Source organism: Hippopotamus amphibius, chromosome 4 (genome assembly GCF_030028045.1).
Source record: "Hippopotamus amphibius kiboko isolate mHipAmp2 chromosome 4, mHipAmp2.hap2, whole genome shotgun sequence".
In the NCBI taxonomy this organism is placed as follows: domain Eukaryota; kingdom Metazoa; phylum Chordata; class Mammalia; order Artiodactyla; family Hippopotamidae; genus Hippopotamus; species Hippopotamus amphibius.
Genome location: NC_080189.1, coordinates 185,149,290 through 185,431,592, shown reverse-complemented (window position 1 = coordinate 185,431,592; position 282,303 = coordinate 185,149,290). Strand labels below are relative to the sequence as shown.

Genomic DNA, 282,303 nt, shown 5'->3' with positions numbered 1-282,303 from the left:
TGACCCTAGTGGACACGTTCTACTTTGGAAAAAACAGAACTATTGAGATTTGCAAACCGAAGGCAGAACCGTGGTCTTGGGCTGAGAAGGAGACTGGGTGACAGACACCCACCCCCCCTACATCGTGTCACAGATGCAGAGGAGCTCCCGGAACTCCCCCCAGCTCTCCTCGGCGGCCTGATCAGTGAAGATCTGGACTAGACGTTAAAAAACAGCATTTCAGAGCTCTGCCCGAGCCCTTTCCAGCACGGATAATTACCGCAAGCAGAGGGACACGTTTTGGAGGGCGGACATGTGGGCAGGAGCCCCAGGAAGAATCTCATCTCCTGCCCAAGCCTGCGAAGCCAGGCAGAGATCCTGGGGCCGGAAAGGTCTGTGTCCAGCACAGGGTGACGGTCACTCCTCCGTGTGCAGGTGGGAAGGAGGAGTGGGCCTTGGCGGCTGGAGGTGGTGTGGCCCCCAGGGTGCACGCGGGGTCTGGCCTCTCTCCCCACCCCCTTGGGGCCCTGCTGTGTTTAAGGGTTCGTCCAGCCGCCCTTTCCTTCCCCCGAGGTTGCCCACGGACTGCAGGATGCCAGGCCCACCACAGGTAACCACCCCCACGACACTGAGAGTGCTGGGGGGGGCGGGGGTCGACAGGCGGCTGGGGACCCTGCAGGAGAAGAGCTGTCTGGGGAGGGGCTGCCCCGTCCTGGCCGGTGTCTGAGGGGCCTGGTGGAGCCGGCCACCAGCACGCGGGAGGTGACAGGAGCGGGAGGAGGGGCTCGGCTGGCAGCTGGGCTCCGGGACCGGGCCGGGGTGGGGCGGACGGCGGCCTTCTGGTCCACCTGCACAGTGACCGCGCCTGACGCGCTCTCGGGGGCTGGTGCCACCCTCTCGTGGGACAGGTCTTTCCACAGTTTACACGCATCCCTACTCCTCTCCTCTGAGTCAGTGACAAACCTGGGAAACTGAAAACCCCAACCTGTAGAAAAGGCCCAGGTGAGCCGCCCGGGCCGGTCCAGCCGCAGAGCCAGAGCCTGGCGCTCGCTGAGCCCGAACCGCGGGCCAGGCCCCGACCCGGCCACCGGCCACTGACCACCCCGCCCCGACCAGAGAGCCGCAGGCAGGCGGACGAGCCAGCCTTCACGTCCACGACAGGCGCCCCGGAAGCAGGCGGGCTACCCTGCGCGGGGCTGGGCGTGGGCTCCTCTAAAGCACTGGGACGGTTGTGTTCTGTGGGGAATTTGTCACTTTGAGTAAACGGAAAAGTGCACACGACACCCGTCACTTGTGCTGGGGCCCTGGCAGCGGGAGGGCGGGCTGGCCGGTGGCGGGAGCACCAAACGTGAGGATGGAGCCACGCGAGGGCCGCTCCCCTGCACGGCCCGCGGGCACCAGGGAGGTGTGTGCTGACGGAAGCTCCTGCCACCTCGCAGCCTCCTCCTGGGGGACAATGAAGCCGGGTCCGCGGGCTCCTGGGCGGCGGCCACGGGGAGGAGCTACTGGGGAAGTCCCCCCACCAAGGGACGGATGTTTCCGGGGTGCTGCCAGGTGGCCCACCCCCAAAAGGAGTCCAACCCAGGGGAGAGAACGCTGGTTTTTTCCCACCAGACCAGGGTGTTGCTTACCCTCAATTCGTGAGTATTGTCTGTACTCTTCGCGAAGGGGGAGGAGGTTGCGGGGCGGTCCCTGTTGGTAAGCCCTGGCCACGGAAAGCCATCTGAGGCCAGGAGGGGACTGCGGGCCGCCTCCCACCCCCGGGGTCTCCAGGGCAGAACCGGGTCCAGGCCTGGGGAGGTCTGGGCACCTTCGAGGGGACAGCGGTCCCGCAGCAGGCCCTCCTCTGTGTGCGGGGACACGCGACTCCTTACTGGGCAGAACCGATGACACGGATTCGCCCTCAAAGCGATTCCTGGGTGGGGGGATGGGAAAGGAAAGGAGATGAGGACAAGCATTCTAACTGCCGGCGGCGGCGGGGGGGGGGGGCGGGCGGCAGCTGCTCGGAACCCATGAGGTCACTTATGGAAGCGCGGGGACGGCGGTGGCGAGGAGGTGCTTCCAGCAGGCACTGGGGCGAAGGCACACCCAGGGCGGAGGGCAGCACCAGAGACACGGGGCCACCGGGCACCGCCCCGCCGTCCCCGCGCGGCCACGGGGAGCCCCGAGGCAGGCAGTCTGAGGCGCGCGGCCCAGCTGGCCAGCCGTGGGCGCGTCCTGGATGAGTGGCACAGATGCGGCGGTTCAGGTTCTCACACACTGGTTTGCCTAAGAAGCACCCATCACGTGTAGCACCCGTCAGTGGTAAGAGCACCCATGGAGCGTGGTGCACAGCGGGGCCGGCAGCAGGGCCCCGCCTGTCACAGTTGGACCATTGAGAGAAGGTAAACGGGGTGAGAGACGCCGCCCGGGCAGGCGCAGGCTGGGACCGCACGCCCCAAGACCACCCTTCCCGAGAGAGGGGCGGCCCCGGGACGCCCGTGGCTCAGCCTGGAGGCCCCCAGGGCGGCGGCCTCTGGAATGCTCAGCGGGCCCCGCGGCAGGCGGGCAGCGTGGGCGCCCCCAGCTTCCGCCCGCCCCTGCCTGCGCTCGGACCTGGCGGCTCGCTTTTGGGGCCTAGAGATTTGGAACCTGGGATGATGAAGCAGTGGAGGCTCCAGAAGCCGACGACGGGGCCCGGCTGCCTCAGCAGGTACAGGGCTGTCTGAGGGCCCTCGAAGAGGCAAAGGTCTAGTGGTCAAGAGAAAAGTCTGGCCGAACCCTCACCTTCTGGAGTTACAGTGAACACAAAGCTGGGGTCGAGAAGCAGCGTGTCCCATCTAAGGCACATGTACAGTATGCCACCACCTCTACACAAAGGCTGTTAACAGATGCAGCAACATGACAGGATGAAGAAACACACCTGCTGTGGCCTCCTTCAGCACAGGTCACCTGCCCACCCCCGGACACCGGACGCGGAAGGTCGGCGCTGTCAGCAGTAGAGAGCTTGTCTGAACACAGGGGGCAGAACTTTAAAAGCCTACAGGATCTTGTCCGGAACTCCAGAGTTCAGCGAGTGCCCTAGTTTAGGGTGAGAACGATTATACACGTGAGCGTGATGCACAGCATCCACGAGCGAGTCTCCTCTCGTGACCACGCGAAGCGGCGCCCACTCGCCACGGCGCACCGTGACGGCCGCACTTCGCACGAGAAATGACCACGGCTTGGATATTCTCTTTCCTGTCACAAGTGATAACCAGTGTTTAGTAGTTTACATTTTCTTCCAAGAAGTATCAGTCTGTCAACGTTTTAAAATAAAATGTTTGCAGTTAACAATTATCTTAGAACTTTAAATTAAAAAATGATTCTGAATTTAGAGACTTTCAAAAAAAGACCTAGGTGTACTTCAGGGTCTTCTGACAAATTATTAAAAGAGACCAGATGAGGCCTTAAAAATAGACAATATACTATATTTGAAACAAGATTGCACTCTTGAATTTTAGAATGAATATATCAGAATTGTATTATTATTTCATAAATTCTTCTTTTACTTAACATGCTGACATGTCCAGCTATCCCCAGGTGTGTGTGTGTGTGTGTGTGTGCGCGCGCACGCGCGTGTGTTTTCCTTTTTTTGGTGTTCAAGTTTAAGGAAGAGAAATCATGGTTCTTTTCTTTAGCATATATGTTTCCACCTCAATTAACTAGATCTTTAAAAATGAAAACGAAAACCTTGTCTGACAGCAGTGTTTATCTCGCGGAGGCTAAACCACCTCCAGAGTGAAGTGTTGCTAGTCTGTTAGGAAACGGGTTGAGTGTGCCCTCACGCGTGGCCCCTCCCGCCAGCCCGAGGCCGCCTTCTGCTGCTTCCTCCGTTCCACAAGGTCCTTTTCTGAGCGCGAGGACCTCGGTGGAGACGGCCGGTTCAAACCCCCCAGAGGAGTTGCCTTCTGCTCACTCCGCCTCCCCAGAGACGTGTCAGGGGTCTGGCAGGTCCGAAGTATCCACTATGACTTTGATAAAGATGGTGTCGTCTTTAATGTACGTCCCGTTTTCCAGCACAGTTTGGGCCACAAAGACTGGGCAGCCGGAGGCAATATTCATCTCCCCGGTGGGCTTCTTGAAGCTGCTGCTGTTGGGGTCCGGCTTGAACGCGTCTCCCAGATGCCGCCGGGAGGACCCCTGATCCATCAGCATGAGCGTCACTTTCTGCTTGAAGGGCCAGGGAAGCAGGGCGTCGTACTCTCCGCGCATGATGACAAAGAACAGCGACAGGTGCGTGCCCTTGCCCATCCCGTCCCCGTTCAGGTAGACCCTGGCGCACATCTTGTAGCCGAAATAGCCGGTGTAGAAAGGCTGGCTGTAGAGGGACAGGGTCTTCCCCATGACGGCCTCCTGCTTCCGCCGCTTGTAATCCCGGATCTTCCAGATGAGCACGCCGTTGTAGCTGGCGGTCTCCAGGACCTGGAACCGCAGGTCCATGTCGGCCAGGCGGATGTCGTGGACGCTCAGCATCTGGTCGTGCCGGCTCAGCTGGGACTCCAGCAGGCCTGCGGCAGGCGGGAGAGACGGGCCGGATACAGGTCACTATCACAGGGGCTGGAGGGCCGACCCCCACTGGCATCGGAGCTGAGCGGCCTGAACTCGCTGTGGCTGCCGGGGAGGGGCACGTGCCCCGCCAAAGACCTGAAGCGCAGGCCTCGGGGTCCCCAGGACCCACGGCCACCGCCCGCCGAGAGGCGGCACCTGGGCTGCCCGCCCCCTGGCTCACGTGCCCTGCCCTCCAGCCCCCGTGCTCAGGGTCACCTGCGCCCTGTCAGAGCTTAAGCTGCTCCTCCCTCCACTCCGGGTCCTTGGCCGGCTTAACCCGGCCCCACGTGCATCCCGATAAACCTGGATCTCCCCCGTTCATCCTTCTCATGCAGAGATCCAGAACACTCGCTCGGCCGGAAGCAGCGGCCCGGGGGCTTCTAGGTATCAGACGTGCTGCTGGGCTGGCCAGGCCCCCTGCTGCCTGCTGGTCACCTGCTGTCCCCCAGGCCCTCGCGAGCAGGGCTGCAGCACCCTGGCCAGCAGGCCTGCCCCACTGGGCGGCCGCCCCTCGCTCACGCTGCACGCTGGCCTCCGTGCACGGAGGGGAGGGCGTCTGTCCCTGCTGCAGGCATCTCAGCAGGAAGCTGGCCGCCCTCAGCAGGCACGCCGTCTGTGACCAGACAGCACGGTCCTGAGGCAGCACCGCCTTGCTTACCTCGGAGCCGCCACACCGCGGACCTGGGGCCCTGGGCCGAGGCGCGTCACCCGTCCCGGGCCCTCCCAGACACACGCGGCTCCGCGCACCAGCCCTCACCTGTGTTCCGGGCCACCTGCCCCGCGCTTTTGTCCACACTCTCCAGCTCGGTCACGCGGTTCTGAAGGGACTCCACACTGCTCTTCATGCTGTCTGCTTCCTCCCAGTTCTGCCGGAAGGGACGGATCTCTTTGTCCAGCTCTTTCAGCTTCTCTGCTTGGCTGTCTATTACTCGCTTCCAAATCAAGGGTGTCAGAAAGGCAGAACACAGTTAGAACTCACTGCGGGCACTGTGTCACGACCATCACACCCCCGCTGGTCAGGAACAGGGCAGCCCGTGCCAGCTCTCACGGGGCATCTTCTCTTAGGCCCACAGGCGTCTCAGGGGACACAGGGACCGAGGCCCCTACTTCCAGGAGGGAAGCAAGGCACAGAGAGGCCTCACCCGCCAACTGCAGGGCACACAGCCCCCACGTCCCTCTGTCCTAGCATCTCAGCTCGGGAGGCTGGAGTCACACCCATCGGTCCTGTCTGAAGGCCTCCATCCCTGAAAGGGCTGAGCCACCAGCAGGGCCAAACCATGCTGGCGTCAAAGGCCAGAGGGGCCGCCCTGTCTCTGTGGCTGCAAAGAGCACCCAGAACCCCGCCTGGGTCCCAGGAGAGCGCTGCCACCACACTGCCACCTGCTCCAGAGACCGGGCCATGCGCACAGGGCTGGCAGCAGGACAGGGCCCTGCAGGCGGGCCCTCAGGCCCTGGGTGAAGCCAAGGGGCCGTTGCCTATGGTGGGGTGGGGCCGGGGGGGGGGGTCCTGTTCCCTCAATGCGCCCCATGTCCACTGGGGCAGAGAAACCCTGCTGACAAACACGTGGCCGTCAACAGCAAGGCTGGATTTCAATGCTTCAGAAATCCCCTTTCCAGAAACATGTGGCTAGCACATCTGTGACAGGGACTGGAGGTGTGGGCCTGGTGCTCCAGCAGTGGTGGCCCTGGACTGGCCTGCCCTCTCGCTCCAAGCAGCCAGGGACCTAAAGGGTTTTCGCTTCTGAAAAGAATTTGCATTTTTTGAAACAAAGCTCCTGAAGGCTGGGTGGTTTAGCCCCTGAAGCTGTGGACGGCTGGGCCGCCCCTGAGGCTGCAGGCCACGCAGGGGAGAGCCCCAGGGGCCTGCCAAGTTCACTTCTCCTTTTGGGAGCCTATTTTTAAACACCGAGGTTTCAGCACCTTTGCTGGCTCTTAATAACCGTGAAGGAACAAACACGTAGGCTTGGGTAACTTTTTCGGGGTAAAAGTACAGTGTTAATCTTCCTTTTCTTTCCAAGAAACCCTGATATTAGCTAGCATTTAAAAAGTAAAGATGATTTCCCTAAGGAACACTTCTTTCTCCACCGATACCACTTTATTTATACACGTCTCTGGCAAGAGGCACGGGTAGTGAGCTCACAGGGTCTGCTTTCTGGGGAGCACACACACCCACAATGAGCATCTGCGACTGTGCTCTCGTCTTCCACGTCCTCAAACGACAAAACGACACGCTAGGCTGATATGAGTACTAGTGCCAGTAAGAGGGGAGGTGACGAAACCCTGAACAATCGGGGCAGTTCCTCGGAGGACCTCGGAGTGAGCGGCAAGGACAAGCCGCTCATCACTTCCAAGACGCCCCCGCCCCCGGGACAGGGGCACAGAGGCACGAGACGCTCTCAGGAGCAGAACCGCAGAGTCTGAAATGACAGCAAAGCCCCCAACGACAAGCCAGGAGCACGGAGGCGGCAGGCGGGCGGCGGGCAGGAGGGAACGTGGGCGCACACGTGCACAGACACGCACACACAGGCACGAGGCCCAACCACTCTCTGAGAGGCGCTCCTCAGACAGCAGGGAAACGCTACTGCCATCTGTCATGAGGGGACGGGGTCAAAGCAGGACGCTGACCTACGTCAAGCCCCCTCTGCCAGGTGCAGCAAGCACGATCCCACTGTTGAAGAGAGACCGACACTCAGCCACTGTAGCGTTTCTATAAAAACGAAGCCTAAACGCAGGTGGGGATTCTACGAGAAAAAAGGACTCAGGAGGTGAGGTAAACGGCAGAGACGAGCACTGAGTGGATAAACCTCAACCAGGGGACCTGCTCACAGAGCACCCGTTCACTGGCCTCCTGCGTGTGCACTTCAGGGCTTAAGTCACCGTCTGTCACTTCGCACCGTCCGGTCTCCCAGGCCAGCAAGGGGCCTGGGGACAGGGTGCTCTCGCTTGGCCCTGCAGACTCACTGACTGCGGGAAGGGCTGGGTCATGCGCTCCTACCAACAACGGGACACCGGAATTAAGCTGACATCTAGGATGTCTTTTTAAATTAAGAACAGAGGGACTTCCTTGGCAGTCCAGTGGTTAGGACTTCATGTTTCCACTGCAGGGGGCCCAGGTTCAATCTCTGGTCAGGGAACTGAGATCCCACATACTGCACGGCACAGCCAAAATAAAGAAAAAAGAAAAAGAAAAAAAAAGCATTCTTCACAAAGTAAAATATTAAGAGAACACCCTTTCACGGCCGGCAAAAGCTAACACACGCTTAAGTGCCACTTCCTTTAGGCAACTCTGACTGCACCCCGACCCCCTTTCCAGGCCGTCAGGAACGCTACACTCCACACGGACGCCTGCACAAGCCTGTCCTCGGGATTCAGGGTCGACTGGAACCTCAGACAAGGGAGGAGACGACACAGCGACAGGTCTGTCGCCACGAGGTGGTCCAGGCACAGGGTGGGGAAGGCTTCCTGGAGGAGGCGGCGTTTACACTGCCATCTGAGGTGTCTGAGGAGCAGCCAGGGTCAGGAGAGGAAGGCAGAGAGAGAAGGTCTATTCCACCGAGGAGAGTGTGGCAGAGGCGGCCACGCGGAACACTGGCTGGTCCCGGCGGTGCCCTGAGCCGCGGGACAGTGTTTGGGGAAAGTCTCCTCTGGCGGCTGGAAGGCTCCAGGTGAGGCCTGAGGGGCAGGTCTGAGGCAGGCTCTGCAGAAGCCACGGGGCTGGTCGGGAGGGGCTGGAGGGAGCCTCACCCAGGGCCGCCACCTCCAGCCCAGCCCGAGGGCCGCAGTCAGCGTTCACTCAGAGGCAGACGGTCCAGGCCACCCCTCAGCACCAGCGAGCACACTGACCATGTCACCCATCCTGACGTTAGCCAGCTGCCCGCGGGTCTCTGCAGACCACCAGGGAAAGGTCGGCCGTCCTGAGGGGTTTCCCGCCCCTCAGCCCCGTTCCTAATCTCTATCCCTCTATTGAAATACAGCTGACTTCCCCTGTTCCTCCTCCCTTCCTTCCTTCCTCCCTCCCTTCCATCCGTCCATCCTCCGTCCATCCCCCCCTCCCTCCCTCCATTCCTCCCTCGCTTAGGAGGCGGAGGGGGAGGGGGAGGAGGGGGAGGGCAGCTGCAGGGGTCACCACTGACCACTGACCACGGCACTGCTCAGCCTTGGCCTCCCAGGCTCTGCAGCTTGGATCTGGATCTCTCTCTTAGATCTCAGGGGTTTCTTCAACCACGGAGGTTTTAAAACACGCATCACACACAGTGGAATGATTAACTCTAAAGTAAATTCAAACTTTTCATGCTGGAAGCGGGGCATGGACGTGAGGAATGCACATAAAATCTCCTAGGTGCTGGGCGAGTGCATCTATGACCTCGGCGTGGACACTCATTTTTTTTTGGTTATAAATGAATCCACTACTACATATATACAATGGAATACTACTCAGCCATAAAAAAGAACGAAATAACGCCATCTGCAGCAACATGGATGCAACTAGAGATTATCGTGCTAAGTGGAGTCAGAAAGACAAACAGCATATAATATCGCTTACATGTGGAATCTAAAATATGACACACATGAACATACCTATGAACAGAAACAGACTCACAGACATAGAGAACAGATTGGTGGTTGCCAAGGGGGAGGGGGTTGGGGGAGGGATGGAGCGGGAGGTTGGGGTGAGCAGATGTAAGCTTTTTATACACGTAGAATGGATAAACAAGGTCCTATGGTACAGCACAGAGAACTCTCTTCAATATCCTATGATAAATCACAGTGGAAAAGAATATTTAAAAAAGAATGTGTGTATGTATATATATGACTGAATCACCTTGCTGTACAGCAGTAGTTCATACAACATTGTATCAATAAATCAACTATACTTCAATAAAAAACTCTGCAAACCACTACATTAAAATAACTAAATAAAAAAAAATGAACCCACTACTTATTCTTCCTTCTGCTGTTGATATGCTTAACGAGTGGTTTTCTAGCATAACAGAATTTCCTCGGCCTCTCCACGCACCCCTCTGAGCCCCAGGCTGTGCACGGCAGCCACGCCGCGCACAGCTGGGCCTGCTCACCAGACAGCAGCGCGGGCCCGTCTGGACACACTGACCAGCCTCTCCGAGGCCTCAGCAAAACACCATGGACTTCCCGCAGGCGCTATGGTGGTGTTTTATGGGACACTGAACTTTTTTTGGCTGTTTGCAATACTTATGACGTTTATCTTTTCTACTACAATCCAACGTTTCATTGTGTTTTCCTTGTCTCTGGACAACCACAAAGTTTAACACCAATGAAGTTCATCTAATAAGTCCCTATGCAATTCAAGGCATACACCTAATCTCAGCAGTAAAATGGGAGGAAAGACAATCTCAAAGATGCCGTGACTCTGTGCTATCAGAACTATTTTCTCTTCCAGATAATTTAGGGAAACGCTGTAAGTACAAGCACTGAGAGACCATTTCGGCTGCTTGTCCCACTGTGGTTACTGTCACAAAGGTACGTTCTGAGTAAGCGGACATGAAGGCCGCGTCCAGGAGAATCACACACAAGCGCCTGATGGAAGCCTGTGGTGGTAACGGGAACGAGGAGGCACGCTGCCGTCAGGCCTGTTCACACGTCACCCTTTTTATGTGTTTGTTTTGGAGGTACCTGTCGATCGTTGTGGTGAAATAAAGTGACACTGTGTACGTGCATCGCTAGAAGATTCAGAACAAAATAGTTTGGCTTCAGTTCACTTTAGGAAGTGAAACTTTACACATAACTACTCATGAACAATATGAAATCTTAAATAATAATAATAAAAACAGCCAATTTAAAAAAAAAAAGGCTTTGAGTCTCATTTCACCAACAATGAATCAAAGGCACAGAGGAGAGGTGATGGGCTGGCCCTCCAGGAAGAGGCAGGGAGGAGAGGCGCCTGCAGCCTCCCAGGCCGCCCCCCGCGAACCCAGGCCACCTTCGGCGAGTCTCACTTAAGCAAGAGAAACAAGCTGCCTCATTTGAGAAAGATTAGGACTTTTGCTCAAATGTCTCCCTGAGAAAGTCCTGGAGGAGAACACAGATGTGTCCCCTTTTATCCAGCCATAATCTTAAACTCCTTACCTGTAAATGAAGTATTTTGGATTCATTATTTCGAAGCATTTCCTTTTGTCTCTCAATTTCAATTTCAAAGCTACATATCTGGTTGTGCAAACTCTGTATGCTCTTGTTTTTTTCGACACTTTCATTCTGTAGCAAGGAAACCTGAAAAACAAAGTCCTCAATTAAGCAAACAAAAAGTGGTTCTAATATTAATTAATAACAATTATAATAATGGTAATTAAATGTTTACAACATAGGCTTTCTATGAGCTCACTGAAAGGAGTTCGGGGAAAAAAAATATCCCTTCCTACAGGAAATCAGAGCCCTGGTAGTTTAACAGGGATCCTACAGCTGCATTTCTCAGACTCTCTCCCCGGAATCAAAGATGAGGCAAAGGGCAGCAATGACTGAACTTCAGAATGAATGGGATGCTTTTGAAAGGTTTTGCTGAAAACAAACTAATCTTTTACCAGAGTGGTGTTCAAACTCTGACCAGGAAACCTAGTAGGAAATACATCCTTGCATCCCACCTCATCTGTACACACACTTGTGTACATGTGCATATTCCTAAAAATAGGGTTCACAAAACCAAACTTGCCCTAATCACTTGCCATGCACCCTGGTATTTTCTACTTTATTCTATTTTACTTTTAAAAAAGCTAGTTGCAACCCACAAGATTATTTCACGCCCACCAGTGGGCCAAACACCGCCCTTTGAAAAGCTCTCTCAACAGAATGAGGAAGCAGGATGGGAAAAAACAGGCTCACATGTGCTGCGGGGGACCCTGGAGCCAGCCCGCCCCGCCCCCACCCCACGGGAGGAGCTGTGGCTGCGTGTGCCCGGAGGCCACGCAGCCCAGGGAGGGCCTGCTGGGGGGTGGCTCCAAGCCCACCTCTGACTTTTTCAAAGTCCCTCTCTGAAAAATAACCAGCTCCCAGGAACCAACTTACACTAGTCTTAAAGGCCCCCTGGGTAAGGAGTTCAAGGGCAATCCTACAAGGCCTCTTCCTCACAGTGTTCCGCAAGGGGCACTTTGGTCCTTGGAAAGGCTCCCTTGCCAACAGCTGTCTGCATCCACGTGGGTGCGGCCGCCACCCCCGAGGACGGCGCGCTCCACGACGGGTCGGAATATCGCAGCTCCACTCAGAGGTGCCTCTCTAACATCTGCAGCACCTGAGGACGGCCTGGCCACGGTGACGGCCACGGCATCTCAGGACACAGCTGGGTTCCTGACCTTGCCCCTCTGGAGAACAACCGGCCTACAGCCAGGCATCCTTACAATCCTCACTCTGCTTGGCGGACAGCACCTTTGGGTGCTGTCTCAGTCTATTTTATTTATAACAAACGTATTTATGAAGGCATACAAAACTTGCAATGTAGACTTCACTCTCCCAGGATCTCACCCAGCACAAACAGACCTTCCTTCCTAACATATGTCTCATAGGTCCACGACTTCCTACAGGTGACCAGCCTGCAGCCTCCAGACTGGGCCACAGGTAGCAGGCAGTGGTGTTTTTGCTTTTTGTAAAGTTACAGTTCACTCATTCCCATCTGTCAAAGATGGACACCATTCCCAGGCTCCTTATTCTCACACCCCGAGGAAAGATACCATGCACATATGCCAACCTTTCTGATAAAAATCTCAGTAGTATCTCCAAAACCAACAGCACTTCTTTCTGCAGCAAGTCAAGCTACCTGCAGATGACAGAAGTGTCTCTCACTGATCACACATCAAGCCACATCAGTCTCTTAATTTCGGGACTGCCCTTAAACTCCTTATTTATTTACCTATTTTAATCAACGAGCCCAGCCCCTGGGTGCCTGCAGACCCCTGCCTTCATCGTCTGCAGGCAGTCACAGGCGCAGGAAAGTCTACTTGGCAGGTGTGCTTCCAAGAAGCACAGTGTGACAGCCACACAGGAGACGAAAACGGGGGCCCCTTGTCCTTCCCAAGACCCTCCTCACCGAGAACATCCCCTACCCCAGCCTGTTTTAGTGGGCACTCCGCACTTCCCTTTGATTTAAGCTTTCCTAAAATATAAAATGGGTGTTTTTAAGTCCCGATTTTACAAAACAGTTTTTCTTTAGTTTGACTGTGAATGTAATAACCAGTCTTTCCTAACCAACTCAAACATTCTATTTTCTATTGTAGATGAACAAAATAACTCAGGAGGTTGTAACTGAATAATTCTATGATGAGAAACAAATTCCCTTTTTAAGAAAATACAAATATCTCCATTCGTTGTCTAGGTTTTGCTCTTGGGCCCCGTGAAGAGAAGCCAGCTTCTCATGAACACAAGGAAGGATGCACAGTGTGGAGGCCCGGCTGACCTGAGCAGGGGGATGGAGTCAGGGAGGCTCACCTTGAACAAAACCAAGAGAACAGATGTTTCAAGTGTGCCAGCAGCAACGTGGCCCCCCCATCAGCCGTGTGTGTTGTTCGCAGAGGGAGAGCAGCTGGGGAGGGGGCGTGGGCTGCGCGGCTGTGTCCCGAGGTAAAGCGGGCGCTCTCAGGGGACACGTGCCAAGGTGGCAGGGCAGGAGGACGTAAGTCACGGGAAGACCCTCAGACACCCCGCGGGTCCAGGGAGCTCCCCTGGCGACGGCCCTGCCCACAGCTGTTGGGGGGAAAGTGCACCCCAGCCCCGCTCAGCGGTTACGTAACCAGCACAGCTGGAACAAAACCAATTCACTTTTCGTGAAAGGAACAACCTTTTAGATAAATGAGAAGCCGTATCTGTGAGAGATCAAAAGCCCTGAGATCTATGCCTATAATTTTAGAAGGCAAAACAACGCATTCTTCAAAAGGAGGGGAAAAGAAAGATTCACAGGTAAACCGTCACTGAACTCAGAGCAAATATGTGCTCACGGGAAAGTCATAAATGATTCAGGTGACACAGATTTTATTTCACCGTCACACAGGAGGCTGCTCCTGTCCCACGCGTGTGCACACAACACGCAAGCCCTTCCACTGCTTCTCACTGCCAGCTGAGGCGTTTATATTAAAAAAACTATTTTATGTCAGACTTCATAAACATCTTTTGATTTAAAACTTTGGACTCTTTCAAGTACATTTACATTTTAAATTGCTTGGATTTAATACTCAACATAAGATATTCAATCTTTACAAACCTTTGGAAGGCGAACAACAACTCCCCCGGCTGCTGTAAACCCTCCTAGTGCCTTCCCACCACCAGCTCTCAGCACATGCTTGTTGAATATCAAATTAAGTTCTTATTTTTGTATATTAGCCACAAGCCGCAATGGAAGATCCTAGAACCTTCTTCTCTATCAAATCTTGGAGGTTTTCATCTTTCCCTCAGAGAAGAAGGCCCGCCAAGCTAAGCACCACAGAACAAATTCCCCCAGGAAGGAGTGTTACTTGAGTGGGTGCCTGCTAAGGAGTCCAGACCCCACAGCTGGGGCCCCTCGAGGAGAAACCTAGGAGAGCAGGTATGTCTGGGAAGGGGCCGTGTGGTCCCCCAACCTTCACAGTCAACAGTAACACGAGTGATGTGGAAATATCCTTTCCTCCTAGTCTCTTAGAAAAACAGAGAATGGCAGAGCATGTAACACTAGTAACCAGCCTTCCACATCGGCGACTGGTAGACTTTTTCTGTAAAAAGCCGGAGAGTGGTACTGGGGGCACTGTGCGGCCCACACAATTTCTGTCTCTGCTCCTCAATGCTGCCATCGTGGTGCAAAAGCAGCCGTGGACCACACGGAAATGAGTGTGCGTGGCCTCGTTCTAATAAAGCTTTATTTACAAAAAAGAAACGGCTGGGGGTGGGGGGTGGTTGGAGGTGAGAATCCCTGTTCTAGATCAATGCTAAGAGAACCACAATGTGGCTTTTTTAAAATGCACCTCATACCTGCTTGGCAATTAAAAAACAAAGAGCAACACACACCTTCATTTATAAACTCAAGATCACCTGAAGAGAATTTACTTTTTTGACACTCTCTTGATGCTGTTTCTTTTACCCAAGTCCATTCCTAACTATAAACAAGGTTTTCTTCCTCAAATAATTTGAAGAATTACTAAAAACCAACAAAAGCAGGAGACGGTGGGGTGTACCTTTTTCTCTAGAGAGTTGCTCCACTCTTTGAGTAAGTTGACGTGCTGCACCGCGGAGCTGGCCTCGTGGGCCTTAATCTGCTGGTTTGTCCCCTGCGAGAACAAAGGGGTGATACGTTAAGCCAACCTCACTCCAAGAGCATCAGAGACTCACAGATGAGCTCACGCCGGCACTACACACGAGGGGGAGACTGGCTCATGGAAGGGTCACAGGGAGTCTCCAGCTCAGAAGGGCCCTGCTCAGTGGCCCCTGCTCTACTGCATGCCAGTGAGGAGGCTGTTTTGAGAAGAACAGAGCAGCTCAAGGACGAGACACTGCGATGCTAAAACTATCTTGCGACCATGAGCTTCACTCCTCAAGCTTCTCACCAAGGGCCTTCTTACCTAGGTTTCATACTGGTAACATCCAGACATTAAATTTTAGATATATCATTTCTGTTCCCTAATAAATTTTTTTGCATTAAAATATAAATGGAAAACTTTTAGACACCTGAAGTCATAGCTAGACGCCGCTATAATAATCTAGTGAATATGTAATCAAAGTAGGATTCTAGATTTATTACAGTATTAACTTACTAGGTGAAATACACTGTATCAGAAAATGTACTGTTCCTAACTATTCTAAGTATACTTAGAAAGTTACATACAGAACATAAACAATCTACAGAGTACATAAGATGTAGACCATCTCAGAGTCAGTAGTAAGCACGTGAAACAGTACTTCATATATTTAAGGAAATACTTGGTATAAGAATATAATTTGTTTTGATACTGGAAAATTTAAAAGCCACAAAAAGCATTTTAATGATCTCCAAAACATATACTCTGTACATAGAATATTCATATATATATGTTGATATAAGTACTGCTATATATAAACATATATATATACATACACAGAATGAATGATATATATGTACATACGACATAACAGTGGTGAGCGCTCAGTCTCCTTAGAGACTGAAGCAAAGGGAAAGCTACAGTCATTCTTACTCTCAGGTTTTTTAGTTTCTAAGAAAATACTGAGATGCCAATATCTCTGTACTGATTTCGTAATAATGTATTGATAACATAAAATCAAATGTAAAATACTTTAATTATATTATATACTGCCCTTTGATAGTTTTAAGATTAAGATATGCATTTAAATACAAACTAGCTCAAATTCACTTGCAATCTCAGACGTGTTAAAAAAAAAAAAAAAAAAAAAAAACCCAGGAACAGGTTTCTCCCGACCCAGGCGCAGGCCTGGCGGAGGCCTCCTCTGCACACAGCCCTCCAGGCATGTATGTGTGGCATGTGCCTGGGACGCACTATGGACACATGCGTGCGGTGCTCACAACTGTGCACTGACGCACACACCGCTGAAACCGTGTCCGGTTTGCAGTGACTTATATTCAAGGAACAGCTCCAATTCCATAACAGTCTACGCAGAGACCCCACCAAATGTAGGTCCTATTGGTCCCATTCACTAGTTGGTTTTGAATGGAATCGTTCTCCTAAGGCATTAACCCCCCCGTCAGCACAGGTGTCTACCAGAAGTCTCATGACACCCGCGGCCTGGAAGGCGGGCCCCCACGTCTGCTGCACAAGGCTTTCGTGACCCATGCAGCAGGCGACTTGGTTCCACGACAAAACTGAAAGCCCAGAGCTTGCATGTTAAATGTTAATAGAGTAACTTTCTCTCATGGTGGAATGTCAGCGACTGGGAAGGACAAATGTCGGATACTGACCTGAAAAACGCAGCCATAGCGCTTAAAACTACAGGTGCTGGGGGCATTGACACACTCTGACAAGTGTGCACTCAACTGCAACGGGAAAGAGACGTGAGTTGTGGCACAAACGTTTGCATGAAAATGTTCAAACATATCAAGGGCACAGATAGCATCCAGGTTGTAACACTATTACAAATGGTGTTTATCAGCTACAGGTGTGTGTATAGCACCTGCTTCCTAGACTTAAATGCAATAAATATACAGTATCATCACGTGTATACACATATATACACCAATATACAGAAATACATTCACTATAACATTTCTTAAACTTGTGGTTTCTTTAGAACAAGTTGTTTTGTGACATGCTGTCTGCAGTGCCAGAATTTTAAAAAGGAAAAAAAAAAAAACATAAACTGAAATGCACATTTAAAGACTATAAACAAAAATTGCATGAAACACAAAAAATAGAAAGCATTCAGGATGCAACTGGGTCACACACCTAATATGCAATACACGAAAGTAAGTATCTCTCCAAAGCAAGCTTACACAATATACCATTGCTCTCAGTACTCCTGAAAAGACTTTTTTCCCTCTGTACGGCCAGAAGTTCATGTAGCTTTTCAAAGACCTCTAAGGTCACTCTAACAATACAAATCTTAATATGGTCACATCCAATTCACGGAGGACAATTAGGAGTGACTAGGAGAGGGTAAGTCTTTTTGCGAGGAAGAACCTGTGTTCAGCTTCAAAGCTGGCAAATCATCAAATAAAAACTATTTACGGTGCCCCCTCAAGATAAAAGGGAACTGAAATGTCTACATTTTAAAGACATAGTGTTTTACATTAGGCTAATACAATTTAAGGATAATTTCTTTCTTTATGGAAGAAATTCTCATCAGGAAACTCTAGGGATAGATCTTTATAGAAAGCAATCAGACCCTGAATTAGGAGAGCGGTCTGTGCACAGCAGCCCCGGGAATGTGTTTTCCCACGAGCCAGCACACATACACTCCCAGAGGCTCACAGGCTGTGTCACTCTGGCAGCTGCTGGTGGCTTCTACACTTTCTCCTCTGTCCTCCAGGACAAAGACAGTCCTCTCCCTTCAGGTCAGTATCAGGACGAGAGGAGGTGGCTCACAGGACGGTTCTCTCACCTGCTGTGACAGTTAAAGAGGACGGCCCGAGAGACCCACCTGACCACGGTCAAGGCCAACCCTGCGGAAGGTCTGAGCCGGGGCAGGGGCGTGGTGGTCGCAGAGGCCCTGGCCTGCACCTGGAGGAAAGCGCCCAAAAGGCATATTGCAGGTGACAGGCACAGAAACCCAACAGGAGGCCGTGTGTATAGTAATGTCAGTTTGAAAATTTTAATACGTATTCTTTCACTGCCATTAACACAATCGTGAATCTGACCAGCTAACACTCCTGCTGTTAAAATGTTAAACTCGGGGCCATATAGAGTTTGTCATTATTTTCAGCGCACTAACAATAAAGTCAGGGTTGTATGTTTTCCTAAACTGGCTTCACATCATCTCTCTCAGAGGCCTACAGGACTCACAGGAGCTTGGGGACAGAAGCAAGAATCATTTGTAAAGCAACAGCCTCTTTCACCAGAAACCCAAGAGAAATGCAGGTGTAAAGATTTTTAAAAATAAAAATGACTCAGAGGCAAAATGGAGGCAGCTTTTGTCCCTAATACAGACAGCCCCGAGTGAGGAAACACTTAGGAAGGTGTATGGAATCCTGGAGGCTACTTCAACAGTACAGACTCTTCACACATTCCCTTTAACAGAGGGACCTTGTAGCTGTGGAAAGGACCTGCATGCTCCCCTGCTGCTCCCAGAGGCATGTTCAGGGGCCCAGAGGCCACTGTCGCCGGGCAAGGCCCTGCCCCTGCCCCCCTGCCCCGCAGAGTCAGTGTCCTTGGGAGGGCGCAGCTCAGTGGGCAGCTCCGGGGGCCTCCCTGCACCCGCGTCCCTGGCCTCAGGCCCACACAGCTCCTCTCGCTCAGTCATGGACATGAGAGACTGATCCCCCCCACCCCTGACACCCAGGCTGTCAAAAAAGGCTGAGGTGAGCAGGCTCCTCAGATCAGAGCACCCAGGACCAAGGGGACCGGACATGGGGACTGGGGTGCATGCACCCCCAGAGCCCACAGGAGCCCCAGATGGCTCCCAGAACAGCAGCCAAAGGGGACAGAGGCCAGCATCAGACTCAAAAATCATCAAGAATCCTTGGAATTGTTCCATCTGGATATACCCTGATCAAGTGAGGTTACTGCAAAATCTACCTGCCTTAAAGAAAGCGTGCCCGAGGGCAGCGTGACACGCACAGCCTCGGGGGGAGGTTGTCCACGTGCAGCCCCCCCCCCCCCCCACGCCCTGCAGTGTGGGCACCAGCCCTGCACCCACGTGCCCCCGGCGTAGACCCTGCACAGCACGTGCAGCCAAAATGGCTCAGGAGCATCTCTAATCTTCTAACTTGATCTTCTTGAGATAATCTTACAGTAATTCCTAGTTTACAAATTTAAACCTAAAAAGTGTCACCTTTGCTTGCATTGTAAATATTTCCATTTTCTTAATTCTCAACGATATTTTGCTCTGAATTTATCACTTCGCAGCTTTTGTTTCTGAAATATCTGACTTCCAAAAACAGCATGAGATTTTTCTACCATGAGTACCACTCTCACAACCGGTGAAAACCTCTGGCCTCAGCTTTAAGGGAAGAGAGGAGGATCCCCAGCTCCTGCAGGGCCCAGCCACACCCCTTACCTCGCTCCTCAGAAGGGTCTGGACACTGCACTTATGAGGGCAGGACACCACCACGCAGGGACACTCGGTGTCTTCGTGTTTCTGAAGGAGAAAGAGAAAGTGTTGCCAACGCTGAAAGACACAACCCACCTTCCTTCAGATCCCACCAGCGCCCCCACGAGGAACCGAGGGAAGCCCTCCGCTCACGGTCAAGTCCTTGTGTCACAAGACTCACATCACACTTGGATGGGTCACGACGTTACAAAAGCTTGAGTGCTGAACAGAAGGCATCTCACAAGAGCTACTCAGATCTGACGGCCAGGGCCACTCGTGGGAGCATAGCCCACCGGCGGGTGCGTCCTAACGACAGCTTCCCTCTAGCTATGTCCCCTCTGCCCAGGCTGCCCTGACACCTGTGCCCGCTAGGCTAGGCCTTGGCCTCGTTCACAAGGTGGGTGGACGGCGGGGCCCAGCCTCTGCGGGTTGGAGGGGACAGTTCTCTGGCTTCTCAATTTGGGGTCTAGAAATGATGCTTCTCAAGAACCTGAAAACAGCATGACCTACTCGGTATTTAAATGACTCTCCTGAGATCTTATCTAGATTTCCTTCAGTGCGTGGTAAATGTGGATAAATTCTGTGGCAGCCCTTCTCTGGATGGCACAGATTTCAACACAGAGCCTGCATGACGGTGACTGTTCAATGCCACGGGCACCTGCTGGGCACCTGTCCAGTACACCTGTCCACAAGCGAAGAGCAGGCAAGAACTCCCACAAGGACAGCAAAACCAAAGGCCTGGAGAGCACGCGACAAAGGACTGCTGGAGGGAGATGCACGCAGGCAGAGCCGGACCTGCCACATAACACAACCGTGGGAGGCCAGGCTCCCAGAGGTGGCATCACTCAGCAAGAAGAGGACGTGGTGGGTTTTCCTCTGAGGCCCTCGGACATTTCCGGTTCTCCTGGCTGGGGCTCCAGTTAGGCCGTTGTTGAGCTGTATCTGGGGCAGCGCTGGCTGCGAGGCTGTCTGATCTACAGGTGTGTGGGTCGAGGACACAGTGCCTGCGAGGAGGCCCCATTCCCCTGGGGAGGACTGGAGCCAGGCGTCACACCGTCTGGAATCCCTTGTCCGGACCAGTGCCCCTGTGGGTGTGCTGCGCAGAGGGGACACCTTCAGGGTGCAGCTGCTCTGCTCCCAGGTGTGGTCCCCAGAGGCCTGCAGGGCCCACAGTGGGCGAGCCCACGGCTGTTCCGAGCTCATGGGAAGGCACCTGCCGGACGGAGCCTGACCAGCGCCTCGTGGGAGGGGACACCCCACGGGGGCCTGGCTGTGCTCAGAGTCCCTAAGAGTTCCCAGGTGCCGCCACGTCTTTCGGGGGAAACCTCGGCCAAACAGCTTCGCTCTGCTTCACCTGTAAGCAGCGGGGTAAGCAACCCTCCCTCGGAGGGCAGCCGTGAGGACGGAATCCGTCACAGGCCTGGAGAACTAACGCGGCCAATGCTCCACGGACGCCACGCCTCCCTCCCGAACATGCCCTTGACCCCACCCCCATTCACCAGGCCAGGCCTGCACCGGGTGTTGGGGTCAGCCCAACCAGGACAGCTAGGAATGCGGATGGACAGATAATCACCACTGCAGCAGGGGTGCTGGGAGCAAGCAGCGGGGCTGGGGGCTCGGGGAGGGAGCTCTGAGGAAGGGTCGGGCGGGGGCAGGGTACTGGGGAGGGCAGGGTAGGGGGTACCGGGAGGTGAGGCTTGGGGCCAGCAGGCAAGACCAGTCAGTAGCTTCCTGTATTCCTGCAGATCTGTGCAAGGATGTCCAAATGATGAATTGCTAGAAATAGGCTTTTCTGGGTATCAAAAGGTAGAGCATTTTAACTGGGATTTGGAGGGGGTACTGCCAGGTTGCCCTCCAATCAGCCTACACAGGCTCACCCCCACTGCAGTGAGAATGCACGGCCCACCCTCTTGCCAGTTCTATCAAGCTTTCAAATCTCTGACAGCGATAGGTGAAAAAGGCAATGAGAGTGCCTTGCAATTCTTTAATAATGTGTAGATATGAGCATGTTTTTTATGTTAACCATTTATATTTCCTGTGAATTGCCTCTGATAGCTTTGCCCACTGGAGTGGTTTGAACAGTGACCCCCGACGTTCATGTCCCCCTGGAACCTCAGAATCTGACCCTGCAGATGTAACACGTTAAGAGGCCACAATGGATTAGGCTGGGCCCTGAGTCTAGTGACGATGTTCTTGCAGGAGAGGACGCACAGCAGGAAGACTGCATGGGGACGGCAGGCAGAGGTGGGCCCAGTGCAGCTGCGAGTCAGGGAGCCCAAGGGCTGCAACCACCAGGGGCCAGGAAGGGCGAGGGGGGGTCTTCTCTGGGGCCCCCAGAGGGGGCATGGCCCTGAGGACACCTTGGATCCACACTTCTGCCTCCAGGACTGTGAGAGAACACATTTCTGTTGTTTTAAGCCACCAACCTTGTGGTACTTTGTTATGACAGCCAGAAGAAGATAACACATCTATTAAAAAAGACCTGCTCATGTGTTGATATGTAAGAACTCTCTGCATATTAATGAGGTCACTCCTGCCTATACAATTAAACGTGACTTTGACACACGCACAGAATAGATGTAACGCAAGTGTAAGCTGTAAAGCACAACTGCATAGTGAACACCCACCAGGGAGAAGGATGTAACCAACTCCCATCCACCTGCATACGCCCTTCTCCTGCCTCACCCCCTCTTTCCCCCACTAAAACCACAAGGCTGAATCTTATGTCTCTACTTCCTTTCATTACACACACATGTGTAACAGATAAAATACTATTTTGTCTTGACTGCTTTTAAATTTTATGCGCACGGAATTCCGCCCTGTGACTCTCCTATGACCTGGTCCAACACCAGGCTCCTCGGGTGAATCCACATGTTGCACGAATGCAGGTCCCCGACTGTCACTGCTGTCATACAACCTCCCCTGCTGTGCACACGGCCCACGGGGGTCGCTACAGACGACGTGTCTGTTCTCCAGCGGATGGACGCTTGGGTCGTGCCCAGATCTGCTGCCCTGGTTATGCCGCACGCGCTCTCTGCCATGCACGTGCAGCTTCTCTTAAAGAGCTAGGAGAGGAACTGCTAGTTGAGGACGCGCGTTTTCCACCTAATGAAATGTTGCCAAATGTCTTCCGAGTGGCTGTACCTATACACGCTCCCATTACAATATACAGTTGACCTCTGAACGTGGGTTTGAACTGCATGAGTCCACTTACACGAGGATTTTTTCACCGAATGTGCACTGCAGCAGTACCCCTCCCGCGGCTGGTTGCGTCTGTGGGTGCAGGACCCTGGCTAGGAGGGCCGACTGCAAAGTTACACTCATGCTCAAGACCGCGCAGACTGCTGGCGCCCCAACCCCTCATCGTCCAAGGGCCAACTGTATACACGTTCCGGTGAGACAAGGTCTTTACAACTCTTGACTTTTCACAAATCAACAGAACTGTTTAAACAGACGGACATTCAATAATTTCTGGGCTAAATGGAAAAGAAGAGATTTTTTTTCTGACACTTTACGCTAATAGATTAAAAAAACAAACTTGAAAATAGCTGATATGCCAATACTGTGGTTTAAAAATAGAAAAGAAACGCTTATATGAACTGCAACAGTTCAGAATCTCAGTGCTTTATCAATCTATAATTTATCAACACTTGAAATATCTGTCACACCACAAAACACAGGACACGGAGGAAAGTCGCGATGACCTGGGCTTCAGGCCTGAGTTAAACAACTGCTCTTTTTAAAAATAAACTTAAGGCCTGAGAGGATGAGACTGTTCGAGTTGAAAGAACAGGCCTTGGGAGCCAAATCCCAGCACTGCTGACAGGATGGGGACCTGGAGTGAGTCGCGGCCCCTTCCCTGTGTGTGAGCAAGTGTGGGTGTTAGGGGCTGCCTGCTCCTGCTGAGGGTCCGGGAGCCGGAAGGCGGTGCACCAGCAGTGACCTCAAGCAGGCGTGTCTCTCACAATTATCACAGGCAGACAGAAAGTACCATCTGCCCCAAGACACACTCTAGTGTCAGCACTGGGAAAACAGTTTAAAAAGTTTTCATCACAAAAGTGTGGTAAGATTTATAAGGAATATTTATTTGCACAACTCAGGTCCCAAACTTATAATTATCACTTTGTGCCTCTGTACCTGCTGTGTCTCTCTCTCCTGTTTGCAGTCAACAAATTTAAGGTCCAGGTCAGATCAAATGCCACCTCTTCTCCAAAGCCCTCCTAGACCCTATCAGACCATGTTAACTGGCTCTTCCCACACTACCATGTACATACTTGTATATCTGCCCGTCTCCCCCACCAGAAAGTGAAGTCAAGGGGAGAGACCGCAACGTATTCCCTGTGTGTCTTGAGCAACTAGCTCGGGGTCTGGTGACCAACAGCACTCAACAAACATTTCACGCGTCCATGTGTGATGCTGTTATTCCAAAACCAGCCTCTTTAAGCCTTGGCTGGAGCTCAGGGTCGGTTACTTATACGCTGATTAATTGACATGCTCTGCAATTTTTCCTCATATGAAAATGAATTCCTGGATTCTATTCTGGAAATAAAGGTAATTGAGTTTTTGCAAGAAGCAAAGTGTAACTTTGATAGCAACACAGTAACATGTGTAAGGTCGGGAGTACTGCTCACTGGGTACATGTCTCATTCATCTGAATTTAATTACTGAAGAAAGTATTCAATTATGAGAAATACTACTGCTATTTTCCAAAGGGGAGGGCACAGTTCTTAAAGGTTATTAATAACTGGAAAGGACAAGAGAATCACACGAGAAACAGATTCCACGATGGAAGAAAGTCACAGGCATAAGAAAGTTATACAAAGTAAGGTAAAATGGAGATTATAGAATAAGTCTCATTTCATACAGAAAAACAAAGAAAACTGTTCCTAAATTTTGGTCAGTAAGTACTCCCGAACATCCACCAGGAATTCGACTGGCTCTCATGCCTGGCTGCTCTTCCACGGTCCCCTCCCGTCTGGTGATCCACCAGTCATCGTCCTGCCACGTCCAGCAGCCAATTCCTAGCCCCTCCAAGCTCAGCCTCTCACCAGCACCTGCCCCACCTGCCTCACCATGCCCTGCGCTCCGCCTCCCTCTGGGCCGTCACTCTCCTGACCCTTCCACGCTGGGCACCCCTCTGCTGGACGACCTCCCCTTCTCAGCCAGCTGTAAGCATCATGTGCCCTGGGCCTCTGTCCTCTGACTCTGGTCCTTCTTTCTACTCGATCCAGTCCCAAGGCTGTAAGGACCACCTGTTATCACATACCTGCAAGCCCAGACCACTCCCTAGTCCCCCAAAGCCTGGTCTCTTTCCCTGAGCCCCACCTCGGTAGGACACTCCGGTCTGTCCGGCTGCTCTAGTTACAAACGTTGGGCGTCCTCCAAGCTCATACTCCATACTCCAGCCACTGGCTAATCCCACTGGCTCTGTGCAACTCTGACTACATCTGCCCCTCGCTCAAGGCTGCCCAGTGCCCCCACCTCTAGTCTGCCCCCCGTGCACTCTGCACCTCGCTTTTGTGCGAGGGAGCCCCTGAAATCTACCTGCTGAGTTCGTGCTATCTTGGCGCCTGAGCCCCGCTTGCTGCTCCCTCTTCCTGCTTCGTCCCGCCCGCCTCAGAGGGGCCACCCTGACCTCCCCTCCTCCCGCTGCCAGCGCACTTGTCTTCAGAGCACTTACGATCCCTTCCCACTGGAAGGCGAGGTCACCAGTCAATGCACAGCTCCTATGTACTCAGCAGACAAATATTTGAGGGTGTCCACACCACTGACTCTTTTTAAAGTTGGTCCTCCATCCCAACATCTGTTTCTCTTTAATTTACATACAAGTGATCTGATTCTAACACATGCACGATATAAATCCGTGCCAGAATAACGGAGGCGTTAAAAAATTTTGCATTCTCACTCTTTCCAAGAGAGACAGCTGCACTTCAATACTGCAGGATAAATTACCCTGTTGAAGTACTGGTTATGTCACGGAGCTGTAAAATGATTGAGCAACCCAGCAAGATTTTGAGGCTATTCCCTGGGACAAGTGAAAAATTCTACCTTTTTTGGATAATCAGTCTTCATTTCTTTGGCACCCCAAATGGCAGTCAATCAAGGCAATGGAAAATGTTAATTGCATAAATCAAAATGGGCAAAACAAATAAAGCTTAACTCTGAAATAAAGTCAGATGAAAATTGCTATTTACTCCTATCTTTTCTCTTTATTTCTGTTAGAATAGTCACTTAACAAGCTATTCTGTAGACAAACGACATCTGGATGGAGCAGAAGGTGGGTGAGACAAGAAAACGCCGCACCTGCAACGTGATCATCGGGACCTGGCTTTTGCAGTGGCTGCAGGTGGCCTCGCGGTATTTACAGGCCTTCTCCACGTGGTCACGCAGGTCTTTCCTCAGTACTTTCTCCTTACAGTCAGCACGGACACACGAAAGTTCCTCAAACTGGCAATCATTCTTCAAATGCACCTGTAAGACAGGCAATTCAAAGTTCTTAATCGGCGAAACTCCAACATGAAATACCAAATTCCAGCCTCTATGCAATTAAATCCTATAAAAATGTTTCTATCTGCTGCTAGACCAGTTTTTCACAGAGAAGAATGACAAGTGCAGAGACATTGAATTTCATATTCCATTTAGTGATTACTCAAACTATATTGCTTTTGAAGAATTAAGTCAACTCTTCTTCCTGGATAAATAAATGGTTATCTGCTAAGGACTCTGTTTTATTCCAATTCTAATAACTTTCCAGGATAAAATATGATACTAATCAAAAAAGCATAAGAAGTTACATGGAATTTCATGGTTATGAAAAGGAGAAGGTTTCAATGGGCCTTCTATAGTTAAAATTGAATTCAGATTTCCTTCTACTCTAAATAGGGTAGGATGTTCAAAAACCAATGGACAGTTCTGCCTATGATGTTATAAAAATAGTATTTCATACCCAAGTGGCTCTGACTGTTTTCATATTTGATTGTGTCTGAAAGATGAATGCAAACATGGTCTTAAGGGGCCACACTATACTGATCAGGGACTTGACTTTCTGGATGTGAAGCCGACACACATCACGTCCCCACTTACCAGCAGATGCCCCAGTGCTAACTGCTCTGCACAGCCTCTGCCTTCGTTCCTACAGTATATCTGAAGGGCCAGAATCTCTCTCTTGCAGCAATTATCCTTAAACACCTGAAATTGAAAGATAGCTATTTTAGAGAATTAATATTTCTTAATCTCCACATGCTGTTACTTTAGACCAGGCAAAACCACTCTAAAAAAAACATGAGAGCATCCCTTAAGTGGGCCTCAGAAAGCATTAAGGACTTTTTAATGTCTGTAAGTAGAATGAAGGAGCCGCCCCCACTAGGAGACGCAATTTAAATAATATAACCTTAACTACCACCTTATATTAGATAAACCAAAAGTACGCAAGTTATACTGAACAACCGAAGACCACTCTGGAGCATCCAAACATTTCGGATTAACTCTGACACACTCGAGACGAGGACACACCAGGACCAACTTCACATCTGGATCCTGGAGATTTCCAGGCGCTAGCACTGCCCCGGGTGGACAAGGGCAGAGTCCGCTACAACTCGGTGCCCTTCTAGATCCTTACCAGAGAAACAGAGAAACTACTGTAAAAGATAATACTGTGCAGATGGTCTGTAAAACATTTATTTTGGTTCTTGCTCCTAAGGTTATGCCACTTACCACTCATTTTTCACCAAGAAGAAGGCATTAGCCTGCTATTTAAGAAATTTTTTAAAACACATGTTGCAAAGGCTGGGGTTAATCCAATAATGAAAATGCTTCCCTTTGAAAATGAAAACCTTCCTTTAATTTTATTTTTCCCCTAGAAAACCAACATTCTCACTCCTTCTAACAACACGAGCTACACCATCCTAGTCCTCAGGCTTTTCTAAGAACCCCCCACACGCTAACACTCTGTAACAGTGGGAAAACAGGGAGCTCAATATGCCTTTCTTGACTCCACAAGCAAAGAAGCAGAATCAACAGCTGTTAAGAGTTAAAAATAAACTAATGTGGAGTCGAATCTAATCCTCTGCAAACATGACTTTTTTTAAAAGGTCATAATTTAAGATATTAAAGTCAACAGAACAGGTATTTTTAACCAGTAAGAAATAAGCTTCCTTTCTGTGTCATTAGATTTCTTTTCTTTTCTTCTTCTTTTTGGCCATGCTTCATGGCTTGTGGGATCTTACTTCCCTGACCAGGGATCAAACCCGGGGCCACAGCAATAAAAGCACCAAGTCTTAACTAATGGACCTCTAGGGAATTCCCTAAGTTTCTTTTTTTTTTTTTCCTAAGTTTCTTAAGTCATTTGAGTTTCACTTTAGGGAGGAAAAACACAGATTGAAAATATCATAATAATAAAAGAACAGAATTTTAGAGCTGTCCCATTTTACAGATGGAGAAGCAGAGGCCCTGGGACAGTCACCATCCTCAGGGACCTGCCGAGGGGCTGATCCCGGTCTCCCGGGGCCCAGCCAGCCCCACATTTTCCCACAAGGATCCATGGCTTTAGCCAGTCTCACTCATGATTCTTCAACAAATCTAGTAATTCTTCTTCAGCTATCAATGCCACTGAAAAACAGGGATAATAATTCTGAATAATGAAATAAGAACATTCTCTCTCAGGCACATTGCTTAGATGCATGTTAACAAATTAAGAGGGCGCCATGAAGACAAGGGGTAGAACTGAGTGATTTGTTTTTCTTAAAAACAACCCCCTCCCTACTACTAAGTGAAGTCTCTAGTGGCAGGTAAATGCTAAGGAAGAAAAGGCACCGGCCTTACGGACAATTCCATCTCTGGACCGCCCAGAGCAGGTGACGTGGGACGGCCCTGTCCCGGCCGCCCACAGGCTCCCATCACCAGCACCCCTCACATCACCGCACTCTTCCTGTGCTGCTTAACAGCGAAGGCATGGGAAAACCCCAGAGGGAGAACTATATTGTACAATTTCATGACCTACACTTAAAAAACTGTTAGGTTCATTAATCAAAATATCAGAACCACATATTTTTATTGATATTTTAAGTACTTCAAAAATGACTTGTTTCAAACGAGCAGTGTGCCTGGCAGGGCTCAGCAACGCGTGGAGGACCACAGGGATGGGTGAGAAGGGCCCCGGGCCCAGGAGGGAGGCTAGTGGGTGCCCGGGCACTCACGGGCTTTTGCGGACATCCACGACCTTGTGGGCAAGGGAAGGGCTGAAATCCCACACGTGTCTAATGACCTCAAGATGCTGCATGGGGGCAGGGACAGCGCACATCCAATGGAACCCCTCAGACAAGCACTGCTTGAAGGTGGCATGCAGGCACCTGGGATAAAGACCTGAGACCACAGTGCACATCTCCGCACTCTACCTACTCCTCATCCACCTGGGGGTCTTGGGAGGTGAAACCATTCCTGACAAAGGTGAGGACTCAGGCTCGGGGGCTGAAGCACCTTGCTGAGGTCACGCGGCTGGGCACCTGCCCAGCAGACCTGCCCTGTCTGTCCGGGTGCTTACAGGACACACTCCCCTGCCCTGACCCTGCTCCATCAGCTGCCAACTCAGAGAAACTTGGAGCCAGGGCAGTGGATGCAAACGACGTGGAAGGCACCATCCAGCTCAAAACAGTGACAGAATAATTCATTAAAAAACCAAGAATACCTTATCTTTGATGATGCTTTCTTGACACGCAGTACATTTTGGGCTGGAGGAGCTGAGGGAAAACACAGAAAACGTATTAGAGTGAAAGCTCCCTTCTCATCTGAACCCACTTGATATGGTGAACCATTTACTTTAGGGTTGTGTCTGCTGTGTGAAGCTCAGAGCAACCACCAGAGTTTTAGGATGCCACAGTGAATTTGGTTTAAATACAGCTTAAATAGGAGAAAAGGGCTAAAATTCTTTTTTTAAAGGGCTTTTATTGAGATATAATTGACATGCAATAAACTGGATATACTTACAAGTTGATATTTTTTTCTTATTAGTAATGTTTATATGGCAATCCCAATCTCCCAATTCATCCCACCCACCCCACTCCCATTTTCCCCCAGAAAAGAGCTTGAATTCTTTTTTAATAAGGAATTTTTCATAAGGAAGTTTTTAAGCAGAACAGCTTAGATCATTCCCTCTTGGAAAGTCCCTTTCAATTAAAAGTGAAATTTTATTTTGGAAACCAAAAGCAGCTCTATGTGGAGGGGCTCTTCAGTGTGAGCGTCCACAGCTATCAGGAGAGCCTCAAACGGCCCTGTTTGGTAAGCAGAGCCAGTGCTTTTACCCACAGGCCATTTCCTTCACAGTGTCCAGAGAGGCTGACACAGTTACGTGGACTGTAACAGTGTGGGAATGTAGACCCTGTCTAAAGAAACCACGAGTCTCCTACATTATTCTTGTCCCCAAACACAGGACATGAGCCAGTGCTCCCAAGCTGTCCTTTTTTGGACTTGAACTCACCCCCATCCTGTGCCTGGAAACCACCTCCTAGAGATTAAAAATAAAAACTAATTTTGAGCACTCCCTACTTCAGGGCCCCTGCCCTAGACAGCCTAAGGGCACCAGGAGTCCAGGCCAGGGGGCGGCAGCAGAGGCTTCAGGAGCAGGAGGCAGGTGGGAGAGGAAATTAACACAGTTTAAAATAAAAGCCCACCCATTTAGACTACACTAATATGGAGCTTGTGCTAAACTGTTTGAATCACAGGATTCTTTTCACATCCTTAGACCCAGGGGCTGAGAAGCATCTGGGTGGGACCCCCTGACACCTGCAGAACACAGAGGAGGAAGAGCTCCAGGAGCAAAGAAGGATGCAAACCAGAAGAGAAACAGCCCCCTGGCCCCGCCCCAGGCCCACAGGTGCAGTGCAGGGAAATCAGGTGCCAACACTAAGCTCCATTTGAGAGTTATTTCACCCACAAATGGGCAAAGGTGAATTCACAGTTTGGGATGAGTGGATAAGAGCACAGCTGTAAGCACCCAGAGGAGGGTGCCGGGGAGGGAGGTTGCGCTCAGCGGTGCGTCTGGAGGAGCAGTGGGGCAGCCTTCCCGGCCCCGGCCGCCCGGTGGGGACCCAGGCTGAGCACAGTGCCCAGCGCTGCACCCAGGAGATACCTGCAGGATGAATGAAGATGCTCTCTCAGCCAACATTAGCTCTGCTGTGAAACTCCAGCCTCCTTCATGCCCCATGATCTAAACAGCATCAACTCCCAGCTGACAGGCCCGCAAGGGCTGCCACGGGCTCCTTGACATTCGCTGGATTCCACTCCGCTTTGGCCGGGCCCATCCTTCCTACGGCCCTGTCCCCCCATCCCAGCCTCGGGGGCGCTTGCCCCAGCTGCCGTCGTCATTTGCTGAGGATGTCCCCTTCCCCGACTGTGAGCGCCTCCAGCAAAACTAGGCCAGGCGGATGGGGACAGGCACCGGGGTCGAGACCCCACGGGAGAAGCTGGGGTGGGGACCCACCTGAGCAGGGCGCCCATGCAGGTCTCGCAGAAGCGGTGTCCGCACTCGGTCTGCTTGGGGTTGCAGAGCACCAGGCGGCACTTCTCGCACTTGTACTTGTCCTCCACGGCCTTCACGAAGCGCTCCTTGTAGCCCCCCTGCTCGGGGACGAGCACGGCCGGTCCGGCGCCGCGGTCGGGGTGCAGCTTCAGCGGGGGGTTGGCGGGCAGGGTGCCGGCCGCGTCCAGCTTTTTACTCGGCTCCATCCTGGGGGCGGGGCGGGGCGGGGGGGGGGGGGGTCCGTCAGAGACACGCGCGGGAAGCGCGGCGCCGACGGCCGGCCCGGGGCCGGGGCGCGCCCCTCCCGCCCTCCCGCGCCCGCACCTGGCGGCCCGCTCCCGGCGCGGGGCCTGCGCCAAGGTGCGAGCTGGACTGCTACGGCTCTTTAATTCGAAATGCAGATGCTACTCCGCCGTTACTTCAGATTCTACGCATCACTCTGGCGGACAACTTCACGTCCTCGCGAGCCTCGCTGCACGCGACACAGCCCCGCGGCACCGCCGCGCAGCGCGAGGCCCGCCCGCCCCTCTCCCCGGCGCCCCGCAGCCTCGGGAGGCGCGTCCTGCGTCTGCGGGGACCCCGCGCCGGGGCTCCTCGCCCGCCCCCGGGCCCGCCCGCTGAGGCGCCGAGCGCACAGGCGGCCGGTCCCCACCTGCAAGTCCCCGGCGGCAGGTCTAGCAGGGGGCGCCTGGGGGCGAGCCGCGGGGACCCCAGGCCGAGCAGCTCCGCGGGCTGCGGGGCGGCGCATCTGGAGAACCTGCGGAGGAGGTTCTCTCACGACTCACCAGGTCACCAGCCTCTCAAGGCTACGTTGTGCCCCTGCTCAATCCATCTATTTCTGCTACTGGCAAAAATATAGTAAGGGCCAATTTCTTTCTCCTCAAGAGGCCGTGGGCATCCGCCCGCATCCCCACCCCGCCTTCCTCAGCCTGAGGCTCCTCACGAGCCGGGCTGGACCTGGGTGGGGTCTCGGGTTCTGCGGAAACCCGGGCGCACCCCACCCCAGATCCCAGGGTGCTGGGGCCGGCTGGGGGCAGAGCCCGGCTCTCCCAGCCTCACTGCTCATGCTGCCTCCTCCTGCCTCTCCGTGGGCTGAGGGAATGAACGTTTCGTGGCTGGGATGTGTAGGAACCACGCCGGCAGTAGTGCACGTGGCAGGTAAGTGACCTGGTGTTCCAGCCACACTTGGGTTACTTCTAACAAAACAGCACATTACTGTGCAAAGCATGGGAGCCTCCCATGAAATCTATTTGTGAAACCAAAACAAAAAAGACTTCAAAATGACCCTAAAAGACCAGCAGCCCACTGATTACAATCAGGTTCATCAAGATGTAAGCAGGAACGTGCCTGTCAGGGAGCAGGGTCACCGGTGACCTACTGCACCCCCTTCCCTAGATGCTGACCTAGCCCCAACGCTTCCGCTGTGAATGCCCCTCCCACCTTCTCAGGGAGGCCCATCCTGGCCAGCCCATCACCCCACCCCTTGGTCCCTTCTCCAACACTGCTCCATTATGGCTTATTCATTGCCTCTCTCCCTGTGGCAGGACACAAGCTCCCCAACAACATGGGTCTGGATCTGTTCTGGTGACTGACAAACCCCAGGCACCTAGAACACTAGTGGCTGATGCGGACGAGGTTCTCAACACACATTTGTTGAGTTAACAAGTAGAGGGAAAGGTGAGGTCTGAGCCAATCATACCAAGTGTGTTTCTGTGAAACCAGAAGAAAAGAAACAAAACAAAACCAACAGGAAAAGAAAACTCTTCAGTTTTCAGATCTGATCCTATAGCTTCATACCTTGAAAACCCTTGCTTAGATTATAAGCTACTTGCAACTTTGGTTTAGTATTTTATCCTATGATGTGTAAGGAAGCCGTGTGTGCCATAAACAGTTTTTAGTGAGAAGTGTTTGATTCTTTGGAGGTGAATTCCTATTTCAAATATGAGACAATTAACTCAGGATCAAGCTAACGACAAATAATAAGTGTGCATTCGCCTATAACATGTCACACTCTGTACAGACAAGTGAAGAATATAGCTTCAGATTCTTAGTTTTTATAGGCTGCTTAAAATAAGTGAACAGATGCAAAGTATCCCAAGCACATAAGGAGAACCTCACAGCAGCTTCTCCTAAAAGGCAGAGCACAGCCCGCGGCTGGCAGGTGTGTTAGGACTCACCTGTAATGTGGGGCGCTGACGTGGGCATCTCTGCAACGGGCCCCGGGGCTTCTCACAGCCCTACCCAGTGTCCTACACAGTGTCACAGCCCTACACAATGTCCCATGCATGGCCCATTCCTGAGCTAAGCTGCTGGCTGCAGAAGGAGCCTTCAGGGAAGGAGGGAAAAAGGCCCTATAGTGCTTAGACAGCACGAACAAGAAAAACACCAGACCTCCTTTACCTAATGTTTACAAGTGAGGAATGAGAAAACTATCTAAACATGAAATGTCTAGAATAGTCAAATCCACAGAGACAAGGCTGCCAAAGGGCTGGGGGGAGGGGAGTACATGCACATCTACTAACGGGAATGGGGCTTCTTGGGACTGGATAGTGGGGATGACTGCACATTCTGTGAACATACTAGAAACCACTGAACTGGATGCTTTTAAAGGGGTGAACTTTATGGTATGTGAATTATATTTCCATTTAAAATCTAACCAAGAATTTGGGTTTAGTTAATTCGTGACATTTATACATAGTGTCTTACACTTTAAAATGTAAGACTAAAACCACAAGTGGATATGCCTGATGCTGTGGACAGTGCCTGACACATAAGGGGTCAGTAAGACGTCTTTGTAACAACAGTACATGCTCACAGAGAAAACACCCAGACCAGACTGCCGGACTGCAGCCACCCAGAGGCAGACGCTCCCCCGGTGTCCGGTGCGACGGTGCAGGTGCAGACAGACGACCAGAAACTGCAAATGCAGACAGAGAGAACGTGTCTTCTCTTTCCCCCCCACACACTGTGTTGCACTGGCACGTGCAAACGAAACTACAGCTTTTCTTTCGTTACCAACAACGCATCCTGGGCACCTTTCTGTATCAGCAGGTAAAGATGCAGTTTATTACTGTGAAGGGCCGCACAGCACTCCACTGCATGGTTTACCACTTCTGCTCATGGAGAGCTAGGCTGGTTTTGGCTGATATTATAAACAATCTGCAGTGGACACTCCTGCATGCACCTCTGTATGCGCAGGCAAGCATACAGCAACACAACTGCTGGGTTAAAGATGATGTATATTTTAAAATATATAATCACTGCCGAACATCCTTCTAAAACAGTTCTCCACTATATGTGTCCTCCAGTGGTTAGTAAACTATTCAACAAATATGATTTTAGAGACAACAGCCTGCTTCATTCCAATGCTGATGCTCCCAACTTCATTTTGGCTGCAACCGTGTTTTCTGCAGAGCACACTGGCCATGTCGGTGAGCAAATCTCAGATTCTCCCGTGGGTGCCCATCTCCTGCGAGGCCGTCAGCAGGCACTGCCATGCAACGCTGGAGGGCACACCCACTGGCCTCCTACAGGGGTGGGAGAACCCTTCTTCAGGTGAGCAACTCTGCAGAGGCTTGCCAACCCAACCACGTTTTATTTCAATAGTTAACTGGGCACCTATGACGTACCCAGCTCTGTGCCTCGCATGTCAGGACACAGTGGGGAAGGAGACTGCCCCACCCTCAGGGGCCTCTGTGGGAGTTGTCAGGAGGGTGAGCACTCCAGGGTCAACAGGTGCAACCAGTGGTAGATGCGAGAAATGCCACCTGAGAGGTTACAAAGGGCTGCAGATCTTCAGAACAGGAGGCTAGCACCTCTGTTTGGGGGAAATGAGGGGTTTCCTGAGTGGGACTTGTGGCAAAATTCCAGTTCTAGCAGAGAAGGACAATAAGGAGGGCAGGCAGACACAACACCATTAGCTGTTTGTGGAGGGGAACCGGGTATCGCAGGCTCTGGGGGAGGAGCTGGACAGGCAGGGCATACGGCCCTGAGTGGTCTGGGTGGGAAGGACGGCCTGGTGCCCCTTCCCTGAGGCAGATCCTTGGGCACAGCTTTTATCCTCTGGCCTCACTTTTTCTGTTCTCGTGAAAAGCAGATACTACCCCTAATTCTCATGACATTATCAGGCATCACGGAGATATTATATGTAGGCTCCCTCTGCAAACTCTGCAGCACTATACACAGAAGGTACACTCTCCTCCAGCCAGGGTCAGGAAGTCTGACAGGGACTGGGCTGTTTCCTCATCCTAGACAGCTCAAAGCCTTTTTCAAAAAGCCCCTTCTCAGCAATTAGGCAAGAAAAAAAGAAAGAAATGGCATCCAGATTGGAAAGGAAGAAGTAAAACTATTTTTATTTTCAGATGACATAATCTTGTGTATAAAACATACTAAAGAATCAACTAAAAACAAGCTGAACTAATAAACTTGTTCAGCAAGGTTGCAGGATACAAGATCAATACATAAAAACCTGTTGTATTCCTATACACCAGCAGCAAACAATCCAAAAATAAAAGTAAGAAAACAATCCAGTTATAAGAGCATCAAAAAGAATAAAATATCTAGGAATAAATATAACCAAAGGAGGGCATGATATGTATTCCAAAAATTATAAAACATAGTTGAAGACATTAAAGATATAAATAAATGGAAAGCTATCCCATGTTTATAGATTGGAAGACTACTAAGATGGCAATACTACCCAAACTGATCTATGGATTCATCTCAACCCCTATCAGAATCCTAGCTGGTCTTTTTTTCTTGCAGAAATTAATAAGCTGAACCTAAAATTCACATGGCAATACAAGAGACCCAGAACAGACAAAACAATCTTGAAAAAGAAGAACAAAGCTGGAGGACTCCCACTTCCTTGTTTCAAAACTTACTACAAGTTAATCAGAATACTACAGTGCTGGCAGGAAGGACAGACATACGGTCAATGAAACAGAACTGAGAGTCCAGAGATAAACACTTACATTATGGTCAACAGATTCCTGACAAGGGTGCCAAGACCATGGATGGGGAAGGAACAGGACGCACTCAGGGTCAGCGATCTCACTCTTGCCACAGAACAAAGCAGGCTCCGCGTCTAGCCATTCTCTTTACAGCTCTTTCAGGCACCTCCCAATAGCTGCCAAGACACCTGCCTCCTCCTCCCAGGAGGTCAACTCAGCAGAACTCTGGGACAGAAAGTACTGCTTCACGGAGAACAAGTGGGTGGGTTCTAAGACCTCCCTGGCTGAGATCCTTCCCTGCCTTTCAAAAAATGTATTATGTGATATTTGGCACATAAAAAGATTATGTGAAATATACATGCAAGGTAAGAATACAACAACAACAAAACCCCAGAACCGGTCACCCACTTACCAGTCACCATCTACCTGTGTGCTCCTTCCTCAGCCATCCTCCTGCCTCTCTCCAAAAGTAAATGTCAGCCTGAACTTCGTATTTACAATTCTCTTACTATCATATATTTTTCTTCTTAAACAATATACTTTGGCCTGTTTTTAACCTCATAAAAATGATACACCATATGTAGTCCTCGGCCATCAGTATTACATCCACCCATGTTTGCTGCGTGCAGTAGACATACTTCATTCACTTCCACTGCAGTAAAATATTCCACGATGTACTTTATTTTCTTATCACACCACTTCCAGTTTTTGCTATTATGGACAGTCTGTGCTGACACTCTGGCACTCTAGATCAGGGGACTGGGCTTACGCAAACTACAGCCTATGGGTCAAATATAGTCAGTAGCCCATTTTTGTTAGGCCCTTGAGCTTAAAATGCTTTTTAGATTTTTAAAGAGTCGAGCAACAAATGAAACAAAGGCAACTGTGTGACAAGAGTATATGCTGCCCTCAGAGCCTAGAATATTGACCACCTTGCCCTTTACAGGAAGACTCTGCCAGTCCCTGCCCCGAACGCCACGTCTGGAGTGCAGAGGAATGGCTGGTTGGCAGGATGCAGGTGCTGCCAATTTACAAGCTTCCCTTAACCCACACCCTCACCGACACTGGGTATCAACAGACACGGATGACGGTCCCTTTTCTTCCCTACTCTGATAATTAAATCAGTTTAGCATCTTTTCATACACTCATGGGCCACTGTGCTTTTCCTTCTGTTGAAATGCCTGATTGTGTCTCCTTTGCATTTTTTATTCTTTTTTATTTTTTTAAAATTATTTATTTAGGCTGCTCTGGGTCTTAGTTGCGGCATGCAAACTCTTAGTTACAGCATGAGGGCTCTTAGTTGCGGCATGCGGGATCTAGTTCCCCAACCAGGAATCAAACCTGGGCCCCCTGCATTGGGAGCGTGGTGTCTTAGCCACTGGACCACCAGGGAAGTCCCTCCTTTGCATTTTTAAATTGGGTATTGGTCTTTTAAAATATTGATTTGTAGGCGTTAATCATCTATTCTGACTGCTAATCTTTTGTTAGTTAACCTTCCCCTTAGGTTGTTGTAGCTTGACTTTATTTATGTATTTTAATGAAGAGAAATTCTTAATTTTAATGTAGTCAAATGTATTCTTTTAAAGTATAAATCTTTATCTGTCTCTTGGCCTTTTAAAAATATTCAGATTAGCTTATGGGTGATGCTAATGAAAAAGGGACAACCTAGTATACAGGAAACCAAAATAGGAAGCAGCTCTAATTCTATCACAGAATCAGTTTCAAAAGAAGGATATTCTGCTCAAATAAAGCTAGCAAATGAGCCACTATGTCAAATAGACTCACATCGCTCCAGGAAAATATTCTTCCTAAAGAAAAGCTTATTCAAGACAGGAATTACACAGACCCCAAGCTGGGCCCAGTGGGCAGGCCCATGCCCTTCTGTATGAGTGAGACGGCTGACGTGGGCCATAACTGGCACAAGGAAGGCAGGAGCCTGACACCTCAGCAGGTGCCAGGACCGGTGGACAAAAGAACACTCTCAAGTGTACTACGATCCCAGACTCTGCCAGCGATCAAGGTCACTGCAAGAAGCCAGTTCTGATTTGAAGTGTAAGAATCACCTAATCACCTCCTAAAACAACTAGGATGATAGGAATGATGTCTTTAAGTCTTAAAATAAGGCACTCACTCACCTATTGTATCCTGAGGAAAAGGGAGTTTTGGATTTAGGAAAACCACCATTGGAGGCAAATTTTTCACAATTGGCTCAGAGGCAGACAATAGTGAGCACTGACTGCTACAGCTGGATGCTGATGGGGTGGGTCACCTTAAGACTACACGCAAAGTCATACAGAAGGAGAACCACAGAGGTGAATCTGCTTCAGGTGTCCTCCCATCTACGTAACAGGGAGTGTGAAAACCTCAAGATCACCACAGGAAACAAAATTTCTACCTGAAGGACCAAAGTTTTCAACAGCAACAAGGGAGGACACGATTTTTACTCGAATGCCCTCCAACCAACAGGCACATAAATACTAATAATAATTTCCTTTATCTTTTGTACTGTTTACCTTTGTAAGCTATCTTAACTCCTTTTTGAAACAGGTGGGGTGTGCATAAATTAGGCACACTCAAAATTGGTCACAATGTTAAGAACAGACTAGCGAGTAATGTTAGTGGAAATGGCTGAGTGAGGAACTCCAAAAGTCCATCCTTCAATAAAAGCATGAAAAAAGCCAGCAGAATCTGTCAGAAACAACTTTTATGGAACTTTAAAAACTAACCAAAAGCTTTCAACGATCAGAGGAACACCAGAGAAACCGGCTTAATCTTGGTAAGAACAATGAGTTCTGTGGCATTTTACCTTACCCTGGTCCCATCCCCCAAGAGGCAGTGGCCTGGAATATAAAAGTCTGAAATCCCAGTACAGGTTCTTGGTGGGGGGCTGGGGGTGGGTGGGTGGAGTAGAACAGACCTCATTTGCAAAGAATTTCAGTAGCAGGTAATGACATATCTGGTGGCTGCCTAGAAGACCAGCCTGAATGGCTTGCCTTTACCTCACCAAACTCAGGACTGTCCCAAGTGCTGAGGCAGCTACTGGTAGGGGCAGGGGTGTATACTGAAAATATCTACTGGCAAATGTATTAGTTGCTGCTGCCCGGGGCAATCAGTAATGGTTGAAGCAACCAACAGACAAACCAAAAGGCTGACAGGAAATGCTGGGAAATAAGGGCTTTGAAAAGCTCCAACATGTTCCTGGGATTCTAGAAGACCGTGCAAATGCTCAGGGCTGTGTGCACACTCAGGAAAGACTGGAAAAGACCCTGAGATCTCCCCCCGGCTGACCTTCAGGTTCTGCACAAGCAGGAAGTGAATGTTAAGGCAAAGTTGTCAACTGCCTGACTGAGTGTTGAAAACATATCCCAACACTCACACAGACCCTGTCTGAAGAGACTCAGGGATAATTTTGGTTCCAGGCACTTAAGGAAGTCTCTGTCTGATTATTAGCTACTACACTAATGAACAGAGACTTTAGGGACCACACATGATAAAGAATATTGGACTGCACAAAATTAGCTCAAAAAGCTTATTATGCAAACAATAACTATAACAAGCAGCAACAAATACTGGGGAGAATCTAATTTCCAGATTTGCCACATTATAATATTCAAAATGTCCATTTTCAACAAAAAAATTACAAGTCAGGCAAAAAAAAAAAGGAGATATGGTCCATACACATGAAAAAAGCAAGTAATAGAAACTATAAGTCTAATGTCTGGGTTTCCTCCTAGACAAAGACTTTGAATCATCCATTTTACCTGAGTTCAAAGAGATAAAGGAAACTAGGTTCAAAGAAGTAAAAGAAACCATAGAACAATGCCTCATGAAATAGGAAATATCAATACAGAGAAAATTTAAAAAGGAACCACCAAATGGAGATTCTGGAGTTGTAAAGCATAATAACGGAAATGAAAAATTCAATAAAGGGGCTCAATAGGAGAACCGAGCAGGCGGAAAAATGAATTAGAGAACTTGAAGAAAGGTCAATTGAGATGTGAAGATAAGGTAAGACAATTGAGTTGATCCAGTCTAAGTAACAGAAGGAAAAAAAAAAAAACTGAAAAGAGCTTTAAAGACCTGTGGGGCACCATCGATCATAACAGCATATATGTTATGGGAGTCCCAGAAAGGAGAGGCAGGAGAGAAAAATGTGAAAAGAATATTTTAAAAGATAATGGACAAAAATCTCCCATATTTGATTAAAAATATTAATCTGCACATCCAGGAAGCTCAACAAACTTCATGTACAATAAACTCAAAGAGATCTACACTAATACACATTATAGCTGAACTGCTAGAAGACAGAGAATTCTAAAAGCAGCAAGGGAAGTGACTCCTTACATAAAAGGATTTCCTCAATAAGATTAACAGTTGATATCTCATCAGAAACCATGGAGGACAGAAGACAATGGGATGACATATTTGAAGGGCTGAAAATAAAAAACATCAATTAAGAATTCTCTATTGTAATGGATGAATGAATAAGTTAAATATGACCATGGAATATTATTCAGCCTCAAAAAAAAAAAAAGGAAATCCTGCCCTTTTGCGACAACATCGATGAACCCAGAGGGCATTATGCTAAGCGATATTAGACAGAAAAATACATGTACTGCATGGTATCACTTACAATTGAAATCTTGGGGAAAAAAAGGAAAACTCATAGAAACTGAGTAGAATGGTAGTTGTCACGGGTATTCCTGCAGGGAAATTGGGTCAAGGTTGGCAAAAGAGTACAAACTTTTACTTATAAATGAATAAGGTCTGAAGAGCTAGTGTATACTATGGTGACTATGATTGATATTACTATATTGTATAGTTGAAATTTGCTAAGAGAATTGAGCCTGTGTTCTCAACCCTCAAAAAAATTGGTGAATATGTGAGGTGATGGTTGTCTTAATTAACTCAATTGTGGGACTCTTTTCACAATGTATAGATACATCATCATATTGTACACAAATATATTACAGTTTTATTTTACAATTATACCTCAAGAGAGCTCAAAAATATTTTTCTTATCTGAAGGTCATACAGATAGTCTCTTCTACATTGTCATCTAAATGTTTGTAAATATTGCTTACTATATTTTAGTTTTTAAGTATTCTGGAATTGATTTTGGTTAAAATATCAAGTTTCCATATTCAGTTTTCTTGTATTACTTATCTTCACTGTTACTGTATTGCATTGTCTTATGTACAATAGCTTTAAAATAAAACTTTTTACCTCATTAAAAAAAAAAAAGAATTCTCTATTGAAAAAAAAATGTTTCAAAAATGAAGGAGACTCTCAACAAAATACTAGAAAACTAAACCCAAAAGCATACTAAATGTATTACTCACCATGACCAAATGGGATTTGTACCAGGAAAGCAAGAGTGGTTCAATATAAGAAAATCAATGTAATACACCACAATGATAGAATAACGGGGAAAACCACATGATCATCTCAACTGGTGCAGAAAAAGCATCTGACAAAATCAAACACCCTTTCATTATGAAAACCCTTAGAAAACTAGGAATAAAAGGGAACTTCTTTGACACGATAAAGGATATCTATGAAAACCCCACATTTGATGGTGAAAGACTGAAGGCTTTCACACTAAGATCAGGAAGAAGGGAAGGATGCATGCTTTCACCACTGCTATTCAATGTTATACTGAAAGTTCTATCCAGAGCAATTGGGCAAGAAAAAGAAATAAAACACATCCAAATTAGAAAGAAAGAAATAAAACCATCTCTATATACAGATGACATGATCCTATATATAGAAAATCCCAAAGAATTCACAAGAAAAGCAACTAGAACTCATAAATGAATTAATCAAAGTTGTAGGATACAAAGACCAACAAAGAAACATCATCGTGTTTCTATACAACTGCAACAAACAATCTGAAAAGTAAAGTTAAAAATCAATTCCATTTACAATAGCATTTAAAAAAAAACTACCTAGGAATAAATTTAACCAGCAAGGTGAAAGATTTGTTCACAACTGTTGAACGAAATTAAGAAACACACCATTAATGGCAAGATATTTGTTTCTTCCAAAACAAATCTAAGTACATGGATTGGAAGACAATATTACTATAATGGCAACACTGCTTGTGATGGTTACTCTTATGTGTCAACTTGTCTGGGCCACAGGGTGCCTAGATATTTGTTCAAACATTATTCTAGGAGTTTCTGTGAGGGTGTTGGATGAGAGGAACACTTAAGCTGGTAGACTAAGTAAAGCAGATTGCCCTCCCTAATGTGGGTGAGCCTCATCCAATCAGCCAAAGGCCTGAATAGAACAAAGAGGCTGACTCTCCCCCAAGTAAGTAGGATTCTTTCTGCCTGTCTTCAGACTGAGACTGCCTTTTTTTCTGCCTTCAAACTCAAACTAAAATATCAACTCTTCCTGGATCTTGAGCCTGGCTTTTGAATAGGAACTACACCATTGGTTCTCTTGGTTTCAGGCCTTCAGACTCAGGCTGGAACTAAGCCACTGGCTTCCTGGTTGCCAACTTACTCTGCAGATCTTGGGACTTGCCTACCTCCATAATTGTGTGAGATCCAACTCCTCATAATAACTATCTCTTTGCACGTGTGCGTGCACACAAACACACACACACACACGTTATTGATTCTGTTTCTCTGGAGAACCCTAACTAATATACTACCCAAAGCAATCTACAGATTCAGTGCAATCCCTATCAAAATTCCAGTGGCCTTTTACTGAAATGAAGAATCCGATCCTAAAATTCACATGGAATTGCAAAATGGACCCCAAAGAGCCAAAATTGTATTGAAAAAGAAAAACAAAGTTGAAAGACTCACACTTCTCAAGCTTACTACTTCAAAAATTCCTACAAAACAACAGTAATCAAAACAGTGGTAAGATTCACATAAGCACAGATGTAGACCAATGAAATAGAACTGAGAGCCTGGAAATAAACCCACACATCTATGGTCAAATGACTTTTGACAAGGATGTCAAGACCATTTAGACAGAAAAAAAATGGTCTGTGAAACAACTGAGTAACTGGGCAGAAGAATGAACTTGGACCCCCACCTCACTCCATATATACAACTAACTCAAAATGGATAAGCAACTAAAATATAAGGACTAACACCATAAAACTATTAGAAGAAAACATAGGGGTAAATTTTCATGATGCTGAATTTGGCAGAAGATTCTTAGATATGACACCAAAAGCACAAGCAACAAAGAAAAATAAGATAAATTGGCCTCACCAAATTTGAAAATGTTTGTACATAAAAGGACACTATCAAGAATGTGAAAAGACAACAACGAAATGGGAGAAAATACCTGCAAATCACATATCTCATAAGGGTCTAGTATGCAGAATATACAAAAAAACACTTACAGCTCAACAAGAGAAAAACAAACTATCCAATTAAAAAATGGGTGAAGAATGTGAATACATATTTCTCTAAGGACAACACAGAAATAGCTGACAAGCACATGAAAAGATATTCAACATCATCAGTCACTAGGGAACTACAAGTCAAAACCATGAGTTACTACTTCAAACCCACCAGGATGGCTATAACTTAAAAAAAAAAACAAAACAGTAAAATAACAAGTATTGGTGAGGATGTGGAAAAACTGGAACCCTCATATATTGCTGGAGGAAACAAAATGGTTTTTGTGGAAAACATTTTCGCAGTTCCTCAAAAGGTTAAACACAGAATTACCATATAGCCCAGCAATTCCACTCTTAGGTATATACCCAAAAGAACTGAAAACAGGTACTCAAACCAACATACGTACAGACATGCTTACAGCAGCACCATTCACGATACTCAAAAGGTGGAAATAACCCAAATGTCTACCAACAGATGAACAGATAAACAAAATGTGGGATAAATATTACTCAGTCATAAAAAGAAATGAAGTGATGATACAGGTTATAACTATAACACGGGTGAACCTGGAAACCGTTATGCTGAGTTGAAGATGTCAGAAACAAAAGGTCACATACTGTATGATTCCATTTATATGAAACATATAGAATAGGTAAATCCATAGAGACAGAAAGTAGACTGATGGTTGCCCAGGGCATGAAGAGAAGGACAAGGATTACCTGCTTAATGGTACGGGGTTCCCTTTTGAGGGATGAGAACGTTTGGGAACATAGAGAGGTTGTGGTCACACAACGCTGTGAATGTACTATATGCCACTGAATTGTTCACTTTAAAATAGTTAATTTTATGTTCTGTCAATTTAAAAAATTACCATTAAAAAAACTGACCATTATGAGATACTATTTCACAGCTCTCAGGATGGCTATAATTTAAAAAAATGGAAAATGACAAGTGTTGGTGAGGATATGAAGAAACTGGAACCCTCATACATTGTTGAACATAAAAGCGTTCATCATTTGTAGAAAACAGTCTGGTAGTTCCTCAAAAAGTTAAACACAGAGTTACCATATGACCCAGCAATTCTACTCTGTGTATATACTCGAGAAACGTGAAAACAAACATTTACACAAAGACTTGTACGTGAATGTTCACAGTAGCAATATTCATAATAGACAAAAACATTAACAGTCCAAATGTCTCTCAAGAGATAACTGGAAAACAAAACTTATATATATATCTATACAATGTACTATTATTTAGCCATAAAAAAAAATAAAATACGGATATGTGCTACAACATGAATGAACCCTGAAAACGTTATGCTAAGTGACAGAAGTCAGAAACAAAAGGCCACATATCATATGATTCCATTTGTGTGAAATGTCCAGAACAAGCAAATCCACAGAGACAGAAAGTAAACTAGTGGTTGTCAGCGGCTGAGGCAAGGGGAGAATAACAGGGTGACTGTATGGAATTTCTTTTAGGGATGATGAAAATGTTCTAGAATTAGACAGTGGTGATGGTTGTATAACACTGTGAATATCCTAAATAAAAACCACTGAATTGTACATTTTAAATGGTTTAAATGATGAATTTATTCATGATAAAAAAATTGTAAAAATATTTTAACGAAAAATAAGCCTAAGGTGCTTAGATATTCTGATCTCTTTCTTTATCACAGAGCCTGATAACCATTTCTCACCAACCCCAGCAAGAAAACAATAACAGCAATAACAAAAGCACTAAAAAAATGGCTAGCACATTTAAATTTGATGTAATATAACTCTGTTCAGATTTAGATCCAAAGAATTTTATACCACTGCACAATTTTAATAGAAAAACTAAAAGTGGAGAGGAGTAAAACTATTAAAAGGCAATGAAAAACTAAAAAGTGGCCAAAGGAAAACTGTAAACACCAAACATGGACCTCACTGAGTGCCAGTGTAGACGGTAAACAAGTGTCCACTGGAGTTAGCACTGCCTGATCCTCGGCTAGAACAACACCACCTGCTGTAAGTGCAGTGACAAGGGCCAATACCATGTTCAAAGCCCCCAAAGTAAAAACCATTGTAAAAAAAAAAAAAGTTCCTTGGTTCTTACTATAATTCTCTAAAACAAACATATAAAATTAAAATGCTAATTTTTTCTAAAATATCTGATGGTAAATTCTATCTACAACTGTATCTGGTCATTCACACTGACCTGGAGGTGGGCCAGGAATCTCACGTGTGCCCCACGCAGAGGCACAGAAGGGGTGGTACATAAGCAAAGGCACATCTTTGGAAGCTTCCAAAACGGACAATTGTGGAAACCCGTGACTAGATTTCTCAATTTAAATATAGATACCTTTATTACATATATACCTTATATATATGTGGGTATAAAAATTGTTAAATTCTACCTTAATCCTAAAGTGTAGATGTGATCATTATAGGTTAATGAAATCCTATAATGTTTATAATAATTATTGTGTTGATGAAGAAAAATTATGCAAACTCAGTCAAATGCCTTAAAGAGATGGTGGAGGAGGCAACTTTTAGGGACCTACAGACCAGTGTTTAACAGCCTGATTTGGGGAAGCAGCTCAGAGGTTACAGCACCCACAGACTGGACACACGTGCCTCTGGTTAGCACTCTGGGCCACGCGAGTGATGGGAACCTCGGGCCACTGCCAATACTTCACCTTCCCATCCTCATTCTAGCATCAGGTTTGGAAAGAGGATGTCTGCTTCCACACACATAAAGAAGAATGTTCTGCTAAGTAGTAACAACAGATACACCAGGCAAAGAGAGTGCAAAGGAAGCTACAATGAAAGGAAAGTATGTGACCAAGAAATGGCCCCAGTCAGTACGTTCTGAGGAACGGAACAGGAGGCAAGACCAGAACCTCAGGAAGCAGTGGCCTCAAGAACTGGTGTCCTAGGCCTGCACTGTGGACCCGGGCCTGCCACAGAGTCTAGTGTTCTTAGTTCGAGAATTCTGATTCTGCGCCTTCCAGTAGAGCAGAATTATTACTTTATTATTACATTATTTACTGTTTGATACTTGTTTAGGTATGAGTTTATTGTATTATGAGGCCATATTTTTACCCTTTACAAATGGAAAAAGTTTCTTTTGAGAAATCTGTTTCATAAAATTCTAGTTTCTAGTTAGCTATTTAGGAAGCCCTTTTCTCACAGCTGAGGCATATCTGTACTCAGAAATACAGCAAAGAGTTGGACTGGATTCCTTTCTCTTTCCTCTGTGCCTCCATTACCCTAATGATTTATTTTATGTTCCTTACTTTTGTGATTTAAGTTGAGCTACATTTTACTTGGAGGTTAGAAACTGGAAACAAATGTACATCTGCTGACAAAAGGGTGTTCCAAGAACTGGAAAGCCCGGGGAAAACCAAAAAAGGGAAGCATCAGATAAACAAAGAAAATGGCTCCTGCCAGCAAGAAAGTACTAAAGACAACAGAGATGCAGAAAAACAAGCAAAACACCAAGCCCAGGAGGGGAATTAAAACATCATCCAAGCGATGCCAATAAAGGGAGAAGGGAGAAACAGACAGACAGCTGTGGCCTGCTGAGAAAAGCACTCTGGCAGTCTACACCTAAGCACACACCGCAGCACACTCACTCTTCCCCTGACACCGGATGCCAAACGCTCCGCCGAGGGGGCGGGCCTGTGGAGCTCACTGGGAAAGCAAAGACAAGGGGAGACTAGAGACTTATCCAAACAAACAGACAGCTCATGATCACAGATGAAAAGCCCCATGCAGGAGAGAGAGACAGGGAGAGAGACAGACGGACACAGGCGTGCAGCTGGAACGGAACCCGATTAAAACATAATATAAAACCTGGTCTTAAATCCTTTAGGAAAACAATAGCTATCTGAGGCCCAGCACAGCCATCATTGCCTGGTTCAATTGACTTAGGGTTTTTGAAAAAGCATTCATTCAGCTCTGACTCTGTGCAAATCGCTCTGCCTCTCCTGGCCCAGGGCCAGAGTCCTGCCACCCTGACAAGAGGGAGGGAGAGGTGGAGGCTCTGCCCACCTGACAAGCAACTAAGAGGGGGCAGCACCTTTCCAGGTGGGTGCTGCCCTGAGGCCATGCCTGGCCTGGAGGCGCCTGGCTGCAGGTTGTGTGATAAGGTTCCTTTTCCTGGAGCATTAACTTTACTTGGAAATGTGAGTGAGAAGCATAAAACATGGCCATATTTAGGAGTGGATTACAATATTTAAATCACTTTTAGAATGCAGCATGGGATTTCAGAAATCAGTGGCTCTTAGCTCTGTGCTCCTCCCCAATCTCTTTTGCAGACTTTCCCATTTCTACCTGTGGTTGAAAGGCAGGAGCTGTTCAGGTGCTGATCTAGATCCCCTTTCTGCTGCTGGACAATCAGGCCTGCACAGATGAGCCTTGGGCTCTAAGCCCCACCCTCACGGAGCCCCACACAGCCCCCCTCACTTTGCTGTGCTGCACAGGAGCCTCATGGTCAATGCAGCCCAGACGGAATTCGTCATCTCGGTGCTTCCCATTCCTGTCCGAAGCACCTCTACCTACTCGGAAACAACCTACTCCCATCCCAGGGAGTGACACCATCACCCAGCCAGCTGCCCAAGGCAGAATTGTCTCTGCCTCCCTGATTCTGACACCCAATCATTCATCAAGATTGCATCGCCCCCAACCTAACTCCCCATTGCCACTGTGGCCCTGGTTACAGGGTGCTCACTCCAGCGCTAGTGAGATGCTCTCAGGTTCCGTTTACTCATCCACAGTCTTTTCCAGCTAAAATAACCCATATTGAGCTTGTAGTCCAAGCCTCTCATTTTATACATAAGGAAAACCAGGCCAAGACAAGTGATGTACTTGCAAGGTCCCAAAATTACTGAGAAATCTGCAATTGGATAAATTGATGACATTTATATGCAGGAGAAACATATACTGATTAATGCCAACATATTTTTTAAAGTTAGTTTTTTTCTGTAGTACAGCCAACATGATGGAATACTATACAGCTGTAGAAAAGAACCAGGAGAATATATACTGCTATGGTGTGAGCTCATGATATGCTGTTAAATTAAAAAAAAAAAAAAAGCTTGTATTGTATACTACCGTTTTCTAAGAACAAGGGCTGTGGGTGTACACACACACACATACAGAGACACACACATACTTATGTTACACAAGTAGACAGATAAACCAAAAACTAACAAAAAGTTACTGTGGAGGAGGGAAGAAACAGGGTATAAAGATCAGGACTGAAACCTAGATTTCTGAAAATACTTTATTTTGTCTTGGAGCCATGAAAATATTCTTTATAAATGTCTAACACAAAATTTAAAAAGAAGCTATTCCTTAAACTAAAAATAAAATAAATGAATGTGTGGCATACTGAGGAACTGGTTCAAATGAGTTTGAAAATTAATAATTTGGCAGAACATTCCTAGGGATACACCCTAAGGACAAAACGAACTGCAAAAAATCTGAAACAGTTTTCAATAATCATATACTGGTTGGGAACTTCCCTGGTGGTCCAGTGGTTAAGAATCTGCCTTCCAAGGGCACACGGGTTCGATCCCTGGTGGGGGAACTAAGACCCCACATGCCACATGGCAAATAAGCCAGCATGCTCTAGAGCCCATGCACCACAACAAGAGAGCCCATGTGATGCATCTACTGTGCCCATGTGCCCTGGAGCCTGTGCACCACAACTAGAGAGAAGTCTGCATGCCACTTAAATAAAAGATCCCATGTGCTGCAACTAAGACCCAACAAGCCAAATAAATAAATAAATATTTAAAAAAATAATAACATTAAAGAAATCATACACTGGTTGGTGATATGTTAGTATTATTATTCTAAAACTACCACGTTTATTTTAAAGGTTAAAACAAGTAATGATGTGAATGTTGTTAGGAACCAAGACTTTTAGCACAAGAGAAAAGACACATCAATGTAAAATCAAAGAAGTAAAAACCATATAATCCTAAATTTGAAACAAAAGTATTAGTATGAACTCATGATTAAAAAGTATATTTCCTAAAAAATAAAAAATTTAAAAAAATAAATAAATAAATAAATAAAAAGTATATTTCCTGGCTGTCCACCAAAAAGGCCCAGGACAATAACCAGCCCTGCAGAAATGAGTATCCCTCGTTCCTGGACTGTGGTCTCAAGATACCATTTTCCACAAGAGGGACCCAGAGCTGCTTAGAGAAGTAACCAATTCCAGGTCTGGGGTGAAAAAGTACAAAACGAATCCGAAACATCTCACCATTTCAGAGAGCAAGGAAAGGAAGGCTACGAGTCATGCCAAAGGACAAGAAGGTAACTCAAAGAGGCTCCACTGGCAAAAGTGGCACAATTCTAGCATCTATGAGAATAATAATTGCAATGGATTAAAACACGTCACACGTTTAAATTCATGAGTTTATACTGACACTCAATCCCTGGTCACTTGTGGAGCGGCTATGAGATCATCTCATTATTTTGAGACCCGTAAAGAGGAAGAATCAGGCATTTGTCCTATTTTTCCTATTTGAACTGTCCCTTAGGGTAACTAAACAATTAGTATCTCAGGCGCTGAGCACCACTAGGACCACAGCAGTTGTGTGCCTCCTGGTGAGGGCACACACCACCACCTCTGAGCGCATGTGCTCAACAGCTGAGCCGGTGGAACCTCCACATCTACTTACCACCTCCTGGGACAGAAGAACACGTTCAATGTAAACAGCAAAAGTCAAAACAGGGACACCTCTGACTATAGAACAACCAGCCTGGATTTTCCAACAAAGAGAATGCAAGGAAGAAAAGGGATAGGGCGGAGCAACCAAGCGATTAACAGAGACTTAAGAGACAGATCAACGGAACGCAACTGTTTGGACTCTGCTTCAAACAAACTAAAAAAATTTGAGACTATTGGGGAAAACTGAATGGTACTGTGATTATAAATAAAATCTTAAATACCAGTTTTCTTGATACTTATGAATTTATCAAAAATAGCTATGTATTAAATCTCACTTTGGATGCAAACATTTCAAACCCATTTTATATTCATTTTAATGTTCTAACATACTAAAGAGGGCTTAATTTCAAGTATAAAATGCCACTCGATCACAAATTAGAGATTAAAACACAGGGTGTTTTGTTTCCTTTCAAACTCCTAGAGAAAGATGGTTAAGGAGCAAGCAGTTCTTGTATCAAAAGATGCAGTACTCAGCCGGGCAGGCCTCTGCCCTCAGCCACCAGCACCTTTACTGCAACGGCCTCCGCTGAGGGAGGGCTGGGCCTTGGGGCTTTCAGAGGGCTGGCAGAGATGCACGCTGCTACCCATGGTTTTCAAACTCACTAGTCATTACTGAGTCATCAAGTGTAATGTCTATTACTCGCAAAGTGTAACGCTGGTTTAAAAAAAAACTCAGACACCACCACATATGCAGAAGACACTCAAATACACCTGTTACAGAATGAAACTGCTAAAGCCAAAAATGAGTAAGTTCAGGATGGTTTTGAATTTAATTACTTCACTGTCACACAAAGCAAACAAGTAACAGCTGAAGAAGGAGAGCTACACAAATTAAAATTTTCTAGTGACATACCTGTGTGTCATATGCTGTAAGAAGATATATCTAAACTTGATCAGGCAGGAAGAGACTTCAATAAAGAAAAAAGCAAAGCAGTGTCAACCTTATTCTTCTTCAGATAATGTAGTGGAGTCCCTTACCTAGGAAGGAAAAATGATACGTGGTTAACTTATGTGTGGAAAACTTTAAAAGCTTTTAAAAATAGAATTTCAAAAATGGAAATTCCTAAAAAATGATAAAGTCAGAAGTTTAAGAGAAAACATTTTTAAGCATTCTACATAAACATGTGCTTTGGATTTTCTGCATTTTTTGAGTTGAACGTAAATTACAAAGTCTGGATAACTTCAGATTATTGTTATTTTAAAACCATTATTATCATGAAATATTATACACACAAAGAAAAGCACAGGAAACATGCAGGCATAGTTTCACAAGGTTATTACACAAACACTAGTCCAACTACCACCCAGACCAAGGAATGGGGCACTGCTGGAACCCAAAAAAGCTGGGTGCCCCTCTCTGATCCCAAACCCTTCCCTCCTCCTGTAACAACTACCCTAACTATACCTATAGCTTTCTCGCTTTTCTTTAGATTTAGCCCTAGGCACATCGCTCTGACAGTTTATTTCTGCCAGCTTCTGAATTTTATATAAACACGATCACACAATGTGTATTCTTTTGTCTTGTTTTGCTTTGCTTTGCTCCAGTGATGTTGCTGGCCCTGTGATTCATTTTCATTGCTGTACAATATTCTGGTGTGCAACATACCACACTTTACTTATCCTTTCCCTCTCCCCTGGGTAGTTTCTGCTTTGGAGCAGATATAAGTACTACTAAGATCTTTCTGGTACAACTATCTTAAGCATACAGGCATATATTCCTCTAATGTACATACCTACAAGTGTGACTGCTAGATTATTCGGTAAGTGTATATTCAACTTTTCTACATAAAGTCAGACTACCTCCCAAAGTCTTTGTAACAATGTACACTCCTACAAGAAGGTATGAGAGAGTTTCTGTTGCTCAAAACTTCAAAACTTGTCAGACTTTTTAATTCTTGCTAACTGAATGGCTATGCAGTGGTGTCCTAAGAATTCTTTAGTATGTAGAATTTTATAATTAATTTGAAGAAAAACTCATGAAATTTTGCATCTGACAATTGCCACGATGGAGATTCAATTTTGCAACCAAGCATTCGTTTACTTTTCCAGTGGCTACTGCGCTCCAATTTCTCACCAGTTGTAACCCCCCACTCTCAGTTCACCAGCTTCCAGAGACACTGGTTCCAACCCCCAGGCACAAGTGGATGGGGGTCGGGGGCAGGGTGGGGTGGGGGTGGGGCTGCCCAGGAGGAGCATCCTATTCCTGGGCCAGAGATGGTTCATCTCTGTGCGCACAAAACCCAAGTCAAAATGAGTGAAGTCTTTCCCTCCTCCTCTGGGACTTAAGAGATTCTCACTCTTTCCCAAAGAACCTGAACATGAGCACATGGGAGTGAACAGGCTCTCTGAGAATAGAACGAATGTGGAGGAAGATTCTGGGGAAGAAACTGACCCCACTGCAGCCAGCCCTGAGGCTTTTTAATTAGGTGATCAATAAATCCCCCTTTGCTCGCAACAGCTAAGGTCCAGTTACATCAGAAAGAGCCCTCACTGATATGATCACTCGTTATAAAACAAGGGTTTTAATCTACTCAGTAAGCCACATAGGTCAATGAAGGTAACACAAGACCCCCCCCCCCACACACACACAGCCTCAATATTATTTCAATCACATTTTGTAAATCAAAACAGTTTATCACCCAAACTTGGACTACAGTTCTTGCCAAGTGGCAAGTTAACTCTGAATGTCTCATGTCTCTTTGGCAAGAGAATGAAAAATCAATAGCTGTAATTTATTTGTCCTTGCCTGCTATAAACACTTCATTAATCATACTATCCCTACTGGATTTTAGTAACAAAGTTATGATAACCTCATAAAATAAATTAGGAAGTATTACCTGGTTTATTCTGAGGAAGTGTTTGGGATAAGACTGGAATTATTTCCTCCTTGAAAATCTGGTGGAATTTAACAATGAAGCCATCTGTGCCTAAAAAATTTTAATTACCGATTCTATTTTTTTAGTGGTTACAGGACTAATTAAGGTTTTCTATTTTTTCTGCAGCTACTTTTAGAAAGTTATATTTTTCAAGAAATTTGTTTATTGCATCTAAATTTTAAAATTTACTGACATCATGCTATTTCTAATAATGTTTTATGATTTTTTATAGTCTATTGAATCCAAAGTAGCTTCTTTTTCCTTTCTTTTCATTGATTGTGCCTCCTCTTTTTTCTCTTATTGGTCTCAAGAGAGGTTTGTCAATTTTTTTTTTTTATAAATTTACTTATTTATTTATTATTTTATTGTCTGTGTTGGGTCTTTTTTTGCTGTGTGTGGGCTTTCTTTTTAGTTGCGGTGAGTGGGGGCTACTCTTCGTTGCGGTGCGCGGGCTCCTCGTTGCCGTGGCGTCTCTTGTTGCGGAGCACGGGCTCTAGGCACGTGGGCTTCAGTAGTTGCAGCTCATGGGCTCAATAGTTGTGGCTCACGGGCTCTAAAGCACAGGCTCAATAGTTGTGGCGCATGGGCTTAGTTGCTCCGCGGCACGTGGGATCTTCCTGGAGCAGGGATCGAACCCGTGTCCCCTGCATTGGCAGGTGGATTCTCAACCACTGCGCCACCTAGGAAGCCCGAGAGGTTTGTCAATTTTACTAGACTGTTCAAAGAACCCATTTTGGGGCTTTGTTAATCTTTTCTACTGTAAAATTTCCATTTGCTTAATTCTGCTCTGATTTTCTTCCTTTGGGCTTTATTTCGGATATTCTTTTTCTAATTTTTAATTAGAATGATATTTAGCCTACTAATTTTCAGATTTTCTACCTTTCTAAAGCTATAAATCTCTCTCCATGTACAGCTTTGGCTACATTCTACAAGTTTTGATATATAGTATTTTCATTTTCAGCCAGTTAAAAACATGTTCTAACTTCTATTATGTCAACTTCTTAGAATATTTTAAAAATATTCCTTTATTTTAAAACTCTGAGGGATTTTATAATTATCTTTTCGTTAGTGATTTATAGCTCAGTTCCATTGAGGTCAGAGATTATAATCTGTATTATTACAATCTTTGAAATGTATTGCACTATGGTCTAGTATTGGTCAATTTTTTTAAATGTCCTATATGTGCATGAAAATAAAGCACATGTTGCAGGTTTTGCATGAATGTTATTTATATGTACATCAGACCAAGGATATTGATCTGATGTAAAACCTCTGTGCTTACAAGAAAAAAAATATTTTTTTTCTTGGCCTGCTTATTCTATCAGTTACTGGGACATGTTGAAATTTCCACTATAACTGTAAATTTGTCTATTTTTTCCTTGTACTTATGTCAATCTCTACTTTGGATATTCTGAAATCATATTATTAGGCTTATTCACATTCAAAATTATTATGATTTCCTTCCGAACTGAACCTTCTATCACTACAAACTGGGGCAGAGACTACATGTTGACCAAACGTATTTCTTCCACCTCCTGGGCACACAGCTAGGTTGTATTTCCCAGCCTCCCCTGCGGTTCAGCGTGGCTATGCGACCTGGGCTCCTCCGAATGGAATGTGATGGAATGCCTTGCCCGTGAACACCTGCGTGATCCCCCACACTCCCTCCTCCCCAAATGCAGAGGCTCCAGCAGAGGATTCCCAGTCCCAGGAGACGGCAGAGTCACAGGCAGAAGAAGCTGAATCCCCAGATGACCGTTCGGAAAGCAACCCGCCACCCAGAACTAACTACTGGACTTTGTGTAAGAAATGAATTTGCTTATAATAAACTACTGGATGTTTTGCTACAGGAACTAGTTACCCGCTTTGTTAAGGGAAACGATACTCATTATCTCTAGTACTGCTTTTTGCCCTAAATTGTATTTTGTTTGACACTATACAATCTTGCTTTTGGTTAGTGTTTGTATAGTTTATTTTTTTCACCAATTTTCTTTCAACATCTCTTAATCCTCATGTTTTAGGTGGGTCTCTTATAAACAGTATGCAGTTGGATTTTTAAAATATCTTCTTTGGTATCTTTCTCTTTTAACTGGAACATTTATTCTATATACGCTGGAAGCAATTGCTCACATTTAGATTTATTTCTATTATTTTCACCAGGGGCTTCCCACTTGCTTCTTTTGGATAACTTATCATTCTAGTCCCTGCTCCCCAGTAATCTGGAAATTACACAGTTTCTGTTCTTTCAGTAATTGCTTTAGAAATTATAATGTACAGGTCCTTATCAAAGTCCAATGTTAATCCATATATTTACCCTCCTCTTGGACAGCAAGGGCCTTAAAATGTTAACTCCCTTTTTCGTATTTCCAACTTACATTCTACTGCTGCTTGTGTATGCATGTGTGTATCTTTTTGTCATTATTAATGCTTTACATAATATTCATTCATTTTTTTAAAGATACAGAATTCTTTCTTCTAGTGTACTGAAGCTATCACTCCAAGTCTTTTTGGCTCTCGTTGGTCGTGTTGAGAAGTCTATTGCTATTCCTTTACAGGTAACCATGAGTGTCACCATGTGTTTGGGGGTGGATTTCTTTTTACTTATCCTGCCAGTCACTTGTTGAACATCTTGGATCTGTGGTCTGGCATCTTTCACAGTTTGTGGAAAATTTTCAGCCATTATCTCTTCCAGTATCTGCACCATCCCCCCCCCCCCCCCCCGCCCCCACCGCCGGCCTCAGAACCAATTATACACGTCAGAGCTTACTGTTCCCTGTCTCCCGCCTTCCCTTTGCGTTCTCCACTTTCCCGTCTCTGTGCTTCACTCTCGTTTTTCTTCTTCTGATCTATTACTGTGGTGGATTACACTGACTGATTTTCCAGCATTAAGCCAACCTTTCATCCCTGAGATAAACTTGATCATTATGTGATATTCTTTTTATATGCTGCCTAGTGGATTTTAAATGCTAAAATTTATGGAGGATGTTGTGTGTGTGACAAATACTTCTTGCTGGTTTTCCTTTACTATAATGTTTTTGTCTGGTTTTGCTTTCAGGATAGTGCTGGCCTTATAGAATGAGATAGGAAGCATGCCCACCTCTTCTATTTTCTGAAAAAGTTTTTGTCAGATTTAGTATTCTTTCTTCTTTAAGTGTTTAATACTTATCAGTGAAGCTATCTGGGCCTGGAGATTTCTTTGAAGTAAGGATTTTAGCTACAAATTCAACTTCTTTAATAAATATATCGTTATGCAGGTTATACATTTGTTCCTGAGTGAGCTTCAGTGATTTATGTTTTTCAAGGCATTTGTTCATTTTATTTAGGTTGTCAAATTTATGGGCATAGAGACTTCCTCGGTAGCGCAGTGGTTAAGAAACTACCTGCCAATGCAGGGGACACGGGTTTGACCCCTGCTTCAGGAAGATCCCACATGCCACGAAGCAACTAAGCCCATGCGCCACAACTACTGAGCCTGCGCTCTAGAGCCCATGAGCCACAACTACTGAAGCCCATACGCCTAGAGCCTGTGCTCCGCAACAACAGAAGCCACCACTTAGAGCCTGTGCTCCGCAACAACAGAAGCCACCACTTAGAGCCTGTGCTCTGCAACAAGAGAAGCCACCGCAATGTGAAGCCTGAGCACAACAGAGTAGCCCCCGCTCACTGCAACTGGAGAAAGCCACCACACAGCAACGAAGACCAAATGCAGCCAATAAATAAATCAATTAAAGAAAATTATTGGCATAAAATTATTCATGATATTCCTTATTACCATTTCAATGTCTGTATGATCTGTAATAATATTCTTTTATATCCCTGATATTGGCAATTAATGTTTCTTTTTTCCCCACTGATGAGAGATTTTTTCTAGATATAATTAATATACATCTTTAACTTACCACAATTTACCTTCAAGTAACATTATACCACTTGAGATACAGTACTATGCACTTCCATTTCTTTCCCCCCAACCTCTGTGCTATTGTTGTTGTTTATTTACCTCTACAAGTATTATAAGTCCCAAAATACATTGTTATTTTTGCTTTAAACAGTCAATTTAAAAAAAAGATTAAAAGTGTGAATATTTACCAATCTAGTGACCATTTATGGTTCTTTTCATTCCGTTCTGTAAAAACATCCATCTGGTATCATATTCCTTCTACTTCAACTTCCTTTAAAATTTCTTGTAGTGTAGTTCTGCTGGCAATAAATTCTGTCAGCATTTTTTGGCCTAGAAATTTTGATTTCACTTTCATTTTTGAAAGGTATTTTCACTGGGTACAGAATTCTAAACTACCAAGTTTCTTCCTTTCGGTACTTTAAAAACAGCACTGTTGTCTCCTGGCTGGCACAAGCTCTGACCACAAGTCTGCAGACGTTATTCTGCTCCTCTGCTACATGTCTCCTTTTCTTCTTGTTGCTTTTTAAGACTTTTTCTCCTCATCACTGGTTTCTCAGCAACTGGGCTGTGTGGCACCTTGGCATGATTTTCTGTTTGCTCTGTCTGGGATCTGTGAGCTTCATGGTTTGCAGTCTTTATCAAACTTGGCATTTTTCAACCACTATTTCTTCAAATACCACTTCCATTCTCTCCTCTTCTTCTAGAAGTCCAGTTACACGTATCTTAAAACAGTTGATTTTGTCTCACAGGTCCCTAATGCTCTGTTATTTTGTCCAGTCTTCTTTATTCTTTGTACAGTATTTTGGATAGTTACTACTGCTATGCCTTGAAGTTCATGGATCTTTTCTTCTGTAGTGCCAATTCACTGTTCCTCTCTCTCTTGCATTTTCATCTCTAGGAGCCCTAATTCAGTCTGTTTCATACCTTTCACTCAGCATGCTCGCTTTCCTCATGAACATGTACAGCTTATTTATAATACTTATTTTAATGTCCTTGTCTGCTAATTTCATCATGTCTGTTATTTCTGGGGTTTTATTCACTGATTTTCCTCCTGGTTAATATCATATTTTCATGCTTCTTTGCATGCCTGGTAATTTTTATTAGATGCTGGACACAAACTTTTTTACATTGTTGGGTGCTGGATTTTAACATAACCTTTTAAATATAGCTGGGGCTTTGTTCTGGGAATGCAATTAAGTTACCTGGAATCAGTTAGGGCAGGTCTGCAGCAGTCTTTTAGTCCAGGGCTAATTCAGCCCCATTACTAAGGTGATGCCTTTCTGAAGAATCTACCTGATGCCCTAAGTGAAAAAGCTCTTCTGAACCCACCCTCACAAAGATGAAAAAACAAGCCTTAAAAGGACCTAACTGATACCACCCTGGGTGATGGGAACACAAACTACCTCAGCTCTGTGTGATGTCCAGAACTTGCTGAGTCCCCTCTTTGTGGTGCTTCTTTTCCTGGCTTGGAGGTGTTTCCTCTGACGTATGTGCAGATCAGCACTCAGCCCAGATCCAAGGGCGGGCTGGGGGCAGTGGGGGGAGCCTTCTGCAGACCTCTGGAGTTCTCTGTGTAGCTCCCTCCTCTCCTACACGTTACTCCTCAACTTCCAGCTGCCTTGTCCACCCCAAACTCTGATCTCTGTTCTGTCACTTCAGTAAGCCTAGTGGGCTCTGTCTGGTTTCTCTCTCCCTGTCCTGTAATGCAGAAACTGTCTCTAGACCAGGACTGGCAAACTGTGGCCTGAGGACCAAATCCAACTTGCCACTGTTTTTACAAATAAAGTTTTACTGGAACACACCCATGGCCATTCATTTACATAGTTAGTATGTATGAAAGCAGCCACAGGCAACGGCAGAGTTGAACGGCTGTGACAGAGACCATATGGTCTGCAAAGCCTAGGATATTCACTGTCCGTCCCTTTATTTAAAAAGTTCGTTTACTCCTGCTCTAGAGAATAAGGTGGAATAATGACAGGGCTCATTCCCCTTGTCTCCCTTATTTCAGGGAACACAGTCCTAACCTTCCTGTTGATCGATGTCTGAAAACTCTTGTTTCATATGTTCTGTCTGGTTTTCAAGTGAAGATGGGAGGCAGGTTTGGGACTAGGGTGAGGTGAGTGAGGCACTCGCCTTAGGTACACATTTTCAGGGAGTACCAAAAAGCTCAGTAGTAGGGAGAAAATCAAAATTAATGCAAAAAACCCATCAGAAACAAAAGATTAAAATTTTTAAAAAGGATAGTATCAGCACCAGTGTTGAGCCAAAAAGCCATACTGGAGCTGAGGCAAAAGGAAAAGTCATAAATACTCACCCTGTTTTTATTTAAATTTTGATTTTTTTCATCATGGATTGTTTTTACATCAAACTTGATTTTTTCAAAGTACTGAATTAAAATGTTATTAAATCTCAATTACTGAGCTTTCTAGTGCACCCTAAAATTTTACAGCTGAGGCCAGTGCCTCACTCACCTCACTCTAGTCCTGGTGGAGAGTAAACCTAGTCCCTGTCATTCCATTGGCAGACAGAAGACTTCGGGAATAACTTTCTTACTAAGCAGAATCACACTAACATGTGGTAACTATAAGAGTTTAAATGTTTTCTTTCTCAGAGGTATCTTAAAAACAGAAAATGCTTCACTGTGAAACATTCTGCTCTAATTATTTCTATTTGCAACTACAGTCTTACATGTGCAGTTCCCATACATACCCATTTTTTTTAGACAGGAAAGCACTATAAGAATATAAACACTTTCTTATGATTACTAAATAAATATATGCACACAAAGGTATTGTGAGTATAAAACAATACTATAATTATACAGTATCTGGTCAATATATTTGCATTATGACACATAAAAACAACCATCTACAGCAAGTGCTCCCAAGTCACTTTATTGATTGGTGAAAGCAACAATCCAGTCTCTGAACACAGGAGTTCAATGAAACTCAAGTCAACCAACAACACTCCCTGCCTGATTGTGCAGGCTCACCGTCCTTCTGAGGTCAGCCAGCTCATTCCTAAGGATGCCCAACTCCTGCGCCTCTCGAATAAATGTAGGAGAAAAGCACTGGGCAAACAACAGACCATCTCATCTATGTGAGAATTAGAGAAGTTCTATGCAGGGGCCAGTGTCTACATATTATCTACTTCATTTTCTAAGGCACAGGTGCGAAAAATGTTTTCAAGTATGATATGACCAAAAAGAGCTTTTTTCTTAATTTAAGATGTTATGCCAGCAACATGGATGGACCTAGAGATGATCATACTAAGTGAAGTAAGTCAGACACAGAGAGACAAGTGTCATATGACATCACTCATATGTGGAATCTAATTTGAAAAAGAAAGATACAAACGAACTTACCCACAAAACAGAAACAGACCTATAGATATTAAAAACAAACTTCTGGTGACCAAAAGGGAGAGATGGTGGGGAGGGACAAATCAGGAGCCTAGGATGAACACACACACACTGCGACAGGTAAGACAGACCAGCACGGACGTGCTGTGCAGCACGGGGACCTTTATCCAATATCCTGTGATAACCTATAGGAGAAAAGAGTCTCAAAAAGAATAAATACATGCATATGTGTAACTGAAACACTGTGCTGTACACCTAAAACGAACACAACGGTACATCAACTATACTCCAATAAAATAAAAATATTTTTTAAGATGTTATGGTATTAAATTTGGTAAAGAAACAAAGACTATGAAATTAAAAGTTTTAATTTTTATGAAGAAATACTCTAGAACTCATGAAACTCAAATTCATTTAACAATCCAACAGCATTCAAATTCCCGAAGCACCCTCACACACTTCCGCCCCCTCTCCGTCCTCCTGGCCTGGCCTGGGGCGTGAGACTACCGCAGCCAGCTTGGGTCAGCAGGTCCTCATCTGCCAAGAGCCCACCGGCCGCATCACAAGGGCGGGCCTGCAAGCTGGCTGCACCCGAGCCCTGTGTCCCTCTGTGCCCCTTCTCTCCCACTCCCTCCACTGTGCTGTCGGACGCGTCGGACGTTCAGGTGTCCTGAAATCTACTACTTACGCTATCGACACTAACTCTCAGTTTTTCACTACTTTTAGGGACTACGATCCCTGTCGTCTCCCCAGTACCTAACGAGGTGCCGGGCACACACAGCAAGCACTTGCTTTCCGTGGAATTAATTAAAGGGGACTTAAACTCGCATCGTTCTGCGAACCTTCCCTCCCAGGGGACATGACCCTCCTCAAACCCTGGTCTGTCCTGTGTGACGAGGACGCCCATTACAGCGCGTGCGAGCCTGTGGCAGCCTTGCTTCCATCTCCGTCCCACCTGACTGCAAGCCTCCTGAAGACAGAAACCTGTCTCCTTCAGGTTTGTATCCTTGGCGCTTAGAAAGCGCCCACCACACAGGAAGCACTCAGTACATACTGGTCACAGTTTTTATTAGTTACTGTTAACTTGATCTTGTAGTTATTCATTTATTTCTCACAACTCTACAAATCCTTTCTCCTTTTTCTGATCCATCATAGAGATGAGGAAATTGAAACACAAAGATTCAGCAACTTCACAACATTACACATCAGCAAGTAGGGGAGCAGTCAGCCCGGCCCCTCGAACCCATGTTCTTAGCTGTGTCTGTTACCGGCGAGTGACTGCACCGACATAGGCATGCTCACTGACGCAAGGTGTCGTGGGAATCAATACAGATTTATGCTGCAAAATCGGATTTGCCATTTGCACACTCAAATTATCTTTAAAATGTTATCCAATAGCCCAAATTCTTCCTTGGTCTGTTGAGGAACTAATGACATTCAGCAACTTGTCCAAAGTCAGAGGCACCAGGACTGAAACCCGGGTCTCAAGGACCAGTGCTCCCTCCGTGGTAGCTTGTCACCATGGCGCTGACATCTGCAAGCTCACATCCTGGACAATGGCCTAATGCCCCAGCAAGAAGCAAAATACACACCTCAAAACTCCCAAGACGTCAGTAATGTCTGATGATGCACTAGTCCTTTTATAAAACCAAGCATCTTTTTTCCCTGTTTTGAATTTCAGCATTGACATCCCCAGGTTTATTTATACCCTTAGGACTGATACATGGCACTCACAACAAGAAGCACTGAAAAAAAGCACTTTTAGCTGAACCAAGTAAGGCTATATCTGACTGCGAGGAAGATACTGAGATCTTGGCTAGGCTAAAATGAATTTTCTCACATCATTTAAATAATCATTTGTAGTTTCTAGCTACTTTACTAAGAGAATTGACCAGAATCATTTTGCTTACTTTTGAAAAGCACTATCCAAATGGATTTGAACAAGAAGGAGGCAAGGAGCTAGTTAAGAGTAAAACGACTACCCCATGCTACTGGGTAATATAGTTAAAAGTACCCTTGGGTGAAACAAGCCATGGTTTGGAACTGTAAGGCAATGGTGAGTTTGGTTTTGGTATTGTGATAGGTTTCCCTGAAGTCTTACTCACCTGGAATCATGATCAAACATCCATTACCACCGCAAACTTACTTTAGTCTTAAAATACAAAATGTCAGAAATATTTTTGACAGTCATGTTGAAAATTTAAGATATCTAGTGATATCTTAAATATCTCTACAATCACTACAAATTTAATATTCATGCTACATAAACCCGCTAGAATAAATATTCTTCCTAATCAAACATGACCCCTGTTGCTAAGATTGCTAGACCCACCAGTACAAAGTTTCCTATTTGGCAGCTGACAGATTTTTTTTTTTCTTAAATAGTTGCTTTACAATGCTGTGCTAGCTTCTGCTGCACAGCAAAGTGAATCAGCCATATGTAGACACACATCCCCTTATTTTAACTTAGAGCTACACGAAAGTGCGAAACCTTTCCAGGTTACGCTGAAATTTCCATCTAATCGGTCTTTCAAATAAACCCTATTCTGCAATGTTAGCTTTTGCTTAATATAGTTATGATTCACTGCAGTTTATTCAGTGAATTTAAATAGCAGTTTGTTATACAACATCAAATCCCTCAGGTTTCCCCCGAAATTAATGAATATTTTGAACACAAAATATTCTACTGTCAACACCTTTTATATGAATTAAATGCCTACATTAATAAAATTTTCTACTGGAATAACATGGAAATAAGTTTTTATTTGTAGGTTAGAGCAGTGCTGCTAAGCGGCGCCAGGACAGAGCCAGCAAGCCAAGAGCACCGTGACGCAGGGCAGGGGCAGGCACCTCCTTTCGGGGCCGTGGCGCCTGGCACCACACCCTGCACACAGCACCTGGCTGAGTCCCGGCTGGTCCAGGGCAGCTGGGACAAAAGCCAGGCTTGTCTGATGCCAGGGCCCACCTGCCATTCTCACAAGTGTCTGATAAATATTTTTGAGATAGGTCCCTTCCCACAATCTGGCACCTGTCGAGGAAAATGAAAGAGAATTTCCTATAAAGTATCAAAAGCACTGGGGCAGGTTTTACTAGCTTCTCAAAACTACCTCATTCTCAAAAATCTCTGTCACTGAATTGGAAGGATCATTTAAATCTGCTATCCCTACAATACATTTGTCCACTTACATGAAGAAGAACTTGAGGGAAGAGCAAAAGAAGGACAGACCCACACAAGGTCATCTATTCTTAGTAGTTTCCAACTCCTTGGAGGAGGGAGAACACAGAAGTATTCAATAATTTGAAAAAATAGGAAGTTAGTAATGGAAAAAAGATTTCTTGGTTGAACCAGAAAACACTTGAAAACTTCCAAGACAGACCTACAAAGTGAAGGTCGATGCAGAGGAAAACCCTGGTAACCCAGTCTCGTGTGGAATTCAGCACACAGTCAAGTGCCAGGGTGCGTGCGGCAGGCACAGTTCAAGGAGCAAGGGACAAGGAGGACAGGGCCCTGCCTCCCAGAGCTGCCTGCCCGTGGGGGGCACACAAGCAACTGTGGGTGTGCACGCAGGTGACAGGAAAGCTACCGAAGGGAAGCACATGGTGAACGCGCCAGTGACACCCACATTTGTGGGTGCGGGGAAGGCCTCCCCGAGGAGAGGGTGTCTAAGCCATAAGCCGAAGGATCAGTAGAAATTAACTATTTCTGAAATTCTGAGACTAAAAAGTGGCTCATGTTGAACATCAACTCAGTACCTCAGTTTATAGGTTTTATAGGAAAAAATTCCCATTATAATTCTAGGGTATCAACCTTTTTGCTATACTTCCGCTTGATTTTAATGAGTATGTACACATGTATATATAATTAGTGTGTATAAATTTATATATATAGTGTATAACATATACATGAACACATACACTAACATATATTTAGCACAAAGACATAAGTACATACACAAATATAATATACTATATTGATAAATATTAGTCCTTGATAAATATTAATAAATATTAGTTGAATGACTGGGTTGCCAGCCAGAGCTTAGAAAATGTGCTTGTTAAAAAAGATACTTTTCGGACTTCCTAGGTGGCGCAGTGGTTTAGAATCCGCCTGCCAATGCAGGGGACACGGGTTCAAGCCCTGCTCCAGGAAGATCCTACATGCCGCGGAGCAACTAAGCCCGTGTGCCACAACTATTGAGCCTGAGCTTTAGAGCCCGTGAACTACAACTATTGAGCCCATGTGCCGCAACTACTGAAGCCCATGCACCTAGAGCCCGTGCTGCACAACGAGAGAAGCCACAGCAATGAGGAGCCCGCGCACCACAATGAAGAGTAGCCCCCACACACCGCAACTAAAAAGAAAGCCTGCACACAGCAAAAAAGACCCAACACAGCCAATAAAATAAAAAAAATTAAAAAATTAAAAGGTACTAAAAAAAAAAAAAAGATACTTTTCGGGAATTCCCTGGCAGTCCAGTGGTTAGTACTCAGAGCTTTCACTGCTGAGGGCCTGGGTTCAATCCCTGGTCAGGGAACTAAGATCCCACAAGCCGTGAAGTGAGGCCAAAAGAAAAATTAAATTAAATTAAAAAGATGCTTTTTGGTGGTCCAGTGGTAAAGAATCTGCCTTTCAATGCAGGGGACGCGGGTTCAATCCCTAGTTGGGGAGCTAAGATCCCACATACCATGGGGCAACTAAGCTCGTGCGCCACAACTGCTGAGCCCGTGTGCTCTCACCTACAGAAGAGAAAAAACCACACGTCACAACTAGAGAGAAAGCTGTGCACCGCAACGAAGGATCCCGCATGCCACAACAAAGACCTGACACAGCCAAAAAAAAAAAAAAAGGATGCTTTTCTTCTACACTTTTCTCCAAGCAACAAACTAAAACCTCCATAGTAATTCACTTCCATGCCTTAAATTACATTTCAAAAATATCTTTACTAAAGGTGATAAAGGAGCTGTTTTTCAACAACTCATAACAGAAGCCTTGTTATAAATTAATATTATAAACAGGATTTTTAGATGAGCAGATCTGAATGTAGAAAATGAATCTGCTCTCCAAGATCTGTAGTCGTAAGTTGTATTAAGCCACACCACTCAGGAGGATGAATGATAAAACTGTCCAGCATTATTAGACATTCTCAAAACCCCAGGCAGAACAAAAAGGGGAGCAATGTTCTTGTGGGATTGGACTTGAGGTTCCAAGCTAAGAAGGACTCCTGTACTCTGAGCAACAAGATCCATCCACAAAAAAAAAAAAAAAAGATCCATCCACAGCTGGGGTTGGAGGATGAAGGTCACCCCGGGAGGCTGGAGAGGAGCCCACAGGCCAGGGCTCGGACACTCCCCTCTGCACCCTGGGACGGGTTTCAGTGAAACAGGGGGCTGGCAGGGAGGGACTGAACAAAATAATTTCACAATTGATGTCCTCAGTCATCGAGAGTATTAAAGAGGCGTGTCTCCACGGTGAGGCAAACCCAAGCCCCATCCTAACCCTTTCTCTGTGAGCTGTGCGTTCAGGGACAATCGTGGGGTCACTCAGAAGACAGGAGTCACCTCCTTACACAGATGTCCTACGGGCGAGCACAAGCTGTGAGGGAAGCACGTGAAGGGGTGCGTACTCCAATCTGGGGGTCTGAAGACTGCAAAAATGACCCTAATGAATGAACTTGCCTGTGAAATGCCATGTTGTAACATATGCAGGGCTATGAAATTTTGTCCTTTTTACCTGAATATCATTTTTTGGCAAGTCAAGATACTTTCCTCCTTCAATTAAAGTAATTTTTATTCTTCTAAGGCAAAGGACAACTTCAATGAGATTATACTACGGAATTCACGGTTCGTTCACCCCAGGCACCTCACACCGGCGCCTGGCGCACGTACCATAAATGAGAGGGTGCTCCTTGTCTGGACGTGAACAGGGTCAGCAGCCTGAGCGTGGGCTGGCTTTTCCCTCTGGGGCTTCACCTCACCGGACCTACCTGGGGAACGGGACACTCTGCTGTGTGCTAAGGCACTCGCTTTAGAGACCTGATGATTAGACGCTTAGGTAAGGCATCTAGGTTACGATTCCTCATGTTAAAAACAAAACAAAACAAAAACAAGCGTTTCCTAAGATTTAAAAGCCGTAATGTTCTCTACCTGAAAAGGTACTTCTAAGGCTCCTGACGCAGTTCTCGAGAGGTAATTTAATCTCACTTAAGTGGAATGACACCTTGGTCCTGGGCGCTTCGGGCAGGGCTACCGGGAAACTTCTGAAGACCCCTTTCTCGACTCCCTTCTCACCGTTTCAAATCTCCCCACATTTTACCACATGTCTCTAAGCGATGGGTCCAGAAACTACTGGACCTACCCACTACCCTTATTTCTTCTGTCATCGTCACCCACCCACCACCCCCAGCCCCAAATTTGCGACAGCCCTCTTATCACTTTTCAGGGGCTCCAAAGTTACTCGGACATTGCTGAGTTCTGCTGTGTACTGAGCCAGGGATCCAACGCCGAGGGGTGCTGCGGGCTGCCCTGCGGAAGCTCTCCGTGCCGCGGCAGCAGCCAGAGGCTGAGAACCAGCTGCCCTAACGGCCTCACGGCCTGAGCAGGAGACGGGCGGCACCAGCTGTGCCTGAGTTAAGACTGAAGACCAAAGCAAATAACCCAATCCACAAATGGGCGGAAGACCTAAATAGACATTTCTCCAAAGAAGACATACAGATGGCCAACAAACACATGAAAAGATGCTCAACATCACTCATCATCAGAGAAATGCAAATCAAAGCCACAATGAGGTATCACCTCACACCGATCAGAATGGCCATCATCACAAAGTCTGGAAACAACAAATGTTGGAGAGGGTGTGGAGAAAAGGGAACTCTCCTGCACTGCTGGTGGGACTGTAAGTTGGTACAGCCACTATGGAAAACAATTTGGAGGTTCCTTAAAAAACTACAAATAGAACTACCATATGATCCAGTCATCCCACTCCTGGGCATATACCCAAAGAAAACCATAATCCCAAAAGAAACGTGTACCATCATGTTTATTGCAGCACTATTTACAATAGCCAGGACATGGAAGCAACCGAAATGCCCATCAACAAATGAATGGATACAGAAGATGTGGCATATATATACAATGGAATATTACTCAGCTATAAAAAGGGATGAGATGGAGCTCTATGTCATGAGGTGGATAGAACTACAATCTGTCATACATAGTGAAGTAAGTCAGAAAGAGAAGGACAAATATTGTATGCTAACTCACATATACGGAATCTAAAAATGGTACTGATGAACTCAGTGACAAGAATAAGGATGCAGATACAGAGAATGGACTGGAGAACTCGAGGTATGGGAGGGGGCGGGGGGTGAAGGGGAAGCTCAGACGAAGCGAGAGAGTAGCACAGACATATATATACTACCAACTGCAAAATAGTCAGTGGGAAGTTGTTGTATAACAAAGGGAGTCCAACTTGAGGATGGAAGATGCCTTAGAGGACTGGGGCAGGGAGGGTGGGGGGGACTGGAGGGTGGGGGGAGTCAAGGAAGGGAGGGAATACGGGGATACGTGTATAAAAACAGATGATTGAACCTGATGTACCCCCCCCCAAAAAAATAAAAATAAAAAATAAATAAATAAATAAATAAAAAAAAAAAAAAAAAAAAAAAAGACTGAAGACCAGGCAGGTGGCTCGGATGGATTCATGTAGGCAAGGGGCAGACACACTTCTGTCCACCGTCTTGCAATCAGTTTTGCTGGAACACAGCCACGCTCAGTGGTTCACGTATGGCCTACAACAGCAGAGGCACAGGACTGGCCCGCAAAACCTAAAACACTTACTCTCCAGCCCTTTACAGAAAAAGCGTGCTGACCCCTGGTCTAGGCTGTCAGCAGCCCTTTCCTCCTTGGGCCATGCCTTGGCTTTCACCCAGGAGGTCAGCTTTTGCGTGTGCACGCATGGAAGGGAACAGCATGCCCACGGGAGGGCAGGCAGGAGCAGAGCACGTGTGTGGTGCTCACGAGGGGGGGGGGGACCTGCCACCACCCAGGAAACTCCCTGTGTTCCATTCTCCTCTGACAGGGACCCGCCCAGAGATGTCCTTTCCATCTGTAGCACAGTCCCTGTGCCTCAGACACTTTCCTTACTTCCCCTCCGTGAAAAGGCTCACAGCCCAGTTTAAGACTCACCTCGTACCAAAGACCCAGGGTGAACTCCCGTGCACGTAACAGATGCTTCAAGTGCTGCAGCCAAACCCAATGCAACCTGTCAGGCTGTCATCCTCACTCTTCAGTTTGAATTCATGCACAAACAACTTGGCCTGAGTGCCTCCTAGGTCCTAGACACCCAGCACCACAGTTTAACATAATGGGCAGGAGTCCTAATCTCTCTTTTGTATCTGTCTGTTGAATAAATTAGATTAAGAGTCTGATTATCATTCTGCGGTGATAAAAAATTGTTCTGGATGAACAACTGGGAATATACTAAAAACTACTGAACTGTACACTATAACAGGGTAGAGTTTATGTTATGCAAATTATCTCCACGAAGCTGTTATTACAATTTTTTTCTAAGGTTAATTATTTAAAAAAAAAAAAACACACAGTAATTTCTTATGCTTTCTACATCTAGCATGTAAAAAAAATGCCGTATCTAATACTGCAGTAAGTAGGCTTTATAATAGATTACCCAATGGAGTGGCCTAGACCTCCACCTATCGCATCCACAGGCTCTGTGGGCGGGGGGTCTGGGCCGGGGGTCTGGACCGGGTACACTGCTGACCGCACATCTCAGCTGGAAGTGAGAGGCGTGGAACGCCACAGTCACCTGCCCAGCGGTTCACTCGCCTGCCCCGGGCGGCTGCTCGCTGGCGCCTCAGAGTGGCTCCTCGAAGGCCTTGCCACGTGCCCCTCCTGCACGGGCTAGCTGTCTTCACAGCATGGTGCTGCCTCTCCTCACAGCAAGTATCCCCCAAAGAGAAGCCAGGCAAAACCTGAACTGTTTTTTAAGACCTAGCTTGGAAGTCACACAGCATCACTTCTACCATACTACTGGGTGAGGCAGGTCACAGACCCGGCCCAGGTTCACAGAGAAGGAACAGAGACCCACCTCCTGGCCAAAGTCCCACAGTGAGACAGTCCACAGGATGGGAGGCGGCACTGAGGCCATTCAGGAAAATACAGTCTGTAATATAATCCCAATCTTCTTGAAGACTGGCCACTGAAAAAACTAGGTTAGGGGACTTCCCTGGTGGTTCTAGTGGTTAAGACTCTGTGCTTTCAATGCAGGAGGCATGGGTTCGATCCCTGGCCAATACGGCCAAAAAATAAAAAATTAAAAATCTGGGTTAACCAGCATCTGATGTGATATAATACAACTTAATCATATCAAGTTTTATTTCAAGCCTTGTAAGCTAAACCTCTTGTTATTTGTAATAAGTTGTAACTTGTAAGCTGCACCTAATATTGCTATGTTGTTTTGCCTTAGTAAATACAGTATTCTGACCTTGATTCAGTAAGTGATAATTCAGGTTCACCCCCGATGACCACTGGGCACTTAGCTTCTCTGGAAACTACTATAGGCAGGCGGAAGTGCAGCTATCAAGGCAGAATTCGTCTCGACAGGCACGCTCTGGCGCACAGGGCACTCATCTCTCAGCACAGCACGTGGCCTGGGGGGCAGAGAGTGTGCCCTCCTCCACTCCCACCCCTGAAGTCTCCAGCACACGGAGCAGAAGCTGCTCAGTAAATGATGGAAGAAAGAAGGAGGGGAAGGTGGGAATATTTAAAATTATAAATTAGAGAGTACTATTCCAGCTATTATGACAGGCTTCTTTCTGATAAAAGGAAAGCAAAAACCAATGAACTGAGAGCCAACCTCTGCTGTCAGGAAAGTGATCCCGAGGAGAACAGAGAGCCAGGTTTCTGATCCTAGATCTGGTTCTGACCTGCTTTGGGACCTTAACCAAGTGGCATAACTTCTCTGGGCCTCAGTTTCCTCACCTGTAAAATAAAGGGATTGAATTAGATGAAGATTCCTAACTGGGGCCTGTAGGTGAGTCACCAAGATACACCCACTGACGTGAGCCTGAAAGGTCAACTCTCCTTCAAGTTTAAAGTTCCAACTATACAATCTGCATGTCTGTTAACAACGAGAATGAATTCTCCTTGAGGGTGAAGTGATGTCCTGGAACCCGGTGGGGCCTCATTCCGGAGCTACTGCCTCAGCAGCCATCCGCATCCCCAGGGCCGCCTCAGTCCTCAGCTCCTCAGGCAGCAGGCTGCCTAGACGCCTTTTACAAAATATGAACAAACAGATATTTCAGCCCCATGCAGTCAAGGTATCAATATAGTTTAAATACACAGGGAAACTGGTTTTCAATCGAACTATGCTACACATATTTCTAACAACAGCAAACGATCCTTTGGTAACGAAGAGAATAGGCCTTTGTTTATTATTTTCACAAGTCTGGCATTTTGAATGTGGGTCTTTCTAACTTTGGGCCTCCCTCTCCAAAACCAACCATCCTGATATCCTGGAATCAGAAATAGGCAGGGCTGCCTCCCTGAAACTCAGGCTCTCCTGGAGCCCTGGGGTGTGTTGCTGGAAAGCAGCTCTTCGGATGGAGAGAGCTCTGCCGGAACCTCACCAGCACACAGGGCTGCGACCGTGCTTTGGGGATGTCGAGGACTGCCAGTCCCCGAGGTGTGGACATGCCAGCCCATTCTACGCTGCCCACAGGTGGAGGGCCGGGATACTGCACACACACAGGCTAGTCCCCAACCTCAAGCCGAAAACCATCTCTCAACCATCATCTGTTGCCAGGAACCAAGAGACCAAGGCAGATGTCACCAGAGAAAGAACTGAGCCGAAGGGACAACTCTGGTAAACGAAGAGAAAGGATGTGCTGCTTGAGGGAAGCTGAATTTATTTACACTAATCATGAATGCAGGCTCTCAGCTGCAACATCTCACTTAAAATGCCAGAAGGTTCAGAACCCATTCATAAGCTTTGCAGAATGCATGCAGTCACCATGGCAACCCTAACATTATATTTCTTGGCGTTGCACATATAAATTACCACCCATAATGCATTTAATACAGTTTGGGGCCACCAATTCACAGCAAGATAAATCTGAGTTCTGCCTCTCAGCCTGCCTCTTAGACAAACAAAGTGGAACAGCTGGAAGCAGCATCCAACTCACCCTGGGATAAGCACAGGGCCCCACACACGGAAAAGGTTCATCTGAAGGCAGATGAGAACCAAGGAAATCAGACTTCATCATCCACCACCACATGGCTGAGATGTTATAAAACAAAACGTTCCATGCCAGGTTCATGCAACTGTCATTGCTTAAGTTAGAGAAACAAACATACAACATCTACATCTACATCTCTGGAATTTGACCATGTTTATTCAGCAAGTCAAAGAAAAAGCAGACCTCTTTAAAGAACATCATCTATAATTTATTTAGAGGGCATTTGTCAACACAAATAAGGTAGTTGTTCAAATGTCCAAACTGTCCTTAATAAGAAATCAAAGTTTTATTTCTTAGGTTCAGAAGCGATCTACTCAAGTCATAATTCTTTACCTTCATCAGGGACATTGATAAACATTTAAAATACACATGATGCATGGTTTTTAAAGTCCCTTACCTTCTCATCATCCACCATGAACACAGAGAAGAAAACAGAATTACCGTGTACCACCTGCAAAGGCATCTTCGGCCTCACATCCCCAGGCAGCCCACTGCATCGGGAACTTAACCGAGCTGCTGCAGGACTTGCCTGTGCCGGCCAGGCGTCCACGAAATCGCCTCCGTCCTTATCACCACACGGCTAAGTCCAGGGGAGCATCCCCTTCATTATCTCCCCCTTCAGACTGCAGGCCACAGGCAGCGGCTGTGAAGGGGAGCAAAAGACCTCCCCGCTGGTTGTTGCCATATTAACAGGGACTTTGGTAACCGCTGCATTGCAGTCTTTCTGCAAGCTACCAACCTCAGAAGCAAGAGCGCTGGAGAGAGACTCCCCAGCACAGGAAGCTGCCTTTTGAATCACAAAGATTTTGTAAAGATCTTTTTAAAAAAAGGCTGCAAAAACCTGGTTGGGGGAGCATTTCTAGATTTCCAACCTGTTTCCTAAAGGCTGACTAGTTTGTGGTTTTCGTGGAGGATGGCTCTGACAATGCACTGCGCTGGGTGAAAAATGCGGAAATTAATGAAATGTGCATGATGACACACCATCTTCAACGCGCGCGCCCTCCCGGTGAGAGTCCTGCACATCTGCTGCTGCCACAGCTGCAAAGCCCTACAGGGGAGCTCCTGGGAACCAACCAGCACGTTCACTCCAGAAGATGCAAGCACAGCAAGCACTTCTAGTGCCTCTGTGGCAGCAATCACCTTGAACACTCAGCTACCTTCACAGACAGAGCACTTGAAATATTAAACCATTGACCATACAACCAAACTCAGAAAAAAAGATACTTAAAATAGTAGCGTGCTTACTAAGTGACCTTTCACTTTCGTTGCCTCATTCAGTCAGCTTAGTGAGCATCAACCACGTGCTGTCTGCGAAAGGACGTGAGTAAGGCCCAGCTCGCCGTCCTGGTGACACACGGAGGACAAGTCACTCCGGAGGCGAGGACTGCGACGCTGGGAGGGCGGTGCAGCGGGGGACGTGCAACTTGAGCCCATCTGGGGGTCCAGGGCAGGGTTCTACAAGGAATGACACCTAACAGGAGCTAAAGGACGTGCGCCCCGCTGGGAAACCAGGGAGATGAGGGGAGAGCGCATCCTCACAATGGTGCGGTGTTCCTCGGCACACGCAAGGGAGTCCCCGGCGAACAAGGGCTCTGTCCTGAAGCCCACTGGACCCCCACCGGACAGCTGCCCAGAACAGGCGCTGCCACCGTCACGCCTGCCAGACACCCGAGTATCTGGTCCCTGAAGCACACACTCACCCTGGGCACATGGCCACCAAGCGGAGATGGCAGATTCTGACCCGAGCAGGGCAGTCCCGCACCAGGCCCCTCAGCACACAACAGCTGTCTCCCCGCGGCTCTGGCCACCGCACCCCGGCGGGGTTACTGGGGCAGCGGCCGAGCAGACACTGAGCAGGTAACGGGTCAGGTGAAGGAACCGACAGACCAAGGACTCCACTGGCTGCGTCCTCATCCAGGGATGCGACGTGGCCCGCGGCTCCCCCGCAGACGTCCCACTCTTCTCCTGGGTGAGAGTCCTGCTCTGCCACCCCTCTGTCCACCTGGCTCCCCTCACATCTCAGCCTCCAGGATCTTCTCCAGGAAGTCCTTACCAGCTCCCTTCCCACCCCAGCAGCAAGGACCCTTCCTCTGGGCCCCCATCACCCCTAGCAGTGACCACACTGGAAGGAAGTGACACTGCCTACCTGCAGGGCCCAGCACATCACTGGTGTGGCCAACGGTTGCGAAGGGCCCCCAGAGGGCAGCCCTCTGCTCCACACTGTGAGGACCCCCCATGTTACCTCCACCTGAGGTGCAGAGAAACTCAGCTATAGTCCAGGTGGGGGGCCCAGGAGTCACCCCACCTGGCGCCGGGCTCTGCAGGCCACACCCTAACCACAGTCACCCAACCCAAATCCAGCAGCACCACCTGGAGAAGAGGGTGCTTTGTTGGGGCTTCACTCAGGGGAGCAGGAGGGAGCACATTTATGGAAATACTGCAGGCTTCCCACCCCGAGCCCTCCCCAAAAATGTGACTAAATGAGTATCTCAGACCAAACCAGACACACCCCACGTGTGAACTCCTGACTGGCTGGATAATCTCACAGCACGAGGTGGATGATCAGAAGGGAAGGCAGGAAGAGGCAGCGTGAAGACATTTCTCTTTGCCATCACCGTGCTTTATAGAGACTCACTAGAGGGGTTTAATGGACTCAGAGGAACTTCCATCAAACGCCTCCGGGCACATGTAGGCCCTGGCTGGGCACTGTTCCCCACAGGCGTTCCCCCTTTCAAATCGGGGATCAAGGTGGTTCTCTGCGGCTGCACTGCTGTCATGTGATTCCTCAGCTCCTTGGCTTGGAAACCTCACCAGACCCCTGTGCTCTGGCCCGAACGGGCTCTCCCAGGAGGGCCTGAAGAAGCTGGCAGGGGTCTTACCTCAAGACTCTGTGCCTCCTGGAACAAGCAGTGTCTCCAGATGGTGTGTGGGCGGGGGGGGGGGGGGAACAGCTGTCTGGGGCTGAGATCCGGCCCCCAGGCCCAGCACTGAAAGCTGCTTTGGTGAGGGGGGCGGGGTCTCCAGGGCCAGTGGGGGCAGGCTGGGGTGGGGGAGGGAGGGAGCACGCTGCAGGGCCACACAGGACCTGCATTCCAGGGCCACCATGTGAAAACCAAGGGTGGCAAGCCAGGACCAGTGCACCGAGCCAGGCCCCCGCCCGGCTGTGCAGCGGCTCCCATCCTCCCCACTGTATGCTGAGGAGGCGTCCACACTCAAGCACGAGAAAGAATCTTCAAGTGCACCAGGGGGTGCTCAGGGGTGCTGCCTGCTGTCAGCTCTGGACTGGCGGAACCCTCCTGGGGAGGGCGGCCCTCTCCGCACACCCTGCTCCTCCTGGCTCCGAACGGCTCCTGCAGAGCAAAAAGGACACTCTGTCTCCCTCTGACGCTGTCTCCCAACCGATCCCTCGCTCTTTCTGAAGCTGGAATTTCTTGTCTATAGGAAAAAAGTAAGACTGATCCTATAAACTTTACAGAGTTGATTTGATTAATGGCTATAATGCATGTGAAAAATTGCTGAAAGCATAAACTTCTCAAAAGGCACAACTGTTACAAAATAAAGCCAGTATCCATAAAGCACTCAATAATTTTTCCAAGCTTAACTCAGTTTAAATACATGATGAGAGACCTGAAGGGCTCTCCCCATTAATTGGAATGACCATGGCAGAACCTGCTCCTTTATTAAAGAGCAGTAATGAAATTCATAACCAACTCAGGCAATTAGCTAATATCATTAATGTACATTTACATGAATTTGACACAAATTATGGAAACATCCCTAGAGGTCCCATTTGGATATTTAACACAATGCTCAAGAGTATCACTACTATCTCAAGGTGTTTACTACTTCAAAAATAGACAACCCAGTTACCAGAATCACCATGAAAAAAGCCAAAGGAGCAAGTGTATACTGCCTGAAGGGAAAATACACAGACAGACAAATCAGTCACTCCCTGTGCTGCTGGGGCCAAAGAACAGAGAGTGTCCCCAAGAAGAAGCAGGGAGAAGAATACAAGAAAAATATAAAATACAGACAAGACTTAGTTGCCCTGGGGACTTCCCTGGTGGCGCAGTGCTTAAGAATCCGCCTGCCAATGCAGGGGACACAGGCTCCATCCCTGGTCCGGGAAGATCCCACATGCCGCAGAGCAACTAAGCCTGTGCGCCACAACTACTGAACCTGTGCTCTTGAGCCTGCGAGCCACAACTACTGAGCCTGCATGCTGCAACTACTGAAGCCTCCCCACCTAGAGACCACAACAAGAGAAGCCACCACACTGAGAAGCCTGCACACTGCAACCAAGAGTAGCACCTGCTCGCAGCAATTAGAGAAAGACCCCACACAGCAACGAACACCCAATGTGGCTAAATAAATAAATACATACTAAAAACAAACAGAAAAAAAAAAAAAAGAGTTGGCCTGGATGCAGACCAGACTTAATTAGCTACAAAAAGTCTAATGGGACACTTATTTGATAAAACCCTGTGCTGACTGTCAGATGTGATCTGATTTTAGGAAAGAAGGATATTGCAATTCTGGCTGCTTCTCCAGACAAAGGGGCCCAGGGGCCTCAAACATGAAACAGGAGCTAACAGGTCACCAGTAAAGGTCAAAGAGGCCCTAGTGATGAGAAGCAAAGCCTCTTTACAAATTTAAATGGGAACATGAACAGTAAGTCAAAGAAGCATCCAAACTTCTTTGGTCTACACTCAAACTCCTCTAGGTCTATACCCAAGAGAAATGAAAACATCTGTCCCACAAATGCCTGTACATGAATGTTCCAAGCCACACGATGCATAACAGCCAAAAACATAAATGTCTATCAAGGGACTTAATGAATACATAAAATGTGGTACATGCACACAAAGGAATACTGTCGAGCAACAAAAAGGAACAACCTGTGGACACATGCTACAACGCGGAGCAGCCCTGAAAACAGGGTGCTAAGTGAAGAAGCCAGACACAGAAGACTACATACTGTATGATCCAATTCATATGCAATGTCCAAAATAGGCAACAGTTGCACAACTCTGTGAATATACTAGCCATCACTGAACTGGATGCTTAGAATAGGTGAGCTGTATGGTATGTGACTACACAATCAGGCAAAAGGCCGAATATCTGATCGTTAACAACACAATGAGATGTAGCTCGCCATCTCAGTTAAAGAAATAAACAAAAAAGGGAAAATGTTATTACAGGAGCCTTCATTTGGCTCCCTCAAAATGCGTTATTTTGGGGGTGCCCCTTCCAAATAATTATAAACAAGCTTCTCACTGTTCAAAACAACTCATAACTGTTTTTGGTAACTCTTTCTCCCCCAAATCTCAGAGATCAACAATTCTGTAATAAAAAAAAGTGATTTGAGCTTTCATGTAAAATCTAAATTACACCTACATACAAATGTAGCACTTTTAAACATGAGGGAGGATGATCACTAGGGAAATTACCAACCCCACCACCATCACCAGAAAGTACTCACTAGTTTGTTTTTTTCATTACCTTTTTTTTTCTATTTTTTATTTTATTTTTTAAAGAACTTTTACTTAGATACAGTTAACATACAATAAACTGCATATATTTAGAGTGTACAATTTGATTTTTTTTTCTTATTAGTAATGTATATATGGCAACCCCAATCTCCCAATTCATTCCCCCCCAACCCTCCTCACTTTCCCCACTTGGTGTCCAAATGTTTGTTCTCTACATCTGTTTCTCTATTTCTGCCTTGCAATCTTTAGTTCTTTCCACCATGAAATAAATGTGAGCACTTGGGTTTTTAAGACCCAAAAATATTTACAAGACTTGAAGTCAATACAGTCAAAACATATGCACTAACTGAACATAAAACTCATATCAACAAAAACAAGCCTATATATAAAATAACAGATTTATAGAAATACTATACATCCTCTATATCCAGCAAAAGAGCCCCCAACTCACTCCCGCTGCTGTGTGTTCATCTCAAAATTTTCAGCAACCCAACCTACAGAAGGCAAGGTGGTCACCTAAGCACAGCTCTGTAATTGGCTAAAATCATCATTACGATACTGTGTTTCTATTTTCCGCAGGAAGAGAATCATGTCTACTCACAATTCACAATGAGTCAACCAGTGTGTAAAATATTTTACATAATGGGAAAATTTATTGTGACCCAAAAGTTCAGTGTGTTCTCATTAAGTTACCAGAAATTACAGATGTGAAGATACTTCTGTTAACTTAACCAAAATCAAGAAAAGAAACTACTTTAGATATGCACACATTTTCGGTTTGGTAGATCTAATTCTTTTTACGCTACTGTATTTCAAATTACTCAGACTGGTAAATTTGTAGTTTAAATACTGAATAAAGAAAATCTGCATGTTGACAACATAGGTAATTTTAAATTGGTTTTGACACTGCGTCACTTGCTACCTAAATAGCTAAGCAATGTCAAAACCCAGCAGAGGTAGCTTCAGTTTTTGTAAACACGCCTATGGTGAAACACTTTTTCCAGAATCATGACACCATCTAGTGTGTTAATTAATGGAGTCTTCCCATTGTGCCTCGCTGTGAATAAAAACTTCTGTGGAAAATCTCATACAGAGTGTTGCATCCATTTAACATTTTCTCACATGTTACATTCAGTGTTTTGTTTTGTTTTTTTTAACAATCCCAGGAGGAAAAAACACAAGCAATTAAAACATACAGCTTTTCTACTAAGACCTTTTAAAAAGCCCTCAGTCTTCGATGATATTCTAAAGGGTATACTGGGAAGCTGACATGTTTATACATGCAATACAGATGCAAACATTTTAAACTACATAATCTATCAATACACACACTCTAAGAAATCAAATATTTCCAATTCCATAAACATAATACACCTGTAGCAAAGATAATACCACTGGATATTTTTTATGCTATAGGTTGGTCCCCCCAAAGGGGTAATTATAAAACACGAGGAAGAGGGGACTTCCCTGGTGGTCAGGGGTTGGGAGTCCGCCTTCCAATGCAGGGGATGCAGGTTCCATCCCTGGCTGGGGAACTAGGATCCCACATGCCATATGGCAACTAAGCCAGCACACTGCAACTACTGAGCATGCGAGCCACAACTAGAGAGAAGCCCGCGCACCACAACAAAGAGCCTGCACACTGCAACAAAAGATTCTGCATGCAGCAACTAAGACCTGACACAGCCAAATAAATAAATATTAAAAACATATATATATATATATAAACACAAGGAGCAGTCTCTTTTAAGCCCTGTTAAATAAATTATTTGCAAACATTAACCACAAAACTGGGTGATGCCATCCTTAATCACTCATAAAACCCCAGAATGTGTCTTGAAGGAAGTCTTTACAATACAAACTCTATTCTTAACTATTAAAATACATCGTAAAAGACCATTCTCATGAGTCTTTCTGAAAACTATACTATCTCCTATAAAATCTGAAAGACTGAAAGTGTATTTCTGATTCAATGCCATGGGTCATTAAATCTTAAGTCCAGTATCTTTGACAAAAATAATTCCAAATCTTTTGAAAGACTAATCTTTAACATACATGTTCAGATGAGAGTTAATACAATCTACATCATTTATCAAAGACCAGAGAAAAACTTCAGAAATAATACAAAGTGACATCTGCTTCAGGAACAAACTATTTCACCCTATATCCTTTTCAAATGCCTGAAATATACATACTTAGACATAGTTCACTATTGGCTCTTCATTTTCTAATTTAAAAAGGCAAGCTTTCCTGCAGCCTGGCAATTAAACATTTTTTTCAAAATGCAAGCACCACCTCAGAAAGCAGGCAAAGTTTTTTAAATTAAAGATTTCTATTTACGTCAAAAATGCATCTTAGGACTCCCTAGGTGGCGCAGTGGTTGAGAATTCGCTTGCCAATGCAGGGGACACGGGTTCGATCCCTGCTCCAGGGAGATCCCACATGCTACAGAGCAACTAAGCCTGTGAGCCGCAACTACTGAGCCTGCACTTTAGAGCCTGTGAGCCACAACTATTGAGCCCATGTGCTGCAACAATTGAAGCCCACGTGCCTAGAGCCCATGCTCCGTAACAAGAGAAGCCACGGCAATGAGGAGCCCGTGCACCACAATGAAGAGTAGCCCCCAATCACCGCAGCTAAAAAAAAAAAGAAAGCCCACGCACAGCAAAAAAAAAAAAAAACCAGACCCAACACAGCCAATTAAATAAATAAATAAGTAAATTTTAAAAAATGCATCTTAAAAACATCAAAACAAAACTATACTCATATTTTAAAAGTCAGAAGACATGTATTTAATCCACCCAATGTTGACAATTCTTGGCTCAAAAGGGTGGAGTGTGAGATTGCAGGCAGGTCACCCCAGAGCTGAGGGCCTCAAAGCTCTCCTCCCAAGCCCCAGCCTGATTCGTGACCGTGGAAGGGACAGAGGTACAAACAGTTCAGAATGGAGAACCATGTGCCACGCAGCACCTCGCCCAAGCCTCCCTCCTCCCCCCTGAACCCCTGGCCAGGAGGCCAGGCTCAAGGGAAGAGACCCAAGGTGACGCAGGACAGCCGCTGCCTACATGCCCTGCACCGAGGCGCAGCACCCCACAGCCAGCGCCCTGGGGGGCGCACTTCTTGAAAGCAAGAGGGGGTGCCGACAGCTAACCCAGTGACCACCAGCCGTGCCCTCCCCGCGTGTCTCCTCACAGCAATCATGGGCGCACAGGCACCGTGTTTTCCTCCTTTCCAGCCCATGGCACAAACGCCTGAGAAACAGACATGCACCCAAGCAGGTTGACAGTCCCTTATGTGTGATTCTGAAATCCCCAAAGCTCTGAAAACGTGTTTATAACTCCTTGGAGGGCACGCCCTGATGTGGTGTGGGGCTCCCACGGCCTCTGTCCCACTCACTGTGAACGGTCACACACCTGCTGCAAAGATGTAAGTGTCTGATTACCTAGGACGTTCCACAATGTGTGCTCTATTCATTCATTCCATTCTAAAATCTCAAAAATTCCAAACTCCACAACACCCTGGCCCCCAAGAGTTGTAAAGGATTGTTAAATGACAACAGGACAAGCCCTCATGGAAACAATGACAAAGGAGCCCCCTTGCGTGGCCAGGTGACAACAGCAATCTGGATTAAAAGTCTAGATTTACATACACGTTTATTTGCTCTGCAAAACTCTCTGGGCACCAGAGTGCCAGATCCCTCAGCAGAGGCTGGATATACCAGGTTGAAAACAAGGCTGCAAATGCCGCTGCAGTCAGGAGATGAAGGCCAGGAGGGCGGAACCGCAGCGCTGTGGCCCAGCCCAGCCGAGCAGGCATGCCGCTGCTCTGGAACTCAAGTCAGAGCGAGGGAAGGAGCAGGCCAGGCCCCACACGATCGTCCAGGAGGTCATGGGAGAACTGGGAAGCAAGGGGCCTGTGACCCAGTCATGCAAATAAACCTCCAGCTACAAATCCAGCTCCCTCTAAGCCTCAGCCACCTCCTCTGTCAACCAGAAGAGGGACCAGAACTCCGCTGTTTCACAGGCTGGCACCCCATGAAGTGACTCTGACTGTTCACAGCACCTTCTACGAAGGAGGCAGAAGAACCTAACCGGGGGAAGGGGGACTTAATCACACTAAAACTGCACAGAGGAAAGAAAGCAGGCAACGCGATAACTAGGAAGGAAGATGAATAACCTCACCAGTGCTGATGAAGTCCCATAAAAGGCTGGCTAACAGCACCACGCTCCCCCAAACCACCCTGCCAGAATTAAAAGATGCGCAGTGTAGCTGTTAACCGTTTTGTGAAAACCGGAAAAAGGTTCACTAAAATGTCCTTGGAAGGTGTGGCACTTCGGGGCCCTGCCTTCCTCCACATCCTTACTGGGAAAGGGGTGGAGTCAGGGCCCCATTCTACCTACAGACACCCTGCAGCTTCCCCACGCAGAATGAAGTGCTTGCCAAGCAACTATTAAGATGTACAAACGGAGGGATATTTGGAGCAGCTGCAAAAGCTCTATTAAGGATAACAAAATGGGTAAGCAAATCTCAAACTCTTTAAGGTTAAATACTCACTTGGGTGAGATTTAACAACAGAACAATAGAATACAATAATGAAGTGGTTTCTCAAACTTTTCGACCAAAATACACCAAAGGCACAGGAGAGAGAACCCCAAGGGTAAGCATTCTGAAGCGACTCAACTTATGTGAAGTCTCACGTTTCATATTAAAAATTCATGCAAACTTTACATTTACCTCAACAACAAATCCTACAACACTCCTTCCCTCCTTGTCACTCTTAGCTTTTGGAAGCAGAGGCAATCTGAACTTTTCTCATCCTCCCACAGCCAAATGGAAGGCCTGCCAGTCTACTCTGCCTTCTCCCCTTATCCTGTGAGCAAGGCTCCCCCTCTACCCTGGCCCTGGACCCCAGCCCATGCCATCTCAGCCTCTCTCCAGGACCAGTCCCACCAGTGCATGAGGAAGAGGCAGTCTATCCCCAGCTCCCCATCCCCATCATTCTGTTCACCTAGAGCAAACTCTTTCAAGGAGTTGTACACACACATCCCACCCACACATCCCATTCTCCCTTGACTTGCACCTGCCACCCTACAGCAGCCCACAGCTCTTGCCAAAGTCCTCAAAGACCTCCACGTTTCCAAATCCAATGGTCAACTCTCACTCAACCTGCTTGATGTCCAAGGAGCTTTTTCTAACCCCAAATACGAACCTCCGGCCCCACCTCCCCCGTGATTTCCAGGCTGGTATATCTCATCACCAAAGCAACATGTCCACGTGAGCACCCAAAAGGCACTTCTGAGCTCTTGGTATCCCCTCCCCTCTGACCCACCTCCAGCGATCCCTGGCCACCATGCAACTGCTTAGGTCACAGAAACCTCCCCTTCCTCACATGCCCCACACCCAGTCCAGCAGCAAAGACTGTCAGCTCCACCAGAATATACCCCAAACCCAAACACACTTCTCACCAAGCTCCAGCCACACTGGCCTCCTTGCTGTTTCTAAAACACACATATTCCCACTTCAAGGTCTTTGAACTTCCTGAGCCCTCCACCTAAAAGCCACCTTCTCCCAGATCTTCACACGGCTCCCTTCCTTGCTTCTGTTTCAGTCCCTACGTAAACGCTACCTGCTCAGAAAGGCCTTCCCTGACGACACTACTGCACTCTAGCCCGTAAGCCTGCTTCTTTGTCCTCCTCACAGCCCTCTTCAGCATCCACTGACAGTTATCGGTTTGTTGAGTATCCCCCTCCCCATTAGAATATAAGCTTCGAGAAGGCTAGAACCTGGACTCATTCACCACTGTGTTCACAACTCTTGGAACAGAACCCGACTCAAAGCAGGGGGCTCAATCAGTGTTTGTTGAATCTGTTAATGTGAAACTTGAATTTGTTAATATGAAACATTCACTCACTTACTCAACCTATTATAACATAAGAGTCTGCATGCCCTTGACTTGCAAGTACGGCAAACACGTTTCCCAAGTCCTCCTTATGAACTCTGTCCTGGCAGCATCACAGGGGGCAGGGAGACCCAGCTACAAGGTTACCCATCACAACGCTGTAAAATGGAGAAAACTGGAAACAACCCAAGTGTCCAACAACAGAGAACAGAATCAAGAAACTGACACAATCACATAATCGTCACATAATCAATCAAATAGGACGCCATTCTATTAAAAAATACTTCTAACATAAATGAGAATCACACAAATAATTTTAAATTCACTAGCAGCCACATTAAAAAGGTAAAAAAGAAACAGGTAACCTTGTGTAATGTATATTATTTAATCCAATATAAAATTTCATTTCAATATGTAATCGATATAAAAATTACTGAGACATTTTGTGTTCTTTTTTCCACACTAACTCTGAAATCTGTTCTCAGTTTACACTTATAGCACATCTTAATCTGGACTGGCCACATTTCACATGCTCACTAGCCACACGTGGCTCAGGGCGTGTGTGTTAGCACAATTATAGACTAAGAAAAAGGAAAATGTTCATGATATAATAAGTGAAAGAGAGAAAGTTATATGTTGCAGAAATTGATCCTAAAATGCACAAAGGAATGCAAGGGACTCAGAACAGACAAAGCAATCTTGGAAAAGAACAAATTTGGAGGATTTATTACTCTCAATTTTAACACTATGAAGCTAAGTAATCAAGACAGTACTGGCATAAGGACAGACATACAGATCAACAGCATAGAATTTAGAGTCCAGAAATAAGCCCTTACATTGGTGGTCAATTAATCTGACAAAGGTACCAAGACCATTCGCTGGGGGAAATAACAGTCTTTTCAACTAATAGACAATTGGATATCCACATGCAAAAGAATAAAACTAGACCCCTACCTTACACCATACACAAAAATTAACTAAAAATGGATCACAGGCTAAAGGTAAGAGCCAAAACCATATAACTCTTAGAAGAAAACAGGAATAAATCTTCCTGATCTTGGATTAGGCAATGGTTTATTAGATATGACACCAAAAGCACAAGCAACCAAAGAAAAAACAGGTAAGCTGGATGTCATCAAAGTTAAAAACTTTAGTTCATGAAAGGACACCATCAAGAAAGTGAAAAGACACCTCACAGAATGGAGAAAATAGCTACAAATCACATATCTGATAAAGGAATTGTACTCAGAATATGTAAAGAACTCATACACAATAACAAAAAGACAATCCAACTTTAAAAATGGGCAAAGAATATGAACAGACACTTTTCCAAGGAAGATATGTAAATGGTCAATGAGCGCAAGAAAGGATACGTAACATCATTAGTCATGAGGGAGATGCAAAACCAAAACCACAATGAGGTACCACTGCCCGCCCACTAGGATGTCTAAAATAAAAAAGATGGACAATAGCAGGGTTTGGTGAAGATGTGGAGAAACTGCAACTTTCACACGTTGCTCATGGGAATGGAAAATGTCCCAGCTGCTTTGAAAAACAGTCTTGCAGTCTTTCAAGATGTTAAAACATAGAGTTACCACATGATCCAGGTTTGTTTACAACCGATACAAAAACTTAGGTTCTCACAAAAACTTTACAGGCTTGTTCATAGCAGCATTATTTACAACATTCGAAAAGGGAAACAAACCAACGTCCATCAGCTGAGGAGAGTGTAAGCTGACGCTGCCTCTCCACACAATGGGATATTATTTGCCTGTAAATAAGAATTACTGTTGTGCTACAACACAGATGAACCTTGAAAACATTACACTCCGTGAATGAAATCATGTGCAAAAGACCACATAATGTATGATCTCATTTGTGTGAAATTTCCAGAAATCGTAAATCAATAGAGGCAGAAAATAGATTAATGACTGCCTAGGGTTGGGGATGGGGAGAATGAGAAGTAACAGCAAATAGGTACAAGGTTCCTTTTGGGGATGATGAAAATGTTCTAAAATTAGAAAGTAATGATCATTGCAAATTCTGGAACATACTAAGAATGGCTGAATTGTACACTTTAAAACAGTGAATATTGAGATATATATTTAAAATAGCCTTATTTTATTTTATTTTATTTTTTTTTGGTGCACGGGCTTAGTTGCTCCGCGGCATGTGGGATCTTCCTGGAGCAGGGATTGAACTCATGTCCTCTACATTGGCAGGCGGATTCCCAACCACTGCGCCACCTAGGAAGCCCTTAAAATAGCCTTATTTTAAAAGGCAAGTTATAAAATGGTATTATATACAATAATTCTATCTTTATAAAAAGAAAATACGTGTATGCCCCAAAGATGGCTTAGAAGAGCATACACAGCAGTGATCTATGTGGGCAGAATTATATCTATATTTTTCATCTTTTGGTTTTAATAAACAATTTTTCAATAACTGAATGGGCATTCCTTTTTGAATAAAAAAGGTTTTTTTTTATTTTAAAAGGGTGTTTTTAAAAACTAAAAATTATTTAACTGTATTCCTATTTTTGTAAAAATGTGTAAGATTCCGCCCCCAAAGGGATGAATGATATATACCAAAATGCTAACAGTGGTGAGGCAATGGGAAATATCTGCTTTTTATTCTACTCTGACTACACTGTCTTTTTTCTTAATTGAAAGACAGACAGACACACACATACACACACCCCCCTCTTTCAGGACATCGAAGTTCTGGCATGGGAGCAGTGCGGCTCTCGGGAAGCTCAGCAGGAGGCAGCGAGTGTAAGCGAACGCTGGTCACGCGGATGAGCGCCTTCTGAAGTGACATCCACAGGGACCCGTGTATTTGTGGCTAACTCCAAGGGAGCCAATCTCCCAGACTAGGCGTCCTGGAGAAGGGCGGACTGAGTCACACAGCCCCACTAAGGGTGGTGGCTGCGTGCCAAGACCGTGGCAAACCTCAGGGGCACGGTGGGAAGGGAGGCTCCAGAGGCACAAGCCCAGCTGGGAGCGGGGCCTTGACCTCCCAGGACTGCTCAGGACTCCTCAGGGATGACCCTGGTGCAAACAAGACCCTTCTGAAGGTCTTGGTTTGGAAAAGCAACTGCGATTTGGCTGGAGCAGTATCTTCTTTGCAATGTTAGCCCATCTGAGCAACTTTGGATGAAGCCAAGGATCCAATCAAGAGGTTAGAAAGAAGGCCTTCATCAACCTCACACTCTGAGACCAGGGTTCTGATTTCTGCAAAAAACAGTCCACATGCCAACGGTTCCCTTTGGGGAGGGCTCCGACTCAGTCGAGATTCTGAGCTCCTTCGCTCAGAAGAGAACCAACAGGGAGCAAGCAGCAAGGAGGCTCCGCGGAGAACCACAGAAACACAGCAATTCAGCACCTCTCTCAACTATCAGGCTACACTACACCTAACCACAGCAACAAAGTGTATCCCGTAAAGGATGTGATTCTTGCAAAATGATCTAAGTGCATACATGCTGAAAAGAAACTCACAGACTGCACACCTGAATGTTAACAGTGGGGGGACAATGAGGAAATTTATTTTCTTTATTTTTACCTTCACGCATCCTCTCTGGGTACACATAAAATTAGGATACCTCTACCCAGCTTTCTCCTGGGAGACCCCCTTCTGGAAACAGATGACTATAAAAGCCCTGCCTTCAGAGACAGTCCATCTCCGGGAATCTACAACGTCCACCCTCATCAGGGCACCTTTTCTAATTTTCACCTCTCAGGGAATACAAGCACACCTGGGTAGACTATCGGAGTACACAAAATCGAAATTCTCCATGGAGAAGTTTAACAGTGGAAATACAGCTGAATTTTTCTACCTTTCTAGAGATTCTTTCAAGCTCCTCAATTTACGTGATCACTGAGACTTCACCAATGTCGGCTGCTGATCAGGAAATGTAAACAAGCGTGAAAAGCACATGAACCAATCTTCAGCCTTAAACCAGGGATTCTGGACCCAAATGTACATCAACTACCACAGAGTCAGGGGCCCATTAAGCAATACAATCACTTCTAAAGAACTATTTTACAGTTTAGGAGAGCATGACTCAGAAAAAAAAAAAAAAAAAAAAAAAGGACTATTATTTCAATTTCTCACAATTAACTCTAATTATGACACTGACATTGTCTTACTCAAAAGCTTCTGAGGGCTCACAACTCACTTCAGAATTGAGTTCAAACTTGCTGGTATTTCAGATAAGCCATGCCCTTTGCCACCCACTTCCCTGGGTCCCAGGACACACTTCGCCCACCCTACGCTCCAACCACAGCCCCAGCATGGTGTGTGATTTAAGTCCCCGTGCGCCCCACCCCGTCCTTCCTCTCACCTTTGGCCCCCCCCTGCAGCACCTGCACCCCTGCCGCCCTGAAAATCAAAATGTTATTTATCCTGCAAAATGCCTGCTCAAATTTTAGTCTTTGTAAAGCATCTCCTGACCCTTAAACCAAGAGTCAACAAACTCTTTTCTGTAAAGGGCCAGGTAATAAGTATTTGAGGCTTTGTGGGCCGCTCATGGTCTCTGTCACATATTCTTTTTTCTTATTTTTACGACCTTATAAAAACCTAAAAACCATTTCTAAACCTGTAGTTTTCCAACCATGGTTCTAAGTGCCATCACTCCCACGCTGTGCTCTGCTGTCCCATGCCGAGATGCCTCTGCCTTTGTCACTGCCGTGATTACTAATACTGTCCCTCTGTCACACCCTCTGCATTGCTGTGCCTCATCTAACAGTTCACACTGTCTGCGTGTCTGCCCCTCCGCAGACTACTTGTTCTTTGAAGGCAAGAAAACTCTATTTCTACCCCTCACAGCATCTACTATAAAATACTAATACATACAAAGTGCTTTGTCCATGAATCTTTTAAAATGATTGCTTTTGAACAGAGTATGCTGAATTTTAAATTGCTTATTTAAGCATTTTCCATCACAAGTAGCTAAAGAACTTGTTCTTGGTAAAGCAGATTTCTAATGAGCTTCTTGAACACACGAAGAGTGCCTGGAGTTAAACGTGGTGAACCTCCTTAGTTTAATTTTAACTAGATGAACTTCTAAGCCAAACTGGGGTTTACCTTCAAAGATCTGCTCCTGTCCACACAGATCTTTAAAATTCTGTGCTGTGAAAGATTTTATTATAAAACATAAAAATAATCCTCACATGGTATACATTCAGTTTCCAGGAGATATGTAATCCTCAATCTTATCAACAAGCTCAAAACAATGAAAATTGAGACCAGGACTCAAATTTTTCTAGAAACAACAAGTTGTTAGAGGATGTGTTTCTCCTTCATTGGGACCATGTACCTTCAGTATCCCCAGCTTATTACTTCTTGTAAAATAGCTCTATGTCTGGGATCCACCTGTTAGACAGATTCAGAAGTTTCTCTGTGACCAACAAATCATCTTACATAACTTCTCAGACATAACTTCCTTTTCTCAGAGGCCACCCAGGAATCCCGCTAACTCCTGACTAGTATGGGCCTTCATTCACACTCATTTTCCATTTGGAAACTTAAGAATTCTCCAGCAGCAGCCTGTGGCCAAGAAGAGACAAGGCCAACTGGCCCCCGTGTGCCTGCTTCCCACACCCTGCTCATCCAAAAGCCTGAGCAGCTTAAACACACGACTGCTCAGTCAGGAGCACCTGGAGGGTGCACTCTTTCATGTCTAACAAAACAAGACTTCACCTCCTCAGACACGTCTTAAGGACCAGTAGAGCATATACGTACACTACCCCAACTTCCTTCTAGCACCGATTTGCATGCTGGAGCAATTATGCCAAAACCGTGGCACGAGTTTTCCATGTCCTTTTTTTTTGTCATAGGAAAGGTCCACTAACTCACCATGCTTTACTGCAAAAGCTTACCAACAAAGTCAATGCATGGCTCTCTCTCGGTGCTGTGTGAAGACAGGGTGGACTACCAGCTGGCTTCAGGGATCGGAGAACCCCCAGGAGGAGCAGGCAATGCCACCCCCCCACCCCCCACTGCCTCGGCTCTTTTCGTACTCCGAAAGGTGAGGAAAAAATAACTGACAGAAAAATCCCCTATGCAAAAACCCCAACTCTGCAGGAAGGAGGGTGGGTCCCTGTGAATCATCCACTCCTCCTCCAAGTGAACGCCGCCAGGTGACCAACATCAAGGACACAGCCCTGCCAGCGGTACCTGCAGGAAACAAGGCAACAGGAATCAAGTGGCGGGGCAGGAAGATGGACGCGGAGGGATGAAGACACAGGCCAGGCAGACAGAGTCCAGAGGAGAATGGACACGGCTTCGGGCCAGGCAGGTTCTTTTGGGAAGAGGCCCATGCGAGGCCAGACTGTCCAGACTCGGTCAGGAAGGATGATACAGGGCCTGGTGAGGAGGACATTGAATTTCCGGAGAGCAGTGGGGGGGCTTTCAGTGAAGGGCAGGGGGCAACCTGTATTTCTAAACAACTTCTCTGGCCACTGCATGGAGGAGGGCCTGGAGTGACCCAGGGTGAAGCAGAACTAGTCAGGGGTCACCAGCATCAGCAAGAGGCCTGGACCAGGCTGGCGACGAGGGAGGTGGAAAAAAGCAGGATGTAGAACTGATCGCCATGGACCAAATGGAGGTAAAGACAGGGAGCAAGGAATGCTCCCCAGTCTCCAGGCTTGAGCAGCTGGAAGGAGGTAGGAAGGAATCCAGAGTCCTGCTGAGGACACGTTAAGTGACATCCAAGTAAAACACTAGGCAGCCTCAGGTGTATCTGGTCACTCCCTCTCAGGGCTCATGGACAACATGCCTCCTTCTCCTGCGGGTGCTGGTCATCCAGCTCCTCCCAGGCCAGCTCCCCACAGTGCCCTTGACCTACCCCCAGTCCCACCTTCCTGCTCTCCTCTGGAATCAGCACGTGGACTTCCTTCTCTGTCCTCCAGCCCTGCCTTACAGCACAGGCTTCACAACAACAGGCTGCCCGCGACACTCACACGGTGCCTGGTGCACCCCGAGGACTCAGTCAACAGCTGTTAAATAAATACCTGGGGCCAAATCTAAAGCTCGAAGAGAGCTAGGGGCTAAAAACACAAATTTGGGGAACGTGGGGACCACAGCTGGAAAATTGTTGTATTTTTCTAATGATGCCTACCAAAAAATTCCCATTCTGCTGACCAGTTTCAGTGTACATTGTGGTGTCTTAAAAAGGGTTTCCAAACTGACCTGATGCACATCTGGGCTTCTGTTCCCTCCCCTAATTACAATACACACTTCCAGGAGAACCTCACTGTATTAAACTCACAGGCAATACAGCCAATAGTTTACCATAACTATAAATGGAGTGCAACCTTTAAAAACTTTTTGAATCACTATGTTGTACACCTGAAACTTATCTATAATATTGTTCATCAACTATACCTCAAAGAAATAAACAGATTGTTTTAATCCTTAAGATCTCACTTAATGGCTAAAGACTGAATTTTTGTAGAAAACACCTCATCTTACAAAAATATTAAATCTTAACAGTCATACATCACTGGGAATCAAGAAAAGAGCATCTCTGAACAACTTCTACAGCAGGGTTTCTCAACCTTGGCACTACCAATATTTCAGGCCAGTTAATTCTTTGTTGCAGGAGACGTCCGGGGCACTTGTAGGATGTCCACAGTGTCTTGCCTTGTACTCACTAGATATCAGTAGCACTCCCCACCCACCAACCCACCCCCCAGCAAATTTCCAGACATTGCCAAATGTCCCCTGGGGGACAAAACTGCCGTCACCCTCCCCCAGTTGAGAACGATTGTCCTAGACCAAATAGTCTTTTCATACTATTGATATAACCAAGGTAACAGGAATAAAATTCTATTAAGTTTGGGGGCTTCCTAGGTGGCTCAGTGGTTAAGAATCCGCTTCCCAATGCAGGGGACACGGGTTCAAGCCCTGCTCCAGGAAGATCCCACATGCCGTGGAGCAACTAAGCCCATGCACCACAACTATTGAGCCTGCACTCTAGAGCCCGTGAGCCACAACTATTGAGCCCATGTGCTGCAAGTACTGAAGCCCACGCGCCTAGAGCCCGTGCTCCGCAACAAGAGAAGCCACTGCAATGAGGAGCCCCCACTCACCGCAACTAAAAAAAGCCCGCGCACAGCAAAAAAAGACCCAACACAGCCAATAAAATAAATAAATAAATAAATAAATAAATAAATAAATAAATAAATAAATAAATTTATTAAAAAAAAATTCTATTAAGTTTGAACCACTCACTTAAAAACTGATCCAAATCACATCCTCTAGAGAAACTGAAAGCAAAACAGATAGCTACACACACACACACACACACACACACACACACACACACACACACACACACACACACACACACACACACACCCCCCCATCCTGGTGAGGTTTTGAACCATGACATCAACAAATGCTGACACTGCCTCCGGTGAGAGTCTGAATCTAAATGTGAGAATCCTTGGAAAGGCTGCTCCCACTCCAGGTGAGGGCACTCATCTCCAAGCCTCTCCATTTCTACAGGATGAAGACTCCCCCTGCGTCAGCCAAGGCCCTTTGAGGCACACATGAGAACATGGGCTTGTGGAGCTGTTCTCACGTGTGTACAACCAGGTGGAAGCATGGAGGTGGCTGAACGCAGGCAGCTCCCTGGTACCTCGTGGGCCCTCCCTGCTCATCAGACAGGAAGAGGAGCCAACAGACCCGCAGTTGTGGCTCCAGGCCCCAAGGCATCCCCAGGAGGGCTGCCTGCAGCCCAGGGGTGAGTCCTTCCTCAAAGGGGGTTTCCAGCATCCCAGAATCCACGGACCAAGGGCAGTGACAGTCTCACACGGCGTTCTCTCTGTCGCTGCTTTTACAGTCATTGCTCTCTATAAAAAAGTCAGTCTTTATATACATTAATACGTATAAAACAGACGACTAATAAGAAAAATATCAAACTGTACACTTTAATATATGCAATTTATTGTATGTCAATTATATGTCAATAAAACTCTTTTTAAAAGAAAAAAAAGTTAGTCTTACACACTTTAAATCACTGGAGACATCCGTAGTATCAGATTCCCACATCAGTTCACCACAGAGTTTGAGGTTTTAACTTTTTCCTCCCATCTTAAAAGAGCATTCACACACAAAGCGAGCATCCAGCCAGTCTCTCAACATTCCAAATGCCCCCCTGATGTGACTGGTGATGGTGGTACCCTGATCAAAATTGTTAATAAGCTCAAAACTGGTTGCCAATTACCTAAATTATCAAAATTAAAAGGCACCAAATATACGTGGAGAACAAATACTCCCTTAAGATCCAAAAGGAAAGAAAACTGAAGACAAGTAATTAAGGGATTAAAGACGTGCAGATGTCAACACAGACTCAGATCTGCCCACCGAAGGCCAGAATCTCTCTGCGTACCTCTCAAAGTGCAGAGGAAGGTAAGGGGCCATGACACTGGCACATTTTCTTGTCCTGGAGGGTCAGTTTTGATATACAGAAAGATTTTTTAGAGGTCTGTACTATTAGAACACGTATCATATAGGAAAACACAAAATTCATATAAATTTCAGATAAAACAGACCACAAAAATCCCGTGTGGAGAACAGGCTTTTGAACACTGCACCTCTGCCCTCTGAAAGGTACAAGTCACAGGTCCACTCTTCTGCCACCAGGGGCCTCACGGTGGAACGTCTGGGACACGCTGACACTCAGCATCCACCACTGTGCACTGAAAATGGCCCCACGGTTTTCCTAGCCTGGCTCAGTCACAGATCAAAGGGATCCTGACGAAATAACACGCCAGAGAACCCAAGGTTCTAACTCTCCTGAGAGAAAAATCAGTAAAATGGGGAGGAGGAGCTGTTTATAAAGGCACATGAGTTAACATACTATTTCTCTGAATGTTTAGCCAACTTTTTTAGCCAATTTCATAGGGTCATCTCCTCCAAGTCAAGAATTTTATCTGTGCATGTTTTTGTGCTACTTGCAATGGTCACCAAACCCACCACAAATGACAGGACAGGCTGGGAGAGATGGAGGCCACCCAGAGCCACAGCACTGAGCCAGCCAGCTCCAGGGTCCACACCATCCCCTACCCACCACAGGGCACTGCCCTGCGGGCCTCCCTCTGGCATGCAACCCTGGGAGAAGACTTCATCATCTGAAGTGCACGAGTCTCTCGTGCCCAACAAGAATCCCCTCCTCTATAAAGGCTACCTTCTAACGCACCTTCTCCTCTTGGCTTGAAATGTCATTAAATAGGTGCTTAAAAAAGAACTTTTCATGTTTTCTATTTCCAGGACTAATTTCTAACCTCTCTGCCAGCAGGGACCATGTTACACACACATTTTTACTCTCCTGTGACATCCAGCCCAGATACATGCACAGAATAGATGACAGATACCCGGCTGCAGATTCAATTTACTTCTGATTTATAGACAGTATTGAATTATCTAAAGAATAAAGTCTGGCATACCAAATATAAAGGTGCTGGGAAAACAAAGAAACCAAACGGGGAAAAATATAAACCCATAAATGGAGGAATTACAAGAGCATTCAGAGCTGCATCCTGCTAACTGCCAGGAGTTCTATATACATACTCGCATATTAATATGACAGATACTGACTCGCTACAACCACCTATAAGCTGAGTCTCTAGAGCTCCACAATCCCTTACCCCAAACCAAAGCCAGATGTGTTTCAGAGCTCAGAACTGTTTGGATTTTAGAAAGGAAATATTGTACATATTATATATGACATAATACTCCCAGTGCAGTCTGGGACAGCAGCCATAAGAAACCACATTAACAGTCTGCAGTGAAATAGAGGAATATTCATACCAAGTGGAATAAAGATTATAAATAGCATCATAGCAGTCCAGGCCAGGTTTTGGCCCCAAACCTATGACAAAACCATTCTGTTTCCAGAGGCTCTGTGGCTTCAGAATTGTGGCTGAGGAACCTGGTGCCCACATCACCGTTCCCACTGCATGCACAGGGGCCCAAGGCCCAGGAAGGTGGTCAAGGGACTTGCTCAAGTTCACACAAGCTGAGAAGGAAGAGAGGCAGGGTGTGAAGCCCCTCTCTCTGCACCAAAACCTGTCTATCACCTGAACACCCTGCTGAGAAGCACCCTGGGACTCAGCAGGTGTGAGGGAGGGCCTGTGATCCTGCATTTCTAGGGACCAGGAACCATCCTTTGGGGAGAGAGACGTGTGCGCCTTCTGCTAACCCGTGGACTCTCAGCCCTGCTGGGGGCACATCAGCATCCCCTGTGGACCTCTTTAATGATATCCAGGAAATCAGATTTCTGGGGTCTTAACTGACTGAAACAGTCTGAAGTGGGGCCCCCAGCTTTCGTGGCTCTTTCTAATAATTCTAATGTACAGCCGGGATTCAGAGTCACTGACATGAAACCATTAAGAGAAAAGAAAGAAAGCACTAATAACGTAAGCCTCTGAGAAGGTAGCCTAAAGCTCGGTCAGGAGTTCCACTGCAGACTCCCCACAGTCCCTCAGAGGAGTCTGGGAGGCTTCCAGTAATGACCAGGAAATGTTATTAAATTCCTTGGGGATGGAATACCCCAACCACGCCAGGCTCTGTGGGTCACAAGCATTCTTCCCTCCCTCGAGCCAGTGAAATCCTAGACAGACCACACTAAAGGCCGAGTCCTACCGGGCAACCACATGTCAATTCAGAATCAAGAAGTACTGCTGCCCGCCAGCCAACAGGAGCAAACAGCCATCAGAAGAAGATGAGAAAGGAGTTCTAACACGGGGGCTGCTGCACTACACGTACGAATTCATGAACCGAGTGAAATCTGCACACACCAGTCAAACAGTGGATTTTAAATTACGTTCACGAACCCACAGATTGAAAGGGACATCAGTGGTGGTGCAGCCTGCTCCTCCCACCGACAGGTGTCTGCCAGCTTGTGCTGAACACATCCGTCACGAGGAGGACCCTGACAGCCTTCCACAACCCTAGGCTGCCCCCTAAAGCCTCCTCAAACCTAACACCACTTCCCAAATTCTGAGTTAGCCATCGTCTTTCACACCCAGTCTCGGGTCACTTCTGATACGACACATACATATTCCAGCCCGGTCACCGCCCTCATGTCAGTTCTCTGGAGAGGCTCATTTGGTAAAAGTCCTCATGGAAACTAAACAAGACTCCTATTCTGATCCAAGTATTAGCTTACTAACTTCCTGACTCATCCTGTGATTTGCCCCCTTTTATTTTTGTTCTCTGACTTTTCAGGCCATTACAGAGAATATCAGGGTGCCTCCTCAGTTTCAAAGAGGGGTGGCCATCACCTAGGCTTCAACAGGCCAGACGGCAGCTGCCCAGTGCCTTGGGGGCACAGCCCCCCTCCAGCAGAGGTGGGACCTCCACACTAGTGAGTCCAGAAGGCAGAGCATCAAACCAAAGAGGATTATTCTCAAGCCTTAAGATGGAACAGAATTTGCCTTGCTAAACGTGGACATGCTTGGGGCCTGTCACCACTTCCTTCACTCCTATTCCTCTCTTTTTGAAGCGGAATATCTATCCTACGCCTGTCCCAGCATTATATGTTGGAAGCACATAACCCACCTGGTTTCATAGGTTCACAGGTGGAGAGGAATTCTGCCTCAAGATGGATCTCACCTCCAGTCTAACTCACATGTTATTGAAATGATATCTAGATGAGACCTTGGACTTTAGACTTCAGAGGTGATACTGTAGTTAAGATTACTGTGGCTGTTGGGATGGAATGAATGTACTTTGCCAGTGAGAAGGACATGAATTTTGGGGTCCAGAGCAGAAGGCTATGACTGAACTGTGCCCCCTCAAAATTCATATGTTGCAATTCTAACTCCTAATGTGACAGTATTTGGAGATGGGCCTTTGGAAAATAATTAGGGGCCTAATAAGAGGAGAAACCAGAGCTTGCTTCCTCTCTCTCACCCCCTACCATGTAGGACACAGTGAGAAAGTGATCATCTACAATCCAGGAATTCACCTGGAAACTGAACTGGCTGGCACCTTAATCTTGGACTTTCAGCCTCCAGAACTGTGAGAAATAAGTTCCTACTGCTTAAGCCACACAATCTATGAGAGGTTGTTAGGACAGCCTGAGCTAGTACATGCCTCTTTCATAAAGCATAATGTCCCAAATTGAAATGAGCAGTCTGAGTTTCTTGAAAACACAGAGAGTGTCTCAGTATTTACACACACACACACCCCTAGCATGTAACCGCATGACTGGCATCCATAAGTGCTTTATCAAAGTTTTATGACTCCAGAAAGTGGGCAGAGAGGGAACATACCTCAACATAATAAAGGCCATGCATGACAAACCCACAGCTAATATTATACTCAACGATGAAAGGCTAAAAGCATTTCCTCTAAGATCAGGAACAAGACAAGGATGCCCACTCTTGCCACTTTTATTCAACATAGTTTTGGAAGTCCTAGCCATAGCAATCAGAGAAAAAAAGAAATAAAAGGAGTCCAAATTGAAAAAGAAGTAAAACTGTCTCTGTTTGCAGATGACATAGAAAATCCTAAAGACATCACCAAAAAAATACTAGGGTTCGTGAATGAATTCAGTTAAGTTGCAGGATACAAAATGAGTACACAGAAATCTGTTGCATTTCTATACAATAACAATGAAAGATCAGAAAAAGAAACTACAGAAACAATCCCATTTACCATCACATCAAAAAGAATAAAATACGTAGAAATGAACCTACCCAAGGAGGTAAAAGACCTGTACTCCAAAAACTATAAGACACTGATGAAAGAAACTAAAGACTACACAAACAAATGGAAAGATATATCATATTCTTAGATTCTTTGCATTGCAAGAATCAATACTGTTAAAATGCCTATACTACACAAGGCAATCTACAGATCCAATGCAATCCCTATCAAATTACCAATGGCATTTGTCACAGAACTAGAACAAAAAAAAATTTTTTTTAACTTGTATGGAAACACAAAAGACCCTGAAGAGAAACAGAGAAGACCCAAAGCAATCTTGAGAAAGAAAAATGGAGCTGGAGGAATCAGGCTCCCTAACTTCAGACTATACTACAAAGCTACAGTAATCAAAACAGTATGGTACTGGTACCAAAAGAAACATTTAGATTAATGGAATAGGATAGAAAGCCCAGAAATAAACCCATGCATCTATGGTCAATTAATCTACAACAAAGGAGGAAGAATATACAATGGAGAAAAGACAGTCTCTTCCATAAGTGATGCTGGGAAAACTGGACAGCTGCATGCAAAAAAAAGAAATTAGAACATTCTCTAACATCAAATACAAAAATAAACTCAAAATGGATTAAAGACATAAATGTAAGCCCAGATACTATAAGATTCCTACAGGAAAACATAGGGAGAACACTCTTTGACATAAATCGCAGCAGTGTCTTTTTAGATAAGTCTCCTAGAGTAACGGAAATAAAAACAAACCAAAAAATGGGACCTAGTTAAACTTAAAAGCTTTTGCACAGCAAAGGAAACTATGACACACAGATGGCCAACAGGCACATGAAAAATCGCTTAACATTGCTAATTATTAAATAAATGCAAATTAAAACTACAATGAGGTACCACCTCACACCCCACTCAGAAAGGCCATCATCAAAAAGTCTACAAATAAATGCTGGAGAGGGTGTGGAGAAAAGGGAACCCTCCTACATTGTTGGTGGGAATATAAATTGGTGCAGCCACTATGAAGAACAGTATGGAGGGTCCTTAAAAAACTAAAAATAGAGTTGCCATAGATCCTGCAATCCCACTCCTGGGCATATATCCAGAGATAACTGTAACTCGAAAAGATACATGCACCTCAATGTTCACAGCAGCACTATTTACAACAGCCAAGACATGGAAGCAACCTAAATGCCCATCGACAGATGAACAGATAAAGAAGATGTGCTGTATATACAGAAAATGGTACTCAGCCATAAAAAAGAATGAAATAATGCCATCTGCAGCAACGTGGATGGACCTAGAGATTATCATACTAAGTAAGCAAGACAAGAGAAAGACAAACATCATATAATATCACTTATCTGTGGAATCTAAAAAAAAAAAAAAAAAGATACAAATGAACTTACCTACAAAACAGAAATATACCCACAGACATAGAAAACAAACTTATGGTTATCAAAGGGGAAAGAGGGAGGGAGGGATAAATTAGGAGGCTGGGATTAATATATATACATATATCTATACAAAATAGATAACCAACAAGGACCTACTGTATAGCACAGGGAACTATATTCAATATTTTGTAATAGCCTATAAGGAAAAAAATATATATGTATACATAAACAAATGAATCACTGTGCTGTACACCTGAAACTAACGCAACACTGTAAATCAACTATACTTCAATAAATTATTTTTTTTAATTAATTAATTTATTTTATTGGCCGTGTTGGGGTTTTTTTTGCTGTGCGCGGGCTTTCTTTAGTTGCAGTGAGTGAGAGCTACTCTTCGTTGTGGTGCATGGGCTTCTCATTGCCGTGGCTTCTCTTGTTGTGGAGCATAGGCTCTAGGTGCGTGGGCTTCAGCAGTTGCAGCACATGGGCTCAATAGCTGTGGCTCACAGGCTCTAAAGCGCAGGCTCAACAGTTGTGGCGCACGGGCTTAGTTGCTCCGCAGCATGTGGGATCTTCCTGGAGCAGCGATCGAACCCCTGTCCCCTGCATTGGGAGGCGGATTCTTAACCACTGCGCCACCTAGGAAGCCTCAATAAATTATTTTTAAAGTTGGCGGAGCTAAAAAAAATTTGATCAGTGTTCATTTAATGTTGTTTTTCCTTATACAAGTCACACACACACACACACACACACACAAAACTGAGCACTAAACTCAGCCAGGCACCTAGTAGATAAATATGTGCTGAAATGGTGAATGTTTGCTGGACATATCCTCTATTTTTTCTTTCCTGGGCTGAAAAATGCATGTTCCTTTAGCCTTAAATACCATATTTCATTTTTCTGGTGAATTCATTTTTTAAGGCTTACTATTTTATTTTCACAACAACCATAACACTACTATTCCCGTCTACGATGAAAGGAGACAGAGGTTTCAAAGGTTAAATAAGTTGCCCAAAGCCACAAAGACTGGTGGGTCTAGCCTGCTGGTCCCTGAGGCCTACCTGAATCTTGTCTCTCCGCAGCAGGGCTTCTATCGCAGGGAGGCCACTATCCCCCACCCCTACCTCTCCAGCCCTGGCTCGTCAACAGGTGGTCTCCATGCTTTCCATCACTCCATGTACTTTAGAAACTTATAAACTGCAGTGTTATACTTAGAAGAACAGAACATCAAAGCTTTAGGAGCCCTTATCTCTCACTGTGAATGCCATTGCCCTCCTGACCCCCATCCTCCCTCCCTTGGTTACCAGCCTCCCCAGTCCTCAAGTCTCATTACCCTTCTTTAGCCCCTGTGCTGGTCACCCCTGGGCCTCAGTCACCACATTCTGGTAGAGAGAATTCTGAACGTAACAGTGAATGAAAGAGGTAAGTAGAATCAAAAGAAGCATCCCCTAAAGCTTGCAGAGAGCAATTACTTTCTCCTTGATGAAATGGGAAAGGCCAGCAAACTTCTGTAGTTCACAGAAAGAACAGAATAAGGAATGGGCACACCATACCAAAAATATATGTGTGTGTGTGTGTGTGTGTGTGTGTGTGTGTGTGTGTGTGTGTGTGTGTGTATTCACATAAAACTTTATAGTAAGAGAATTCAGACCATCTTGACCAGAGGGTCTTATGTCAGGCATGACTGGAGGGGGTTCAGGAGCTCCCAGGATGCCCTGAAATTCCACGCATTGGTCAGTCACCCCAGTGTATCTACCACGTAAAGTGGCTAACTCTCTTCATTCACACCTACTTTGGACAGGTTAGATGCCCTAGAGTGATGGGTATTTGGGAGCAAAGACAAACCACGCTAGGGAAACACAGAACTGGGGCAGCTCTTGCTGTGCCGCCTCTGGGCCCAGAAGCTACAAGGGCAGCCCTGTGTGAGGCAGGGGGGAGCACGTGGGACACAGCTCCGTCCCCTCCACCCATATTAACCCCAATACCTGGTGGCTCCACTAGAACCAAAGATGCAGATTCCTTGTTTCACTATTTAAATCCAATCCCTCTGTCCCCTCTGACCTCATCACATTTGCTCCTACTCAGTGTTGCAACAATCCACTGAGACAGGCTGAGCAGGCAGATTCACAGAAAATGAGATTTCCAGTTAGAACCAATGCATACACACCTCTGCACATGCTATCAAAGTATCCCACCCTTTTATACACAAACAGCTCTAACTTTATTCTAATAAATCCCTAGGGGATTTACTAGAATGATCTAGGGTGAAGAAAAGTAAATTTAGGACATATAAGCTTACTAATACATTCTCGATGAAACTTTGTAAACAGAGAGAATTATAACAGTCTTCAAAATGAAAGTGAAGTTTTAAAATAATTTTTAAAATGAAGGGAAAATTTGTGGACCCTAAGTTATACTTGAAAAACTCCTGACACACAGATGATCAAGGATGCCTAATTAAATAAATCACACATTTTATACAGGCAATTACCATTTTATGAATGGGTGTATTTCAAAAGTTTATTCGTGAATTCTTGGTTCAGAATACAGAACGCATTTCCTCACAGAAAATGAGAAACACACAACAGTTGGGCTTTCCATTTTAGCCCACAACAGCCTCTCTTAAAAAGTATATACAATATGAGTACTGCCAACCGCACTATGGAATCTAACCACCAAACATGTAGTGGATTAAAGATGATCAGATTCCTTGGCACTCCTCTCATCATGAGCTAGACTCTATGTGCCCTCTCCTTAATCTGGGAGTTCCGTGGGTTCTTTGATCAACAGAACACAGCAAGAGAAATGCTATACCGATTTGCCAGCCCCAGTTCCTCTCCTAGAGCAATCACTCTAGAAGTCTTCACCTGCCATGTAAGAAGTCCAAACACCCTAGCAGAGAGGCCATCTGATGAGGCCCTGACACTATGTGGAAAGTGAGGAACCACTAAGCCTGGGCTTCCAACCATCCAAACATGTGGGTATAGGCATTTGGGGCCCTCCAGACCAGATCAGAGGTCAGATGAATACCAGTGAATGGCTTCAGTTAATGCCCCATAGAGCAGAAGAATCACCCAGCTGAGCCTGGTCTGGCCAACCCACAGAACCATACTATCTAATAACAAATTACTGTTTTAGGTCACAGATGCTTAGGATGGTTTGCTACTCAGCAAGCATTATCTGAAACAATCTGTGGCTTTTTCAGGAAATGACACAAGCTCTGGCACTGGCATCAGGAATAGAGTCCCTTCCTCCATTCTCCACTGGTGGACACAGAGTTATGGTAGTAATGTCAGCCAGGATTTTCCTAGCTATTAACCACTGGGGTAGCCTCACGTTGGAAAACAAGGAGGTATGTGGTTTGATCATCATCAGAGAGTTGTCCTATCTGCTTCAAAACCCTCCTAGAATTTTCTATACACTACTGAGGACATGTTTCAAAATTCTGAAGAAACACAATGTACAATCAAAATGTAGTTGTCACCTTGATACCAAAGCCAGACAAAGATACAAGAAAAGAAAACTAAAGACCAATATCCCACGTGAACACAGAAGCAAAAATTCTCAACAAAATAACAGCAAACCAAATTCAACAACACACTGAAAGGATTATGCACCATGACAAAGTGAGATATATCCCAGGAAAGCAAGGAGGTTCAACATACAAAAATCAATTAATGAAACACATCAGGGACTTCCTTGGTGGCGCAGTGGTTAAGAACCCACCTGCCAATGCAGGGGACACAAGTTCGATCCCTGGACCAGCAAGACCCCACATGCCTTGGAGCAACTGAGCCCATGTGCCACAACTACTGAGCCTGTGCTCTAGAGTCTGCAAGCCATAACTATTGAGCCTGTATGCCACAACTACTGAAGCCCGCATGCCTAGAGCCCATGCTCCACAATAAGAGAAGCCACCACAATGAGAAGCCTGAGCACCACAACAAAGAGTGGCCTCCCCCCTTGCCACAACTAGAGAAAGCCCACGCACAGCAACAAAGACCCAACACAGCCAATAAATAAACAAACAAACAGCACATTAATAGAAGAAGGGGGGAAAAACACATGATTATATCAATAGACACACACAAAGCATTTGACAAAATTAAACAACCTTTCATCACAAAACAATCAGTAAACTAGGAATTTAAGGGAAATTCCTTAACATGACAAAGAGCATTTATTTTTTAAAGCTACACGTAACTTCATAATCACACTGAAAAGCTTGCCCCTAAGATCAGGAATTAGACAAGGATGTCTGCTTTCACCACTGCTATTCAATACTGCAGTAGAAGTCCTGGCCAGAGCAGTTAGGCAAGAAAAAGAAATAAAAGGCACCAACGCTGGAAAGAACGAAACTATCTATTTGCTGATGACATGATTCTATATATAGAAAATCCCATGGAATTTACCAAAAAACTAACAGAGGTAATAACTAAATTCAGCAAGGCTGCAGGGTATATGATCAACACACAAAAATCAGTTGTGTTTTTATACGCGAGCAATGAACAATTCAAAAAGAAAATTAAAGAAATAATTCCATTTACAATAGCATCCAAAAGAATAAAATACACAGGCATAAATTTAACCAAGGATGTGAAAAATTTATATACTGAAACTATAAAATCTTGCTGGAAGAAATTAAAGGTGTAAATAAATGGAAAGATATCCATGATCATGAACTGGAAGACTTACTACTACATGGCAATTCCCCAAAGCAGATTCAATGCACTCCCTGCCAAAATTCCAATGACCTTTTTGCAGAAAGAGAAAAACTGATCCTCAAATTAATATGGAGCTACAAAGGGTGCCAAGTAGCCAAAGCAATACTGAAAAAGAAAAATAAAGTTGGAAGACTCACACTTCTCAAACTTACTACTTCAAAACTTTCTACAAAGCTACAATAATCAAAACAGTGTAAAGGGCTGGAATAAGGAGGGTGGGGGGGGAGTCGTGGGAGGGAGGGCATATGGGAAAATATGTATAAATACAGCTGATTCACTCTGGTGTACAGAAACTACTGGCACAACAGTGTAAAGCAATTATATTCCAATAAAGAGCTTAAAAAAAAAAAAAAAAACAGTGTGCTACTGGCATGAGGACAGACATATAGACCAATGGAATAGAAATGAGAGTCCAGAAATAAATTCAAACATCTATGGCTAATTTATTTCCAAAAAAGGTGCCAAGACCATCCAATAGAGAAAGAATAGTCTCTTCAACAAATGGTGCTGGGACAACTGAATAACCAAATGCAAAAGAATGAAGTGCGACCCCTACTTCATTCCAAATATAAGAATTAACTCAAAATAGACCAAAGATCTAAATGTAAGAGCTGAAACTATAAAACATAGGGGTAAATCTTCATGACCTCAGATTTGGTAATGGATTCTCAAGTTTGATACCAAAAGCACAAGGAACAACAACAAAATAAAGTGGAATTTGTTAAAATTAAAAAATTTTGTGCATCAAAGGACACTATCAAGAATGTGAAAAAACCTACGGAATGGGAAAAAATATTTGTCAACCATATATCTATTAAGGGTTTAATACCCAAAATATATAAAGAACTCTTACAACTCAATAACAAAAAGACAACCCAATTAAAACATGGGCAAAGGACTTGAATGGACATTGTTCCAAAAAACATACACAATGAAAAGATGTTCAGTACCATTGGTTATTAAGGAAATACAGAACCACAATGAGATAACATTTTACATCCACTAAAATAGATTTAATCAAAACAAAACAAAACAAAATAAATGTTGGCAAAGATGTGCACAGGTTGGCAAAGACATTGCAGGTGGGAACAAGTTAGACACAGAAAGACCATACAACCCAGCAATTCCACTCCTAGGTATAATACCCAAGAGAAATGAGGACACCACATCCACATGGAAACTTGTACACATTATTCATAACAGCCAAAAGGTAAAAACAATCCAAACGTCCAACAGTGGATGACTAGATAAATCAATTGTGATATATACACACAATGAAATATTATTCAGCCACAAAAAGGAACAAACGACCTATACATGCTACAACTTGGATGTACCTGAAAAACATTAGGCTAGGATTTCCCTGGTGGTCCAGTGGTTAAAATTTCACGCTCCCAATGCAGGGAGCCCAGGTTCGATCCCTGGTCAGGCAACTAGATCCCGCATGCTGCAACGAAGAGCCCGCATGCCGCAACTAAAAGCCCACATGTCGCAATTAAAGACCTCACATGCCGCAACAAAGATTCCACATGCTGCAACTAAGACCCAGCACTGCCAAAATAAATAAATAAATATTTCAAAAAACAAATAAACCGAAAAACCAACACATTATGCTAAGTGAAGAGGCTAGACACAAAAGGTCACGGATTATATGATCCCTTTTACATGATATACTCAGAACAAGCAAATCTATAGCAACAGAATGCAAATAAGAGGTCATCAGAAGTTGGAAGAAAGAGGGGATGGGGAATGACTACTTAATAGGTACGGAGATTTTTACAGGATGATGAAAAAGTTTTGAAACTAGAGCGAGCTGGTAGTTGCACAAAATTGTGAATACACTACATACCACTGAAATGTACACTTTAAGACAATTAATTGAAAGTTATGTGAATTTTGCCTCAATAAAAAAAAAATCTGGTTGGATTATAGTTGATTGATTGATTGATTCATAGAAACACTTGAGTATCTAACATACTCCAGGCACTCTCCCAGTAAATGGGTTAACATAATCGACAAATATTTTCTGCTACAAATTAAAAAAGCAGGGTAAAAGACTAGAGAGTGAGAGCATGGGCTATTTTAACTAGGGTGTTCAGGGAAAACCTCCTAGAAGACGTGACATCTGAACAGAGATTAGAATGAATTTAAGAATATTATTCTGCTAAATAATGGAAGAAAATTATGTACTGAAATACAATTTTAATTTATCAAAAATAATCATACGTAAAAACTGCTTTTCTAAAAAAGTGAGGGTCTTTGTCTATTCACAGACATTCCTTTTTGTACAAATATACAGTGATTTTTGTTTCTAGATATTTTAATTCTTTGTTACAAATAATTTCTTTACAGTCCAACAATGTGCTGCTTCTACCCCCACCTGTCTTCCAGGGCCAGGCTGTACTCCCAAGAGAGTCTATCGTTCACCTTGCTAACAAGCATGTTGTCCCTTTAGAACATCGCTCAGGAGAGGAAAGAGAGAAAGGAATTACCACTCATGATATGCTAGGTTCTCACACTCACTCACATTCTCACTTTCAGTCCTCATAACTACCTTTTCATAGATGAGAGAACTGAGGTCCAGAAAGAATAAAGAACTTACTAGCACAGTTAGCTAAAGGAAGGACCAGAATTCATTCATACATTCCATATGTAAATTCGTCTAATCTAAGATGGCCTAAGCACATCTTAGGCCAGACTGTGAAAATACGATGAAGTGACCCTGTCCTTAAGAAGCCCATCATCTCAACACTACAGACCCACCCAAGGTGCACCAGAACACCCCTCAACCTGGAGAAGGCAGGGCAGGCTTCTCCAGAAACATGAAGTCCTTGCTCTCTCTCCCATGCCACTGCCTTGACGCCAAAAGGTCTAACCTGGTGTAAGAACAAAGAAAACCTACCCTCTATCACTCTAGGAACCTGATCTTGAGGCCTCAGTGTCCAGCGGTGTCCCTTTATGCACGGGTACAGATGGCTGTGAAACAAGTCCCCTCACCTCAGTCCAGCCATCACTGACCCTTCCTGGTTCCATGTTCAAAACCTTACAGTAGTTCTAACAGAAGAGCCACGTAAAATCTTCTCCAAAATAGCCAATGACATCATTTCCTTGCTAATTGTGGAGAAGGCTTCTTTGCCTTTAACTCATACTCCCACAAGCAATCCACAGTTATAATTAAATTCCAGATGAATGGGTGGAAATCTGCCTATGCTGGGCTGTAACCAGCTCTCTACAGAGTGACCAGGCCTCCGGGACTTGTTCACCACTAACGAGCTAATATTTGTAAAACCCTGTAAAGACATAATGCCTAAATACTACCATTATTACTAGACTACGGGTTTAAATGTAAATTAAGAGAGAAAAGGGGGAAAGAAAACACATTAGTAAATCAAGTTTGGAACTGTGCCTTGGTGAGGACCATAGGGTAAAGAATGCCTTAACTGAACTTATTAAAGGCTGTGGAATGCAATGTTGCTGCTCTAAGAAAATGACTCAAAACAGGGAGAAGGAACGGAGCACCAGTTGGAAAAGTAAGTCAATATAGGCAAAACAGATGTTGGAGGAGAGGAAAGGCTGCATGAAAAACATATGCTGGAAAAATACACAATGTCTTTTAAAAAGCATTACATAGCAGCAAAACTAAAACATCTAGAATCTGAAAGCAAAACTACAGAGTTCAGAATAAGAACAAAATCTAAAACCGGATTATATTGTAATTCAGCTTAAAATGACCACAGAGCACAGTGATGAAAACACAAACTCTGGAGTCCAACAGGCCTGATGCTCTTCCTTTTCCTCACCTGTAAAATGGGGATGGTTCTTCCCTCAAAGGTTAGGCTGGCACAAAGGCGGCACCCAAAAGCAGCCAGTTCCCTTCTCCTGAGCCCTGTCCCCTGAACTCTGCAGGCTCACAGGCCCTCTGACAGGCTCCCCCTCTGTTCGATCACTCGCTCATCCTCCCTGGAAAACACCTCTGAGCCCCGGCACCCCACACTCCCACAGCACCTCTGTGCTACCACCATGGCCCCCACCACGTTGTGCTGCAACCAAACGATCCTTCTGGCTTACTCATCTCACAGAAGCTCCTCGAGGATAGTGATCAAACAGTATCATACTTTACTTTTTAGCTCTGGCAACTAGCAAAGCTCCTGGGTAAGTTTTCAAAAGAATATGTTGATTAAATAATCTTCAATTATCCCAAGGTGGAATTAGAGGCCAAGCAGCTTCCCTAGGGCCAATCTTGGAAAAATGAAGACTGCAGGGGAAAAAAAAAACCAGAACAAACAAAAAAAACCCCTCTCTTCTGGGTGAATAGTGCCTGATAATGCTCTGACTTGGGAGAGTCCCTTACCCAAACACTCTGAGCCTCAGCTGCCTCCCATGTAAAATAAGGGAACTCAACTAGAAAATCTCTATGGTCCCCACCAACAAGGTCTGACATGTTAGGTTTACATTCTAAGATCTTAACACTCCTACTCTATTACATCTCAATCCTCCATTACTATGAAAATTAACATCAGTAGAAAGCTTTCTTGTCCATTTCATCATAAGAAGCAAGTCTGCGCATGGTGCCGTTCATCCCACTTTACAGATGGGGAAGCCAACTCAGAGAGGCCCAGCAGCCTGTCCAGGGTCGTTCTGCTGGTGTGCACAGAGGGCAGGACTGGGACTCAGGTCCTTAAAGCTGGTGCCTTCCCCATGCCCACACTTCCAAGCAAGGGGGTGGACAGCCCCAAGGATACATGGTGGGAATGCCAGGGCAGCCCTCACAGATCCCAGGGAAGCCAAGGACAACCACGATGCACCTCCTGGAGAATCAAAGGTACTCAAAAACTGAGGGGACAAAGTGCATTTACAGTGAAGGTAAAAAACACAGACATATTACTGAGCACAATGTAAAACTCCTATTAAATTTTAAGATAAAACTTAATGGGCTTGGACTCCTATCAAGGCTTTGAGACATAAGGTACTAAAACCACACCGTGCCCTTTCTCACACAGAAAAGGCTTCTGAGACCAGAACACTTAATTTACCCTATAATAACGTTTCAAACATCAGGCTATATTAATCGAAAAAAAGACAGAATTTAATTTCTAGAATAAAGTTGTGACTTCCGGGCATTACTAGGCAAGGAAGGACTCAAGAGAACTACTTTCCCTGTTCTTCCTTTTTAAGGCATTAAAAGCAGCCAGGAAAGTCAAAATGTAGCACGAAGCCTCCCATCTTACAAGCCCCCTAGCAACAAACCAGGGGGCTAATAAGCGCTATCCGAACAGGGGTGGGGGTGGGGGTGGGAGGCACAGTCAAAGGAGGTGGCCACAAGGCACGCCCACCTGCAGACACAAATGCCCAGCCCCACGCAACCACTGTGTGGGCATCTGTCACATCCCTCTTCTCTCCCAAACTTGCAGATTCTGAACACAAACACTGGTGGAGGATCAGTCTACCACGTGCCAGGCGCTGGGGAGAGGGGGGCACCTGACCAGGACCTCAGTACCTCAAGTATACGCAGGCCTCCTACTGGTCATTAACCTTCCAGGGTACAAAGTTAGTCCCTGAAAACCTTCACTACAATTATGACTCCTGGAAACTAATGTTTTAGTATTCTGATGCTACTGTTGGTCCTAAAGATTACATTATCCCAATCAGTTAATCAATTCAGCTTTTCTCTCACTTAAAGAAATGACATTTCCAATAAATACGCTTTTGGGTTTTGCTATAGAATCAGTGTTTTAATTGGAAAGGAAATCAGGATATCAGAACAGCAGGTGTGTTATCTTTCTTGGTAGAATGGCCTCATGAGAAGTTACCAAACAAATGTCATTAAAAAAAACACGGACTCAGGAATTCCCTGATGATCCAGTGGTTAGGACTCTACACTTTCACTGCCTAGGGCCTGAGTTCAATCCCTGGTCAGGGAAATAAGAACCCATAAGCTGTGGGTCACAGCCAAAAACAAAACAAAACAAAAAGACAAAAACAAAACAAAACAAAAACATGGAGTCAAAAATCAGCATGGAACAAACCCTAGGAGAAAGTAAACCATGAAATGAAATTACAAGGTGCTTTTTTATTTCTTGAGAATTAAAGAGACTTAGGTCACTTCAGCACGGATGACAGAGCAGTAGGTCTGGGGGGAAGGGACTTTCTAACATTTACACTCTCCCCTCACCACCACCTTTTGAGACTTTCTATCTACAAAGAGAAACAGCAGGGACAGCAAAGTGCTGCCGCCCAGGTAGGGGCCCACTGCTCTGTTCCCCACCGTCGATCAGGCTCATCACAGGGCAGACCTCTGACCTGCTTGAGCTCCTGGTCACAAAGGGCCTGGCAGGCGCCAGAGAACAGCACGGGAAACGTCACAACTGGAAACCCACCGACCAGCAGTATCGCCAGGATTGCACCTACTGGCAAGAAGCAACAGGACTGCAAACTGTCAGATGCCATCTTACCAAAACAAAGCCGGGAAGGCAGAAATCCTCGTACTGCCATTCTCAGGGCCCCGCACGAGGCCCTGGATGGGTCCGTGGCACCTGCCTTCCTGACACTGGGTCTCAACACCCACTTCCTGGAAGCCTTCCCTGACTACCCCCGCCAGCCAGGAGCTGTCTTTCCCTTTCTGAACTTCCACCATATTTCCAGTCCTCTGCACAATCCACTAATTCACTTTAGCCTACGTTGTATGATTTTTCTAGCTTCCTCCTAGTGGGTCTTCCCCCTCTAGCTGAGCGGCCAGCTCCCTGAGGGCAGGGTGGTAAAATCATTTTTCCTCACCCTTCCTGGCACAAGCTTCAGTCCTGGTGCTACCTCAGTCAAATACCCACTGGTTGCTGGCATCCTCCTTCACCATGCACAGGGGCCAAGATGCCCCAGACTTCTGCAGGCCACACCCTCAAAGGCAGGTGCAGCATCTCCCTCAACTTAGCACTGTAACCAGAACATTATGGGAACTCAAGGCACATTCACTGAACATCAAATTAAATGAGAAAAATACTCCCAAGTCCCAGTTAATGATCTACTTATCTCAAAGAATACAGAATTCAGCAAGAGATTCCAACGTGATTTCTGGAGTTGACAGAAACCAACAACAGTCGCCTGCATTTATGACATCTTACCACCTGCCACCTCACCCCAATGAGTTTGCAATGGGAGACAAGCAAGTCTGGCCCCACAAAGGTTTTGATGCTTAATGATAAAAACCTCACCTCTCCTTCCTAGACTGGCCAGCCCCCCACCCCTCACTATGTGTAGAAGAGTGTTGTACAGACCACAGTCAATAAAGGCCCTCTAAAATGAGAAAGCCATTTTGTATTTTTTAGTTAATTATGAAAAATAGGTATTACACAAGCACATATAATGTTTTCTTACATTTTTTTCCTTTTCTGTTTAAAATTGCATTATCTTCTATCTCCATGAGCTCCTTTGGACCCAAAGCCAGCTGCTTATGGCGCAAACCGCCCCGTCCCCATTCACCTCTCTCTACTGCCCCTCTGCCCACAGGCATCCGGCCCTCTCTCACACTGGCTTCGTTCCTTCTGCCCAGAACAAGCTTAAGCATCATCTCCACATTTAGGCCTCGGCTGCCTCTCTCTGGTCGCCTTCCAAATCCACTGGCCTCACCTCCTCCTTTCTCATTTTGTAGCTCTCTTCCCTGTTTCTCTCTGTATCTGCAGTCAATATTATGACTCTCCTCCCCCAGCAAATAATAATAATAATGATAATAATAATAATTTTTCTTCTTCTATGAACACTTGTACAGAAGCACGTAGGGGGTCCTGATTCCATGGAACCGATGCAGAGGCCTTGGCTGTAAGAGGTCTCCTCTGCTAAGTTAACAGTTCTTAAATTGACCATTACAAGGAAACAGCTATTGCATAATATTTGATAGATTAGATCACTTGCTGTTTGGAGAGTCTTGCTATACACAGATGAGAAAATAGACATGGGCAAATTTAACGCAATTTCCTTTGTTTGCTTGAGCTAGCCCAGACTTGCAACACCACAGTGACAGTTTTTCTTGAAGTACAGCTTTAACATCATAAAAAAGGACTTTAAGGGAGTGATAAATCATTCTCATCCTTCAGCTTATTAGCATATCTATCCTGATAATCCACCCCCCTCAAGGCCCTTCTCACTTTACATGGTGAAAAATTAAAGGGATTCTAGCAGGGGTGTTTACAGAATCATAATCTCAAACACAGGGGAAAACAGCAAAAAGCAGCTCAGATATTTCAGTTAAACGAAGGACTTTCTTCAAGGCATGAACAAGAGTAGGAATATTTTGATGGTATTAACAGAAACAATTGGCCACTGCTACTGCCTGTTTCCAGTGGGATGTCTTTACAACCCTTCTTATAATGAGTGAGGCCATCTTCTTAATTCCAAATTGAATGGATAGCATCCAAGGAAAATAATTGGTCTTCTTCCCCTTCACAGAAAAATCCACGTAAACGTCTTAAAAAAAAAAAATGCTGGAATTCTCCCTGCCAGCTCTCTGCTTTCCTGGCTTCTGCATTGTGACAGCTGGAACAGATGGCGCCTGGGTGAGACACCTTACATCTTAAACCTCATCCCTGATAAGGTCTGATTTTAACTAGTGATGCTGGAATCCCAGGTCTGTCAGGGTTTCTGTCCTGAGCACTTACTCACCAGATTTCCAATCTGATATATTTCACAGTTTCCACACTGATAAGGCTTATTTTTGTTTTGGCCAAAGAATCTTTCATCTTGGACTAATTCTCAGTATACATATTGTCACCACACGGTGAAAAGGCAAATATTTCCTTTCATCTGAAAAACCAACGTACACTATTTTGCCAGACATCCTACACATGATGCAGTCTTTTAAACAGGCCGTTTTCAAAGATGTGAAAGACGAGAAGATTTTAGCACCAACTGATGGTCCACCTGGTCATTTCTTTAGGTAAGGATTTTATAGACATACACGAGATAACAGAACACAACATTTCCAAAAGCTTCACCAGCAAACGCTGGGAAAAAAAAGAAAATTTATGGCTCCTCCTCAGTTGTATGCTGTGAATGTAAATTAAGAAGCGGCAACGACGCTACTCAATACAGCCTTTATGACTCCACAAAAATAAATGAATAAATAATACACACGCACGCGCGCGCGCGCACACACACACACCCCATCTCATTCTGAAAACTGATTCTGAGCTTAATGCGAAAAACGTGAAATAAAACTGCTTCCTTTAACGGACAATTACATGAAGGCTTCTTAAATTTCAAAGCACGTCCACAACAGTCCATCCATTTCCATTCTGTTGCTGTGTTTTCGAGTGAAAGGTAAAGAATTTTTTTCCACACGGAATTCTTTCTAAAGGCCTAAATATTCAATAGATGTCCCCAACGGGGTGACAGTGAAAACGTGGCAAAGTGTGCGTGAGCAATTAACCAAAGGCGGAATGTGTGCATTTCGCCCCAAACTGGATCCCAGTACCCGCCTGCCTCCGAGGCCACTGCAGCTCTCCGATTATGAATCAGTCAGAGGTTCATCTGCAGAGGAATGACTCAGTATAAACTTTTAAATAATGGCTTTAAAAAAAAAAAGAACCGAAGCCAGCCCAGAGTGAACACGTTCGGCTATGTAGTCACCCGAATCGGTCCGCTCCGCACCCCGCAAAACACACAGCCCCGCAGGAGATGCTGATTTCTCGCCACCCCGGGGGGGGGGGGTCACGCTTCCAAGAGGCCTCGGCGCCCCGTTTCCTGAAAAGCCGCGGGAGCCCCGGCCCGCGGGCCCCGGCCGGGCCGGGCCGGAGGACAAAGTTTCCCGAAGTTGAGGCGTCCGGGGGGCGGGCGGGCCCGGGCTGGGGCTGGGGCGAGGCGGCGCCGCACCGGGCACTCGCCGCCGGGCGCCGGGCCTGCGCCGCCCCGGCCCCGCGCCGACCGGCCCCGGGCCCGCCCGCCGCCGCCGCCGCCGCCGCCGCCGCCACCGAGGGCGCGGGATGGAGCCGCCGGGGATGGAGCCGCCCGCCGCCCGCCGGGCCCCTTACCCGCGTCCGCGCCGCTCGGCCGGCTCAGGGGCGCCGGGCGAGTCCTCCGCCGCGGTCCGCAGCGTCCTGCTCCCCGGGCAGCCCCATGTCGGGGGGCGGGGAAGGGCCGGCGGCCGCCGCCGCCGCCGCCGCAGCCGCCGCCGGCTGGAAAGTCCCTACTGGGCTGCAACCCGGCTCGCGCACGCGGCGGCCGCGCCGCGCCGCGCTCCCTCGCCCTCACGCACCCTCTCCCAGGCACTTCCTCTCGCGCGCTGGAAATCCCCGCCGGCCGCCGGAGCGCGCCGCGGCGCGCGCCCGCCCCGCCCCCGCCGCCAGCCCGCGCGCGCGCGCGCGGGGGAGCTGCGGGAGCCCGCAAGCGCGGCCGCCCCACGCGCCGCGGCCCCGCGCGCCCCCGCCTGGCCCGCGCGCGCGCGCGCGCGCCGCCCGTTGCTAAGGCCCGCCCCCTCCCCCGTCCCCTCCCCCCCCCGCCCCCAGGCGCCCGCCCGCCGGCCTTAGCAACGGCGCCGCTGCGCGGGCGGGAGCGGCCTCGGGCGCCCCCCGCGCCTCCCCGCCCCGCGTGCCCGCCCCGCGGCTCCGCGCGGCCCCCGCCCGGCCGTCCGCCCCTTTCCGGGTCTAAAAGCCACGCGAGCCTCGTGGGGGCCCGAAAGGTGCAGGTCCCCTCGCGGTCGCGAGCGATGGCGTCACCCGGTTCAGCAGGGCAGCCACCCCCGCTCTCACACACACACACACACTCCACACACAGTCTCACACGACTGCTCACACTCCCTCAGGCACGGGCCCAGACGCACGGCCAGCGTGCGTTCTCACCCGCTGCCCCTCACGGTCACACACACACACACTCACACACCAGGCAGACACACGCTCACAGACGCGCGTTCACACGCGCCCCCGAGACGCGCTCGGTGCCAGACATGAGCGCGTGCTCTCCCACGTGCACACGCATCCACACAGCCGCGCTCCGTCACACGCACGCGCGCGGCACACACTCACACAGACACGCTCGCTGCTTGAGGAGAGCCGGGCCATCGGCCGTTCCTCTTCACTGAGGGGGCTCGGTTGGCGTTTCCTTGCTCGCGGGGTCCTCGCACACCAGGAAGTTGTGTCTTGGTCAAGTGTGAAGGGTGCGGCCAGTGGGCCGTAAGCTCCCAGAGCTCCCGGCTGGCCTGGGGCCCCAGGACGGAGATTCTGCTGCCCTGTGCACCTCCTCCTCCTCCTCCTCCCTGGCCCCCAGACCTTCCGGGGCGCGTGCAGCCTCCAGGGCCAGGGCCTCCACTTTTCCAGGGGCCTCGGCCCTTCGCCTCCCCAGCCGCGAAGGATTCCCCAAAGTCCCCTAAGACTGCGTCCAGCCTGGCTGGGCCTGGCACGATGGGGGGGGGTCATGGAGGGCCTGTCTCTGCCAGGCTCCAGGCCAACGGAAGAGCAAGGCCACCACTGCACGAGTCTACACGGGAACACTGAGGAGACAGAATGAACTTTACTTTTTTCGCAAGAAGGCTCATAAAGATCCGTAGACCAGAGCTGAGACCAGTGTGACCAGCTTAAGCCAGCCTCCCTTCTTATGTGTCTCCAATGACTCGTTGAACAGAGGCAGGAAGTCCAGCATCTCCTCCGGAGGCTTCCTCTGTGGAACATTCCAGAACCCTCGAGAGTCTGCCCCGGCTGCTGGAGCCCCACAGGTGCTGGTTCTCCAGCCACAGAGGTGCGGCCTTGCAGCACCCCTGCCTGGGTCACTGAAAGGGCACAGCTCTCTGAGTTCAGGCCAGACAACCCGAGATGGTGGTTGTTCCTCCAGCACCCGTGTCAGGGTGACAGGCCAACCCCAGCTGGCCCTCGCTCACAGACCCCTGGGCCACCAGATGAGCTCCCCCTTCCCTCTCAGTGACTTCCACTCTGGAGCCTTGGCTGTCCTTTCCTGCTTGTCAGAAGTCGTAATGGCAACAGACCTCAAAGGGCAGGGTCCGCACTGTTTCCCGCGTCCCAGGCTGGGAGGCCTCGGTGTACCTGCCCATCTCCTCCCAGGTCCCCAGGTCTGCTCAGGCCACAGTCCTCGGACACTGTCAGCCAGGTCCCACACCCACCTCCTGCCTCACACTCTACGGCGGTCTTTTTAAGACTTTGCCAAAACCGGCCTTTGCTCAAAATTCTCTAGGATGGAGTATTCTTGGTTCCTTTAAATAAGCAACAAGGTTGAAGTTTCAAAGAGCCGTCAGAGGGGCTTTCTACAACTCGTTTTATTCTCTACCAAGGCCATATCAAGCAGCACTCAGAATGAGCAGACTCAGGTGCCAGCCGTGGTTGAGCCCTCTGCTGGGGAGCAAGGGCCTGCTCCTTCTCTTCTCCCCCTTCCTCCCCCTTCTTTCTCTTCTCCCACCGCCTGAGCAGCTCTGGATCCCCTGCTTTGGGGAATTGGAGGGGAAGCAGCACAAAGAAGTTTGCCCCAAACTGGGCAACCGCTTTGGGGGCAGGTGTTCTGTCCCCTGCAGTTAGGGCCGCTGGGCAGCGGTGGTGGGCAGCGAGGAGAGCCAATCAGAGCTCTCCTCGCTGCATTTCAAAGGCAGAGCTTTCTGTTCCCTATGGCAACGTGGAACAACAAGCTGACACCATTGCTGGACAAAGAAATTTCTCGCAGGAATTTGTGTAGCATTACATGTTCTGTTTGCTGCATTTCTGGGAGAAGTGCACACAGATATTAGAGTGACTCACTTAAGTACAGTGGTTCAGAAGTCATTCCTGTTTGTCTTCCAGAGAGAGGAGGAAAAAGTATTCACTGTTTAGTGTTAGGGGTCTTCAGGCCTATGAATGGGGTTTCATCAGACCTCTCCCCGAGTGTGACGATCAGACCCACAAGGGACACCTCCCCACTCAGAGACCATCACCCCCGTGGGTCTGCCTTGGGCTGAAAAGTGCTGGCAACTTCTCCCACTCAAACCTATTAAATATCACCTCAGGAGGGGCCTGGGCACCTGGCAAAATCAAAAACAGTTACACGAATTGTTCAGACATGTGACCTCCAAACTTTTTGAATACATATTACGTTACAAACCCCTTGTGTATAACACGTGCATTTATACACACATATATATAAGAATACTTAAACGTGATGTACTCTGATATTTTCTGTACCATTCTATTTATTTTTTAAATGTTGCTTGTGACTCTCTCAACTCACTGTTGGTTCATGACCTGATGTTTGAAAACAGTATCTTAGACTAAAAGAGCTGCTGAAGTTGGTGGAAGTGGCCCAGGGTTTGGGGGTGGTCGTCATGGGAAAGCATGCCCCTCCCTCCTGCTCTGTCATGAGTGTGCACTGCGGTGCTGGGCTGTCCAGTACCCCCCTCCCCCCACCCCTGCCCAGTACTGCTCTTCAGGTAGACCCTGGCTAAGGGCAGAGGTGCCCCTTCTCTCGACAGGGACGGCCAAAAACAAATGCAGAGGAAATGGGGCCTGGAGAGGCCCAGGAGGCCTACGGGTGGATATGCAAACACAGCCACAGGTTTCCTGCAAGTGATGAGAACAGGGAAGGCAAGGTGGGAGATCTGGGTAACTGGCCACAGAAAGTTGTAATTTTCTCTCATTTCTGTGGGCCTGTCAGGGAGATGAAGGTATCCTCATTTTAGGGAAACCTAAATTTTGGGATTTGTGTGCATGCCCACACACCACCACCACCACCATCTCTGGCACTTTCCCCCAGTCCTTCAGGAGTGCATGCGTCCCAGGTAAGGCCAGCCTCCCACAGGCAGCCTTGACTGGAACCCCACTCCCACACTTCACTTCTGAAGAATAGATTCAACTCCACCAAGAAAAGGGGACATTTTACTGCAGACCTCATGGGAGACAGGAAAGAGGGTTTGCATCAAGCACACACAGCAGACTAAGACAGGTGCCTGCCTAACAGTCCCCTCCAGGGGCCCCCCTGCCCCTGTCTTTGTGATGACTGTCCCTCTCCCCCAGCTGGGGGGCTCCTCATAGCCTCTTTGTCTCCCCCACACAACTCAGTGCCGGCCTCGGCTGGCAGACCCCGCTCAGCAAGCAAAAGCCAGTGGCTGGTGGCGCAGCCCCCTCAGACGACCCCCACAGCATCCAAAGTGAGATCTGCTCCTCCCCGCACATTAGAAATGAGGAGGGAGGAGGTTATTGGGTCTCAATCAAGCCTTGGATTCATGAGATAAACTGTTTGCAAAGTACAAGAAAAAACTGCAAGTAGTTGTGGGGCCCTTGCTCATCTCCCAAGGCTGGTGCTGGCAAGCCTGAAATGTCACATGATGGTGGATCCAAACAGCTTCTTCCACCTTCCCCTGGTTCCTCAGTTCATTTGGTCAAGGCCTGCCGCTGAGCTTGACCTCTGCCCAGCTCTCTTCTAGCATGAAACCAACTAAATGCTTGTCCTTTGGGAGTTTACCTTCTAGCAGGTGGAGACCAAGTAAACAAATCACAAGTGAATCTATAACAAGAGCCGTGGCCAAAGCTAGAACAGAGGAGACGAAGAGGGAGGCCTAGAGCGCGTGGTCAGGGGCTGGCGGATCAGGTGCCCTCTGCATGCAGGCCTGAAGGAGGAGAGGAGGGTGCCCTGCGAATACCTGTGGGAAAGGCATCCAGGCAGAGGGAAAGGCATGGGCAGATACCCTGAGGTCAGGGAGCACGGGGCAGCCCGTGTGGCTGCAGCTGGTGAGCAGGAGAGCGTCACAGAGGACGGAGGGGAGGTGCGGCTCTGGGGATGGGTGGAGATGCAGGGCCTTGTGGGCCATCAACAGGACTCTGAGCTTGCTCTGAGATGGAGGCCACTGTAAAGTTTAATTGACAGCTTGTGTTCTACTCAAACGAACCCTGAGTTTGATCATATTCAGCCAATAAACACGTGTGAGCACCAGGCACATCCGAACAGCGGGGCATGACCTTGCCATGTGATAAACGAGGTCACAGCCGAGGACACCCGGCTCTGGCAAATGGGCACACAGGTGTGAGCCAGCAGCCAGAAACACAAACCTCCTGGGCACCAGGGTGGGGGCAGCCCTCGGGCCCAGTGACCCACATCCGGGACTCTTCCAAAGAAATAAGACCAAACACCACCAGGCACCTCCCAACTTCAAAGCCAAAGCAAGCGAGTGGACGTCACCCTTTATCCAGCGGCCATCAGCATGGTGTTCTAAACGCAGCTGACGCTCAGCGTGCCAAATCTGCTGTCGGCTGGGGGCGAGAACCCACAGCACACAGCCTGCAGGCCAAGGCTCCGGCCACCGCACCGCTGTCCCCACAGAGCAGCCTTTGCGGAGCTGCTCTCAGCGGCCAAGTCCCTAGGAGGAAGCGAGGGGCCGTGGTTGTCACCTCAGGCCCTGTGGCTGCCCCTTGCTCACCTGTTCCACCCACACGGGCCTCCAGGGAGCCTCCGTGGACCCAGGCTGACTCACCCGCAGGGCCTTTGCCTACGCTGTGCCCCTGGCCCAGAATGCTCCTCGTCCCCCAGGTACCTACGTGCTCCACTCTCTCTTCCTTTGGGTCATAACCGGTTAGGGGGATTCCAGATCAAAGACGCGTTTCCAGGACTGACCGCAGTGCACCTGCAAATGGGCCCTTGGCCTGACACGATGCCAGGGACAAGCTCCACAAAATATCCTAGCGATGAGTTCCCTTGGAAAGGTGAACGGGAGGAATTCACTTAAGCAGGACAATTCTAGACCAGGAATCGAAAAAGCAGAACTCAACTCATGACTAACTGTATCATCTTAGGAAGGCACTTTACCTCCCTGGCCCTGGGTTTCCCCTTCTGTAGAGCGGAAATATGACTGCCTGCCCTACCCCACGGGGGCTTTGAGAAGGCGGCGATGCCAGTGGGGACCATGCAGCCAACGTGTCCCTGAGAGGTGTCGTGATACTCAGAAGGCAGGCACGGGGCTGTATTTCCGATGCTGTTGCTTTTATTACATATGAAGGATTCACCCAGCTTTCCAGGGAGAGAGGGATGGTTTTAATTTCAGGTGTCCACGATCAACTGCCACGAGTAAAAGTCACATCTGCCCACTATTTTGGGGGGATGTTACCTAATGCTTTCTCATCACACTGGCATGCCAGCCTTTTGTGGTATTAAAATGACAACAAACTTGTTTATCAATTCCCTGAAAAGTATTTTCTGAGGGATTGGTCCTCAGACCTACCCTGTGGGTACGACAAGCCCCTTCACCTGGGATGTGATGTTCTTCAAAGTGCAATTTGCAGTCTATTCATTGGTTGAAAATCAGTTGAGTGGATATGACCAGCATCTTTTTAAAAAATGAAGTGAAATAAAATAGGAAATAGCAAAACGCTTCGCACTTACTAGGTCAGTGTAGGTTTGTGAACCTTTGGTTTGAGTTCTGCACGGGTGTATATAATTAAGTTTGTCTGTCTTGAGGTAAAATGTGTTTCTTTTTGTGGGTTCTGGTGTAGACGTTTGAAAAGCCCCCGTGCTGACAGAGACGCGACTCAGGTGTGTGTAGTTTGAAAGTTATTTTCCTCATGTCTGTGGACATTTCTGTTTCATGTGCCCTGCTAATTGGAATTTCCACCCACTCTGGGGTGAAATACTCAAAAATTAGTAGAGTCTGGGTTAATGAAGTTTGTTATATTCAAAAAAATAAACGATGGTGCGGTTCAACTTGCGTGCGTCCTCCTGAAGCGTCCTGAGTGGAGGATGCTGGGCCCGCTTCTCTGTCCACTTCACGGCCAGAGGCTTTGGTCCACGTGGCCAGTTCCCTCACGCTCTCCTTGGTGGAAAGCCCTGGGCGGCCCCTAAAACACGTGGCTGAGCGAATCAAGGCACGAATGAGTGAATGAACAAATGGACAAGTGGACGACCTGCCCCAGGCCAGATCTCTCCTGTCCCCTCCATGTACCTCCGGTTTTGCGTCATCAGTAAGCGGCTCCCCACGTAGGACTCTGGCCTGCGGGCGGGTGCAGGGCTGGGGCCGACTCCTGAGTCTCCACGCAGGAGAGGTTCACGGCGTGGTCATCTCTGTGGAAGAGCATCCAAGGGACTTGCCTTGAGTGCTCACTGCCACAAGCACAATTCCTCTGTTCTCTGTGTGATAGATCTGGGGCTGTTGAAGACTGGAGGGCTTGGCCACCCCTCGGCCTCACCACTGAGTGTGGACTCAGAGGAAACCCGAGGCCCGGCATCTGCCCACCCCAGGCTGATCAGAAACCCACTCTAGAACCCTGTGCCCTTCACATTCTGGGGAGCTGCCACGATAAGCAGCTCTGCCTTTGCTCTTTCTTCCCAGGTTGTGTCTGGGGCAGCCCAGTTGTACTCGTGTCTTGTGATTCACTTGAAACATGTGATTAAAAAGCCAACTACAACTAGAATTCCCAACCAGGGGCATTTTAAGGCCTGGATCTGGTGTGAAGGAATACAGTCCAGCCCATCTCTCCATGGCTGGGATGTGGAGTTTCCAACCTGGAGGCCCAAAGGGATCTAATTAGCCCCGTGATGGCCACGTCTCCTCTGTCCTGGGCAGCAAGGATAAAAAAAATCAGCAGAGTCACAAATTCAGGTTCTCCTTACACCTCCAGCTAATCAGTCCTTCTAAGATGTTAATTGCCAGGAGTGATTTGCAATGTAGGTGATTCTTCGTAACTACCAAGTTTGAATTTCCCTCTACTGTTTTCAACATGGACCCAAGTAAGCTTATTTCACAAGGGGAATCTGACATTGCTATGTGCTGATACCTAAAATGACAGTCTTGGGGCTTCTTTAAGTAAATAATTTTTTTCTTTGTAATGAGCAGACTACCTAAATAACCCTGCTTTATCAGTCTAACAAGAGTTTGCTAAACACCAGCTGTATTGTGTTTCCTCAAGTGGGGGAGGCAGAGCCAGGCTCAGCAGCCTTGAGTACATGACTAAAGGGACAGGACTGGTGGGGGTATCCACCTGGGGTCTCTCCTGACCCTGTGGCCCAGGGCCCAGGTGTCTTGGGCCCATCCCTGCACCTCCTAGGTGGTGTTCTGGGGCATAAGCATAGGCACCAGGCAATTTAAGTCAGGCCAGGGCTCACGTGAGGGCACCCCATGAAGGTGCCCCGAGGCCTGAGCGGAGGTGAGGCCCGCGGGGGTAGGGGACACTCGGGCACTTGGGCACATGGCTCTGTGACAGGAAGCGGCCTTTCCTCCCTTGCTGTTTCTTTTTGAGTATGAGGCAAACTACAAAATTTCCCCACAGATGGTTAAGGAACCAAAATCGGACACTCTAACTTTGGTTTGGGGATTTCACTTTTCTAAGGCAGCACTTCATTCTGCAACTCCAAATGCAGAAACTGTGGGGCCAGGGCCCCGGAATATAAGGCTCTTCTGGGCAGCCGCTTCCAGGTCGCTCCCCGGAAAGGGCTCCATCAGCCCCTGGGCCTCCCTCTCACCCCGTCCTCTCTGGGGAAACAATTTGAATAGGCCTGGGTCTGTCTGAAGTTGCCGGGGTAATTAGGAAATGGGACTTGGGTAGATGTGACGCCACTTGATTCCCCAAAGGAAACAAGAGTTAGAAAAGGATTAAAGAAAAGTTCCCCAGTTTGTCCAGAGCCTTGATTCCGCTTTTTTCCCCACCATTTTTAAGGATAAATGAGATTGATTTTGCCCCAGGATCAGTAAAAAATAACATCCACCTGTGTATCTCTGAAACAGTCATCATTCATTCATTCCTACACTTACAATGTTCAGTGGACAATTGACGAATGGGATCTACCCCAAGCCTGTTCCACTTGTAAACCCCCCAAAGCTGCCCAAGCCTAGGGGGTAAGTGGGGATCGCAGCTGCCCTTCCTTGGAGCCCAGCCTGCGTTGCTGGTAACTGCCTTCGAAGGCATCTCCTGCTCGCCCTTTAACCTCACTCTGCCCGAGCTTCATGACTTCAAGTCCTGGGATGGACTTGGAAACAAGGAAGCCATGAACTTGCTGAATTTGTTTTCAGAATTGTGTGTTGTGAGGTGCCTGTGGACAAGGGTCCAGCTGTCACCACATTGTCAAAAGACCTGAAACCCTAATAATGCAACAGAATGTCTGACATTTCCCCAGAAAACAAGACATCCTAAACGTACAACTCCTAATACCTTTTGTAATTAGGCAAAATCCAGTAGCATCGTTCAGCTACATGCATAGACGTTAGGAGCCTTTCAAAAATGGTGGCATTTCACCCAAGCCATTCCCAGCACTCACAACCCCTCACCACACCTTCCTGTCATCCGCCCTCCCCTCACCATCCCCCACCACCCTTCCTTATTCCCCCTGCCACCCCCGCCCCCCCTCACCTGCCACTCACCACCCTCCCCCATCATTCCTCTGCCAGCCACTGCCCCCCTACCATTCCTCCACCGACCACTTCCGGCCTCCTGGGTGATGAAGGGTGTCGCTCTTCCCCCAGACCCAGCTGTTAAGCAAAGACTGACGAGCGGGGCTGGGAACCGATGCCACACCTGTGAATTGCACTGTAATCCCGAAAGCTCTGACCCTAGGAACCGCCTCTCTTGGCCCTTCCCCACTCTCCTAGTCCTTGAAAACTCTAGGTCCTCTTTCTTGCAGAATTGTGCTCCCAGGATTGCGGACCTGCTCCAACAGGCTGGAGGAGCACACAGCAGGTGGAGGACAAAGCCAGACAAATTTTAGTTCCTTTGGAAATGGGCGCAATTCTGGAGTTTCCAACAGAGGAGACCTTTAACCGACCCCACCACCGTCCCTTCCACTGGGTAACCACAGAGGCACCTACTGCTCTGGAAGTTTCCCTCCTGCATCTCTTAGTGGAAAGGAGGTTAGAGGGGCAGAATGGCTTGCCGGAGAACAAGGAAAATGTGTCCGGCTGAAGACACGAGGGCCCTGAGGTGTAGGAACGTTCGTGAATGTTCATGGACACTGCTGTGAGCCAGGCACTTTGAGAGGCTCTGGCGGCAGAAAGACATGAGACTAAAAGGCCACACGTGCACGCACACGCGTGCGCACACACACACGGTAACCTGTGTGTGCAGGAGTGAGAATGGAGGACCAGCAGTTTGGACCCAGTACCCCAAGTCCTGGGGAGGCCCCTCCTTATTTGTGTTCCTCGTGATAATAGGCAGATGGATGCAGTGTAAGAAGATGAGTGCACAAGAGATGAGACTGAAACTTAGGGGCTTAGGCAACAACAACCACTTTATTTCCGCGGGTCAGGGATTCAGGTACAGTTTAGCTGGGTAGGGTCTCTCGGGTGCAGTCAGACGACGGCAAACCTGGCCGGGCATCCCCCCAAGTGGGCGGGTTTGGGATTCCTGGCAATGTGGCAGCCTCAGGGCCGTCGGGCAGGCTGCGGGCTTCCAGAGCAGGCTTCCATCAGCAGCGGCATAACCTTCCACTGGAAGTCACCTCGTGTCACTTTCACCATCCCTCGTCGGTTACAAGCCAGTCACCAGCCCGCCCAGGTTCAAGGCGAGGGGACACAGACCTCACCTCTCAACAGGTAGGGTGTCCGGGGCACACTGTGGAGAAACATGTGGAGCAGGAAGTACCACGGGGCCGTCCTGGGAAAATGCCATCTCCAGAGTGGAGTTCCCTGGAAGCAGCGCCCGGGAGAGGGATCTAGGGGCATGTGGTCTGTTGAGGGCCTGCTTTGCAATAAAAACCGGTGAGGGAGGGAGGGAGGGAGGGGAGCGGGGCAGGGAAGGGGGAAGAGCCCAGCAAGGCTGTGGGTCAGGTGAAGTGTAGCCCCGGGCTGGTGGCCGGTGGGCCCGGGAGCACCACTCACACCCCAGTTGCCCCCGCCCTGAAGAGAGGGGCCAGCCTTTCGTACCCATGGGCGGCACGCCTCTCCCCCCAGGCAGAGAGGAAGAATAGGAAGTGGGGTGCGTGGCCCTCACGAGCTGAGGCCACCCTCTGGGGGAGAAGGCAGTTTTGTCCGTGGCCAGCGCACAGCAGCTGGTGAATGGATACACTGGCCCTGTAAAGGTGGTCTGGGGGGCTCTGCGGGAGATTGCAGAATGGCCACAAATCCCACCTTTCCCTGCACACATGCCCTTTTGCACTTGACTTTGTTACTCTTTCCATCAAGAGGAGTCTATCCCCCACTCCTTAAGTCTGGGCTTGGCCATGTGACTTGCTCTGGCCAATGCGACATTAGTAAACAGGACAGTCGTGGAGGCTTGAATAGTGCTTGGCGTATGCTGTCCTGTGGCACTTGGAACCCTGAGACTATGGGAACAAATGCAAGCTAACTCCCAAAGGGGCCACACAGAAGGGAACCGAGGCACTCCTGCCAACAGCTTTCCCCTGCCTTCACCGGCCAGATGTGTGTCAGGCCATCCTGAATCACCCCACCTCAGCTGAGCCACATGAGTGAGCCCAGGCAAGACCAGCAGAACTGCCCCGCTGAGCCCAGCCCAAACCGCCCACTCACAGAACCAAAGGCCAACAAGTGCTTGTTATTGTTATTTTAAGTCACTAAGTTTCTAGGTTGTTTGTTACACATCAAAACTAACTAATACAGGCACCACTAGTGTCTGCTACAAAAAAAAATTTAAAAATAAAAAGAAACATAAGGAAAAGGGAGTTCCCTGGTGGCCCAGTGGTTAAGACTCCACGCTTCCATGGCAGGGGGTGTGGGTTCAACCCCTGGTCAGGAAACTAAGATCTCTCACGGCATGCCAAAATATTTTAAAAATTAAAAAAAAAATAGTGTCCACTCCTGAAATCTATTTGCTCTAAAGGCCTGCTAACCTGCTAGAATTGCAGGGATGGAGAAAAAGAGGGACTTCCTCCTGGGTCTTGGACTTTGGCCCTCTGACCTTCTGACCCTCCGGCATGCTACTCACACTGACCTGCAGAGACATCAACCAAGACTGTCCCCTGAACAGCCAGAGCCCCCCACCCCACAAATGAGACCTGTGGCCAGTTAGAGGCTCTGGGCTCCTGCAGATCCTTGGAGGCAAAGAGGAACCAGCCCTCGAGGAATTCGCAGAGTAGCTGATGCTTTTGCCCTTAGGTCTCGGACCTCTGGGGCCCCAAACTTTGGATTTGAGTAAAAGTCAGGGTCACTGGGTCATCTTTCCAGTTGCCAAAGCTTCAAATTAGATCCAGGAAGCTATGTCAGCAGGTTTGGGAAATGCCAAGCTGCTCCTTGCAAAACATTTTTAGGGTTTCTCGGATAAAGATTTCAATATTAGACATTATGATTTTGCTGTGATTAAATTCTCACTGGGCATGAGGAAAGAGCTGTAACTACATTTCAATGTAGCATTTGAAGGGATTTAGTGATTTTCCATTAACTTTTTTTAAATGTCAAGGGTATATATCTTTCTTCGAGGACTCAGCCTATGGCAAATTTCAGATTTAAAAAGACCCAGCAATGGACTTATGAGACCAAGAAGGGGAGGCAAAAATCTACAATTCAAAAATTATGAAACTGCTAAGTTTTCAGTTAATTCAAAAATCATCTCAGTGGAAAATTTTGTAAGCTTTCCATGCATAATCAAGGAGATCTGGTTTGGAATTGCAACTGAATGAACCCTTGTAAGAGCTTGCTTTCTGAATAAGATGACCAACTCCAGATCAAAGGCTCTGGTGAGTGATCAGATCTCATTACAGAGAACCCAAACGAAGGACCAGGGTTACGCTATAACAAGGAGACAGGTTGAACCCCCTCCCTCCCCTTCCCAGCCTGTCTCCCTCTCTCCCCGCAGCCCTGCCTCGCAGCCAAGAAAGCAGGCAGAAGGTGCAGTCTTCAATTTTATGGAACAATGAGATTTGTAGTAAATATTTATTAGCTATTTAGTAAATACAATTAAAATTCTGGCAGAGCTTTGCACGGCTATTTTATTAGAATTAGCTAAGGCTTACTTGCAAGCCAAAGTGGGTACCACAGAGGAAAGCAGTGTAGACGTTAAAGTGCAAATGAAAAATTGGCGCTGATCACAGCAGGAGGGCAGTGTCTTCCCATCTCTGGGAGCAAAGGGCCGAGTCAGCCAAAACCAGGGCAGATGCCCACACCTGGTGCCTTCTATGCCCTCTGCAGGGGGGCACCATCATCTCTCCCCAGCACAGTGGCAGGGAGGAAGCGGGCCTGCAGATCCCCTCTCAGGGAAGGGCTGGGAGCACCTCCTCCAGGACCCTTGTCATTGAGATCTACCCAAGGTCCCGCAGCCTCCAGAGAGCACAGCCGGAGCCACAACCTCCTAACTCCCACTCCAGTGCTGGGAACACTCTGAGGCCCCGCCAACTCTTAAACACACATGTGCTTTCACCTCGCATAAAGGACTCTCACCCGGCGATGCCACTCCTGGGAATCTGTCCACGAGAAACCCGGACATGGCTGCTCCCTGCAGCATCAGTCACAGCTGCGGAAAGCTGGAAACAACCCAACGCCCATCCGCTGAGGGCTGGATAAACACCGCGTGGTGTGTCCACGCCACGGGGGATTGTTTGGCAGCAAAAGGAACAAAGTGCTGACACTTGCTACACATGGATGAACCTTGAAATCATGATGTTAAGTGGAAGATGCCCAGACATAAAGGTCTACATACCGTACCATTCCAGTATATAAAAAGTCCAGAATCGGCAAATCTACAGAGACAGAAAGTAAACCAGTGGTTGCCCGGGGCTGGAGGGAGGGAAATAGGGGGTGACCACTAAGGGGTGAGTGGTTTCTTTTGGGGGTAATGAGCTTGTTCTAAAATTGATTGTGGTGATGGTTGCACAACCTTGCGAATATACCAACAACCACTGAATCGCACACTTCAAAAGAGTGGATTGTATGGTATGCAAATTACATTCAATTTTTTAAAAAGGACTTTTGCTGGCCGGGTGTGGGTGACAGTGTGAGCTCTGGGTCCCGCCCCCGCTCCCCCACGTACCAGCTGTGGAGCTTTGGGTGACTTGCCTTGCCTCTGCCCTCCTGTCTCCCAGCTCCAGAGCGGCGTGAGGATTAAGTGAGCGACTCTGGGAGCTGCGCTTGGGATGAGCCCGGCTTTTAGGTGAGGCAGCCTCGGGCAACACTCAATGGATGTCCTTCCAATTTCTAGACAGTTCTAGAAAGAGCCTTCTCCTCCCACAGGGACCTCAGACTGACCCAGACAGTGGCAGACCACAGCGCCATCCGAAGGCTTCGCTGCAACAAGGTACAAGTGGCTTTTATGACAGCCTTTGGCAGAACAAGCACGGGGACCTGGGTGACGGATCCCGGGGGCTTGTCCGCACCAACAGAGCCCACCCGTGTTCTGGGGGCCAGGCCCTGCCGGTGTGCCTCAGAGCTAAACTCTGATTGGCTAAGCCAATGGTTCTCCTGGCTAATGACTGGCTTAACACAGGGCATGTGACCCAATCCTAGCCAATGAGACGTGGGGGGCTGGCTTCTGAGGGATGCTGGGAAAGGTTTCTTGGCTGATAAAAGACAGAGAGCAAAGATGACTTTTTTCCTTGTTTGTAGAGTCTGCAGGTGACATCCAGAGTCAGACACATGACAACCATTTGGGGACTCACCTGAGCATGGCAGGGCAAAAGGGTCAGAGGATGGCCCTTGAAAATGCTACTGAGGGGCGAACTGGTCAGCCCAGAGATGCCCTTCCTGGGGAAGGATACATGGCTTTCCTTGTCGTTTAATCCATTTGGATCTGTTACTTGTGGCTGAAAGTGTCCTAGATGACAGTGGGTGAGGTGCAGAAGACCCCAATCTGCAATAATATAGGGTGTTTGACGTCAGTAGAGGGATGAAAGGAAGGTTAGAAACCTTCTATATAGGTTTCTAACTAAGCCACTGGGTTGTTTTCTCCTGGAGACGCACACTTTTCTTTCCTGGGTGTGGCTGCAGAGAGTATATTTCTTCTCCTTCTGTGATTGATACCTATGCTGGGCTCTAGGACCAGTTGCTAAAAAAGAAAAAAATACCTTGGACTTCTCCAGCGGTCCAGTGGTTAAGATTCCCTGCTTCCACTGCGGGGGACGTGGGTTCAATCCCTGGTTGCGGAGCTAAGATCCCACGTGCTGCACAGCGCAGTGAGAAAAACAAAAAACAAAACAAAATAAAAGATGCCTTGCTTATGTGGAAACTTTGCCATTCACTTGAAGTTTTCTTTGTGCGCTTGGTCCTTGACACTGATCAAGAGAGGATGTCAAGCCACCAACACTGTGACCTCGGACTCTTCTCACAGGCGCCCCTAGAGGCTGGAGCTGGCATCACATTCTTCTCCTGGCCAGTCCCTCAGGCAGGAGCTGCTGGGAGAAGGCTCCAGTGAAGCCTTAGAGAGATGTTTGCTCTGGCCTGCAGCTTGGGGTCCCCTTAAGGAGACTGAGCTCTTGCAGACGCTGGCCTGTCCTGGGAGTCAGGAGGCTAGGGCCAGTTCCACTTCTGCCTCGGTTTCTCCTTGTTGATGAAGAGGCCCAGAGGATGTCCACCTCCCTTCTATTGCAGATGAGCTGTGATTGCGCCGTGACGGTGGCAAGTGACAGGAGGCACAAAGGGCCACTTCTCCTTCTTTTGAAGAAGAATCCACTCCTTCATTTCTTCATTTATTCTGTGACATCAGTTGGGATTCTTTGGCTCCACAAAGGCAGCAGCGGTTAAACTGCTTCTCAAGACCAGCTGGGGCCATCCAGATGGATGAGGAACGGAGGGGTCTTCAGGCAGTGAACCCGAGATGGGCTGGGGCAGAGAGACACCCGGGTATCGTGCACTCAGGACACAGAGGAGCGGCACACAGGGTGACCCCCTGGAGGGTCATCAGTATCTGTGGTGGGAAGGTTGAGAGCAGGTACGAACCCTATTTGTGGGCTCCAGGCAAAGGTCCCTGAGAGAGAAATGAGAGGACGCTCACAGCCCTCTTAGGAAGGGAGCTCCCGGCAGAGCGTGGACCCAGGGGGCCACGGGCAGAGTGGCCGGCTGCTGTGACCAAGCAGGCCTGGGGGCAGCAATGCTGAGGGTCTGCAGCCGGCAGGTGGGAGGCTGGCATTGCTCTGAGGTGGGCTAGGTTCTGTCATCCACAGGATACGGTGACCAGCTGGCCATCGGAGGGAGAGGTCGCAGTGGAAGCTGAGGCCCCGAGGGCTCTGGCCCAGGGGCCGGGGCGGAAGGTGCCGGGAGCGTGGGTCTGGGGAGGAAGGGCTGCCACGAGCTTGGATGTGTGCAGTTTGAGGCTCCTGTCCCGCATCCTGGGGAGACCTAGGGGAGCTGTGGGAATGTGGGGTGGGGGTGGAGTTCAGGGCCCAGAGACTGTGAGGGAGGACAGGGGGCCCAAAGAGAAGGAATCGCACACACAGGGTGCTGGCCGGGCATTGCTTCTCAGCAGGAAGCAGCGTTGTGGCCAGAGGCCTGCGGAGTCCATGAGGCCCTGAGCCGCCATCAGTTTCCATGAGCCTGAACAGCTCGCAGGAGGGAGGAGAGAATCAGGAGGCAGGAACAGGCCCCTGTGATGCACGCAGCCAGGAGACAAGCATCATTTAATTTGGGGTAGAAAAATAACTCCCAATCTCTCCCCTGAGGTGCTGCAACTCCGCAATTTCAGAGCGAGGGTAACTTCAGCAAGAGTGAGGCAAAGCCAACTCGCTGGGAGGGAGTCCAGGGCTCCTGGACTCCAGCAGCTGGTTCCGCCCCATCCTCAGTTTTCCCATTATCAATCGTCATTGCCAGAACTGTTCCCCCCGACAGTTTCACCCAGGGAGCAGCCCTCACCCTTGAACGTGAGGCCCCAGATGGGAAAATGAGCCCCGGCCACTTTCAAGCCCCTGCTTTCTGCTCACTCCTGCCTCCAAAACCCAGCCTCCTCTCCAAGTTTCTAGCAGAGATTTATAAAGATTTAATAGCTGAGGGCTGTAATGAGAGCTTAGATTATTAAGATCTCATTTCTCTTTGAAAATATCTCATGAAGTATTCTCTTAAATAATTAAAACTAAATTCCACCTATCAAAATAAATGAAAAGGCATGTTTGGCTCTGGGGCGTCCTCAAGTGACTTGTCGGGCCACCAGCTCTCTTCTGTGCGCTCTGTCCCCAGAGGAACTGGCTTAAAGTCCTGCGCTTTCTAAATCCATTTTCTGCTTCTCTCAGGCCAGTGTTGTTCACGACAGCACTGGCCAAGTTACTGACCTTCCCAATATACCACCGTCCTGTAGATACACAGACAGGCCCATAAAAATCATGCTGACATCAGATGTTGACACCAATTGGCCAAGCCTAAAATAAGGGTTTATATATATTCTGAGAATGCAATTTCATCTGTCCTTAGGAGGTGGAATTTAGCCTTGATGGGTGACGGTGAGCTCATTACCTCCAAAAGCCAGAGCTTGGGGAATCCAGACCCTAACGCCTGGGGCCAGCAATGCCCTCAGAGTCCTGCTCCGGTAAATCAGGGGCAGCCGCTCCTGCACACAGCCGGCCGCCCTGGGACGTCCCAGAACCCCCACAGCTGCACAACTCAGGCCTTCAGAAACCACACCGGTGTGTCACTCTGCTGCAGACCACAGAGAGCGGGGCCAAACGCTTGAGTGGATAATTAAAGAGTGCCGGGGGCTGTGTCTGCCAGCAGAGAAGGGACATGTGAGGGTGAAAAAGACACGGTCCCTACTCTTAAAGGGCTCTGCTTCAGTGGGGCAACAGCCAGTGTCCACACAGTGTGGTCGGTACAGGTGGGGGCCCAGTGCTTGGTGCCTGAGGTCATCGCAGGGGCTCCCCGATGGAGGCGATGTCTCAGCGGAGTCAGCCGGCCGAGGGGGTCCAGGCGGAGGGCACAGCCGGGGCAAAGGCTGGAGGGGGCGCTGGAGAATGACAGGGGGCAAAGGTGTGGGAGGCCCAGGGGAGCCACAGAAGGGGCGGGACCTGGTCAGATGCACATTGATGTGCATCCTGGAGAGAGTCCCTTGGAGGCCAGTATGGAGGATGGACTGGTGGGAAGGGAGCAGAGGGAGGGAGCAGGTTCCGGGGGGTGGGGTGGGGGGGCGGTGCGGACATCTGAGGACCTGCACCGAGGAGCAGCATGGGACAGCAAGCAGAAGACTCAGGTTTGGGGAGGTGATGGAGGCAGAGTAGACTGGATTGACAGGCTGGGGGCTGTGAGGGGGGCTGACGAGGGAGGCTGGAGTGCCAGCTGATGCTCAGGGTAGGGCCTGGGTGGCTGGGCAGATGGTGATGCCACCGCTGAGATGGGGGCCCAGGAGAAGTCAAGGACTGTGGGAGAAGGGCCAGGCGGGGGCAGGTGCTGGGAAAGAGCCAAGGAGCGCGTTTCCAGGAGAGCGTGGTTAGTCATTCCGACTCCCTCCCAGGGCCTCCAGGGGTCAGGCTCCACGCAGGTGGGCCCACACCGGCCGTCAGCACACGCGAGTCCCTGTAACACATACAGACAGGAGACCTTCACTGAACTCTCACACGCGTGAACCTGAAATCACAGATGGGACAGGGTAAGTGCCCTCCAGGGAAGTCCGAGGGCCTGGAAGCTTTTCTGAGGTGAGCTGTGGCTGAGCCTGGAGGAGGAGGAGTCCTGGAGGAGGAGGAATCCTGGAGAAGGAGACAGCGCCCGAAGGCTGCAGGGGGGAATCTGGAGGGTACCCGAGGGTGACGGGGAGCAGCGGAAGAAATCCCACCAGGGCACCTACGGGACCCAAACTGCGCAGTGAAAACCGCACCTGCATTACACGCTTCCGCGGAAGAGCAGGACGAGGACTGCAGAGTGCTTTGCACGGCAGCCCTGTGAGGTGTCACAGGCTGTGAACCACACGAGGGCAGACACCTTGGGCCTGGACACAGCGGCCGGACGCGCCCTAGCTCAGCCGTGTATCACGACCACTTTCCATTAGATGGAGCGAAGGGTCTTGAGGAAGGGGTGCCCCTTTCTAAATCGTGCCTAGGGGTCACAGGGGCCTCACAACCACAGCTGCACTTGCCAAATGGGAGGGTCCGGAAAACCTTGGACAAAACCAGTTCTCTGGAGTGCAGGAGCCAGAACCCGGAGGGCAGCGGCCAACTCCTGGGGAAGTGAGGAGGCGAGGCCGCGGTGGAGGACCCAGGACAGGCGGGGGCCTCGGTAGGATGGGGGTCTCTCTGGGGTGCAGAGGCAGAGAGGAGGCTGTGGCCTTGGCCCTGGTTGGGAGGGAGAGCAGGGAAGAGATGGCTCTGCTGAGAGTGAGGGGTCCAAGGCGGGAGAACGTCTGGGTGTGGGACTGGGTGTTGGAACCAGAGGGTCCCCAGGCGGCCTTGACCTCCAATCCCACACATGACCCGGGAAGCAGGCCACGTGGACGGCCCTCAGCCCCAGAGAACAGCTTAGGGCCCACCAAACTCTCAGTTATGAGAACATTCCAGTGATGAAGCAGGCAGGCCCATTTTTCTGGGAAATGATCTAGAGGTATTTACTGTGAGGGCACAGGCACACCTCGTTTTACTGCACTTTGCAGATACTGCTCGTTTTGTTTTGTTGTTTTTTTACAGATTGAAGGTGGCGACCCCATGTCGAGCAAGTCTCTTGGCACCATTTTGCCGACAGCATCTGCTCACTTCGTGTCTCTGTGTCACATTTTGCTAATTCTCACAATATTTCAAACTTTTTCATCATTATTTGTTAGGATGACCTGATATCAGGGATCTCTGATGTGACTACTACGACTCCTGAAGGCTCAGATGATGGGTAGCATTTTTTAGCGATAAAGTATTTTTTAATTAAGGTAGGTTCTTCTTTTAGACATAATGCTATTTTTTCCCATGGGCCATTGAATATTTTTATTTCTTGAATTAATAGACAATTTTTATAGGGCAGTTTTAGATTTATAGAAAATTTGTGTGGAAACTACGAAGAGTTCTATTACCCCTCCCTCCAGTTTCCTCTGTGCATCTTGTAATAGTGCGGTACGTTTGTTACAACTGGCGAGTCAGCGTTAGCACAGTATTTACCTTAGACTCTAGTTTACCTTAGGGTTCACTCTTCATGCCATACATTCCATGAGTCTTAACAAACGTACAACATCACGCATTTACCACTACGGTTTCACACAGAGCAGTTTCTAATAGACACGATGCTATTTCTTGCACTACGGTTTCACACAGAGCAGTTTCTAATAGACACGATGCTATTTCTTGCACAGTATTAAGAGGCTACAGTATAGTATAAACGTAACTTTTACATGCACTGGGGAACCAAGAAGTTCAGGTGACTCACTTTGCCATGGTATTCGCTCTATGGTGGTCGTCTGGAGCGGAATCCACAGTGTCTCTGAGGTCGGCCTGTATAATTTTCATCTATGGGTCTCAATAAAGTTATTTTCATTTTGAATTGGGAGAAAAACCATGAGCACTCATTTTTCCTAGGTTGTCTCTGGATTAAAAGAACACTCCCTGTGTCCTGGGTGTGCACTGGGTGCTCACTCCTGCCTCCACCCCACTGACCCTTTGGGGCACCCCGACTCCCCTCCCACTTCAGCCTGTACCCCACCCTCCAGGCCTGTCCCCAGCCTCTGGACAAGGAGGGCGTGGCCCTCGGTTGTGGCCTCAGCCTCGGCCCCTCTGGCCCTTCCCGATTCAGACCCTTGTGGGGATGGAGGGTGGGAGATGGTGAGGGTCCAGGAGGGGACACGGGAGCCCCTGAATGTGGCTCATAAGAGAAGCCGTAGAGTGCAGCTGGAAAGGAAGTGCATCTGTCCAATCAACACTGATGGTGATGATGATATAATAATAATAATAATAATAATAATAATAATAATAATAATAATAATAAAGGTGGTAGCCCTTCCCCTCGCTCGCTCTGCCCAGCTGAGCACCTCATAAGTGGTGCACCTCATAAGTGCACCTCATAACCATTTCACTCGATCCTCACTACTGCCCCGCGGGACAGTCCATCATCTCTGTTTTAGAGATGAGACCAGTGAGGCCAGAGAGGGGAAGTAACCCACCCAGGGTTACACAGCTCCTGAGTGGTGGAGCTCAGATCTGAGTGCAGCTGCGGGAGCCTAGGTCTCCCACCTCCCACATCACAAGTGACCCCACCAGTGAACCCAGTTCTGGGACAGGCTCACGACTTAGCAAGTACACACAGCATCAATGCAGACACTTCAGATGGGCTTGTCTGCGTTCTCAGCCGCTGACAACCCTGTGACAGCTCCTGGGGCCCCAGCAATTACACTTAAGAGCCCTGTCATGAGCCCCAATCCTCCAGGCCCCAGACTCCTCTCCCCCATCCGGGCCCTGATGGAGCAGCACTGGGATGTGTGTCCTCCTCCATGCAGGCCGCTCTGTGACCACTTCCTTGTTCCTGATCCCAGGAGACCTGGTCTCGGGGTCTCTGAGCCCTGGGCAGGTGGCTCCCTGCAGAGCCCGTTCTGCAGGGTCTGTATTGCTGTGACTGAAAAGCAGAGGGTTTTGTTGATCTTTAACGCTCCGGGCGTCTTGTGGGAGCAGACCTCCTTCTCAGCAACATCACCATCTCTTCCAGGCCACGTCATCTGACGCACGCACCTGCCCTCGGCTCCAAGGCCCAGATCTGATGTGCTCTCGGGGTGTCCCTGTCCTGAACCCCAATCTCTGCGCAGCTGTGGCGGACCGTGCTGGACAAGGCCAGGGCCCGTGTCAGGCCCACCCCAGCTGAGCGGTCTTTCTGGTCCCAGGGGTCATGGGTTTCCCTGAAGCCAGGAAGGCCACCCAGCCCCTCCCAGCAGAAAGTGACAGAGTGTCGTCACCCCCAGGGGCAGCCCCCACCCAACTGGATCAGGAGCCACTGGATAAATACCAGCCTCCCCTCCTCCTGATCGGCCATCCCAAGCTGTGTGAGACACAATATCTCAGGGTCCCCAGCTGGTCCACACACGGGAGACCAGCTCCATCACTCTGCCTGCGGCGGCTCTGTCCAGGCTCCTCCCTGCCTCCTGGGATCTGCTCAGATGAACTGCTTGCACCCTCTGTTTTCTGATTCACTCTGTTTGCCAGGCACTTGACAGGCCCTGGGATCTCTCTGAGCTGCAACTTCCTCACCCGCAAGGGGGCATAAGAGACCACATGGCCACCTCAGGAGTTTTGGGAACGGACCGCAGCGTGGCCTGGGCTGTCTTCCCTGGTGGTCCAGTAGTTAAGGATTCACCTTCCAATGCAGGGCGTGCGGGTTCGATCCCTGGTCAGGAAGCTAAGATCCCACGTGCCTCACAGCTGAAAAACCAAAACATAAAAACAAAAGCAATATTGTAACAAATTCAATAAAGATTTAAAAAATGGTCCATATCAAAAAAAAAAAAAAAATCTAAAAACTCCAGGGAGAGACATGAAAGCTGAGAAATGCCAAAATGCTGAATCTCTCTTATTACTTGCGGATTCCTGGTGTATTATTATTTGTTGATTGTTTGTTGATTTGCTGATTGTTGATTCTGGGCCTGCACAGCCACAAATATTCACATATCTCAAACCATGCTCCCTGCTGTTTCCTGGTTAATTCAAGCAAAACCCAGAATATTCTGTCTGTGCATTCAGCACCGGATAAGGGACCGGGAGAGGAGCCTGCCCCCACCTGCTCTGGGAAAACATGCAACAATTAGGCTGAAAGATGTCACCGGGCGGGTAAGCAGCCTCCAGAAAGATCAGCTCCAGCCAGCTCCAAGCATCCAGAAAGCCGAGAACAGCGACGGGTCCCTCTCCACCCAGGCGTTACAGAGGCTTTGGGGACAGGTGGGCACCAAGGGCGGCCACACACCTCGGTCCTCCCCTACCCCAGGGTCCAGCCCCTGGGATTGGCACCTGCACGTTATTGCCTGGGTTGTCCCAATAAATCGTGAGATGCCAGCACGCCAAGGAGCATGTGCACAGCGGGTGACATCCAGTGCTGACCCGACAAAGGCCCGTCGTGTCTGCTCACACCAGGCACGGCGTGGGGGGAAGGGGCAGGGGTGGCAACGGTGGCAGCTTGGGGACACAGGTGGCTGGCGCACAGGGCCCTGCATTTTTCCCAGAGGCTCCAGGTTAGGACCTGTGGCACTTGCAGCCCCAGGGTGCAGCCTGGTCCAGACGTTCGCCGAGCCCTGATGCGCAGCTCTGGGGAGGAGTCGCTGACCGGGGAGCTGGGGGACGCTTGGCCTGTCACAGGAGGAGGACGGTTCTGCGGGAAATTGCACAGGTCCTCCTCCAGGCCCTGCAGGGACCGTGACAGCCGCAGTCCTGGCCATGCTGCAGGAGGGGAGGTCTCAGGGGCCGAGAGAGGCTGGGACACAGTGTTTACAGCAGCCTTGGAGCCAAAGGTGCTGAAAATAGCTGGGGCCTTGCCCCTGAACCCACGCCACCTGGCTGCCCGGCAGGTGGCGGGCTGGGAACAGGCCCCCAACGGGGCGGCTGCGGGGAGCCTCCACCTCACGGGGGACCCGTCCTCCAGCTGCAGCATAGGATCAGCCCAGCAAGGGAGGGGGGATCCCGCCACCCTCAGGGACCCTTGTCGTGCAGGGCCTGGGAAGCAGGCCCCGTGTAACGGAGGGACAGACTATCCCAGCTTGAGGGCCAGCCACAGTCCCTGCAGCCCCAAAGCAATGCCTTGGACTTTGGAGCCAGAGCTGGGGGTCCTGGTCCCTGTGTGACTGGGGTGTCCCTTAACTCTTGGGGAGCATCTCCCCACCTGCACTTGGGGGCCATGAGTGCTCTCACAGGGGGGCGGTAATGGGGGGGCACAGGGAATGGGCAGCTCAGCCTGGCACCCGGCTTAGGGGGTCAACAGGGGACCCGGTCCCGGTGGGCGACGCGTCCAAGGCCAGAGCGGGGAAGGTGGGCGTGAGCTGGGCACGAGCATCTCAGTCCCCGGCACGTGTCCCTGCATGGCTGATAAGAATAAGCTGCCGCCAGGCGGGGTTTCCACCCAAAGCTTCTCAGAGGAGACGCGTTCTGCAGCCAAAAACGGTCTGGTCACCAAAATACAGCAGCCGGGGCGCCAGGCATCCGGGGGAGAGGCCAAGCCCACAGTCTTGGACGTCCAGCTCATGCTTTCAAAATATTGCACCTCGTGACTATTTCCGGCGTGGCCGGAGGGCACGGGCTGTGGGCCGCTTCCCTTCTGCTGTGAGTGTGAGCGGCGGGCTCCCAGCCCTGGGCTCGGGGCACCTGGGAGCCGGGTGCCGCCCCCGCGTGTCACAACAAGGGGCAGACTTGGGGGCAGGAGAATCCCACGTGCCCCCTCGAGACGCTAGTGGCTCCCAGGCTAATCTGGGGTTTGAGAGGGGGACCCCAGCCCAGCCCTGTCCCCGACAAGACGGCCGCTCTCCCTGCAGGGTGGAGAATCCACTGAGCGCCCACTAGGGGCGCCACACGCGTCAGGTCCCGGTGCAGGCGCTGCCGCACACAGCCTGTCACCCAGGAAGCTCCCTGCACGGGCAGGGCTGCCCACAGGTGGAAGCACAGTCTCCAGGCTGCAGCCAGCGGGGGTGGGCACCGCCCCCCCCGCACCAGACCCTGGCTGGGCACGGAGGGACGGACAGGCTGGAAGGGAGGGCAGAGGAGGGCGCGGGAGAGCCGGCATCCCCCTGCCCCCTCACTGATGGCATCCTGCCAGCCCGGCAGGACAGGTGATAGAGCTGGCGCCCCTTGGTCCTGGACAGACTGTCGCCCCCGCAGCCCCAAGCCGGCCAAGCAAACAGCCCTTCCCCACCTTCCCTGCCCTGACGAAGGCCTTCTGAGCAGACCGGGGCCAGCTCTGCCCTCCAGGCGCTGCGTGTGTGCTTGGTTGCTGTCATGAAGCATCTGTCGGAGGTAAAACGTCCGCAGGCACCCCTCCTCTCGGGGTACTTGGCTCGAGACTGCTGGCGCCGTTCACCTCCTCGCCTGGTGCACAGGACGCCCTAGCAGGCAGGCCCCCGCGGGCGGGAGCTGAGTGCACGTCCCTGCAATGGCTCAGCCAGCCTCCTGGCAGCCCTGCCTCCCTCCCTCCTGCCCGGCTTGGCTCCTGGCTACCCAGCTCCACAGCAGGCAGGCACGGCAGGGACAGGCCCTGGGCCAGCCTCAGGGCTTCCACCACCTCACACTCATCTGAAGAGCCTGCTCCCTCCTTGAGACATCCTCCCTTTGTGGGAAATGCAAACTGCCCTTGCTCCTGGGGCGGGTTTAATCCCCACCATCTCTCCCAGCGAGTCCGCTTCCCAGGAGAGGTCCAGGTGGAAGGAGGGCGTCTGGAGCAGCCCCCTGGGTGCTGTCCTCCCTCTTCCACTGAAGCCTCCTTTGCCCCGGGGACCCGGCCCCATTCATGAGTCACTGCCTGCAGGCCCAGGACCCAGGCTGCAAATGTCGATGGTCCAAGCAGGGCGGAGGGTCCTCGGGGTACCCAGGGCACAGTGGCCCGCTGGAGGGGGCCACAGGGCTGGAGGGGCCACTTGGGTTTCACCAGTGGCCCTTCTCCTTGGCATCCGGGGCTTCCACGGGCAGCTCATGTCCCTTGAGAGTGGACTGAGGGCCAGGACAGGGATTTGCCCCCTGACTTCTCCTGGAGTCCCTGTGCCTGCCCCCTGAGAGCCACCACAATGGCTTCTTGGGGACTTTGTGCCCCAAGCCTGCTACAGGGTCCTGGGGATGGCAATGGCCCCAAGGGCCCTGTGCCGTCTCCCACCCCCTCTACATACACACAGGCTCTGGATACCTCCAGGGTTGCTTCTAGAAGTTCCGGGGGCCCAGGGTCTCGATGGGTTGCCCGCCCCCACCACCGCCCCTCCACCGCCAGGCAGCTCCCTGGAGGCCTGTGTTCCCTGTGTGGGCCTCACCTCACCCTCCCAGGGAACAGGGTGGGCACGGGCATCCCTACTGAAACCATGCTCGGCAGAGGGGTCCCAAGCTGCCCCACTGCTGCCTGGGCCAACAGGGAGGGCCCTTCCAGGGCCGCCCCCGCAACCCGGACACAGGTGTGGAGGTGAAGCCCGATGGCCCCTCACTGGCAACTCCTTCCCCCAGACCCGGAGGTCCAGCTGGGCTCGAGGTGGCCCAGGCGGCCCTGGCCACGCGGACTGGACCTGAGTGCCGGGGCCACGCCTGCTGCTACTGTCCAAGCCCTCACCCAGGCCGTCGCGCCTCCGTCCCCCAGATGCCCTGCCCTCGACCCTGGCCCACCTTGGAGACCCGGCGGACTTCTGCCCCATCCAGGCTGCATCCACCTGGCCCCACAGCATTGACGGTTCCAGAGATGGGAGGGCTCAGAGGCCCGGAGAGGACCCCAGTCCTGACAGGTGATGGCCGGGAGGGAGGGAGGCCTGGCGGGAGAGCCCCCAGATCATAGGCCCTGGAGTGACCTGCGCCTGGGCTGAGTCCTGCCTGCCCGCTTCCTGCTAGGGATTCTCCAAACCCCCGTCTCATCAACACGGGGGAGAAATGACCACTGTTGGGAGGATGAAGCCACGTGAGATAACTTACCAGTCACTGCGCAGGCTCAGAGAACGAGCTCAGGAGATGGACCGGGAGCCAGTGGCGGGGAGCTGGTAGCGGGAAGCCCGTGGCTGTGCGGCCGGGCCGGGGAGGTGTCAGGGCCCAGGCGGCCGTGGCTCCAGCTCCGGTGTGCAGCCTCTGGAGTAGGTGCCGGGCTGGGTGCAGTGCCTGTGCCCAGGAGCCAAGGCAGAGGGGTCCTCGTGGAAGTGCTTCTGGGTTGCAATGTGGGGGCTGTTCCCAGCAGCGGGCCTCCTGGCCTGGTTCCCATCCCCTCTCAGAGTTTCTGTGGGCTTCGCAATCTTCTTTCTGGGGTCCTACATCATTTACTCATCTGACTGCTCTATCAATATTGGGGCGGTGCATTAAAATCCCCTCTCCTTCATCGAGCTGTCAGACTTTGCGTCCCACGTTTTGAAGCTGTTATCAGGTGCGGACCCACCTATAAGTTTGTCTTCCTGATGAACTGACCCTTTTATCATGATGAATTGTCCCTCTTTGCCTCTAATAATATGCTTTGCCTTAAAAGTCTGTTTTCTGCGATGTTAATATAATCTCTCTGGCTTTCCTAGGCTGTTTGCAAGGTACAGGCATACCCATGTTACTGTGCTTCGCAGATATTGGAATTTTTACAAATTGAAGGTTTGTGCCAACTCAGTGTTGTCAGATGATGGTTAACATCTTGGGGGCAATAAGACATTTAAAAAATTTTTTTTAAATTATTTTGTTTATTTACTTTTGGCTGTGTTGGGTCTTCGCTGCTGCGCATGGGCTTTCTCTAGTTGTGGTGAGCAGGGGCTACTCTTTGTTGTGGTGCGTGGGCTTCTCATTGCGGTGGCCTTTCTTGTTGCAGAGCACGGGCTCTAGGCGAGTGGGCTTCAGTAGTTGTGGCACATGGGCTCAGTAGTTGTGGCACATGGGCTCAGTAGTTGTGGCTCTCAGGCTCTAGAGCGCAGGCTCAGTAGTTGTGGCGCACGGGCTTAGTTGCTCCGGGGCATGTGGGATCTTCCTGGATCAGGGCTCGAACCCATGTCCCCTGCATTGGCAGGTGGATTCTTAACCACTGAGCCACCAGGCATTTTAAAATTAAGGTATGTACATTGTTTCTAGACAATGCTATTGCATACTTAATAGACTGTAGTAGAGTGTGAATATAACTTTTATATGCACTTTTATATGAAACCAAAAAACTCCTGTGACTTACTTTATCGTGATATTTGTTTTTTCTGCAGTTGGTCTGGAACTGAATCTGCAGTATCTCCAAGATCAGTCTCTATCTCCCTTTCCTCACTTTTGCTTACAGCCTATCTGTGCCTTTGTGTATAAAGTGTGTCTCTTGTAGATGGCCTAGACTTGGATCTTGTTTTTTTATTTAGTACAATAACATTTACCTTGTAATTGGAGTGTTTATCCCATCTACATAGAATTTCAGTTGCAATTAGGTTAGATTTAGAATTTTTGTTTGTTTGCTTTAAAATTTTTTTTTTTTTTTGATGTGGACCATTTTTTAAGTCTTTATTGAATTTGTTACAATATTGCTCCGGAGTCATGTGGGACCTTAGCTTCCCCAACCAGGGATCGAACCTGCACCCCCTGCATTGGAAGGTGAAGTCTTAACCACTGGACTGCCAGGGAAGTCTCAACAATTAGGTTAGATTTAGATCTGCCATTTTGCTATTTGTTTTGTCTTATCTCTTTTGGTTCCTCTTTTTCAGCCTTCTTTTGTGTTAATGCAATATTTCTTAGAATCCCATAATTTTCCCATTGGATTTCCAGCTATATGTCTTTGCTTATATTGTTTTTCAGTGGTTGCTCTAGAGATTAAAGTATGCATTTTAATATATCCCAGTCTTCATGGAATTAGTATTGGATTCCTTCAGGTAAAATACAGCCACATACATCTCCATTCACTCTGCCGTTTACATTACATCTGTGTTATGAACACAACGATGTAGTGTGTGCCTTTTAAAGGAATTAAGAAAAGTACAAGTAGAACCGCATGCCAGTTATCAGTTTATTGCCTCTCAGCTCCGCATCTACCCGCCTTTGCCCTGCTTTTTGCAACTGGAGCTGGACCACGGAAACATCTTTTGTCTGCTGGATGATACTAGGTTTTGTCAATAGAGGGCACTAGAGGGCCACTGCATGGTCATAGCCAAGCCCCTGCTTCTCTTCCTAGTTACCAGGTGCTTTTGTCCACCTGTGGCACAGCTGCCAGCAGCTGGCAGGAGGCCCACCAGTGCTCACTCTCCAGCGAGTCTCCTGGCTAACCAGTGGGTCATTTCCTACGAATCAGCTTCAGCCAGCACTGTTCTGTCCTGTTTCTTCACCACTGCCAGGCTGCATATTCTGTGGGGGTCTGAATTTCAGCCTTGTAGTGGGGAGATATTCTACCTTCTCAACTGATCCTCCTGAGCACGAGATGAAGAAGCTGCTTTCTGCATTTGGTATTCCTGTAATCCTTAAAGTTCTCTTTTACCCACTTCAGTAGTTAACTGTCTCTTACCAATTTATAATTCCTTGTTAACATTTCTCTGTTCAGATTATGAGTGGTTTCTATCTTCTGGCTGGACCTTGAGTAACACATCTGTTCTTTTGCCCACATGTTTACCACCTCCACTGCCATCCATTCCTACCCGTACATCGGAGGTGTCACCTGAGGCCATTTCCCTTTACCCTAAACAACTTGCTTTAGCATTTCTTACAGTGGAGATCTGCTTGCAACACATTTTTTCAATTTTTGCTTACAGAAAATGTCCTTATTTTGCCTTCAGTTTGAAGATTTTGCTGGATACAGAGTTCTTGTTTGATAGTTTTTAAATTTAGCACTTTGAATATGACATTCCAAAATTGTCCAGCTCCTATTGTTTCTGTTGAGAAGTCAGCTGTTAGTCATAGAATTGTTCCATATAACATGTTGTGTTTCTCTCTCCACTTTCAAGATTTTCTCCTTATCTTTGGCTTTCAGCAGTTGGACTATGATGTTACAGGGAGTGGTTTCCAGTGTTTTTATCCTGCTTTAGGTTCACCAAGACTCTTGGATCTTTAATGTTTTCCACAAAATTTGGGGTGGTTTTGCCTTTATTTCTTCAAAAATGTCACTTGTCCCTTTCTCCATTTCCTCTCCTTCTGAGACAATTCCATACAGTGTGTTGCCTTCTTCATACCGTCCCCCATATCTGAGGATTTGTTCATTTTTCTTCAATCTTTTATCTCTCCATATTTGGGGTTAATTCCTATTGATCTATCTTGAAGTTCACTAATTCTTCTGCCATTTCTAGTCTGCAGTTCAAACCATCTAAAAAACCCCACAACTTTCTCATTTCAGTTTTCATGTTGTTCAGCTCTAGAAATTCCATTTTTAACAGTTTTTAAAAACATTTACTTTTATTGGCTGCATTGGGTCATTGCTGCGCGCAGGCTTTCTCTAGTTGTGATGAGCAGGGGCTGCCCTTCATTGTGGTGTGCAGGCTTCTCATTACGGTGGCTTCTCTTGGTGCAAAGCACGAGCTCTAGGCCTGCAGGCTTCAGTAGTTGTGGCATGTGGGCTCAGTAGTTGTGGCACACAGACTTAATTGCTCTGTGGCATGTGGGATCCTCCAAGACCAGGGATCAAACCCATGTACCCTGCATTGGCAGGCAGATTCTTAACCACTGCGCCACCAGGGAAGTCCCATTTTTAACAGTTTTTAACTTTTGCATTTCCCTATCTATTCATTAATTTAAATAATTATACTTTAATTAATTATTGATACATATTTATAAGAAGTGTTTTGAAGTCTTTGCCAAATTCAATATCCAAATCCACTTGGGGTCAATTTCCAGTGACTGTTTTTTTTCTGGACTATGAATCATATCTTCCCAATTCTTTGCATGTCTCCTAACTTTTGGTTGAAAATCAGATATTTCAAACAACATATTGTAGTGTGTCTGGATTCTGTTGTGTTGTTATGATGATTGTTTTGTTCTTATTGTTTTAGAGGGAAGTTAACTTGCCTGTATTCAAGTCTGTCTCCCACAGCAGGGTGCAGCAGCTGGTATCTTTAGCTTGTCATTGCCATAGCTTTTGTTCCCCTGCCTCTGCTGGGGATACCCGCCTCCACCTGCATAGTGTGGCAGTCAGCCAAGATCTCTCAGTAAACTTTATATTCAGAAGCTCATCCTCACCATGGTTTCCTTGCTTCTGAGGATTCCCTCCTAAATTCACGGCTTCTCTGCCAGCATCAGGTTATATCCTCTGATACCTCAAGCCAGGAAGGCTATAACTTTCTACCACCTTTGCTATACACGGTTGGGGAATAAAAAGCAGTAAACTCAGATAAAAAGCAGTAAACTCACAAATCTCATCTAGCGTAGCTGTCTTTGAAGAGTAGATCCCTGTCTGTTTTTCACTGACTGTAGCACATGCATAGATCTGTGATCAGCCAGGGATTTGAGCAGGAGGTTAACTCAAATTTTGAGTGTCATCCCTTCTGTGGGTCTCTCACTTCCAGAGGTTTGCCTGGGGTTTCTTTCAGTTCTGAACTCTGTTCTCTGCTACCTCAGGACAATGTGGATGTGGTGCTCTGCTGCTGTTTTCCTCCACTATGGCAAAGGGCATCATCATTGGGGGGAAAAACACAAACTCTCAATTCTTATCCCTCTTAGTTGTAATTTTTCAGTAAGAATACTCCTCTAGTTTCTCTCTGCTTTGCGGTGCTTCCCAGTTCTTTCAAATAGTTGGGATGTATTTGTCTTAGTATTTTGCTCAAATGTTATCATTGTTATCTGCAGACGAGGTGGCCTGACCACTTCACTCCATCAGTACTGGGACGTCTTCAATACTTCCAGTGGTAAAATATGTATACCATAAAATTTACCATCTTAACCACTTTTAAGTGTACCATTCAGTGATATTAAATACATTCACACTAACCATCACCGTCATCCATCTCCAGAACTCTTTTCATCTTGCAAAACTGAAACATTGTGCCCATGAAACAATAACTACCCCCTCCGTCCAGCACCTGGCAACCAGCATTCCACCTGTGTCTGAATGTGCCTACTCTCGACACCTCATATAAGTGAAATCATGCAGTATTTGTCTCTATGTGCTTATTTCACTTAGCACAATGACCTTGCTATAGCCTGAATGTGTGTGTCCCCACAAAACTCATATTTTGAAACCTAACCCCCAGGGTGATGGTATTTGGAGGTGGGGCTTTTGGGAGTAATTAGGTCCTAAGGGTGGGCCCTCATGAATGAGATTCGTGCTCTTATAAAAGATATTTCAGAGAAGTCCCTTGCCCCTTTTGTGGGGACACAGCAAAGACAGCCATCGGGAAACCAGGAAGCAGGCCTTCATCAAACAGCAAATCTGTTGGTGCCTTATCTTGGACTTCCCAGCTTCCAGAGCTGTGAGAAATAAATACCTTTGTTTATAAGCTACCCAGTTTATGATATTTTGCTATAGCAAGCCAAGTGGACGAAGACAGTCCTCAAGGTACACCCATGTTGTAGGGTACGTCAGGTTCCCTTTCTTTTGAAACTGAATAATATTCATTGCACATATACACCACGTCTTCTTTATCCATTCATCTGTTGATGAGCATTTGGGTTGTTTCCACCTTTTGGCTATTATGAATAATGCTGTTATAAACATAGGTGTACAATTATTTCCTCAAGACCTTGCCTTCAATTATTTTGATATACACCCAGAAGTGGAATTACTGGGTCATATGATAATACTATTTTTAACTTTTTGAGGAGCCCAATGCCCTTCTAAAAAGTCCCCTCTTTTGCCTAAATTGGCCAGAGTTTTTTTCTGTCACTAGCACATGTGACTCCTCACCCAGCTCGTGGCATGCTCCCTGGAACGGCACGTCAGAGGACTATGGACTGCCAGCCTCCCTGGAAAACAGAGCCAGGGGTAAAAGCTCTTTATCAGGAAGTGCACTGCAAGGAAGAAGTGAGGAATAAAGGAAGCAGCAAGAGCAAATAAAAGAAGGTGCATTACTGAACCAGCCATAGCTTCAGGACAAACTGATTTGTTCAATCTCGTGATACATTTTCTGAGAGGTTGTATGAAGCTACTACATATCTGCAGAGCCCAAGGTGTAGGGAGAAGAATTAGTGGGCTGAATGCTATCTCCTATGGCTAGAGTCCGTGGAGGGCATCAACACCTGTTGCAGTGCCATGTGGCACATTTGTGGGCACACAGAAGATCCTGCTGTGCCTTGTACTTGAGCAGCAGCAGGGAAGTCCCAGCATTGGAGGCAAGGGGTACAGAGTCTGGGTGTGAGGTGAAGCACTGTTGGAGAGTGCCTTGAGCAGCAGCAGTCCAGGAGCAGCTGCTGCTGCAGCGCACCTGGATCCATGATGATGGTAACAAATAAGCCAATGCAAAGATGCAAGGACCAGAATGCAGGGCGTAGGCACAAGTCTAGTGTGATGTGTGAAGTGAATACAGTATGGGGGTGGAGAAAATGGGGAGATTTGGTCAAAGGGTACAAATACTCAGTTATAAGATTAATAAGTTCTGAGGATCTAATGTACAGCATGGTGACTATAATAATATTGTATTATATATTTGAAATTTGTTGAGAGTAGATCTTAAATGTTCTCACCACACATCTTAATATTAAGCCTTCCATTCCATGAACATGGGATGTCTTCCCACTTATTTGTCTTCTTTAATTTCTTGCAACAACATTCTGTATTTTCCGGTCTACAAACCTATTGATCAAATCAAGAAATTAATTGAGAACAGTCAACATTATACCATGCGGGAGACAGCCGACATACTCAAAATATCCAAATCAAGTGTTGAAAATCATTTGCACCTGCTTGGTTCTGTGATTGCACCTGCTTGGTTCTGTGAATCGCTTTGATGTTTGGGTTCCACAGAAGTTAAGTGAAAAAAAAAAAATTTTTTTTTGACCGTATTTCTGCATGTGATTCTCTACTGAACTGTAATGAAAATGTTCCACTTTTAAAATAAATTGTGACAGGCGATGAAAAGTGGATACTGTACAATAATGCAGAATGGAAGAGATCCTGGGGCAAGCGAAATGAACCACCACCAACCACACCAAAGGCCAGTATTCATCCAAAGTATACATCACCATGTAGTGTATATGGTGGGATTGGAAGGGAGTCCTCTACTATGAACTTATTCTGGAAAACCAAACGATTACTGCTCCAATAAGTACTGCTCCCAATTAGACCAACTGAAAGTGGCACTTGATGAAAAGCATCCAGAATTAGTCAACAGAAAACGCATAATCTTCCATCAGGATAACACAAGATTGCATGTTTCTTTGATGACCAGGCAGAAACTGTTACAGCTTGGCTGGGAAGTTCTGATTCATCTGCCGTGTTCACCAGACATTGCACCTTTGGATTTTCATTTATTTTGGTCTTTACAAAATTCTCTTAATGGGAAAAATTTCAATTTCCTGGAAGACTGTAAAAGGCACCTGGAATAGTTCTTTGCTCAAAAAGATAAAAAGTCTTGAGAAGATGGAATTATGAAGTTGCCCCAAAAATGGCACACAGTAGTGGAACAACATGGTGAATACAATGTTCAATAAAGTTCTTGGTGAAAATTAAAAAAAATGTCTTTTATTTTTACTTAAAAATTGAAGGCACTTTTTGGCCAACACAATATTTCTTTTTCTTGCTTCACTGCTCTGGCTAGGACATCCAGTACTGTACTGAATAGAAGTGGTGAAAGCAGATATTATTGCCTTCTTCCTGATCTCTAAGGAAAAGCTTTCACTCTTTCACCATTGAATATGATGGTCACTGTGCGTTTCTCATATCTGTCTTTTATTATGTTCATTTATATTTCTTCTATTCCTAGTTTGTTGAGTGCTTTTATCATGAAAGGGTGTTGAATTTTGTCCATTGCATTTTCTGCATCAGTGAAGATGATCATGTGTTTTTTTCCCTTCATTTTGTTAATGTAATCTATTATGTTGATTGATTTTTTTTTTGGGGGGGGGTACACCAGGTATGTTGATTGATTTTTATGTGTTGAACCATCTTTGCTTTTCAGGAATTAATTCCACTTGGTCATGTGTATAATCCTCTTAATATGCTGATGAATTGTTTGCTAATATTTTGTTGAGAATTTATTTAATATTTATTTATTTATTTATTTCATTGGCTGTGTTGGGTCTTTGTTGCTGTGCACGGGCTTTCTCTAGTCGTGGTGAGTGGGGGTAACTCTTCATTGCAGTGCGTGGGCTTCTTATTGGGGTGGCTTCTGTTGTTGTGGAACACAGCTTCTAGGCAAGAGGGCTTCAGTAGTTGCAGCATATGGGCACAGTAGTTGTGGCTTGTGGGCCCTAGAGCACAGGCTCAGTAGTTGTGGTGCATGCACTTAGTTGCTCAGCGGCATGTGGGATCTTCCCAGACCAGGGCTCAAACCCATGTCTCCTGCATTGGCAGGCAGATTCTTAACCACTGCACCACCAGGGAAGCCCCTGTTGAGAATTTTTGCATCAATGTTCATAAAAGATAAAGTCCATAGTTTTCTTTTCTCATAGTGTCTTTCTCTAGCTTTGGTATCAGAGTAACCCTGGTCTTATAGAGTGAGTCAGGAAGATTTCCCTCCTCAGTTTTTTGGAAAAGTTTCAGAAACACTGATGTTAATTCTTTAAATGTTTGATAGAATTTACTAGTGAAGCCATCATGTCCAGGATTTTTCTTTGTTGGAGGATTTTTTTATTATTATTACTGATTCAATCTTATTACTACTTACAATTCTATGTAGATTTTCTATTTCATCCTGGTTTAGTCTTGGTAGGTTTTGTGTGTATAGGAATTTGTCCATTTCATCCAAATTGTTGGTGTACAATTATTCATAGTACTCTCTCACAATGCTTTTTTATTTCTGTAGAATCCATAGTAATGCCCCTACTTTCATTTCTAATTTTAGCAGTTTGAGTCTTCTTTTCCTCTTAGTTCATCTAACTAAAGGCTTGTTGACTTTGTTGATCTTTCTGATGAACCAACTTTGAGGTCATTGATCTTTCTCTATTGATCTTCCATTCTCTATTTCATGTTCCTCTGCTCTCATCTTTATTATTTCCTTCCTTCCAAACCCTACTCTTGGGTTTGGTCTGTTCTTCTTCTAGTTCCTTAAGTTGTAAATTTCACTTTTTGATTTGAGATCTTTGTGGGGTTTTTTGTTTTTTTTGTTTTAATTTTATTTATTTATTATTTTTTTGGGGGGTACACCAAGTTCAATCATCTGTTTTTATACACATATCCCTGTATTCCCTCCCTCCCTCGACTCCCCCCCCACCCTCCCTCGAGTTCCCCCCACCCTCCCCGTCCCAGTCCTCTAAGGCATCTTCCATCCTCGAGTTGAACTCCCTTTGTTATACAACAACTTCCCACTGGCTATCTATTTTACAGTTGGTAGTATATATATGTCTGTGCTACTTTCTCGCTTCATCTCCGCTTCCCCTTCACCCCCCACCCCCTCCCAAACCTCGAGTTCTCCAGTCCATTCTCTGCATCTGCATCCTTGTTCTTGTCACTGAGTTCATCAGTACCATTTTTAGATTCCGTATATGTGGGTTAGCATACAATATTTGTCTTTCTCTTTCTGGCTTGCTTCACTCTCTATGACAGACTCTAGGTCTATCCACCTCACGACATATAGCTCCATCTCATCCCTTTTTATAGCTGAGTAATATTCCATTGTATATATATGCCACATCTTCTGTATCCATTCATTTGTTGATGGGCATTTCGGTTGCTTCCATGTCCTGGCTATTGTAAATAGTGCTGCAATAAACATGATGGTACAAGTTTCTTTTGGGATTATGGTTTTCTTCGGGTATATGCCCAGGAGTGGGATTACTGGATCATATGGTAGTTCTATTTTTTGTTTTTTAAGGAACATCCAAACTGTTTTCCATAGTGGCTGTACCAACTTACATTCCCACCAACAGTGCAGGAGAGTTCCCTTTTCTCCACACCCTCTCCAACATTTGTTGTTTCCAGATTTTGTGATGATGGCCATTCTGATTGGTGTGAGGTGATACCTCATTGTGGCTTTGACTTGCATTTCTCTGATGATTAGTGATGTTGAGCATCTTTTCATGTGTTTGTTGGCCATCTGTATGTCTTCTTTGGCAAAATGTCTATTTAGGTCTTCCGCCCATTTGTGGATTAGGTTATTTGCTTTTTTGGTATGAAGCTGCATGAGCTGCTTGTATATTTTGGAGGTTAATCCTTTGTCCGTTGTTTCATAGGCAACTATTTTTTCCCATTCTGAGGGTTGCCTTCTAGTCTTGTTTATGGTTTCTTTCGCTGTGCAAAAGCTTTTAAGTTTCATGAAGTCCCATTTGTTTATTCTTGATTTTATTTCCATAATTCTAGGAGGTGGGTCAAAAAGGATCTTGCTTTGATGTATGTCATAGTGTTCTGCCTATGTTTTCCTCTAGGATTTTTATAGTGTCTGGCCTTCCATGTAGGTCTTTAATCCATTTGGAGTTTATTTTTGTGTATGGTGTTAGGAAGTGTTCTAATTTCATTCTTTTACATGTTGCTGTCCAATTTTCCCAGCATCACTTATTGGAGAGGCTGTCTTTTTTCCATCGTATATTCATGCCTCCTTTGTCAAAGATAAGGTGCCCATATGTGTTTGGGCTTACCTCTGAGTACTCTATTCTATTCCATTGATCTTCCTTTCCATTTTTGTGCCAGTACCATACTGTCTTGATCACTGTGGCCTTGTAGCATAGTTTGAAGTCAGGAAGCCTGATTCCACCAACTCCATTTTTCCTTCTCAAGATTGCTTTGGCTATTCGGGGTCTTTTGCGTTTCCATACAAATCGTAAGATTTCTTGCTCTAGTTCTGTGAAAAATGCCATTGGTAATTTGATGGGGATTGCATTGAATCTGTAAATTGCTTTGGGTAGTACAGTCATTTTCACTATGTTGATTCTTCCAATCCAGGAACATGATATATCCCTCCATCTGTTTGTGTCGTCTTTGATTTCTTTCATCAATGTCTTGAAGTTTTCTGTATACAGATCTTTTGCCTCCTTAGGCAGGTTTATTCCTAGGTATTTTATTCTTTTTGTTGCAATGGTGAATGGGAGAGTTTCCTTAATTTCTCTTTGAGATCTTTGTTTTTTAAAGTAAGCATTTACTGCTATAAATTTTCCCTGTAGCATTGCTTTTGATGCAACCCCTAGTTTTGGTATGTTGTGTTTTTGTTTTCATTTACCTGTAAGTATTTTCTAACTTCCTTTGTGATTTCTTCTTTGCTCCGTTGGTTAAGAATGTGTTGTTTAATTTCCACAAATTTGTGAATTTTCCAGTTTTCCTTGTTATTGATTCTACCTTTACCCTGTTGTGGTTGGAGAAGATATTTTTAATGATATATATCTTCTTAAATCTACTAAGACTTAATTTGTGGCTTAACATACGCTCTATCCTGGAAAAAACTCCATGTGCACCTAAGAAGAATGTGTATGCTGTTACTGGGTAGAGTGTTCTGTGCATGTCTGTTAGACATAGTTTGCTTATTGTGTTGTTCAAGTCTTCTGTATCCTCACTTATTTTTTGCCTGGTTGATCTATCCATTAAGATTGGGGAATGAAGTCTCTAACTGTTATTGTAGAACTATCTATTTTTGCTTCATATAAATTAATGGTCTGTTACCAGGTGTGTAAATGCTTATAATTGTTTTTTCTTGCTGTATTTGAATGTTTTATTACTGTCTTTTTCTTTTTTTTTGTCTTCTGTAACCAGTTTTTAAGTTAAAGTCTATCTTATCTGATACCAGTATAGCCAGTCCTGCTCTCCTTTGGTTATTATTTGCATGAAATATGTTTCCATCCTTTCACTTTCAACCTATTTATGTCCTTGGATCTAAAGTGATTCTCTTATAAACAGCATATATTTGGACTTTTTTTTAAATCCATTGTCTTTTGATTGCAGAGTTTAATCCTTTTACACTTAAATACTGATAAGGAGGTGCTTGCTCCTGTTATCTTGCTATTTCTTTTCTATATTTTTTATAGGTATTTTCACCTCTCATTTCCTGCATTGCTGTCTTCTTTTGTGTTTAGTTGACTTTTCATAGTGAAATGCACTCCCGTCTTGTTTCCTTTAGTGTATATTCTACCACTATTTTTTTCACAGTTGCTGTGGGGATTACATTTAACATCCTAAAGCTATAACACTCTAATTTGAATTTATACCAGTTATAACTTCAATAACATACAAAAACTCTGCTCCTTTACAGCTCCATCTCCAACTCTTTTAGTTCTTGATGTCACAAATTTACATCTTTATATGTTCTGTGTCCAGAAGCTTAAACTAACAATGGTTTTCTTTGAATGCATTACTTTGAAATTATGTAGACAAAATGTGGACTTACAAATCAAGGCTACAATACTATTAACTTTTAGATCACAACTGACCCTTGAACAACACGGGGGCTGAGGCACTGATCCCTATGCAGTCAAAAATTTGTGTATAACTTTACAGTCAGCCCTCTGAATCCAAGGTTCCACATTTGTGGATTCAGCCAACTGCAGACCATATAGTACTGTAGTACATATTTATAGAACAAAATTTGCACATCGGTGGGCCTGCACGGTTCAAAACCAAGTCATTGGAGAGTCAACTGTAATTTGCTTTAAATATACTACTCTCAGAAACCAAAAAGTGGCGTTATAAACCATTATTACAATAATAGTAGCTTTTACCGTTGCCCCTCGTTTACCTTTACTGGGGTCTTTGTTTCTCCATATGACTCAAGTTACGGTCTAATGTCCTTTCATCTCACTCTGCAGGCTCTCTTGAGCATTTCTTGCAGAATAGGTCTGGAGGTAACAAACTCCCTCAGCTTTTGTTTATCTTCGCTTAATTTCTCCCTCACTTCTGAAGGGCAGTCTTGCCAGATGTGGGATTCTTGATTGTGGGTCCTTCTTTGAGCATATCAACCCACTGCCTTCTGGAAACCCAACGTTTCTGATGAGATGTCTGCCTATTATCTTAATGAGGATCCCTTATACGTGCTGAGATGCTTCCCTCTTGCTGATTTCCAGAATCTCTTTGGCTTTTAACAGTTTCATTACAATGTGTCTTTGTGTGGGTCTCTGAGTTCATCTTACCTGGAGTTCGTTGAGCTTCTTGGATGTTTCTGTCTTTCATAAAACGTCGGAAGTTTCTGGCCACTATTTATTTCTTCAGATGTGCTCTCTGTCCCCTTCTTTTTCTCCTGGGACTCTCACAATGTGTACATGCGTCTGCGTGATGATGTCCTACTGGTCCCTTAGGCTCTGTTCACTTTTCATCAGTCTTTTTTCTTTCTGTTCCTCAGACTCGATAATCTCAATTATTCCCTCTTCAAGATATGAACATTCTTCTGCCTACTCAAATCTGCTGTTGAATCTCTTTAGTGAATTATTCATTTCCGTTATTATCCTTTTCAGTTTTAGAATTTTTTTTGTTTTCTTTATTGCTGTTTCCATTTGATTTATATATTATTTTCTTGGCTTTTCTCTCATCCTCCTTTGGTTCTTTGAGTATCTTTATAACAGTTGTTTTAAACTCTTTGTCTGGTGGGTCTGCTATCTGGTCTTTCTCAGGGAAAGTTTCTGTTGTCTTCCCTTTGAACAGGTCATTTCTTTGTACACCTTCTGATTTTTTGTTGTTGTTGTTGTGGAAACCAACATTTTAATCTAATAATGTGGTAATTCTAGAAATCAGATTCTCCCCCTTCCCCGGGGTTCGCTGTTTGTTTTGATTGTTATAGGCTATCTCTGTGTGAAGGGTCAGTGTGAGGTAGAAACTTCAGGTTTTCTCAGACTTCTTCTGAGCCTGTGCCTTCCGCTGGCTAATTTTCTCTGTATGTGCAGTTCCTCTTTTTTTTTTTTTTTTTTTGGCCTTTCCACATGGCATGTGGGATCTTAATTCCCTGACCAGGGAATCAAACCTGCACCCCCTGCAGTGGAAGCTCAAAGTCCTAACCCCTGGACCTCCAGGGAAGCCCTGCAGTTGCTCTTGAATGCCCTAGTCATCAATGTCTGGTTCCCAACAGGAAAACGAGAGGGAGGGGCTTGCAACAGTGGTGTGTGTGTGTGTGTGTGTGTGTGTGTGTGTGTGTGTGTGTGTGGTCATGATTGTATGCCTCTGTCTGCGCCTCCATGATCAGACCCGAACATGGATCCCAGTATTCAGAGAACAGGGTCCTCGTCCCTACACGCTGTGTGCCAGCTGCTGCAGAAGCAGGCACCCGGCTGCCGCCATGGGACTGGGTAGCTGCTAACATGCTATCAGCCGAAATTGATGGAAAGTGCAGTTGACCCTTGAACAACATGGGTTTAAACTGCACTAGTCACTCATATCCAGACATTTTTCAATAAATATGTACAACAGCACGACACGAACTGCAGTTGATTGAATCCGCAGATGCAGACCTGTGGGTATGGAGGGTTGACTGTAAATTACATGAGGATTCCCCGACTCTCAGGAGGTCTGTGCATATAAGCCCCGTGTTGCTCAAGGGTCACCTGTAACTACAACTTATTGTCCAAGACTCGCCCTGGAAGTAGCAAGGCTTCAACAGACCCCTGAATGCGAGGGATGAAGAAGCTCGCCTAAGGTCAGTGACTCGGGGACGGAATCCAAGCCCCGATTCCTAGCTAGGCGTGATTTGGCTTCACAGTGCTGGGAAATGCTGCAGCCAAAGGCAGGCTGGCGCAGGAATGCGAGGAGAATGTGCGTTGAGGGAATAAGGAGAGGGAAAAGGAGGAAAAGCATTTCAATTTTGGATCTCCTTCATGAAACAGGCACAACAGGACCCAGGTCACCTAGCTCAGAAGCCTAAGAGCTGCAGCCAAGAAAGCCCGGCAGCGCCCACAGCCTCAGCAATGATGCGCCCAATCCGTTCTGTGCTGAAGTCCCGGGGCCTGTCTCGGGGACCCCAGGGGAACAGGCCCGAGGGCTGCAAGTGCTTCTCTGCAGTGAGAGTCCCAAGGGGACCACACACCGCCAGCCCCCGTGAGCCAGAGAAGGTGGCCGCCTGGGGCCTCGGAGGCAGGCAGGAGCTCAGCTCTTCCCTCCCGCAGCCCGCAGCTTCCTCCGACCAGGGACACGCAGCCTCGCCTCTGAGAGCTGTGGACGCAAGCAGACCCCAGGCACCAGAGCCCGCGTGCTGCAGCTGAGCCTTTCCACGAGTTCCCCTGGTCTCACTCCTCTCCAGGTGCCTGTTAGCGGCTCCTGCGTGGAAAATCACTCCAAACCTCGGCGCAGAAACACAGCCATCCTTTTCTTTGCTCACAAACCGTGGGTCAGCAATTTGGACTGCGTTCACCCGGGCAGTTCTGCTCTTCTCCAGGGGGCTCCAGCAGGGCTGTACGGCCTTGCTCGCAGGTCTGGTGGTCTGTGCTGGCTGTCACCTGGCCCACTTGTCTCCACAAAGTGGTCCCAAGCTTCTCCACAGGGTGGCAGAGTTCTCAGCAACGAGAGATGCTCGTGCCACGCTTGCTGAGGTTCCATGGGGCAAAGCAAGTCCATGAGCAAGCCCAGAGTCAGGGCGGGTGACCGCGTGTGGCAAGGACACTCAGAGGTGTCACTCACTGGGGCCACTCCTCTAACAGTCTTTCCTGCCAGAGGCATCAGAGAGAAGGGGTCATGAGGGCAACCTCTGAGGTCGGGGCCAGATGAGGGCAGAATTACCTCCTAGCCATGCTGTGAAGGCACAGAGGGCAGATGGAGGCTCTGGCCTCATGGTGCTGGTGGACAGGATTCACTGGGCACCGCTAGGTACTGGGCCTGAATCCCGGGGCTGCAGAGGGGTCAGAGATCACCCTCTGGGGAGGAATGGGGCTGTGGCACTGACCTAATGGCTAGGCCGTATTTCTACACTGGCTGGAAAAGGGACAAAGTGGGAAAATTCCAGAGTCCTCTCTGGACAGCTGCGCACTGCGGTGGAGAGGTGGAGGGAACGGGGGAGGAGTGACCAGGCCTTAGCTGATGAGGAGGGCTGATGCCAGGCTGAGCCAGCCCGAGGCGCCATCCAGGTTTGGGGGCAGGTGTTCTGCTACTAGCAGGGCAACTGAGCCCCACCTGTTGTGAGGCCTGCACGAGGGACTGAGCAAGCCCTGGAGAGGTGCGCTCCCTTGCAGGGAGAGGGCAGGCCCACGGCCAGCGCTCAGCGCAGGCTGGAGCCAGGGAACCACACCCCAGCAGTGGCCCTGGGGCCTGGATCCAAGACGGGGACCTGGGCCGTGCTCGGGATGCGCCCAGCCATGGGCTGTAGCCAAACTCAGGAGGCCCCCTTGTCCTCCCCACAGCCACTCGCCCATGCGGCAGTGGCCACGGCAGGAGGCCTAGCTCATCTCAAGGCCCACCCACCTCAAGGCCAGCTCACTGCGGGCTCCAGCCCAACTCCCTCGCCCCCGCCCCCCCTCCTCCCCCCAAGCTGGGTGACCTTAAGCAAGTCACCTCAGCGCTCCGGCCTCAGCTCCCTCAGACAGGTGGGGGCCCACCTACTTCACAGCGCAGTATTCCCAAGCCTCAGGGCAGCAATGGCACGGGCCCGGCGGTGTTAGTTAGTTGTCCAGGAGTGGGTACAGGAAGAAAACGGCTTCCTGGGTTTTTCTACTTTTGGACACACGAATTCCAGGTACTGCCTGCATGTACGTGAAAAATGAATACACGAATACCGAGGTGCCTGGTCAGGAAACTCCTTCCTAAGAGAGCGTGACACCAAACCCCTCCAGCACCACGGGTCTGGGGTAAAGGCTGCAGGGCAGGATTTCGGAAGAGAAGCGAGGGCTCTGCTTGAAGGCCCATGAGCTGTGAACAGCTTGGCTCTTCCCCTGCCCACAGGAGACGAGACCCAGTGACATGCACAATCCCGAGACGGGTCTCTGTCAAAGGAAAGGAGGAGTCACTGCCAAGGGTCTCTCCTCCGCAGGGCGGCTGGCCTGGACCGAGGCGTCTCCAGGCGCGACCTTGGTTAGGCTAAACGGCGGCCGTCCTTGCTCGAGAGACGAGGCGGCAGGCCGAGGGGGCTGAGGGAGCAACCAAGACCCTGACAGCTCCCATCACCGTGCCCCAGGCCTGAGTGCGGAGGCTGCGCAGCCCCGTGGAGCCTCTGACACGTCCAGCCCCGACGCGGGCACTTTCTATCGGCCAGCTCGGGCGAGACGCTCTTCTCTTAGTCTTGGTTTCCTCTTCCATGAAACCAGGAGGACAGTCCCTACTCGGAAGGCTGTATTACATCAAATAAGGCAACGTTTGGTCCTTAGAGGCTGAGGCAATCTTCAACAAATTAAGCAATTCATACCAAAACCCACAAATAATTTTCTATACATGATATCCAGAGTATAAGACTTAATTGTGGCTAAATTTACTTTTCAATCAATTAAATGCCATGAGCACCACACGCAAAATAACTTGGTTACACAGGTCTCTGCAGGGGGAGTGGGAGGCCCCCGCAGTGAAGCTTCCCCTTGGCCCAACGCTGGCCAGAGGGTCGGGGACGCCGGGGCCACCCTGAGCTGGGGGCATTCCTACCATAACCCCCCACCGCTGGGGAGTCACGTGGGAGTGTTCAGCCGCCTCCTGTCCTCAGGATCCCAGACAAACCCTCTGCCCTGATGGCCACCCGGGGTGGCCTAGAGCGGGTGGCCTTTGGAGCAGCCTGTCTGCAGTGCCTGCAGGGAACTCGGCTTCTCTAAGTCTCTGAGCAGCAAAGCACACTGCCTCGGCCTCGGCCACGGTGGGAAGCCAGGCTGGCGCACGGACTCCACAGAACCTCATGAAACTCCAACACCCTCCAGTGGCCAGTGAGGAAACTGAGCCCTGACTTGACGTACGGGGGCTGGCCTGTCCCACGTAAAACACAGGGTCTGCTGGGACACCTGGACTAGCTGTGGCTCCCTCCGCAACGGTCACCTCCTCCGGGACGCCTTCCCTCCCCACAGCCCACTTGGAGCTGTGGGTGTCTCCGCTGCAAGGGGTCTGCGCAGCGTCTCCAGGCCGGAAGCCTGAACGTGTGCGCGCACCTCCATCACCCAGCTCACGTTACGGGGGAGGGGCGGTGAGGAGCGGGTGGAAGTGGAGGACCGGAAAACCAGAATCCACAGAGCGCTCTTCGACCTCACTTCAAATGTACAAGCACCAGATCTTTGATTTGAATTCATTTCTCCTCCAGTACTTAGGCAATAAAAAATAGCAAATAGCTGCAGAAATAAGCCAAGAGCCCAGAAAACCCCAAACCTCAGCTCATCTGTCTCTAGACGCCCAGGAGCCGGCCGCTGAGAAACCCCCTTCTCCCCCGGGGGTCCATCATTAGCTACCACAGGGCCAGCAGACATTCGTGTCTCTTCTTCAATACACCCGACCTCCCCATTTGTTTATTCTCTGTGCCTGTGATCACCAGTCGTGGAACCAAGATGACTATGGCAGTCCTGATCTCATGAAAAGCTCATACAAAACCTCAGGTCCAAATGTTTAATTACCACAGTGTTGGGAAGGGCGCAGGGCACCAAGCTGCCTCACCCACGGCAGACGAAGGAGAAACTGGCACAACCCCTCCGAGGACGTGTCAGTGCAAAGTGAACAGATCTTTGGACCCAAATTCCAATCCTAGGTATTTACTCTACAGCTACACTTGCATGTAGGCAAAATGACACAGTCTGCTGATATTACAAATGATACTTCAGGAACTATCAGCTGAGGATGGTTTAAATAAGTTGTTACAGGGCTTCCTAGGTGGCGCAGTGGTTAAGAGTCCGCCTGCCAGTGCAGAGGTCGCGGGTTCGATCCCGGCTCCAGGAGGATCCCGCATGCCGCGGAGCAACTAAGCCGTGTGCCCAAAAAAAAAAAAAAGTTGTTACAGTCATAACTAGATACCATAACTCAGATACCATGAAACCAAAGCAAAGGAATGAAGCAACTTTGTATCTATGTGCTGACGTAGAAAGACTAAGATATTGGTGTGTCACATAAAAACAAGGGAGGTAAGACGGAACACATAGTACACTCTGCCCCCTTATGTGTAGACACAGAACCTGTGGACACGGAGGGCTGACTGTGCCATTTTATATAAATGACTTGAGCATCCTTGGATTCTGGTATCTGCAGGGCTCCTAGAACCACCCCCACGCCCCCCCCCCCCCCCCCCAAAGATCCCTAGGGATGAGAGATGACTATATTGTTTGCATGGACAAATGAGGATCTGCACATGCGCTAGTGAGCGTGCGTGCTCGTACACGTACTGACCCTCTCTCGAGGGATGTGTCAGAGCAGTGGCTGCCTGTGGAGGGAGCTGGACAGCTGGAGGACATGGACGGGGAACTCATGTCTCACTGTTTGCCTTTTACCCCAAGTACACTGGGTACCTATTCAAAAGAACAGAAAACTTGAATAATTTCTTCATAGTATAGTGTGAAGCGGTAAGTGCAGAGAGGGGTAAGTGGCAGAAGCCCTGAGAAGCGTCCCCTCTGCTGAAGGTAGAGGCGTGAGCTGCTGGTCAGGACTTCTGGGAAGCAGGTGTGGCTGAGCCTCAGTGGTGGTGGCAGGGGCAGAGGGACAGGGCCACGTGGAAAGGGGAAGGACAAAAAATGCACGGGAGAATGGCCCTGCAGAAGGCATGTCATATGGCTTAAGACTGAATGAAGGGTTGTATGTTTTCCTAGGAGGCAAATGCAGCGTTTTAAGCAGGAAAGAGTGCAGATTGCGGTTGGGAGATGATGACTGGGTGAGAGCAGGAAAGAGGAATGTCGGGGACACGATGAACCCAGAGCTAGAGCATCAGCTCAGGGGCCTGGGAAGGGCCTGTGCTGTCACTGGACATGGCAATGGAGGAAGAGGCTGGAGGGGAATCTCAGAGGTTGGCGACACGCATGTTTCTAGTTTGATGTGCTAAGATACAGCAGGGCCACACACCAAGGAAGAGAACTCAGGAACAGGAGCGGGGGAGGCAACCTAGTCTCGGACCCAGCATCTTGAGGTACTGACGCACACAGGTGTGGAGCTTGGCTGAGCTGCGAGGGGTGGTGGGGGCTCACAGGTGTGCAAGCTGTCAGGCCACAGGTGCAGCAGAGGCCCCAGTGCAGGGTGAGATGATCTGGGGAGGGAGAGCTGAAAGAGGGGGAAGGCCAGTGGTTGCTTCCAGGCCTGCAACTGAGAGGAAGGGGACGTGGCAGGCTGCGCAGGGAGACTGGCTCCACCCAGCCCGGGGCTGAAGAGGAAGTCAGGATCCCCCGTGAGCCTGTCTACACTCTAATGAGACCTAGACTCAGATAACAAAGAGGAACAAGCATGGTCTTCAGTCTGCCGAGAAGGAAAGGAATTCGACCACCTGGAATGTTTCCTGTGTCTCTTACTTTCAAGAGTCCCGGGAACACGGGAGCACAGAGAAGGAGTGCGGCACTTCCCGGACCTGTGGTGGCGTCAGATGGAGGCGCCAGGGAGAGCCAGGAGTTCCCGCCCGGGGCTGCTGCTCCCCTCCTGCAGTGCAGGCTGGGGCGTGCACGTGTGCTCAGGGCCAGGGTTATGCGAGATGTGGCACAGGAAGCGACCTGGATGCACCTGCACACGCGCGTCCTTTCCCTCCAGCTTGCCGGAGGGGGCCTGGACCCGCACTCCCCACGCAACCCTGGATTCGGGACCTGTGGCTCGTCCCTGCCTGGTCCTAATCTCCACTTACACGAGCAGGGCAGTCCACGCCGGTCTCAAGAAGCCTCCCCCCAACTCCTTCGTAACCCCCCATCTTACCCTGAACTCACTGTTCTAAGTCAAGGAAGGCCAAGCCCAGACAGCCCCCGCCAGGGCTCATCCCAGCGACGTCCAGTAGCAGACAGCGGCCACCTCCTAGCCCTGACCTTCTTCCTCTGTGCCCCGCCTGCACACCCTTTCAGCCTCCCTTCTTCCTCCATCTCCTGGAGCAAAGCCCAGGGCTCTGGCCTTAGCACGTGCTCCCTTTTGTCCTGTACCGGCAGTCACCTCCGTAAGGACATCCTGAGGTCTCTGAGCCTTTCACCTCCACCCTCAGGTCTCACCTTCCCTTCCCTTCCACGCAGACCCTCTGGCAGCACTGGACACACTCTCCTGTGACACTTAGCGCTGTGACCAAGTCTGCCAGGCGAAAGGCTCTGAGAAGCACCATGTAAACCCCTTCTACACTATGCAAAGTCTCAATGTCTGTCTGTCTGTCTGTCTGTCTCTCTCTCTCTCTCTCACACACACACACACACAGCAATCCTATCTGCATATTTTAAATGTTGTGTGAGGCAAGGCTGGATCTGGAAGTCGGGTTTTTATATAGCAGTTATCTAACCAAATGTTACACTCCAGCTCAAAAAGACCACAGGGATGGCCAACGGATGCTCAAGGTGTCCTTCACATTATTCAGAGAGGTGCTGAGATCTGGGCCGTGTCCGCGGACCAGAGGCAACAACGGCGGTGGCCTTGCCTCTTCTGTGCCACAGTCCTGAGGCTGAGCAGAGGCCGGCACCCACAGGTCAAAGCCCAGCTGGGCTGAAAAGAGAAAAAAATCACTAATGGGAAAAAAAAATTCCCCTCATCGAACCTATAAATATAAACCCTCAACTATTACAAACATTACAAACTCATGTACCTTGATTTGATCCCAACCATAAGATCATCATACGCTATAAAATAAAAACACAGTTCAGGCGGAGCTAAAGGCTGAAAACAAAAGCATCCTGGCTGTGTGCTCCCACAGGGCGCAGTTCTGGGGAATGTACATGTTCAGAAACCCCAAGGCCCAGTGCAAAAGGCAGGGGAAAAAACCCACTTTGTATCAGGGTGAGGTACCGCTCTAATGGAGAGTGGAGGGTCAGAAAATTCTTTTGTTTCATATTTTATTACATCAATGGCTTGAAAATTTTTATTTAACCTCAGCAAATATTGGAAATAGAAAAATGAATTCTGCAGAATTTTACAAATAAACTTTTCAATCTCTACTAACAAATGTTATCATTCGATGGCTAAGCAATTATAATGCTATGAACATTCACCACAATGAATGTGCTGAGATAGAAAACAGGCAAAAAGAGACATTAAAATATTACTTACAACAGCATTATTACAACATATTTTCTTTAAAATTCCAACATGGATTTTTATCACTTCAAAAGATATACAGCATTTCCATTATATTTGCAAACTTAACCTTATACATCTTTTAAAATCTTGAAAAAATTTTAAGCAGTCTAAAAAGCACTTAGCAAAGTTGATAAGTCTACGTAATGGAATACTATCCGCTCCAGTACAAACTTGAGTTTAGGAGAAGGGGCTGTAAACACTCGATATCATACAACATGCATAGGTATGCTGACCTTCCTTCTGCTGGGCTGTGATGTTACTGCAATTGTGCTTTACTCTAAGTAGGAGAAGCTGCAGAGATCTGGGGGGTGGCAGAGTGTTTGCTAGCATTGCACAAGGTTACTAGGTTCAAATCAGCTAACTACCGTGAGTCAACTTGAGGCAAAGTTTCACTAGAAGCTTGAATCCTGGGTCACGCGATCTCGATCAGGCCAGACAGGAGAAGCGAGGCTCTCGTGTGAGCTGGCTCCAGCCGTCCTTTGCTCACAGAAGCAGGGATCCAGTTAGTGTAATGCACTATTTGGCTTATTTTTGGTATGCAATTATACCAATAGTACATCTGATATTCAGAGAGACAAAAACAGGGCATGGTTGAAACATAAAGTGGCGAGGAGCGTGCTTAGAGCACTGCGTGATGCTTGAGAAACCTTTGTATGCACAGAAAACTGCTGCTAAGGTAGGCCACCACAGTAAGCTTTTAAAACTCAACTGTTTTTTCTTTTTCATTTTTTGATTAGAGGTCTATGACCATCAAAGGGTCTGATAGGTTAGAAACTACCAAAAGTCATCAATCTCGAGGAACTGGTGTCTGGCAGGCGCGCACGTGCCAAGACGACACAGGGCGGGGGAGGGGTGTACACTAACCTCGGGCTCCTGTTGACACCAGCACCAACCTGCACCCCTGCTCATCTCATCAGCACAACTGAGGCAGGGTGCTTCCTGGTTAAAAGAGCTATATTACAGAGTCCATCACTGTTTCAGACCAGTCAACACAATATTCAAGTAACAAGGTGTTTAAATGAATACATGAAAAAAAATTTTTACCTAACACTTTACACATCTACATAAAATTAAATAAAACAAACTTTTAATGCATATGCAAATAGAATTTATATCTTTTAGGACTTCTAAACTAAAAGTTAAACTATCATTTGCTTCAATGGTACTATACTTTGCACAATAACTTATACTTAGGAGAAATTTTCCACAAAAAAATATATATAATTATGACATTCACATTGATAATTTTTAACAAGACAAAGCTTAAGTGAACATTGCATCCGAAGCAGTTGTCACTGTGGACCCTTCGTCATCCAAACACAACCTGCTGATGCACCGAAGTCTCGATATGTTAACAAGGGTCTTCCCATAAGTAAGACCAAATCACTCGGCTTCTAAAGCTAAGTGATTTCTTGCATTTACAACATCATTGCAAAGACAGTGTAATGAAACAGTTTAAAACACGGTGCTATCTTATGCACGAAACTACAACGAAGGCAGTCAGGCAAAGACAACTACTTTTTTTTCCTTCTGGCAAATGAAAGCAACACGCCCCTTTCCCTTGGAGAGAAAGCTGAAATGCAGCTTCTGTGATGCAAGTACCCCAGCACCATGACTCTCAGGACTGGGGACCACTTGGTGTCGGCAACCAGGTCAGGGGATGTCTGAGCACAGAGGCCTGGCACTGCCGGTGTGTCTGCCGCACCACACAGGACCCAGCACCAAGCCTTCAGGCGCTGCCAAGCACTGCCTGCGGGTGAAGAGGGGGACAGCTCTACCGGCAGAGAAACCACCGCAGCAACCTGCCTCCTGCTTCCCTTAAGAGGAAGGAGGTCTCAAGAAGAAGCAAGGAGACGCGAATGCTTCTTTCAGGCCTAGTGTCCCCTTTAAGCGACGTGCAAAACTTGTGCCGCCTCTTGCCCGTGTGTTTCCTGCCATTTTCCAATTACGCAGCAGGCTCGTGATAAAGACAAAAGGACCCCTACATTGTGACTAGTGTTACTGTGCTGTCCTGTCCGGGCAGGAGCAGCGAGCTGTGATGCCCCCAGCTCCTCTGGCGCTCTTCTTCACCGGCTCTTACTTGACCAACAGATGCCTCGTGTAGGGACCAGCGATGAGAACCGGAAAAAACCCATCTCACTCCCCTTTCGAATGACCTTTCTCCAGGTTTCAAAAAAGAAGTACAATTTCAAAATATCTAGGCTCTTGCTGATCCTCTTCCTAAAGAGAAACCAGCTGACTTAAACAAAACAAAACAAAAACAGGCAAGGTGCTTGGGACAAAAAACACATCAAATTTTAATTGCATATTTCAAATTCTTAAGAATTCTGTTTATGCCTTAAAGCATTTGCAATTTTTTTTTCCTTTTTGGTATTGAAAGCATGAAAAATATGTAAATGATGCAAAAACCAACAACAAAAAAGCTCCTTCAACATATTAGTGCAGGCTGAGCCAGCCATGGACGGGGAACGGGCCACGTTAGCGCGCACCGCGCAGTCTACCCGCAACCCCTCTGCAGCCCACAGTCTGGCAAGAGAAGAAAAGTGATTCTGGAAGTTTTAGAAAATTTATTAAACGTTTGTACTTGTTCCCAGTCCAACCAAAAGGCATTACATACCACTTTGCAGCTTGTTTCTTTCCGTCTTGGTCTCACTAGAGCCAATAACTGATCACGTCTCTGTCCTGTACTACTGACACACTACTCACACTACTGAGAAAGAGGATGGTGCTCACGTGGTCACATCCGTACATGACGGACACAGAGGCTATGTGGAGCAACAGGTAAAAGGGCAGGCATACCAAGAGGATGGGAAACAAACAGCACGGAGCTTTTATAAAACCACCACCAGCTACTCTAATACCCTTTATTATTGCCCTAACCTGACATTTAAAATCTGCACTCTGTCAAGAACCTGCAGCAAGTTCTCCCCGGTCTCCTAATCTCAGTGATGTCATCTTTGGCAAGCAATAAACTTTAAAGAAGAAATAAGACACTGAAACAGAAAAAGCAATGAAAACATGGTTGCCAAAAAGGAGAAGGCACCAATTCCAAATATACAAGCACCAGGTACAGTGGTATGGACCAATTCTCTTGGAGCTGGGTGGTGGGAGGGGCGGGGGATCAGGAGCAGACAGGTTGGCGCCCATCCTGGGGTGACAGTGATGAAAGCTGAAGGCAGATAAGTGTTGAGGTCCATGTTCCCTGTAAGCTACAGTGTCCAAGGACAGCTGCTGTGAATGAGCTTTCTACCAGGCGGGGAGGGAGAAGGGAGAGACTGAAGCCAACAAATTTATAAACCATGATTATACCTGCGTTCAGGGACATGTGAGTTGTGTCAGGGTGTCTGGCACGATACAGGCTGTGATGCAGTCTGCCAATGTATTGTGATCTCCAAAGAAGCATGATATCACTTAGGTGGGTGCCTCAGAAAAGAACAAAGGAAACTTCCTAGAAGGCCAATGGGGTCACGGTTACGCTGAAAATTACATTATGCACAAAGTAGAGATTGCAGGCCATGCAGGAACAGAGTCGCACCTTCCGAGTCGACGACCGGTTCTGAAGCCGCTGACAGGGCAGAGCTGCCGTCGGTGGGCCAGGGCTCCGACTGAGGCGGCGGTCCCGAGTCGCGGGAGGCGTGCAGGCCACGGGATCCCCCCCGTACTCAGGCAGAGCGAGAGACGCAAAAAGCTCTCCGGGAAGTGGCGCCAACACAGAGGAACGAGCAGAGAATTAAGGCAGATGTAGCACGGGACTGGAAGTGTATGCCTTTTTTGGTAATAGCTGCTTGTCCACAGAGACGTGATGCAGATGGCCAGGTGATGTCTGTAATACCTGAATCCTGGATAGCACGGTCGTCCACACCAAGTGCTCAAAGCCACCAGGGTCTCTCATGAGGCAGACGCGTATCTGACATCCAGAACAGAAGCAGCCTGAGCAAGGGAGAAAACACGGAAGTAAAGGCACACAAACAGTACAGACTGAGGCTCTGCTCTGGTGTGGTCCACCCACCCTGTCCTGCACACACTGCTCCCAAGGGCAGCGCCCTGAGGCGGCGGCTGTCCGAGGCCAGGCAGGCAGGCGGGAAGGGTGAGAGTGTGGCCTCTGCAGCCACGTGTCTTGGGCTCAAACACTGGCCCTGCCCTTTCTAGCTGTGTGTCCTTGGATGAGTTATTCCTCTTTGAGCTTCCGTTTCCTCACCAGCAGACTACACACCATAATGATGTCTACTCCACAGGATTAAATAAGAATCCCTGCAAAGGGCATACCAGCCCAGAGCCTGGCAAACAGCAATGCTCAGGTGTCCTAGTATGGGCTGGAGGGGATGCCGTGGTACCTATCCCGTTCAGCAAACAGCCACCAGAACATGCTGCGGTACAGACGATACCGAAGATGGCAAGACCTTTATAAGCCTCAAGGCATTTCTTAACTCTCTACTCTAATTTTTAAGGCTGACTCCCAGGCCCAAGCCTAAAGGTCACAGAGCTCACTGCTACCCCCATGGTGTCTTATTTCTCTAAGGAAAGAGCTGAGCTAAGAGTCCAAAATCTGAAAACAGTTGTGCCTCAGGTGAAATCCCAATTTATGAGAACTGTTGTTGGTCAAGTCAGACTTCTCACTTGTAATACACTCGCTCGTTCTATAACTTTGAGTGAGGATGTTTATCTCCAATCCAGTCACCGTTAGCATCCCTCTGTGCCTTTCTGACACCTCCCCGCACTCCATCCTTGGCCATCCCAGAGAATTCTCAGTCTCCAAAGTTCAACCCTCTTGGGCTACTCTCCCTCCTTAGCTCTGAAGGGAAAAGCCCACAGCTGACAGACCACTATGTTACCAGAACTTCTCACATCGGATGGCCTCCACCCTGTGTGTGCTGCACAAATACATAAAACCCGAGGGCAGGCAGGACACCAGCAGACATCTTTCTTAGCTGCTGGACTCCACAGGATAAACAAGAATGGGAAATTACAAAGACACTAAGTTCTGGGCACTGATTAGACAGACAATTAACCAGTTCCCTTAGGCCCTTGGTGGACACAGAGAAACAGCTGGTCCTTACAGATTAATTTCCTTCTGCAAACTAACATATGGAGAACAGAAAGCCAGGGTGGTGAAGCGGGAGGGCTGGTGCCACATGAAGCATAAAAAGAAAGGGACTAAAGAAAAGGAAATACAGGCGCACGTGTGTGTGTGTCTCCGTGTGTGTGAGCACGCACGTGTGCGTGTGTGTGTGTGTGTGTGTGTGTGAGAGAAAGAGAGAGACAGAGAGTGAGTTTTAAATGACTAAAGAACTGAAAAGATCTTAAAGGAGCCATAAAGATTAGACATTCGAGCTGAGTCAGATCACCGCATTCCTGCTGAAGAGAAGGCTGGGAAACACACACAGAGACCATGGACCAGCAGAGAGAGACGACCTGCTGCTGGGTGGGGGGTCAGCTGCAACCGGCCAGGCACACAGGGTGGGTGGCTGCGATGTGCAATCAGCACGGTAAGTGGACCATGAAGGGTGGGCCTTCCGGACTAACGAGAAAGAAGGAAAAGTTAGCCAGTCAGTCAGTGAACCAGGCCCAAGAAAACGATGACTCGGGGTCCTAAATCCACTACCACATTTTTTTATGCCAACCCTGCTGAGGCCGGCTTTGATTAAATTTGATGGAGGAAGATATCTGAGTTTCCTGTTATTTCCACTTCCTGGGACTTAAATCGGAAAACATACTCGGAAGAAAGCTTTCAGCCTCGCAAGTTCTACCGTTCCTTCCCCAGCAATCCTCATCTTTTCAACGCTTCCTAAATTGAGTCCAGGACTTAAGGAAAGTTAATTTGCTGCTAAAGGGGCAACCAGCACTCAGACAAAAGTCACTGCCAGCAGATAAAAGCACCTTTGTTTTGCTCCCGTGCTATCCTGCTCCATGGGCAGGCCCTGCCTGGGTGTGACTCAAGGAACTGCTCACAGTGTCAATACAATAGATCCTGTACACTTACTACAAAGGTGTCCTGGTAGGAGGCTCTAAAGAGTCTAATTCTAATAAAATTAGTGTGTTTCAACCCTCTTCTGACAGACGCAGGTGCCTCGCAAAGCCACACTCTCAGCGCCCTCCTCACAAGGCTCTCCCATGTGAGCTCAGGAGGGCCTCCAGGCTGCTTCCATAGCCAGCTCTGGGGGCAAAGGAAGCCCCCGGGCAGTACAAAAGAGCTCATTTCAAATCACTCCTGCCTCCTTTGGGGAAGACTTTGATGAGAAAGTGACAAGTAAATTAATCCTTAAATTACAATGCCAGAGAACAAATGCAAATGCTGAAGCGAATGGCAATTAACTCTTACCTCCCCAGCCCTACCTCCCTGTCCGCAGGGTGGGATAAACATGCAGAGGGGCAGGAAGCAGGGAGGCAGCCTCCACAACCTTCCCCCTGCCCCCCCCCCCCAATCTCTGTTGCCTGGCTGATGACATCAGTGCCACCACCCAGGAGACGGCCAGGATGCCGGCCGCCACTCTGGAAATTCCAGCCAACCCAGGACCCAGAGCTATCCCCGTCAACACTTCAGCTGGTCAGCCCCGCACAGCAGCAAGGCAAGGGGACGTGGGACATGGGAGCAGCAGACCAGGGGCCTGCAGACTCCCTGGTTCGTTCATAAACCTCACCACAGAGATGACAACACAGTTTACACACTGAGCTTCTAACTCAACTGTTTTAGGGCAAAGCTGTTACTGTATTGAAGGAAATACTGGAAACGTGGAATATTTTGTGACTGGAGGAAACCAGGACAGAATTAAGAACCTGTCCAGGAATTAAAATGTGAATAACACACAGTGACCAAAAAATGACTGAAGCCGACACATGTATTGTGGCATTTACAGGTAAAAGTCAAGCTACTGACACAGCTGAAACCTAAAAGTATTTCTACAGCTGGAAAAGGTCATCAATGAAGAAAAGAACTTGGAGAACTAAGCATGAATCTGCCAGAGATCAACTGTTTCAGATTTACCTCATCTTCCTCTTCAGGCATCTTGATAGAATTATCTGGGGACTTTACAGGTTTCTGGTTACTGGGACCATTGGTTTCTTCTTTCCCATGTTCTGCCTCCCATTCTTGTAAAACTTCATCTATGTTGAAGCGGCGTCGATAATTTACAAAAAAGTTTTTCACTTGTACCACTGATTTGTTCCCAATCACATCTGAGATTGCCTGAAAATCTCGGCCATACTTCCTGATGGCTAAGGATGTAAGAAGGCATTTTTTTCAACACAAGAGAAAAATAATAAAATACAAACACACACAATTGAGACTTACCCCTTACCCAGATAAGGAAACATAAAGGCTTTTAACAGCAGGCACCATCTTATTGTATTATACTAATGGAAAAGAGCAGTATAGAGTCCAGTGTGGATGACTGGTTAGACACTCCGTGTGACCCTGTCACACAGGGTCTGTACCTCCCCATCATGTGTCACATGGTAACTGAAGTCACCCAGCAATCACCATATGCTGTGGACATCCTACAATGGCGTCTTCAGGGTCCCCAGGACTAGAACACCTCCAACCTTACAACCCCAACACTCAATCTGTACTTTCTTACTATTCAGAACCCAATGAGTAGCTGCTAAATGAAATACACCTTTAGACACTGAGGCTTCCAGATTACTTTTTACATCTTGTGAGATATGGGAAAGGAGAAAAGTAAAGCCCAAAGGGAATGCAGCAATTTGGCTAAAATGATGTCCACTAGAAGACGTAATCCTCCAAGCACCTGTTTCAACATAAACGATGTGCTGGGAGCAGGATGGGGCAGAATTTTTTCCTGAAAGCAACCGCCGTCCCCAAGCCCTTAATTTATAAGAAGAACTTGCTCCTACCTTGTACGGCGAGAAGCTGTTCTTCTGTGGTCCACCGTGCGTTACATTTCTGAATGACCTGGTATCCAAATGAGTCCCATTAGCATACTACATTTAGAGACGAATGTGTCCTTACGAGGATTAATGAATCTTATGTCAGAATTTTAATATCAACTAGGTTTATAAAATTACATCTATACTTTTCCTTCTAAGAGATATGTAGTGGAGACACAGAGAGTAAATTCGTAAACACGTAAACTTGGGTGTGACTTCAAAAATGCTATCAACATCATCCTACCTCTGGAAGTCGATACAGTTCTATTCCACCATCAAGTTTTTCTTTTAGAGCACTGTTCGTCTGTTTAATATTCTGAATCTAAGAGGAAGAAGATTTTCATCTTAAAAATGGAAGACTTTTATAAAGGTATGAAAAGAAAACAGGACTAAAAAAGCCAAAAGAAACAAAAAACCAAGAGGAAAGAAGTTCCTGACCTGTATGGTAGCCTAAATTTGAGGTCCCTATCGTCTCTTTTGAGAGCAGCTAACTAGATTCTTTAACTAACTTGCTTAGGGCAACAAACAAAGGACAATAAGAAGGAAGGGTTAGTGGTAAAAAGGTGCCTGCACACACGATCCCAGCCCACCAGCTTGTGACAGGTAACCACCTGCGCAACAGAACACACACCTGAAGTCTGACCCAAAAGACAGTGCCTGGGCTCCCACCACAGAGCTGAGCTGAAGGAACAGAGCAGGCAGAGTGCAGGCAGGAGAACCTCACAGCCCCAAGCACCACCTGGACTCTACACACAGCTGAAGCCCACCTTGCAGACTGACTTAATGGGCGGGGGAGAAGAAAGCAATATGTCAGTTTTCCACAAGCCAAATGTGAACAACCGTAACTTCATTTTCTCACCAATTATCTTTTCCACCTTCTTGCTTTGATTCAGTGGAGCTACTCTCTCACTGCCTTAGCCTAATCAAAAGAAAGACACACACAGTACACACCACTTAATCCACAGCTGCCCTTGAATTCTGCATGGACTCCTGAATGAGCTGGGTCACAGAAGTGGGCCCTGCTCTCCCAACTCTAAGCAGAGGGGCATTTTGGGGCCAAGCACTAGGGAACTCTGGCCCTAACACTTTTCACTCTTGAATAATCACTTGAGCAAATAAGAAAGCAAGCAGAGGAACAGGTCCATTTTCCCAAGTAAAACATCAAAAATATTCATGAGCAGAAGGTGCCCTCAAAAGCAGAAATCTTATTAAGGCAAAGGAAGAAAAGCAGAAATTTGAGAGACAGGGAAGCGTGGGAGATGAGTGGAAACAGCGGTGAAGGATATTGTCATATAGGCACTTTTTAATAAAACTCTTTAAAAAAATTTTTTATACTTTTATAATTAAAAAAAAAATCCCACTTTCAACTTACATTTCATACATTTCCAGCTGCATACATTCTTTCCTCCTATGTTTTACTTCTTCTAAAAGTTCTAAAGGAGGGGTGGGAGGTGGTGGTGCAGGAAAATTTTCCATGCTATGGGACCAGTTCTGCCATTAGTAAGGGCCTCAAAGTCTACCAGAAATACAGCCCACTCCAAATCTTTTGGTAATGATGCCACATCAGAACATAAAAACAACGGAAAAGAAAAGTATTGGAAACATGCACAAAATTTACTCTACAGTAAAACCATAAGCCAGGACCTTGCTTTACTGAAATTTGTTTCAGTTTACTTTGAAAAGGTACAAATCAGAAGAAAATACTTGAAACTTACTCACAGCAACGCCAAGCTCTCAGACCAGCATCGGCTAACAGAACGCTCTCCGACAATGAAAATATTCTATGCCTGTGCCGCCCACAGGGCAGCCACGTGCCACACGCTACTACCACGCACTTGAAATGTGGCTTATCCAGCTGAGCAGCCACATTTTTAACCCTCCCAATTTTAATTAATCCGAACGCACGTGGCGACCACACTGAACAGCACAATCTCAGGCTCCCCTCAGAGCTCCCAGTTACCAACGACCCACAGAATACTGCCAGCCACTCAGGTTATGTTCCCTAAATTCTGAAAACCAGGCCTAGAAACTTCTGACAGGGAATGAGCAAACTCTCAGAATCAGGGGTCTACACGTGCCCTAGAGCCCACGTGCCACAACTACTGAGTCCACATGCTGCAACTACTGAAGCCTGTGTGCCTAGAGCCCGTGCTCCGGAACAGGAGAAGCCACCACAATGAGAAGCCTGCCCGCTGTAACAAAGAGTAGCCTCAACTCACCACAACCACAGAACTCACGTGCAGCAATGAAGACCCAACACAGCCAAAGAGGAAAAAAAAAAAAAGTCAGGGGTCTGGAGTACTACATCCCCCCTCCCCCACTGGCATTCCAGTTACTCTGTTCATTCTAGCTGGTTGTTTATAATATACGGTACAAAGCTGGGGGCGGGTGTGTGAAAGATATATATATCACACTTTGAATAACATGCATTTTCCAAGGAGACCAACCTGTTTAACACACGCTTTTTCTCTCTAAAAATCACTGGATAAAGCAGCATAGAGATTAAATGAGCGGCTACAAGGTAAAACACCCACAAATCCTGAACTAAAAGCTCTACATTCTCCTCTACCCACATGTCTGCTCCTAATCACGTCCCAAACGAGCCCTGTCCAGTGTTTCCTACTCAGAATGAGAACAGGCCTCAGCCGCCAGCATCATGCCAGCCGGAAAGGAAGCCAGAGGGGCAACAAGCTGGATGAGAAACAGGAGACAAAAGGAACCAGCATGTAAAGAAAAGACGGAAAAGCAGCTGACTTGGTCTGGTGCCTTATCCAGAGCTCCTGGCTGAACACAACTTTCTTTTTTCCTTTGGTACTTTACTGGGTATTCAGTGATTCTTCTCTAATGTCAGACCATTTCATTCCCTCCAGCCAGAAAGACGTGATGCAACAGGCAGTGTTTGCTGGCTGACCAACCAGCTGTTCCCAGCCCCCTTCTCACTTGCATCTTTGACAGTGGCTGACAATTTGCTCAGAGTGAGGAGGAGCCGGGCGGCACAGCCGTGGCACACAGGACGTCTAGGAGGGTCTGGGGAGGCAAAAGCTTTTCCTGCTGAAAGGGACAGAAGGGTCAGCTCCACCTCCACCCCCTCTTCTTACTGCCCTGAACGCAGACACGAAGGTGACAAAATGGCTTCTGCAGCTTCAGCAACGAGCAAGACGAGAAGCCTAAAACCTAAGGATGGCGGAGCAGGAAACTCTGAAAGAATCTGCGTCCCCGAGAACATCCCTGAACGGAGGAACGCATGCCGGCAACCACTGATGCTGGAATTTCTTGCCATTGGATAAAAATAAATCCTTCACCATTCGAGCTGTTGTTAGTCAGCTTCTCTGTTATCATGGGGTGAATGTTCCCCTGGCATACGCCCAGACGCGGGGGCATGAAGAACAAAATGCCCACTGTGTGACTGACCGCCACGTGTACCTGGAAGTGCAGCTGGCAGAAGCCCTAAAGGCTGCAGGACGTAAACAACCGACCTCATCTCTTAGTAAGTCAGACTCTGAGCCTTCACTCTTCAACAATATCAGCTCTAAGCAGTTACCTTCAAATAAACACTTTACGCTCTTGACCCTGGCTCTGAAAACCAAAGACTCTTCATCTGTCTTACTGCAGAGTCAGTAACACCTGCGTGGAAGAAAGGGTCTCTTTCCTTCTTCGACATACTGACACCGAACAGCAAGAGTCACGAACTCACTCAGCAGAGGGGACCGGGCCCCTTGGAGAGGAAGATGAAACGCAGAGGAGCTCCCAGCCCCAGTCACAGAGCTCTCCCAGCTTATGACGCCGTCACACATCCTGCAAGATCAGGCAGGCAGGGATTAATCTCCTCATTTGAAAAGAGGCCCAGGAAGATTAAGTGGCTCTCCTAAGATTAGAATGCAGCTGTGGCAGCAGCAAGTCCGCGACTCCGTGGGGCACACTCAGTCCTGGTCTGTGCCGCCTCCTTCACCAGAAGACAGACGGGGCCACAGACCTACCCTTCTCCTCTCATCCCTTCGAAGGCAGCCATCAAGAGTCACAAAACACAGGCAGCAAAAACTAAAAGTGAACCAGCAGTCCATAATTCGCCTTGATTCGGGGTGGGGGAGGGGAGGTGACTAATGGAAGGACAGCACTGGGCCGCTCGGCTGACTTTTCAGTTTGACTTTTATGCAAAATCAGACAGAAAGAAAGGTATGAACCATTTCTCACACGAGGCACAAATAATCAGGAAAGGAGTCATTTTAAAAACAATATTCTTTACAAGAGCACCAAAAAAGTACCAAACATGTAGAAATAACTCTGGTAAAGGAAATACAGGACTTGTTTATAGAGAATTACAAATACTGGAAGAAATTAAAGATCTGTGGAAGTGCAGGGATGTATCATGTTCATGGATCAGAAGATGTTAATTCTCTATTTTGATCCATAGATTCAACACAATCTCAATCAAAATTCTAGCAGAATTTCTTTTCTGGAAATTGAGAAGGTGATTCTAAATTTTGTATGGAAATACAAGGGCCAGGAACAGCCATGACCATCTTAGAGAACTTCTCCTACCACACAGCTCCATTTATAATCTATGTATTATTAAGAGCATATAGTACCGGTGAAGAATGGACAAACAGAACTCCAAATCTGGCCCACACACATAATGGACACCGGATTTAAGACAAGGTCCACTGCATTGGAACAGGGAAAGGATAGTCTTTTTAATGAAGAGTATTTGGTAAACTAGATATCCATATGAAAAAAAACCTGACCCTACACATAACAACATACAAAGAAAAACATTGCCAAGGCAGACTGAAGATCAAAATGTCAAAGGCAAAAGAATGCTTTTAGGATAGTGTGTAAGAGTATCTTCATGACCTCAGGAAAGGTTCTTACCAGAACTCAAAGAGCACTAACCATAAAAGTTAAGAATGAGAAGCTGGACTACCTTGAAACGAAGAATTTCTGTTCATCAAAGGACACCAAGAGAGTGAGAAAGGAGGCCTCAGAATGGGAAACAGAAGACAATTCCCCTGCCGCCTTCATGACTCCACAATGTGGTCACAACAGGATGGCGGGGGGAGGGGGCTACTGGCATCCCGTGGGTAGAGGCTGGAGATGCGGCTACATACCTCACAAGGGACAGAACCACCCCCACAACAGGGAATTATCTAGCCCAAAATGCCAACAGTGCTACAATTAGGAAATCCTGACATGGTGCAACCGGAACTCACATAAGGTGACATGAACGCTCTGGCAAACTGTCTGGCATTGTTTTCTAATGATGGACATACGCACACTTGATAACCCGGCAACTGCACTCTTAGGTGTACCTCCAACAAAGATGCACATGCAACACAGGAAAGAGGCACATGAGAGAATGTTCCTGTCAGTATCATGTGTAAGAGTCAAAAATGGGAAACAACTCAAATGTCCACTCACAGCAAAATGGATCGTTTGTTGGGTATTTATTTGTAGAGAAAGAACAAGAACTATGGCTCAGTGTTACTTGGAGAGATCTCACGTGTTGAGTAAGAGTGACACACACATACAAACACACCCCCCCCACCTCATCATTCTGTTTATATAAAACCAAAGACAAAAATAACATATGGTTTTAAAAGTCAGAACAGTGGCTGCCCGCTGGGAGAAGGCAGGTAACGCAAAGGGGGCAGAGCGAGGCTTCTGCGGCAACAGTGCGTGTCTCAGGGGAGCGAGACTACAGGGGAGGAGAGCAGACTGCAGAGGCGAAGCTCCACGTCCGCATCCAGACAGAGGCTACTGGGTGTGCCCACGTGATGAAAAACCAGATACAGACCTGTATCTGTAGCGATACAGATATATAAAAGTTCAATTTCATGGTTAATTTAAGGGGAAAACATCGAAGGGCCTAAGATGTTCTGTCCAATTCCTTAGAAACAAAATGCCCTTTTGAGATTTGTAGAAAGAGAACGAGTAAGTGAGAAGTAAGAACACGTCTACAGTGCAGTTAACCCTTCACCCAGGACAGGGCTCAGGGGTACCTGTCGCTTGATAGACACGAGCTCCATGTCCAGCTGTCTCAGCACGGTAGTAGCAGCAGTGGCATTGGCAGAAACAGCCTCCACGTCTTCTTGAGAAAGAAACATTCCTTTCGGAGGTTTCCTTTTTGCTCTGTTTTTAGCTTGTGTACTATGTTTTTCTTTTTTGATCTGAGGAATTGTCTCAGTAGGGGGCACCTGCATGATACACATATTTGATAAATGAGAAACTAAAAAAATTAAAATGCCAAATGAACAGTAATAAGCATATTTTCTCGACATGGCTCCAAACAATCTAACACAAACACCATGCTATACCATAATCACCACCGGCAACTTCTAACACACGGTTAACACACAGAAACACGGGCTACTGGACTTCGGCTAAATAAATGCTTTAAAGCGGACTCCGTTCCCGTCCTGTATGGATACGTCCTTATTCCATACACCTCCGACAAGAAGCATTCCCAGCTTCCTGTAGGAATACAGGAAGAAAAAAAATAAGCCGTATTCCCTTCTGGTGAGCTCTGTGTGTATGAAGAAGGAATTCTTTTATCCAGTCCCTAGCGATTGCAGATGCACATATGGCCACAGAAATAAAAAAGAAAAAAAAATGATTCAGCACATGCATAAAAATAAAAACTTCAATACAGACGTGTTTATACACCTTTTTTATTGCATGACACAACGTTTAGGGCAACTGTGTAACTTGTTTCAAAAACTATATGCTGTCATTTAAAAATGCATGACCTGCTTTTTTTTTTTTTTAATAAACTTATTTATTTATTTATTGGCTGTGTTGGGTCTTCATTTCTGCACACGAGCTTTCTCTAGTTGCGATGAGTGGGGGCTCCTCATTGCCGTGGCTTCTCTTATTTCGAAGCACAGGCTCTAGGCGCGTGGGCTTCAGTAGTTGCGGCACATGGGCTGAATAGTTGTGGCTCATGGGCTCTAGAGCTCAGGCTCAATAGTTGTGGCGCACGGGCTTAGTTGCTCCACGGCATGTGGGATCTTCCTGGGGCAGGGATCGAACCCGTGTCCCCAGCATTGGCAGGCGGATTCTTAACCACTGCGCCAACTAGGAAGCCCCTGCTTATTTTTAAAATGCTTTCTCTAAAACCAAAACCTTTGGAAATGAAATGAACTAATATCTTGGCAAGGAAAGGATAACATCCTATTGGTAATGCATTTTAAGAACAAGAAGTTTTGGTTAATTGTTTATAGTTTCATCTTGTTAGTGTATTAACATTGGCTGGTAAAGCTGAAAATACATTCAGACTTTTTGCTTCATGTTTTAAAAGACTGAGATAAAAAGACCATGCAAACTATGATGGTAGCAATAAGCTCTTGAACAAATGGTAATAAACAACACATAAAAATATGAGTAGGCAATAAACTACGTTCTGCAATTGCACTATGCTATTCAGTGAAGATCACCTATTGACCACGTGTCTATTTTAATAACATTTTAGTACATAAGGAAACTAAGATTTAACCATATTTCTTTTTAAATTAGAAATTTCTGTAAATAAGAATTACAGAAATTAATGTAAAACCAAGCTTCTTCTCTTTCACTTAAAATGTTCTGTTAAAGAACCTAATAAATAACAAAGCATCAAAACAAAGCCTGGTCCTCACAAGGCCCCGTTCTAACCTGCAGAGTGAATGGCCCAGGAAAGAAGGCAGTGAGAACTGCTACCCTACACAAAACCTTTCCTTGTTAATGCTATTTTTTCCTTTAAGGCTTCCTTTCTCATATTTCTTTGCAAACAAAATTTTACATTCTATAAAGCAAAGTTAGTATTGTTTAAAAAGCTATACCATGATGCACTGTACACAGCATTTAATATATTAAGTAGAATAAAGAAAAAGGAATGTTTTACTTACGAAACTAGTAATGAAATTTATTTGCTTTAACAATACTAGGGAAAAAAATACCTCCTTTTTGCTTTCTTTGTTTTGATCAATCTCAACGTCAATGGGGTTATTTCCATTTGTTTCTTCCAGTTCATCCTCACTGGAAGACAAAAACACATTACTGAAAGATTATTTTGTACTAATTCTATTTAATACACAAATATAAGCAAAATTGATTTAGTGACAGATGTGATATAAAATTAGTATATCTTTTCAGAATGCTGAGATAAATACATTTTTACAATTCAAATAAAATACCAACTCCATAGTTCTTTTAGTTTAAATGATTAAAAAAGTCATTAAAATAGGTTTCTAACTCCCAAACCAGGCCTAGAACATTGTCACTTTATTTTTTAATTTTGAAAAGTTTATTTATTTGGTTGCGCCGGGTCTTAGTTGTAGCAGGCAGGCTCCTTAGTTGCAGCCCGCCGGCACCTTTCGTTGCAGCACATGTGCTCCTTAGTTGTGGCTGGAGGGCTCCTTAGTTGTGGCAATATGAACCCTAAGTTGTGGCATGCGGGATCTAGTTCCCTAACCAGGGATGGCAGCTAGGCCCCCTGCATTGGGAGCGCAGAATCTTAACCACTGCGTCACCAGGGAAGTCCCTGTCGCTTTATATTAGGAAAGTGTTTTCTTTCAACTTAAAATATCAAATTTAAGACATTTACTTTAATTCCCCATAATTATCTACTGGAGGACTAGGACATGATCATTAGATATGACTGAGAAATTATTCAAGAATAAAGGCTCATTGTATTGGGAATAAATTCACCAACAAGTAAAAATCCATTTTCAAGTCCCATCTGTCTACTCACAACTACACAAGTTTGAGAATGGGAGAGGATTTTTGGTGGCTTGAATAACTGGTATTTAAGTTAATTTTTAAAAGAACGCTCACATCGATATGGTGCTTCAAATGCTTTTGCTTATACCTTTCCATGTAGTATTTCTTACTTAAAAAAAAAAAATCTCTGTGGTAGGTAGGACCTTTACTTAAAAAAAAAAAAAAAAAAAAAAAAGAGAGAGAGAGAGAAAGCAAAGGGTCACAGAAGCCAGGCAGCCTGCCCCAGTCTGCCCACAGCTAAAGACAGCTGAGCAGTGGTCGCAGCAGAACACTCAGAGTTTCAAATGTCAACACCCCTTTGTTTCAGGAACTCATCTCAGGTGACACACCCACGGTACTCCCCTCTCCCCACCCACCCGCAAAGCCCACAGTGGTAAGAAGTTCTGGCCGAGGAAAGTGTGCCCGAGAGGAGAAAGAGCCGGGGGCGGGGGGAATGTTCCCAGGCCCTGCCGTTCCTTTCACAGGCAGGTCGCTCGCGTGCTTCTGCCGTGGCTGGGGTGACCCTCCTCTACCTGCACCCTGACGGTGGTGAAGGTGCACAGGGAGCTGGGAGCACCCTTGGGCGTATGCAAAGTGAGAACGGAGGCATATGTCAGCAACGCCCTTATTGCTTCATCCTCAAGGCTAACAAGTCCCAATCTTTTTTTTTAAATCTAATTCTGATCTCAGCTTAGTCAACTGCACCTGTGTGTGTACAGTTACAGACTTAGTTTATAAATAGTAAACTAGACCTACATATAACTGAAACAAAAAATTTTAATCAAAAGTTGCTGTAACACTAAAAACAAATCCAGCAGAGTTTGCTACTTTCTTTGGTTACAAAGAGTACTGACCCAAAAACAGACCCACTAGCTATGTGTGCTGCAGGCCAAAATCTGCGCAGCGGTGTCCAGGTCAACAGTCTTACAGACTCTCCCAGGTGGAGGGCGCTCCCAGGCGTTCTCAGCATTGCTCTCGCTACATGCTTGTGCCCAGACTTCTGAAGTCTCCAAAAGTGATACTCAGTTCTCAGTCTGTCCCCACATACTATTCTCTTTCATTTGAAATCATAAAATACTCTCCTGAGACAGGGCCATGAAGATAGTTTATCTTCCTCTGTTTTATTTTGTATCATTAATTCATAAAAATAATACATTATAGAAAACATAATTTTTAAAAGCGACCTATAGTCCCACTAACACAAAACCCATTAAGTTTGTGTCCTGCTTCTGGACTTGAGGCATCTTCATATCAGAGCTGAGGAGACAGAGGCCTGGGAAGGAGGTCACTGACCCACCCGCCTGTGAGTCCATCAGTTGAGACCAGAGCCCACTTCTGCAGGGGAGCACAGCCACTTCCACGACTCTGCTGTGTGTACGGATGGGGGTGTGATGGCAAAGGTGTGTCCTATGCACTAAGCTGTCTTTAAAACTACCCTCCTTATTAAGAAGTCATAAAATGTCCCCTCCATCTCACTCACACACACAAAACAGATGGTCAAGAATGGGAAGGAGGAAATCTGAACTGTAGATGTTAACACACCAAACATAAAAACATATCCACTGAATCCTGTAGAAGCACACCAAGTAAATTTCAACCTAACAAGTAAGAGATTCCTTTTTACTAAAAGAAGACACCCACCCTTAAGGGGCAGAAAGGAATGTGTTGGAAAATTCACTCATTCAAAACGAACTGTCCTGACTGCAGTGGTGAGAAAAGATAACTTCAGAATACAACACCCACGCGTTAGCACGGTTCACGAGCACTGAGCTGAAGAGTACCTGTGCACGTTTTGGTTCCACCAGGAAGGCACTGGGGAAACCTGGTCCCTCTGCCTGTACTGTGTGTGTCCACCAGCTCTCAGGAAAGCCGGTGCAGCTCCCCAAAGGGCTGAGGCACCGCCCGCAAGCACGCGCACTGACCTCTCCTCCCGCTCCCGCTTCTGTCTGCGAGCGTGGCGGTCCATCACGCTGGTCTTAGTCCTCGTCTTCTTCCAGGAGTAGTAAAACCTCACCAGACTCGCTATAGACTTGTCAGGGAGCTGGACACAAAACATGAGCTGGTTTAGATGAAAGCTAATCTTTAAAAATCAAATGTGCTTAGATATACTTCATAAGGATCACTCTCACACATTCAGAAATGTTGTTAAGTCACAGCCATTTTTCTCTGAATTCATAAAAGCACTCTCATCAATACATGTTCAAATTACAGAAGTTTGACCGTAAGTGAAATTTAGCCCATGAAAGACTGCAGTCAACTTAAGATGAATCAGAGTTTTCATACAACTAAAGCTTCTAACGTAACTTTTAGGTTATTTTTTTTAAAATTCATTTTAGCACTAATGTAACCGTCGGTAAGCTTTCATGGTAGGAGTCCACCAAATACCTTTCTAGACTGTGACAGACCAGCAAAGCTCCCCAGGGAGACAGGCCCCACGATGCTCTGCCTCATCATCACCATCAGAGGCCCTTTCTATCAGAACACTCTGGGCCATCCCGACCAGAGAGCTGGGGCTGGGGGCGCTGCGAGGAAATGTCTCACTCCTGTAATGTGAAGCCTCTCACCCACCCAGCAGCCCACCGTGAGCTGCTTTGTTAAAAACGGGAACATGTATGCTCCAGGAGGGCAGCCCTCCCCCTCAGGTACGCGCACACAATGAATGGTCTCACCTACTCACCATTTGTTGGATTCTATGAAAAGTTTTCCCGTGAAAACTAAAGGCTTGCTCAAACAAGACTTTATCTTCCACAGTCCACTCATCTGGGAAGGGGGTAAAGTTGGGCAAATCAGCCAATGATTTTTCAATATTATGCTTATGCCAAAAGAGCATCCCAAGAGCCTAGAAAAATAGTATCAGTGAAATTTTTAGACCAACAACGTGACTGAAACATTAAAGTGGAAATGAGGCTGGCAAAAGAAGCCACTTCTTCACACCCAGACGAATTAACAAATGGCGAACTCATATACTGCTAAGTGGCAGGCACTGATATGTGCCCTTTTGTACACTAAGGCATTTATCTCAAGCCCTGTGAGACAGGTTCCATTATTCTAACTTCTCAAGAATACAGAGGCCCTGAGAAATGCAGTGACTGCCAATGGTCAGAGCTGGGAAACAAGCAGCAGACGCAGTGGGTGGGGCTCTGGAATCTGTGCTCGTCCAGCACCACACGCTAATGCCACTGGATGTAAAGGAGAAGGTAACTCGAAAAACACGCAACTGTTTGTTATTCTTTTGCCAAAAAATTTCAAATATAAAGAGCTTTTTCCAGCTCAGAAAGGAGAAAAAATACAAATGGGTGAGGAACAAATTAGAAACAAGAATTCAGGAATACTTTCCTAAGAAAACTCCCTCTATTTCAATTTTGAAGTGGAAATGATCATACTTTTGAAGACCAAAATCCTTAAAAATTCATACAAGTGTATTTAGCAATTACCCAATAATATTAACACTTTCTAAATAGAATTAAAAAATTGATTATTTTCTGAGCAGCTTTGAGAAGTTCATGAGTAGGGTTTGGAGAAAGAGAAGCATACATGTCTTGCTTTGAAAGACTCTGGAGCTACTTTCTTGTCATTGGCTTTCCTAACAGTTCTACCAAGGTAGAGTAACTAAAAGTAACGTCAAGGCTGAAAGAAAGGGTCCAAGTCTATATAACCAAAATTAGTGGTATCCCCAGGCATCAGGGTAAATTAAAACTTTTGGTAATTTACAGGCTGAAAATCTAGGTCAATACAAAGGAAAGCACTAATCCAACTGAATGTGATTACCTAAAAAAAATCATAATTAGAAATAAGGCTGAAATAAGATATCATCACACTTTGGGAGAAAAATTAATCTTGTGGATTTCTCATTAACTGGCTCCAAACAATTTTTAAAAGAAAACCTTAGTCAAATTTTACAACCAGAAAGTGATGCAAAACAATATTATAACAGGTTTGAGTAGGTTTCAGTGTGACAACATGAGTCAGGAAAAAAACCATCACACAATCACAAGAATGACAAATCACACATTCAAATAAGAAAGCGTTACGCCCAAGTATCCTGCACCTGAGAGCCACTGCTGCACTAAACAGTGCAGACTGGCAGGAACACACAGATGCCTTTCTTATCAAAGGCTCACCTACTACTCGTCTCAAGCAGTAAAAAGGGGACCAGAGCCTTGTATAATACTGCTAGTAACCAGCAAAAAACGGCTAATGCGGAAACAATGTTACCCCAAAACACAGAACCAAAAACACTTCTCAGGTGAGCTAGAACCCCCCTCTTTAAGCACAAGAGGAAACCACGCCATTACCTGCTCCATGTTGTACCCGTGCTTCTCCTTGGCGATGGCAATGTACTCATCCACTGGAAAAAAAGACAAGAGGCCATAAGCAAACTGAGGGGCAGGGCACAGTCTAAGGGCACCAGAACTGACACAGAGGTGTATGTATTTCAGGCCGGCCATGCACAAGAATAAAAATAAAGACTAGACAGGAACAAAACGTGGCTGAATAATATGACCTCATTATGGATCTTACATATAGAAATCCCACAGAGAAATGGCTGAAAAAATACTCACAGTACTTATTTCTGAATGGTAAGATCACGATTCTGGTTGTTTCTTTTTTTAAAGACAGGGTTCTACTTAAATTTTCTATGATAAACAAATATTACTTTGGTACTTTGAAATATAATTATTTAGAAATAAAAAGAAATATTAAATGGGGGTTTGCTTTTAGTCTCAGCCAAGGCTGAAGAACAAGCAACCTGCTTTGCTCTCAGACTCCAATACAAGGTGGCAAGTGCCCGCTTTTAAGCACTAAGGAAACACCAAGGCAAACTCATGGACTCAAACTCCAGAAGCTGCCACCCACAATGACGAATCTACCTCCTCTCTACATTTTCTAGTTTTTCTTTCAGAAAAATAAGAGACTACTAATCAGCAGTACTTCCTTATACTGATGTATGACTTTTCTTTATAAGTTACAAAAAAAAAAGCTCAAAAAGGAAAAATCAAGTAGCACAGAATTGTATGAAACAAACACTAAATCCTACTAGCCCCTACTGCCCTTCCCTCAAATCTCACCCTCCAGGTGCAATGACCAAACAGAGTTGAGAAAATAGGCTGAGTTGTTACACAGAGAGTAAACAGAAGACATCTAATAAAAGTCAGAGCTTCTAAGTTTCAGAATGCTATGCAATTATATCACAACCATCATTCCTAATTGTGGTATAACTGACAATCAATTAGGAAAAAGAAATCAATTTTGAAAAAGAATTCAAACTCATTAGCATATATTCTAATACAAGAGGAAAATTTTTTCCACTGACAAGAGCCAATTTAATTCAAACAGTAACTACATATAGTGTATTTTGATATTAAGGCATTAATTTTCTATTTTCTTTTTTACATCTAAAATACCCATAGGGACTTCCCTGGTGGCACAGTGGTTAAGAATCTGCCTGTCAAAGCAGGGGACATAGGTTTCATCTCTGGTCCCGGAAGATCCCACACGCCATAGAGCAACTAAGTCCGTGAACCACAACTGCTGAGCCTGAGCTCTAGAGCCTGTGAGCAGCAACTACTGAGCCCGCATGCCACAAGTACTGAGCCCATGGGCCACAACTACTGAAGCCTGCGTGCCTACAGCCCATGCTCCTCAATAAGAGAAGCCACTGCACTGAGAAGGCCATGAACCGTAAAGAAGAGTAGCCCCTGCTCACCAGTTAGAGAAAGCCCACGCACAGCAACAAAGCCCCAGTGCAGCCAAAAAATAGTAAAATAAAATAAAATAAAATAAAAACTCACAAACTGACTGGTTACTCCACTCAGAATATCAGAATAGAGTAAAATTCCAATTCACCTGAGAGTCAGTGAATGATAAAGGCCCTTGTTTGTCCCCGAAGTTGAAATTGGTGATTTTTAAAATGGGGGCAGAAATATTCCAAAGTGTGTCCCTTGCTTGTTACTTCACAATAGGGTGGATTATTCCAACTAAGAAAAAAATGCTTGAAGCTTCTTTAAAAAAAAAAAAAAAAAAGGCCAACCAAAAGTAAGGCTGCAGAGCAGGTGGCTGTGCACAATTGGCTGGAGAGAACTCTTCAGAGAGGCACCTAGGAGAAGAATCAATTTGGCAGAGTAGGAGGACGTGCAATCACTGCCTCTTGCAAGAGTACTGGAATTACTAACTGCTGAACGACCATCGACAGAAAGACACTGGAACTCCCAAAAAAAACCCACCTCACATGCAGAGACAAAGGAGAAGCCGCAATGAGACGGTAGGAGGGGTGCAATTCCATTAAAATCAAATCCCATAAATGCTGGGTGGGTGACTCACAAGCTGGAGAACAGTTATACCACAGAAGTCCTGAGGGTTCTGAGTCCCACATCAGGCTTCCCAACCTGAGGTTCCAGCAATGGGAGGAGGAATCCCCAGAGAATCAGACTTTGAAAGCCAGCGGGATTTGATTGCAGGACCTCTACAGGACTGGGGGAAACGGAGACTCCACTCTTGGAGGGCACACAAAAAAGTGTGCTCACCAGGACCCGGGGGAAGGAGCAGTGACCCCATAGGAGACTGAACCAGACCTACCTGCTGGTGTTGGAGGGTTGCCTGCAGAGGTGGGGGGGCAGCTGTGGCTCACCGAGGAGACAGGGGCACTGGCAGCAGGGGTTCTGATAAGTGCTCATAGGTGTGAGCCCTTCCAGAGTCCACCATTAGCTCCACCAAAGAGCCTGTAAGCTCCAGAGCTGGGTCACCTCAGGCCAAAGCACCAGCAGGGTGGGAACACAGCCCCACCCATAGGCAGACAAGCAGATTAAAGTGTCACTGATCTCCACCCACCAAATGGGATTAAAGTTTTACTGAGCTCCGCCCACCCAGCCCAACCCACCATCAGTCCCTCCCATCAGGAAGCACCCACGAGCCTCCTAGACAGCTTCCTCCACAAGAGGGCAGACAGCAGAATCAAGCAGTATCAGCAGTATTTCATCTTGTAGAACTGAAAATCACAGCCACAGAAAGACAGAGAAAATGAAAAGGCAAAAGGCTTTGTACCAGATGAAGGGACAAGATAAAACCCCAGAAAAACAACTAAATGAAGAGGAGATAGGCACTCTTCTGGAAAAAGAATTCAGAATAATGATGGTGAAGATGATCCAGGACTTTGAAAAAAGACTGGATGCAAAGATCGAAGAGTTGCAAGAAAAGTTTCCCAAAGACCTAGAAGAATTAAAGAGCAAACAAACAGAGATATGCAGCACAATAACTGAAATGAAAAATACACTAGAAGGAACCAATAGCAGATTAACTGAGGCAGAAGGATGAATAAGTGACCTGGAAGGCAGAATGGTGACAATCACTGATGTGGAAAAGAATAAAGAAAAAAGAATGAAAAGAATTGAAGACAGCCTAAGAGACCTCTGGGACAATGTTAAACGCACCAACATTCGCATTATAGGGGTCCCAGAAGGAGAAGAGAGAGAGAAAGGACCTGAGAAAATACTGGAAGAGATTATAGTTGAAAACTTCCCTAACATGGGAAAGGAAATAGCTACCCAAGTCCAGGAAGTGCAGAGTCCCAGGCAGGATAAACCCAAGGAGAAACACACCAAGACACAGAGTAGTCAAACTGACAAAAATTAAAGACAGAGAAAAGATTAAAAGCAACAAGGGAAAAACGACAAATCACATACAAGGGAACCCCCATCAGGTTAACAGCTGATTTCTCAGCAGAAACTCTACAAGCCAGAAGGGAGTGGCATGATATATTTCAAGTGATGAAAGGGAAGAACCTACAACCAAGAATATTCTGCCCAGCAAGGATCTCATTCAGATTCGAGGGAGAAATCAAAAGCTTTACAGACAAGCAACAGCTAAGAGAATTCAGCACCACCAAACCAGCCTTACAACAAATCCTAAAGGAACGTCTCTAAGCGGGAAACATAAGAGAAGAAAAGGACCTACAGCAACAAAAACAAAACAATTAAGAAAATGGTAATAGGAACATACATATCGATAACTACCTTGAATGTAAATGGACTAAATGCCCCAACCAAAAGACACAGACTGGCTGAATGGATACAAAAACAAGACCCATATACATGCTGTCTACCAGAGACCCACTTCAGACCCAGGGACACATACAGACTGAAAGTGAGGGGAAAAAGACATTCCATGCAAATGGAAATCAAAAGAGCTGGAGTAGCGATCCTCATATCAGATAAAACAGACTTTAAAATAAAAAAATCTTACAACAGACAAGAAAGGACACTACATAAAGATTGAGGGATCAATCCAAGAAGAAGAGATAACAATTATAAATATATATGCACCCAGTATAGGAGCACCTCAATACAGAGAGGCGCCTAGATGCGGCCAGCAGCACCTAGGCCCCGGGGGGCGGGGGGGCACTGCGGATCAGGGGATAAAAACCAGGTAATGAGATGTGCTCAAGCCAAGCATATGTGAGAGGAAGAGAGAAAAACAATGTATAGTGAGCTGAGGCTCAACCCTGGAGGCCTGCTTTAAAGGCTCCTTCTTTTCATAAATGTTTGGTGAACGAACAATAAACGAACCTCAAATTCTGCTATATAATCTCAGCTCTGTGAGCGTACAGGTTATTTACCTTAGCTGCGTGAGGGTGTGCGATGCGTGCCCACATGCAGCCATGGGATCCCAGTCAGTCATATGACCTTTAAGCAAATAAGGCACAGGCTGGCTGCAATGCAGGAGGCCCTCAGGAGCCTGTCCCGCCCACGGCTTCGCTCTCCAGGCAGAACCAGAATCTGCTACATCAGTAACAGGGTCCATTAAACCTGTCCCCACTGTCTCTGACCAGATTTACCTTAAAAAATTACAAGGGAAACAAAAGCATTCTTTAGATGCTTTTCCTATTTTCATCCGTTCTTTTAACATAAAAATTAGCTCTGGTGGGAGGACCAGTGAAACAGACTAACACAGTGATTCCAGCTGCTGCTGCTAAGTGTGGATGTAACATCTGCCATGTTGTAAACAGCAAGGTGCCCTTATACGGTGGTCACATATATTTTAGGTTTTCTTGGAGACCACCTTGTGGACTCAAATCGAAAGCAAAGGAAGAAAGCACTCTACCACAGCGACTTACGTGAAGTCGCCCCCGTATGTCTACCAGGTGCCCTAAAGATGCGATGAAGTATATATGGGGCACCTTGCAACTTGTAAAAGAATTACCATCTGATACCCATGAGCAAAAATACAATTTTTCATTCTTTTCATTGCCCTCAATGTCCAACAAAGGTTAGACAAACATTTGCTGAATGAATGCTGCTGGACCTGTGATATGTACAATGCCAACATTTTTGCTTCTTTTTCTAGCAAGTTGGAAGGCAGCACATATCAAAAAGGCTACAGATAACAAAGCTGGAGAGGGTCTGGAGAAAAGGAAACCCTCCTACACTGCTGGTGGGAATGTAAACTGATACAGCCACTGTGGAAAACAGTAGGGCGGTTCCTTAAAAAACTAAAAATTGAGCTACTATATGATCCAGCCATCCCACTCCTGGGCCTATATCTGGAAAAGATGCATGCATCCCCATGTTCACAGCAGCATTATTTACAACAGTCAAGGCATGGGAACAACCCAAGTGCCACCAACAGATGACTGGCTTAAGAAGATGTGCTGTATTTATACAATGGACTATTACTCAGCCATAAAAAAGAAAGAAATATTGCCACTTGCAGCAACAAGGATGGACCTAGAGATTATCACACTAAGTGAAGTAAATTGGACAGAGAAAGACCAATATATGATATCATGTATATGTGAAATCTAAAAAATAATACAAATCAACTTATGTACAAAACAGAAACTGACTCACACTTACGGTCACCAAAGGGGAAAGGGGGAGGGGTAGACATATTAGGGGTATGGGATTAACAGATACAAACTACTATACATAAAATAGACAAGCAACAAGGATTTACTGTATAGCACAGGGAACTAGTCAGTATCTTGTAAAAACCTATAATGGAAAATAACCTGAAAAAAAAAGTAAAAAATCACTTTCCTGTTTACCTGAAATTAACACAATACTGTAAATCAACTATACCTCAATTTATAAAAAAAGAGAGAGAGAAAGACAGGCAGCACAGGTGAGGTATGGGGTAAGAAGGACTCAGCTTACATATCAGCTCTGTCTCTTGATAAAATGAGTTCACTAGCGGTGCCTGACGCATAGTAAGCACCATATTTAAGGCTGGGCTACCCTCAGCAACTTCCCAGACCTCCGCAGGAAGCTGCTCCCACCAGTAAACGAGGCTACCCCCTCACAGCAGGGACGTCTCCTCTCCCCTCCTCCTCACAGAATGTTTTGGACTAGAGTTCATTCAGAACGCAGCCATCGGCCACAAACAGCACTGTGGACAGGCCTTGTCTCCTACGACTGCCTTCCCACTCTGTGTAGTCCCCAGCCCTCGTCCCTGTCATCATCAGAGGGACACGGCCACCTACCACAGCCCCTGGACTCCCGGTGGCCTCCCCACCACTCACCCAACTCCTTTACACAGCCCGCCAGGAGCTTCGGGCAGGTCATGCAGACAATGGGAAGTGTACATTTTCCAAAACCTCCTGTGTGGTTTCCTTAAGCAAAAATGAGCTTTCAACCTAAGAAAACAAAATTCACACCCAACTGCCCTTATAAAAGCACAGGCTGACCAGATGCTTGAGGTGGTGGACAAAGGATGAAACAGGAAGGGAAGCAAGAAAAGTACAAGCTGCCTGAGACAAAGAAAGCAGGGCTCCGTGGGGGCATTTCCAACGTTGCCTTTTACCTGGCAGCAATAATCTTGACTTTGCCTCTAGACGACTAAAGGTTAACCGGAGTCCATCCCACTCTGGGACGAGGAGCCACTGCGGGCAGAGTCAGTGAATGAGCTGCGACCAGGACATTCCATGGGCCCAGGCCCGGGCATCTGCACCCACCAGCCTTCTCCAAGGCACACAGCGCAGTACAGGGAGTCATCTGCGAGCTAGAAGCAGGCCTGTCTCCTGCAGCTTAGCTAACATTCTAGCCCGTCCTCAGAAGAAGAAGAATCAGACACAGGGTTAAGTGTACTCTGCTTTAAAAACAATTTACAAAGCAACAATGCAATGTTTTATAAAAACCTGAGGGCTTCCCTGGTGGCGCGCTGGTTAAGAATCCACCTGCCAGCGCAGGGGACACAGGTTTGATCCCTGGTCCGGGAAGATCCCACATGCCTTGGAGCAACTAAGCCCATGTGCCACAACTACTAAGCCTGAGCTCTAGAGCCCACGAGCCACAGCTACTGAGGTCACGTGCCACAACTACTAAAGCCCGTGCAACTAAAGCCTGTGCTCCGCAACAGTGAGAGGCCGCACACCACAATGAAGAGTAGCCCCCGCACAGCAGTGAAGACCCAACGCAGCCAATAAATAAATACATAAATACATAAATAAATTTACTTATTTAAAAAATTAAAAAAATAAAAACTTGAAAACTCCTATAGAAAGAACCAGGGACAAATGTCTAATCTTAAATTATGATGAATAAAGACACATGCATCACTCTGATCCTTTAAGAAGAACACAGAATATTCAAACCATGGCTTTTTTGACAAGAACTTACCAATATGGAAAGCACAGATGAATGAGTTATGTTTTGAGGGTAACATCACTTAAAGGTAGAATGTGTGTGAGATTCATCAAGAATATTTACAAAATTCATAAAGCTCAGTCAGGCATTTATTGAACCACCCTTACTATGTACTGAACACTGTATTAAATAACAGGTCAAAATACAAAAGAAAAATGATTTATTGCAGTAGCTTGAAACAACACACAGGTGACAGAAGAGAACATGAGTACAGAAAACAACAGTGTAGATGTGGGATCGTGTGAGAAGGCAAAATACTCAGTACACAATGGTGTGGTGATGATGAACCAGGAAACGCTTCCTAAAGACTCAACAGCTACACTAAGAACAGTCACCTGCCCTTGAGCATTCACTACCTGCGGGCCACTGTTCTAAGCTCTTCACCAGGATTAGCTTTTTAATACCCTCCGGTAATTTTATCATTGTGCCCATTCACAAACAAACAAACAGGCTCAGAGAGGTTAGATCATTTGGCCGGGGTCACACAGCTGGTGAGTAGCAGAGACAGGACTCATTTACACCCTGAGTGTCTGGACCCAGGACCCACGGCATTAAGCCTCTGTCCCCTATCCTATCTCCTGAGTGAGGGAGACAGAGGGAGAAGGGCACTTCAGTTAGGAGCAGTCTCCACAGTAGAGAGAACTGAGCAAGGCACATCCACATGGCCTATTCAGTTTGAATGGAGTTGGGAAAACAGAACTGTGGCTGATGAAGGAGGGATGGACACTCAGGATAACAGGCAAATGGCTGCCCTGGGCAAGGCTTCACCTGCTTCTGTACTCGTGTTTTAACCCAACAATCTAAATGCTCCCAGTTCCAGAAGTAAGAGTCTCAAATTCAACTGCAGAAAGGGAAGAATGCAGAGGAACACTGCCATAGTAACCTTAGCTCCCCCTCCCTCCCCCAGGTACTGCCGTGATTCGGAATACCCCGTGATCCTGCAGAGTCTACGCAGAGCAAGAGGCTGACGCCACAAGCTGTGCTGAGGACAAAGCTACAGCCTTAATACAGCTTTTTAAGATTTTTACCACCATAACATTTCCAGTAGCTTTCGGTGCTGCAAAGGAAATATGGTACTAATTTCTCTCTTGTAACTCAAAATGAGCATGCTAAGTTTTCTTCAAGAATATATGATAACAAATATTGTGGCACCTCCTTTTATTATTAAATAAGAAATGAGTTATCACCGTAACTCACTGAGAACCAAAATGAGCTTAAATTTAAATCATTTATGTAAAGCAATCATGCCACCTGGTGGGCACCGACACTACTACAGTCAACATTTCAACACTCCCTCTGAGTATCTTGAGGTGGGGGTTGAGGGCTTCCTGAAATAAGATACGCCAGAGACTCAGCCAGAGCATAATGTGATGAACCAGTGCTTCCTCGTCGGTAATAAAATATACTCTGTGATAATGCTATTTCTTAATGTAGTTTTGTTAAAATCCCATGTTATAGAAAAAGCTCCCCCCACCCTGCAGCACCCCAGAGTAAACACTACAAAATCCAGCCCAGTATCATAGACAGTCTGATCAAGTGGAACCAAGAACTATGAATACCTTACCAAGCCATACACATTGAAACTCAGCTTCTGACATCTATTCCTAACCCATCCAGAATCAATGTACTTGACTTTGGACAAGTCCTACTCCTGCCTCTATGCTGCAGTTCCCTCATCATATAAGAGGAGACTGACCGCTATGTCTTCCCAGGGCTAAATTTTATGAGTAATTTTTAAAACATGAAAATATTAAATTTAAACTTTTTGTATGTGCTGCATTAAACATATTTTCCAATAAAAAGACAAGCGCATTCCTTCCCCTCACTCTAGTATTCACACATCTGTTATTTATTCTCCAGAAAGGCATATGCAGAATCTCCCGCACTTTAAAAACTGATCAGCACTAGAATGAAAGACCTTTAGTTGTGACTAATCAAAACAATAACCACCTTTCTCCTTAAAAATGCCTGAAGTCTGCGGTAAAGAATAAGATCGACGCAGTGACACGCTACCCTCTTGCGTCTCTTTCACACCAAGGCAACTTACCTGACGACTGAGCCCCTCAGCAGGCAACTGCGCACTCAAAATAATCTTGTTTGCTCTCATGTGCACATGAGCTGAAGGAAGGAACCATGTCACAACAAGGTCTGCAACTCCCTCAATTAAGGCAACACTCCCTGACATTAAAAGAGGGGGGAAAAAGACGAACACCTGCTTCACCTATAACCTCACAGCAGACTACAGTGGGAAGAGCGCTGGACCGTGAGTCAAAGTCCTTAGTTTCCATCAGGAACTTGCGCGCTAAGCCCATTTCATCACTTGTAAATTAAGAAATATTCTATAAATACTTTGTACAAAAATACACATATAAATACATATATACATATATAAATGCTTTGTATACTTTGTATAAAAATACAAAATAGAAGTCGAAATATACAAATGAAAAGTATTATTAAAATTAATTCCTTCATAAACATTTGTGAGATTCACCTAGAAGGAAGGGATGCAGCAGTTTACAACCAAAGAATTAGTTTAGCAAGAGAAACCTGCCCAGTCCTTGAACTCCATCCATCAGAACTGTGTTCCAATTCAACAGTTCCCAATCCTGACTGATAACAATCATCTAATAAACATCTTTAAAATACTGACTCTTGGGCTCCACCCTGTTTGTAAATGTACGTGTACACACATGTACGTGTGCTCAGCTTTATGTATGTATATATGTGTGTGCATGGATGTATATGTATACTTTATGCATATATAGAGTTTTTAGTAAAGTATGATGTGCACAGAGAAAAGCACTTATGCAAGGGTACAGCTAGGCAAATTTTCAGAAAATAAATACACTTAGATCAAGGAAAGAATCTAATGCTCTCTTGATGTCTTCGGTTTGTTTTTACAACGCTCCCAGGTGAGTATGATGGGCCAGTTTTGAAAATCAATGAATTAGAGCATAATATTAATGTGTAAAGAGCATTCCCCACCTCAATGTGATAAAAACCGTCTCAAGGAGCACAAAATTTTAAGGTTTTGCTACTTAAAAGATTACGACAATATCAGAACCACAGAAACGAGAAGAAATGTTACTGCTATATAAAATGAGGTTTTTGAATTGGTGAGTTCTGAATTTCAATCATGCAAAAAAATATCCTCTCGGTGACTAAAGAGGTTCTTTTTTAAATTACCCATTTCAAGCCCACCTCTTATTGAGGGGCTTTGAGCAGGGAGGAAGGAGGTAATCAGAAGAAGGATTTAAAAGTCTGCAAAGCTTAGTGACTCCTTATAGCTTGTATACAAACCTCACTTCACAGGGACATTCGTCCTTTAACCCTGCCTCTTCCAACCTATATAAACTACGGTCCTTTCTTGGCACAATCCATTCGTATACAAGACACTGGAAAGAGGCTCCTAAAAAAGACTCAGGTGGCCAAGGGAAACACCGAGGTGACGCAAGGCTCTGCCCACCACAAGCTTTAGAGACATCCCTTCTCTGTGGGCCTGGTTCCTTCAGTTCTAACAATGAAAGCTGGACTGCACATGGGACAGTGAGGTCACGGGGGCATGTTTGTTGGGAGGCACAGCTTCTCCCGCTGTCAGTGCTTGAATCTTGTCGGGGGGGGGGAGTTGTTTCTTTATCCACTAAAGAAATCTGAGCTTTCAAAGCACGTTGCAAAGAAGAATGATATTTTATAATAAACTAATCTGCTTTACATTAAATTATTTTCCACTGATTCAATACATCTTTTAGGCCTACTGTGTGCCCAGTACTGCTTATATATCCATGATTAAAAAAGAGAGTCTCTGCCTTCACAGAACTCACAGTCTGGCCAGAGAGAGATAATTACACAAGTAATTAATTCTAATTGTCATAAGTGACAGAGAAAAAGAACTATGAACGCACTTAACTGGGAAACCTGATCTGCAGAATCCAGGATGCCTTTCTTTTCCGCTGGAAAATGACATTATAAATTCCTGCTTACTCATATGTTATTTATAGCAGTGAAAAAATTGAAAAAATATAAATGTCCAAGAATAAGAACATGATTAAGTAAATTAAGCTATTTGATGGGATATTATTCAGGACCAAACCTCAGTTTAACTTTTAATCATAGGAAAATTAAAATTGGAAAACTACTAGATACAATATGATCCATTTGTGCTTAAAATCAGAGCATACACAAGCTCATGGAAAAGACACGAAAACAAAATTTTAGTAGTGGTTATAGCCAACGTCACAAGATGAAGGAATTACAGGCTATTTTTAATAATAAAAACAAGCTTGTACATATAATTGTAATTACTTTTCTGAACCATTTGAGTGTCATACAATATATGCTCAGTATCACTCTTAAATACTCAGCATGTATTCTCTAACAGCAGTGCTCTTATGTGACAACAGAACAGTAAATTCAACCTTGAAACAATACTTTAATCTGTGCCGTATTCCAATCTGGCCAGCAGACCCCAAATGTGCTTTATAGTTGCTTGGAGAATTTTAAAGTAAATCCCAATTAGTTCAACCATATATATGTATCAGTATTCATCTTTTTAAAAAATGTGGACATATTTTGCAAAACCACAATGTCATCATCATACCTAACAAAAATAGCAAAATTCCCTGGTATGAGAAACAAAGCCATACTCATATTGAACAGTCTAAATGCAGAAGTCCAACAATAACAAACATGGGAGAGGACACTGAGCAAATAAACTGTGTGTTTCGTTGGCAGCAGTACAAACCAGTTTGACCACTCTGGAAAATAATTTGGCACTGATCTAAATATCTATAATCTGAATGGATGTCAGAAATACGTCTAAGAATGTTCCCAGCAGGAATAGTTGCAGTAGTAAAAAACTAAGAGGTTCACTGTGAACAGGAGAAATAAATTACAATAACTTAACAAAATGAAAAATTTTAAGTTTAAAAGGATGAAGATAAGACACACTGATAGGACTTAAGGGTAGAGGAGGACTAACGGAGGGCTTCCACTATCACTTGTAAATTCAGCTCGTTCTCTCTTCTAATAAGTTTTACACATTTTAGTTAACTCTAGAGCACTTAGAATAAACTGATTTTTAAAAAGTAGTTTTCACACCCTAAAAAACATCATTTTAACCACAAACTTCAAGCCCTTTGACAGCCATTTATATATAAATGTCTGAAAACCAAGGCCAGTATTAGCCCACCTGACCCCTCCCTGCCTCATTCCAGTTCCAGAACTAACAGGTAAGAATTCAAAGTACACTCTTCCCTCTGGTCAGTGCACTCACACCTCACCAGGGCAGCTTCCCATCAGACCGCAAGCTGCACGCGGACAGACCTGTCGGACCATCCCTTCTTGTATTCCTCCAGGGCCGGGCACACACACAGTCACTTGAGTATTGACTGAGCAAATAAATGGTCATCACATGTGAGTGGCAAAGAAGAAAACATCAGCGGGTTCCAAGTGACCCAAGTTATAGAACAAATAGCCAATAAGCCTATTTTTGCAAATCCCCATACAAAGGAGTGCCCACACCCCCATCATCTTCTCACTGGACAAGTATTTATCCACCATACGCCACAAGAGGATTGACAGAGGGCTGAACAGACATACCAAGTTCCTCTGCTTGTTCATTTTCACATACAGGGTGATACCACACCAGGTGACGACAACCAGGAAGAAGGAAATGAAGATAAGGCAGCAGTGGTCCTGTCTCAATCATGTGGTCAAGAAGGGCCCCTCTTCTAGTGACACGAGCCATGACCAGGAGAAACAGAGGGCGAGAGCACCATGTGGTCATCCGGGAGAAGAGTGATGCAGACAGACACAACGGGGAAGGCCGTGGGGAGGCCTCCGGATGTGCTCGGAGGGCAGAAGTGGGTCAGACTACAGAGCGCCTTGTGGCACCTGGCAGGTCTCTTGACTTCGATCTACAGTGAACTAGAAAGTTCTGAATAGAGACTCCTGATATTTACTATATATTTCTATGAAAGTTTAGACATTTACTACATACTCGTGAAACTTTCACTCACCATATAATCTTGAAAATGTGTACTGAAGTCAAACGACAACGCAGAAACAACTTTTGCAAATATTGCAGGTCTAAGGAGGGTTCTCATTCCAAGAAAGCTAAAACTTATTTTAAAATCTCTAATTTGACTTGCCTTTTGATACAATTTTAAGTTCTATATGCCTATCATGTTATATGTGCTCATTTTTTTCCTTTAAAGTTAACAGTTCAGCCAGCCTATATAAAAAAAAAAAAACAAGCCTCCAGCTTGGCTGTCTTTGGAATACCAAATGATTTCCATGTCTGTCTACTTTAACACTGAGATCAGTGCTTCTTACCATTGTACCATTTTCTCATCTTTATAAAATAAAAACGAAACGCAATCAATCACTTAAATAACTGCAAAAGCACTGATTATGTACAACCTACACAATATGTAATGTACAAATGAGCAAAACCATCTGTTTTGCTAATTCCCGACAGCCAAAAGCGACCTTGCTAACTTCTACACCAAGGCGACCGCAGCCAAATCTAGGATATCTGCTTCTTCAGGAAACTATCAACAGTGCACACGGCTATACACTGGAGTCCCCCCCTTCAGCTCCAACTCCCCTCTTTCAAGCCCTACCTTAAAAAGAGCCAAACAATAAAAAGTCATCCTCAGATTACTCCCTTTCCTAACCTGTCCTCTCTTCTAAAACTCCCTTCTAAGAATTCTCCCAGACCACAGTTTCATATCACATTTGACACACTTGCTTTGATAAACTTTTTTGTTTTCCTAAAAACAGTAACGTGAACCAGACTGAGACTAAGATCTGGCCTAACTCTATAATATATTTCAAAGAAGACAAGACTACCTAGTAAAATAACCTTTTGAGACTTCCTGCAACTAACATGTCCACTGTGTTCTGCTAACCTTCAAGTGTGCCTCCACACAAAGCCCAAAGCTTGGGGGGGTCTACGTGTAAGGGCAGGGACCAGAGAGGACTGTGAAGAGCACACTGCACGGCACCCAGGGCAGCAGCATCGCACTGAGAGAAGATTGCCTTAAAGCCATTCGGGGCAAGCAAGGTGGACATCAAGGATGAAGATCAGGGGACTTCCTAGGTGGCGCAGTGGTAAAGAATCCGCCTGCCAATGCAGGGGACACTGGTTCGAGCCCTGCCCTGGGAAGATTCCACATGCCATGGAGCAACTAAGCCCATGTGCCACAACTATAAAAGAAAAATAAAAAAATAAAAAAAGAATGGGTCTTACATTTAAAAAAAAAAAAAAAGAAAAAGAAAAAGGATGAAGATCAAGTGGGATGAGGAGGGAGGGCAGCCTGGAAGAGGGTGAGGAGGGCATCCACAGGTAGGAGGAGAGGAAGGCATCCAGGCAGGAGGGCCGCAGAACACATCTCATAGAGGACTAGGGAGCAGACCAAAGGGAGAAACAGAGTGCCTAGTAGGTATCGTCGATGAAGCAGTGGAGAACAAACGGTGCCACAGCACAGAGGACCTAGATGTAAGAGTATCCTGCTTTAAAGGCAGGTGAAGGCCACCTGGACCACCCACCTAACCCCACACTCCTCTCATCTCCATTCCCTTTGAGCACTTCCAACATTGCTGTTTTGACTTCCTGAATCTCCATCCAGCCCCCCTTTAACAGCAGTGGCCTAGAGGGGCGTCAACGTCTCTCCCTCTCCCGTGCAAGTGCATCAGCAGGTACCGCCTCTAGTCCCAGCTCTCCTCTAAACCACAGGGCATCAAGAGCTTTCCAACGTGTGCAATACTGCTTCTAGCTAAAAACCCCTCCAAAATCCTCATCCCTTTAAGAAATGGGGCTGTCTTTCCAGCTTCATTAATTCTCAGTTCCCCAAGGACAAGTGTGTCACAGCCCCACAGGTCTCTAAATGCTGTGCAAATGCAAACGCTATGCTCTCTTCTTAGACTGCATGTGTGCCCCTTGTCCAGCCAGTGAACTCACTCCTTCCTCAACATTCTACTTAAGTGTCATCTGTTTCCAATGCTTGTCCCTACCCCGGAAAACAGAGCGCGTTCTGCTGGGTCCCAAGGGGCGCATGAGAAAACTAAGAGTACACAGGAGATGCCTGATGCTAAAATAATGTAAGAATCAACCGCTCTCTCCTCCAATTAGTGAAAGTTTCTCAGTTCCTCTCACTGTCTGTCCAACCTCCAGATTCCACTGCAAGATTTAACCTTCCTACACACCTTTGTCCCCGAATATCCTCATCATTTAATCACGTAATTTTCCACAATAATTTTTTAATACTAACTAAACCCTATTGTTTTCATCTGTGCTTCTTGGAATTATTTACATTTCCTCTACATGAAATGTGTCTCTACAAGTCACATTTTCTAGGCATACTCCAAAGGTTGTATTTTTCCTTCAGGAAGTTTTACTTAGACATAGCCCAGAGCAACTTATGTAATATCAGTAATGGTTTAAGTATTCTGGTTTATTAAATCAAAGAGTACACTAAGGCAGGTGTGTGTAATAAATGTAGTCTGGAGACCAGAGATCTAGCCCAAACTCGGCTACTAACTAGCTGAGGGACCTTAAGCATCTGACCTAACTTCTCTAGACCTCAGTTTTTTGCAACTAAAAGAAACAGACTAAAGGAAATATATATAAATTAGCTGTTTATATGTTCATTCTTCCCCCCTCATTAGAATATAAACTTCCTCAATCCCTCGCTCCTGGTACACTACCAGGCACACAAAACTGCTCAATAAAAATGTGAATGAAATAAATTCTCACTTAATAAACTCAAGTTCAATATAATCCTAATTGAGATACTTTTGGAGGAAAATTTGTTTAAAAAAAAAAAAGAATAAAAAGAAAAGACTAAATTACCGCATGCCCATACTTGGTAGTTTAAATTAGGTAACTGTACTGCGTTGGCCGAAAAGTTTGTTTGGGGTTTTCCATAATATCTTAAAGAAAAACCCAAATGAGCTTTTTGGCCAACCCAATAAATGTATCCAAATAAAACAAAGTCCTAGATATACTGTTAAGAGCAAATTGCTAAACAGCTCATATATGTGATTTAAAAGTCATAAATTTATTAATCTGTATAAAAATATTAGGAAAAGCATATATATTGTAAATAGTGACTATAAGAGGGCTTTATTTGTCTACATTATACATTCTATATTGTTTGAAATTCGTACAGCAGCATTTATAAATTCTATAACCACAAAATAATTTTGTAAACCCTAAGAGGCAGAACTCAAAACAGTTACTTGAGAAGAAAGAAACCAACACAGGAAAGGCCAGGGATCTACAGACATCCTTACATCCTTACACACGCGGACATCTACTAGAAGTCTATAGATAGCCCAAATCTCCTATTTCTACAAGTCAGAATCAACCAAGACTTCCACATTCTTTCAAAACAAAATCAGAAAGGCAAGTAGGAAAGACCTCTTTTAAAGTTTTAATCAATACTGCAAATTTATTTTAGGCAATACCATTGTTTAAAAATGTATTAACTTTTCATATTCTGTTTTCTTCTAGGTCTAGGAAAAATAATATTAAAATTAAATTATGAGTCTCAAGATTCCAAAGATAATACAATAACAGCAAAAGGTACTAATACAATCTTCACCTCAGTAACAGCAGGAAGTGACTGACATGAGGTGACTGAGACCTGACAAACTCGACCTGAGGGGCATGTTTAGAACATAAGCCAGGGCGAGGAGTCAGCAAACCTGGACACTACCAGCTCCACCACTGACTCTCTGCGGTAGTTTCACAACCTCCCTGAATTGTGGAATATCATCTGTAAAATGGGAACAAAAACATCCTCCCTGGATTACAGTGAAGACTGAATGATACATAAACATGGAAAGCATTTTAGTACAGTGCTCAACAAATGCTCACTGTTTTTAATATTCAGTTCCGGGCACCATAATTGAAGATGGGTACCATGACCAAATAGAGTATATCCAGCAGTGCAACAGAGATGAAAAACACCCCAAAATTAAACCATCTGAAAACACTCAAGATAACCAGGCAGGTTTAACTTGGACTTGGACAGCAAAGGAGGTAAGAAAACTGAACACCTGAAAGACTCATAAGGAAGCAGACTTACTTAGCAGAAAACAAAGCTTTAAAAATTAAACGGACACAGATTTTCAGCTCTGTTAGAAAGAACACATGTTCAAAAATGGAATAGATTGCTTTTTTAAGTGCAAATGCTGAAAGGGAAAAAACAGACAGGAAATACTTAAAAGGTCTTCCCCAGCACACTAAAGGCATCGGAAATGCCAATACACTTCCTTCTGCTATTCTGTTCTCCATTATAAACTCATCAAGCAGTAGCCTGACTGAGGCAAAATTAAAATACTCTGAAAATCAGATTAGACTGAGATTATTTTATTCTTGATAAATTTAGCATTAAGAGTAGTTGAATTTCCTGTGTTCCATGGAGGTACGATATTTTAAAAAAAGGATCCTCATTGGTCAAAATTAAACATTTCTTTACCATACGAGCTCTCTGAATCTTAAATATAAAAATATGAATGTTAAACGCACAAGAGGAGGATATTTAATGTGCATCATCTCTAACACTTAACTGACAGTGGAAACCTGTTAATAACCATTTTAATACTGCAAAACACAATTTGGGAAATCCTGATCAAAGCCTGAGAGTTCCAGCCTTTATTCACAATTTAAGTTTCCTGACCAACATTTACCACTGATGGCTTTCTAAGCCCTACAACGTTTTAGAGCATTGATTCTTATCCTATTGCTGTCAAAGAGGCCTTTAAAAATCCAATTTTCTCCAGGACACCGTAAATACACCAAAAAAATTTTGCATGTGATTTCAGAGTTCACAAATACCCATAAATTCCATGCATGGATGCCCCCCACCCCCAAAAAATTCTCAAAAGGGGGAATTCAGTTTTTCTTCTCTCTTTAAAGTTATGAAGAAAACAAAAACTTTGACAATGGCAAAGACTTCTGGCAACATATCAAATATAAAGTTATTCTTGCCCGGTGTCATCTGAGCAGAGAGGACAGAAAGACTGAAAACACAAATTCTGGAAATACAATTAATCTTACTAATAGCTCTAGGACCCCTCCCCTCCTAAAAGAAAACCTCAAGTAGCTCAGAATATTCATTATAACAAAAATATAAACACAAAACAAAGAGCCAACTCAAAAATTCTATTTCTAGGGCTTCCCTGGTGGCGCAGTGGTTAAGAATCCGCCTGCCAATGCAGGGGACACGGGTTCGAGCCTGGGTCCAGGAAGATCCCACATGCCGTGGAGCAACTAAGCCCGTGCACCACAACTATTGAGCCTGCGCTCTAGAGCCCATGAGCCACAACTATCGAGCCCATGCGCTGCAACTACTGAAGCCCGCGCACCTAGAGCCTGTGCTCTGCAACAAAAGAAGCCACCACAATGAAGAGTAGCCCCCGGGACTTCCCTGGTGGCGCAGTGGTAGAGAATCTGCCTGCCAACACAGGGGACAAAGGTTTGAGCGCTGGTCTGGGAAGATACCACATGCCACGGAGCAACTAAGCCCATGCGCCACAGCCACTAAGTCTGCTCTCCAGAGCCCGCAAGCCACAACTACTGAGCCCATGTGCCACAACTACTGAAGCCCGAGCGCCTAGAGCCTGTGCTTGGCAACAAGAGAAGCCACTACAATGAGAAGCCTATGCATCACCAACAGAGTAGCCCCTGCTCACCACAACATGAGAAAAGCCCGTGCGCAGCAATAAAGACCCAACACAGCCAATAAAATAAATAAATTTATTTTAAAAAGAAAAAGAAAAACAGAAATACCTTAAAAAAAAAAATGAGTAGCCCCCACTCTCCGCAACTACACAAAGCCCGCACACAGCAATGAAGACCCAATGTAGCCAATAAATAAAAAATAAAATAAATTTTTAAAAAATTCTATTTCTAGCTAGGCCGAGAGCTTACATTGTAAAGCCTGCTTGCAGCAGCACACATTTGCCCTCTGTAACCCTTTCCATTAGAAACTTGTTAAATCCTTCATCTTTATATCAATAAATCTATAAATCCCCAGCTGAAGGAGTTCTATACATTATAATTTTCTTTCCACTCTGAACCTTTCCTCCTAATTCCTTCAGAATATTAGTTAGTACAGCATTTTGAATAAAAGGTAGACTATGAAACCACAGTTTAAGAATCTTTAAATCACTATGACAGGCCACAATAAAGAATACACTGTCAAATTCTTCAAATTATTTACTTTAAAAATGTAAAATAAATGTAACATATGTAGAGACTTTTAGCTACAAAGGTAACAAAGTCTGCAGTAAATAAGAAAGGTGGAAAATAAAAGTGCTCTAGAACTTACATTTTGCTTCTGACAGATTCTGATTGGGCGACCAGACAAGCATGCCAAGATTGTCTCGTTCTTGACTACGTCTTGCTAGTTTGGCTTGGGGGAAATAAAGAAAAAGAAAATTCTTATTATAATTTAACAGACATAACAGTGACAATTAACAACAAACACCACTCTGGTCTTTTTTAAACCTCAGAAGATGATGACATCACCCACTCTCTACTGAAATCTGCCCCAATGGAACCCACACAATTAACACAGGGTGAAGGTGGGGGTGGGGGAGGCTCTGAGGTTTGCTGAAACATTTCTATCAGTACTTTTAAGTCTTTTTCTGCCTAACTTTTTACTTACTCAACAAGCAGGTGCATGCATGTGAGGTAATATGATTACTATTCTCATTTGCTAGGTGAGGAAACTATAAACAGGTCATCGAGCTACTAGAAGGCAGACCTGGACTGACCTTAGGCAGGATGGCTACAGTGCCCAAGGGTTTAGGCACCATATACTATGATGCTCTGCTCCCAGAGAGGGACGTAGAGAAAGGAAGCTGCAGGTGGCAAGCTGCTCAAAGATGCTTTTAAACCATGAATTCTTTATGTGTGCTTTGAATAATGTTACCCTTCACTGCCATTAGTGACTGGGTATTTTAGTGACTTGACAACAGGAATCCAAAGATTCTTTTAACAACTTTAATAAAGAATAACCATTAAAAAAGATTTAACCTGAAAGGAAAGTCTTTAGTGCCTTCAAATTCTTAAAAATCTGTGATACAAAACAGTAGGTCAAAACATTTACAAGTGTCAGGTGTTGAGCTGACATGTACAACTGGACTAACCACAAACAGTCACATATTACAACAGAGGCAATTAAAATGTTACCTTCAAAAAGTACAAAAGACTCAAGAGACAAGAGGCTCACTAACCAGCCTTTATACTAGTTAGACCCAAACACATTCATTCCAAAGGCATTCTCTTACTTGACCTTTTTTTTTTTCTTTAAATAAATTCCTCTAAAACATAATGCAAGTTATGGAATCTACTTCTAGAAAAAAAAAATCAACTAAAAATACACACACACACCCCCCAATATAAACATACTTTCATAAAATTCATAAAGCCTGGTTTAAGAATCTCTGCTTTTATGAAATTGCCAGATTTTTTATTTAATCTTATCTTTAATTTTGTATATCACTGTGTTCTAGATTTTATAAATAAAGAATTTCTACACATTTGCTAAAATCTGTAGGGCAGCTAGTTTAAAGAAAAATGATGGAATGGTGGGAGGGAAAGACCCAAAGTGTGAACACTATGAATTAGGCAAGATTAAAGGTGGAATTTACATGCTGGGTGGGAACAAGGTGTAATGACAGGAATATGACAAAAAGATGGGAGTGGCTATCTTTGAGTACACACCTTTTTATCCGGTTCTGACTTTTAGAACAATGTTAATGCCACACATAATCTAAAAGTAAAATAAACTCAACAAGTATGTGTGTGGGGAAGGACCCCAGGTGGAATACAGGCTTGCTATATTTCAAAAAAAATCAAAAGTCGAAACAGAAATTAGAGAGTTCACATTGGGAAAGTAGAATTAAAACTGTCTTTATTCACAGATGATATGATCATCTGTGTAAAAAATCTACAGTACCTACAAAAAGTTGCTAGAATAAATGGATTTCAGCAAAGTTGCAGGAAACAAGATCAACAGTAAAAAAATCAATTCAATTTCTATATATAAGCAATTAATGAAAAATCAAAATGAAAGAATACCCCTATTTAGGGATAGATGTGATATATAACATATACACTGAAAACTAAAACATTTGTGAGAAACTAAGATCTGAGTAAATGAAAAGATATACCATATATATGGATGAAAAGACTCAAATATTATTAAGAGAGCATTTTCCCCAAACTGCTCTACAGATTCAACACAACCCCAATCAAAATCCCAGTATACTTTTTTGTTGGAATTGACAAACATTCTAAAATTCACACAGGAATGTGAAGTACCTAAAAGAGCCAAAACAACTTTGAAAAAATCAAAGTTGGAAACCATATACTGCCTAAATGCAAACTAATTAATTACAAACATCCAGTAATCAAGACAGTATGGTACTAGCACATAGAGAAAGAAATGGAATAAAAAGGAGTTCAAAAATAGAACCACACATAAAGGATGAACTAATTTTCCACAAAGGTACAAAGGTAAAATTCGATGGAGAAAAATAATCTTTTCAACAAATGATGCCTGAACAAATGGATATTCATAGTTTAAAAAATTAATGTAGATCCAAACCTCACACCACATACAAAAATTTATTCAAGATTAATGACAGGACTAAATATAAAACCCCAAATTATAAAACTTGTAAAAGAAAACATGAGAAAAATCTTTTTGATCTTAGGTTTAGAAAGATTTACTAGATACAACATCAAAAGTGCAATCCACAAAAGAAAAATCTTCATAAACTGGACTTCATCAAAGGGAAGAACTTCTTTTCAAATAACACTGCTAAAGATATGAAAAGCTAAGCCAAAGACTTGAGAGAAAATAATTATAAACCACATATCTGATAAAGAGTTGTATCCAGAATATATAAAGAACTCTCAAAACTCAACAATAAGAAACAATCCAATTGTTAACAAATGGGCAGAAGATCTGAATAAATACCAAAGATGGTATATGGATAGCAAATAAACTTATGGAAAGATATTAAAAATCAACAGTTATTAGGGAAAGGCAAATTAAAACCACAAGAGATATCCCAGCATACCTATTACAAAGTATAAAGTTAAAGAGACTCACAATACCCACAGTTTGGTGGTAATATGGAGAAATGAGAACTGTCTTAAGCTGCTGGCAGGAATGTAAAATGGTACTATCACTTTGGGGGGAAAGCCTGGCAATTTCCTACAATTGTGGGATATCCATTTAATGGAATAAAAGTCACAATAAAAAGGAATGAACTATTTAGGCACACAGCATGAATGAACGTCAGAATGACTACACTGAGTAAAAGAGTTACAGATACAGAACTGGGGGCGGGGCTAGAACGAATTCTGAGGTGCTGGACAGAAATAGATTGTTACAGTAGAACTCGTCAATTTCAATATCATAGAAACACAGATGCGTGTACATGTATACATGCATACATAAATACATTTACTTACCCCAGCTCTGTCCACTGCAAGGGCCTAGACACATGACAACCCAGAAAAAATGAGCACATTTAGCTCCCAGACATTGGTCTCTAAATACCACTCTACAATAAAGAAACTAGGTCTCCTTGGGAAAATGGTTGATTCCAGGGCTGAGACAGGAACCGTACAAGAGAACCTGGAATATTTTGTTACGTAGCAAAGTGTTCAAAGAATGATGGACTCTATCTCCCACTGGTCAATTTTAGCAACAAAATATACAAAATAAATGACAGTAATAAAATAATAATCCTTAAGTCCATGAAGTAATAAAATGATAATCTGAGTCCATACTGACATAGACAAAAGGAGAGTGTAAAAGGGGAAGGCAAATGAGGCCAGAATAGCCAGGTCAAGGTGGGAAAACTTACACTCCTCTACTTTAAAGACTTACTATATAAAAGTCCAGTATTCAACACAGTGTGGTATTGGTAAAAGAACAGACACACAGATCAATGGAACAGATGGCAGTCCAGAAATAAACCCATATAATTACCATCAACTGATTTGCAAACAAGATGCAAAAGCAACTCAATGGAGAAAGGATATCCTTTTCAACAAAGGGTATTTTAACAAATGGAGGGACTTCCCTGGTTGTCCAGTGCACTTCCACTGCAAGGAGAAAATAACCCAATTTTTTAAAAGTGGGCAAAAGATCTGAACAACTATTTCACCAAAGATGGCATATAAGCACATGAAAAGCAACATCATTTGCCATTTGGGAAATGCAAATTAAAGCCACGATGAGAAACCTGTGTATACCTATTAGAACTCCTAAAATAAAAGAAACAGTACCAAGTACTGACAAGAATAAGGAGCAACTGAAGCTTTCACACAGTGCTGGTGTCAATACAAAATGATAAAGTCACTCAAGAAAAGTTCTGCAGTTTTAATTAAAGATATAATTGTATTTAACAAATGACTGACTCAATAATCCCACTTAGCTATATACCCTACAGAGTTATCATATGTTCACAATAAAACATGCATAAAAGTCTTTATAGCAGCTTTATTCACAATCATCAAAGACTGGGGGGGAAACCCAAATGTCCTTCAAGGAGTAAAGGGTCAAACAAACTGGAAAGGTTAAATACACTACAATACTACCCAGCATTCAAAATAAATGAACTACGGACACATGGAGCAACATGGCCAAATCTCAAAAGCATATACTCAGTGAAATATGCCAGTCTCAAAAGGTTGTATGATTCCATTTATATGACATTCTGCAACAGGTGAAACTACAAGGGCAGGGAACAGATCAATGGGGTTAGGAGTGGGAGGAGGGCTAAGAGTTGCATGAAGTAATTTTTTGAGGAGATGCAACTGTTCTGTATCCCAGCTGTGATGGTGGTCATACGAAACTACACAAGCCTTAACACTCACAAATACGGACACCAAAAAGCAGTGCATTCTGCTGCATACAAACTGAAGAATACTAATACAATGAAAACAAAGCATGTCACGCATCCCTGGACAGACACCAATGCCTGCTGCAGGTGTCAATAACTCTGCAGCAGCTCTCCTTGCTTAACAGTCTCTATTGAGGTGTCACTGATGTACAACATGTTACAATTGTACGACATAGTGATTCACAACACTCTAGTTTAAAGTTGATTATCAAGTGTTAAAAACCTTCCCTACCTGGAGGGAAGCAGAATGACAAGAAAACAAATTACCAATTTCTGTTGAGGACAAAATGAAAGAGAATTTGCACTACCACTGGGAACGTACATCTGTACAACTACTTTAGAGAACGCTGGCAGTGTTTAAGAAAGCTGAAGTAAGGATACCCTGCAACCTGGCAATCCATTTCTAGATATAATGCATATATCAACAGCAATGTTTTTCAAATTCCAGGTCAGGCCAATTTAAATTAATTTACTGGGTCCTAACCAGCATTTAAAAAAAAAGAAGAAGAAGAAGAAGAGAAAACACCAGCATACTGTTTCATCAAGTATGTGTATAAATCACTGGGGGAGAATTTTTAAGTTTTTCAGTACCTACCCTAGAGATTCCTTAGGATAGGTGTCAACTTGGCTAGGTTACAGCCATTTAATCAAACACTAATCTTAGGGTATTTAGTAGTTGTGGTTAACATCTACATCAGCTGACTTTAAGTAAAGAAGATAACTCTCCATCTTGTGGGTGGGCTGCATCCACTCAATTGAAAGGCCTTAAAGGCAAAACTTGAGATTTCCCAGAAGAAACTGTGCCTGAATACTGAAGCCTTGGACTCTCCAGGCAGCACAGTGGTTAAGAATCCACCTGCCAATGCAGGGGACATGGGTTCAAGCCCTGGTCGGGGAAGATCCCACATGCCACAGAGCAACTAAGCCTGTGCGCCACAACTACTGAAGCCCGCTAACCTAGAGCCTGTGCTCCACAACGAGACGCTACCGCAATAAGAAGCCTTCACACTGAAATGAAGAGTAGCCCCCACTCTCTGCAACTACAGGAAGCCCATGCGCAAGCAATGAAGACCCAAGGCAGCCAATAAATTAATTAATTAAATTAAAAAGAAAAATACCGAAGCCTCAGCTTCTCCTTCCAGGACCTGCCCTACAAATTTCATACTTCCTGGGCACCCACAATCACACAAGCCAATAACCTTAAAATAAACGTCTAGACACACCACCCCCCACCACTGGCTCTGTTTCTCCACAGAACTCTAATAGGGATGCTTACACAGCATTGTTTATGGTGCTGCAATACAGCAAAATCTTCAAAGTCCATTGACAGGGATTAGCTAAATCATAGTACAGATATTCAAAGGAATCAAACACAGAAAATACAACACTCTAGCAGTTCTTTAAAAGGTTAAACAGAGTTACAGTAACCCAGTAATTCCATTCCTAGGTGTACAGCCCAGAGAAACGAAAACATACATCCACATAAAAACTCGTATATAAATGTTCACAGCACTATTCATAACAGCCAAAACGTGGAAACAACCCAAACGTACTGAACTGAAGAAAGAATAAGCAAGACTAAGTATATCCATATAATGCAATATTATACTGCCAACAAAAGGAATGGAGTATTAATCCACACTCAGAATGGATAAAACCTGAAATCATGTTAAGTGAAAGCAGTCTGTCACAAAAAAAGACATATTACACAATTCCATTTATATGGAATGTCCAGAATAGGCAATTCTATAGACACAGAAAGTAAGTGAGTAGTTGCTAGAGGGTGTGGAGTGAAATAGAGTGGGAGAAATGGAGAGTGACTGTTAATGAGCAGAGAATTTCTTTTATGGGATAGGAATGGTCTAAAATTGATTTTAGTGAGGGTTGCATAACTCTGTGATACACTGAAAACCACTGAATAGTACATTTTAAACAAGTGAATTGCACATTTTGTGAATTATATCTCAATAAAGGCGTTATTTACAAAGTGAGAATACTTGTTTTGTTTCTTGCATATGTATTTCTTTACGGGTAAATGAATTAAAAAGCAAAAATATCAAACTGTAGGTAAGAAAAACCACCCAGTAAATTGAAATAGTGGATAAATCCTAGGAAAGAAGTGGGGGCACTGGGTTGAGAGGGAAAAATGAAATTTGTGCTTTTGCTCCACATACTTCTTTATTGTTTGGATTTTTTTCATAAGAATGCATTCAAGGGACTTCCCTGGTTGGCGCAGTAGCTAAGAATCCACCTGCCAATGCACGGGACAGGGAAGATCCCACATGCCACGGGGCAACTAAGCCCGTGCACCACAACTAGTGAGCCTGCGCTCTAGAGCCCGCAAGTCACAACTATTGAGCCATGTGCCACAACTATTGAAGCCCACACACCTAGAGCCCGTGCCCCGCAACTAGAGAAAGCTCGCGCACACAGAGCAATGAAGACCCAAAACAGCCAATAAACAAATAAATTTATAAAAACAAACACACAAAAAAACCCATAACTATATTCCTTTTTACTCTCCTTGGCCTAGCAGGAGAAAAAAAAGTTTTTTAAGCTAACTTTCCTTGAGGATTAGGCTCTCAGATTGCCACAATAAGACATTCAAAGATGACAAATACTCAACAAAATGCTGGACTTCAGATGTTATAATTAACAAGTACAGAATTATAAACACATATGGAATGTTTAAAGAAACAGAAGTTGGAATCACAGAAATGAGTAAGCAACAAAAGAGCAAACACAAAAAGACATGTATAAGAATGTTAATCTAAAACCAAAAGCACAAAAGCAAAAATAAACAAGTGGGACTACATCAAAACACTTCTGCACAGCAAAGGAAACCATCAGCAAAATGAAAAGGCAACCTACTGAATATGAGAAGATATTTACAAACCATATATCTGATAAGAGACTAATATATCCAAAATGTAAAAAGAACTCATACAACTTAACAGCAAAAAAGAAAACAATCCAATTTTAAAATGGGCAGAAGATCCAAATAGACATTTTTCCAAAGAAGACCAACAGGTACATAGAAAGATGCTCAACAACATTAATCATCAGGGAAATGCAAAGAGGTATCACCTCACACCTGACAGAATGGGTATTACGAACAAGACAAGAAATAACAAGTGTTGGCAAGAATATGAAGAAAAGGGAACCCTCCTGCACTGTTGGTGGGAATGTAAAATGATGCAGCCACTACAGGAAACAGTATGAAGGTTCCTTAAAAAACTAAAAATACAGCAATCCCACTCCTAGGCATTTGTCTGAAGAAAACGAAAATACTAGTTCAGAAAGACACATACACGCCAATGTTCACTGCAGCACTATTTACAGCAGGCAACACTGGAAACAACCTAAGTGTCCATTGATGGATAAGTGGACACACACACACACACACACACACACACACAATGGAATACTATTCAGCCATGAAAAATGAACTTTTGCCATTTGCGAAAACATATGGACCTTGAGGGCATTATGTTAAGGAAAATAAGGCAGAGAAAGACAAATATCATATGATTTCACTAATAGGTGGAATCTTAAAACAAAAACAAGCTCATAGACACAGAAAATACACTGCTGGTTGCCAGAGGCGAGGGGTGGAAGGGGATGAAATGGGTGAAGGGAGGGTTAAAAGGTACAAACTTCCAGTTCTAAAATAAGTAAACCATGGGGGCATAACGAACAGCATGGTGACTATAGTTAATAATACTGTATTGCAAAAAATAAAATCAAAATGGTTAAAAGACCTAAATATAAGACATGACACCATAAAACTCCTAGAAGAGAACACAGACAAAACATTCTTTGACATAAATCATACCAATATTTTCTTAGCTTGGTCTCCCAAGGCAAAAAAAATAAAAGCAAAAATAAACAAATGGGACTTAAATAAACCTAAAAGCTTTTTGCACAGCAAAGAAAGCCATCAATGAAACAAAAAGACAACCTACAGAAGAAAATAATTGCAAATGACATGACCAACAAGGTGTTAATACCCAAAACATACAAACAGCTCACACAATTCAATATCAAAAAAACAACCCAATCAAAAAATGGGCAGAGGATTTAACAGACATTTTCCCAAAGAAGACATACAGATGGCCAACTGGTACATGAAAAGATGCTCAACATTGCTAATTATTAGAGAAATGCAAATCAAAACCACAATGAGGTATCACCTCACACTGCTAAGAATGGCCATCATCAAAAAGTCTACAAATGATAAACACTGGAGAGTGTGTGGGGAAAAGGGAACCCTCCTACACTGTGGGAATGTGAATTGGTGCAGCTGTTATGAAAAACAGTATGATGGTTCCTTAAAGAACTAAAAATGAGGGACTTCCCTGGTGGTCCAGGGGTTAAGACTCCATGCTTCCACCATGGCGGGGTGTGGGTTCAATCACAGGGAACTAGGATCCCACATGCTGCGTGGTACAGCCAACAGACAAAACATACTAAAAATAGAGTTACCATATGACCCAGCAACTTCACTCCTGGACATACAGATACACGCACCCCAACCTTCACAGCTGCACTGTTTATAATAGCCAAGACATGGGAACAACTCAAGTGCCCATCAACAGATGCCTAGCTTAAGAAGGCGTGGGGTGTGTGTGTGTGTGTGTGTGTGTGTGTGTGTGTGTGAAATAGAGTATTACCCATAAAGAAGAATCAAACATTGCCATTTCTAGCAACATGGATGGACCTAAAGAATATTATACTTAGTGAAGTAAGTCAGAGAAAAACAAACATTATATGATATCACTTATATGTGGGATCTAAACAATAATACAAATCACTCTATATGCAAAAGAGAAAGACTCACAGACAGAAAACAAACGTAACAAAAGGCAAAGGAGGGATAAATTAGGAATATGGGGTCAATAGATACAATCTACTATATATAAAACAGATAAGCAGCAATGATTTACTGTATAGGACAGGGAATTATACTATCTTGTATTAAACTATAATGGAAAATAACCTGAAAAAATATGTATATATATATACACACATATATAAAACTGAATCACTCTGCTGTACACCTGAAACTAACACAATATTGTAAATCACTTATACTTTAATTTTTTTAAAACTGTATTGCATATTTGAAAGTTGCTAGGAATAAATCTTAAAAGTCCTGGTTACAAAAAACCAAAAATTTTTGTAACTATGAATGGTGACAGATGTTAACTAGACTTATCATGGTGATCATTTTGCAATGTATACAAATATAGAATCATGTTGTAGAACTGAAACTGATACAATGTTATGTATCAATTACACCTCAGAAAAAAAAAGAATGTTACTAGCAGTCATATGCATAATAGCCCAAACTAAAAACAATCCAAGTGTCCATCAACAGGAGAATGCATAAACACACAGAGGTATAGTCACACAGAAAATAAAAGGAACGAGTTGCTGATACAAGCAACAACTCTGATTAATCTCAAAAACAAAAGAAAACAAAGAACAACAACAACAAAAAAAACCCTAGGTACTACACTGTATATTCTGTATGATTCTATTAACATGAAACCTAGGAACAGGAAGACCTATTGTGTGGTGACAGAAATGAGAGAGTGGATGGGCGAGAAGGGCTGGTAATTGGAAAGGGGTACAAGAGAAATACCTGGGGTAATGAAAATGTTCTCTACCTTGTTTGACATGGGAGATACACAGGTACACCACTGTCAAATCTCAACACTTAAGACCTGTGCATTTTATTTTATGTTAATTATACTTTAAAAAACAAAATAAAAAAAAAACTTTAGTGAAGGTTGGTAAAAGTTTTTAAAGCCTGAGAGAAAAAGATCACCTACAAATAAATGTCAGACTGACAGTAAAGTTCCCAATTGCAATAGAACCCAGAGATACTGGAATAATATCTTTAAATTGCTGAGAGGAAATATTAGAATGTATCGTGCAAAACGTCCCAGAGCATGGGCAAAATAGAAATGTTTTCACAGAAGCAAAAGCTTTGGAAGGCTTTACCTAAACAGTAGAATTTGCTCAGGAAAAAAAATCTTAAAAGAAAAGTTGATATGAAAAATAAGACATGATAAGTAAACAAGATTTTGTAAATGCTGCTTATAAAAAAAAAAAATCAGAACTTTTTTTCTGGTGCAGCGGTTAAGAATCCACCTGCCAATGTAGGGGACACAAGCTGGAGCCCTGATCTGGGAAGATCCCATATGCCATGGAGCAACTACGCCCATGTGCCACAACTACTGAGACTGCACTCTAGAGCCCGTGAGCCACAACTACTGAGCCCATGTGCCACAACTACTGAACTCCATGTGTGTAAAGCCTGTGCCCTGCCACAAGAGAAGCGATTGCACTGAGAAGCCTGAGCACCGCAATAGAGTAGCCCCCATTAGCCACAACTAGAGAAAAGCCCACGTGCAGCAACAAAGACCCAACACAGCCTAAATAAATAAATAAATAAATAAATAAATAAATAAATAAGTAAAATTTTTAAAAAATAAAAAATAAGAATGAAACAAATTCTGAACAATAACAATATGTATATCAGGGGTAGCAGATCACAGCAAAACTGTTCTGAAGATGAAAAAATTAACTTTAGATGTTAAATTAAGTGTGTATAATAAAATTTCATGAAAAGCTACTAAAAAGATAGTATATGTACATTTTCAAACCAGAAAATAGAAAAATGACAGACTTCTTAAGAAACAAAACAGCAACTAAACCAATGGACCACTTAAGAAATCAAAGAATGAACTGGGGGGAAAAAACCTAAAAAACCCCACAAACCTGGGGGCAAATGAAAACAAAACACAAGGATCCAAAATCTATGGGATGCAGCAAAATCAGTTCTGAAGAGGGACATTTATAGTGACACAAGCCTACCTCAGGAAACAAGAAAAACCTCAAATAAATAACCTAACCTTACACCTAAAGGAACTAGAAAAAGAAGAACAAGCAAAACCTAAAGTTAGTAGAAGGAAAGAAATCATAAAGATCAGAGCAGAAATAAATGAAATAGAGACTTTAAAAAAAAAAAAACAATAGAAAGGATCAATGAAACAGCTGGTTCTTTGAAAAGATAAACAAAATTGATAAATATTTAGACAGACTCATCAAGAAAAAGAGGGCCCAAATCAATAAAATCAGAAATGCAAAAGGAAAGGTTACAACTGACACCACAGAAATACAAAGGATCATAAAAGACTACTACAAACAATTTTATGCCAATAAGATGGACAACCTAGAAGAAACAGACAAATTCCTAGAAATGTACAATCTCCCAAGACTGAACCAGGAAGAAATAGAAAATATGAACAGACCAATTACCAGTAATGAAATTGAATCAGTAATTTAAAAAACTCTCAACAAACAAAAGTCTAGGACCAGACAGCTTCACAGGTGAATTCTATCAAACATTCAGAAAAGAGTTAACAGCTATTCTTCTAAACTATTCCAAAAAATTTACAGAGGAAGGAACAATTCCTAACTCATTCTACAAGGCCAGCATCACCCCAATATCAAAACCAAAAATATCTCACACACACACACACACGCAAAAATTACAGGCCAATATCACTGATGAACATAGTCACAAAAATCCTCAACAAGCTATTAGCAAACCAAGTTTAAGAATACATTAAAAGGATCATACACCATGAGCAAGTGGGATTGAACCCAGGTATGCAAGGATGGTTCACTCTCTGCAAATCAATCAATATGGTACACTAAATTAATAAACTGAAGAATAAAAAAAATCAAATGATCATCTCAACAGATGCAGAAGCAGCTTTGGACAAAATTCAACTTCCATTTACAATAAAAACTCTCAACAAAGTGGGTACAGAGGTACCATACCTCACCAAAATAAAGCCCATATGTGACAAGCCCACAGCTAACATCATATTCAATGGTGAAAAGCTGAAATTATTTCCCCTAAGATCAGGAACAAGACAAAGATGCCCACTCTCACCACTTTTATTCAACATAGTTTTGGAAATCCTAGCCATAGCAATCAGACAGGAAAAGAAATAAAAAGAGTCCACACTGGAAAGAAAGAAGTAAAATGTTACTGTTTACAGATGCCATGATATTATACATAGAAAACCCTGAAGACACCACCAAAAAACTACTAGAACTCATCAATAAACCTGGAAGAGTTGCATGATACAAAATTAAGATACAGAAATCTGTTGCATTTTTATACACTAATAACCAACTATCAGAAAGAGGAATGAAGAAAACCCCAGGACTTCCCAGGTGGTGAAGTGGTTAAGAATCCACCTGCCAATGCAGGAGACATGGGTTCAATCCCTGGCCCGGGAAGCTCCCCCACATGTCACAGAGCAACTAAGTCTGTGTGCCACAACTACTGAGTCTGCGCTCTAAAGCCCCTGAGCTACAACTATTGGACCTGCATGCCACAACTACTGAAGCCTGCAGGCCTAGAGCCCGTGCTCGACAGCAAGAGAAGTCATCACAATGAGAAGCCTGAACACAACGAATAGTAGCCCCTGCTCACCACAACTAGAGAAAGGCTGCATGCAGCAACAAAGACCCAACACAGCAAATACATACACACATACATACATACATACATAAATTTTAAAAATAAAGCTACTCCATAAAAAGAAAAGAAAGAAAGAAAACCCCATTTACTACCACATCAAAAAGAATAAAATACCTAGGGACAAATCTAACTAAGGAGGTAAAAGACCTGTACATGTAAAACTATAAGACACTAATGAAAGAAACTAAAGATGACACAAACAGAAGGGAAGCTATACCATGCTTATAGACTGGAAGAAATTACTATTCTTAAAATGACCATATTACCCAAGCCAATTTACAGATTCAATGCAATCTTATCAAAATACCAATGGCATTTTTCACAGAACCTGAACAAATAATTCTAAAACTTATATGAAAGCAAAAGACCCTGAATAGCCAAAACAATCTTGAGAAAGAAGAACAGAGCTAGAGGTACATGCTCGCTGACTTCAGACTATACTACAAAGCTACGGTCATCAAAACAGCATGGTACTGGCACAAAAACAGACACATAGATCAATGGAACAGAATAGAGAGCCTAGAAATAAACCCACACTTTTTCTTGGTAATTAATCTACAACAAAGGAGGCAAGAATAAGCAATGGGGAAAAGACAGCCTCTTCAACAAATGGTGTTAGAAAAATTGGACAGCTATATGCAAAAGGATCAAACTCTACTACTCTCTCAAACCATACACAAAAATAAATTCAAAATGGATTAGACTTAAATTTAAGACCTGAAACCATAAAAATCCTAGAAGAAAACACACGCAGTAAGCTCTCTGACATCAATTGATCTTAGTAATTTTTTTTGGTATGTCTCTTCAGACAAGGGAAACAAAAGCAAAAAGAAATGGGACTACACTAAATTAAAAGTTTGTGCGTGGCAAAGGAAGCTATCAACAATTTTTTTAAAAGGGCACCTACTGAATGACAGAATGTACCTGCAAATGATCTGATGAGGAATTAATATCCAAAATATACAAAGAACTCATACAACTCAACATCCAAAAAACAAACAATGCAATCAAAAAAATGGGCAGAGGATCTGCATAGACATTTTTCCAAAGAAAACATACAGATGGCCAACAGTCACATGAAAAGATGCTCAGTATCACCAATCATCAGGGAAATATAAATCAAAATCACAATGAGATATCACCTCACACCAATCAGAATTGCTATTATCAAAAAGACAACAAATAACAACAGTTGGCAAGAATGTGGAGAAAAGGGAATCCTCGTGCACTGTTGCTGGGAATATAAACTGGTGCAGCGGCTATGGAACAGTATGGAAATTCCTCAAAAACTTAAAAATAGAACTACCATATAATCCAGCAATTCCACTTCCCGGTATTTATCCAAAGAAAACAAAAACACTAATCAGAAAAGATATATGCACCTCTATGTTCACTGCAGCATTATTTACAATAGCCAAGATATGGAAGTAACCTAAGTGCCCACTGACAGATGAAAGCATAAAGAAGATGTGGTGTATATACGCAATTTAATGGCTGGAATACTATTCAGCCATTAAAAAAAGAATTAAATCTTGTCAGTTGCAACAACATGGATGGCCCTAGAGGGTATTATGCTAAAGGAAGTAAGTCAGATAGAGAAGGATAACTACTGTATGATTTCACTTATATTTGGAATCTAAAAAACAAAACAAATGAACAAACAGAACAAAACAGAACAGAGTTATAGATTCAGAGAACAAGCAGGTGGTTCCAAGAGGTGGGGCAAGGAGGAAAGAAATAGATGATGGAGAGGAAGAGGTACAAACTTCCAGTTGCAAAATAAGTGAGTCACAGGTAGGAAATGCACAGTGTGGGGAATACAGTCAATAATTATGTAATACCTTTGTATGGTGACATACTGTAGTTACTAGACTTATCGTGGTGACCATTTTGAAATGTGCAGAAATACTGAATCACTATGTTTTGTAACAGGAACTAATATAGTGTTGCAGGTCAATTATTCAGAAACAAATTCATAGAAAAAGGTCAGATATGGGGTTATGGGGTTGGGGTGAGGGGATGCACTGGATGAAGGCAGTCAAAAGGCACAAACTTCCATTTATAAGACAAATAAATATTGGGGACGTAATGTACAAAATGATAAATACAATTAACACTGCTGTATATATATCACACGTGAAGCTTGTTAAGAGAGTAAAGCCTAGGAGTTCTTATCACAAGTAAAAATGTTTTTTAAATTTAATTTTGTATCTATATGAGATGATGGATGTTCACTAAACTTACTGTGTAAGTTAAATCATTATGCTGTATGCCTTAAACTTATACAGCACTGCATGTCAATTATACCTCAATAAAACTGGAAGAAACCAAAACAGCAACAAAAAAAACCTCAAGAGTAGGACAAGATACAGTAAAATGAGATGACAAATATAATTTTATATGTACCTAAATAAAGAAGTTTCAGAATAAAAACTGATGGAAAAATGGGAAGCTGACAAATACATCACCATACCAGGAGATTAAAACATCTCTGCTGACAGTCCAAACAAAAATGACATATTAAGATCTAACAACAATGAACATGTTTTCTTCATAAGCAAATTTACAAAATATTTACAAAACTAACCATGTATGTACAAGGCTATAAATCAACTCTAAGCACATTTCAAAGAATAGGTAACATATAGATTATACTTTCTAACCACAATGCAATTAAAAGCCAATAAAAAATAAACCAAAATCTTCATATATTCAAAAATGATTAAATGTTCTTAAATAACCCTGGGTCAAGGATGAAATCTTGACAAAAAATAAATAAAATTACTTAAAATTCAACAGAAAAAGACTGCAAACGTGCAAAACAATGGAAGAGGCAGCTTACAAAAATTATATACCTGTAAATGCTTATATTAAAATTAGAGAGGCTATAAAAATTACTTTGCTAAGCATGCAACTTAAGAACATGGAAGGAACAACAGAATAAGTCCAAGGAAAGCAGAAGGAAGGCAATGAAGAGCACGAAATAGATGAAACTGGAAACAAAGATATAAAAAGGGGATTAACAAAGCCAAAACAAAAAAAAAAAGCTAATAGACTAATCTCTTCAGAATTTGATAAAGAAAAATAAGAGAGGGTATAAATAATTTTAAGAATCAAAAAAGTGGATACAGGAATTCCCTGGTGGTCCAGTGGTTAGGACTCTGCACTCTCACTGCTGAGGGCCTGGGTTCAATCTCTGCCCATGGAACTAAGATCCCGCAAGCCCCACAGCACAGCCAAAAAAAAAGAATAAAGAAAGTAGCAGTAATAGCATAACAAGCTATGAATCAAATGCTACCTTCTTGCTCAAGTTCCTGACAAGAAAACTGAAGTTAAAAAATTATAATTCTGAGACTTCCCTGGTGGTCCAGTGGTTAAGACTCAGAGTTTCCACTGCAGGGGGCCCGGGTTCAATCCCTAGCTGGGAAACTAAGATTCCAAATGCCACACAGTGTAGCCGAAAAAACAAACCAAAACCAGAAAGAAAAAAAAAGAAAAAAGAAAACCCCAAAACCATCAGGGAGGTTCAGAGTTAAAAATATATATATATAATCCTGTATAGAATGCTACAGGGTCATTATAGCCACGCTAATATTATATCTCCATATTATCAAACCACCTTAATCTCAAAGTAGCTCTCAAATAAAATGGCTGCTTGGTTTGCTTTAAAAGTTAAATTTGGGAATTCCCTGGAGGTCCAGTGGAAACAATCCCATTCACCACTGCAACAAAACGAATAAAATACCTGGGAATAAACCTAACCAAGGAGGTAAAAGACCTGTACTCAGAAAACTATAAGACACTAATGAAAGAAATCAAAGAAGACACAAACAGATGGAGGGACATACCATGTTCTTGGATTGGAAGAATCAACATTGTGAAAATGACTACATTACCGAAAGCAATTTACAGATTCAATGCAATCCTGATCAAATTACCAATGGCATTTTTCACAGAACTAGAACAAGAAATTTTACGATTTGTATGGAAATGCAAAAGACCCCGAATAGCCAAAGCAATCTTGAGAAGGAAAGACAGAGTTGGTGGAATCAGGCTTCCTGACTTCAGCCTATACTATGAGGCTACAGTGATCAAGACAGTATGGTACTGGCACAAAAACAGACATATAGATCAATGGAACAGGATAGAAAGCCCAGAGATAAACTACGGTCAACTAATCTATGACAAAGGAGGCAAGGATATGCAATGGAGAAAAGGCAGCCTCTTCAATAAGTGGTGCTGGGAAAACTGGACAGCTACATGCAAAAGAATGAAATTAGAACACTTCCTAACACCATACACAAAAATAAACTCAAAATGGATTAAAGACCTAAATGTAAGGCCAGACACTATAAAACTCCTAGAGGAAAACATAGGAAGAACACTCTTTGACATAAATAACAGCAAGATCTTTTCTGATCCACCCCCTAGAATAACGGAAATAAAAACAAAAATAAATAAGTGGGACCTAATGAAACTTCAAAGCTTCTGCACAGCAAAGGAAACTATAAGCAAGACAAAAAGACAACCCTCAGAATGGGAAAAAAATATCTGCAAATGAATCAACAGACAAAGGACTAATCTCCAAAATATAGAAACAGTTCATCCAGCTCAATATCAAAAAAACAAACAAGCCAATTAAAAAATGGGCAGAAGACCTAAATAGGCATTTCTCCAAGGAAGACATACGGATGGCCAAGAGGCACATGAAAAGCTGCTCAACATCACTAATTATTAGAGAAATGCAAATCAAAACTACAATGAGGTATCACCTCACACCAGTTAGAATGGGCATCATCAGAAAATCGACAAACAGTAAATGCTGGAGAGGGTGTGGAGAAAAAGGAACGCTCTTGCATTGCTGGTGGGAATGTAAATTGATACAGCCACTATGGAGAACAGTGTGGAGGTTCCTTGCAAAACTAAAAATAGAACTACCATATGACCCAGCAATCCCACTACCGGGCATATACCCAGAGAACACCATCATTCAAAAGACACATGCACTCCAATGTTCAGTGCAGCACTATTTACAATAGCCAGGACATGGAAGCAACCGAAATGCCCATCAACAGATGAATGGATAAAGAAGATGTGGTACATACATACAATGGAATATTACTCAGCTGTAAAAAGCAATGAAACTGGGACATTTGTAGAGACATGGATGGACCTAGAGATTGTCATACAGAGTAAAGTGAGTCAGAAAGAGAAAAACAAATATTGTATATTAACACATATATGTGGGCTACAGAAAAATGGTACAGAATCGACTGGTTTGCAAGGCAGAAATAGAGACACAGATGTAGAGAACAAACATATGGACACCAAGTGGGGAAAGCGGGGAGGGTTGGGGGGGGGGAATTAATTGGGAGATTGGGATACCAAATTGTACACTCTAAATATATGCAGTTTATTGTAAAAAATAAAAAAATAAGTGAAAGAGCAGCTGAACGAATATTAGACTTTCAGAATACTATGATAAATATAGCCTCGATTTTATCACCTTTTAAATGTATTTGATGTTTAAATCTTTACCCATGCTTTTACCATAACTTCTTGGTGTCATTTCTGAGTCTTTGTCATTGAATAGAGGGTTTATATTTATTATAAAATGCCTTTATATTTATTATAAAAATGATAATTTTGGGGGGAAATGCCTTTATATTTATTATAAAAATGATAATTTTGGGGGGAAAAAAGTTAAATTTGGGAATTCCCTGGAGGTCCAGTGGTTAGGACTCTACGCTTTCACTGCCATGGCCTGGGTTCGATCCCTGGATGGGGAACTAAAATTCCACAAGCCATGTGGCACAGCCAAAAAAAAAAGTTAAATTCTATCTCCCTACAGCTGTCACTGTCGTACCCTAATACCTACATTAAAAAGTCACTGGAATCCAAATACAGATTAGGATAGATTAGTCATCAGTAGAATGACGAAAGGAACAAAGCTTTAAATATTGGTAGTTCTTATTCCTAAATGTACCAATTTGCCATCCATACTTTCACTATATCCTGAGAAGCTAAGCATTCACAAATTTAACCTTATGTTAAATTTAGGTTAGGGACCAAAAATAATTTTGTGACTCCAAAATTATTTGGCTTCTGATTTGGGGCATTCAGAAAGAAATGTAATCAATCTGAAAAGCAACAGTATAATATTACCACTGTTGTTATAACTGACATATATACTTGCTATGTACCAGGCACTGTGCACTTTTACATGCATTAGCTCATTTAATCTTCCTAACAACCCTCTGAGGTATTCCCATTTTACAGATGAGAAAAGTAAGGCACAGAAAGATAAAGTAATTTGCCCAAGATCACACCTGTGAGCAGTGGAGCTGAGAGTCAAACCTGAGCAAGAGATTCCAGGCCAATGATGTGAACCTGCAGGGACACTGCCCAGATTTTAGAGAGACAATAAATTATCAGATTATAGAGACAAATCAAAAGCTAGAGTAAAAAGTACATTTTTCTAGGAGTTCCCTGCTGGCCTAGTGGTTAGGATTCCAGGCTCTGACTGCCACAGCCCAGGTTCAATTTCGGGGGGGGGGGGGGGGGGGGGGGCGGGGGAAGAACTTAAGGACATTTTTCTCCTCATAACATTCTCCCATTAAGTATTTTAATGCTTAAGTTAAAGGCTTAAGAATTCTCAAATGACAACGGTTTGTCCTATATAAAACAAAGAGGTCAGAAACAATTTGGGTATTTAAATACTTGTATCTTTCTCTCATCAAAATATATACTTCTCTGTCTGGCTCTCTCTCCCCTAGGCTCTTCCTTTCTAAATGCTGAAAGTTTAAATTGGAATAAACAAATACACAATTTTCACTCGGCTCTCTGGAATTAAAATCTACAATAAGCACAGGAACATAATAAAGCCCTTAAAAACTCAAACTTGCGCAAGTTCTAAATCTGATGAGAAACCTGACAAACCTGCTTCAGCCAGGTGATGAAAGTCAACTCAAATGAGGATGTCATGTGGACAGTGTGTGTGCCCTTGATGAGTCACCAGCCCCAGCCAGATCCCTGCATATCCCCTCTACCAGTTCCCCGCTGAACCCCATCAATTAAACCTCCTCAACTTTTCCCAAATCCATCACTCCCTCTCCAACCCCAATGCCGCTGCCTTAAGTTCAGGCCTTCTTCTTGTCTGGTCTTATCTTGTCTGGTCTTATCTTGTCTTGTCTTGTCTTGTCTTAAGGATTCCAACTAACCAAGACCCAACACAGACCTAGCCTCAAATTCACTCTGGCTGGAGGAATATTTCTATATCAAATCAGAGCAAATCACCTCCATTGTTTAATATCCTTCCACAGAGATAGATCACAACTCTCCACTCTTTAAGTGTGGACTGCACACAGCGCCTTCCTTCAAAAGAGGACAGACAGTATGGAAGGGGTAGGGAGAGTGATGAACTTTACAGTGGAGAACCCTGGGAAGCACTACCTCAGCCAGGGGACAAAGTCAACAGCAACAGGGACTAGGCCAAGTTCACAGTATGTGCCCTATATGATGTGAGATGATGAGAATAGCCTTTTACCTCTGGGTCTTCCTCCCAAAATCATTAGAAAACGATCAGACAAATCCCAATTGAGGAACATTTTACCAAAATCCTGACTAATACGCCTCAAAACTGCCAGTCATCAAAAACAAGGAAAAGTCTTAAGAAACCATCACAAATGAACTTATTTATAAAACAGAAACAGACTTACAGACATCAAAAACAAACCTATGGTTACCAAAGAAGAAACATGGGGGTGGGTGGGTGGTTAAATCAGGAACTTGGGAAACTCTACTCAGTATTCTATGATAACCTATGAGAAAAGAAACTGAAAAAAAATGAATCTGTAAATGTACAACTGAATCACTTTGCTGTATACCTGAAACTAACACAACACTGTAAATCAACTATACTCCAATAAAATTTTAAAGGGAAAAAAGAAACCATCACAGCCAAGAGGAGTCTAAGAAGACATGGCAGCTAGATGCAATATGGTATTTTGGATGGGATGTTAAAACATGAAAAGTAAAACTAAGGAAGTAAAAATAAGGAAATCTGAATAAATGAGGGACTTCAGGTAATAATAATGAATCATATTGCTTCTTCATTAATTGTAACAAATGCACCATACTAATGTAAGACAGTAACAGGGTGCTGGGTATGTGGGAACTCTGTACTGTCTTTGTAACTTCTGTAAATCTGAAACTATTCTAAAATAAAAAGCTTAGTAAGCTTCCCCATTGTCTTCAGGATAAAACCTCAGGCATTCCAAGGCCCTACACAATCTGGCCAGCCTATGCTTCTAACCCTGTGCCCGTCCCACTCTCACGCTTTATCCCACGTGGTCACTGCAGTACTGTGCCTTTCTTCTCTCCCACGTCTTCCCTCTCTCCCCCACTTCCTTCTCACTGCAATGCCCTCCACCCCATCTTTTCCCACCAGCTAACGGCTGGTCCTTTAAGACAGCCCCAGGATCACCCTCTTCGGAAAGTCTGCTCTCACTCTGCCAAGCCGGGTTAGCAGTCCACCCCCTCACCACTCCCGTAACACTGGGGACAGCTTCTATCACAGTAGACTCTTATTAATGGTTTGCATAAAGACACACGGTGCTGTGGAAAGAACAATGACTTTGTAAGTAAAACTCAATTATTATGGTAGTAATTATTACTAGTGACTTTGGGGTCAGTAAGATCACCTACTACTATGTGCCTGTAACAGGGCTAAAGTACTCTACATATCTGTGTCATATAATACACCAAACAACCCTATGAGATAAGAATTGTTTTACCTTATGTTTAAATCTTCTCATACAAGGGCCATTATCTGAGCTCGCACCTGAGACTGAACCCCACTCGGCCACTGTGCTGCAGGGCAATGATGGGCTCAGCCTCATGGGCCCGAGTGGAAAACCGAGGATGTGTGTACCTAGAGCCTGGGCTTCTCTGAGGATTAGGAAGGGCGTGTGTTATGTACCTGGTACACACACTCAATAAATAATAGCCAGGAATCTCTTCGGTCTCCCCATTAGCCTGAGGACCTCTGCGTCTTCACTGGCACAGGATTAGCGCTTCATAAAAGCTGAATAAATTAGTGTGCATAAAGTAACAAGTTAGGTGGCCAACTAATGGTAAGTTTTAGAAGGGAGTGGTACGTTGACCTCTGACCTCTGGAGCGCAGGCCTCCCCTCCCCCTCTTGTACCTCTGCTCAGAACAGATCTAGCCCCCCGGGAAGGCCGTTTCAGACATACAGTGATGTACAATACTGCACGCTGACAACAATGGGCGAGTACCTTCCTCAGAACTGGGTGCATCACTGTCCAGTAACCTGAGTCCAACCAATCCTGCTCTCTGTCCCTCTCCTGATTCCTCAAGGAATTTAGGTTCTCATCAAGTGCGACTAGAAAACTGCACTTGTGTACTCGGTTCCTTTCTAATTAAAAATATCATGTTTTCTCTCATTCCCTCTGACCTACAGCTGTCCTCAACTCAGAATCAGTCTTCTCTAGAGAAAACACTCTCCTTCTATGCTGTCCATCTAACAAACTTATTATTTAATACCATGTAATATCACTATGTATAACCCTTAAACCAAAACAAAGAGGGACAAAACACTTCAAGCACCAATTAATTTCACAATGAAAAGTTTTGCACTCTGGGTCCCCCTGTTTCTCTTAACACTATTCTAACCAGCAATGTCACGAAAGCACACGAATCAGAATGGGCAGGACTACGGATGTCTTACCACCAAGCACTCCAGGAAGGAAAAACCCTTCAGGCCACCGTCTGACTAACGGTGATACACCACCATCATGAGAAATGTTCCCAGCATCATCACCACTTCCTACCACCCAGGGAAAACTTCCATCACTGAGCCACAAGCTGAGCACACATCTTTAACATTATACCCATGTTATTAAATAGCGCTTCCTTATAAAGAGTTGGGTTAGGAAAATGAGAAGATGGAATTCTTTCCAAAAGTTTGGCGGAGCAGGATGTTAGAGAGGGGTACAGAAAAACTGGCCCAAAATGTCAATAAAAGTGTACCATAAATTAGTTTAGGCTTTCAGAAGGATAGTTTGGCAATATTTTCCAAAGCCTCTAGCAATTTATCCTAAAACAAAGTAATCACAGAGCTATGTAAAAATTCATCTACTAAGCTGCTCATCGAGTACTGCTGAAAATGGCAGTAAATTGGGAACAACTCAAATGTCCAGCAAGAAACTTAAAAACTCAGACACAACTACACAGTGGAAACCATGCACACATGAAATGAAGCTGTTTTGAAAAAGTACATTTAATGACACGGGGAAACAATGTATCAGGTAAACAGAGCAGACTACAGCAGCACTGCACATTACCCAATCAGCCAATATAACACTCATGTCCAGTAAAATTATGTTTCCATAAACATAACTACATATATACTAAAACCCTGAAAAGCTAACTATCTTCTCCCGTTTTACCTGCCTCTCCTGTGCTTACTTCTAACAAGAGCACCTACTGTCCTTGGAGGTGCTCTCTCCCCAGTGCTTTCCCCATCGCTTAACACCTAATAAATGATTAAACTGTTGACTACATTTTTCTTAATGAGACATTATTTCCTCTCATCTAACGTCTTACGACGTTAACGGATGCTGAGAGTGTAAAGCCACTGACGCGTAGTTTAATGAAAGAAAAAGGAATGACTATCCAACCTTTTGGTGGAATTAAAAAACAGCACTATGGGTCAGATATTTTAAAACCTTCATAATTATTACTGACTATTACATAACTAATCCAGATTTGTGAGGATTTTATTAGACTCCTGCCTCCGCAATCTCTCTTTACAGTGCTTTATCCCTTTGAAAAAAATTTGGACAGTCCTGGTTCCACAGATAGTCTTAAAAAAAAAAAAAAAGGCACTGCTAGAAATATAACATATGTAGAGTAGGCATAATTTCCATGACTATAATGACATTAACCTAATTGGACCCAAGAGCAGTACAAAAGCACTTTGCACCTAAAAGGTTAAATGTCTACACTTAAAACAAGCTAAGTTCCAGAATGTATGAAACCAAACTAAAAATAAGATTTTTCACTGTGGTTTTAAATAGAAATTAGGGAATTCCTCTCTTTTTTAATTTATGAATTTATTTATTTATTTATTGGCTGTGTTGGGTCTCTGTTGCTGCACATGGGCTTTCTCTAGTTGTAGCAAGTGGGGGCTACTCTTCATTGTGGTGTGCAGCTTGCTCACTGCAGTGGCTTCTTTTGTTGCAGAGCACAGGCCCTAGGCACTCAGGCTTCAGTAGTTACAGCACAGGGGCTCAACAGTTGTGGCTCACAGACTGTAGAGCGCAGGCTCAACAGTTGTGGCACACAGGCTTAGCTGCTCCGAGGCATGTGGGATCTATCTTCCTGGAGCAGGGATCAAACCCATGTCCCCTGCATTGACAGGCAGATTCTTAACCACTAAGCCACCAGGGAAGCCCGGGAATTCCTCTCTTTTTGATATACAATGATATGCAAACAACTTAATAAATTTTTGGTTTATTATGATCTTACATTGGATATATACTCTGAAGCTACAACTATTACTATTCTAATTCAAACAGTAACATATATATACAAAAATAACACATCATGTCCCAGAAGAGTTTAGCAATACCACAACACACAATTTTACTGGTTGTTTTCTTTTAAAAACAAATCTAAGCCACTTTATACAAGCCACACCATATCCTTAATACTATAGTTGAAACTGAAAATTGTTATACAATCTCTTCATTAGCATACTAATCTGGTAATATCACACTTTAACAATGTTGGGAAACCAGCTGCCCTCAATTTCTTAACACTAGTTATAGAAAAGGCACATCTTTCTAATTTAGAACAGATTGAAAAGTTAATTTTATTACACAAGATATGAAAAGAAACTTATTTTTGTCTAAAAAAGTAACCTATGCAAAAGTACCTGTTCAAATTTTCATATTTGTTAGGGAAATCACAAATCACAAATATCACTTACACTGTACATCAAATTCATAGAACTATTCCACTAAAAGGCAGCAAAATGTTAACGTTCACCAGAACAAACAAACCACACACTCTCACATCCACAGAGAAATCGCTAAGATGAACTGGTTAAATAGATGGGCTGGATCTATCACAGGTTAGAATTTCAGGTTTGCCACCTACAAAGTTTAAGACACTGGGAAAGCTCCTTAGATGGAAATCTTTATTTTCTCACCTGAAAAACTGAGTAGGGATTTCCTAGGTGGCGCAGTGGTTAAGAATCCACCTGCCAATGCAGGGGACACGGGTTCGAGCCCTGCTCCAGGAAGATCCCATATGCCATAGAGCAACTAAGCCCATGTGCCACAACTATTGAGCCCGTGTGCCACAACTACTGAAGCCCACGTGCCTAGAGCCCGTGTTCCGCAACAAAAGAAACCACGGCAATGAGGAGCCCGTGTACCACAACAAATAGTAGCCCCTGCTCTCTGCAACTAGAGAAAGCCGGTGTGCAGCAACAAAGACCCAGCAAAGCCTATCTATCTATCTATTTATTTATTTTTAAATGAGTACTCTTACTATGAATGTCAGTGTTTGGAGTAAGACAAGCAAAAAAGAACCACCTGAAAATAACTGAACATAACTTCCTTCATGCTTCTCAGCTAAGGTTCTCTTCTCAGCTAAGGTTCTCTTCTGCATTCTCACTGATCTAAGCCCTCAGTGGCTTGTTCAGGTCGCAATAACATCCTTACCAAACTTTCTGCCTCCTCCTCTTGCCTCCAAATCCAAATCTACTCCATAAACAGCAGCAAGAAATATCTGTCCTGTACTGTCTGTGTAATACTTCACATTACCTTGCAAGAATTTCTCCAAATTCAGAAACTGACTCATAATATTACAGCTACAAAGAACTTCATAGCGTTTGTCTAATTTACAAGTGAGGAAACCATACTCTAGAGACGTGAAGTATCTTGCCCAAGGTGATACAGTGCCAAGGCTAAGTCTTCACTGTAGGTTCCCGCCCCTATTTCAGTCACAGCTCTCAACCATACTTGATTGCATTCAGTCCAGACCTTTCATGTTTAAGAAAGGAGCACAGTTTCCTGTCCTGGTATCCTGTGGCACTTCACAGGAATTTCTGGCAAAACAAGATAATTTTTGTTGCTGTTGTTAATATTACGTTACCTGTCACCAGAATAGCCAAAATAAAAACGGAAGACTTATGGGTTGCGATGATTCTGGTACCTAGCTACTTATAAATGCTGATGAGAAGAAAACATATTTGTTTTGATAGCAGAGATCTCATACCTTTCTATCAACAAAACAAACCAATTTGTTTATATGCTAACGGCTGAGTTCAACAATCTATCCAAATATTTAGGAAGACCCTATGTAAAGCATTTCTTTTAAAAGTCAAATAAAAAGCCCAGTAAGCCAACAGAAAAATGGGCAAAGAAGCTATTTCCTAGAAAAAGCGGCTTCCCTGCAGAATTTCAAATAATTGACGTAAATACTCCCTTTCTCCAGGAGGCGGAGCTTCATTCCCCACCACCTGCATGTGAGCTGGGCTTCCTAACTTGATTCCAAAGAATAGAGCAGGAAAGAGGGTGGGAGTAACCTTAAAGGAGAGATATCTAGTTAACATCACCTTGGCCAGGTAATCAAGGTTAACATCGCATGATTCTAGCATGTAGGCCACCCCCCCCCCACTCTAATATGATGAGATGTGAAGGGCGCTTGATGATGCTTCCCCAAACCCATAACCCCAGCCTAACTGTAAGAAAAAGTTTGGGTAAATTCAGGGATATGCTGTAAAACCCCTCAAAACTCTCAAGATCATGAATAACAGGGGAAGACTGAGACAGCGTCATAAGTCAGAGGAGAGACTGGGGAGGCAGGACGATATGATGTGGGGACCGGGCCTGGATTCTCAAACAGAAAAGGCACATTAATGGGAAAACTAGTGAAATCCGAATAAACACTACAGGCTGCTTAACAGTGATGTACCAATGCTGGCTTCGCAGTTTGGATACTGTGACATACTGTGACACAATGTAATGGTAATGTAAGAGGTTAACACTAAGCAAACCTGGGTGAGGGATCTGATAATCTGTAGTGCACAGGAAGGGGAGAAGGACTGGTAGCCACTCTGTTTCTGAGAAAGTAACACCCTAAAAACTCCCAGAATCAGTCCAATAAACATAAGAAAACATCAAAATGACAGTTTGCAGCTCATTTTTTAAAAGATCACTCATCAGAAGGAAAAATCTTGCACTTACTTCAGAGAAGCCATGCAATGGGAAACTGCCTAGTTAAAGTTTAATCCTTGGGACTTCCCTGGTATTCCGGTGGTTAAGACTGTGCACTCCCAATGCAGGGGGCCAGGGTTCAATCCCTGGTCAGGGAACGAAATCCCGCATGCCACAACTGAAGGAGCCCACATGCTGCAACTGAGAGCCCTCATGCCGCAATTAAAAAGATTCCGCATGTGGCAACAAAGATCCGGCACTGCCAAATAAATAAATAAATCCTTTTTTAAATTTTTTATCCTTAATAATCAGATCTTATGGGCAAACATGTAATGTTTAAAATCCCACTAGATAAATAAATCAAATTTTATAATATCAGAAAGGATGGGTAAGATTGAAAGTTTTATACTCTAGATAGCTTTTCCGGGGTAATGACAGACACTTTAACTATACGCCAATTATGGGAATTCTTTTGATTGTCAAAAGCCATTAGCTAATTAATCCTCACAACACCTCTGTGTTATGCCAGTCTTCTTCTGAAGCAAAAACAACCTCCCTAGAAAGGTTAATGTAAATTAGCTCCAATCCTAGATTAGGATTAAAATATTTGGGTTTTGGAACCTTCCCAGTGGCACAGTGGTTAAGAAGCCGCCTGGCCAATGCAGGGGACATGGGTTCGATCCCTGGTCCTGGAAGATCCCACATGCTGTGGAGCAACTAAGCCCGTGCGCCACAACTACTGAGCCTGTGCTCTAGACCCGTGAGCCACAGCTGAGCCCACCTGCCTAGAGCCTGTGCTCCACAACAAGAGAAGCCACTGCAGTAAGAAGCCTGCACACTGCAACGAAGAGTAGCCCCCATGTGCAGCAACGAAGACCCAAAGCAGCCAAATACATACATACATACATACATACATACTTGGGTTTTACTGCACCTAACAAAAAGCCATTCTGTATGCCTTAAACACGAGGACATGAAGTCACCTGGGAGGACTCACATAGGAACAATATAGGTGGGAAGTCCCAAATCCAGACCCTGGGCACACATCAGCACCCACCACTGTGATGAGGAACACTTTGCAACGATATGTTCAAAGATCTTTCTTACCAGATTCTACCCTCTGTGTGTTTGGGTTTACGTAGTTTTAACCTAACAGAACTACATTAGGGAAAAAACCAAGTCTAGACTTGAGGAATTTTTTTTTAATAACTCAGGCAAAGTGAATTAAAAGAATGAAAATAATCTATTTCTACTCAAATGAATGGGTTCACCAAGAAACATTACGACTCACACAAGCTTAGTCTTAATTTTGGAATCCACTGCATTGTCTGGTTCACCAATTTTTTTTGTCTTGTTTTTTTGTTTTATACACACCAGGTGGGAAGGAGAGAAGGGGCAAGATAAAAGGAAATGTTTATTGACCAACTATTATGTGCCAGACACTTTTACAAACATTAGCTTGTAATCATCTCTAAAAAAGATACCAAAGCCAGTTCTTAAAAATTGAAAGACCATAAAAACATAGGAAAATGTCATGATAAAGTGAAAAAAGCAAATTAAGAAACCTGCCAAAGAATGGTCCTGAGAAGATGGAATGCCAATGAGCTTCATGAAAGAAAAAAAGAAATGTCTAAAAGTGAGTCATTAAGCTTCCTGCCAATCTAAAGAACAACAGGTCAGATACTCCTTTGGAAGCCAGTGTCAACACATACAGAAGAAACTAGTAAAAATGGCTGTCTCCAGGGAGGGGAAATGGAAGGCTAGGAAGGCGGGAGAAATCTTTTTATGCTACATACCCTTTTGCATCTTTTAATGTTGTACCATATGCCTATATTACTTATGCAACTATTCAATAAAATTTTATTTAAGAAGAAAAAAAGTTAACTACAGGGAAAGAGGTGTGGCCACCACCACCACCAATTCTAAATCACGGAGATTAGCCTGGGTCACCTCCTTCTACCAGGGAACACCATGATTCCCACAAATATCCTTCTCTTCAGGTATGTTCCACACCACAGAAAGGGGGTGTGTTGTCAGAACCCCACAGCCACTGTAAGGCGTTACTGTAAGGCATTACTCAATGACTAAACGACTAGCTCAAATCAGAACTAAATCTTGTCTTTACTCACTCTTCAGCTTTCCCCAAGTGCCCAACTCAAAATGGAATCCACATTTTACTTGATGGTTATAAACATGGAACATGAACCTTTTAAGAGCTAGTAAGGGAGCGTTCCCTGGTGGTCCAGTGGTTACAATTCTGTGTTTCAAATGCAAGGAGCGCAGGGTTTGATCCCTGGTCAGGGAACTAAAATCCCACATGCCCTGCGGCAAGGCCAAAAAAAAAAAAAAAGAAAAAGAAAACAAAAAGAATTATTAAGGAATAACACTATAAAATTCAGCAGCTGCTACATTCAAATAGACATACACCCTTCCCATTTTATGTGTATCATTATACATTCTAAGTACATTCATCACTTTACAATAGTAATATTTTTGTCAAAATGTTAAAAGTAGGTGGTTGTTACGTTTCTAAGCAAAAAATCTCAGCTGGGAAGCTGGTTCTAGGTTTACAAAAACAGAATACGCCAGAAAGAAATGCAGTTTGGAGAATTTTTACCCAAATTAGGGTCTCAATGAAAGGACACAATAAAATACTTAAATACAAATGTGGGTGGATGATACAACACTTGAAAGGAAATGTTCAGAGGAATAAGCAGATAGCCAAGCTTAATATGAGGAAGAAACAAATAATATCATATAAAACACTTAGTTTGAGGACACAAGAATTAGGCAAAGGTCTGAGAAATCTGATCGCTGCCAGAAGAAAAGAGAGAAGGCAAGAGGGTGCCCAGAGGGCACTTCTCAGCATCCCTCTTCCATCCCCGTCCGTCATCCTCTGATGCAGCATTTCTGTGGTTTAGTGGAACAGTTCTGGAATGGAACCCAACTCTGCCTAGACTGAAGGAGAGTTGCCTAAAATCTCTGAACCTCAGCTTTCTCTTCTATAAAAACGGAAAAAACAATTTCTTCCTCGTAGAGATTAAATAAAATAGCATTTTAAAACAAGCAGCAAAGGTTTTAGCGCATATGAGGGGCTTAAAATAAACGATCCAGACATCAGGACTAGATTCAATCAGAAGAATGTTTCTAAGAGGCTTGGTTACAATGCTCTCATCTAATGGAGACCTAACAATTTCTCCTTATTCCAGCCAACTCAGCATAAAGATCCTCTAGTATAAAGTTCCTTTTATTTAAAGGGCCTACTGACAGATAATCTGCTCAGGCAACTCTCAACCACAGGATATCAGAGACCTTCAACCATCTAAATAATCAGGGAACCCATTTATTTGGCAAGTATGCTTACTCATATCAAGCATTTCTACTCCAGTCTCTTAAACTATTTTAAATTCTATACCCCTCATAAATGGCAATGCTCAAAACTTCCTGTCAAGTTATTGTACCCAGTCAACAATGTGCAATGCAACAGTGAGAGTTCTATCTGCTAGTAAATTAGGAGTTAACTTCAAAAGTGAGACCATTCTCATTAAAATATGTTGATTCTACTCTTGAGTCCAAGTCTTGTTGCCTATACAGCAGTTATTAGTGAGAAGACAAACTATTCAGTACACCGCAACCATCCAACATTTAACAACGAAGATTAAGAACTCTAAAATGAGTCCCATGTTGTTAAAATATCTCAGGGAAATGAGTTCCAAACTCAGCTGTAAAGAACACCCATAATACCAATGAGAAGAAATAAAGCCCAGTAACCCCAGGGTTTATCCCTTCATATATAACAACTGCAGAATGACCAAACTCCTGCAAAAATACAGAAATTTCACAAAGTATCTGGGATTGTTTCCCCATCGGTAAAATGAGAGAACTGGAACTGACCTCTAGACTCCACTTAACAGACAAATGAAATGGCATCATCCTGTCTGCTACACTTTGAAGTCTGACCCCCTCTTCCCACTATCCAAGGAAATCCTGTTTGTGTTTTATTTTGGTTTGTTTTACTGATGGGTGTGGTGAGGGTTTTTTGTGTGCCTTTTTCCACTCACTTCCTCCTGAAACTTTATTAGCACATTGACTTCACAGTAAACCCAGTCATTACGGGTGCTGATTCTTCCAGCTCTCTCCCTGCTTCACTGCCTTCACATACAGCCAGGCTAGAGAGTCAACCCATTTTCTCATAGAATCACTAATCCAAATGCCAGTTTCTCCATCAGTCAGACATTTTTACTGTAGACAGAACTCATTCTACAGCTCTCATTCTAACCTGGCAACTCAGTGGCTCACACAATCTCTAGGAGGGTTGGAGAATCAGCCTTAAAGGCCACACAGCCAGTACAACACCAACAACATCTCACAGAACTGCTTCAGGGGAGATCTTACCACCACAGTTGCTCCACGCAACAACGTCACGGCAGCGAACACCACCCCTCCCAGAACCTGCTGCCTGGAGGCTGGTATCCTTCAGCCCTCCTGGCTCCCTCACATCACTTGCTACCCAATCTCAGTCTCGCCCTGGTTCATGGAGCAGAAGTCACATGCCTACAGCTAACTAGGAGGAAGGGTGGGAAAGCACAGTAACAGCTTCTATTTTAGGACGAATACTGTGGGAAATTCCCCACAAAGACAGTGTTCAAAAGGTGCTGGTGGCCAAAAAGCTTAACATATAACCCACAAGTGACACCATTCTAGCCACTCACCTCCCGAGACCCCGGCCCATTTTTTTTCTCAGCTTATTCCCTAAATTGCTCCCAAGAGCTCAGTGTGACGCATCCTTCCACCTCGCTCTGCAGAGTGAAATCATTCTCAACTCTATTAGCTGTTTGCAGTATTTATTTTTTAATGTGTGGGGGTTTTTGTGTGTTTGTTTTTAATATTTTATTTATTTACTTATTTGGTTGCGCTAGGTCTCAGTTGCAGCATGCAAACTCTTAGTTGCGGCATGCATGTGGGATCTAGTTCCCTGACCAGGGATTGAACCTGGGCCGCCTGCATCAGGAGCATGGAATCTTAACCACTGCACCACCAGGAAGTTTCCAGTATTTCTAAATAGTATACTTAAGCTACCAATCACCCCCCCACCCCCAGTTTCAATACCACCTATTTACTACCTTATATAAAAGAAGAGGATTTGGCTTTCTTACACAACCAACCTCTCCCTTCCTCCAATCATCCTATAATATGCTTAACATGTTTTGATTGAATCAACATTTTTATTGTTCACAGCTACATAAATACTATTCATAGTTGAATCATTAACAGCCTTTTTTCGTTTGCTCAGTTTTCTGTATACTTTTCACAACCCACCCCCCACCCCAACTTCCACTAGAAGTACAAGTCTCAACACACGAGGTAATTATCAGTTGTCTACTTCTTGACGCCGTCCCTTGGAAGCCCTGTCTGCACACACCAGTCTGGACTGTTTGGTTGATGCCTGCACAGCTATTATCCCAAAATTTCTCTTTGCCATCACTCTAGAAATTCCCTTCAGCTTACCCCCTTGTTGACTTCCCCATTTCCTAGATCCCATGTCTGAGCCAAGCTTTCAGGGAGATTAAGCAAATGGCTAAATATATTGAGAAAAGTGAGAACCAGAACTCTCACTGTCAAAGAAGGGAGTGAGGAAACAGGAAAGGAGGAAGGCCAGAATGGCTCCTACAGTGTTGGTTCCAAAGTGGTGGCGCTGGTATGAGTTCACGGTTTCTAACAGAAACACATGCACAGATATAGAAACAGATACAGGAGGTGTGCAGCAAACACATGGATCTACTTCCTAGTTCTGCCCACTAAGAGGCCTAGAAGCAATGATACCCTGGCAGCAATGAGCATATCTAGCATGCAGACCTTGGTTCCTAATACTATCCCCTCTACTAAAAGAAATCAGTGCTCCCTGAAGAGAGAGTTGACACCAGCACAGGGCAGGGAAAATACAAGATAAACCTGGAATATTTTGACACATCAGCAAGCAAAGATGTGCTTAAAGAATGATGGAGATATGTCAAAAGGACACAGAAACTCACCTGAAGGGGCTCCCACTGGCCAAATCTGGAATAATTTGAGCATCAAATAAATAACGATAGTTATGAATTTTAACTTTGAATAAAATGGAAACCATGAGTCCACACTGATTGTAAATAAATAAATGGCAGAGAAGAAGCAGCCACAAAATACATTAATAAGTACAAAAATATTTCTTAAATAATTTTACAATGGAGAATCCTGGCAGATGCCAATTTAAAGTCGAGATAAAGGACTCCACTCTTACGTTGTGACCAACTGGAACTCTTGCCTTCAAAAGGTGAGATCTATGTTCCCTCACCCTTGAGCTTGGGCAAATTTGTAACTATAGCAGAAATGACATGATATGACTCCCAAGACTAAGTCATAAAGATGAAACAGATTCTGCCTGTTTCTCCTGAGACACACACCTCTGGAAAGTGTGTGTCCATGTAAGCTATCTGAGTGCCTTGAAGCAGCGGCACAAACTAGTCCACGTGCAGAGGCCTCATGGAGAGACCCCAAGACTGCGTGCAGAGAGAGGAGCCCAGCCGGGCCCCCACCATACACACAGTCTCACCTGCCTGTGGCTCACGGCTCTTCCAGCTCCACTGAATGACTGCAGCCACAGAAGTTACCTGAGCCAGAATCAGGATCGTCCAGCAAAGCAGCACCTGGAAGTGAGAGGCCACTGCAACCAAAACCTAGAACGTGTGGTACTGGCTTTGAGACCGGGTGGCAGGCGGAGGCTGGGAGGCTGCTATAGTGAAAGCCGGAAGGGGCTCGACAAGGAGGCTATCAGTAAAAGCTCAGTGGAAACTAAGAAAATTTTACTATACACTGGAGAAAAGGGGACCTTTGTTATGTGGTGGTGGGAAGTGTGGTCTGTAGCCACGTGGAATCTTTTATCTAATCAACTCAATGATCTATCAAAGGAGATTCCCAGGCATAACACTGAAAGTGCCACCCCACTGTTTCACAGTGCCTATGAAAAAATGAGAGGAGACAGAGAGATGGAGGGGGGGTGGGGGTGGAGAGGAGCTGGGAAAACAAATTGTTAAAAATAAAAGGAGTCAGCGAGGATGGAAGATGCCTTAGAGGACTGGGACGGGGAGGGTGGGGGGGACTCGAGGGAGGGTTGGGGGGGGACTCGAGGGAGGGAGGGAATACGGGGATATGTGTATAAAAACAGATGACTGAACTTGGTGTACCCCCAATAAATAATAAAAAAATTAAAAAATTAAAAAAAAAAAATAAAAGGAGTCAGGACTTCCCTGGTGGTGCAGTGGTTAAGAATCAGCCTGCCAATGTGGGGGACACGGGTTCGAGCCCTGGGCCAGGAAGATCCCACATGCAGTGGAGCAACCAAGCCCGTGTGCCACAAGTACTGAGCCCGTGTGCCGCAACTACTGAAGCCCACGCACCCAGAGCCCGTGCTCTGCAACAAGAGAAGCCACGGTAACAAGAACCCCAAGCACCACAACAAAGAGTAGCCCCTGCTCGCTGCAACTAGAGAAACACCATGTGCAGCACTGAAGACCCAATGCAGCCATAAATAAATAAATAAACAAATTTTTTTTAAAAATGTATATGTATAAAACTGAGTCACTTTGCTGTACGGCAGAGATTAGCACAACAATGTAAATCGACTATACTTCAATTTTAAAAAATGGTTACGATGGTAAATTTCAGGTTACATATATTTTAACACAAGTTTAAAAAATCAGACATTACTTATAGAAAAGGGTAACTCAGAAGGCAAAACAAAACCTGCAGAGTAGAGCCAAGAGCCTTTGGTTCAAACTCTACTAAGAGTAAGCTCGTCCTCTGCTGGGATAGGGAAGGGGCAGTCGCCCAGGAGGGAAGCCAGACTCTAGAGGACTTCCTACAGACTTCGGTAGGCCCTGCGGCTGGGCCCCGTCCACACCACACTGCGCCACACTCAGCCTTGGAGACACGGGTACCTCCACTCCCCAGGCCTTTCGGAGGTTCTGAAGCAGCAGGCGGCTTGCTTCCTGCCGGCGTCACTACCTCTCCCTCTGGCTCGGCTTTCTCAGTTCTGCCAAGGTAATTACTTTACATTAACCTATTTTTCAGTTTCCAAAATATTAGTGACATCTCCAGACTGTGCTACTGTTTATAGTATTCCATTACTCACGGCATCAAAACTCAATCTTTTTACCTCCCTGCCTTTCTGCCAGCCCTATATGCTCTGTTCACATTCCCGCAAATCTAATCTCTTTTCCGTTTCTCATGCTTAGTTCAGCCTTCACTCTCACTTCACTCTCACTACAAAATCTTCTAAACGGCCTTCCTGACTTCTCCTATACTCCATCCAGTCCTTCCTATGCTGTCTCATAATACGTCTCTGCTCACATTATGCTAGCACATACAAAGTGTTCAGCAAGTTTAATGCTTAGTATTATCATTAAACAATCAGCCCAAAACTTTTATAAGGATTATCTCTTAATCCTCATAACAACCCTATGAGATAAATATTATCCTAACTTAACAAAGAAATTCAACGATTACCTATGGAATTGAACTGTCCCTCGTTTTATTTTACTCTTGCCAAATAATCTCAATAATCTTATCCAAGCTCTAAAATTTTATTTTCTTTAATTCAAAGGTAAGAAACTGGAGGCACTGCATACAACTTACACTAAACACAGATTTTCGAGATCAAAGGAGTGTATTCCTTCTAGTTGACTCCTTCTATTCCTATTTATTCCCTCTCTTAGATCCTGAAACTAAAAGGACAATGGGCCAAGATACAGTTGGGGTCAGGAGTGGTGGCAAAGGGATAAAAACTAAACACACCTAAAAGGAATGGAGTCACAATTATATTAATCCCTATGTTAACCACCCTCATCCCCAAATACTGGACCTTATCCAATCCCAAGGGAGGTTCTCCCAAATGTTCCCAACATGAAATCCAGAAATATAAGGTTCCCTTCATAGATATTCAGATGCAATGCTGCTCCAATCCTCAATGTGACTTCTCTTTGAGTCACAGCTACAGAAGTTCAAAGCTAATAAATGAGGATACAACCACCTTTGTAAAACCAGCCTTCATACTACATTTGACACACTACCCAAATCCCATAGGAACTATACTAGATACAGGGGGATAAAGCAGAAATAAAACATGGCCCCACTTTCACGGAGCATATAAGCTAGTGGGCAAGAAATATTAAACCTTGTGCAAGCTCTTTAACTTCTCTAGGCCTTAGAGAAGGCTTCCGTATCTGTAAAATGGAGTGAACAGTAACTACTTCCTAGGTTGTCCTGCAGTGTACTGATCACAGTGGCTGGCATACAAAATGCATAAATATTATCTGTTATCTATTATTACTGAATAACTACTCAAATAATTCTCTAAATTATAATCAGATAAGTAAGTATGGTGGCCTCTGGGGAACTGTGTGACTTAAGAGGACATAAGTAAAAAACCAATTACACTTCACTCTATAGCTTTTTCAAATTTAGTTGTTTTATACCAATGACACATTACCTATTAAAAAATTTTAATCAAAAAAATAAAAATTTCAACCAAAATAAAACACAGGTATCAATCTCCACAAGGCCTCCTTCATTAGTCAGCCACGTCTGAGAGTCGGAAGGACTACCTACAGTATCCGCCGTCATCCTGGAATCTGACACATATTCCCCCACAGAACATAAAACATCCAAACACTGTTTAATGAGGAAATTTTATTACATTTCGAGCTAGATCTGCCTAGCAACAAGTTATAAACTTATGTCATCCTACTTATGTTCCCATGGATACAGTCATGAACAGTACAGTGGCAGCTGTACAAATCAAGAAAAGAACCCCAAGAGGATCATATTTAAAACCTGGATAGAAAACAGTGATATAAAGGTAGGAATAATGTCTAGTTCCCTTCCCATTAAAATTCATCTCTCCATTACCTACAAATCCCAAATAGCCTTCCATTGGAATTTGCCTCCTTAAATCTACCCCCAATCAGTGTTTCTAAAAACAACTGCTGCAGAGAATGGACTGGAGACCTCGAGGTTTGGGGGGGCAGGGGGTGAAGGGGAAGCTGAGATGAAGTGAGAGAGTAGCATAGACATATATACACTACCAACTGTAAAACAGATAGCCAGTGGGAAGTTGCTGTATAACAAAGGGAGTTCAAATCGAGGATGGGTGATGCCTTAGAGGACTGGGACGGGGAGGGTGGGGGGAGTTGAGGGAGGGTGGGGGGGGAGTCGAGGGAGGGAGGGAATACGGGGATATGTGTATAAAAACAGATGATTGAACTTGGTGTACCCCCCCCCAAAATAATTAATTAATTAATTAATTAAAGCCAAAAATAAAATAAAATAAAATAAAATAAAATAAAATAAAATAAAATAAAATAAAAATAAAAACAACTGCTGAACTTCCCTGGCAGACCAGTGGTTAACACTCTGCTCTTCCAATGCAGGGGGGGCAGGTTCCATCCCTGGTTGGGGAACTAAGATCCCACAAGCCGAGTGGTGAGGCCAAAAAGATAAATAAAAATTTAAAAATAAAATAAAAACAACTGTTAATAAGAATTCAGTAACAACCTCACAACAGAGTTGATAATGACCTTGGGCTATGTGTATATGTGCTATTTCCAGGACTGGTACACAGTTCTTTCTGATGTAACAAATTTGTCAAACTGGCTTGGACACAAGGTGGAAACCCATTCTATGCTTTAAATCTACAATCTGGGGAAAGTTAAATGTTTTTATTGGTTTTCTAAACTAATGTTTTTTTAAGTGCTGACATTTGAAGTAAAAGAAGGACCTAAGCCAAATTGTGAAGAAGACAATTATTTTAAATTTGGATATTTATTTCCAGTGTTTAAACACTATAAGAACTATAAAAAACTAAATTTAAATATACTACAATTAGAGGGGAAAAAAAGGAACGCTCCCTCATAGTAATTTTATTCAAGTAAGTTTTTCACAAATTGTAAAACTTCTACCACAAAAAAAGGGCAAAGACTTTTCTTTAAACTATCTTTCTCCTAGCAGTCTGACAAAAACTAATGATTAACAATCCTGGAAGTCATAAATAAAATGTCAAATCTGTCTACATAAAATTTAAAACAAAAAATATTTTAAACTTTTTAAGAGCTAAACTATCCTTTCATCATCAAAATAAAAACATTTACAAAACTTGTATCAAAAGGCTAGTTCCTTTAACATACAAAGAGTCCTCATAAATCAATAAGAAAGTAAAATGGACAAAGGTCACAAATAGTCAGTACACAGAAAGAAAAAAACAAATGATCCGTAAATATATGAACAGATGCTTAAGTTCCATAGTTAAAAGGACTGATAATTACTCTTAAAATAATGACACTTTCAAAACCTACAGGGAATGAAAACAGCCTTTGCAGAAGGCAATTTGGTAGTTTAGATCTAAATTTTGATCCAATTGTTCCACTTCTAGGAATTTACTGTACAGAAAAGTTAACCCAAGTGAGTAAGGCGATCGTGCAGAATCTGTTGTAACAGAGAATCTTAGAAACAAGAAAATGTCTATCAATAGGGTCAAATTATGATTAAATCCATACAAATAGTCTACACAATTACTATGAAGAAAAACAGCTGCCTTTATAGCTCATTTCTACATATGCATATACACAGTCTAATAAATATATATTGCTTCAGTATTTATATGGGAGATTTTAGAAATTTACATGAAGGAAAATTTTAAAATTTGCATGAGGAAAAACTAGGAGAAATGGAACAGGGAAGGAGAACTCAGAAATTATAAACAATAGAAGCACATGCAAAAAAAACCCCACAGATTTTACTCAAGAAGAAAAAAAAAAAAAAAAACCTGTATCTAAATACTAAAAAGGCAAGCAACCTGAGAACACATACTTATAGCAGATGACGTGTCACATCTCAGACTGGTAAGAAAACCACAGAAACCCTATTCAATGAGAAAAAGACACAAAGACAATTCACAAAAGAGTACACAGAGAATGTTCCACCTCTGAAAGCTGGAAAAACCTTTATGAAACAAGGCAATCCTTTGCTTATTAAATTTATCCACTTGTCTATTGCAAGCTAGAGTATACACAGCGAAACACTGCAGCACACCGCTGCTCTGCACTAGCAGGTGCCTTCTGCAGAGCAAGCTGCAGTGTTTCTGAAGGTCTTCCAGACGTTCATACATTTTGACCTGGTCATCTTGCTTTGAGGAATCCACAGAAATATTCCAAAATATAAGGAACTGTTTTAAATACATGGAGATTCATCTCAAATTGCTTGTAAGAAAACAAATTTTTATAACCCAAATATTGCCAACAATAACGAGTGAAATGTCTGGTAATATTCTACTCTGCGGACTGTCATCCAATTACTAAAAGTTTTGAAGACCATATGCACAAAGAAAACTATTAACGTCATAACAACACTAACAGCAGACTTCTTGTCAGGCGCTGTTCTAAGCACTTAATGTGTATGAATTCATTTAATAATGGTGTTGGGAAAATACTAATGGCATAAAGTAGTGGTTCTTGGGGTTGGTTTTTTCTTTTATTTGAGTCAGAAACCACTGATAATTTCATGAATGCTATCGATGCTGACATTTTCCACAAAAAAAGCACAAGATTTTGCATACAACTTCAGAGGGTTCCTAGGTCCCAGGTTAAAAACCCTGTGTGTTCAGCATGTTTACAACAGTGTAAGAAACAAGCGTATGGAAAATGCAAGGCAATATAGCCAAATGGGACCGCTTTTCCTGGGGGTGTGGACCTACGTATTTAGTGGAAGAGAAAGTACAGAAGTGTCTAGTTGGGAAGGATCTTTAAGTAACCAAGATGGGGGGTGGGGGGAATTGGGGAGAGGGTGATCCATGAGAATTTTAAAGTCAAGCAAACATGAGCTCAAATCCAAGCTTTGACAATTACTAACCAGGTAACACTGGGCAAGTCAGTCTTAGTTCCCTCCTGCGTAAAAGACCAGTGCTCTTCACAAGATTGCTATAAATGTACACATAAAGAGTGTTCCATAAATGACAGCCCTCTCCCTACGTGATTACTTAATGATTTTAAAATTTAACATTATCTACACCAAAGTCATCTTAAAAGTAAACTAATGAATATTTTCCCTGAATCTCAATATATTTGGGCCTGTCAAACAAATACAAAGTTCACTAGTCCTCCTAGTTACTAGCATACTTTCCTCCCCTTCCTTGAAGTAGACAACAAACAGCAATGTATAAAGTTAGCCTTTACCCTTCCTATGAACATACTTAGTGTTAGAGCTACTGCATCACTTTCGTCATAAAGATGCGGAGTATCTACTTGGTATATACTACCTGACACCAACATTTGTGGGAGCGCTCTGCCCCCAGTGGCAGAAAGCATAGTGCTTCGCTTGACTGCACTCACATTAGCAACTTGTTTAGCAAAAAAAGGGATCTCCCAACTATTCAAATCTGCAGAAACCCGATTGGAGAGGTTTGTTTTGTTTTGTTTTTTATACTGTCGTCAGAGTTAATAAAGAGGCTATTACACCGCATTCAAGCCTGGAATTTTCACCGACATGCCCCTCTCTCTCCTCAGCTGGGGCAAGATACCAAAGGGCACCAGGCAAGCTTTCCACAGGAGCCGCGTCCTTTCCACTGAACTTCAGGACAGACAAAATGGCCCCTCATCCCACATGCCTGAAGCACAATCACGTGTGGGTGCACACGCGTGTAGTGTGACACACTCTGGAGGCACGTCATATCCAAATGGGATCTTAAAGGTCATGCCTCAGAAGTCTAACTTCTATTACATAGAAAAATAGGATTTTTAATTTTAGAATTTTTTTTTTATGGTCAACTTTTCAGGATTTAATATTCTACTGCAAACAAATTCCATTTTGGACTGCAAACTAACGTTTCTTCAATGTATAGAGTAAAAAGAACGCTACCCCATAAAGCTTTCCGGATCCCACCTGGCCCCATCTCACATAGGAGCTGTGAGAGCCTTTATTCCAGCTCTCCAGCTGTCCTGTGGCCACCCGTAACAGCTTTCTACAAGATTAGAAAAGAATTTTAGAGCCGGAAGTGACCTTCTGGGATCATCAGATTAACTGCAGAATGGAACTATATCTTATGAGAGGATTAGGTTCCAAGTTATCATGTAACATGAAAATGGCACACGGTCAAAATCAATCTTGAAAATACCTCAGGAAAGCTCTCCACTGGAGGCCAACAAACAAAACCATCTCCGGAAGCTCCAATCCTCCACTGTCAAAATATAACTCCTGCACTCACTGAACACCCAATAAAGCTGTGGGGTTGTTATTTAAAAGTCATGTTCAATTTAAAACATGAGACCCATACTTACCATGCTCACAGCTTCACAATGAGAGAATCACAAGGAAAGATTCAAGGTATTACCTAGCTCTTGCTTCCTCCAAGACACAAGTAGGACTATGATGACCACATGTCCAGGTGAGTCCTAGACTGTTCCAATTTAATCCCATCAACCTAACATAATTTTTAAAAGGCCCCTGTTCACTCTCAAAAGTAGTTTGCACTTAGTCTACTACAACAAAGCTGCTCCACGCCCCATGTAGTAAAACCTCGCAACACATCTGGGCTGGCCCGTGACTCATGTTAACCAAGGAAATGCGACAGAAGTGATCATGTGCCAGTTCTGGGCCTACACTTTAAAAGGACTAGCAAATAAATAAATAAATAAATAAATAAATAAATAAATAAATAAATAAATAAAAGGACTAGCAATTTCTGGGACTTCCCTGACCGTCCAATGGTCAAGACTCCACGCTCCCAATGCAGGGGGGATGGGTTGCATCACGTGAGGTCAGGGAACTAGGATCCCGTATGCCACGGGGCAGGGGGGAGCTTATAATGTTTAAAAAAAAAAAAAGCACCAGCAATTTCTGCTTCCTCCTTCTTGGAATGCTTGCTTTGGGGAACCCTGAGCCATTACGTAAGAAATCTGACCATCCCACTGGAGACTTTGCCCACTGGAAAAAGGGTAGACCCTGAGACTACATGGAGAAGAAAATAGGTCCAGCTGTCCCAGCATCTCAGTGAAGCCACCAGATGACACCAACCCCAGCTACTCCCAGGCAGCCACCACATGACACATCCCAAGTAAACCCAGCAGAACAGCTATCCAGCTTAGCAAGAACCATGAAATAAGAGTTGTTATCTAAGGCCGTGAGGTTTGAGTGGTTTGTTACACTTTCCTCTGAGGGCAAAGGGCACTCCTATAATTCCTCATGGAATACTCCAGAGGTAGGTGGAGCTGACTTGATAATCAGAGCCAGAAAGGGCGAGATCTTTCGAGATGGCAGTCACCACTAGCCTTCTAATCTCCTGGACAAGGTATGGACCTGAGATCCAGGAACCTAACAGGTATAACAGGTAGACTGACTCACGAAGATCTGGGAAGGCTAAAGCTGAGAAAGGCTTGAGGTTCAGTTATTGCTGCACTAATGTTAGAAACGATTCCTAACTTCTTTCGAGTGGCTGTTTTGTATTCTAAGCACCCTGAATGTTTGTCACCACTGTAGCTGAAAGGTGACAAATAGCCTGCCCAAGATCTTCAAGTTCCTGCATGCCACAAAACAAGGAGACATCTCTATATCTAGAAGTTGGCATACAATATACTCAAGAATATAGGATCTAGGACTTCCTAGGTGGCGCAGTGGTAAAGAATCTGCCTGCCAATGCAGGGGACACGGGTATGAGCCCTGCCCTGGAAAGGTTCCACATGCCACGGAGCAACTAAGCCCGTGCACCACAACTTTTGAGCCTGTGTTCTAGAGCCCATGAGCCACAGCTACTGAGCCCATGTGCCACAACTACTGAAGCCCATGCGCCTAGGGCCAATGCTCCACAACAAGAGAAACCACTACAATGAGGAGCCTGCACACCACAATGAAGAGTAGCCCCCGCTCGCAGCAACTAGAGAAAGCCCATGTGCAGCAACAAAGACCCAATGCAGCCAATAAATAAATAAAATAAATTTATTTTTAAAAAAAAGGAATATAGGCTCTAGATCAAGTTACCTCAAGCTGAACTGAGACCTCAGGCAAGTTGCTTAAGCTCTCTAAATCTCAGTTTCATCGCCTGTACAACGGTAGTGATACAACCTGTGTTGCAGGATTGTTTTAAGGATTAAATAAGATCATGTTTGTAAAGCACTTCAGCAGTGCTGGGTTTGTTTTGTTTTGTTTTGTTTTTTTAAGTCTTTCTTCTTAATTTTTATTTATTTTTTGATGTGGACCATTTTTAAAGTTTTCATTGAATTTGTTACAATATTGTTTCTGTTTTATGTTTTGGTTTTTCTGCAAGGCATGTGGGATCTTAGCTCCCCCACCAGGGATCGAAACTGCACCCTCTACATTGGAAGGCAAAGTCTTTAACCACTGGACGGCCAGGGAAGTCCCGCAGCAGTGCTGGTTCTTACACACACACACACACACACACACACACACCCACGCACACAGGCACGCAGCTAGAAAGAAAGGACGTGAGAAAGCTGGTAATTACATCAGTTCATCCATAGACTATCAAAGACATATCTAAAGACATATACAAAAGGCATCTGTAAGCCAATAAAGGTATTCACTGCTAATAACTCCAGGCGAGAAACCTATATTTCATAAACTTCCTGGGAAGAGTTTCTGTCCATGTTTTTAAATAAAAAGAAAGTTGTTACTGAGAGACAAATTTGTACCAGACACTATCCTAGAAGCTGGGGGTATGAAAGGCAAAAAGATTGAAAAGCCCTCACCTCACAAAGCTTACCTTCTAGTTGGAGGAATTGGACAGCAAACAAAATAAATAAGGAAATATGTTGGACTGATGAGAGTGAATGAGGAAAAAATAAAGCAAGCAAGGGGAACAGGAAGCCCAAGGATGCAGCTGAAATTTTTAGACAGACTGACCCGGGAAAGGCTTCAGTGAGAATGTGATTACATTTGAGTGCAGAGGGAAAGAAAGCCGTGAGCCACATGGGTCAAGGGTAAGGGAAGAGGCAGAGGAACAAGCATCAAGTGCGTGCAGAGACCCTAAGGCAGCTGCATGTCTGTCAGTGGTGAACAACCAGCAGGCAGGCATCTGTGACTCATGTGCAGGAAAGCTGGAGCTGAGGTCAGGGGTGACAGGGACCAGATCGTGTATGGACTAAATAGGCATCTGGTTCTAGATGTCATGAGAAGAAAGGGCTTTGTGATGGCTAATTTTATGTGTCAACTTGACCAGGTCAGAGGGTGCCCAGATACTGGTCAAACATTATCCTGGGTTTGTCAGTGAGGGTATCTCTGGATGAGGTTAACATTTGAATGAGTAGCCTGAGGAAAGCAGACTGCCCTTCACAACATGAATGGCCCTCATCCAATCAGTTGAAGGCCTGAACTGAACTAAAAGGCTGAGTAAGAGGAACTTCTCCAACCTGAAGACCTGAGCTGGTTCTCAGGCCTTTGAACTCAGACGAGCACTTACACCATCGTACCTCCTGGGTCTCCAGCTTGCTGACGCCAGACCTGGGAACTTTTCAGCCTCCAGAGTCCCATGACCACTGTATTCCTTACAATAAATCATGCAGATGTAGATACAGAGATACAGACACAGATGTATTTCCTCTTGATTCTGTTTCTCTGGAGAAGCCTGCCTAGTCAGGCTTCAAAGAGGAGTAATGCACAGGGTCTCTTGGGGTAAACAGGTCAAATAAGGTGAGGACTGCAAGCTGACCACTGGATTTAGCAACATGGAAGTCACTAGTGACGTTATGAGCAATATTAGATGAGTGGGGCCTAAATGGAACGTGTTCAAGAGAGAATAAAGGGATAGGAAAGAAAAGAATATAGATGATTAATTACAAGAGGAATTCTTTTTAAAAACAAGGGCGATATAACTGTTTTATATGCTACTGAGAATGATACAACAGACAAGAAAAATCTGATGATGCAAATAAAGGATGAATGACTGGAGTGATGTCGTTCAGTAGGTAGAAGGTGACGGGGTCAGATGCATATGAAGAAAAGGTGGCCTCAGCCAGGAGCACAAACACTCACAGAAGACAAGGCCAAGGATTTGGCACAGAAGTGGGAAGGTGGCATATATGCCAGTGGGAGCCTGTGCAAGTTTTCTTCCAACTGCTTCAATTTTTTCGTGAAATAAATGAAGGATGGGGAAGGAAGAATTGAAGGTTTAAAGTGAGATATTAAATCCTGCCCAGGAGAGTAACTGGAGTAAGAAAACAGAATATGAGCGATAACAGGCCTGCTTGAGTTTGGTGATCGTAACTCTAAAGTGAGACTAGTCAGTAGGGTTTCTCCAGCCACATTTCAGCTGTACCAACACAAGCAAAGAATAAGCAAGAGGCTGGATTAAAAGGGCCAGAATGGGGGCGGGGGGGGCGGTGCAGTTCAGGGAGTGGGCGAGTTCTTCAGTGAAATAAAAAAGCCCTTGTTAAAAAAATAAATAAAAAATAAACAGGCCAGAATAGATGCAGGTCATGCCCCTCCCCCAAATCCACCCAGACTCACCTGCCGCTCCACCTCCCAACCAGAGGTGCCCCCCCAGGCCTGGCCGAAGTTCACAAGCTTCGCACGATCACAGAGCCCCAGCCCACGACCCGTGGGACCTCTCCTAACACTGCCAGCTGTCCCTACCTCCCCCGGGGTGAGGGCTGGGCTTTGGTGGGCTTTGTTTTGCCCACCGTGGCAGAGGCCAGAGCAGCTCCAATGCCCACATTCAGCTGCCTCTCCAGCAGGTACCTGGAGAGGCCAAGTAACAAACCCAAAAGCACAGAATGGGGTGACTCTGACCATTAAGAGACAGGAGATGGGAAGGAGTCAACACACTTCTCAGCTGAACCCCCTACACACCTGGCCCCTGGGAGTGTTCTGAGAGGTGCCATGATTCTCTGGAGATTTCCACCATCGCCAAGCAACCAGCTAAGGTTCTTGTGAAACTGTGATCAGCTTGATAACACACCACTTTGTATAATGCTCTCTCTCCTTCTCTGCCTCACCTCCTTTTTTGCCCCCTTACTCTAACTTCACATAAAGTATTAGCACATAAGCTTTGTCTTACATTCTCTTTTCTGGAGAACCCAGGCTAAGACAAAGGTTGTGGTTTAGCCAAGATTGTAGATGAAACCAGAGGAAAACAAGGGAATAGGAGCAGAGGATGTACTATAACGACTGACTGTGGAACTTAAGGTCAACAAAAATATGAGAATGCTCAGGGGAAAAGGTGGTAGGATCAATGAATTGAAAGCCATGATGGGGCTGAAGACTGAGGGAAATGGGATGTTGGAAGGTGTTAGCTAAGAAGATGAGAATGAAGTAGTCAGAGTGCTAAGGCTGAAATTAAAATGACAGACAAGTTTCAGATAACGGTAATTCAAGGGAATGGGTAGACAAGGTCGCGTAGAGAACAGGATACCTGGGAGAGAGGTCAAGGGACTAAGAAGCCAAGGTATTTAAGGACCTAGGTCACTGTTGTCCAGCCATTCACAGTTGCTCTGGGATCAATTATCTTCAGGGATACTGAAATCACAAAAGACTACAGACAGTGTACTGTACTAAGTGACAGAAAGGTAGAAGCTACTTCTGTTCTAGTAAGACTAGTAACTCCGACCCCTCCCACTGAGGACAGTTAGAGAAGCTGAACAAAATATTTGAAACATCTGCTTGAAGGAATCAGACAACTGACAAGATAAGGCCAGAAGGCAGGAGACTGAAGCTCAGGAAGGGAAGTCCAGCTACTGAGGTCATTTTTCCCCCCAAGGATGTTTGTCAACTTCACAGGGGACCATTAAGAGATTGAGGAATGCATCTGACAGGCTTTGGAGTTACGGCAAAGACTCAGGACTCCACAAGGACTGCCATCAGGGAGAAGAGAAAAGGACAGCAGCTAGTGAAGGCGTGTTTCTGGGCTGACGCTCCAAAAGGCTATATACCCGAGGAGTCAAAGATGAAACTGAAGTAAACGGACCCTCAAAGGGACTGCAGTTCAGCTCTGAATCATTTCAACTGGGTCATCTGAAACTGGATTAAGGTGATTCCAGAGTACTAGTGTAATAAATCCTCTCTAGAAGAAGATAGTATCCTGTGCCTCAAATTTTTTTAAACCAATTTTGCAAATTGCAAGTTTGATATAAAACATGTGACTAAAAAATGACAAGGCATATGGGGAAACAATACAACATGAACAAAAGACAGAAGAAATATAAGACTGAAACAGATCCACATGCATTCCACATATTAAGAGTTACCAGATTTAAAAAAAACTATACTTAAAATGTTACAGGAGATAAAAGACAAGATATTCAATTTTAGCAAAGAACTAGGAACTATAAAAAAAGAACCAAATGGAAGCTCTAAAACTAAAAAAAGACTATACAACTGAAACTAAGAACTCAATGGATGGATTTAAGAGCAAACAGAGAAAGACAAGTTAGAACAAAATATGTCAAATGAAGCCCAAAGATATCAATATTTGAAAAACACAGACTAGAGGCTGAGACAGAGATACAGAACATATATGAAATTGAAATTTCAAAAAGGAAGAAGAGAATGGAACAGAAGCAATAACTGAACAATGACTGAGAAATTTCTAAAATTAATAAAAGACAGCAAGCTGCAGGTTCAAGAAGGCTTAAGAATCCCTGAGCAAACTTTAAAAAAAAATTTCATACCAGGGACATTACAATAAAATAGCTGAAACAAAGACGAAGAAAAACATTTAAACCGCCTGAAAAAAAAAAACAGGCAGGTTACTATAATACTACTTTACTAAAAAAGGAAAAAAGACAAAACACAATGAAATACTTCTAAAGCGTTCAAAGAAAGTAACTGAAGCCTAGAATTCTATACCCAGTAAAAATAACCTTCAAGAATAAACCTGGGGACTTCCCTGGTGGTGCAGTGGTTAAGAATCTGCCTGCCAATGCAGGGCACATGGGTTCGATCCCTGGGCCAGGAAGATCCCACATGCCATGGAGCACTAAGCCCCTGCACCACAACTACTGAGCCTACACTCTAAGAGTCTGTGAGCCACAATTATTGAGCCCATGTGCCACAACTACTGAAGCCTGCATGCCTAGAGCCCATGCTCCACAACAAGAGAAGCCACCACAATGAGAAACCCACAAACCGCAACAAAGAATAGCCCTGGCTGGCCACAACTAGAGAAAGTCTGCGTGCAGCAACGAAGACCCAACGCTCCAATGAATAAATAAATTTACTCAAAAAAAAAAAAAGAATAAACCTGAAATAAAAACATTTTCAGATAGATTCACCATAGCAGGCCTACACTAAAGGAAGTATCACAGGATATTCTGCAAGCAGAAGAAAAATAAACCCAGACAGAAAATTATGAGGGGCAAAATGGAAGGAAGGGCAAAAAAGGCAAAACATGCAGACAAATCCAAGTGAAATAACTATGTAAGGTAACTGTTTCTTATAGGAGTTAAAATATGTAAGATTTAAAATATAAAATAACAAAGGCACACAGGGAGCACAAGGGGGTAAATAAAGGAGTCTATGGTCCTTGCACTGAACTTCAAGAGGGTAAAAACATCTAGCTTACATCAGATTGACACATCAAGGATGAAAATTATAATCTCTAGAGAAGATTCTGGAAAGATGGTGAAATAAGAAGCCAGAAATCTGTCTCCCCACCTAGACAACAACTGCACCGGCAGAATCTGTTGATGTAACTACTGAGTAACTCTGGGGTTTACTGAAGGCTTGCAACTTCCAGAAAAAGGCTTGGAAGGTAAATTGCGTTAACTTCAATTTCAGCTTTCATACACGCACCCCTATGTTCACAGCAGCACTACTTACAATAGCCAAGGCATGGAAACAACCTAAATGTCCATCAACAGAAGAATGGATAAAGAAGATGGTGTGTGCGTGTGTGCGTGTGTGTGTGTGTGTGTGTGTAAATGGAATATTATCCATAAAAAACAAAGAAGGGCTTCCTAGGTGGCACAGTGGTTAAGAATCCACCTGCCAATGCTGGGGACACAGGTTCAATCCCTGCTCCAGGAAGATCCCACATGCCGCGAAGCAACTAAGCCCATGTGCCACAACTATTGAGCCCGCGCTTTAGAGCCCGTGAGCTGCAACTACTGAAGCACCTAGAGCCCGTGCTTCATAACAAGAGAAGCCACGGCAATAAGGAGCCCACGCACCACAACGAAGAGTAGCCCCCACTCACCACAACTAAAAGAAAGCCTGCGCACAGCAACAAAAGACCCAACACAGCCAATAAAATTAATTAATTAATTAATTATTTTTGAAAAGCAGTGAAATAATGCCATTTGCAGCAACATGGATGGACCTAGAGATTATCATACTAAGTGAAGTAAGTCAGAAAGAAAGACAAATACCATATGATATCACTTATATGTGAAATCTAGAAGACAACACAAATGAATATATCTATGAAACAAAAACAGACAGACATGGAGAACAGACTTATGGTTCCCAAGGGGAAGGGGGGTGGAGGTTGGAATGGATTGGGAGTTTGGAATTAGCAGATGCAAACTATTATATACAGAATGAATAAACAATAAGGTCCTACTGTACAGCACAGGGAACTATATTCATATCCGTTGATAAATCATTATGGAAAAGAATATGAAAAATAATATATATGTATAACTGAGTCACTCTGCTGTACAGCAGAAACAATCAAACTTTTGAAAGTCAAAGACAGAAACAGAATCTTGAAAGCAAGAGAGAAATGACTCATCACATTCTAAGGATCCTCAATAAGATTATAAGCAGATTTCTCATCAGAAATGTTGGAGGCCAGAAGACAGTGGGTCAATATATTCAAAGCGCTAAAGGGAAAAAACCACCAACCAAAAATCTTATATGTGGCAAAAGTGTTCTTTAAACAACCTTAAAAAGGAAGGAAATTCTGACATATACTACAACATGGATGAATCTTGAGGACATTATGCCAAATGAGTTTAAAAAAAAAACCACTTCTATAAGTCCATTTAGATGAGGTACTCAGAGAGTAGTCAAAGTCAGACAGACAGAAAGCAGAATGGTGGCTGCCAGGGGTGGAAAGGAGGAGGGAATGGGTACCGAGTTTCAATTTCACAAGATGAAAAGAATTCTAGAGATGGATGGTGGTGATGGTTGCACAACATCATGAACATATTTAATACCCCAAAATGTGCACTTAAAAATGATTAAAGATGGTAAATTTTCTATTATGTGTATTTTACCAATAAAAAAAATTTGGAAACCAAACTAAAACCTCTAGGGTAACCATTAAAAGAACAATATTTTGAAAAACAGCATATAATTACCAAGCTAAGGAGAGAGGGCAGAAAAATAATAAACACTAAATGCAAAAGAAGATCAAAGGAACAGGAAAGAAACAGAACAGGTGGGCCATATAAAGAGAAAGCTTTGAATCAGTGGATCTAACACAAATATATGAGCAAATACTTCAACTGTAAACGGCACTAAGCGTCCTAGGTAAAAGCAAAAATTTGCTTTTAAGATTTGGATAAACACATGTATAGACATACCTAAAACATAAGAATAAAGCACAAAGATGAAAAGTCACTATGCTAACACTAACAAGAAGAAACGGGCAGAACCATATTGACATGAGGCAGGAAGCATTACAAGAGCTAAAGAGTGACGCTCCACCGTAAGGGTTTCAATCCTCCACAGCGACCTTTGCAGGGGCAGCAAAACGCAGCAGTGAGTGGTATAATCTGATGACATCATAGGCACTGTGTGTGTTTCTATGGACAACAAAAAAATGGTACAGAAATGGCAATACAGAACAAAGAAGACACCCCCTTCCAGGCACAGTGACATGAGGACTGCAGGGAAAAGCAAGTACCACTTGAGAGGGCTGTAGGGAAAACAGCGCCATCAGGAGACAACCAATTTGCAGTAAGAACAAGAATGTGAGGGACATTCACAAAAGCAATTGAGGATTAGGGGGACTCTGCTGAGGTACCCTGAGCTTCAGAAGCCTCAGTATAAAGGTGTCAAGGGAAGGTCTGGGGGTGCGAGATGGGATCAGAAAAAAAAATGTACAGACTCTTAGAGCTTAAAGCCCATAGAATGAGGGGATAATCTAGGAATCCTGGCCTTCTTCGTGACTGACTGCTGAGAGCACATATGGGACTTCCCTGGTGGCCTAGTGGTTAGGATTCTGAACTTTCACTGTCACGGCCCAAGTCTGATCCCTTGTCGGTGAACTGAGATCCCATAAGCCACACTGCACAGCCAAAAAGAAAAAGAAAAGAAAAAAGCACATGATGAGATCAATACCAATGGCAGAGAGTGACAGAGAAGCTAGGAGTGCCGGGGGTGGGGGGAATCTCTCCAGGAACATCTGAAGTTCTGGGACTTCCTTTGTAGTTCTGTTGAAGCCTCTAGGCTAGCAGAGTCATGGTCTTACTCTGAGCACAGGAACACCTGCTTGATCCCCTGGAAAAAGCTGTGACTCAGCTCAGATTTTAAAGAGCCAGTAAATCTCTGGTAGCTACCAAAAGGAGGGTTATTCTCAGAGGAAGAAGTAGAGTCAGTTACAGAGCCCTCCTCCAAAATCCACCTCTGGAGTTCCTAACTGCTCAAGTTCCTTAAGATTTTACATTGTCTTTAACAGTGTTGTTAAGCACAATTATTCTAACAAAAGAAAATGTTACTTTTCTATGAATGGTAATGAGGGTAATGACAGTTCACCAGTTCTGTGCCTTTGTATTTCATTCATTTATTTGTTCAGAAGATTTTTATTTTGTGCCAACTACGTGCTGAACAATGTTCTAGACTCTGGGGATACAGCAGTAAACAAAGACCTGTGCCTTTATGGAGTTTAAATTTTAGAACAGATATTAAACAAATATGTACATTTATATTATGTTAGTAGGTGTTATGAAAATAAACAGTATAGCAGGAGAAGGGGGACTGGCGTGCAATGGAGGTTTTCATTTAAATAGGATGGTCAAAATATTTCCTATGAATTATTCTTACCAAAAAATGGATTAATCCTCTAAATTTAATGACTGGTTTACAGAAAATACAAAGTACAAAGGAACATGTTAAAAACAGCACAGTGATGCAATCAGAAAATCTAGAATGAGGGAAACTCAACCCCACAATCTAGACGTTTTCTACAACTAAATTATGAGGGAAATCAAAAAGAAAGAGGGGGAACTCTATATACTAAAATTCACGTGTGTGCTTTTGGCCAAGATGGGAGTAGCAGAGACCAGATTTACCCTCCTCCTTGAAAAATCCAAACAAACAAAATACACGAAACAATGGTCTTCCAGACAACACACATCAGTGATCCTTGAAAGATGGGAAACAAAAGAGATGAGCCTTATTGCTGTCCCAACTCCCTGCTTTGAGAGCTTCCAGGCCATGGAGCCAGGAAAGTGAAGTGAATGGTTATAAGCAGCTATGGGGATGGCAAACACGCGTATTTTTTAAATGTTCAAAATCATCTGTCAGTAGGCAAATGTAAGTTAAAACCACAATACAACACCACTACACATATTAGAATGTCTAAAATTCAAAAGACTGACCATACCACCTGTTAGCAGGGTTGTGGAGCAACTGGAGCTCTCCTATACTGCTGGTAAGAATGCAACATTGTAAAACCACTCTGGGAAAGTTTGCAGTTTCTTAAAAAAGTTTAAGTACACAACTACTATGATTCTATTCCTGAGCATTTACCCACAAGAGAAGGAAATATATGTTCACACATAGACCTGTATATGAATATTATTCACAGCAGCTTTATCCATCATAGCCAAACAATGGAAATAACTCAAATGTCCATCGAGGACTTCCTAGGTGGCGCAATGGTTAAGAATCTGCCTGCCAGTGCAGGGGACATGGGTTCGATCCCCGGTCCGGGAAGATCCCACATGCCAAGGAGTAACTAGCCCATGCACCACAACCACTGAGCCTGTGCTCTACAGCCCGTGAGCCACAACTGTTGAGCCCATGTGCCGCAGCTACTGAAGCCCACGTGTCTAGGGCCCGTGCTCCGCAACGAGAAGCCACCAAAATGAAGGAGCCTGCGCACCACAACGAAGAGCAGCCCCCGCTCACCGCAACCAGAGAAAACCTGTGTGCAGCAACGAAGACCCAACACAGCCAATAAATAAATAAATAAATTTATTTTAAAAAATGTCCATCAAGAGTTGAATGAATAAAAAAATTCTGGTGTATCCATACAAGGTAATACTACTGAGAAATAAAAAAGAATAATCAAATGACACAAATCTCAAAATAACTGTTGAAAGAAGCCACACAAGATAAATACACAATGTAAGATTCCATTTATAGCAAACTCTAGAAAATGCAAACTAATCTACAGTGACAAAAAGCAGATTAGTGGTTGCTTGGGGGAGGAGGGGCAGCTAGGAGGATCACAAAAAGGCATAAGGAAATTTGGGAGTGGGAGGTGATGAATACATTCAGTATCTTGATTGTGGTGATAATTTCACAGGTGAATACATATGTCAAAACTAATCAAACTATACACTTTAAATATGACAGTTTATTGAATGTCAATTACACCTCAATAAAGCTATTTTTTTAATGCAACATGTGCATCATGTTTGAATGATCTAAACAACTGTTTAAAAAAGAATTGACTGGAGATTTAATTACACTAAGGAACAAACATTACTTTTATTTAATTGTGCTATCTGTGGTTAGATGTTGTTGTTTATATTTAAAGACTTAACTGTTTCAGAGCAGTCCTAGGTTTATAGCAAAATCCAGAGGAAGGTACAGAGATTTCCCATATACTCTCTGCCCCCACTCATGAATAGCTTCTCCCATTATAAACAACCCCACCAGAGTGGGACATCTGACGATAGGTTCGTCAAACGTTAGAACTGACGCACCTGTGCTGACACATCATAATCACAGAAGTCCACAGTACACTAGGGCTCACTTTTTTTTTATTATAAATTTTATTTATTTATTTTATTGGCTGTGTTCGGTCTTCGTTGCTGCACACGGGCTTTCTCTAGTTGTGTTGAGCGGGAGCTATTCTTCATTGTGGTGCGCGGGCTTCTCATTGTGGTGGCCTCTCGTTGCAGAGCACGGGCTCTAGGTGCGTGGACTTCAGTAGTTGCGGCACATAGGCTCAACAGTTGTGGCTCACGGGCTCTAGAGCACAGGCTCAATAGTTGTGGCGCACAGGCTTAGTTGCTCCGCGGCATGTGGGATCTGCCTGGGGCAGGGCTCGAACCCATGTCCCCTGCATTGGCAGGCAGATTCTTAACCACTGCGCCACCTAGGAAGTCCCAGGGTTCACTTTTGGTGTTGTACATTCTGAGTTTGGACACAAATATAATGACATGTATCCATTATTATGGTATCACAGAGTATCTTCCCCGCCCTAAAAACCCCCTGTGTTCTGCCTAATCATTCTTCCTCCTACTCTAACCTCTGGCAACCACTGATCTTTTTACTATGTAGTTTTGTTTTTTGCAGAATATCATACAGTTGAAAGAATACAGTATGAAGCTAGACTGTCTGTATTTTAGAGATAACACACATACAGATGGATAGTTAGGTAGGTCAAGACAGGCCTCTTTGAGAAGGTAACATTTAAACAAAGACTTGAAAGAAGCAAAAAGAGATAAAAGTCATAGAAGTAATACAAGAACCAGACTAAGTACGTCTTCTAAGGCCATTGTGAGGTTTTTCACTTGTACCCTAAGTGAAAAGCGGGCCACTGTGAGGTTCTGAGCAGTAGAGAAACATATTAACTTAATTTTAATATGTGGAAGCAGAAGACTGGCTAGAAGGCAACCTCAGTAATTCCAGTTGTAGATGATGGTGGCTGACAGGAGGACAGCAGCCATGGAGGCAATAAGAAGCAACCACATCCCTACAGACTGTACATAGCAGAACCAGTCTTCAGGCAGGGACAGGGAAATGATATAGGCAGTTCCCCCCCTCAATGGGCAGTGAAGACATGAAAGCTAATAATTACCTAAAGATAGAGAAGTGCTGTATCAGAGGTAAGCAACAAGGTACAACAGGAAGACAGGTGAGGTGGACCCAACTTAGAGGGGAGATGGGAGAAGAGTCCAGGATAATTCTCCATAACATCGCCTGAATTATTATCTACGGGTATCTCACTTAACCTCAAATACGCTACATCCGCTATTCAGAATAGGGAAGGGCACCACCACTCACCAAGTCATCTGAACCAAAATCCCAGGAGTTGTAGTTGCCTCCTTGTGCCCCACATTAAATCTATCATCACAGTCTGTCTACTGCAGTTGCATAAGAGCTTTCCAACACACTGTCATTTCCCTCCTGCCCTCAAAGCATCCCCTCACCAGAACTTTATACTCCATGAGGGCTAGGATGTCCAGCCTGTTCACAGTGCCTACAACAGTGTCTAGCATGTAGTACATTCTCATTTATAAGCTTCTAAATAAATAAGTGGTCTTCTCTACCTTCTGTTCATTCATTCTCATAAGCTCTCCTCATGAAAACAAGCAAGGATCTCTCCGAACTGCAATTACATTCACAGCACTCTGTGGCTTAAAATTCTCCAGTGTTACTCACTGAAGCACAATGATTCTCCTAAGTAAAGCAGTGTAGTTTTAAAACGCATGTTCAACATGACAGGTATTATTTCACAAAAATATTACACTACTGCTTCCATAACACAAACATTAAGGTGTGTTATTTTTAAGAGACATAAGTTTTAAATGGTTATTAAAGCTCATTTAATTTTGCACAGCAAAGGGAACCACTGAAAAAACAAAAGGACAACCTACAGAACGGGAGAAAATATTTGCAAATGATGCAACCAACAAGGGGTTAATATCCAAAATATGCAAACAGCTCATACAACTCAATAGCAAAAATATAAAAAAAAAAACCCAATCAAAAAATGAGAAGACCTGAAATAGACATTATTCCAAAGAAGACATACAGGTGGCCAACAAGCACATAAAAAGATGCTCAACAACACTAATTATTAAAGAAATGCAAATCAAAACCGCAGTGAGGTAATTCCTCACACCAGTCAGAACAACCATCATCAAAAAGTCTACAAATAACAAACGTTATTGGAATCCTGGTACACTGTTGGTGGGAATGTAAATTGGTGTAGGTACTATGGAAAACAGTATGGAGGGTCTTTAAAAAACTAAAAATAGAGCTACCATATAATCCAGCAATTCCACTCCTGGGTATACATCCAAAAAACCCAAAAACACTAATTCAAAAAGACACATTAAAAAAAAAAAAAAGATAGACAGATAGATAGATAGATGCAATATTCATAGAAGCACTATTTACAATAGCCGAGACATGGAAGCAACCCAAGTGCCCATCAACAGACAATATGATTAAGATGTGATACACACACACACTGGAATATTACTCAGCCATAAAAAAGAAAAAAAAAGAATGAAATGCTGCCATTTGCGGCAACATGGATGGACTTAGATAATGCTATGCTTAGTGAAATGAATCAAACACTGTATAATATATCAGTTACATACAGAATCTAAAAAAATAATACAAGTGGGGTCTTCCCTGGTGGTCCAGGGGTTAAGAATCCGCCTTCCAATGCAGGGGACACGGGTTCAATCCCTGGTCGGGGAACTAACATCCCACATGCCACAGGGCAACTAAGCCCGCATGCAGCAACTACTAAATCCATGCGCTCTGGAGCCCAAGCGCCACAACTAAAGAGAAGCCCGCATGCTGCAACAGAGAGTCCACATGCAGCAATGAAGATCCCATGCACCATAACTAAGATCCGACGCTGCTTAATTAATTTAAAAAGTAGTACTAGTGAATGTATATGCGAAACAGAAACAGACTCACAGATAGAGAAAACAAACTTATGGTTACCAAAGGGGAGAGGGAAAGGGGGAGGGAAAAATTAGGGGTATGGAATTAACAGATACAAAATACTACAGATAAGCAACAAAGATTTACTATATAGCATAGGGAATTATACCCATTATCTTGTAATAACTCATAATGTGTAAAAATACTGAATCACTATGCTGTACATCTGAAACTAACACAATACTGTAAATCAGCTATTATTAAAATAAAATAGGGAGTCCCCTGGTGGCCTACTGGTTAGGACTCCGCACTTTCATTGCCATGGTGCAGGTTCAATCCCTGGTAGGGGAACTGAGATCCCAAAAGCTGCATGGCACAGCCAAAAAATAAATAAAATAAAATAAAATAAAATAAAATAAAATAAAATAAAATAAAATAAAATAAAATAAAATAAAATAAAATAAAATAAAATAAAATAAAATAAAATAAAATAAAATAAAATAAAATAAAATAAAATAAAATAAAATAAAATAAAATAAAATAAAATAAAATAAAATAAAATAAAATAAAATAAAATAAAATAAAATAAAATAAAATAAAATAAAATAAAATAAAATAAAATAAAATAAAATAAAATAAAATAAAATAAAATAAAATAAAATAAAATAAAATAAAATAAAATAAAATAAAATAAAATAAAATAAAATAAAATAAAATAAAATAAAATAAAATAAAATAAAATAAAATAAAATAAAATAAAATAAAATAAAAACATTTAAATGACATTTAAAATAAATTCCAAATGGGGAATGACTGCTAATAAGTACAGGGTTTCTTTGGGAGTAATGAAAACGAAATTAGACAGTGGTGATGGTTGCACAACTCTGAATATACTGAAAACTGCCAAACTGTACACTTTAAGAGAGTAAACCTTATCATATGTGAATTATATCTTAGTAAAGCTATTATTTAAAAATAAAATATGCTCCTTAGCTTGGCATACAAGGCCCCTGTGATCTGTCATGCACCTACCTCTATAGTCAAACCTTCCACCACTTTCCTGATTACCTCTCAAGCCTCAATTGTATCAAACTTCCTCAAAAATGTCACATCCTCTCTATCCATAGGATCTAAACATATGGATCCCTCAGCCTGGAGAGTTTTCCTTCATCTGCCCTTCAAGACCTACCTAAAGGTCACCTGGGGAAAGCCTTCAACCACGTCACCTCTTCCCACCCTAACCCCAGGCTGTTAGAGCAAGCACTCCTCTATCACATGGCATTCACCATAGACAAGGGATTTTATCACTACTGGCTATAGTAAGTATCCAATAAATAAGTCTAAAATACAATTTCATTTTCTGTAATGTAGAAAAGGCAAATTTACTAAGCTTTAGCTAAAAAAGTTTTTTTTGCTAAAGCAAAGATGGCAAAAATCTTACAATTATTAAATGTGGTTGCTGGACATACAGGACTCATTAATATTTCTATTGTTTCCTACATGTTCAAATTCTTCAGAAGCAAAACAGCAAACTCATTAATGTTTAGGAAAACCATATAAGTGTAAAACCCTGAAACAGAGAGAAAAATTAGTGTTCTTAGACCACCAGAAGTAAAAACAGTCCATCATTTTCTCACATCAGTTTCTAAAAATACATACAAAAGTGCAATGTTTACACTTTGCAGGACAACAGACACATCAGAGGGGAATGATGTTTCTGAAAAGCTACAACTAAAAAACACCTAATTACGTCTCATCTTACTTTTTTCCAGAGCATAATTCCAATTTCAGACATGTTCTTAAATTGGTTTTTTCCGGGACTTCCCTGGTAGTCCAGTGAGTGGGACTCTGCACTCCCAACGCAGGGGGCTTGGGTTCGATCCCCGGTGAGTCAGCATGCATTCTGCAATTAAGACTCGGCACAGCCAAAGTAAATTCATTAATTAATTAATAATAAAATTTAAAAATAAAAAAATAAAAGCAAAAGACACGTCTTAAAAATTGGTTTTTTCCTTCATAATTAAACACAGTTAGTTCACCAATGCATGTGTGTAACTGACCAAGAGCTGCGCGTGTTCAGAGTGCCTAATGATCATTAGCCTTGTCTCATCTGCATGCAAGTTTGTAGAACTCACACTTCAAACCATTTGTATCAACACTTTCACTCTGCTGCTTCTACTTGTTCTTAATAAGACAGAAACTGTGGTTTTAAAACTTTTTTACAGCAATAAAACTCTTACTTTAAAAATTATCTAGAAACTTAAAATGCAAAATGAAATAAAAGCTCAGCTATTCCAGCTTATACCCTGCAGCCCCATCCCCAGCCTCCCTTGCTCCACTAACAATGCTGTACAAAAATGGCAATACCATGGAAACTGACCTGCTGCCAAGCAAGTACAACACCAGCAAAGACTCAAAAAGATAGTTCATCAGTTACATACAACCCTAATTCAGTTTAGGAGTATCAATACATGGCATATGAAAGCGCCAGATGTTCAAAATCTCAAAGACATCGAGCTGAAAATGGCTAGGAAACAATAAAAATTCTGTAAAAGTGCTTCAAAAGGAACACAAACAGACACACACACACTCATTTTATTACATCCCAGCAAGATGGAGGTCTAAGACAGTCTAAGAATGAGATATTTCCTAAACTATATTTTTCAAACAGAAAAGTATACTTTTCTCTGAAAAAGTATTAGCTCCTAATTAGAACTAATAATTTTTAAATAATTTATTTTATAAACAACAGTGAACTCAAAAAAAAAATCCTGCTTGGAAAATTTTGGGCTAGAATCATTTGATCTTAATGAATAGGCAGTTAGACTGAGCACTTTTTTAAAAAATTTATTTGGCTGCACTGGGTCTTAGTTGCAGCACGCAGGACCCTCCACCATGGCGCTCAGGCTTTTTCACTGCAGCACGCAGGCTTCTCTCCAGTTGTGGCATGCAGGCTTTTGAGCGCAAGGGCTTAGTTGCCCCTGCAACACGTGGATCTCAGTTCCCCAACCAGAGATTGAACCCATGTCTCCCACATTGGAAGGGCAGATTCTCAACCACTGGACCACCAGGGAAGTCCCAGACTAAAAGCACTTTATCGTAAGCATTGAAATGAATAGTGGCTATATAAAAACATAATATTTGATATTCTGGTTTCTAAACGCATTATTATTATCCTATTTACAGAATGCTTCCATAAACATAAAACCCAAACTTAAAAGTTTAAAAGCCATAACAAGCCAAAGCAATCCTCAAAAAAAAAACCCAACAAAGCTGAGGGTGTCATGGTCCCTGATTTCAAACTACATTACAAAGCTACAGTAATCAAAAGAGTATGAGGGACGGGGAGGGTGGGGGGGAGTCGAGGGAGGGAGGGAATACGGGGATATGTGTATGAATACAGATGACTGAACTTGGTGTACCTCAAAAAAATAATAATAAACAAATAAATAAAATGAAAAAAAAATAAGAGTATGGTACTGGCCCCAAATCAGGCACATAAATAAATGAAACAAAATAGAGAGCCCAGAAATAAGCCTACACTTATAGTCAGTTAATCCACGACAAAAGAGGTAAGAATATGCAATAGGGAAAAGACAGCCTCTTCAATAAATGGTGTTGGAAAAATCAGCCAACTATGTGCAAAAGAATCAAACTGGATGACTTTCTCACACCATTTACAAAAATAAACTCAAAACGGATTAAAGACTTAAATATAAGACCTGAAACCATACAAGTTCTAAAAGAAAACAGGCAGTACACTCTCGCTGCCAGAAGAGACGGAGTGGTGGAGGAAATTAAACAGGTGACAGGGATTAAGAGGTACAAACCTCCAGTCATGGGGATGTAACATGAGGCATAAGAAATATGGACAATGATACTGTAATAATTTTGTATGGGGACAGATGGTTACTAGACTTATCCTGGTGATCATTTCATAATGTATGCAAATGTCAAACTGTTATGTAGTATACCTGAAACTAACATAACATTGTACACTAACAACATTTCAATTAAAACAAAAAAAAAGTCCAGACTTTCCTGATGGTGCAGTGGTTAAGAATCCGCCTGCCAATGCCGGGGACACGAATTCGATCCCTGGTCCAGGAAGATTCCACATGTCTCAGAGCAACTAAGCCCATGCGCGACAACTACTGAGCCTGTGCTCTAGAGCCCGAGAGCCACAACTATTGAGCCCATGTGCCACAACTACTGAAGCCTGAGCGCCTAGAGCCTGTGCTCAGCAACAAGAGAAGTCACCACAATGAGAAGTCTGTGCACCACAACAAAGAGTAGCCCCCACTCGCCGCAACTAGAGAAAGCCCTCACGTAGCAACGAAGACCCAATGCAGCCAATCAATCAATCAATCAGTATATATTTTTTAAAAAGTCCTACAGCTTCAAGAAGAAATGAAATAGACTAGGGTTAAAAACATATAAATGTGTACTAATGTTTTCTTTAAAAACGGAAATATAACCAATTCCTCTACTTTTCTTTTTTTTTTTTTAAATCTAGACTTTTGCTTCCAGCCAAGGTGCTGTCCCCATTCAAAGTTATTACATGAACCAGATTTACCCTGTCACTATGAACAACTGAAAACCAGACAAATGTACAAAGCAACCGTCTTCAAGACACTGGACATGAAGCAACAGAGTACAGTGATCCCTGAGAGATAGGAAACTGGCCCCAGTTTATTGCTTGGAGAGCATTTTCAACTGGAAGCACAGGGTGGGAGAACCCAGGAAAAGTCAAGCAGTCTCCCCAAGTTCAGGAGCCAAGCTGAGGCCAAGGAAGCCAGGACAGCTAGAGTTTGTAGGGCAGGATACCAGAAAAGAGCGAGCTGCACAGAAAAAGAACTCCAGAGATCTCCTTCTTGAGTATTCAGCATCGTAGTGATCAGCACATGCCTGTGAAGAAAATACTTGAGGTTTCTGGATAAAGAACTACCTAAAAGAATAAAAAGAATAATCCACGAGGCTCACACAGGCCAAGAAACATGCCCATCCCAACGGCCAGAGTAGGAAACCTCAGAGTTAAAGGGCTCTGCCATATATATGGCAGAGTACTCAGAGGGGTTTTGGCTCAATAGTGGGAAATAATTAGCCCTAGGCTAAACGCTGCTCTGATCCCACCTAACAAAGTTCAAAAGCAAAATTTGAAATGAACAAACCATTTCTAAGGAACTTAACCATGATCCAGAACAAGGCTCAAGAATATTTATAGGAATATAAAGATTTCCAGCATCCATCACAGTAAAATTCATAATCTGGCATCCAAACAAAAATTACCAAACAAGCAAAGAAACAGGAAAAGACAACCCATAATGAGGAAAAAAAAAAAAATCAATCAACTGACACCAACTCAGAAATAAGACATGGTGGCACAGTAGTTAAGAATCCACCTGCCAATGCAGGGGCCATGGGTTCGATCCCTGGTCCAGGAAGATCCCACATGCCGTGGAGCAACTAAGCCCATGCACCACAACTACTGAGCCCATGTGCCGCAACTACTGAAGCCTACGCCCCTAGAGCCTGTGCCCTGCAACAAGAGAAGCCACCGCAATGAGGAGCCTGCACACCACAATGAAGAGTAGCCCCCACTCGCCGTCGTAACTAGAGAAAGCCCATGTGCAGCAACAAAGACCCAATGCAGCCAATACATAAATAAGTAAATTTATTAAAAAAAAAGAAAGAAAAGAAATGAGACAGATGAGAGAATTAGTAGACAAGGGCATTAAAACAATTATAACTATTTCCCTGTGTTTGAGAAGTTCAAAGAAAGGCTGAGTATGTTCAGGAGAGATGAAATACATGAAAAAGAAAAGGCCCAAATCACACCTGAAACTATCACAACACTGTCAACTATACTTCAATAAAAAAATCAAATCAAACTTCTAGATATGAAACCTATAATGTCTGAGATGAAAAATATACATTTATTAACAGCGGATTAGACACTGCAAAAGAAAAGACTGGCAAACAAAGATAAAGCAACAGAAAGCATTCAAAACAAAAGAGAAAAGAAGACTAAAAAGAGCATCAGTAAGCAGCAGGACTTCAAGAAGCCTAATATACATGTAAATACATATAGTTTATGTCAATTAAACCTCAATAAAGCTGTTTTTAAAAAACCTAACCTTTTCAAACAAGGCTGAGCTTTCATGTTGTTGTTTTTTTAAATTCTACATTTATCTTCAATACAGCCATACACCTTACTCATCCTTTTGGTTTCACTAAGTACTAAATAACCACCTCAAAAAAGAAAGCTCTCCAAGCTTTCAATTTCTACTTGCTTTCTCAAGAAGCCTTATTTTGAATACCTTAATAGCAATACATTAACAAATACTCCACTAGAGGAATTTAGTACACAGCCATCAGCTGTTCCAATATCACATTTCACCACGCACCTTGATTAAAGAGGCAAAACTTTGGAACTAATTATAAAAATTAAAAAGAACAAAGCTTTCAATTCATCAGAACCTCTAGATCAGTGCTGTCCAATCAGTGGACAATGGAAATCTCCTACTCTGCACTATCTAATACAGATGCCAGTAGCTACATACTTGAAATGTGGCTAGTGTGACAGAACTGAATTTTTTATTTGATTTGATTTTAATAAATTTAAATTTAAATAATTACAGATCACTAGCGTCTACATTACTGAACAGCACAGCTCAAGATAAAAGAAAATCAAGATTGAAATTTTTAAGAAAGGTTAGGATTTTCAAAATAATTTTTTAACATTTACCGCTTACATATTATTTAATATTACTTTTTAAATTAGTAAACACCACAAAATCATAAACACAGAAAAACTCCTAATTTTAAGGCTTGGCTCAAAGGACCACGTCACAAGGACCACGTCACCTAAAACTTCAGGAAGAACTGGAGGAAGTTTTCTTCAATTCCCCCCACACCCCAGAGTTAGGTGACCCCACGACACCACATCTCGCAGCACCCGCAGTATATTACTCTGTGTCATCAGCCGTGCATGGGGGATGGGGGAGAGTCAGAAATGGGAAGTAACCACTTAACAGATACCAGAGGGGTGATTAAAAACATTGTGGAACTAGATGGTGTGGGTGGTGGTTGCACAACAGTGTAAATGTACTAAATGCCACTGAATTATTATTCACTTTAAAATGGTTAATTTTATGTTATATGAAATTTACCTTGATTAAAAAAATTTTTAAGAATGTATCTAAGATGTATATCTCTAATTCATACAAATTCATTATTTAAAAGACACAGAAAATAGGGAAAACCAGCTTTTAAATGCAAATTAAAAGCTCATTTCTTCCCTTGGGTTTCCCATTTTTTAACTGAACTTGGTGCTTAATTATCAACTGTCCGTTACAAAATGCCTATTCAAGGAAAGTCAGTCAGTGCACATAAACGTTCTTATTAAACGCAGACCCACATTCAGCTATGTCAAGTGAGAAGATATAAACCTTTAGCTATTTAAACTGAATTGATGGCTCAAAAATCTAAGAAAGCAGAAGCAAATGACACCATGAAGACTTTATGGAACCAAGTAAGACCAGACTAGCCAAGTACTTACTACTCTACACTTCCTACCACCCTGAAAGCCCTTTATCCACACTAAGTCTGAAAGCAGAACAAGCCCAGAAGCTTCCATGGCAGTAAAGCAGGATCTGCAATCTTTAGGAAGAGTGTTTATGTGTGTAAAACAGCACAGAAATACCTAAGTTCACGTGAATAGAATGTTTAACCAACCCCGAAATTTTAGTTAACCTTTTCAGACATAAATAAGGCCATCATGTAGTATTTCCTGGTCACTAGATGAAACTACTGAAGAAGGATAACCACAGCCAAACTTCAGGAGCAGAGACTCAGCCAAGTGCCCTTGGTATAAGTACAAGGCAAGCTTTGGGGTTCTGGTTGGACAAAAACTAGTCCTTAGTTAACCTGTATGACCAAATCAAACATGGCGAACCTCACATTTAAAAGTCAATCACGGCACTTTCCTGGTGATGCAATAAGCAGTGCTTAAGAATCTGCCTGCCAATGCAGGAGACAAAGATTCGAGTCCTGGTCCAGGAAGATCCCACATGCCTCAGAGCAACTAAGCCCGTGCCCATGCGCCGCAACTACTGAAGCCCGTGCACCTAGAGCACATACTCTGCAACAAAAGAAGCCACCACAATAAGAAGCTCAAGCACTGCAATGAAGAGTAGCCCCTGCTCGCTGCAACTAGAGAAAGCTGGTGCGTAGCAATGAAGACCCAATATAGCCAATAAATAAAATAAAAATAAAATAAATTCATTTAAAAATAAATAAATAAATAAAAGTTAATCATAGGACTTCCCTGGTGGCACAGTGGTTAAGAATCTGCCTGCCAATGCAGGGGACACGGATTCAAACCCTGGGCCAGGAAGATCCCACGTGCCACAGAGCAGCTAAGCCCATGAGCCACAGCTACTGAGCCTGTGCTCCTCAACAAGAGAAGCCACCGCAATGAGAAGCCCACGCACCACAAAGAAGAGTAGCCACTGATCACCACAACTAGAGAAAGTCCTCGCAGAGCAATGAAGACCCAACACAGCCAAAAATAAATAAAAATAAACAAATAAATCTTTCATAAAAGTCAATCCCAATAATGCTTACAATTTTAAGTATACTCTGGCCTTTGAAAAATAGAACACAATTCACTAATAACACCATGAAATATATACTTTGGCGTTTTTTTCAAGGTGGGAGAAAGGGTTAGTTTGGGTTTTTTTTGATGGGGGAGGAAGGATGGGAATAATACGCAAGGGAGGAAAATTAGTTGCTGAACAATACTAACTTGAGAGCTGTACAGGTGAAACCAAGGCTTTTTAAAAAAAATACTCTCTTAGATATTTTAATTTGCATATCTTTTCACACTTTATTCAATACCTGGTTCTTAAATTCATTCCACAGCTTAAATTCAGTGTGAACCTGCAGAAAAACAAATGGTGCCGGGCGGGGAGGAGAATAGATATTTAAGTGTTACACTCTTATCTGTTAAACTAAAGGGTAACCAACATAACATGGTCCTTTGTAACCTTCAACATACCTGCAGGAGTAAAGCAACTCATTCCAGTCTGCCCCAGCTAACCAAGCCACATACCTTCCATTTCATTTGTGTTTTCACCGCCAGGAAGACAAGGAATGTACTGGACATGAAGCAGGCTCTGGCAACCCTAAACATAAAACTCCGCAATGTCCAGGACCACATGTAATCAACTCAGCAAGTGATCCAATAAACCACTGCTCCAAAGTGTTTTTTCTTAAAGAGGATTTCTGGCTGGCTCTCCCTGAAATACACTAGGTTGAAATCTGACTGCAATTTACAATTAATAGTATTTTGGTGTTATTCTTTCTTAGTGATGTATAAAATAATGGTGCTTCTGACAATGGATGGCATCTTAGAATGGGTTACCTTGGGCAAGTTACTAGGTTGAAGCGTAATAATACGCCTCCCCGTCCCTCTGGTTCCTCACATGGAAAATGGTGATAACTATCGGATATGACTGTTGAGATTGTTGTGTTAAATTATTAACAGATACGAAGTGTTCAAGCCAGTCTGGCACACGGCAAGCACTACACTAACCTGGCACTGACAGACCACCCCTTCCAGGGTTTCTTGCGAGTGATGGCAAGTTGCACCTCTCCATCCACACACTCGCCCACTCCCCTATAATCAGTGACAAATCCGCAGGACAGCTGAATTTGGTTTTAGTCCACAGCACGTTAACCTTTTATAGGAAACTGACCATCATGGAAACTAAAGCTATAACTTTAACCTCTGACTCGTATGCTATTATAACTAGATGCTGGACAGAAATTAAATCAGAGCTTTTCAAGTCATCTGGCATTGTAATTTAGGTTAATCGGTTAATAACTAGTACACCAAATGAACTGAATAAATCCGAAACAACAAAAAAAATGTGTCAATTCTCAGTGACATTCACCTTGAAACCAGGAGTCCTAGTGACAATTATTATAGGAGCTATGTAGCAAGTCCGGTCTCTAAGCAGAGATATATCCAACCAGGGATATATTTTTATTCCTTCCTTAAAAGAAACTCAATCAACCCCCATACTAGAGAGAAAACAAAAAACTCTACATATGTAAACCTAACAAAGGATCAGTATCCAAATATATAAAGAACTCACACAAATCAGTAAGAAAAAGAACACCCTACAGAAAAATAGCAAAAGATATATTCACAGAAGGAAACAAGTAGCCAAAAATATATATATAAAAGCACACTTAACCTCACCAGTAATTAGAAAAAGGCCAACATAAACCATAAAAAGACAGCACTGCAAAAAGTTAATAAATCTAACACCTTAGTGAAATTGGGTGAAGGAAAGGAATTTTCTGTGCCTTAGTGGCAGTGCACTTGTCTGGAAAACACTAAAGCAAATGAATACACACAAATAATTCCATCCACAAAAAGATTCTGACAACAACAAAACATACTGCTTTTCATACGTAAGTATGTACTGAAGTACAAAAAACATGCATGGGCATTCTGACAGCCTTGAGAGGGTGCCACTCAGATCTTCCTTCAAGAGAGAAAGAGCTGAGAGGAGTGTAATTAGCTGACAGCCCCAGCTGCCCAGCACCTCTGGGGTCCACTGAAGCATTCATACCAATGCCAGGCCAATGACTGAACACAGCCCACATCCTAGAGTAGGCCCATTCCTGCCCAATGCACTCTAATGAACAATCTGTGCTCTGGCTGCACTGCAATCTTCGGCTCTTAGACCCAATCATCAATCATCCTTCCCTCCGTTTTCCTTCACAGGTGTCACACCTGCATCCATTCTGAAGGCTTTACCACCTAACCTTCTTCCTCTCCTATCGTCACAGGCATTTACCTCTATGAAACTCTTGCACATCTAATTCTACCTTGGCATCTGCTTCTCAGAGGATGTAAACTATCACAGCAATAATATAAATCAGCTTCCAATTAGTGAAGGCAGGAGTGGAAGAATTCGCCTCTACCTGCATCTGAAGCAAATATGTCCTAATATCAACAGTTTAGTCACAGGGGCAGGCATGTAATTGTAGATATTATTTTCTTTTCTATTTGAATGGGTTTTTAATAACTCTATCTCTACAATTCTATCCTACCTTACGACAGTTTTGCAAAGACATTCAAACCATCGAATCACTTCAATTTCAGAAACTTACCCCTTACTCCTGGTCCTAAAATCATGCACACACATTACTGTTCCCGATCGCTGCGCCAGTAACAGGACTCTAAAACAGTAAGGGTTTTAAGTTTGCTTCATAGGCCTCAAGTCTACCCAGAGACACTTTCGATGACTGAAGGACAAACACAAGTCACTCTTATCTCCGCAGGCCTTACTCCTCATCTAGAACACAGGAAGACTGGGCTGACTGGATAGTACTGTTTTCTCTCTCATTACTCTGAGGGAGGGAAAAGCCAGAAATTTCAAAGAATTGTGTCTACTGTGCAGTTTTTACTAAGATCCCCATCTTTAAAGAATTTGACTAATTTGAAAAAAAACAGGAGTTTTAGGGTTTACTGTCAACATTTCATTTAAATGACATTTTAATGTTATTTTAAATATCTGTCTCAAACACTTTAGTAAAACACTTTTTGTCACCTTAAACCATTCTATTTTTTAAATACTCTATTTTTTAAAAATCAATAACAGAAAACATAACTCAATCAGAAGATAGATATATGTATTAGTAAAACTTCCAGAACACAAAACAGAAGAAATTGTTAAATTACAACTATTATCCCTTATCATTTCTAGCATCACAAACATTTTCCATAATTGCTATTTAAAGCTGTAGGAATTAACTCAGTCCAAATCACTGAACCAGCATTCAATCCCCAATTCCTACCTTACTCAGATTTTTACTGAGCTGCTACAGAGATTCCCTCTACAAAAGGGATTTCCAGTTCTCTCTTTAAAATATAAATACAAACATAACACATGCTCCTTAGCAAAGATCGCTATTTTCCATTAAAGTAAGGGGACAAATAGAAGCCTTATTTCTTACTTTTGCATTATGCATGGAACCTGTAAAGAAAGGCGCAAAAGAAAGTGAGGGCTAAAATTACAAATTAATTACAACAATCTATATAGCAGAGAATAAAAATATAAAAAGTAAAATAAACTGTGGGACAATACAATAACTTGGATAGACTTTAATGTTTCATCTCCAGAGACTAAATTTCTTTCAACTAAATTGCCCCACAGAACTTTATAACACCAAGAAAAACAGCTTTTTAAGAGTAAGCCTTGGGGCTTCTTAGGTGGTGCAGTGGTTAAGAATCCGCCTGCCAATGCAGGGGATACGAGTTCGATCCCTGCCCCAAGAAGATCCCACATGCCTCAGAGCAACTAAGCCCGTGCACCACAACTACTGAGCCCATGTGCTGCAACTACTGAAGCCCACACGCCTAGAGCCCATGCTCCGCAACAAGAGAAGCCACGGCAATGAGAAGCCCGCACACCACAATGAAGAGTAGCCCCCACTCACCGCAACTAAAAAGAAAGCCCGCACACAGCAAAAAAGACCCAACACAGTCAATAAAATAAATAAATAAATAAATAAATAAATAAATAAATAAATAAATAAAAAGAGCAGACACTCCCTAACTCAGAACCCAGTTAATGTGTACTTCACTTTGGCCCAGGGATGAATTCAAGGTTTCTTTTGTACTCTCTAGAAATTTGATCTGAAGAAGTTTACCTATTCTCTCTGGGTTTCAGTGTACTTTTCTGCTATATAAATGTTTTGGACTCATTCTCTCTCTTCCAGGAAAGGGTATTTGCCTAAATTACAGCAGGTAATATGAAAGCAATCATCTTCAAATAGCTCAGCACACGATTCGCATTCAAATCTATGGCTTCATTACAATTCAGTCTTGCCTATGCAGTAAAGCAGGCAATGCAGGAACCACTACATGGCCACTGAAGTCCTGCAAACGATAATTAGAATGAGACAGCAGAAAACGTTTAGGTAGCACTTGCTGTGCGCCAGGCACTGCACCAGGCACTTTTCGTGTATTAGCTCAGTAATCTCTTCTCTTGAGGAAGCAGGTCCATTAACTCTACTGCACAGATGGAAGCAAAAATAAAGTAACTTGCCCAAGGCAACACACAGTTGTCAAGAGGCACTGCCAAGATCTGAACTTGGGTTTAACGACTCTCACAGCCCAAGCTCTCATAGTCTACACTCCATACTGCTTCTGAAAGAAGCCTGAAATTAAAAAGATGACTCTAACTGACATAATCATAGGCCACAAGTGATGAAAAGAATCCTAATTCATGATGGAGGAAACGGAGGCTCCTGAGATAAAATGATCAGCTTGCCCTTAAACCACCTCCTTAATCACAGAGCCAGGGCATTCAACCTCCAGCTTTAGGTGTCTCCTACTGCAACATATCACAAAGTGATCACTCACAGAATGTACCATCACCCTGACCTCTCACCTGGGTAAACACTGCCTCAAAGTATGTCTAGCATACTTTCACAAAGCATTCACCATACCTTATGAGTTTTTAGATATCTTTAAAATTGATTTTTACAATGAAACTAAAGCATAGTAAATAACGTGTTCAAAGAGGAACACAGAACCACCACTAAGAAGAAATGAAAAGCAGGTCAAGCCACCCTGTTTAGGAAAATTATTCCACATTAAAGCATAACACATTTTATTAATACAAGTCAACCCTGAAGTGACAGTTGAGCCAATGACAACCACAAATTTTCTAATCTGATTAAACATACTGGATTCAATGTTCCAAATACAGGTTGCATGTTTAAAGGGCCATTACCTCAAAAATATTTACCATTAATGTTTCCTCTTAATTTTACTATTAGAGAACTGTGACATTGAAAACCAACACGGGTAGAAGTTGACAATAATAACACATGCTTCAGAAAACAAAGAACTTGAGTCAACCTTAAAATCCCATCACTGTGTTCCTCTAGCTAGAAGCCAACAAAGAGAAAGAGCACCAAACAACCATCAAAGAAATACACAGGCTATAGCTTCCTCCTCTGCATGTTTATCGGTAAGATGATGGGGATATTTACATTTCTGTATAGAAACACACTACTGATTCCAAAATAAATTATGCTTTGCAAGTGTAGGAAATAACTAACCAGAGGTAGGATAGAATAAGCATTGTTCCCTTTGCTTTATTCTGTGATTACTAAATTCTAAAAGACACCAAAGAAAACTCAACATACGCTACAGCACTGAGTATCGAAAGACGGTCTGGACCCCACACCAGAACAAAGACTAAGTTAAAGATACGGAACTGCATTCTGGTCTTTGTTTTTAAATCTAACTAATAAAACTTGCTCCATCATTACAAACATAGATATTATTTTATCAAGTTCTGATCCAGTGATCCAGGTTAGGTCTTAATTAGATAATAAGAACTGAATCAGCATTTCAGGACGACACTGCTCTATCCACTTCATCCACTATTTGTGAGGGATGACAGAAATGCACCTTCCTTGGACTATACAGAGAATATCAGATGGATCAAGTTCCAACCATTTGCTTTTAAAGCTAAATAGGGTTAAGCTGGGATACTGTGGGTGAATAAAATCTGACTTAGAAAAACTGAAATCAACTTCTTCCACTCACACATCTTTACAGGGATAGTTTTTTTAAAAAAGCGGCTTCCTGAGTTTCACATTCACCAGTCTGTTCAAATTCTGGTAAAAATAAATAAGTAACTAAGTAAGTAAGTAAGTTAAGTAAATAAGCATTCAAAACTCAGGCAGGGAGTAAAAACAAAAAGCAGTAACAATCACAATCTCAATTCCATATTATTCCTAACCTGTACTCATTCAACGAAACTGTCTTAAGTCTACAGTTAAGTACACAGTTAAGTTTAAAAGACCTAAAATAATTTTTTTTGCCATGAAACAAAACTGGTGTATCATTTCTAGTCCAAAACGGAAGTCTCCCCTTCCCTTAGATTTTAAGTTAAATAAGAACACACCTAAAAATAAATAAATAAATCAGTAGGAAACAGTAAAGTCCTACAATTTCCAGCCATACCTAGGAATTTGTCCCACTGCTCAGACTGGCAAAACAGGGTTTTAAATTATTTCATACCAATTAGGTTCCTTTCAGATTAAAAAAAAACAAAACACAAAATAGCAAATGTTAATGCCAAGACCCAATCACCTAGCATTAAGACTATGCAGCAAAGCATTTACAGTGTTTTACTTTTTAGAATGGCAGGTCTCTAGCAAATTAACGCTTGCATCTACTCCTTCAAAACTGCAAGGACAGCTCAAAACATGATCCTATTACATGTACTGTTTCAAAAAGAATAGCTCCAAAGAAATCAGGCTCACTCCTAACAACGCAGAGCTAGACATCAATATCTAGAAGAATGTCAGAAATCTAATTCTTGCTGTTGCCTCCAATATGCCCTTTTCCTTAAGTCACATCCAACATATTTAATAAAGCTTTCAAAATGAATATAACCGAAATGTACCAAAAAACTGACCAACTTACTAAAACTAAAAGATTTGTACAAGTGTTTTGTTTTTGTTTTTGTTTTAATATGTGGGGACAAGCTTTGCTTTATGTTATGTGTATTAAAACAAAGATGGACTTGACCTACAAAATGAAGATAGGGTCAACTGTAACCAAAAAACAGTATGCTTCCCCTGGTGGCCAACCAAGGAATGGAGAAGGCATGCACAGAAGAGGAAAAGCCTGGTTTCGGAGTTCCACCCTGTCACTCTTATAAATGAGAAGTGACTACCAAAAAAGGAAGATGTGGGGGAAGGGGAAACTATCAAAAAGATTAACATAAGTGTAAAAGGAATATGAACCTGGGCATTAGACTACAGATACTTTAAGAGATTTGAATCATCAACAAACCAAAATGTAGAAGGCAAATACAGGAAAGGTCATTTATTTCCAGAGTGCCGAAGACCTCACTCAGGGATCCCCATGTATTTTCACTTCAAAGAACACCCAGAGTTTCACACCTTAGTAACAGCTTAAGAGCAATCGCCTTTTTCAAGGGCTAGATCCTTGCAATTTTCTGCAGTCTTGTTTCCAAGGAAAAGCATTTATGCATTTATTTTCTCAAATAAACTCGTGGTGTAACCTACATAGAGAACTGCCAGTTCTAAAGCCCTCCAACCAGGAGGACTGTTAACTCCAGTTTCACAAGGTTCTCTTTTGAATTTTACTTCTGAAATAAAACCCACGTCCTTTCAAACATTTCCCATGCCAACAATCTTTTAAAGATAGTGTTATACGGAGACAGGCTAGAATCTCACTGACGGATTCCTTTGTCTGATTGGATTTTTCTGGTACTTTAAATTTGCTTCCACACAGAAGAGCAGCAAGGGTAGCAAATGTTCCGAACTAGGAGGGTAGGGATTTCTTGGAGGTGGACCTCATTTGCTAGGCTAAAGCTTCTGCAGGTTCTAATCTTTCACAACCCCTTCCTTAAAAAAAAAAAAAAAAAAAAAAAGGAAATACTCACACATTTACAAATGGGTCCTAAAATCAAACTGCCACCCACGAGCCTCTCTTCCCCGGGCAGGCGCCCTCTGGGACGCACACTTCTTTTATGAACTGGCTGCGGGGGATCTCGGGTCGGGACGGGAGGGGAGTCGGGGGCAAGCAGGAGCCCAGGGGCCGGCAGGCGGGGGAAAGGGCATGTGGGGCGACCCTCCGCAGGGGGGCAGCGGGGCCGAGGACGTCCCAAGCCCGGGGCGCCCGCGGGACGCTCCCTCCCCGGCGCGGCTCTGCGGACCCGGGGACGCGGGAGCCCCCGGGCCAGGCGGCCAGGTGTGGCCGCGCGCCGCCGCCCCCCGCCCGGCCCCCCCGGGTCAGGCACGCCGGCGGGACGGGCTGGCGCGGGAGGCTCCCCGCGGACGGCAGGACCCGCACAAGCCGAGAAAGTTGTCGGAGGCCCGCCGCCCCCTCGGGTCGCCGGCCGGCCGGCCCGGGGCGCTACTCACCGGGGTCGAAGTCCGGCACCACCGCCTGGTACTGGGGTCCGACCCGCATGCCGCCGCCACCTGCGGGGAAGCAGAGAGGCGGTCAGCGGGCGAGCGGGCGGGCGGCGGGGGCGGCGCGGGCGGCTGCCACCTACCGTGCTCCTCGTCGCTGGACGAGCCCGAGCTGCCTTCCTCCCAGGAGTTGCTGCTGCTGTTGCCATTGGGCGCCGCCGCCGCCAAACTTTTATTCTGCCCGTTACTGGGGGCGGCGGCGGCCGAGGCGGAGGCGGCGGCGGCCGAGGAGGCGGCGGCGGCCGAGGAGGCGGCGGCGGCGGCCGAGGCGGCGGCCGAAGCGGCGGCGGCCGAGGCGGCCGCACTAGCCGCGTTGTTCCTCCCTCTCCGCTTCCCTGAGACCTCGGGGCCCTTCTCCACCATGGCCGGCATCGGCGGGGGCCTGGCCGGGCCGAAGCGGCGGGGGCCCGCGGCTCCTGAGGAGGGGGCGGCGGGCCGGGGGAGACGGCGCGGGCGGGCGCGGGGCCGGGCGCGCGCGGCAGGAGCCCGCGGGCGCGAGTCGGGGCTGGGGCAGCCCTGGCGGGCGGAGCGCCGAGCCGCTTCAGGCCCCCAGCGCCGAGCCGGGCGCAACTTTCGCTCTCACCGCCGCCCGCACTTCACTGGCACTAACTACTCCGGGAGCGGCGGGCGGGAGGGGGGCGGGGCCTGGGCGCGCTGGGGGGGAAGCCGCGCGCAGCCCAACCCGGCGCGAGGTGGCTCCGCCCCCCACGCGCTCCCATTGGCTCACGTGGGATCTGGACGGCGAGCGGCGGCCCGGTTGGCTCCGCGCGCCCGTCCGTCCGAGGGGCTGGGGCGGGAGAGCGGGGAGGGGGAGGCGCCGGGCTTCCGTTGGTCAGGTTCGGTTGACGCGTATCGCCCGCTGTACGTGGTTTGAGGTTTGCCATCTCTCTACGCCCCGTGATCCGTGTCTCTAGGCAATAGCGAGGAGGTAGCTGCCCTCCCCGCCCCCTCCTCCTGCCGCCCCCCCTTCACCTGCGCGCGCCCCCCGCCGCGGCCGCTGCCCCCACGTTCCCCGAAGGGCTCCACTGAGAATCCCGTCGGTTTCAAAAAGTAAAATACACGCGACACGAGAACAGAAATTGAACGCAAGGTTGGGACTACTTTCCCCCTAGCGCGGAGGACTACATCTCACAGTTTGAATGGGTTCCATACAAAGAGGGGAAACTAATTGGAAGAAACTAATTGCGCCCCCCACCTTTCCCGAGGGGTTTGGGGGTGTCTCGGTGCCGGGGGGAGCCCCGGTGCAGGGGACAGGGTTCCCAGGTGACAGTCTCCCCTGGAGTAGCAGGAAGCGATGTGGGAGCTCGCGGGGGTTAGTGGAGCTTTCTGCTAACCGGGTGGGGGGAGGTTGGAAGTCGCCGCAATTGCCCGAGTTTCGGGGCGCGCCGCGCCGACGAGGCCGGAGGGGAGGGTCCTGAGCGGCCCGTGCCCGGACGCAGAGTCGGGGTGCGGGGTCCCTGCCATCCCAAATGGCCGTTTGGAGAGCTGTGAAGTGGCCGGATTGTCCCGGGGGGAGGGGAGCACTTAAAACTGGGGAGGGGGACTTCGAGAAATGGGCTGGGGTCCAGGAAGGGTAAAGAGGAAGAGGCTATTTTCATCCCAAACCTTTGGTAGGGGAGGAGGGTCAACTTCCTCCGAGGCAAGAGCCACTTTTCCAGATCTGCTGCCTGCCCTGCCTCCCCCACTCCACCCGGGGCACCCGGTGAGGGAGAGCTCGACCCAGCCCGAAACATCCTTGCCCTGGAGAGTGACCGCCGGCCGACCCAGGGGCTGCTTTTATAGCTGGGCGGGGGCAGGGGGAATGGGAGCGTGTGTGACTCCTCCGGAGGGCTGTATCTGCCCCACCCCCACCGATCCCCCCCCCCCCCCAACAACGATCTCTTCGTACATAATCAGGATGCGAGAGGTCTATAAATAAAAAAAAAAAAATTCTTTTTTAATGCAGCGGATGGCTATTTTTCTTTTAAGTTACTTCAAACCTGAGCTTAATATGGGGACAGTTTACACCAGCTCTGGTTATAAATAGCTACAGGGAGAAATCTGGAGTTTTATGGTTTTAAAGCCTGAATAAATAAGAAGGATGTTCTCCTCCACGTTTTCTGCAGCATGAACTATCATTATTACCTCAGTGAAGTGACCACGTTCACTTCTGCCTCAATGGCCTGTAAGAAAAAGCTCTGGGAGCCCTCCCCATGGAGGAGACCTTCCCCTACCAAGTTCAGGATCGGAGCTCCTGGATTCCCCTTAAAAGGACACTGGTCTCCTTGGAGAGCCCAGGTAGTGCAGGTGTGTGCCCAACAGCTAGCCTGGGCAGGATGCAGACAGCAAAACCAAGGGTTAGGAACCAGAGATGTCATTGCCCAGGCTGAACCACCTGGCTGAGGGCAGTGACTCATCTGGAGGCGAGCACTGCGTGAGGAATGATGTTAAGAGCACTCTGCCCGGCTCGCTTAGTGTCTATGAAGTTATGCCACAAGACTCTGGAAAGATTAGCCTACAAGGGCACAAAGGTGATCTGAGTCATTTATTAGGGAAGCAGGGGTGGCACAGCACATGGGATCACCCGCCCCACCTACCAAACTCCCAGGCTGGAGGTACTTCCTGCCTGGGCTATGACAATGGGTGCATCACTGGACCTCCCAGCCATTCACTCTTTTCAACAAATTTTAGCACCTATCATGTGCCAGGCCCACTTCTAGTTTGACCCCAAAGCCACACAGATGCCATACTGGCCTTGAGCCTCTCTGCTTCCTTGCCTGTAAAACCCGGATGATAGTACCTACCTCCTGGCCCGGTGGATTTCTACAGATTCCATCTCTCCAGACCCTCTCCTTCCACCATAGGGAACCCCCCCAACCTGAAGGGAACCCCCTTTCCCGCCCCTGCCTATTTCTGTGGGTGGGGAAGGGTGGTCCACACACAGCCCTTCTGATTGGGAATTTATCTCAAACTTCAAGCTGGCACTTCATAGAGTCAGCAGCCCTGCCATGTTTTCCAGTGACACTCTCTCCCACCCTCTGAGACTAAGAGTTCACACCTTCTCTCCTCTCCTTACACCTCCCACAGCCCCTTCTGCCCTCACTCCCAGCCAATGACCTCACCTCATTCTTCTGTGGGAAAAACTGAATCTATCAGATGGGATCTCTCTGATCTTCCGGTCCCCAAACTGACACGTCTACCTGCCTGGCACCCACCTCCCCCTCAGGCTCTCCCACCCCAATCTTGATCTCAGGCACCCACCTCCTCTGCCCTCCCCTTGCTGCTCCCCTTCACCATCAGCCTCTCTCTTTCCCCTTGGCTAGCATTTTCCAGAAAGAAAAGGGGGAAGGGGGGACTCTCCCTTGCTCCCAAGCCCACATCTGCCTCCTTATTTCTCTACTCCCCCCACAGAAAACTCCAAAGACTTGTCCATACGCGCCTTCTCCACTGCCTCCCTTCCCAGTCTCTCCTCACCCCACCCCAGCAGGGCTGTGTCCCTACTCTTAACTATTTCTAAGGTCACCCACAAACTCCCAGCGGCCCAATCCTGGTCACTTCCTGGAACACTGCACTTCTCAGCGGCACCTGAGCTCGCCACACCTCCCTGGGGAAATCCCCTCATTCCTCTGGACCTTGGTTCTCCTCCTACCCCTTTGCAGCTTCCACCCTCTCCTTCCAACCCGTAGTTGTTGGGGTTCCTCCTGGGCCCCCTTCTCTGTGCCTGATGCACAGTAGGGAGTGAGAAATACTGATAGGGAACACAGGCTGCTGGGGGTGCACAGAGCAGGAGCCAGTCGCAGGGGGCTGACAGTTCCCGGCACAGGTGAGGTCTGACCTAGACAACATGAAACATGCCCTAGGACGGGGCCCTTTGGTTTTGTCAGCCCAGCACCTCCCACGAGGCAGCCCATTCGCAGCACCTTCCTCCAAGTGGTTGGCTTGGGGCTTCCCCATCTCTGACCAGCACGTGACTCAGGGCGAGCCAATCAGAGCATCCCAGACCTCTGGCTGCTGTGATTGGCTCTGCAAGGGCACATGACCTAACCAGGCCAATCCAGGCTCTTTCCACAACTTTTTCCTGAAACTCTCAGGAAGGAAGTGACATCTCTCTCTGAAACCAGGACCTAAAGATATAAAGTCTAGAACCATGAAGGCAGGGCCAGGGCTAGGGCAGGCGGGGCAGGCCCCCCGGGGCTGGAAGCTGGAGGAGGCGCTTGCACTCCAGGGGTTCGCTTGCGCACCGCATGCCAGGCCCTGTACCAGGGAGGCCTTCTTACCCCACCAATCTACACGAAGAGGCCGGCTGAGTCCTGATAGGATCTTTTGACTTCTCCCTATTGCCTACACCCCGTAAGCCAGGCCTGAAACCCTGGCTTTTTAAATAGAGCAATTGGAGTTTCTGTTACAACTCAAAGAATCCAGAGTGATACAAATAATTAGGCATTAACCCCAGTGCAGAACAAGAGAAAGGATATGCTGGCAGAGAAACAGCACCTCCTGTCTCCTGTGAAAGGCTGAAACGTAACAGCTAATATCTTCAGGCTGTAACTGTGCCTGGCTCTGCTCTCCGTGTGGAAATCGTCCACTCTTTTAATCCACCCAGTAAGCCCAGCGGGTGAACACAGCTGTGACTGGCTCACTCGGGCCTTGTAGGTAAGGAAACTGAAGCACTTAGAGGTGAAGTCATCTGCCTGAACCATGAGACCGCGCTCGCGGACAGGGCTCAGCCACAGAGCCATGCAGCCACGTGCCTCCCCAGAGGCCTGGGAAGGCTGGAAGCACAAGGGATGAGGATGTGGGCGAAACGCCTTGTCTGATTCTACACATAGTGTTTAGAATTCTTATTGCTGTGTTTTGTTGTTGTTGTTGTTTCTTTGTTTTAGTTTTAGTATTATTGTTAGATGACTTGTTAGAAAATTCTGCTAGGCAAGGAATAGCTTCCCCAAAGCTGGAGCCAGGCAGAAGGCAGAGTGTGGGCTGGGCTGTGGAATGGCAGGAAAACAGCCAGAAGCCAGTTCTGGGAGGCTTCATTCACCCAGGAGGCTATTCAGAAACTGAAACTTGGGCGGGAATTTTAGCCATCCTAGGAGTTCTTAACCTGCAATCTGTGGATAGAGTTCAGGGATACCATGTACCTGAGAGGGTAGTTACAGGTTTATTTAAATGAACCTTTAACCGAAATCTAGAATTTTCTTCAATTAGGAATGTAGGCGATGTTAGCAACGGCTGGGACTCTGTCACCCATAGAAATCATCATAGTGTCTCATCACATTACATGTTGGAGAGATCTCAGCACAGTGTGTACACGCATCTCGAAAAGCACAGAAAATAGTAGACCTGCTGCCAGATCGTGTTACTTAATGTGCTAATAACCCAGGAAAAAACTCAAAATGGATGGTATACCCAAGTGTAAGAGCTAAAACTATAAAACTCTTAGGAGAAAACACATGAGTAAATCTTCACTTCGCAAGGTGTGGCCTTGAGTTAGGCAAAGTCTTCTTAAATACAATTCCAACAGCATAAAGAACAAAAGGAAAAAATGGATAAATTGGACTTTATCAAAATTTAAATTTTTTGGTGGTTTTTTTGTTGTTGGGTTTTGTGTGTGTGTGTGTGTGTGTGTGTTTGTAAATGATACCATCAGTAAAGTTAAAAACATTCCACACAATGGGAGACAATATTTGCAAATCATCCCTGGTAAAGAGCATGTAAAGAATTCTCACAACTCAATAATGAAAGATGAATAAACCAATTTTAAAATAAGTAAAGTATCTGAATAAACATTTCTCTGAAGAAGGTATATAAATTACCAAAAAGCACAGGAAAATCCGTCCAACATTAGCCACCAGGGAAATGAAAATCAAAACTGCAATGAGATACCACTAGCTATCCTAGCCCCCTAGGATGGCTATAATAAAAAAGAGTGGTAATAACAAGTATTGGGGAGGATGTGGAAACGTTGAAACCCTCATACACTGCTGGTGTGAAATGATGCAGCTGCTTTGAAAAACAGTCTGGCAGTTCCTCAAAAAGTTAAACAGAGAGTTACTGTATGACCCAGCAATCCCACATTTAGATATATAACCAAAAGAATGGAAACATATGCTCCCCCCCAAAAAAAGAAGAAAAAAAAAAAAAACATATGCCATATGAAAACTTGTGGTGTTATTCACAACAGCCAAAAAGTGGAAACAATGTCCGTCAATTGATGAATGGATAAACAAAATGTGGTCTATCCATAAGGCAATATTTTTTAACTTTATTTTTTAATTAATTTATTTTTTTAGCCATGCCGCAGCTTGCAGGATCTTAGTTCCCCAACCAGGGATGAAACCCGTGCCCCCTGCAGTTGGAAGCCTGGAGTCCTATCCACTGGACAGCCAGGGAATTGCCCCATAAGGTGGATTTTTTTTTTTAATATTTATTTATTTGGGTATGCTGGGTGTTAGTTGCAGCACATGGGCTCCTTAGTTGTGGCAGGCAGGCTGCTTAGTTGTGGCAGGTGAACTCTTACTTGCAGCATGCATGTGGGATCTAGTTCCCTGACCAGGGATCAAACCTGGGCCCCCTGCATTGGGAACGTGGAGTCTTAACCACTGTGCCACCAGGGAAGTCCC

The 282,303-nt window shown here is 44.9% G+C and overlaps 2 protein-coding genes across 5 annotated transcripts; both read right to left on the bottom strand.

Annotated features, from left to right (window-relative positions):
* Positions 1 to 1,157: 1,157 nt before the first annotated feature.
* Positions 1,158 to 112,650, bottom strand: TRAF3 (TNF receptor associated factor 3). Of its 2 annotated transcripts, XM_057731943.1 has the most exons (12): positions 112,392 to 112,650; positions 50,647 to 50,771; positions 30,698 to 30,943; positions 28,907 to 28,958; positions 26,308 to 26,412; positions 25,528 to 25,695; positions 19,192 to 19,272; positions 16,439 to 16,513; positions 14,706 to 14,798; positions 10,651 to 10,791; positions 5,306 to 5,480; positions 1,158 to 4,508 (listed from the first exon to the last, which is right to left on the bottom strand). In XM_057731943.1, exons 2-12 carry the CDS (start codon positions 50,655 to 50,657, stop codon positions 3,937 to 3,939), a joined length of 1,719 nt encoding a protein of 572 aa, XP_057587926.1. In that variant the 5' UTR covers positions 50,658 to 50,771; positions 112,392 to 112,650; the 3' UTR covers positions 1,158 to 3,936. The 2 variants fall into 2 exon arrangements, with proteins under 2 accessions (XP_057587926.1, XP_057587927.1); XM_057731944.1 differs by lacking the exon at positions 50,647 to 50,771.
* A 47,914-nt stretch (positions 112,651 to 160,564) lies between these two features.
* On the bottom strand, positions 160,565 to 276,327 carry RCOR1 (REST corepressor 1). Of its 3 annotated transcripts, XM_057730627.1 has the most exons (12): positions 275,791 to 276,327; positions 275,657 to 275,716; positions 201,402 to 201,485; positions 181,717 to 181,769; positions 180,099 to 180,260; positions 179,344 to 179,462; positions 176,620 to 176,698; positions 174,685 to 174,879; positions 168,933 to 169,010; positions 168,656 to 168,713; positions 167,787 to 168,016; positions 160,565 to 164,734 (listed from the first exon to the last, which is right to left on the bottom strand). In XM_057730627.1, exons 1-12 carry the CDS (start codon positions 276,077 to 276,079, stop codon positions 164,693 to 164,695), a joined length of 1,449 nt encoding a protein of 482 aa, XP_057586610.1. In that variant the 5' UTR covers positions 276,080 to 276,327; the 3' UTR covers positions 160,565 to 164,692. The 3 variants fall into 3 exon arrangements, 2 of the variants coding, with proteins under 2 accessions (XP_057586610.1, XP_057586611.1); XM_057730628.1 differs by lacking the exon at positions 180,099 to 180,260; XR_009053093.1 differs by lacking the exons at positions 160,565 to 164,734; positions 167,787 to 168,016 and adding an exon at positions 170,061 to 170,231 and having other exon boundaries at positions 168,674 to 168,713.
* Positions 276,328 to 282,303: the final 5,976 nt, after the last annotated feature.

What these genes read in the sequence shown, in the direction of transcription:
- TRAF3 (XM_057731943.1), bottom strand. An exon ending in TGCATGGGCGCCCTGCTCAG is followed by an intron (nt 28,959 to 30,697) that starts GTGGGTCCCCAC and finishes GTTTTCCCTCAG; the next exon opens with CTCCTCCAGCCCAAAATGTA. An exon ending in GCTATGGCTGCGTTTTTCAG is followed by an intron (nt 14,799 to 16,438) that starts GTCAGTATCCGA and finishes TTGTTCTCGCAG; the next exon opens with GGGACAAACCAGCAGATTAA.
- RCOR1 (XM_057730627.1), bottom strand. Translation starts at nt 276,079, where the DNA reads ATGCCGGCCATGGTGGAGAAGGGCCCCGAGGTCTCAGGGAAGCGGAGA. An exon ending in TCGTGTCTATCAAGCGACAG is followed by an intron (nt 169,011 to 174,684) that starts GTACCCCTGAGC and finishes TCTTCCTCTTAG; the next exon opens with ATTCAGAATATTAAACAGAC. An exon ending in TGCCTGAAGAGGAAGATGAG is followed by an intron (nt 164,735 to 167,786) that starts GTAAATCTGAAA and finishes TCCCTTGCTCAG; the next exon opens with GCTGCTTCTGTTCTGGATGT.